This window comes from Pseudochaenichthys georgianus, chromosome 3 (genome assembly GCF_902827115.2).
Source record: "Pseudochaenichthys georgianus chromosome 3, fPseGeo1.2, whole genome shotgun sequence".
NCBI lineage: Eukaryota > Metazoa > Chordata > Actinopteri > Perciformes > Channichthyidae > Pseudochaenichthys > Pseudochaenichthys georgianus.
The window spans coordinates 34,561,879-34,850,236 of record NC_047505.1 but is presented as its reverse complement, the minus strand read 5'-3'; the positions used below and the strand labels follow the sequence as shown (position 1 = coordinate 34,850,236).

General features: G+C 40.8%; 4 protein-coding genes across 13 annotated transcripts; 1 reads left to right on the top strand and 3 right to left on the bottom strand.

The window, feature by feature from the left end:
- Nucleotides 1-47,895: 47,895 nt before the first annotated feature.
- sox6 (SRY-box transcription factor 6) lies at nt 47,896-177,619 on the bottom strand. Of its 9 annotated transcripts, none has more exons than XM_034110820.2 (18): nt 177,564-177,619; nt 177,170-177,225; nt 155,634-155,703; nt 148,094-148,144; nt 131,297-131,537; nt 128,673-128,883; nt 112,242-112,331; nt 102,609-102,781; nt 100,942-101,010; nt 86,580-86,703; nt 82,361-82,440; nt 73,593-73,742; nt 71,701-71,878; nt 71,271-71,458; nt 61,574-61,679; nt 54,399-54,572; nt 53,292-53,508; nt 47,896-52,515 (listed from the first exon to the last, which is right to left on the bottom strand). In XM_034110820.2, the coding sequence occupies exons 4-18, from the start codon at nt 148,126-148,128 to the stop codon at nt 52,209-52,211; spliced, it is 2,343 nt and encodes a 780-aa protein (XP_033966711.1). In that variant the 5' UTR covers nt 148,129-148,144; nt 155,634-155,703; nt 177,170-177,225; nt 177,564-177,619; the 3' UTR covers nt 47,896-52,208. The 9 variants fall into 9 exon arrangements, with proteins under 9 accessions (XP_033966711.1, XP_033966720.1, XP_033966703.1 ...); XM_034110829.2 differs by lacking the exons at nt 177,170-177,225; nt 177,564-177,619 and adding exons at nt 154,216-154,263; nt 175,285-175,618; XM_034110812.2 differs by lacking the exons at nt 177,170-177,225; nt 177,564-177,619 and adding an exon at nt 175,285-175,618.
- A 5,148-nt stretch (nt 177,620-182,767) lies between these two features.
- Nucleotides 182,768-257,808, bottom strand: plekha7b (pleckstrin homology domain containing, family A member 7b). The gene is made up of 29 exons (XM_034110764.1): nt 257,720-257,808; nt 257,544-257,620; nt 257,377-257,434; nt 224,164-224,247; nt 215,651-215,762; nt 214,335-214,439; nt 213,578-213,650; nt 213,004-213,104; nt 203,979-204,157; nt 202,261-202,677; nt 201,532-202,063; nt 199,465-199,548; nt 198,917-199,048; nt 197,959-198,012; nt 197,153-197,236; nt 195,116-195,187; nt 193,890-193,970; nt 193,611-193,760; nt 192,739-192,840; nt 192,416-192,527; nt 192,009-192,211; nt 191,143-191,334; nt 190,938-191,052; nt 190,739-190,830; nt 190,040-190,291; nt 187,809-188,036; nt 187,159-187,292; nt 186,753-186,901; nt 182,768-183,388 (listed from the first exon to the last, which is right to left on the bottom strand). Exons 1-29 carry the CDS (start codon nt 257,800-257,802, stop codon nt 183,366-183,368), a joined length of 4,080 nt encoding a protein of 1,359 aa, XP_033966655.1. The 5' UTR covers nt 257,803-257,808; the 3' UTR covers nt 182,768-183,365.
- Nucleotides 257,809-262,641: 4,833 nt separating this feature from the next.
- Nucleotides 262,642-270,572, top strand: nucb2a (nucleobindin 2a). Its single transcript, XM_034110786.2, has 13 exons — nt 262,642-262,751; nt 263,114-263,260; nt 265,627-265,734; nt 266,124-266,256; nt 266,398-266,501; nt 267,021-267,206; nt 267,399-267,489; nt 267,645-267,703; nt 267,775-267,867; nt 268,739-268,828; nt 268,960-269,130; nt 269,358-269,418; nt 269,502-270,572. Exons 1-13 carry the CDS (start codon nt 262,728-262,730, stop codon nt 269,735-269,737), a joined length of 1,503 nt encoding a protein of 500 aa, XP_033966677.1. The 5' UTR covers nt 262,642-262,727; the 3' UTR covers nt 269,738-270,572.
- Nucleotides 270,573-271,673: 1,101 nt separating this feature from the next.
- On the bottom strand, nt 271,674-279,388 carry caprin1a (cell cycle associated protein 1a). Of its 2 annotated transcripts, XM_034110767.2 has the most exons (17): nt 279,247-279,388; nt 277,422-277,556; nt 276,780-276,842; nt 276,489-276,575; nt 275,848-276,089; nt 275,579-275,661; nt 275,179-275,334; nt 275,036-275,091; nt 274,819-274,902; nt 274,571-274,732; nt 274,333-274,441; nt 274,083-274,144; nt 273,600-273,731; nt 273,146-273,305; nt 272,665-272,853; nt 272,449-272,555; nt 271,674-272,237 (listed from the first exon to the last, which is right to left on the bottom strand). In XM_034110767.2, exons 2-17 carry the CDS (start codon nt 277,554-277,556, stop codon nt 272,151-272,153), a joined length of 1,914 nt encoding a protein of 637 aa, XP_033966658.1. In that variant the 5' UTR covers nt 279,247-279,388; the 3' UTR covers nt 271,674-272,150. The 2 variants fall into 2 exon arrangements, with proteins under 2 accessions (XP_033966658.1, XP_033966666.1); XM_034110775.2 differs by lacking the exon at nt 273,600-273,731.
- Between the last annotated feature and the right edge of the window lie 8,970 nt (nt 279,389-288,358).

Below are 288,358 nucleotides of genomic sequence, written 5' to 3'. Positions count from 1 at the left end.
GTGTATTTGAAGCTTCAAATAAATAACCAAAAGACAGCTTTGCTTGATTCACCATTTATTTGTTTTGATCATTTGACTTGTACTCTCCAGAGCCGTGTTTGAGAGCCAGATTTCCATAACAGGTCTCTCTCTCGCTCGCTCGGGCCACACAAACACACACCCTCCCGGTCCTCCCGATGGCCAGTCGGTGCCTGCCGGTGAGCGTGGAAGTGTGGTCTGCCACAAGCGGGCGGCAGGAGCGGGGCTGTCAGGCATCAGCTTGAGATGGTATTTTAAACTCGATGCGCTCTGAAACCACGGGGCGGCCGAGGAAAAAAATACACATGCGTTAATCGCGTTAAAATAATTAGTGGCATTTTTTTTTGCGTTACCCGCGTTATTAACGAGTTAACTTGACAGCCCTAATAAATATATCATATTAATTCATATTTTAGATTCATGTTGCTTTTTAACACTCAGAAAACTCAAAGCAGTGTAAGGACCACTGGATATAATCGTACCATACACACTTTGTTCCAATATTGAATCCAAGAGGTTTGGGTTCCCTTCCCTTTCTGTGGCCCCGGGCTTCTGCTAAGTCAAATGTTGGGTTTGGGTGGAAAAATATCTCTTACCTCGTCACAGAACAAAAACTATTGGACAACTAAAATAGCGTTAGCAGAATGGTCCCAATCTTTTTTTTAAACATCCTTAAAGGAGACCTATCATTTTAAAAATGCACTTTTTGATGTCGTTTATTACATAAAGATGTGTCCCCGGTGTGTTCAGGGAACTCACGCAGACGTCAGAAAATAAAACCTCTTTCTTTTCCTCCGTACCCAAATTCTAAAAATGGGGGGTCCAAAGGCGGAGCTGATCAGATTTGCGGCGATTTGACGTCATATCGGCGGGAGGACCGGACCCACAGCACTATCAGAAATGTTGCTATCAGAACAAATGCCCGACTGTTTTGGACGTAATATGGTCGGTGTTTACATTAGCATCGCTAACACTCAGAGCTAACCTGTACTGCACAGAGCATGTGTGTAGAGAAGCAGGAAGTAAAAAGGAACTCACCTTGTGGTATAACCGGCAAGCAGTGTTGGGCAAGTTACTTCCAAAATGTAATATATTACATATTACTTATTACTCTCTTTTGAAAGTAATAAGTTACATTACAAAATTACTGTCTCTGAAATGTAATGAGTTACACTACTTTAGTTACTTTTCTAGTTACTTTCACCAAAATAACCGCAAAAGAATGGCTAGGTATTTTAAATGCTGAAATGTAGTTTAGTGCAGCTCATTATACATCCAATGAAGGGCAATGTGGTATAGCATAACAACTGTGTAGGCCCTTAAGGCTACTAACAACTTGTATTACACGGGTTTAGTCGAATACTCGATTCTGATTGTAACTTCTTAACAGGTGACACGTTGTTAATACAGTAGTTACAGACCACTGTCAAGGACTCTAATGAAGGTTGCTAAGGAAAGAAAGAGAAAGGAAAAGAGGTTAAAAGACGGAGCGCTGGACGTCAGATATATCACCAGAAAACTGGTATCACATCATCATGTGAGGTTGACTTTGTGACCTGGAGAACATTTCTCAGCTGCAACATTAGCTTGTTGATACGCTTGGGATATGAGATCTTTGTGTAGCCATTCGTGGGATGAAGGCCATCGGTGCTTGTATGCATTATTTTTTGACCCCAAACATTTCTACAGGGCAGATATGGCACTATTTTCACATGAATATTCCATTTGTCTATTTGTATACCACGAGCTGCAAAAGGACACACCTAAACCCCACTGTACAGGCGGGGGTACTTGTTTTAGATATACCTGGCAGGCTCTGTGTTGCCGTGGTATCCTGGCTGGCACCTGCGGGCCGCAGAGGGGCGGCGTAAGTTTCGGGCAACGAAGAGTGCTTGCTCCGGGGTTGAGGGCGGCGAGTCAGGCGGGAGTAAGCTAGTGTCCACATGGAGGGTAACGTGATGTCCCCATCTGACCTGTTGCTACGGTCTGCAGTAGATGCGTGTTGCTGGCGTTTAGTGATGGTTGCTTTAACCATTTTCGTATAAATGATTATCCACAGATGTGTGTCACTGCTGTGGAAGCACTTTGGAAATGATGCACGCCGCCAGCGGAGCAGGTCACGCGCACCTGACACAATTTGTTGTTAGTATTTTTCGCTCCGTTCTCTTTTTTGACTAGAGGAGTGCATACATTCAACTGCCCCGAAGATCCCGACGCGAAGCCTGAAGGGTAAACACACCAGGTTTACTAATCTATACTACCCGCACAATTTGTCTGGTGTCGGAATGTCTCGCTATGTTTAGTACATTGTTAAAAAACAAAACACCATTTAATGTCGGGTTAAATGTGTTGTAACTGCGTTACTGAGCATTGTAACGGGTAATATATTACCCACATTTCATTAGTAATGCGTTACATTACTTCGTTACAGCAAAAAGTAATATATTACTGTAACTCCGTTACTTTTGTAACGCGTTACACCCAACACTGCCGGCAAGAGAGAAAGCCTTTGAGCTCCATACTGTTTCAGAAATAATCCTTGATAATCCATGATATGGCGTTTCATCGTGACAGTATCTGTCGGTAGTATCTCCCGCATGAGCAGGCATAAACTCCGCCCCTCTTTTTTATTAGCTTTATACATAAAATCAGCACTTTTGAAACAGAAAATGAAATAGAGGGATATGAGGCATGGCTAGAATGGGTGATCTGTTTGGTATTTTGAGCAAAACACTTCATAGACATGTTTTTTATATATTTTATATATCTGAGACCTATGCTACTGCCTAAAACTAGCATGATAGGTGACCTTTAAAGGAATGGTATGCTCATGACACTCATTTTTAAAAAATTATCATCCGATGAAACAGACCAGTCTCTGCCAGTCTCTCTTTTTTTTTTTTTTAATCCGATGACATTATCAGTGATTTTAAACTGATTATATACCGAAATAACATCAACACTGTGGGCGCCGCCATTTCCCGGACGTGACGTAATCCATGCGTTTGGTTTTCGAAGACACGTTGATCTCCATGTTATTTACTGTAGTTTCTCTCTTCAAATATGCCTCACTGTATCGCGAAATATTGCCATAATTCGGATAGGAACAATCCACGGAATGCTCGGTTCCATCTGTTGCCAAAAGGTAAGCATAAGAAGTACATTCGGAGGCAGTGGCTAGCGAAATGTGGCCGGCCCGAACCAAGAGATTTACAGGCTCATGTATGCAGCGAACATTTCACATTTCCGGACGACTACTCTGAGAGTATGATCAAACATAACATGGGATTTAAAGAACAACCATTACTCAATTGAGATGCAGTACCATCGGTCTTTCTGGTGTCATCACCGACCAGGACACCAGTTTCGGCCAGTAGAGAAATCGCCCTCTGCAAGTGTGAAGCGACGGAGGAGCAGAAGTAGTGCTCGGAAGTAAGAATAAGGTATGTTATAGCGCATTTCCATTGCAGCGGCTAGCCCCGTTTTAACGTCCAGGCCAGGACAGTTTTTGGTGGCCTTTCCATATAGCGTAGTACCGACTAGTGTGTATTTCCCCCCAGTTTTTCCGGCCCCATAAAATCGTGATTCTATGGCCAGGGACAACGAAGCTGAGTATGCTAAACTATAGAGAGGGAATCGCTAGCAAGGGTGGTACTACATGCATACATATAGTATCTTATATCATCTTCCCATTATACACACATGCATTTTCAAACATTTGGACTACCTATGTTGCAAATGTATTATCTTTCAATTTATACACGGCATCTATTGCACGTCTGTCCGTCCTGGGAGAGGGATCCCTCCTCTGTTGCTCTCCCTGAGGTTTCTCCCATGTTCCCTTTAAACTGTGGGTTTTCTTCGGAAGTTTTTCCTTGTACGATGTGAGGGGCTTAGGACAGAGGGTGTCGTATTGTCATACTGATATGTATGGCTGAATTCCCCCATCCAATCTCTTCACATTGGTCAAAACTTGTTCCTCTGCTGACGAGTCCGAACTGAAATACTCCACCATGTTTCCGTGTGTTGACAAAGTGAACGCATGGATGACGTCACGACCATCACGTGACTACTGAAAATGGCAAACATGGCGGCGGCCAGACGGAATATACAGGTCTTGATAAAAAAGAGCTATAAAATCATTATTTACCGGGGAATATCGCTGATTTCTTCAGGGTATGGTTTAAACATAACGTTTCACTAAATACTGAAGTTTTGATTAATTATCTAATGAGTGGACCATTCCTTTAAAGAAACTGGATGTGTAATCTGCTATCCAAAAGATCCAAAGGCTTAATTGTATGGATGATAGCTACAGCTGAATTTGGGCTATATAGAATAGAATAGGAATGTAAACATGAAATACTATTAATTGGAATAAAACATTGTCAATTAATAATATTAAAATATGTAGACTGTAAACTGATTTGTTCATAACATAAACAGTCAAATATGTGTGGTTTGAATTATCTCCTCAAGTAAGTACCCTTTTACAATATGGCTTAAAACCATTGCCAAACAGGCTTACTTGTTATACAAAATAACTTGTGTATACAAAAAGATGAGTTTATGCAACAAACTCTATTAACAAAATCATGCAGAACGTTACCTTTTATTTATTTGATACAAGAAGCAGATTTGTATCAGTTTAGTAGCCTACTCTTTTGACAGTTGTCAGATATATGTTATTGTATGGTGTGAGTAGGGCGTTACACCCCGGCCAAACTGAAACAGTGGATAGCATTCTCACTCTGGAGTCTGCCCGGCATGTAAGGGACTGCTTGTATTGGATGCAGGTCATGGAACTGATTTTATAACAACACCTAGACTGTGCACTACAAACAGTGCTCTATTTATTTGGCAAAATGTGAGCATCATGCTCAGTTTGACTACAATAAACAATTAATATTTATCTCAGAGCATTTTCAAACTTCAACACATCATTGCCAAATACAACTATATACTATATGTGTGTGTTCCGAATAAAATATTAATGTTATGATATTGTTTCATGAACTTTATATGTTTCACATGTGAATCGTCTGGTTACCCTTCTTGTGACACCAAAAGCAAGGTTCACACATGGTGTCTCTTTTTCTATTTTCTTAAAAACCTTTTTCACCCCGTCTTTACTGCTTTTACATATCTCTGCAACCATTGGATTTAGAAAGTTAGAAATCTGTCTGTAATTGAAATGTAAGCTTTAAATGGGTGACAATTTAGTTCATGTTGACGATGAAGTACTCTTATAAAGAAATGGGCTTTTATAACAGTAAATGTTCCCAACAACTAAGCATGTCAGATCATATAGAGCTTTCAGTCTGCCCTGTGAGATGTCTGAGAGAACAGGTCAGCCCCTTCCCTCTGTACCTGGCCCGGCCTGGCCTTCTTTCTTGTGTTAGTTATATCTGTCATAGTTAAGCTGCTCTCGGACTAGGAAAACTATAGGTTACTTACGTAACCCCAGGCCTCAGAGTAACTTGAAGTGAGATGTCTCACTATGGGATGCGCTTCAACGCGTATGCAAACGGAAGCATCAATCTCATTACGCCAATCCCGATTGGCTGGTGATCTTGACATCTACGTCAGGGAATCCACCCACCCTTTAAGTAGCTTGCGCTACGATGCAGCGTCATTCAAAATAAGCACCTCTTCTCGCTTTGCCTTAGCAAGAAGGGCCGTCTGGTGAGACATCTCACTTCATGTTACTCTGAGACTGGGGTTAAGTAAGTAACCTATAGTTCTCATTCATAACACTCCGTTCAATGTCTCACTATGAGATATTGAAACTCCCGTATTGCTAGACATGCTTATCTTGAAAATCACCAAAACAACCAGAACTTAACAGGTAGAACCCTGTCTCAACACGGGGCCCAGCACTGCGCGGGCCACACTTGGAGCAGAGACATCTAGCCTGTAAAAGCGGACAAAAGTGAGCGGCGAGGACCAGCTCGCTGCTGCACAAATGTCTTGGATGGAAACACCCTTGAACAAAGCCCAGGAGGTAGCCAGTCCACGAGTAGAATGAGCACGCAGGCCCGTTGGTGCCTGCAAACCCTGACTCGTATAAGCCAAAGCAATCGCTTCCACAATCCAGTGGGAGAGCCGTTGCCTGGTAACGGGCTTGCCCTTGTGAGGGTTAGCCCAGGATATAAAGAGTTGGTCATTACAACAAAACTCTTTTGACCTGTCCATATAGATGCGTAAAGCACGAACTGGACACAGCAAATTCGGCCGCTGTTTCTCAGAGGAACACAGCGGCGGAGGAAATGCCACAATGTCAATGGGGGTGCATGAGGCAACCACCTTAGGTATAAAGGCAGGATTGGGCTTCAGCAACACTCTTGTTTGCCCCAGGGCAAACTGAGTGCATGAAGGATATACAGAGAGCGCATGAATGTCACTGACTCGCTTGGCAGATGCCAGAGCCAGTAACAGCACTGTCTTCAGTGACAGGTGTTTCATGTCAGCTTCTTCCAGGGGTTCAAATGGAGGTCGAGTGAGCCCATCTAAAACCACTGCCAAGTCCCATAAGGGCACCAGTGACCTGGAGACAGGGAGGAGCCTGCGAGCCCCTTTCATAAAACGGCAAACCAAAGGATGTTGGCTAGCCGTCTTTCCCTCATAGCCCACATGGCATGCAGCAATAGCAGACAGGTACACTTTGATCGTAGAGAAAGCTCTGTGTTTATCAATCAAGTCCTGTAGAAATGATAAAATCACCCCGACAGGACATTGAAAAGAGATGTGTCCTTTTTGAAGGCACCACTCCTCAAACACCCTCCACTTACAGTCATAGAGAGACCTGGTGGAGGAAGCTCTCGCACTCTGAATAGTGTTTATCACCTTCTGAGGGAGCCCCACTGTATTCAGATTGTACCACTCACGGGCCAGGCCCATAGTGCCAAGCGCTCTCGGTGTGGGTGAAAGATCGTCCCCCCCGCCTGAGACAGTATGTCCCTGCATAGTGGGAGCTGCCACGGCTGCCCGCACAGCAGCTGATATATCTCCGCCAGCCAGTACATTGCAGGCCAGTGCGGAGCTATCAGGATAAGTGTGTGGCATTGTTCTCTCACTCTGGCCAGAGTTTGGGGTATCAGAGTCAGGGGTGGAAATGCGTACAGAAGGACCGGAGGCCAAACGTGCGCGAGCGCGTCCACCCCTAATGGTGCGTTTAAATCGGGCATTGAAAAGAACAGCTGACATTGAGCATTTTCTTTTGATGCGAACAGATCTACCGCGGCTCTGCCGTAACGCACCCACAGCTGACTCACAATCCTTCGATGTAGAGTCCAGTCTGCATATAGTGGTGCACCTCTGGACAGTAGCGCTGCCCCGAGGTTCATCACTCCTGGTACGTGCGTCGCTCTCAGAGAGAGGAGACGTCCGCAGCTCCATAAGATCAGTTTGCGTGCCAGCATGTGTAACTGGAGAGAACGCAAACCCCCTTGGCGGTTTATATACGATATTGTGGTCGTGTTGTCTGTCCTCACGAGGACATGATGTCCTCTGAGAAAAGGCAGAAAGCGTTTCAGGGTGAGGAACACCGCTAAAAGCTCCAGGTAATTTATGTGTGACCGTTGGAGGTCTCTGCTCCAGAGACCCCTCACAGGTCGAACTTCGTATATAACCCCCCAGCCCGTCAGACATGCGTCTGTGGTGACCACCTTCCGCGATAGGACAGCACCCATAGGCACGCCCCGTAATAGAAAAGTCGGGTGTAGCCAGTGGCGCAGTGCCATTACGCATTTCATAGTGACCATCACTCTCCGCGCGCCATGACATTCAGGCGTAGGCCCAGGAAGAGTACAGTCTGGGCTGGAGACAACATGCTCTTTTCTGTGTTTATTACGAAACCCAGGTCGAGCAGGTGTTTTACGTAATAACGCAGACGAATGCTCCTTGCAGAATCCTCTTGCTCCGACTGTGCGAGAAGGAGCCAATCGTCCAGATAAGTTGCCAGGCGAATACCCTGTTGTCTTAACGGGGCTATCGCGGCTTCCGTACACCGTACAAACACTCGCGGGCTGAGAGACAGACCGAAGGGAAGTACTCTGTACTCGTAACAGACACCCTGAAAGGCGAACCTCAGACATTTCCTGTGTGGGTAATATACTGGGATGTGGAAATACGCATCTTTCAGGTCGACTGATGTAAACCATTTTGGCACACGAGACGCAACAGAGATGTGTGAGTGAGCATTCTGAATTTGTATCTTTTGAGATATTTATTCAGAGCTCTCAAATCTAGTATAGGCCGAATTCCGTTCCCTCCCCGTTTGGGAACGAGGAAATACTTGGAATAAAAGCCGCTCTGACTCTGTTCGGCGGGTATTATCAATATAGCCTTCTTTTCTAGTAGCGAGAACATCTCTTGCTCTAGAATATGGGCCGACTCTCCCCGGGCCTGTGAATACAGAATGCCCAAGAAGTGAGGGGGTGGTGACAGCGAATTGGAGCCTGTAACCCCCGTGTTACTGTCTTGAAAACCCAAGCTGAATCTGTGAGCATCCTCCACTTTTCGCTTCTCAAAGCGAGCGGAGATGTCACAGCTCTGTCGTCTGCCCTCAGTGTCTCTATTTGTTGTGTTATGGGGCCCTCTAGTGTCTGAACACGGTGGTACCCCAGGTTGACAACCCCGGCCGACACTGCGCAATCCCGTCTATTGTCCGCCTTTTGAGAGAGGCCGTAGCCGCTCTCAAAAGAGGGGCAGACGACAGACTGTTTATTGTTTTTCTTTTCATTTTTATTGACTGCGCCCTTTGCTTCAAGCCTGGAAACGACAGTGGAAAATGATTTATTTTGAAACAACAATGATGACATGTGTTTGTGTGACTTAAACAGGCAGCGGAACTTGCTGTCTTCGATGTTAAGTCCATTTCCCTGATGGCGCGAACTTGAGGATGACGTTCTGGCTTCAATCGAGGCGGCGGGAAGATGGGGGCATGGTGGCACCCCGAAAACACAAGAGCATCCAACACTGGAACGTGCTCCGGAGCTGGGGAACAGGGAACTTCCAGCTCCTTCATCGAGGAGAGGAGGCTGTCAGGCCGCCCGCTTCTTCTTCCTCGCCTGGTGGCTGAAAACCTGGGTCAGCTGCGCCTGAGCGGCAGCTGCCGGAACCGGAGATTTTCTTGGCCAGCTCCCTCTTGCCTCGTGCATGGGCTGGGGACCCGGGACGAGCTGCGGTCTCTGCTGCTTCAGTATTTTGAACCGGGCAGGACGTGAGACAACTTGAGTGAAGGCCTGCCGCGGGACCATTGGAGGTGGCGGCTGGACCCTTCGGGGGAGACAGAGCTGGAGAGCCTCGTCGCCCTTCCTCTTTGACTCGCATCTCAGCTGCATTGAAGCTAGAGCGGAGCCAAATATGCCCTCGGGAACAGTAGGCATGTCCAGAACATCCTCTTTTTCCCGGTCTGGAAGGTTTGTCAGGTTGAGCCACCTGGCTCTCTCCTGTACCACCATCATTCCCAGTGCTTTGCCCGTGGCTTGGATTTCACAGCGCTGCACACGGAGGCAAATGTCCGTGATCGCTGCGATCTCGTCCCACACGGCAGGCTCAGGTTTGCTCGACATGTCTTCGCAGAGCTCCGCCTGGTAGGCGGTCAGCAGCGAGGAGACGTTGAGTGCCCTGGCGGACAAAGCTGCGGCTTTATAGGCCCGTTCGGTCATCGCTGACTGGAACCGGTCTGCCTTTGCCGGTACCATGGGGTTCCTGCTCGGTGTCGAAGCCAGCCTCGGTTGGAGGTGGGCTGCCACCAGTGGTTCCATGGGCGGCATGCGGAGCAGGCCGAACCTCTCCATACTGTAACAGTCCAGGGAGGAGGCACCCTGGATTGGGGCCTTGTTGCTAAAGGGACGGTCTCTCCACGAGACCGACACCTCGTCCAGCATCTCCGGAAAGACTGGAAGGAGCTGCCTCTTCGTCCTCGCTGCTTGGGGCAAGTTCTTCCCCTCGTAGCGAGATCTGGAGGTCTCCTTGGCCACTTCAGGCCATGGGATGTCCAGCTGGATGCAGGGCGTTGACACACGGCCTGCAAGTCCATGCTTAGGACGGGCGAAGCTGGTGTGCTCTCGCCCGGGGGAGCGGACATCGCTCCCGGCTTTGCAGCCTGAGCTGATGAAACGAAGTTGTCATCCTCATCCGAGTCAGACAGGAGGAACTCAGAGGTATCCTCTTCGTCCTCCATATAGTCCAACTCCTGGACATCCTCCGCGGGTGGAACCATGGTGAGGTCCAATTGGGAGCCCCAGCTTGACACAGCGCTTGGCTCCGCTCTCGCGGCTCTTGCCGCCGCCGGGTCCCAGCCTGAAACGGCGTGGGGCTCCGGTTCAGCGGCTGTCGCTGTTGTTGAGCCCCAGTCTGACACAGCGCGGGGCTCAATCTCTGCGGCGGACGCCAGGCCCGAACTGGCCATCGGGAGGACCGGGAGGTTTCCCGATGGCCTGGCCTGTTAAGTGGCCTGCTGGCCTGAGGATTCTTTTTTTTATGTATGTATAGTGAACGCAACGCTGCGCAAATGTGGGTCTTACTCTGCCTCACAGAGGGTGACTGGCTGTCTACATGATGTGGCCCGCCGACATGGCCACTTTCATACAGATCATACACTAAAGCCCTCGATTGGTCTCTGTGTGTCATTCAAGCTCAGGAGGGTGTGTGTATGTGTGGCGCGAGCGAGAGAGAGAGAGCGCGCGCACCGGTTACTGTTTTCTTGCTGTTAGCATCTGGTGCTAGCTAGCTGCGCTAATCGATATAAGGAGCTGTTTCAACAACAAGGTGGAGGAGAGTCCTCTCCAGTCAGACTGAGAGACTGATAACTACAGCTCAGGTGCTGGTGAGGTAAAGGACTCTCTTGAGTGTTTAGATAGTTAAACTTTGTCTAAGTTATCTCTGTGGGTCTCAAACGGTTTGGTCTCCATTTATGTAAACACATATTTCCATTTGAGGGGGGAGTGAGATTAGTTAAATATGCATGAATAATAAAAAAAAAAAAAGGTTAACTAGGTGAAAAAAGGTAAGATAAACTTTTAAAACTTGTTGAGAGCTAAAACTAGTCTTTGCTTCTGCCTCAAAGAGGAGCAGGGGGAGAGGAGGGAGACAGGAGAGGCTGATTCAGGAGCACAGACACACTCACAACTATAAATGAACCAAAAACAAATAAATACACAAGTTCAAATGTTTTTAAATATTGGATATTGTATGTTATTGGTTATGGCCATATTCTTATGATTTTATGATTATTGAAATGTATACAGTTCTGTTTCATATGGGTGTTTCCATAGATCTAGTCTCTTTATTTCCCCCTCAAAGTGCACCAGATTGATGCATTTAACTCCAACATTTAACACAAAAATCTTACCGGGGGAGCATGCCCCTGTACCCCCCTAGAGGATTTGAGGTCCACCCCCACTTAAAATATGTGCACATGGATATGTTCCTAAATAGATTTTCACATTTTTTTTAAATAGTGACCCATGTCCATATGTTTATTTGTGGGTAGTAGATTTAAACTATAGGGCTATCACTATGGGCAGCAACTCATTTTGGAGCCAGGATAGCAAACCCACGTGTTTTTGCTGATGGGAACTTGGGTCCCCCTCGCAGCGAGGGTGCAGCGAGTCGTTTGGCTGATGCAGAGCGTAGAGCACGCGCTGGGGTGTACGGTTTAACCATGTCCTGGATGTAGGAAGGGCCAGATCCATTTGCAGCATGGTACGCAAGTACCAGTGTCTTGAAGTGAATTCTAGCAGTTACCGGAAGCCAATGAAGGGAGCGGAGGAGCGGCGTGGTGTGGGAAAATTTAGGAAGGTTGAAGACCAGACGAGCCGCTGCATTCTGGATGAGCTGCAGAGGTCGGATGGCACATGCAGGTAGACCAGCCAGGAGGATGATTTTATTTTGGCCAGTTTGGCTTTTATTTGACAGTTATCAGTGCAGACATTGGAGGGAAGAGTGATAGCTGAGACATGCAACAAAGTTCCCATGGCTAGTATCAAACCCAGGATACTCACATTTTGAATATAATCTTTCTGTTTAATTCACACACTGATGTTTATAATGTAAAAGCAGTGATCACTCCTGATTCGTCTAACTCCCATAAAGGAACGTACTGTGTACTTCAGATTTTTGTTTATCTTTGGAGATATATTATAATTTTTGATCTTGCACTCACTATTGGACATGATATGACATTATAGGATGCAATGTCATGAATGTTCACCCTCTATCTTACACGACACTGACATGAAACAAAGCTGGCTCATGGCTGCAAAAGGGTTGAATTATGGTACTGTATACACACATGGCTAAAAAATTTATTTTAAGATGAATGACTGCGACATATTATTTACAAGGCTGTAAAGTAGTCAATGCTACATATGAGCGTTTGAGTTAGATCAACAAAATGTGACATTGTGTCACTGCAGTAGTAATTCAGCCACAGTGGTGCATTTAAGCTCATTGGGCTTTTTGCAAAAAAAGGTCTGAGTTATCCACAGACTATGTTCTTATAATACAGCATGCATATACTGTACTCACTCTGTGACAGATTAATGGAAAAACAAAAGTGCTTCAGAAGTAGAAATATTCAGTACTTAAATAACGGAGTATGAGGAATGTACATTAATCACTAAGAGAAATCACAGCAACCTCTTTACACAGAGCACCATACCTGTACACATACTTGCATATAAACATACAGTGCTTTGTAAAGGCTGCCTCTCTCCAGTTTCTCAATGAATACACATCAGCAGTGTTGCCCACTCTTTGGCTGTGAGTGATGTCATTGTCAACCGCCTCATGTTGCTTTGACAGCTCCTAATCACACGTCTTGTGTTGTGGAGACTAGCCATTCAACATTGCAACAACACTGCTTCTTCTACCTGTCAATCACTGTCAGTGGGTGATACTTTTCCTGGGGTGTGGTTGTCCATCAGGACAAGGCTGGTCACTGTGTTCACATGTGGCCCATCATGCTTTTTTAGATTGATACCATACAAACCTGAGGCCCTTCAGTCTTGTATTTTTCCTTACTTCAGATCAGCTCCATCACTCTAGCCAGAAACAGGCTGCTGGCCTTGTATTGACAATGCAGCAACATGATTCAAACAAAAAACTCCAAGTCTTTCTGCTTTACCCTTTTCTTCAGAAAGTGGGATCAATATATTGTGCAGCAGAAGTTGCTCCCACAAAGGCAAGAATATGTAAACTTTTGTTTTACACTGTCTGTCTTTGGAAAAAACTTCAAATAGAGGATACATCAAACAGAGAACCAGAACACTTTGATCTGACTTTGAATGCAATGAAGTTATGTTGCATTAATAATTAAGAACTGGACTTGAAAATAGAATACTGTTGAGAAACCTGTATAGTAAAGAGACTTGTGTATTGAAAAGAAAATTGTACTATACTTTTGGGGAAGGCAAGCTTCTATAAAACCCGTGGCAATGTTTTAATTGGTCTGCATGTCTTACTAACTTTTTTATTCAAAAATCATGTACTTTAATATAGAGGAGAGATGTAGGTTTACATGATACAAGACATCCACAGAAGCAACAATGCTCTTACCTCCGCTGTTTGCAGCAGGCATCAATATGTGCTGACAAATGACCATGGCAGGCAAGACAGTATAATTTACCACTGATTAAACAGCAGGGCTCTTTACAGAGAGCCAGGGTTCATACAGTTAACACAACTCATCTTTATGCAAGCATATTTTATTACCTTACACGAGTGGCATGCCCCAGCTGCAAGCACAAGTAAATACAGCTTCTTGTTCTGTCAAAGTGATATGTTGCAATAATCATTACAAAACACAACAAGGAAATCTGCAGGGAAGCAAAAATGCTAAAGATAATTTAAAACTATAGTGGTTTTATTTATCCTGCAGTATAAATCAATAATCAAACATCCGAGAAAATAATAAACAAAACAATTCAAATGAGATCATAAAAAAGAAATAGCTCTTTAAAAAATAACACAATAACCTTCACGTATTTCAACACGATAAAGTTTTTTCGAAAAACATGGCGGTTAATCTTTTTTTTATCAGATGTGATGAGAGTTTACAAGTTTATTTTATTCTTCAAATGTAATAATAATTCTAATACAATCGAACCATTGTGCGATTTTGCCTCAATGACAACACATATGTGTGATATGTAAATTGATTGTTCAGTTACAGTAGATACAACTAGCCTTCCGCTGCCCTATGTACCACAGCTAAGGTGAAAGGCAGGAGAGACCGGCTAACTGTATGAAGTTTACAGCTGTTAACATGTCTGAAAATTATTAAGTTTGGAGGTGGGTCTATATTTGGGGTGGGGATCTTTTCCATTAGGGGGTGATTAAAAAATGATAAGCTTGTGAATATTTACTGTGATATTACAGTGAATGTAGCGTGTGACCCACTTTAGACTTTCACATCTGAAAAGGATAAACCCTTTGATAATTCTTTGACTGCAGACACTATTTGACAGTCAGTTTGGGGTAATGAAATATGCTTCTACCCTGTTTTCCCTCCTGTGTTAGTTATGTTGCTTGTGTTAGGCCACGAGATGTGCAGTCTGAGGTAAATGTGACTGAGTGATGTGTCATATAATCACTTGGACATATCTAGAGGACGTTATTCCGGCAGAGGATATGGGGGCTGCCTCATGAAACATGTATCTGGGAAGAGTAGCGCAGCGACGGCAGAGAGATGGAGTGACAGAATGGAATGAGGTAGAAACGGGAGAATAACAAGGAAAGTGTTTGTATGTGCGTTTGTCCATGTTTCTGTCTCTGTCATCGTATTATTCGGGTAAAGGTAGAGATACCATAAAACCATGCATGTGTTTGACACTGAAAACCTAATTTACATTGAAAATGAACAACCCTATAACCAGGGGACAAGGATATACATCAACAGATGACATACACACACACACACACACACACACACACACACACACACACACACACACACACACTGATTTAAACATGCTCTGAGAGCTTAGAGAGGCTTTGAGCGTGATAACTCCTAACAAAAACCCTGAGGCTGAGCTCTGACAAAAAGCTCATAATCTGGCCGAATGCTCCAGTGGTGGCATTGAGCTCCATCACTGAACAGCAAATGGAGCTCTGGACATATTTTGTTTAGCAGTAACATAACATATGTCTTTTTTAGTTAGTAAAATGGGATTGTTAATGCTATAAAGTAATTGTTCCTCAAATGATTTCCTTGACTCTAGTAGGTAAAAACATAAATCTTGGTAATTTACATTCTATAATTCTACTATTGTAACTTGATGTTAACAAGACCTATAGTGTATATTACTTATTCTGACCTCTGTTAGGAACATATACAAATTAATGTATGTAATTATTAGACTGGTTATCAGGAAATAATAAACAAATCACCATGAAACATGGGATGGATATTTTGTCTTAAAAGTAACCCATATATTAATCCATCCCGAAATGAATTTGAGTGATTATTTCAAATAATAGTTAATTGCATCTGTACTTTTTTTAATCTCATAAAGGTTAAAGCTTGCTTTTTTAACCTCATGAAAGTTAAAACAATATTAATCTTTTTCTAAATCTGTTTTTTAAGTCGTCATTTGACTATTGTTAGTACTTGCCCAGTGTAGACTTTGGACCTTGAAATAAATGACTGTCGGCAAAGGATCATGGGAAACATTGCTCATGCTCCCAGGCACATGTAGGTTGTGCTTGGCTGGCCTGCTGTTGCGCTTCAGTGCTGGATGTTCAGATGCTGACAGACACCAGAGTCTAGTGGGAGCCTGGTGGAGTGTCCGCTCTCAGAAGGAGGAGAGCTGCTCCCACCCAGACAAGGTCATGCTGGCCTCTTGTCATTATGGTCCTAACAGACAGGGGAAAAGCATTCCTATCCAGCGGCCATTAATGCCAGGCGAAGACCAATTACCACTAGGCAAAGGGCAAATGGTAAGCGGACATGGATGAAGCCAGACAGGTCAAAATAGTCATACATAGCAAAGGTCAGTGTTGTCATAATTTCAAACAAGTTATAGTAAATAGCTCCCCAGATAAGAACATGAGTAAAAAGGGTTAAATTAAGTACACGTTTCCTGAGTGCAATACATGTTGTCCATTAGGGATCTTTGCTGCTGGAGAAGAGCATTATTGCCATTATCTCAATTGTCTTTCTCTAATGTCTTTACCACAATCATTTGCATCAGCAATGTATCACACTAACGGGTTGTAGATCAATAACAGCTTTTATTATCTAGATAAGGTTGACATTCTCCTTGAATTCACAACAGAGTCTTATGTTATCTCATTAATATAAATATCCTTTACTCAGCATACCACCAGCCACTGCTGCCAACACATTTATATAAAGCCTTCCCAAGAGTGTATTGAGATACAGGAAGTTCTGCAGAGCCTCTGTACAGTGTGTACTTTCTGTATGTGGCAGTCACAGCTCTCAAAAGGTTTCCTATGTAATGTACAAGGGTACTTGTAGCGTCCTGCATCTATGAAAAATAAAGTAAGTACTGTTTGTTTTGCAGCTCTTAAGGTCACCAGGGCAGCAAATGTATGTTTTAAAATGTCTTTTTTAAATACACAAGGACACAAGGATACACAAGGACTTGGCTGTAGAGAGCCACAGAGAAAATATAGTGCTTATTCCTACTTTCTCTCTTCTTTACTATCCTGAAGTGAGAATAAAAGGTCTTAATGTTCACATCCACAGGAAAGACGCCAGTCTGCTGTTTCACAACTCTAATCCTGTCAACAGCGACATGTTGTCACTGACAGTTTGTTGGGTTTGCAGGATATTCCCCAGGTCTTTGTTACTGTTTAGTGACATTGGGAAAAAAGAGATGTAATTACAATCTGTTTAGGATATCTATTAGACATTTTACCCACCTACTTATATTTGATCATGTTTCCTGATACACTGAAGAACAGGACCAGGTGGATACATCGTTGATCCAAGACCAGAACTCTAAATGCACCAGCGCAGCATGCAATCTGTGCCTCTAATGTATACCACTGTGTTAAATTCTGTTAAATAATTCTTAATCGCTGTAAAAAAACACGTTTAAATGTCCTCCACACCTGTTTTGATCCCATCTGTTTATATCTGTAAAAAAGGACGAAAAAGCTCTTCTTTAAATTGTTCCACACACAAATGTACACCATCAACAACAGTAATAATTACATAATCAAATGCAAAATGGCATAACTAAAACAATATGTTAATATTAATGTATTGAATATACATTTTTAAAATAATTCATAAAAAATGCAAACATGGCACATGTGCAAAGACATTCATACTTCTCGCCCACCTGGTTTGATGTAACATGTTTGAGCTTCCAAGTGTGACCGTCCACCCCTGTCAGTTGGACAGAGGGATATTATCTCCCAGAAACAGCGACCACATTTATAAATCTTTCATCTTTATGGATTTGGTAAATATTCATCCCTTCCTTAGTGTTAGATGTGTAGCTAGAAAGGTTCACACAACTCTTTCCACGCTCACTTTCATGCCACACAGGGGTGATCAGCTGGAGGAAATCAAGCCCCTCTCTAAATTTCCTCTCAACTGATTAAGATAAACTGCTTTTCAGCCATGGTTACCCCCCCAACCAATCAATTAAAGTAATCAATTAAAGGCCTGCCGGCTGAGCCTTTGGTAATTGAGGGTTGAATAAACACAGGCTGCTGATACTGATGATAAAGCCGTAACAAAACCATGGGAATGAAACAGCCTTGAACATTTTAATTTCTGGGATTTTAGTCTCAATTGTAACATATCTAAGGATGCAAAGTTTAGTTATTTATTTCATTTCAGACCCAGCACGGTCCTGGCTGTTTATCCTGCGTTGCCAGAGTTTCTGCCCTAGCACGTTAAATATTGAATAAAATCATCAGCCAGGCCTTTCCAATTGGCTGTGGCTACTATTTGAAAAAAAGTGCCAGTAGAATTCAAACATGGCACTGTGTTCCAGCATGTCCTCCAGTGAAAACAAATCCTCAGAGGAGGGTGAAAGAGACTCTTTGGGCAGGCTTGGCCTCTCCACTACTGGCTTCAGGTCCAAGAGGTGAGAGGCTGTCAGTACTTCAGGGATCTTAAAATATAGCCACACAGAGCTCCCTGCCTGAGTCCAATTCACTTAAAGGCACAGTCAAATAGATTTTTCTTGGAGGAACAATGTATAGACTCATACACAAATAATCCCTCTCAGTCCTCACCTAATAGAAGTGTGTGGTGGTGTTTTTCATACAGAGCCCCCGTCCTCTTCTTAGATTTTATATTTTCTTTTCATTTAGCTGTTTTTGGTTGTCACCGCCTGCTAAAATATAGCAACCATGTGCCAGAATACCAGCAAGCATCAAAGAGGAAACTACAAAAATGGTAGACACGATACTCAAAAAATGCATTAAAAGCAAGTCAAACCACGAGGGACCAAGCATGTTAAAAACCAATAGTGAAACTGGGGTTGGCTTTCACATTAACACTCATTTGGGTGGTTCAACTTCGAATGTTGTGTTTACAGTACAAACAGACAAAATCCTACTCTCTGTTATTTGAGTATACATTTTGTCTTTCGTTGTAACATCAATGTCATGTCTGATATTCGAAACAAATATTGATTCAAGAGATAACAAAATGGACAATTATATAACTAACTATTTTGGTATAAACTGAAATATCTACAAGAAAAATTATTTTGTTGTTCTTTCATCTCTCATTATGTTTTGCTCGCGACAGTTATGCTCTACTAGACTTGTTCAAGAGTTTTACCAGTGTTTTTCGTCGCAGGAGGGCTTATAACAAGCATGCTGTCCATTTGGTTCGAATCAGTCTGCTTCTGTTGATGTCGGGTAACTGTTTCGCTGTCTGACTTTGCGAGGTGCTCGTCTGCTGAGTTTTTACTAGAGAGTAGAGACATTAGAGACAGGGTGATAGGTCCCTGTTTAAGATTTGTGTGACCCAGCTTCTTTACGAGGTCACCTTTTACATTCTGCGCTGTTGGAGCGCGGACCTAATAACTGACCGTCTGTGAAGTTAGCTTCCATGTTTTGACGACTCACAGCACGACATGTGGCCTGGATTCTGTGTGTAGGACAAAAAAAGTGAACGGCCATCTTTTCATTTGATTTGTTTATTACTTAAACGACTGTGATGGTTAACCCTTATTTTTGTTGTAAATGCTATCATGGTTGGAAATACAAACTTCTTAAAGATTAAACAATTGACTAAAGAACTAGGTATACAAACTAAAGGACATACATATGATATAAGACATAAAAAGCAATATTTTTAAACACACTCCTAAAGAGAAACGTCTTTCCCTTTTCTGAGGTGTTAAAACAGTAGTACTACATTATGGACTGCACTTGCAGCATGTAAAGTGCTATGCCTGCTCCAGCTCATTATCTAACAGCCACATAACATAATTTAACATTTCCTTTGTGTTCAGGGACACCGCAGCAATTAGCTAACAAGTGGGTCATCCATTAACCAGGCCTATGGCCCTGGGAGAGATGTAAGCCTCCAGGGCAACACGCAACAATTCTTTGTAATAGAATGGCTAAGAGAGAGAGTCCATTAGTAAACATTTAGAAAATCAGTGAGAAGGCAGGTCTCCACGGGTAATTATATTACTGGTTATTTACAACAAATACACGCTGAGCCTTATTGTATCTTTGTTGTTGTTGTACCATTTGCAGGTTCACGTTAACGAACCAGGAGGTCATAAATAAAAGTTTGTTGCCTCTTAAATTGAGACTGATGGTGTAGAAGCCCAGGAGCCGACCGACAATGTTAACTGAAACACAGGATCCTCGCCTCCACTTTTTGAATGACATAAATAATGGAGGTCTTTTGATTTTCCAGGGATTGCATTTATATGATCATGCAGTCAGGATTGAGACTGCTCTACTGAGGTGCCCACCTGCAAGCCTAAAGAGTGGTGGATGCTTACTGCTATTGACATCCTCCTTAACTGTGATTCCTGTCTCTCAGACCCAAACAAACACAAACAATAGTATGCACTGTCTGACACCCCTTTGAAATAGTTTACTTCAAAATAAATACTTAATGCTGTGTGCTTTTTCTGATGAAATAATTCATTGAACACACTAACATTTGTAATAGCTAACCAGCCCCTCACAACGGTGATAGAGTAAGACTCAAGGTTGATCAATAGAGGCCTTAGGCCTTTATTTTCTGTTCCTTGATCAAGGCTGTCAGATTAGTATAGGTACAGTGTAAATAGGACTGCTCCTTGAGCAGAGGCGGCGGCTTTGCAGCACAGGTTGGAGCATCGCTCCTCATTAATATGTTTAGGAAAACAGCCTTCGGGCAGTGAGGATGCAGAGATGCCCTCGCCAAGACTCAGTGGATACCAACAACAGTACAGCGGCACAATGGCACTGTCAGTGGGTTTTGGACTTTTTTTTGCAATTAATCTATTATGAACAGAAAGAAGAGTGCACAAAAATACATTTCTATGATCATTATCCAGAGGGGGATTTTATTACCCGGTGTAATTGGTTGATGTTTGCTGATTTGTGGTGAAATTTAATTTAAAGATTTGGACATTCTCAAATGTAGCAAATTCATATTTGAAGGCGGTTATTGATTATTTGCATCTTTTTATTTTGTAGAGGGACATTTTTTATTAATTGTGCCCTTTCTCTTTGCTTAATGGCCTTCTTTCTGTATTTCTCTTGCAACATATCTCCCGCTCTCTCACCAAAACAGCCTCTTTCACAAGATTCTCTGAAATCATTCAGTTGTGAAGCCTGTGTCATATCAGTTGCTGGGTGTGAGAGGTGGAAATGAGCGACATTTCTACTGGTTTTGAAGTGTGGATGTTGTTTTTCATTGGCGTCATTAATTTTTTAGAAATGAGCTAATTTGTGTAGCGTGTTAAAGGCTAGGGGGTGAAATAAAGTGAAATATGAGTGATAATATAATTGATTAGTGGTAGTAATGCTTCATTTCTCATCCGATTTGCAATCCATTTAGTTTTGGAAATCACTAGACAAGGTTCTTGCTTTTCTTTTTTTTCTTTTACAGTGGCTGTCATCAAGTGAGTAATTATCATTGGTCCGTGTGTCATAAGCCAGGAAGGAGTGACACTTCCACTGATCTATTTATCTTTTAGTGCCGATGACATCTCCCTCGCGGCTTCATAAAACAGGTTGTCACCTTCTCAATCCAACCGACAGAAAACACAAGTGTTATAAGGATATGTTCCATATTCAGCAAAATAGGTGAAAACGGGCTTTACTGCGTTACAAATCGCCTCTTAATAGCAATAATTATGCCATGGACAATCTTGTTCATGATAATAATGACCATTTTATTGATGATCAGTGATATAATTTACATTTTATTTGATGCATATAGTAACAATGTTATGTGATCAGGAGCTTCTTGAAGTAAAATCTGTGTCAAAAGTTTATCATACTGATTATAGTATAGTATATAGTATATTTGTGTATGTTTGTTTATATCGCAGATTCTTTGACTGCTTGCAAAGCTGCTTTTAATTTATTGTACAATACATTTTCATGTTTTCACCATTGTTGACCTTAAAAACCGTCTTGAACAAGGTAATATTCATTGTATGCTTTATTTTATTTATATTTATCCTAACAATAGCACAGTTAGATACCTCAAAAACGTACAGTCCAACAGCTCTGGTGTCTTTAAGGTGCCTTGCATTAATGGTGTGTACTGTATATAGGCAAGGCAAGTTTATTTATATAGCACCTATCAACACAAGGCAATTCAAGGTGCTTTACAAAAATTAAAGACATTCAGACAAAGGCATTTAAAAACAGTAAAAGATAATAAAAGAAACATTAAAATAAAAAATACATGTGCAGTTTATAGTATGAATAGTTCACACAGAAGTTCTACTTTACTGATGAACACAACGGCTCAGTTTCAATTAAAAGCAGCGACAAAAAGATAAGTCTTCTATATAAGTATATTAATAACATTGTCACTTCTAAATACTCATGTTATGCTCAAGGCAAAGCGGACATAAGCTTTGACACAAATGAGTGTCAACTACCTTTGATCTATACAAATGCATAATCATTTGTTCTGTACATAAGTCGAAGTTTCAAATGCAATGCCCCCTTTCTACAGAAGATGATTTGAGAAGTCTCATGTTTTTCATCTGAAGACCTCGAGGAGCTGATAAGATCTGATTGTACGCAAGTGGCTGAGATGATGGCTGTGTATCCAGTACCATAGACAGCCAGTAGATGGTACTCTACTGTGGGGCTTAGCAGGGAAATGGTAGTGTACACTGTTGGTGTAAAAAAGGAAAGAAGATTCAGAACCATATTAACTTCAAAATGTCATTTGATAAAGCAAGTTTAATGGAACTCTTAAAGAACTGCTGCAATTCACCATAGTGCATATCTGTGGCTGTTACAGAATATGCATGTACAAAAGGCTTTGAGAAAATTATCACACAAATATAACTAGAGAGTGAGTTTATGTGGAGGCAATCGTGGTGTTATTCCCTATGTGTGTCCAGTGTTGTCTCTCACAGACAACAGCAGATGGCACATGGCTGGCTCCCTGCACGGCCATGTCAGCAGGAATTTAAGGTGGAGGTTACTTTGGTGGGTGATGGTGAAGCCAGATTAGTCCTGTCAGAAAGCAGGCAACAATGCAGCCCGGTACTTTGTTTCCCCGTTTTCAAAGGCATTTGTTCTTTGATAAGGCACCAGAAACAGTTAGCAACATGCTGGTGGGAACCTATGGAAAATAATACACTTTTCTATCAATTGTGTTTTCCTTATCCCCTGGTGGCGTTTGCTGGGTGTGGGAATAGGCAGCATTCTGGGCACTGCTGCTCTGAGATAGCATTCACAGACCAGAGCAGGAGAACGGGCTGCATTCAGCCGGGGGAACCAGGAGCTGTGGAATTGTACACAGGGATGGACAATGTACACTATCTCTGGTTTGGACACAAAGAAGCAAGGAACATTTTTATTGTAAGGTTTGGCAGGTTGTGTTTCCAGACTCTCTCTATCTTTTTGCATGCTTGGCCTCACTATATACTTGTATCCTTCTCATTGCAGCAATTTGATCACGTTTATTATTTTACATTACATGAGTAGTTTGCTAATGACAGATAGGTACCTGTATGTACCATCAACTGATGTTACAACTATACATAGCTTTGGCAATACTGTATGTAAATATGGTCATGCTAATAAAGCTTTTGAATTGAATTGGTAACCTAGACAAACACTCTCTCTCTCTCTCTCTCCCTCCCTCACTCTCTCTCACACCTGCATATCCACACATTTCCCTTGATATTCTCACTTTTCACTGACACACTTCCCCTCCACCCAGCTTTTGTCCATGTATGCCACAAATTAAAACCTTTCTAATGTTTGTTTCTCTTAAATTGATGGTATATGAAAGCCATTTTTGATACACGTATTACAGCTAAACATTTGTGTAGCACTTGGTCTGAAACAAGCGGCAAAACATTGTTGTTGATATTGATATAATTGTCTCTTTTTAATAATTGGCATTTCTAACCCTCATTGATTTGTCAGCCATTCAGTGCCGGAGCTCATCAGATGATGTGAAGCCTAAGCGTTTTTAATAGAAGTTGGACCTACTGCTGCCACCCACAGAGCCTCCACATTGCATTGGATAAATTAGTATTATGATTTTAAGGGATAAATATCCGTTCCACCTAATTAATCCACCACATCACAGGGGGATATGACACCATGAGCCCGAAAGATCAAGGACCACACATCAAAGGCACCACCACTGTTAGAATCCTACACAGGCAAGAATAAGGTTTCTTGTTTATTTTCTGTAGACGGCCTATGAACTAATGACTATTGAATACAGCAATATAAGCACATTTGTTTATTGGTTGTTGACCGAATGATGTTCCTTCGTTGGTCCACCAATAAGCATGTCTAATTAGGCAGTGGGGTTTCAAAACTCAAGGCTGACATTTTTAATGCTTTTTGAAATTCCTTGTTTGGAAAAACATCATTCTCCCATTAGCATAATGTATGATTTAAAGTGTGTGCTTTGAATTAAACTATAATTTGTAGTTCAGCTGTTTATGATCAATATGTTAACTGTGAGCTGATCAATACATTAGACACTTAATAAATAAATAAAGTGGTATTAAATGTATTATATTTTCTGTTTAATAGCTCGGTAGTAAGGCTGGTTTTGCAAAAAAAATATCAGTTAAGAGGACAGATAACAGTCACTTGCTTTTCAAGAATAATACAAATAAATCCCACTTCTGTTAGAAGCATTACCACAGAATACATGTATTGAGGCTGGCCATAAAATCAATGTTTTGTTACATTATTTGAATTGGTATTAATTAAAGTTACAGACATATTTGTTAATGCGTCCTATTTTTTTCTAGGTATTTAAATATATAGCTTTTCTTACAGTTTGTTTTATTTAGTGGTTATTACCTGAGCATGTATTGTTCTGACAAGCAACTGACCTTATAAAGCATCCAACTCAGCATTGTGAAGTTGTTGTGACATGTTGTCATGGTTCATAATATCCTGAGCAGTGCACACACTTTGGCCCGTCCTCAACCTGACATAAGAAAGGAGCTAGCTGGGCCCTCTCTTCATTTAACACACTGGCTGTGCTCTAAAAAATGTCAGTGTTCTGCCAAGTTTACCACATATTCACTGTTTACTGATGGTTGTTACACATGTGGTTTTTGCATATGCTCTCCTTCCCACTTAAATCATCTGCGGCCCCTGGGCTTTCTTTTGACATGTGCAGCGTTGGTGCTGCCATTGCAGCTTAACATTTTCAAGCAAAGAAAAGGCATTTGTATGAAATAATAATGACCGTTGACTGTCATCTCTCCTTTTCTTTCTTTCTGTGACTAACACAACATCCCACACCAACTACACACTTTTCCATCACAACATTGTTGATGTTGTCATGCACAATTTGCTGTAGTTGTTTTTAGGGTACGTTTATTTTATGTTCTTCATTGTGGCACACTTGGTGGTGTGCAGCGACAAGACTAACAAAGCTACATCCTGAGCAACTCAATCCTCAGCATTCTTCAAATTCATAATGACATGCTTACTAAAATGTGAAACCGCAGCCTCCGACAAAGCTGGTCTATAGACCTCCTCTCTCGGGACAATCTCCCCGATGTCAGAGACCGTCGGCTCACTGGACGAACGGACTGACTGACTTGGGATTACGATCTTGTCTTCAATAATTCATAGATCAGTATCAAGTGCTTCATTAATATACTATTACATGCCATGTTAAAAAACAAGTCCTTACATTATAAAAAGGCATTATTTTCAATGAACTTGTTAGTATTTTTTAAAACATTCAGCAGAAAACTGCTCTGAGAACACATTTTATCGAGGACTCGCAAATGAACTTAAGAACACAGTGCTTTCGTTAGGCGAAATTCCAAATGCCACTCAAAACATTCTCCATCATTTATTGAAGGTAGCATTGTGAACACTCCCTCTTCTGTCAGACTACATCAGTATAAATGATGTACACATGTCTTGTGGCATAGAATCCTCTTCAAAGAGGCACTGTTTGTTTTTGTCGCTGTTCCTTTGTGTAGGCACGCCTACAGTCTCCTCAGAGTGTGGATGTCGCAAAACATTAGGAAGTATGAGATTCAGGATGTTCCATTTAATCTCCTTGACTTCCCCAGTTAGCAGAGGAGCCAAGCAGCAGCTGAGGGAGCCCCGGCATCCTGTAGAACAAAGCTGGCTGACATGATGTTTGCCTGAGGGGCCTGCACTCACTCTCTCACAGGCATAGTCTGCGAGTGTGTAAAACAATGAGAAACCAGTCAGCTGACAGTTACACTAAGCTGCAGTCACTTTGAATGACAACAGCGCATGAGAGGAGCAGTGGCAGCCCCGGTCTGGGACTCAAACAGCTCTGTGAGGAGACACAAGGCTCTATCGCAGCCATCAGTCAGAGCTTCTTGGATCACTATTGTAGTTTATTGCTGTGTTGGAGTACTGTTGACTGATCACAATCTGTGGTGTATTTTTCCCTGAACACCAACAGTCTGTGGAGGAAATAGCTGCCTGTATGTGTGACTGCGACGTGTTATCCTTCATTGCAGCAAGTCAAGCACAGTGGTCACTCTGAATACCCAGAGTGCTGTTGTGCCCAGGGGTTAAATAGGAGCAGATGCCTACTTAGACAGAAGGATGACCCTTCTTAAGCATCCCAGTTCAGTTTTCCTCCCATGTAACAACGATCCACAGCAAAACGACACGTTTGACCCCCCATGACCCCAAAGGGTATAGAAATTATAATCAAGGGAGTTATTTAGATTGACCTGATTTGATGCTCAGCTGATGGAAAGGCTCCGCCGCTCTGTGTCAGCGCCAATTCAACCCTTTCCTGTTTACCGACAACTTTCGAATCAGGTTACTGATGGGGAAGAGATTGAGTATGATTGAAATTGGGAAGGCCACCCTGTGCTAGGAATTGTTAACAATTTGGTTTAAGAAAAAGAAACATCTTCAAGGTTACAGAGCGCTTCATCAATGACCTAAAATAAAGACACAAAAGCATGAAAACCAAAGTAAACCACATGTGAACCAAATTATATTTTGCAAGAGGTCAGTTGTCACACAGACACTCACACTCTGTCCCATGGGTGTGTAGGCACCACCACCACCACCGCTCCCACTACAGGTAAAGAGGCCCACTCAAAAGGGTCATATGACTCAGCCTTTGGCTTTTCTGCCTGTCCTCCTGTGCATCTCTGGGGTACATGAGACTCTTCGGCATCCACCACTTCTCTCATTAGCACATGCCAGGCTGCTAGTTGCTGTGGCTGAGTCCAGGCCATGTCAGGAGCCATGTCTAGGAGCCACTTGAAATGACAAGATGAGAATGAGGGCCAAGGGCTGGCATATGGTGCTGATTAGCAGTCAAGTTTACAGGGGTTTCTCTTCGCACAACATACAGTAATCAGACCTACTCGCAGCATCCTGCCCACTGAACATCATCTCACACACACCGATTCCCCTAAGATGCCCATGGATCCGTCTAAAATTAAATTATATTCCATTATTTTTTACTTTTTTTGCTTCAATAGGACACACTGAAGTTGTGTGTTTCAAACTGGGTCTTACGTGGCTGATTCAAATATGTGTTTGGTGATTTTCTCGTAAACAGGTCTTTTGGAATTAATGAAAATGAAAAGCCAGTTCTCAGGCATGCCCTGAGGGACCTTGTCAAATGTTGATGGATTTCTGTGTGCACTGACAAGTAAAAACTAGATATCTAGAAAATAAGAAATCACAAAACTATTCTACATATTAATGACTTGAGTCTATGCCTGCACTATATGCACCTTCCTGCCCACCAGGCACAGAGCACAACTCCCCTCAAACAAAACTTTCAGTGCCACAGTCGAAGCAGCAACATCTGGCTCCTCGTGTAGGCGCTTATTAGGTTCAAATTAAGTAGAAATGAATGGGATGATACATGACAGGGTGCAGATGTTCAAAGCCGTGGTGTGAAAATCTGAGGGCAGAAAACAGCTTAATGAATTCTGCGTCTTACAGCAAGGGTGAGGCTTTGGGTTCACAGGTTAAAAGAAAAAGGCTAATTAAATTCTGAAGCAGACGCACAAGAAAATAAGTGTTTGTTGCTTGTCGTTCCCCGTATTTACCCCAGGCACGCTCAGGGACAATGTTATGATTTGCAGTTAATCAAGCAATACAGGGAAGTGTAAGAGAGTAGTGTGCTCTTTTTGTGATTTATGAACAGATTGCAGATTCTGACCTCTAATGTTCCAGATGAAGTGCTGCACATATTAGCTGAACTGTCACTCGGACCGGATAACACAAATGTTGAATTGTGGCACTACTTCTTACACACAAATGAGATTTCACTGCCAGAATAAATGACTAAAAATAAATGTTCTTATGAATGTATTATTTTATCCCCCCTCCCCAAGATTACTCCTCAATAAATCTAATATTGCACAAACATATCTATTAATTAGGTCCAAAATCCTTAGTTGAAGCATTGACTATTCTTGTTTTGTTTTTTTACTGTTTTTTGTCACTCATATATATTGTTCGCTTTCTTCCCTCCACCCACATAACAGTATAATACATTTGAACCACTCTCAGTGGGCTGTATCAGTTGGTAGAGGTTTTTTTTAAGAGCCATAAGAGTTTAGTCAAAGAGGGAAAACTCAATTTAACATAAATGATGTCATCACACGTCTTAATGTGACTTTTAGCTGGCTGTCGTAACTAAACGCCTTGATAGTTAGCTCATTGTTGAATCACAATCCTCTTAATTACATCCTTGAGATCTATTATTTTTAGTTTATTTTCCTTCTGTGGTGTGGGGCTGTTTCTCTTCTTAATCACTGAGTCTCCCCTTCCTCGTTAATGTCTCCTCAGCTGGCTTACTGAGCTCCAGAGCTGCACAGGGCCGAGTCTAATTTACACATTTTCACCGGCATAATGTGTAACGTGTTTTCCCCCTACCGTGAGTGTGTGTGGGTGTGGGTGTGTGTGTTTTGTGAAAGATTTTTCTTTTGCTGCAACGAAGAGAATTTCACAGATTTGTTACATTTTGGAATTCTTTATGACTTATTTTTGACTTATGACTTACAGTATGTGTGTTACTTCCTCATAGTACATGTTTAAGATGTATTTTATTTTTTTATTTAGAAAACTGTTCCGTTTGGAGCATAATGCAAGTACTAGGCTGTGTCAGAGTGTCTTTTGGTGGCATCCAGAGGGAGCAAATATTTTTATTATTTCTAAGTAGAGGGCAGTTGAGTTATTTATTTGGCTGTGTTTTACACGCGAAAATGTTCATATATATTACAGAGCTCACTATAAAACCTTTTTAGTGTGAACCCACTTCCCTGCACAGGAGATGTGCTCACAGAAGGAAGTGTTCTGACACACACAAACACACTTTTCTTTTTAAATTAAAAGCTAAAGAACTGTTTCTGTAGTAGTGTATATAAATGAAGGACTGAGAGATGAGAGTCTTCAAGATTGAAAATTATGTAGAAAGTGATGGAAAGAAGCCAGGAGAGAAATAGGGAAGGTACACAGATTTACATACTAACATATACTGTACAGACGGACACACACACACTTCTCCGACTTTGCAAGCATACTTGATCTTTCTGGGCTGGCACTTCCAACAGGAAACTGACAGTATTATGTGACACCATGGAATGTTCTAGGGAGCAGCAGCCTTGCAGCACGGACCTACACCCAACAACAATACTTCTTTTTGTCCTGCCATTCCCTACAAATCGTAGCCCCCCTCTCAAATGCAGGTGTGGTGTAATATACAAGATATTTTTTTTCAACAGGCATAATTAAAAGAAATGAAGTCAGTGTTCCTTAGCTTAAATCAAAGCACTCAAGGGAATGACACAATTCTCTCTATACAGGGATTTACAAGAACAGCATGCAACAGGACATGCCAACTCTCTAGTAAGTTGATAGCAAAAATAATTTGATTGGTGAACCAATACAATTGTAAAAAAGAAATGCTGGAAAATTGGAGGGTTCAAACATCTATACAGAGTAAGGACAAGTACTGTATGAGAGCATTTTAATTCCAGTAAAATCCTGTGCCTCAGTAACATTTTCTATATATTGGACATATTCTGGCAGCTCTATGGGTATTGTAAAAAGTTCATTATGAAGCACTGTAGCAGGATGTTCAAATTGAACAACCAGCAGACTTTAAAAAAAATCCAGGGAACAAAGCAACCTTGAAACAAGCCTTTAATCATATTTTTAATAGTTTGCTTTCCAATTATATTGTCAACACTTGGGTTGAACCTAATTTTAGGTGAAAATATGTTCAACTCACTGATACATTCATTACCGTTTCATTCATTTGGAATATGGTCTCTGCTTAGAGCGAATACAGTGAATACTTGTTTTTAGTAGATTGTAATAGTTGTTTCAATTGGTTGTCTTTATCCAGCTGTAAAATAATTCACTTTTCTTCTCTGGTTGTTCAGTACAGTAAATAGGTTTAGATTGGAGGTCAGTGAGTTTAACACTTATTTGGCATGTGACTTGAAATCCAATCTCTGTTCTTTGGAAAAATGAATTGCATCAGTCAGTTCCAACCATTTTCTTTTTCTTTTAAGAGCTCCAACATAAACCGTTGTGCCAAACTCATAGTAGTAAGGATCACATATTTCTTCAGTTTAAATTCAATCATGATTATCTACCTTAGACTTTAAGTAACATATGTCTTTGTTTGTGTGTTTGTGCTTCCTTTGATGATAATTTGAGACACTTTCTGTTACTTAGTGCCTGGCAATAGTCAAATGCTCTTAATTTCACTATACTGTATCTGCAAAGTATGCATCTTTATTCCGTGTGTAATTCAAATACAGCTCTTGCATATGTATATTCAACATCTTAAAAAGCAAGTGGTAAATGAGTGTTACACACATAATTTTCACAGTTGATATAAACACAATCATTTGTTGAATTACTTTAGAAGGGTTGATTTGTGTTTTACTGCTTGTCCTGATGAGGGGGATTTGAGGATGCCATGGCTTCATTGGGGCTCCAGCCACACAGCAGGAAGAAGATAAAAAGGGGGGGGAGGAAGGAAAGCGCATTAAAAACAAATCTACTGGGGGATCCACCAGCAGCTTAAGTGAGCCAAGACGATTAAAGGGTCAGTGGTCATAGACTGCGGCTTGAACGTACCTGATGCCACTCACCTTGGTCCACAAGAGGCAATGCCAAAACCAATCTCTCAAAATCAAAAACATACACAGGAGACCGATGAAGGTCAATGCAAAGTTACCGTAGATAATGACAACTAACTCAGCAGATATTTTGGCTTGTTGGACATTCTTACCATATTTAATCTTTTTTAATTGCTATTTCTAACTTCTAGGTTATTGTATGGAAATGCAGTAAATATGCTGATGGTTTTAAAATGACTGCCATGCCTTTACACAATGATAGTGTCCTTAAGAAAACAACAGCATATGTGAAGTTCAATCCTATTAATAACATAGAATGATGGCTGCATGCCATTTGAATAAGCATATTCTACTGTAGAGTAAAATATTACCCAAGAACCTTCTGGAGCACACACTATCCCCTTGGACTTTTTCTTCTAGTGAAACGCGGAGGTTGGACTGTAGTGACTAAACATTTCGCTCTATCAATAAGGTCCTCTCTCTTTTCTTTGCCCGGTGTCACTAGTGGTGACTCTGAGTGGCTCCCCAGCCAAAGACCTGCTTTATCAAGCAGCCAATTTAACAAGACAGCTCCTTTCATGCTTGTTGGCTTCTCCAGTGGTAATGGATTTCCTCAATGAGTGTGTCTCTTTCTCCAGGTTTCACACTTTTTCCTCTGTACTGCTGGGCCCCACTCCAGATCAGATCTTTTCCATTGACTTTGATTTCTTAAGGTAAGTGATCCATCACTCCAGGCCTCACCAGCGTTGCTTGAAATCTGGCCTCACTTTGGCTCCACATGGCTGATATTGTACACTCTAATGCAAAGTGAAGTAGCACGTCTAAATAGCTTGTCACTTCACCCCCACCCAACAAATGCCCACCTCACCTACAAATCTCTCTCGTCACCTACATTGGTTTCCAAGCCTCCCAGCTGGGAACCAGTTCCAGTGTTTGTGGGGGAATGTAAACTATAGTGATATTAAGGGGCATTAAACAAGTTGATGACATTTTCGTCGTAATAATGAATGAGCTATTCCTGTAACTGATGTCATACACTTGAGTAAAAAAAAAAGCTAGAGAGAGCTTTGAATAAACTCCCGCCATTGATTCTACTATGCAAGAGCCATACGAAATCAGCATTGCGCAATAATGTAAAAATATACATGTTTTGTTTTGCTGCTGTCACTCTCTTCGGGCTGAGCTGCAGCTTTCACTCGCTTTTCATAGGCAGGCCATTCATTTAAAAAATGTACAGGCAAAAACCTCTCTACTATCAACAAAATATGTAGTATACTCAGCCAATCGCCGATAGCTGATGTATTGTTCCAATCGCCCAATCTTACTAATACTGTATACGCATATTTATGTTGGATTTTAAAACCGTTTGCAACTACACTGAACAAAAATATAGGGGGGGTCCGAAAACCAGTCAGTATCTGGTGTGAGGGGTAGGGTTAGGGTTAGGGTTAGGGTTAGGGTTAGGGTAATGTTGTGAATCGAGTGGCCCATGGTGGGGTTATGGTATGGGCAGGCGTATGTTATGAACGACGAACACAGGCCACTCGATTCACAACATTACCCTAACCCTAACCCTACCCCTCACACCAGATACTGACTGGTTTTCGGACCCCCCCAGACCCCCCCAATAAAGCAAAAATGCACGTTTCAGAGTGGCCTTTTATTGTGGCCAGCCTAAGGCACACCTGTGCAATAATCATGCTGTCTAATCAGCATCTTGATATGCCACACCTGTGAGGTGGGATGGATTATCTCGGCAAAGGAGAAGTGCTCACTATCACAGATTTTTTCAGATTTGTGAACAATATTTGAGAGAAATGGTTATTTTGTGTATATAGAAAATGTTTTAGATCTTTGAGTTCATCTCATGAAAAATGGGAGCAAAAACAAAAGTGTTGCGTTTATATTTCTGTTCAGTGTAGCTTACTAGATAGCAGGTAGCTGTTCTCAACACACAATGTTAGAATGCCTAACTTCACAGCAGAATAAAGGGTTAGGGTTAGTATGTTTACAGCCTGGTACAAAACAAGGTTTGGTATTTACAACTATAGCTCACTTGTTTAAATGGAGGCATAGAGTTTTGCATTATTAAAGGTGTGACCACTTTAAGTGAAAGGTAGTTTCCATCACAGCCGCTAGCTGATAGGCGTCACCTCAGCTAAGTGGGGCTTTGAGTCAACTAGCAAGTGTTGGCACTGGCAGTGTTGGTGCCTGTTGGAAATGTAAAGTAACAATATTGAACATGCTGGCAAATACCTTGTACACCTTGTAATGTTACACTTTTATGTGACAAATTGGTTCACTGAATACAATTGGTTCACTGAATAAGTCTGTGTATTTTATTTGTGTGGGTAAGATTCTGGTATTTTATTTATATGTTGGCACTACATTATTACATTACATTGCATTTAGCTGACGCTTTTATCCAAAGCGACTTACAATAAGTGCGTTCGACCAACAAAATACAAACTTGAAGAAAACAGAATCATATAAGTACATCAGGCTTCATAGAGCAACAACATTTCAAGTGCTACTCAACTGGCTTTAGGTAAGCCAGTCCTTTATTAGTATATAAGTGCTTTGTTAACAGTTCTATTGCTCGAAGTGGAGTCGAAAGAGATGAGTTTTCAGTCTGCGCCGGAAGGTGTGTAAGCTATCTGCTGTCCTGATGTCAATGGGGAGCTCATTCCACCATTTTGGAGCCAGGATAGCAAACCCACGTGTTTTTGCTGATGGGAACTTGGGTCCCCTTCGCAGCAAGGGTGCAGCGAGCCGTTTTGTTGATGCAGAGCGGAGTGCACGTGCTGGGGTGTACGGTTTAACCATGTCCTGGATGTAGGAAGGGCCAGATCCATTCGCAGCATGGTATGCAAATACCATTGTCTTGAAGTGGATTCTAGCAATTACCGGAAGCCAGTGGAGGGAGCGGAGGAGCGACGTGGTGTGGGAGAATTTAGGATGGTTGAAGACCAGACGAGCCGCTGCATTCTGGATGAGCTGCAGAGGTCGGATGGCACATGCAGGTAGACCAGCCAGGAGGGAGTTGCAGTAGTCTAGGCGTGAGATGACGAGAGCCTGGACCAGAACCTGCGTCGCTTTCTGGGTCAGCTGGGGACGTATCTTCCTGATGTTGTAAAGCGTGTATCTGCAGCAGCGGGTTGTAGCAGCTATGTTTAGGTAGGGTTATGGTGTCTGTGCTCACAACACCAGCCTTATTACTTTAGTTTTTTGTCTTTCTACAAAAGAAATGCTCTAAGTTGTTGAGTGTTCATGTTTGGTTGTAACCTGTATCATTGCTCAAATACCCTCACTGATTGGAACATAACATAGCTGAAATATGTTAGCTGTACTGCTGAGTCACCTGTGTCTCTGAGCTAATTTTAAATCGGAGGAAGTGGAAAGACTGCAAGACACAGGGTAGCAAATGAGGGGTGAGCCTTGAAATTCTAGGCGTATTGTAAACACACACACCACTGCTTCCTCTTTGATAATTACCATCCAATCGAGCATAAATTAGGCCTAATTCAAATTTTGCCCCACCAAGTAGACATAATATCAAACATTGAGGTTAAAACCAGAAAACAGAAGTACCATGCTTTGAAAACCAGTGGTTACTCTGATTCAGATTTTGTTTAAACCCAAACTAGTTCAGCTGAAAGTGACAGACAAAAACAGAAAGCTAAACACAGGCCAAAACAGAACCACTGTGTCTTTCCATATACAGTACTGCTTTAATTTTTAAATGAATATAGAAGATGCTTTTATTTTTTATCTGCAAAACACACTGTACTTAAAGTGAACATATCATGCTATTTTTAGGCAATAGCATAGGTTTCAGATATATAAACATATATAAAAAACATGTCTATGAAGTTTTTGCTCAAAATACCAAACAGATCACCCATTTTAGCCATGCTTCATATCCCTCTATTTCACTTCCTGTTTCAAAAGTGCTGATTTTGGGTATAAAGCTTTAATAAACAAAAAATTGATTAAAAAAAGGAGGGGGCTGAGCTCATGCGGGACCCGGCAGCTACTGCTAAATGACGCACTGTGTGCTAATAGAACCGTCCTTAGGGCAGCAGAGCGGAAACGGTGGAAATCCAAACACCGCGACGACCTCCTAACCTATCAGGCTCTCCTCTCCTCTTTCTCTGCTTCGATCTCTCAGGCAAAAAGCACTTTCTTTCAAGATAAGATCCAATCTTCCTATTCCAATCCTAAAAAAATATTTTCCATCTTCTCCACCCTCTTGGACCCTCCCAAAGCCCCTCCCCCCTCCTCACTTCTGTCAGGCGACTTTGTTAACCACTTTGAAAAAAAGGTTGATGATATTCGCTCTTCTTTTTCTGACTCACCTTTACTCACCGCTGGGTCACCAGACCCTCCTTCCACCCGCACACTAACCTCCTTTTCCCCACTCTCGCCAAGTGAGGTTCTTACCCTCATTACCTCTGCCCGCCCTACCACCTGTCCTCTGGACCCTATCCCTTCAAACCTCCTTCAGACTATCGCTCCTGATATTCTACCGTTTCTCACCCATTTCATCAACACTTCTCTAACTTCTGGTCACTTTCTAAACAGTCTCAAGGAGGCAAGTGTAAACCCTCTCCTAAAGAAACCCACTCTCAACCCATCTGATGTTATAAACTACAGGCCTGTCTCTCTACTCCCATTCCTGTCTAAAACACTTGAACGCGCTGTCTTTAAACAACTCTCCTGTTATCTCCATCAGAACAACCTTCTGGATCCGCACCAGTCTGGTTTCAAGGCAGGTCACTCCACAGAAACTGCTCTCATTGCTGTCACTGAGGAACTGCACACTGCCAAAGCAGCATCCCTCTCCTCTGTCATCATCCTTTTGGACCTGTCTGCTGCATTCGACACAGTGAACCATCAGATCCTCCTTCGCACTCTCCAAGAACTTGGAGTTTCAGGCTCTGCACTTTCCCTCCTCACCTCATACCTCAAAGACCGTACCTACAGGGTAACTTGGAGAGGGTCCGAGTCTGACCCTTGTCAATTAACTACAGGGGTCCCTCAGGGCTCTGTTCTTGGTCCCCTCCTCTTCTCCCTGTACACAAACTCGCTCGGATCTGTCATTAGCCCGCATGGTTTTTCATACCACTGCTACGCTGACGACACCCAATTAATTCTGTCCTTTCCCCGCTCAGAGACCCAGGTCGTCGCACGCATCTCTGCTTGTCTAGCTGACATATCTCAGTGGATGTCCGCTCATCACCGCAAGCTCAACCTTGACAAGACTGAACTGCTTTTCCTTCCGGGAAAAGATTGTCCCACTCTTGACCTGACTATCAACATCGGCACCTCTGTTGTTTCCCCGACCCAGACTGCGTGTGATCCTAGATAACAACCTGTCCTTCACTGCAAACATCGCTGCTACAACCCGCTGCTGCAGATACAGGCTTTACAACATCAGGAAGATACGTCCCCAGCTGACCCAGAAAGCGACGCAGGTTCTGGTCCAGGCTCTCGTCACCTCACGCCTAGACTACTGCAACTCCCTCCTGGCTGGTCTACCTGCATGTGCCATCCGACCTCTGCAGCTCATCCAGAATGCAGCGGCTCGTCTGGTCTTCAACCTTCCTAAATTTTCCCACACCACTCCGCTCATCCGCTCCCTTCACTGGCTTCCGGTAACTGCTAGAATTCACTTCAAGACACTGGTACTTGCATACCATGCTGCGAATGGATCTGGCCCTTCCTACATCCAGGACATGGTTAAACTGTACACCCCAGCGCGTGCATTACGCTCTGCATCAGCCAAACGACTCGCTGCACCCTCGCTGCGAGGGGGACCCAAGTTCCCATCAGCAAAAACACGTGGGTTTGCTATCCTGGCTCCAAAATGGTGGAATGAGCTCCCCATTGACATCAGGACAGCAGAAAGCCTGCACATCTTCCGGCGCAGACTGAAAACTCATCTCTTTCGACTCCACCTCGCGCAATAGAATTACTAACAAAGAACTGCTAACAGAGCACTTATATACTAATAAAGGACTGGCTTATCTATAGCCAGTTGAGTAGCACTTGAAATGCTACGCTCTATGAAACCTGATGTACTTATATGATTCTGTTTTCTTCAAGGTTGTGTCTTCCTGGTCGAATGTACTTATTGTAATTCGCTTTGGATAAAAGCGTCAGCTAAATGCAATGTAATGTGATGTAATGTAATGTAAACACCGACCATATTACGTCCAAAAAAGTCGGGCATTCTTTCTGATAGTTCCGTGGATCCACATTTCCGATATTACGTCTTATCAGACGCAAATCTGGATCAGCTCCGTTGTACCTCCGTTTTTAGAGATTTGGGTACGGAGGAAAAGAGAGAGGGTTTTATTTTCTGATGCTGCGTGAGTTCCCTGACACACCGGGGACACATCTTTATGTATAAAAGACATCAAAAAGTGAATTTTGCATGATAGGTCCCCTTTAAACTAACCCTGGGTTTTATCAGTGTTTAGAACATTTAAAAATATTTACCACTTTAATTAACCTGTTGGACATGAGGAAAGTAACACATCCTACTGTTGAAACTCTTCGTAATATTCAAAACACTTTTAATAATCCAATCTTAATCTTGATTGTAGAGTTGTCTGGTACATTTGACGCCGAGATAGAGTTATTCTAGTAAACGGTTATCTTCAGAATCTGATTCCAGCTGTTCGCTAACATCCACCACCTTCCCTTGCCTTCCCAACATTAACGCAGCTGCAAGTCTGTCCTTGGTGTACTAGAGTAAATCATATGGTGGTGCAACACAAGCTCAGTTTTATATGCTTCATCTTTTCTAACTACACGGGTTTTACAGTGCTAACGCCCAGAAAGCCACCGAGTCAGGGAGGCAACATATGCTTCTGTGTGGTTCTGACACATGCATTAAAGTATAGTTTCCACTCCTGAATATATTTTATTCACATTTGTGTGAGTTTCTTAATCAAAGTCTCACTGTGTACACCTAGCCGGTGGCCTGTCCTAATGTCGGTCTTGATCTAAATTTAATTTGTAATATTGTTAAGAAAAATCTCTGAACATGTGAATCATACAGAAATTAAGCCTGTAAAAACACTATGAGCACTGTATGTATGTAAAGACAACAAAACCTGGACACAGTTTCCATTTCCCTTCCAAATCTCACTTTGTGAATGTTCACTCATAATCATACCTCTCTGTGAGGCCTTGGATGGGAGCGAGTCACAAGAAACCAGATGAACACTGTTCCAAGTAACCAACGTTATATTTCAAAACCACACACCATTACATCCTTAACTGTAGCAGTCACATTGGGAACACGGGCTCTGGAAAAATTGCATTGTGATTTAGTGGACTAGTTGAAAGCTTTTAAAACCAGAGTCTTAATATGAAACAGACGGCAAAGTTTGATTTTGCTGCAGTGATTCCAGAAGCGAACATGTGTCTCAACAAGGTGCCAAATCTCTGACAACTTGCATATTCAAGGCTCCAACACCATTTATCCTCTGAATTAACAGCATAAATGGACTGCTGTAATTCATTCAAGTATTTTTTTTCCAGAACAGAGTAACTTTTTAAAAGATGTTGGATGATTTTTTTCAGACAAGACCTTTTACATCTTTAAGCACAAAACCACATTGGGGATAACTGCCAAACTCTTAAATGAAATACTTGGTACTTAACTGCAAAACCAATAAACTGATAAATTAATACTTTTCGATATGGTCTCAATTCCCTCCTCCTTTGTTCATGCATAATGCACATTAGATTTGTGAATGCCAACAGCCTTAATAAATTGGATGCTGTACTCTGATGTTAATTATGAAGATATTGTCCAGGCCTCATTTGATTGGCAAAGAAAGTCTTCCTCCTTTTTTCCCCTCATCTCTCTGTAACTATAAACTCTAGAGGTCTAGAGTTTATAGTAACTGTACATCATATGATTTTTTCCCTAACCTCTTTTTGATGTGTTTATTTATTGCATATTCATCTAGTAAAGTCCAAGTTTTATTTAATAGTAGATTTTAATTTACAGTTTGAATAGCTTTAAAACGATTGTTTCTATCTGTTGATGATCAACTGAAACTAATGGCCTAAACCACTGAGGGATCTTTTTTTAAGGGTAATAACGCTTGATGTGAAATAAATGGTGTGTTTCAGCTCAGGCGTATTCAAATGATTTGTGATTGCACATACAGCATTAACGCTATTCTGGACATTCCTGTGATCTCTTTCCATGTTCAAAGCTTTGCTGGCCTGTACTGAGGCAGTGGTCTTTAATGAGACGGATTAGAATAACAGTAGATATATAAAAGGCAAGACAAATCAAAAGGCTTTGCCACCTCTGGGTGGAGTTTAATTGAACTAGCTGGATGTATTCGTTAGCTCTGTTGGACTTGGAGACAAAGCCACACTAATCATGCCACTATAATTGATACTAAGGCTACTTCTTCTTCCATTGGTGATGCCACGGGCATTGATGAAACACTAACAATAGCATTATCCAGCACTCCTCTTGAGTTTTACAATGACACTGTTCAATGCATGTTGAATATGCCACCTAATTAGATCAGATTCAGCTCTGAGATTTAAACTATAATCAGCTGTTTGAAAAGCCAGTGGGGATTCTCAGTTGGCTATATTGTTCAGTATTTAAGCTTTTTCTCTTCTCTGCTGACTCCTATTTATAAATCATGTTTGCCTTTTCGTTAACAGTTTCAAACTCATCGTATGCACAGAATGACTGTAACTGCACACACATACAAATAAAAAGAAGTACAAACTTTCTCGTGGCATAGTTTATGTTTTAAATGATTAGATTAAAGCTTTTAAAGTCAAACAAAATGAAAAAAAGATGTTTTTAGGAGAATTTCTGGGCCAACCAATACTGTCTTTGGCCACCGCATGTTCAAATACCTTCACAGCCCAGCGCTGCTTCTTGGGGCTTGATTTATAGATCACAACCTGTTCACAGTTCAGCACTCTAGACTACAACCTCGGTCAGCTCTTGCATTAATACACATCTGAATTGGTATACTTAACTTTATAAAAATAACACGGTCATACACAGCCACTATTTTAGACAGGAGAGGGAACGGTTCATAACATCTGTGTTATAGATTTAATTTGGAACCTCCCCTTGTCTATAACAAGAGATTACAACAACGATAAATACGGTTTTGTGGGCCGTGTACAAAACGTGATCATGCAAACTTAAGTGTGCCAATGAATGGCTGTGTGCCAGTGTAACAGTCATCAGTGTGAACATCGTCTTTGATGCCTTATCGAGCAGAAAGCTCTTAAACAAAATGTTTGAAGTGTCCGCCTGTGTAATAATGATTTATAATTCTCTTGAACTAATGCAAAATTTGCTGGTAATTTTTTTTGAAATAAAAATAAATTGTGCCCGGAGGGTCAGGCCAAGATTCAAAAGAAGATCACCCAGGAGCAGCAAATGATTTAATAAGCCACCAGCTCCACTAGGGCATGGAGACGAGCAGGATGGAGAATTCAAAGTGTGTCTAATTAACATCAGTTTATTACTATGTCAATCTCTTCGGCTAGAGCATGAATGAGGGGAAGGTTTAGAAATGTAGCATTGCTTTGCTTTAATATATGGAATAACACTTAACGCCTAAAGTTAATACCAAAAAAATCCAACCCATCCTAGAGAAAAATAATTTTGAGTCTTTCAATCTTGTCAGAGCCAGACAAAAATATGAATCTCATCACATATCTTTATTCTTTGTTAAAAATAAATCATTAAAAATAGAAACCGACTTCCAAGATTTTTCCATCACCATTATTCCTCAAGGAATTAGTAAATGAATATTTCATATCTCTTGCATCTATATGATTGCATAGTAATTATCGGAACCCAAATGCCTGACAAGCTTGGTGTAATATAATTTGTAACATGTCAAATGTGCAGGCGAGACAATGTCGAATCCCTCAGACACCATGTTTTAATCTTATGTTGGTTTTTCATCACCACCACCATGTCTGCAGAGACAAGAAATGTCACCATCAGAGGGGAGCAAGTGTTAAATAATTGCATGTAAAAACATTGAGCAACAGGAGGAATTAACCGGTCTCATCCAACCTTAGATTTCTAGTGCATTGCGTTATTAATCTCCCTCTGTCCTCTTAGTTTTTGGATTCCAAACACAAGCAATCAGCAGACACCTTTCCTTGGAGATCCAGTCTCATTTCACTCGGCTTTGGTCAATGCATGCCACATTTGAACTTTCCTCTGATGAAATCCTAAATTGCAGATTTTCATATTAACAGTGGGGTACCTCCTGTCTTGTTTTTCTAATATCTTCTGGATTGTGAATGTTAAGTGGCCCTTTGGAGGCGTATGGCAGTGCTGTCATGGAGGTGTGAAGGTTAGGGTTCTTGCAACAGCTTATATTCTGGACATTAAGTCATTTGTATACTCACCCACATCTTATATAACATACTTGAGTACTGTAGATAATTCATCCATGAAATCATAATTGAAATCACATTGAGATGCAGGAAACTGTATTAAGAGCTTGACTGACCATCGACAACAGCAACAGTGTGGAAACGCCAAAAGGCATGTGCAAATCCGGGCGCCTTCTGCTACCTGCCAGTGTTGGACTCATTACTCAGTCAAGTAGTTATATATTATATACCCATGATTATTCATTGCTCATTACAAAGTGATTGCTTTACCTATCATTCGGAGAGAGCAAATCTGTTACACAACTTGTCATATTATCTTTTGTTACACCCCCACAATTATGTTAAATTGTCTTTCCAAATATGACGATACATTGTTTACCTATGTGTGGGTTTTTATGTGAATTTGTAAACATCATCATGTATCACTTAAAAAGTTATGTTTAGATTGCTAATTCAAATAGCCTTACTATTTTTGTATTCTATCACAAATTTGTAACAAATAGCTGTGAGTGAAAAAAGCCATTGGCTTTTTTAGTACTTGATCCACTTCTCCTTAGGTGATTCGCTCTGTCCCACCTGAGAGAACGACTTGAGTGAGAGCAAAAGCACTAAATCAGCCCCCCACCCCACCCCATAACCCATTATTCAAAACCAATACAGTTTTATTAAAATAATCCAGATGAATGATTTAATGTTGCACTTTTGAATTGTAAAGTGGTATACATTATTATGATGACACGTTTGTTTGTTTGTTTGTTTGTTTCTTTTAACCCCCCCTTCCATCAAATTGTTACTACTTGAAAGTCCCCCGGCACCCTTTCCTCAGAGTACACTCATGTTTACAACAAAGGCCCCCCCCCCCCATCCATTTACATAAATATGTCTGCGTACCAATAGAGAGGCAGGAACAAAGTGACTGCATACGTACAGTAAGGTAGCAGACTTGAATCTCCGACAGGAAAAGCAACCCCCGAGTGCTTCTGCCTTTACGCCTTCATGTTAAATTCATAGTCCAGCAATGCGCACTGGACAGTACACACTGATATACTGTATTTGCACTGACTCTCAGTGGGTAAGCAACTCTTCTCAACATGCCGATGAATTTAAAGGAGGGCTCATTTAAAAGCCACATGTCCAGGAAACCCCAAGACACTATTGCCATATACAGGAAGTGTATTTAATCCAAGCGAAATTCAAGATTGAAAATGCTCACATCTTGGTGGACACAAAAATCTCAAAGAGGAACTTGGTTCATGGACTGTGTTTGGCGTATGGAGAGTCATGGATCACGTTTTCTCTGGTTAGGGTTAGGGTAATCTACATTTCCTAAAGAATGTACACAACATCTTCAGGAAAACTGATTAATTATCCGTACATTATGTGAAGTTTTATTTTAGTTGTCTGTGAGATCTGTCTGTGAGCAAGGAACTATTGATGCTGTTCAATAGTTACCATCTTTTTCTAAATGTCATCAATAAGATTTTCTGAATTATAGAAAAACTGCTATGTCGATATTCATCCCTACAAAAATATTTTATAAAAAAAAACAATACCATGTCCCCTGGATGAGTTGCAATATTGTCAAGCAGGCAAAACATGCCAACACTTTCTTAAATCCTGAGATTGTCTAGAAATTGTATTGAGACAAATATTTTGAGCATTTTGCTGTCTTCATTTGACATACTTCAAGAATCTCGTACTGAAAAATGTCACTGGAGAAGGATATGCATAATCTATGCACACGGACAAGATGCTTCTATAAGGCTTCTTGATTGACTTCCCCTTAGCTACAGTTTGTGTTGCATGAGATGCTCTTTTGACATCTCATCATTTTTCTTCAGATCTATTTTGAAATGACAAAAAACAGTAATAAAACGAATCAAATGGAACATACTGAGAAAAATAATTTGAGATGCTTGCATTTTAATATTTCAACCAGACTATAATAATGTAAGTAAACATCTACAGTACATGGAGAAATGTGCCTGTTAACATTATAAGTGCACTTTCAGATTCCAAGTAGTAATCCATAGATCACATCATGAGACAGCTGCAACGATACCGTCATAAAAAGCTATGTGAATCATATTCATTGAATTACACAAATTACAGATCAAAACCTCTGAAATCGTGATGATGAATGCCTTTTTTAACTTCTGGCTGATAATTCATCAGACTACACTTGCAGAGTATTGGGCTTGTGAGAAACGCATGAATTACTAATTAATGAGGCATTCTCGCAACATTTACATATTCATAAAGGTGTGTAATTCACATATGCATGAGAGAGCTGAGTGATAGCTTTCAGAGAATAACACATATTCCAAGAAAGAAACCTTTATTTGTTAAATTCTTCAAAAAGCTCAGGGAGCAGATGCAGAGATGCTTTTAAAAAAAACATTACGCATTTATTCTTCCCCCACAGAAATGCAGTCAAACGTTTTTGGAGACAAATGCTCTGAGGAGATGCAGCGATGTGAAACAGTATGCAAAATTACATTTTCTGAAATATTGTCCCGTGTGGATTTTCAAAAGTTCATTTAGCAACCCAGTGTTCCTAACAACTGTGCTCAGAGAAACAGATTGATTTACATAAACATACATATATCTTCAGTATCATTTCAGTTCTGCAAGGAAATATGCAATTCTCTTTGACAACATATCCATAACATTCATGTTGTTTTCTTTTAATAATACAAATGTTAAATGTTAAAATAACATTTTGAGAGGTCACATATTGGATGTAAAGGTAGTGGTTGTTGTGATTTTTGTTAACACCCATTCACTAGATTTACTTGGTGTTACATTTTATTCTAACATATTTCTAATTCTTGGATGGGATTAGTTGTCATTATTTTTGTTATTTTATTAAAATACACCAATAGCACTGCTGGGATGTCAGCCTTTTGGTGACAAACCATTTCAGTGAAGCAGGTCCAAGATGGTTTGGCCGGAGTCGCGGCCTGTCCTTCTGAAAGCGCCTCTCCATTGTTTCAACCCTCTTTGTGAAAGCTGTCCCAGATATGGGTCAAAAAACCAAAACAAAAAAACCTTCAGATGGTTCCTAGGCTTTTCTCACAGCTATGCACCAAAGAATGACAAGTCCAACAAAACCATGTCGAGTTTTTCTCCCTGAGCCATTGTCTTTCCACATTAACTCCAAGCTGGGCCTTTTCAGCCAGGCCAGAGTTGTGTCAGGCCTCCTCGGACACAGCCCAGCTCGAGCAGCAGGCTTGGCCTATTCGAAATACCATGCAGAGTCTGATTCACTCCTTTATTCCATTACAACAAAACATCTCTTGGATGCATTGTACAAAATGTCTAATGACAAAGAAGACAAAGTAACCAGTAAGAATAGTCTCCCTGGCCCAGTGGACCCATCAACATCCTTTGTGCCCCAGTTTGTTGTTTTAGCCAAGAACAGGAAGTTATATTTTCCAAGCCCATACATACATTTCAAGGTAAGAACAAAAAGACTGATCAATTAAACATAGACTTAACTGCAAAAAAGACAACATTAAAAGTCAATGCAAAGATTTCTGATCAGAAAACTAAATGCCCTTAAATTAAATATTTGATGAATATTATGCAGCAATGAATTGAAGATTCAATAAAGCTGACAACAAGGCTGGCATTTCAGGATGCTTAAGTTTGAGTTTAACCTTGCAGGACTTTTGGAAGGCACTCCTGGGCATGAGGTGCAGGGTTCTGGCAGCTGCACAGGGAGCCTGGTGGGTCAGCCCTTCTCCGGGAGCTGCTACTCCACACTAATCTATTTTAAACCATCTGTGAAATTAGCAAGATTTCCTAAGTCCTTCACCTCCAAGGATTAAAACATCGCTAAGTGTGGGGGCTGTTCTTACATACTCTTCTTGTACACATGTTTGGCTCTTGAGATTAAAGTATTTTCTCTCACCTCTGTTGCAAAATAAAAAGAGAAATAACCTGAAAGTCACATAAAGATTATTAACATCTGGTTAAGAGGTGTTGAATCAGATAGAAATCTTGTTCAACGTCATTTTAACGGATGACCGAAAATCTGAGAAAAAAAAACCCGCCAGGTGTTACATATTTCTAAATCCAGTAACATCAAGGAGAGCATCTCTGGGCTAGGCCATCTTAAAGAGCGATACCTAGCGGCTGCATTACCTCTGCCAAAGCCAGTACAATGAAGTCATGAGTCAACTCTAATGAGAAAATCTGATAAATAGCAGCTGTTCTTGGGAAATGGTGCTGTCTGACAGATTCACCGGGTGCAACGGCTGTACCAATGAGCAGATCCAAATGAGTAAAATATTGTTTCCGGGCTCCCCTCACTGCTCCCCTTCCCACCGGTGTTTAGTCATCAGACTTGTGAAATTGCAGCCCTGCCGCTACACGACAGCATTGCTGTATTAATTATTATCCGCTGTTCAAACATACACATCTTTGTACAACAGTGACAGTTCATCCAAACAGGCCACTTACAAACAGCAGTATTACTCCACATAGCTCACCAGCCCCCCTATTAGTCACGCTGACCTCTTATTTAGTTTATACAGAAATCTTTGCGAACAATAAAAAACAAAAACAGCGCAAGACAATAATACAAATTGTCTTGCATATCACCAACTCAGCAGTGCTTTAATTTGATGCACTCACTTGCACAATAATGCAAAGACGAATACACAAAGTACAGAGCTTTTCTCCATGCCATTAGTTGTCATACAGGCTCGGAAAATTACTATAAGATTTATTGTGCAGAGGTATATGTCTAGTTTTCCATCTAGTGCTGCAGAGCGCTTACACAGCCATCTTTTACAGACACTGTCGTTAAACTGTTGGCTTTCATTGCCCTGAAGAAAGAAGCATGCAATATAATTGTAAAAGACAAAGGGATTGCCAATAATTAAACAGTTTACCCAAATGGTTTAAAGGGCATTTGTTCGAGATTGTTTTGTTCTCCTTTTATGTAGGTGAGCATTGCTAACACAGAGCAAGAAGACCAGCAAATCAGTCAATTATATGCTGACTATAATAACACTGGCTCAAATGTTGTCTGAAATGTTTTAGCCCATCAAGGCAGACATTATTTAAAAGGGAAGCAGCGTGTAGAACTCATAATAATCATGAGGATAATGAGCAATAGATGGCAGAGATCCAGAGAAGAGTGATGGACATAGTCTGGGCTTACAACTCTCGAGATGACCTCTGGCACACACACACCCTTGTCTCAATAAGCAACACACACACACACACACACACACACACACACACACACACACACACACGCACACACACACACACACACACACACACACACACACACACACACACACACACACACACACACACACACACACACACACACACACACACACACACACACACACACACACACTGAGCCTGCACCTCTTCATTCAGGAGGTCAAGGATCTTTAGGACGTGTGCTTTAGTAACCAAACCACAGTGAGAGGCTGCACAGTAAATGCCTATTTATTTTTCGTATCAGCCAAACTATATGTTCGGTTTTTCAGGCAACAAACATTGTATTTGATAACATGTTAAGTGTTAGGTTTGATCAGATTATATTTGTTAAATTGAGTGGCACCAGTGCTAAAGTTAAATATTCATGACACACATCTCCTTCAGTGTGCTGTAAAATGAAAAACATCGCCGTAGCTACAGTATTACCCAGGAGGTCATCATCTCCAGGAATTCATAAAGTAAAGTAAACAATAATTGAATCAACAACATCCTGTTCGGCCTCTATTATATTATAATATGGTACAAATAGAACCCCTATAAAGGCTTATCTAAATCAACATTTTATAGATACTGTATAAGTAGTTACTGCATAACCTGTCCATTAAATGTATGAATAACTTACTTTAATATTGTATTTAAAAATATTTTAATTGATCAGTATTCAATTATATTATTACAAAAGTAATTAATTTACACTAATCCGACAAAGGCAGGACAAATCATGTATGTACAATATTAAGAGATATTAGGAACCGTGTATGGTTAAACATCTAAAAGTGCACTATATAATAAGCCTTTGATTTATAATTTTTAAACCTCTGTGTTATACATTGTAGAAAAACACCTGAACAAGAAGAAATTACATGATGAATAATTCCACAATGAAAGTAATTACTCAAATTCTTAAAACAAAATGTCTCTTTAATTTGTAAGTGTCAACAGCAGTACAAAAGATGGAGTGATGGGAGAAGGTTTCTGTAACACAATTTCTGTCTTTTACAGAAAAGGAGGAAATTCTTGAGGTAAATGAGCTTAAACAGGCAGTTATTCATCCCACTGTTGCATTTTTACATACAGAAAATGGTGTTAATATGCCTGAATTGATCCTGCGGGGATAGTTTATTCATATACATTATACACATTTCTATGGTGCCTAGATGCACCCAAATGTGTCACTCATTGGTTTGTTTTTACTTGATATAGTGAATTAATACTACCAAAGCCGAGGAGACTGCTCTCCACACACACCACTGTAAAATTATTCACCTTTACCTCACGTCAATACTGCACATGGAAACCAAAGACTTGCTGGTGTACACTTTGAAGCCAAGCAAAACAAACATAAGAAAAATGTAATAACATCTTCATTTTTTTTTTTTTTTAAGCAATAATACCCCTAGCAAATAATCAATCTTTTGTACTGTATAAAGAAGAATGTGAACACAAATGTGATGGCAACATTTTTTTTTTAAGTTGAATTAAAAACTTTACATTGGACTGTACAAGATATTATGATAAACTATTTACATATTCAGACATACACTTTTTTTGAAGCAGCAACAGACACTATGTATTTCATTTTCTCTAATAACACCCAAACAATACTTGCCATGAGCCTACTGTAGGTACCTGCCAGAAAAAAACAAAAACAAGAAAGATTCTACGCAGAAAATTGTATCAGGCTGCCAGCAATTTCAACATCGGCTCCAGTGATAGAAGAGCCACACACAGTGTTGCTTGAGAGACAACTCTAAAAAGCAAAGTACCAAAGACAACTATAAACGTTGCTCCGAACAACAGTTTTACACTTCTGAACAGCAGCTAGCATGTCAGTCCAGCATGTCAGTGAATTGTGCTGATTAAATTAACACAGAGAACATTCCCACCATATACATCACAAAGTCCATACAGAAATAAATTGAATTACAGTAAATAATGTTGAAACAGCATACAAGCTTTTGTCTTCAGTTCTTTTGTTCAAACCATCAAGTGGATTTAGAGAAAACAATTGTGAGGGCTACATTTTCAGATGGCTGGATAGGTATGAACATTAAAAACATACAAAAATATGACCAGGAGAGAATTAAGAAGAATGCACAATGTTGGTGCATTTTGCCACATTAAAACAAATAAATATTTGCACGCTCCCAACTTCTCACACAAATAAAATTAAAACATTGCTTGTGTTTGAAACCATTTTTCAAGAAAAAAAAAACCTTGTTTATTCTGGTAATGTCAATGCAAGCCAAATGCATGCAGATTATTTTGGCTGAAAACGGTTCCTCGTAAGAAACCAGCCACACACTATGAGTGCTGTAATAAACACAAAACACATGTGAGGATATACAGCATACCATTTAGATTGTATCATTATTGGACACAAATAATTGAATAATTATTTTACATCAAGTGCTTGTTGTTTGAATGAGTACCGTATTTGTAATGACTCCTTTATGTTAACACATCCTAATGGGTGTCGCGTTATTCTGATTTTTTTTATATATTCCAGGGAAGATTATCAAAACTTAAGCAAGTGAGGTGCTTCTCTCTGTCTCAGGTCCAATACTGCTGTCTTTCAATAAGCAGAAAAAAAATCAGCATCTACATGAGGTACTGTGACTTGTCAGGTTTTAAAAACATGAAACCACGTACACAAATTTAAGTAAGTAAATAAAATAACAGCCAAATACATAACTTATACTTCACTAATGAACAAAAATATATTTCCTATGTTATATTTACAATAAAATGAGATGGTGAAATCACTGAAAATCTTTTTTTATAGCTCCAATTCATCAAACATGTTTTTTTTTTCTCTGATTGTCCATGTTGTTGTTTTGCTGACAAATTTAGAGCCAACAGTGGCTAATAATAAATACAATATGTTGATACTCTACAGTTTCAAATACAATATACAATGCATTGAAGTCTGGTGTTTGACGGCTAACCGAGCCTGCTGTTGAATTATCTGCTCACTTTCTTGTGCTGAGTCTCTCCCCTAGGCAGCCCTGAAGCTTAAACAAAGTGTTCATTCATCACATGAGTCTTTGCATAAATAAACAAAATAAGTAGACACAAAATGACTCAAATCTGGCAACTGTGAGCGCAAACCCACTTGAGTCCAACTGGGGAATTATGTTTGTTCATGGTGATTTTCCTCAAACAGCTTCACATTAATCAGCATTGATAAAAATACAATTTATATCCAGTGCTTATAACACTTATGAAACATTGTCTCCACATGAGTTTCTTTTTTTTGTCTTTTTTTTGCTATATAAGCACAGTCAAGTTTCAGTTCCGTGAAGAGTCCTTTTTAACTTCCAGCCAACTAAAGTAGTGTGGCATGGTCATACAAATATTTACAATCACATACAAATCAATCCAACCACCAGCAATCAGAAGCAAACAGCTTTGTAGGAGAGCATCTTTTAAATAGTTTGTACCTCAAAATGAGAACAATGGAGAGAAAATGTTATGAAGAAAACAATTATGAATGAGAGGCTAAAAATACTTAAAATAAATGCTTTCAAAACAGCACTGATATTGACAATAAGAGTTCAGAAGAGATGAGTGAGATATAAAGAGCCATCTGTACCAATTAGAGCTAGGAGAAAATGCAGTGACCAGCAGTGGGGATGTTGACCAGTTAAAGCCAGTGACCAGCTATTGAGATCCTTCAATAAGCTCTGTGCTCTTTCTGAAATGGACAGGTTCAAGGGCAAGGGAGGGGAATAGCTGGACTCATGCATTAATAATGTTGTATTTCAGATGATACCCAGTCGTCAGTCATTTTAATAATCCCCCACAGCTTGATGTACTTGTTCCATCTGCTCGCCAGTGCCTGGAGATTGGGCTGGGGTGGGAGCCCTGTTGAGGCCTTACTACCAGCACTTTGATGGAAAGCACAATGAGGGACACACACCACATCTTTATTGTTTCCCTTTCCTTCCCTGTTGTTTTTTCCTTCTCTGGGCCAGATGGCGCCCCCTGGGTGCTGAGGTTGCCATGGGCAGGGGTCAGAGCAGGGCATGGCAGGGAGGGGAGCCACTTAGACCTTCTGCCCTGTAAAGAGGATCTGAGTCTCAACATCAAGGCCTTGCTTTATCTAGCTGCAGTCTCCAGAAGGTCACCACTTGTCAGCTTTTTGGCTGAAATTAGGAGAGAGACTTTGCTTGTGCCCCTCATTTCTGAGTCATTGCATGTTTTCCTGTTTTAAACGCAATATTTAAGTGCTGGTAAGCTGATAATATTATTCAAGAAATACAATATAAGGCTAAAGGTTGACAGAATAAGATTTGTATAAGTGCACTATGCAAAACAAATAAAAAAAAGTGTTTCAAAGTACCCCTGCTATGCAATTATGACGAGGTAATTTAAGCAACACACATATGATTTCTTTCAAGTTTCTAAATATCCTCACAGGCTGTCCCTCCTCTTAAGACTCCGGCAGTAATCAACTCATTGCTTCAACCCTATGACTGTGCTCGGATTTAAGACTTCTTAGTGTCAATTTAAGATTTACAATGTCTAAAAAGAATTAAGATTGAAAAAAAAAATGAAGTTCTAAGACGTAAGACTTTAAACTTTCAGTCCAAATGGGGCTAAAGCATTTAACAGAATGTACTGGAGCTACACATTGTACAACATCAATTTGAGATTGTAATGCCCCCAAAGCTGCCTTTCGCTGCTCTTCCAATCCCACAGATTGGAGGCCTTTGGCCCTTTTGCATTCTGGCCTGATTACAATCACTCTGATTAAGAACTTGGTGAATCAGACTGGGTTGCAGAGCTGGATATGAGTTAAAGACGCCACTGTGTAGACTGGGATAAGGAAATGAAAGAACTGGCCGCGTTCATTGATGATCACTGCATTAGGCTCCCTGGAGAACAGCTAGCATCACAAGCAACCACCCAAAGATGTCAAATACTGTAACCTCCCACAGAGCCTGCTGCCTCCAAGTTCCTGAGTTTCATTTGTGTATTCTGTTAGGGTCAATTAAAGAAAGACTAGATAATGAAGCTGTATTAAGAGATCAAGAGATTGTCCAAGAGTCACCAAGCCTCTTTACAGATTTTAGAAACAACTTAAAATGTTTGGCACTTCTGCACTAAATAATGCAGTTTGTGTAATAACAATATCAACAAAAACGCAAATAATAATTAAAATAATATTAATAAAATGAAAATCCCTCTGTAATATGTTGGAATCACTCACACATCTGAATTTTAGATATTTTGTACTGGTAATAATGAATTATTGATTAAAAACATTCACAAGCTGTTGGCTGGCACACTATACCTGAGTGAGAATATTATCCCCATCTTGAACAGTTATGCAATATATCAAAATCAAAATACGTATATGACTGTAAGAATTACAGGTTCATATGAAATGCTCAATTTCAAGTTAAATCTTTTGTTCTAGGCAATGACCTAATCGTGTAAATGTCCGTGTTCAGAATGAAAAAATAAACAATGAGATAACAAACAAAAAATCTAAATGAACACAACCAAACTGCTCCACACGCTTGAAGAAACACTTAAGACCAAATAGCTTTCGATTCAGATGAAGCCACATCTGCATGCTGGCTCATAAATGATACATTGTTATTTTTTTTCCTATTTTAAAAAAAACATTTTTTAACCTTTTGTGGTGTAGTTTTGTTTTGTTTTGCTCTTTCGCTCCCTCAGATCAAACCAGCCCTCGAGCATCCTCCTGTATGAGTGTTGTCTGCATGGGCCTTTTCCATTGAAGAGGTCTCAGTTGGCGCTGACTCGCCCCTGTGTGTCATTTTCACTGCTATAGTCTGATTTGGGCTCATCCTCAAATTCCTCGTACATGTCCATCGCATCCTCGCCATTGACTGGCACAGTGTTATTTGCCATGAGGTTGGGCTCTAGCTTCATGTTGAAGGTACTCTGAATGACAGGAATGGTTGGCTCGGGACTTGCCGAGGCACTCGAGCACTCTGATGTCATCTGAGGTGAGGGTGTGGTGGTCGCCATGGTGATCGCCCCAGGATAGACCATACTGACGCTGGTGGTGATGGGGATCTGCGGTGGCTGTCTGTATGTCCAAGAAAAGAGATAACATTAATACATCACGTTCTCTCATGGCGTACTTTTGAAACAAATATCTTACCAAAATGGTAAAATAATAGATGGGAAGAATGTGCTGAAAAAGAGAGTATTGCGCCGGATAGTCTGCAGTAATTGGTATATTTACTGTATTTTTGTAATTTTTTTAACTGAGAGGGATGGATTAGGGACTTCCCACAGCAGTGTGCTTTAAGCCAGCAGCTCTGTGAAAATGATTTGGGAAAAGAGAGTTTCTCCTGACAGCTCCCGTCTTGTGCTTTTCAGAAACACTACCCATTTTATTGGTGACATAAAACCAATACGTGGTTAGCGCTGCTCTTGTCTGCCGTTGCGCTGCATGATTGATACTCCAGCCGCTGAAGCTTATGACTGACATGGGAACACCTGGAGAAGGGCTCTCCTGCTAACCACACACAGTAAATTAAAGTGTTAAGCTTCAGACTGCTGCCCTCCAGGCTTCTGTAAGTCTATACTTAAAGCTTATATCCTGTAATAATGTCTGCACTTTATGCTCCATTGGCAGACTGCTATTGTCTAAAATTATTAAATCACAGCTATTGAAAAAACACTTTTTATAATGTGTATGTCAGCCCCTTGTCTTAAAACCAATACATAGGGATGAACTAAACACTTTCATTGCATAAAACAAAACTATAAGGAGGGAAACACATGCAGTACGGTCCAGTTGCTTTGTTTTCAGATTGTCTGTGTGTAAGTGTGGTAAGTATCTTTTTGCGCACCTACCCCACGGTAAAGAACTGCCTCATCTCTTGTCGCCGTGAACGCATCATCTGCTTGTACTCTCCAATGCGGAGTTTTTTTCCATCGATGATGCAGGTCCTCTTAGGCCGTGGCTTGTACTTGTAGTTTGGGTACTTCTCTAGGTGTTGCTTGCTCAGACGGGCCTGCTCTTCATAGAATGGCTGCTTATCCTGGTTAGTCATGGACTTCCATCGGGAACCTACACAACAATGTAAAATCAAATGTAAGTATTTAAACACAAGCAGTAGAATAAAGCAGCTTGATCATTATTAAAGAGTTACCCATTATATCCTAAAATGGTGTCATATAGGGACATACATACTTACATTTTAAATATTTGGTCAAGGCTAACACTATCTGTATCTAAGACGTTTTCGAGCAAAATCACAATTTATCATTCGTTCAACCTATTGATAGCCCTGCACATGCGCACTGTTTGAGACACAAGACATCCTTCAAAGTCAAACAGTAAGGAACAACAAGCTAGTGTAGTAAATATTGCTGCTCTTTGAAGTGTCCTACTAGGGGCGGGATGACAGCACTTTTAACAGCTATGATGTATGGACTCCAATGCTGAGGGGACGAGACCCATTTAGCCTCTGTCATTTTTCATGACAAACACTTATGCTAGTGATGGGCTATAAATCCATCTGTAGGCTGTGGAGACCTGATGCACAGTGGCCTATGAGATAACACACACTGCTCCTTCAGATGTACTTTGTCAAATTAACCTTACTTTACAATCAACCCCATGGATTTAAATGTCAAAAAATGCTAGGTCTGGAAACTGTAACCGGAAGATCGATTAACAAAATCTTAAAAAACAAGTTATTTACCACTGCAGTTTGAATGAAATAACTTATTTTAACCGTTAGGGTTAGGGTTAGCAAGTCCATCACTTTTGTCAACAGCCAAAGAGTTAAGTTCTTCTGTGTAGCTGGAGTAGAACTACAACTGGGATAAGCTCTAAAGTCTAAAGCATTACAAAGATCATTTGTCTGTCCTTTTCCAGTGGCAGTTATGCTTTTTTAGAAGAGTGGTACCCTTAATATATGCTGGAAGAACTTGTATTCCATTTAAAAGTCTTACCCAAAATCTTGCTTATGTTGGAGTTGTGCATGTCGGGGAAGGCCTGGAGAATCTTGCGCCTCTCATCCTTGGCCCACACCATGAATGCATTCATTGGCCTTTTAATGTGGGGCTCGTTGTTGTTCCTTCCTCGAGCTTCTCTGAAGACTCGTGCCTCAGTAGATCCAGCACCTCCTGTTGGCAAACAAGAAAAGGGTTGACTTACTTCCCTGAACTCACAAATAGTTGCACCATAGAGAGTATCCTGACTGGCTGCATCACGGCCTGGTACGGCAGCTGCACCACCCTCAATCGTAAGGCTTTGCAGAGGGTGGTGAAAACTGCACAGAACATCACCAGGACGGAGCTGCCATCCCTGGAGGACCTTTACTCCCAGCGGCTCAGGAAGAAATCCCTCAGGATTATAAAAGACCCCCATCACCCCAGTCACAAACTGTTCAGTCACAAACTGTTCAGTCTGCTGCCGTCTGGCAGGCGGCACCGCAGCATCCGGTTTCATCCCACAGGCCATAAGACTGTTAACACCTGAACTGTTGTAACAACATCCATAACATTCATCTGCTACTTAGTAATTATTTATCTATTTATCTAATATATCATTCCAATAGCTTGCATATAGACTCTTATTTCACTACTTCACTTTTTTTAAACTATTTTTCTTTTTGTGTTTACTTTTTAATATTTACTTGCACTATATTTTTCAGTTTTTCTGTATTATTGTGTTGCACTGTTGGAGAAGCCTGTGACCTAAGATTTTCATCAGCATAACTACTCTGTAGCTATGTTCGTATGACAAATAAAGAACCTTGAAATGTTCAAACTCGCCTTCATACTGTCAACATCATGGGCATTGTTTCTGATGAGGGCTGGGGTTCAGAGGGTAGCCTTTTATATTGAGTGGAGTTTCTGCCTTGACTTGATATGTTATGTGCTATAAAAGTGACACAATGAATGTCAGTTTGAGAAGGAGCTTTTTAACTTATAATCAGGTTTATCCAAAACCAAAATAAGAAAACCATGGACTTCAATTGAAGTTCAAAACAATTCTGCAAATGTTTTAACCCTCTACTCAAACACATACTTTTCAAGTGTCCATTAAATGTGAAAAAATGCCAACATAAATAACAAGTAAGCGACTGGAGGCAGTCTACATTTTTTTACATTTTAACATTATGAACAAATAAATTCAAGCCCTCCATTCCTCATCCTCTCCTTCCTGGGTAACTATTTTCCTCTTTTTTCCTTCCTTCTTGTCTCTTAGTCTCTATCTCCATATTTGCGATGAGAGACTGTGCCGATTCTGCAAAGTGCTGTTTCTCAATCAGGGCATTCACAATCAGCATAAGAGAGTTTCTCTCAGTATTAAACTGTACATCAGACTATAATGATTTCTGTTTGCGCATTTGCTTCCTTTTATATGTAAGATGTGAAAGAATTAAATAAAAACAGTATGAATATTTAAACAAACAAAAACATGTTGATAAACAAGGCTTGAAAAATAAGACAAAAAAAGCCTTCCATATGCTACGATACATCTTTAATGATCTCAAATCTGGAAAAGAAAGCTTGAGATGACTCATGCATATTTCATCATCCACATGTGAAGCCTTCTCATTAGACCATTCCACTTGCAGCCTTGGCACACGTTACCTGGGGTTTGATTTCTATTATTATTTCAGTTGATAAACAAAATCAAACTCTTAATGAGTAATGGAGGGCTTTGCAGAGACATTAATTCCAAATCCGCTTTGCTCTAATCACGGGAAATGCTGCTGCACCATTTTCAGCCTCAAGAGTTTGAATGTCTCACTTCGGTAAGTGTGTCTTATTTTCAAAATTATAATAGGAGTCAATAAGTGAAAAGGCAATATATTTAGAGACAAATATGTACCGAAGCAACACAGAGCAACTTCCATAGTGGTGAAAGTGTGGTGGAAGTTTGGTTCGTGTTCACAGAGAATGTTTTAGGTCTCACTGCCCACGTTTCACTCAGGACCATGGACCCTTAATCATTTTTCACCAGCTCATGTTCATCAGTCAAACAAACACATGTATGATCCGGGGAGTCTGTTTTTCTGACAGACCATGAATGTGAAAAATGTGTTTTCACATTTTGACTCTGCACAAGTTGCTGCCCAAACGATTCAGCTCTTATAGCTCCAGTTCTTCTAAAGGAAGTTAAGAGTTACAATTAAATAATAATAATATTAATAACTAGTAAATACAAATAATATATGAAATAAATATATAGATTTGCCTACATTAAAGGTGGTAAATAAAAACATCAGTAAAATAATGATAACAATTTATTATTTAAAAAAATAATTACATTTCCAAAATTAGATTTCTTACTAAATAGTGAATTGCATATTTTGACCAAAGAACTATTTCCTGTTTTTTTTTCTTCATTTCAAATAATAATCTTTGAAAGGATGCTTAATCTGCAAAAGCCTTGCCTTTCCTTATAATCTCAGTTGAAAAACACCCGCCCTGATAATACATCAGAACTTTGAGGAGGTGTTTTCAGTCACTCTCATTGACAGTTCTTCAAACTCTGTGAGCAGTATCTCTAGTTGTGTCTGTTTGCTTTTACCACATACTGTAGAACCTCTATCGGCCCTAAAGCCATCATGAATTCAGAAATAATACACTACCTCTGCTGCCACCGAACCCCACAGTACGTTAATTTCATTTAGCATGCACTCACTGTACAGGATGAATTGATTTCACTTTGTTTGGTTTTGACAACCATGTTTATTGTGCAATGAAATGTGGTGTGGCGAAGGGCTGACAGTATCCATCAACGCGGGGCAATCTGCTGACTGCCGGGGCCAGATGAAGGTATTCATTAGCTCAGGAGCGCAGCGCTCACTCAGACACGACAGCCAGTGTCTGCGCCCCGGGATCGCTTGCTGTAATTTACGATGCCTCCCGTGCCATTACTCTATCACTGACACTGATTCAGCAATTTATATACTGGTGTGCATGCATACGGGCAGAGGTGAGCTTCTTACAGAGCGGGGTACAAAACAAGCACCTGCCATCAGCTAGTGCCACATCCATAGTTAGCCAGGAAACCAGCCACGTGACTTGGTTCATTGGAGGGAAACCAGATGAGGCATGGTTTTTTTCTCACATGATGGCACATAGAAAAGTGCCTGTCTGATGCTACAAAAAGCCGTTGAAATGAACAACAGCAGTGTTACATCATCTTCAGCTGCACCGAGGCAGGTAGTGTGGTCCTCGATTTGTAAAGAACACTGTGATGAAGATGTAAGGCTGCCGCGGGAGAAATAATATCCTAACAAGGTTTGACCTTTGACCTGAAATGATATCAAAGTTGTCACTGCAACGTCTCTGATTAAAGTACAAATTGCAGTACAGAGCTGGGAGACTGGCTTTCTATAATATAAGACCATCCAATGTTTAACAGGTAGATACATTTAGCCCCTTATTCAATCCCCTGCAATATGATATATAACTTAATCAGAGGCATTTTTCACATTAGCAGTCAGTCTCAGAAAATCCCAGAAGCTGCAACATGCAATTTACTGCTACGTTGTTTCTGTCTATTTATTAAAAATCATGACACTGGTCTGACACTCGGCAAATGAGCATTAACATTTTTTTTCCAGGAGGTGGAGGACATTTAGGAATTAGTTAGTTAGGTGTGTGATTGTGTAAATAAACACAGATGTTTACCAGTGACAGGGGCAGGCCCCCTGGGTGGTAGCTGGGGAAAGGAGCGCAAGAGAGGGAGTGCTGCTTAATAGAATTTATTGTGATTCATGAGGCCCGCAGCTCAAGTGTGACAGAGCGATATGAGAATCCCCTTTTTAATTTGTCTCTCCTGGAAACACTGCAGATGAGCAGCATGAATTACAGTGAGAAAGAATGATTGTGTGTGTGGGGGGGGTGGGCGGGCGGGTATACAAATACAACATTGGAGAAGGCTAAGCTGCTATGGATGAAGCAAAGGAAGAGAAATAAAGACTGTAGAGAGGCCCAGAAGCCTATGGCACCTGTGAGCTACAGGCTCAGACTCGAGCCACAGAGTAGCACTGCCCCGGCGTCCCCTCTCCTCCCTCTTTGCTCCTCCTTACTCATCTTTGTTCTGCGGGCAGACACATAATGTCACCCAGGAATCCGCTGAGAGGATGAGCCTCACTGAGCAGGCAACAATCACGCAAACCTGCCAAGCCCTCCCTGTTGGGATCAAATGTAACACCTCTGACTGAAGGCATTTACTACTGACAATAGAGCCTCTCCCTCAGAGCAGGATCAGGCAAGATGAATGTGTATGGACAGACAGGAGACAGCACTCAGTGCCACCGTTCTAGCCTGAGCTCATAGCAAGCTAGTTAAACCATTACAAATTACAAGTGATATAAGCCCTTTTATAACATATCAATCATTTTTGTTTAGTGAGGATGATTTAAGTTTGCGAGTGTGTGTGTGTGTGTGTGTTTGCGTGCACCCGGGAACTTGAGAACAAATAGCTTACATGTTACAACTTGTAGTCTAATGCTTTTATTGCTTTTACTACATATGCAGTTGGCCTACAATTGGAATCTAATCTTTCACAAACAGAGAATGTTTCCTATTGGGGGTAAATTGGAATTTTTCAACTTCAAAACAGAACTTTCCTTTGATTGCCGGACCTATTCAGCTATTGTTGTTGTCACTTGATAAATCATTATGTCTGAGCCTCCGCATCTGAGCTTTCTTCTAGGAAAATTCCTCAGCAATAAAAGCCAGAGCTCAATTCCCACGGCCTCACAGGGGAAGAAAAACAACAACAAAAACCTCACAATCAACTAACATAAAACTTCATAACAGCTCTGAGCTACGGATGTAAAGAAACCCATCAATGTCACAACAATGCAACACTACTGTTCTTCTCATCCTATTCCATCAGGACATTGTTAGTCAGTGCTTGGCTAAAGCCCCATCTTTTCTCACTCTACGGTTGATATCATCACACTGGGCGTTTAGATTAATTCTGTCTCCTGCCTCCACAAATCTCTCAACAACCTCTTTGTTCTCTGTGGACTCTCAGTGATGGGGGCGGTTTAGACAAACACAAAACCTCAGCTACACAGCAACTCTATACTGCCATATGCCAATGAACAAAGGGCCTTGACGGGCTGAGGCCTTTGTGGTATTTTGTAATGTTTTCTTCAGAGCTTAAAAATACCTAATGAATTTGCCGTGGGATCATGCGTGTGGCTCGTGGCTTTGTAAAAAAAGGAAATCCTATCTATTTCCATTCCTTTGCCAGATTTCCCCAAGTCGTTAGGTTGCTGCATGTTTTGCAAATATTAGCTTAAGAAACCTAAAGCTTTCTGTGAACTGCCGTGATGACAGAGGTCCGCTGTACACACTGCGTCTACTCAATGTGGCCTCTCTCTTCTGGAGGAGAAGCTGCTACACACCAAGGGGCTTTCACACCCCATGTAAGGGCTGGGAGGTACACCCAGTAATTTTCCGTTTTCACTAAAATATATCCAGTGTGTTCTGAAATACTGATGAAAAGTGTGAAGACATACAGAGGAGGTTTAAAATGAGATCCCCTTATTTTGTATCCAAATGGCCCCTGAAAGCAATTACATTTGTGCCTTTGGTTTTTAATAGATTTATAATTATTTATGTGTATTCAATTTAAATTGATTTGGAGGTCAGAATACATATCTGGATTAAAATGGGCTGAGTTCAGTTCACATTTTAATTAACTTGTCAACCAGATTTAGCCAAGTTTAAACCCTGACATCTGCATGACCTTTGACATGTAGTCAGCAAATAGGAGCAAGAAAACAAAAAAAGCTGCAACTCGACGGGTACTCTATGTTTCTATATGTCAAGGTATGACAGGGAGCCTTGATTGGCGCATGGAGCAGAAAAGCCTCACAACAAGAAATTCAAAAGTAAACATTTTCTCAGAAGAGTAAACACTTTGTGGTTCACATCATAAAACCCTGCTTCACATCATTCACCCGTATGTGTTTTCCTGTTGGTGAAGCGGACAGATATATTTGGGGTGAAAAGAAGAAAATGTGTGTGGGAAGAGGACCTCTCCTCTCCTCTAACCTCTGTTTGCTCCTAATCCATAGCCCACTGGGAACACTGATGTGAGGCGTCTGGCGCAAGTCTTTCCCTCAGCCCTGTGCAGGACTTAAAAGGACACAACTGCCCTGGTGTGTGCTCTGTTTCAGTCCCGACTCCACAGTAGCCACAGAGAGAAGATTCCCACTGGGAGAATGAGCACTGGCCGAGGAGTCAGACGGGAGGGATGGGATCTGCTGCTGTGGCTTGCATGGGAAACATGTCAATAAATCCACTAAATGCACCTCAAAATTGGGTGTGATGTGAAATTAGACATTTGCTTTGGAGTTGGTAAAAACATTTTTAGGAGTAGAAAATGTTGTTCTGTCCATGAGAACTAATTATGAAGGGGATTTTCTTTCTAAATTTGACGGGAAATGTGTCTGAGATGCTATTTAAAGATGACGATGGGTTACATTGTCCTGAGAAATATCCTCCTGCCTTGAGACTCTTTGAGGCATCAAAGATGAGTCCGAAAGCATTTTCTTCTTTGCTCACATTCTGAAGTGCCATGGAAACTACCGCAAATATTTATGTCGGACAAACATTGGTGCACTGAGTTACTCCTTGCTCCTGTGTAGAAACCAGCGCCACAAAGGCAGATGACGCTTTGTCACGCTGGTGCAACATGAATTTACACCCTTGTGCCCAGGACCTCAAACAAGCACAACAGTAACAGGAGCCGAGCTTGGAGAAAAGCCAGCTTTGTCCTCAGGAACCCTTGTCCTTCGCTCACCTACCTGTGAAAACTCGGCGCCATGGCCCCTTTCAAACGGCATTCACCCCAACCCCCACATCTTCCTCACACATACGCACATGTTTGCACACACCCGGTCTCTCTTCCATGTATAACTCAGACACAAGGCCACATGGAGTAGCAGGCTTTATAAGAAATCAAGACTCCTTTTGCATTCTTTTATAAAGAACTCACTGAACTTTGTCAAGTCTTAAGCCATCTGTTTTTATGGATTACAACGGAACATATAAACATAAAATCATCTGATGAACCAGCCGTCTATTTCTATGATGTGCATGAAAAACAAAATAAGAGAAAAAACAAAATGGGGCCTTACCATCGAGATCTTCTGGCCTAGTGAGGTCAATAACTCTATGGCCGATCTTCCCTTCCTCACCCAGCTTTCCGAGGTGGTGCCCAAGGCTCTCAAAATGCGCCCTCTCCTGCAGGGAAACACAAACAGTCAGGTACACGAACAAGGACATGCAGTGATAGAATTGTAAAAATAACCCCATCAGGAATCTGAACATTTGAAAAGAAAAAAGTGTCTTTGGTAAATGGAGGTTCTTTTGAAGAGCTGCTCTTTTGACATGAGCTAGATGTAGCTTTTTCCTCTCTCATCTCTCTATTCAGCAGCTGCTATAATGGATGACAGGAGGCAGAGAGACAGTGAGGGCCAGGGGTGCTGTAAATAGATTTACAGAAGGATACTTTGTGATCCGAAGCACACAATGGGGCTGTGGCCCTCTTTGCAGTGCTCAGATTTTCCTCTGTAATCTTCTCCTTACATCCTCCCTTCCAGTCTACAGTGCCCAAAGCTCAGCGCCCATCATTTATTCAGAGTTCATGCTTTAGAGAACACACCGTGTTTTCTCGTTTGTCATGTCGCTTTGTGCTCAGATTAAACTTGGCATCATGTTGTACTTGACGCACAATGAAACCCTGTCATTCAGCGCTCTGTGACAATATTAAATGTCATGTCCGTGTGCATTTACAGAATAAAATAACAGCTTTCGGGGGGCCTCTGAATAGTTGCTGCACATTACACTTAATGTATTATGCAAGGGGAGAGTGCCGACTGCTGCTGGCTCCATTGTTGAATGACCTACTTCTCCAGTGAATACACAGGGCATTAGCAAAGGGCTGTCTTCCTCTCTAAAGACTCAACTAGGAGATGGACACTTTGACTCTGCATGATACAAATAATCCCCCCCCCCCCAGGTTTTTGCCTGGATGACACTAAAAGCAGGCATGTTGCCACCATTCAGGAAAAAAAGCATTTGTTTTACTCCCAGGGTGAGCGTTCAATCTCTGCCAAAGATGTAATGTCTGCACTGACCTCTGCCTCTTTCTTTTCTAAACATGCCTATCACAGGCAGCACAAACACATCCTCAGGTAAAGTCCCCACACAATACTAACAGCTCCCCTGCCACTCACGCCAACACACACATACATCTTTTAGCCCCTTCTTAGTAATGCATTGCACCATTTTGTTGTTATTTCACTCTTTGTCCAATGGGACCCCACCCTCCCCTCCTACTAATAGTGAAGGTAAAACATAAAATAGAAATTGGGACAATATAACTAAGTGAAAATATGAATTTTAGTGACAGCATTCGATTTATTTATTTTGTCTTTTCCTGACAAATTAAATCATGCTGGCAACAACAGCCATCAGTAATTACAACACATTTGAAAAAGAAAACTATTATTATTATTTTCTCTTGAGGGTTTGAAAAAGATGACAAGATGAAGGATGAAGATGTTTGAAGTCCATTTGAGGCTTTTCACAGTATTTAGATTTTCCTGATGCTTTTCTTTATTCAAGAACTATTCCTCAAAAGAAAGGCCTGCGACAGACAATAAGAGCACTGCAATTAACCATCATACTTGAAGGAGCAGTCATTATTTATGGCCAGTTGAGTGATTCTGATATACAATTAACCACTACCTGCTTATGGCCTGTGATTAGAGCCTGTCTATCTGACGGCCCTTTGCTTACTTAAGTGTTTTCTAATTATGACATATGTAGTGGTCCCTGCTGGGCAAGAGGACGCTTTGTAAAGAGAAGATAGAGTGTGGTGCCTCTCCCCGTGTCACATTCTGCGTAAAGAAACACATACACGGAGCTGTATTCATCATCCAGCCACATTATTGCTCTTAATGAAAGAAGCTAGCAGCGCGATGACAAAGTGACTGATGTGCGATTAGCTGGATGGGCAATGTTGCTGCTTCGGATGCTACTTGGACAGTGCACTAGGAAGACACAGTGTTCATGGGGACTGTATTTCTGTAATAAAGTAGTCATCTCGTCCCTCTTCTGCGCTTCGTTGGTCCCCCCTGATCAATCAAGTCCTTTTATAAACTCATGATCATTAAGCATCATGTTGGGTTGAGAAGGAGAGAGAACAGGGCCCATCCATCATTAAGTTTCATTAATAACTAGCTCAGTGTTGAACTCCTTTTCCACCGCACAAAGTCATATGATAAGTGAACATCATCACATTAGACAGATGGGAGCAAGACTGAATAAGGCTCTTGTTTGAGGATTTTTCAAGGTAGCTTTGACATAAAGAGAATATTTATAAAAACATTTGTGGTAATATAGAAATTAACTGTATAATGAATACAAGCCAGTATTTGAAATTCTTGATTTAAAGGGTTTTTTACTTCCTTAAGTATTCCTTCCTTGTGTGTTAGTCTAATATTAATTAGCTCAGCTATTATGTGCAATATGGTAACACACATTTTCATACAATTTTATATACTGGGCTTAATATACTTATTGGTTATACGTTTGGTAATTTATATCTGCAAATTAGACTGCAAATTAGGGCCATAATTTATCTGCACGGCATCAGGGTTTTGTTTTAAGGCTTGAAAATATTCAGTGAACTAATGCTTCTTTACTGCCCACGCATCAAGTGCTGTGATAAATTAATGGCACTTTTATTATTTTATAGTGTCATTACATTTTTACTGATCACTCTGACAGAGAAGTAGCAAAGGACATGCAGTATCTTGGGAAGCTGGCCATCCAACCGATAGAGAGAGAGAGAGGGAGAGAATTTGGCTGATGAAAGACTTTGAACACAAAACAACGAGAGAACTCATGCTGCTGTGAAGAGGTAAAGATAAAGAGACAGGAAACAAAATAAGTTACTCTACACATTTTTCTTCCTCCAGTTCCAACCATAACCGCATCCCTACCCTCAAATGACTTCAGTATGCAGCTCTCCATCCCACAACTAAAATTATAGCAATGCACTCTGAGCTGTAGTGGAAGCTGCCACCCACCATAATCTCATCTGCCCTGCGTGTGCAGTCTTTTGTCTTTAAAGTTTGGTAACAGATGCATTTTGTTCAGTTGCACATGGCTAACAGTGTAGTGGTGAGTCACTGGTGAAGAGAGAGAAATAGCAGAGTGTTCTCAACTTCTTGTGCGAGGGAACCCAAAAGAGCCCTTGTCAATGCTGTAAAGAAAGCTTTAATCTGGCCGGCCGCAGAACATGTGCCGGAGGCCTGCTGCTCTGCCCACAGGGTGTATTCTGGGCAGAGGCGGGTGGCGGACGGCCCTATGCATTGTGCCTGCTCCTGCCCTATATTTAGGCAACAAGTTGTCAATCCTGACACTCCTTCACTCTCTCTTTTGTAAATAGCTCTAGGCAATAGGCAAATCCATATGGCCTGAGATTGTACAGATAGAGAAGAAAAAATATCACAGAGATTAGTAAAGTGGACTGTGGTGTTCAGCGGAGAGTTTTGTGAAGGCCGCTAATTTAGTTTGGTTGGGTAAAGCAACATTACAACTGTCTTTATCTGGATGATTTTAAAAATGTTTAGTAAACACCATTAGTAAAATAATTACCACATCAAAATGGATAGCATCAATGGTTTTTGGTAGTGAAAACATTTATTAAAACAAATGTGGTCCTTTTCTAAATCCCAAATGTTTATGATAAGAATAGATACTAGGTCTTGTTTCATGTGTTATGACTAGGCTTTGGGCTATGAATAAAACAAACTTTAGTTTGTTTTATTTGACAGTATTAAAACAATTGTGTGAGTGATTTTGAGTGCCAAAGGTCTGACACCACATTGAAAAAGTGAAGAGGTGAACTAGACCACAGATTAAGTTGGCATGTTTGCTCGCCAAAACATGTCGCCATCAGAATGATTATTTAAAGAGAAAACTGCTTAACATCTTTCAAGCAGCTGGCAAGCATGACACGTTTGGATCCTTACCAGTTGCCAACTTGAAGTCATATAATAGTCTGGTTCTTGTTTGGCTGTATGTATATGTACTGTATATACAGACAATTACAAGTGAAGCCCTTTCTCTGACATTTGAAAGCAGTAACTACTGTACTTTCCAAGATTTCTAAACTATTGGTGAAATCGTATCCATGTTTCCCTCATAGTGGAGTGTATGTGATTGCACATGTTTAAAATGTAGAACCTTAAACAGCTGCAGGACCCTAAACAGTCACTTATGTGTGTTATTGTGCTGGACTGGCTCTGGTTATATCACACACCTGGTATGTGGCAAGTTTAAGGCAATGGCTCTCTGACCACAATACAGGGCTTTATGTATCAAGTGTCAGTCATCACTGTGGTCTGAGACCCTCAGAATCTTCTCTCTGAGGGTCTCAGACTTAAGCCCTCAACAATCTGTCCCAGCCCTGAAGGAGACAAAGACTGCACTTTAACATGGCTACAGCTCCTCGCAGCTCTGCGCCTCATCTGTTTTGTATTTTTTTTGTAACCAGTTGCAAAGTTATTTATAAGTCTGCAGCTTTCCAGTAGTTTTTTGCTAGTTTTGAACCATTTAAATGTTAAGTACATCCAGCCATGCGGTAAACCCACAGTTCCTTTCATGCAGACTATTGCTCTCTTTTTACCCAAGCTCTCCCTTTGCTAGGACTAATGCAGGCAGCAGCAGAATCAACAGTAGCAGCCACAAAAGACTGGCATCTGCTCTATAGTAGTCGTCCTCAACATCACCCAGTGCAGAGATGGCAGCTATTCCAGCCCCATTTGTACTGCCAGGGCATCACCTCATTTGTTTAAAACAGAGGGGGGTAAAGGCCTTTAATTAAATTAAGAAGCTTACACTTTGAAAAAAAAACTGAAGTAACCCTATTCTTGGCTTTGTGCCAATTCAATGTTTATTGTTTTTTTAATAAAAGGGTATGCTATTATCATTAAAGATGGGGGGGGTTTTGGAAGGGGAAACAAGTCAAGTCAGTGTCAATCTAAAAAGTGCATTCAGTCCAAACAATTGGATTTGTGTTTATGTGTCTCCTTTGGGACATGTTGCGATTACCATTAGTATATCATACATATTATGTGCAAAATAACTGTATTGACAAGGTCATCTTTTTTTGGTGTGTCATAGATAACTATTTAAACTTTCTGACACAGTTCAGTTCTTATGTTTTTCCTTTCTCTCTGCTGGGATTATTTTAGTTTTGACATCATGTATTTTACTGATTTCCTGTCCTCAATGATCCAGAAGTGTTCACTGTGTCCTCAGGGAATGTTAAATTGGGCTGAAATCTCCTGCCTTATCAAACCCTCCAGGTTGCAAACAGCAGGACATTGGAAACAGCAGCATTACCAAAAGCCCTTTCACATATGGACAAAACCTCAAGACTTTTTGGACACTGGAGCTATTATGTTCCTACTGCAACAATACCATAGACTATAAATGGTCCTTTGTGGCCTATTCTTTTCCTCGTCCTTTGTTGTGTGTGCCTTGTGGTTAGTGCAGTATCACAGGTCTTAGCCACGGGGGCCAGCAGCATTTTTGTGTGACTGCAGCAGGCCAGAAATTCACCATGTAAAATGACAAGTGTAGAAAATAATGGAGCCACCACCGCCAAAAGACCCTTCCAAGATGCAGTCTTGATGTCTTTCTGGGGAAGAGGCGAGACAGAGCTAAGGACCTGACCTGGGATAGGAGCCACAAGACACACACACACACACACACACACACACACACACACACACACACACACACACACACACACACACACACACACACACACACACACACACACACACTTGCACTTATGCACAGGAACATATTATCAGAGTCATACACTATTTTTATTCTTTTGGCAAACATGAACAATTGGACAAAGCATTAATGTAAGCAATCTTCACAATAGCTCTTGCTGGCTACAGCCAGTGTCTGGGAGCTGAGCATAATCTAATTTGGATGGGCAAACCCTTGTATGCCAAGGATTTACATTGCAGCCAAAATGCCTTGGATTGCAATTTCCAAGACAGCAGTCGAAAAGGAGCAGAAAATTGCTTCCAGGGCTGCACACCAGACAAGATTATATTCAAAGTCTTTGTGAGGGCTTTGCCTGAAAAGAGCCATGGCAACACACACACACACACACACACACACACACACACACACACACACACACACACACACACACACACACACACACACACACACACACACACACACACACACACACACACACACACACACACCTAAAGAAGGAACCAGTAGAACCACTATAACCAATTGGTTAGGAGTCTGGATTTTGTGGAGCACCAGTGTAAGCTCCATTTGAATATTTACAGGCTGAGCTTTGGGACATGGGAAATGGACAATTGTAGTCATCAATACTGAGGAGGGGAGGTGTTGTGGGGCAGAAAAGGGCAGTTCAATAGGTTAATACACTGGCCTTTCACCTTTTGATTCCAGTTAGGGACATGTCAGCAGAGGAATATATTTTATCTCACTCAACCTCCAGGGCATCACATATGCAATGTCTAATGGAGCGAAAGTAAGAGGAAATGATGCATTAGCTTTGGAATCTGTCATACCTTATACCCCAATTAAACTTATATTGTTTTGATATGAGAGAGGATATACTGTATGAACACATGGAGGGCGAACATGGGCAAAGGTAATTTTGTATCAGAACACTCAATTTGAAGGTGTTGTTTGCATTTTTCGATAAATTATGATTTGTATCTGCTTCGAAAATGAATATTTATCAGCAAATAGTACTACAGTAGGTAGCTGATCTAATGGCAGTCTATTCCAGTTGGTCATAAATGTTGATGACAAGACGATGGTTCTGAGTGAAAACGTACACAGATACAGATGCTTGATATTTATTCACCCGTGACCCTGAAAAACAGCGTGTCCAGTAATAGCTACAGTGCATAATAGAGGGAAACAATTCAAATGGTTACAAATGGATTCAGATGTACTGTATTTGACCTGTAGGCATACTGCTACATTCTAGGTAAAAGCCTCCGCTGGGTGAGGACGAGATGGTAAATAATGGAACAAAGTAATTGCCCTCTGCAGACAATAATGCCTTTATATAAATATTTAAAAAAGGTAAATTGTAGAAAACGTTGTAAAAGGTTTTATTGTACTGATGGGATATAGTAAAAACAGGCAAATAAAAAGACTAGAAAGAAATCCGCTCCTGTAATGCATGAATATTTTACATGTCCTGAGGTTAAAGGCTTGTATACTGTAGAACAGAGCATCTGATCTACACCATGTTCTCCTAGGTCAATGGCCAGGGAGGGAGAAGGAACTAGAGTCACAGTGATAAAGGTTAGGGAGGAATGCATTGTACTGTTCAGACACACTTTTAACGAAAAGATGAATTGATCCATCCGTAAGCAGCACTTAGACCCACTCCTCTGGCCGGTCATTACAGTGGGATAAATCAATATTTAATATCCCCCTCTAACAGCCACGCTGGATGATCTTAACCTCTCCTTAATCCCATTTATGTTACCTTTCCAGATTCTTCTCCATGTAAGCCCTCTTTATGATAAACTTCCAAACAAGAAACCGGGAGGGGGGAGCTATTAAAGGCCCACACCATATTTATGTCAGGTGAGGCGCTTTCTTGAAATATTAATATTCTGAAACTGACCAAAGTGAAAGCTTTTATCAGGGGCATTCAGACCTTTCTAGTTTGTAGGCTTGTATCAGCAAAAGACTCTCTCTCCTTCCCTCTCCTTTCACTGCTGAATTACAGCTTACTGTTCTTTATTGCAGCCGAAGGATGAAGATGATGGGGCAATTCTTTTAGCTGACTTGATAAAGCGTGCCTCTCATTTCACACCGTCCTAATAGGGCCAGTGTCACTGAAACTAAGAGGTGGCGATATCTCACTATGATTTGCACGAGCCGGAGAGTCAAGCAGGAGCTCGGTTAAGGTGTCATTCAGCAAGACAATAAATGATGTTGTAATGAAAACAGAGATATGTGTGGAAGCCTGAATAACTTAAGATGCATTTTTTCTCTTTAACATGCTCTATTTTGTAGCATTTTTGTTTCTATTTTAAATTCTATAATCCTATTGCTGTACTATATATTTTTTTTATAGTACTTCAATGTTTGGTCTTTTTATCCCTAACTCAAATTCCCTTAAACTGCCACCCCAAACACATAAGGACACACACGCACACACGCACACACGCACACACGCACACACACACACACACACACACACACACACACACACACACACACACACACACACACACACACACACACACACACACACACACACACACACACACACACACACACACACACACACACACACACACACACGCACACACACACACACACACACACACACAATCTCTCTCTCTCTTTCTGTTTCGGTCTTGCTTTCTTAAAACACACTCTCCCTCTCCTCAGGTGGCAAACACACACAAAAGGTAGATTACAGGTGTGGAGTGACTGAGTATTTCAAGCAGAAGATCTCCAGAAAACAAGAGAAAAAGTATTTTCCTCCTCTGTGATGATCGCTTTAAAATATGTTCAACAGACAACTCAAAAATGTAGAGAAAACAAAACTAAATCGTATACAAAAGACTAAGCAGGGAGTACAAACAAAATGGTTAAGCTCTACCTACTAAGGACAATGTAGCTAGTTATGTGCTGCCTGTTGAAAATGGCTCTTTACAGGCATTGTTCAGTTACTGCTTTCATATCATGGCAGATTCAGCTGCTTGGCTGACCACAGGCTCACCTTATTTAGGATGTAGGGAGGCAGCTGAACCCGCTCTAGTGTACTAAATACAGATAAAAAGGCATGTTTGCTTTCAGGGTGACATTGTGACATGGTACATGTATGACTGTTCGTCAGCACAACATGCGATAATGGATGATTATTGATTATTGTAAAGACCTCTCTTGTTTGAATTGGTGAGGGCTAAGTGCACTGCATCTCTGTCCTGGGCTGCACCCATTTTTTTTGCTTCACTTCAGTAAGAGCATAGTTGATTGCCACCTGCAGAGACAGTGATCTCTTCCAAACACCAAATTAGAGGGAAATCAAAATAGATATTCATTGACTTTTTTACATATACATTGACCTAGTTGAGGCTGTTGGTTGAAAGTGTCAGGTGCTGAAATATTAATGAGCGTCGCTCCCAGTTCCTGCCTGCTCCTCACAGCCAACTGGCAACATGGCATCAAGCTGAAGAGAGGAGGACAGCTTTTTTCTCTCCTTGATTGACTCATCGATTGAAGATATTTTTAAAGGGAATCCCTGGGAGTGTGCGCTCCTGGTACAAAGCAGCCCCATCCCGTGTCAGGGGACGGAGAGGGCTGCAAGTCTGCTTTAATTGGGCATAGACTTCAGAGTCTTCTTAACCCGCACCGGGCAGCGCCATGGCCTGTCACGGCCCTCACACCAACATCAACAACGCAAGCCCTCTAACCACGCACACACAAATGCCATATTCATACTAATTTGACTTAACACACATGTAACCACTGAACTATGCCAGCTCTTATCAGTACGACCACCCTGGACAGGGATTAAATATAAATGTTAGCCTTAAGAATTACTGCTATATCAAAATCATCATGTTCCACTTTCTTTCCTCCACTACTTGCAAGGAGAGCAAAGCGCTCGTGGTAACTTCTCATTATTTTGTCTTGCTTTATGGAAAAAGCTTGCAATGAAGAAGGCCTGAATCAGGGGTAAAAAGAGACAGACTATATGATAGTAGTTCTAACCTTGTCAGCTCTGCAATTGTTGAGGCCCACGGAGTTGAGTGCGGACAGCTTTGCCTCCATGCCCTGCTGGTGAATCTGCAGCTGTTCCCTCTGGATCTGCTCCCTCATTTTCCGAGCCTCCTGTATGGCCTTCATCACTGTGTCCTGGTCCCCGAACAGCGCGGTGGAGTTTAGGCTGGACAGAATATCTAAACACACACACACACACACACACACACACACACACACACACACACACACACACACACACACACACACAGCAGAGTGAGTGCACTGGAACACACACTTCCCAAAAGAGAGAAAACAACTTCACCCGGCATCTTGACAGTGAGATATGGAGTCCCTAAACCTTTCAATGTGGTCTCCCTGGATGTGAGTGATAGAGTAAATATGCACGTGTGGGATCTTGTTTGTGAGGTAAAGGTCTTACCAAGAGATGATGCCCGGCCCAGGCCTCCAAGTGGGCTGGGAATGCCACCCTTGCCGAGGAGACTGTTGGGGCTGCTTTTACTGCCGAGGAACATGTTTTGTGTCGGCGATGTGGGGCATTTCACCAGGTCTGTCATCTTTGGCCGAGCAGACAGGTTGAGCGGCTGTGATCCCTCCTCCTACGGCAGCAGAGATAGGTATATGAGAGAAGACAGATGCGAGTAGGTGCCCCCACCCCCTCCATATTTGGAGGAGCTCTGGATTCCCAGACACACAGTTCTCCTCTGTTCTTGGTTAATTATAGGATCCCTATCTTGACCCACACCTCCTCCCTGGTTCTTCCTTCTCCCTTTTTTCCTTTCCTCTACTCATCCATCCTTCCTTAGGAGCTGTGCCATTGCGATCTTCTTCACAGTTGCCCAGCGCCTTTGTTCACACTAATTAAAGCAGATTCTGTTTCTCTGTACGTCTTCATCTGTTCTCCCTCTCCTCCTCCCTGCTCTCTGTCTGCACTCTTGTTCGAAGAATAAATAATGACCAGATAACGGCGGTGCCAATGATCAAAGACAGCTGTTCTATTCATCAGATGTCGACTTACATTATCTACTTCATTAACTTGTTTTTTGTAATTTCACTCTTCATTTGTTCATACTTGGTTTTATCATATGCTTTGATATGCCTATTTATAAAAACATATATTATGTAATTTGGGAAGAAACTCAATGGTTTGACTTTAACTACAACACACCAAATTCCATATGCACAGTGTATTTGATTAAATACAATAAATGCTGAATAATTCTGAATAGATACAACTCAAATATTCTCCTCCCAGAGAAGAAATGTCACTTAGCACAGAAAAGATCGCCCCGTGTACAGCATATTTTAAATCAGATTAAGGCTCATGCTGTCGTTAAGTCTTTTTCAAAGCCCAAGTGTCTCCTTGTCCAAACATATGGCTCAAGCATAGACTGCCCTAAGGCCATGTTATTGCTGTGCCAATAACAGTTTGTCATGCAGTGAAGCTGAAAGTAGACAAACACAACTTAAGGCAATCTGATTTCATTGGACTGTTGCACAGGCTTCATGAATAATTCATTTTATTAGATGTTGTGATATTTGGCAGTATTTGTAATATTTTGACTAGAATGAGTCTAGAATATTTGCCATTTCTCATATCGTAAAAGTAGATACAGTAGTTGTATTTATTTGATGAAATGACAGTTGTTGAGTCAGCTTAATGGTATTCCTTCAATTGAAATCCCAAGAGGCAGTAGACCTGAAGGATGTGTGTGCATATGAAGAAAAAGCCAGAATGCTTTCCTACCATTTCAAGACATGATTAATAGTCTTTCTCCATGGTGATAGTATTACCCTAAACTACTCAAAATGGGCGTATGTTTCCGATTATCGCCTCAGTGAGTGGGAATGATGTACATTGCGCTTTATGCTGCATGGAGGTTGATTGGAGCTGTGCCATACAGCAGCAGAAAACATATCCAGCATTTGGTTTGTTCACAAGGCAAACATAGACGTCTATTCTACTCTTTGATTTACTTTTGGAAGCATTAGTATAGCCCAGTTTTATTTCATTTTGGTTTGAAAAAAATGCAGAAAAGAAACGTAGAAACCATGTGTTCCACAAATTACTGGCTTTGAGCAGCCATAGCCATAGCAACTATGTCCACAGGCTTTTGGTTTAGAGAGAGAGCCTTGTTAAAGCCTCACAGATTGATGGGCTGTTAGAGGCTGGGCTCAGCACCGGCCGGCTGCAACTCTGAAGTAGTGAACTGTGTTTTTATTCAGAGAACCCCAACTAGGCTAGGATCAGTCAAGTGCCACTCAAGGCCTACGCTGATGGGTGGGCAGGTTGAAGGATGTTGAGGGTTATACCTTGATGTGAGTGATGGGGCTGGAAGAACTCTTGTCATTCTTCAGAGAAGAGGGAGAAATGGGCCCACTCGCATTGAAGGACTGGGGTAGTGGAGGCAACTTGGCTCCGGGAGAGACTTGCATGCTGGCAAGCTGCGCGGCATACAGTTGCTGTTGGGAGGTAGAGAAACCAGTTAGCATCCAAATACAGTAAACATTCAAAGTTTTATATTCTGTTTTTTCTCCTCCCTTGGACTCTCTCTACTTCTGTGTCTCCCTTTATATCTCCCCCCTTTCTCTCTTTTACATTTTTCCTCTCTTTCCATGAGGCTGGCATAGAACGTCCATCAAAGGTCTTAACTGTATTTCAAAGGCAGAACCCAGAGAGAGACAGCAGTCTTAAAAACCACACAGAGATGGCTTTCATTGAAAATACTTGGAGCCCCTATTTTCCACTCATCACAGAGAAAAGTTTTCAGAGTGGATGCAAGAGTGTTAGCAAAGATCTCTAATTTCTCTAGGTCTTCACAGCTTCCCATTGAAGTTTCTGGCCTGGGATTCGTCTCCACACAGCCATGTGAGACAGTCCCATAATGTTTGAAACCCAAGCTCGGTTGGACTGCCATCACAGAACATGGTAAAGACAAGAATTATTAAGGCTTAGAAACCTGCACAAAGAACACTGATGCAATCACCGTTATTTTCCTTGGCATTAAATCAGTAAGATGTCCAACTGTTGGTGACATTACCACACAAGAGGGTGGTTAAAATGATTGGTGCAGCACTAAAAAACTGTTAGGCCTGTTACAGGGTTGAACTCAAGAAAGCTATGTTTACAATTCCACCACTTAAGAGGTTAATATAAGGGGTTTTGAAGTTTTTTTTTAAATTTGGTGAGCCACAGACTGAAAATTGTCTGTTGAATTATATTGTTGACATAGTATTTCAAACTTTATCCTGAATACATGTACAAGTTTATGTATTGACCTTAAGTTGTGTGCCGTTTTTTCCATTATTAAAATCGAAACAAAGAAAATACCAGACTGATTTGATGATTATTTGTGTGCTTGTTATTCTGTTCCAACAGAGCCCAGTACTCCCCTACTGCTGACACTTCTTTCCGCTCCAGGCCTGTATTGATTTGCCACCAGGTAAGTGATGAAATTGGCTTTTGTCTCCTGCTGCAAATAGCAGGGGTCTGTCAAATAGAGCTACTGTCTAAGAAAGAGTGTTACTCCATGTAGCCTTAAACCTCACCTCATCAGACAGATAGCACCCTACTGGCCTGCTCTCTACACACAAAGTAAACCTTATGGTGTGTTGGTTTATTCAGTCAAATGGTGCTGTCAGGTAGAATCTAATTTATATTCCTTTGGCCAATCAGCATAACCTCATTTCCTGGTTCCACTGGGTGCATAAGACTGCATTTGTGTCGATGGGGAAAAGGGACCTGGCCCAGCTGGCCTCACCTTTGACGCTGTAGATGGGGACTAAAGCCAAACAAAGCACTTTATGTCTTTGCACATATCTCCAGTTATAAACACATATGTGCTCCTGTAAGAAACTTTATCGCTGCCACATAAGCGGCAGTACAAAAGGTCCATTCTTCTCTGGGACCAAGGGATAACAACAGCACATGGGCAGCGGAAATGACAGACTGATTATGTTCCTACAATGATAGCACTGCCCCCACCTCCTTCACAAACAGCCTTTTGTCTCCAACTGGACACAGGAGCAGACCAAACTCTATTTTCTTCTCATCTGAGCTAGACTTAGTTAATGTCAGTGGTGAAGGCACTCTGTGTGTGTGTGGGGGGGGCTGGTTTTAGGAGAAAGGGAGAGAGTGACAGAGGGAGTGAGACAGAGGAGTCTCCATTCACTGGCTGTCACTCCAGGCTAGTCTCAGTGAAGAAGCGGAAGCTGAGTCTGTTGGACAGATGTTTGCTAACAGGCCTGTCGAGGAGCATGCTCCTGACCTTGAGTGGGAAGAACTTTATTGTCCCGGAAAAAGAGCATAATTAGACTTTGCCTCAAATTAGATGCAGTCAGGGTGCGCCTTTTCAGCACTGATTAGCAGGTCAGTGCCATGGGGCCAGAAGCAATGGTTATCCTTGTAAAAAGAAACACTCTGCCTCAAAAAGCCAAAGAACAATAAATACAATCAGGGGGAAAGACAGATGAAAAGTGTTTTAACCCACCATATACTGCTCAAGGACTTATGTGAATTACCTCAGTGTTCAATGTGTGGAGTGTGGAGGTATTTCCTAAAGCATTACAGTATGTAATATATATATATATATATATATATAATATAAAATACATTGACAGTGGATAAAAAAATGATTGTTTGACACCCATTACGTAAGTGAGTTGGAAGCAACAACGTTACAAATTAAAGGAAGGTGTCAATGTCAAGGCTGAGGATCATGCGTCCTGCCAAGGCCGGTCTCCCTAAGCAGAAGACATCTGCCCGCTTCACCCAATTGGATCTCTTATATCTAGTAACCCCTTCTTCGTATCTACTTGCCAGGTGGTGGCAGCAAAAGGTTTACGCTATTTAGGGTCAAGCTGAAAGTCGAGGCTCCTTCTCTGGGGTGTTGGAGGAGTAGGCAAAAGCCTGACTGGAGCATAGTTTCCTTTTTTTCTCTTTACAGTGTTAACAGAAGTTATTTTGCACTATTTGATCAGGGAACCAAATACATCTTTCAAGACACATGTAACACTCCTGAAAATGTAAAGCCATAGAGCTGCAACCTAAGGTATAGCTTATACTATATTAGGAATTGGCAAAAAGCAATATTAAAAAAACTAATGTTAAACAATCTGGCAAACAAGAAATATTCACTTATTATAAAATGTTTCTCTTAAAGGCAGTACAAACCTTTCCATGATTAAAAGTGTGTGTACAACTAGTTTTACAATTCACTATGTGTTACTTTTTGTGTTTTGAAAGGTTTAGGTTTCCTAAAAACAGTACTATTACACACATAAATAAGGAGATGCAAAAACACAAAATCTAAGGTCTTCTTTCTGACCCCATCATTCCCTGTTTCCCAGTGGACGAAGCAGACCTCAGCAAGCATGGATTCAAAGTGAGTGCAGCACGCCCAAGGTCAGCCCGTTAGCCTCTGTTAATTAAAAACAAGCCCTCTGGAGGAAGCAGAGGTTAAACGGAGATATTCACTTTTCTGCCTGCAACATTAAACTGAGATTACACACTCTGCTGATGATGTAAGACATCTCAGAAGAACTATATGCAGTTAAGACAGGCAGCCTCTAAAAAAAAGGAAACCAATTGCCTTAAAAAACTATTTCCATGAAAAGTACCGATGAACCAACTCTGAATTTTACATAAGGTGAGTGTTGACTGAATACTGCCCTACCCTTTGTGTCTGAGTGTGTCCGTCAGTCAATGTCTCATTCACCTCTGCTTGGCCTGGGCGCAAAGCACTGGGCTGGATATGAGTGCACTAACTGCTTCAATGCACCACACCATTTAAAAGGCAGCACAGCGCCAGCCCCGTTTGCCACAAGGCTTGTACAGGCTCATTGCCCAGGGCGCCCGGGCAGGCTGACCCAGGCTGGGCCCAGATGTCAGGAGTGGAGGAAGGCGTCCTGGTGCACTGTGCCGATGCTTTCCAGTATGGCCTAACATCTGTCTCATCTGCTGGCGCCCAACCTGCTCTGCCCTTACCCCTCCGCTTGCCTTTTCTCTATTTCTCGATCTTACATCAACAGTATATATATGTTGAAGTCCTTCTCTCTATCTCACACACACACACACACACACACACACACACACACACACACACACACACACACACACACACACACACACACACACACACACACACACACACACACACACAATATACAGCCCGTCTTCTGTTAGTTTGTGTGTATGTTCTCCAGGCCCAGGGGCCCAAGAGCCAGCCCTCCCATTCAGTGCAGCTCACTGCATTATCCACTCTATCTGTCCATCTGTCCCTCTGTTCACCACTGCCTCCATCCAGCTGCTCACATAGCCGTCCTATTAGCCAGCCTTCCACACACGGCTAGCATTGCTGCACTGCTTTGGGTTACCTTCAAAGACCGAGCTCCTCTGCTCATAAACACAGAAACAGCTGCTCTCTACAGTATGTCTGTTCTCTCTTTCTCCCCTCCTCCTCTCCCCCTCTCTCTCTTTCAAAGTCAAAAGTGCTTCACTTGTTAATGATGGAAGCTGTTTCTTCACATCTGTACTACACAGGCATTTACATCCAAACAAAAGATAATGTGCGGTTTGCTGCTCTCCCACTTTCTTCCTGTTTGTCCCTGACTGTGTAACACTCTTTCTTATCACTGTAGTCGTCTAAGGCTGAGTACTCCTTCAGATGTGTCTGCTTGAAATCTGGTCGCTGAGCATGTAGACTGCTTTTCATCTTTACAGTGGGAGCATGAGCCGAGGCTGGGACCAGGTTTATCATGGGCCTTGAGAGATGCCATGGCAAATACGGCAGATGCTAATTGCGACGTCTTAACTCAAGCAGCTAGACCTCCAGTGCTGTAAAGCCTAAAGAGGTTATGGGCTTTGACACTTCCGGAAAGAAAAAGCAACACGCAGACAGGATGAGCAAACGAAAAAGAAACACACAAACTTATAAATGGTTCAGAATGTCGATGGGAAATGGGAAAAGCAAGACATTGAGACAGAGACAGCAAGAGATAGAAAAAGGAGCTCTGACTGAGTGAAAGCAGAAGCTTTCTATTTATTTAGTCCTAACAGTGATACTGTATACGAGGAACCCAGATGTTCTGTTTTATCCAATAATGCATTCCTTAAAATGGCTTGAACCCCAAATTCTGCTTCCGATGATTAAAATAACAAGGACTTTCTCACAAAGTCCTCCTTCTGTTTACTGGCTCCGTAAAAAGGCAAGCGATATATACAGTTTGCTAACAGGAAAACAGCGATAAAGTGCCATCCCAAATAGAAACACCTTTTGTAGAATTAGGGAAATGTGCTTCTTGTGTCTACACTCAATTGAATATAGTGGGTGTCCGGACAGATTGGGGTACAATCTGAGCACAATTTCCTCTGTTAGGTGAGAGGTGTCAGTTGTAATCATGGAAGGATAGGCAGGGATGGAGCCATTGTTTCCTGCTGGTCCTCAGCTCATCCCAGCTCTGTGTGGGCACTAATGAAGAGGGGCATGTCGCGCTGGGATAGTTTACCCGCCTCCTCTCCTGTGAGTTGAGGACGAGAGCCAATCTGTCAGGAAAACATTGAGTGAAATTGCCCAGTGGTACAGCAATGCCTAGTGACAGCCACTTGCAGTCTGCCAGCCGACAGAGTGATGCTACCACCTTGTATTGACAAGAAAATTACAGTCTCCAACACTCAAACGCATCCTCCAAGATTCATTTACATCTATCAGCTCTAAGCCTTTGTTACCTTGTTGAGTTTTCTTCTCTTAGGAGAGAAAGGGCGGGGATGGGGGGGGGGGAGGATCCCAGACTGTTATGACAGAGGAGATTGTGAAGAGGCTACATGTCCAACATTAAGACTGACGGAGCGGCTAGCCTCCCTGACTGGATGGCTGATCACATTACCTCTCCAGCATTGTGGGAATTAATTCTTCCAATGAGATATTTTTTAAGGTTCATATATTGCACAATCTAAACTGAGTAAATTGGTGAAAATTATACCTTGCCACGCAGCTGACAGGAAGAGATATTTTAATTGGGGGGGGCAGCATTTCCAGCCATATGTGTGGGGGATTGTGTGTTTGTCTGTGGTGAAGAATATGGTTGGAAGTAAAACTAGAAAAGTTCAGGACGGTGTTTAGGGAGAATTATGCTTGATGTTGCATGTAGCATGAACTCAATAGTAAGTCATAAGCGTGGTTCGCTGAAATATTTCAATTTTTTTGAGTGCATATTAAATTACAAGTTGCATCATTATAACACTGGACATAATGTGTTCATTTCAAACTCATCACATTTTTTCTTTTACAGGAGCCCTAGAGTAGTCACAGGTACTTTCAACAAAAATTAAAGTTTTGTCATGTGATTTTTTTTGTAAGAAGTCCTTTTTTCTGCTTCCTTGCATTGATTTACCCTATCTCTCTCTCTCTTGTTTATCTCTCTCTCACACACATATTGGAGTATACCTTTCAATAGTTTAATTTTGAAGGAGGGCACTGGTGCTATTATTGCTCTAAAGGGGAGGAGACACCTCTAACTTAATTCCATGTCGGGCTTGATATGATGTTTTTAATCAGAGCAGGCTCCCAGTGCTTTGTAGAGGAAGTGGTGGCAGTCACATGGTTTGTTGATCCCAGCTATGTAAAAAAGGGCATGTTTGACTTGCCTTGCTGTTTTAAGGGGAGTCTCTATGCAGGGTAAATAGCAGCCAGCAGGCTGAATATGTGACAGGCTGACAGACTTCAATTAATGGAAAATGCACCTCTTTTTGTTTACTGTGTTCTGTAAAGGTCAGCCAAGTCATGGTCTTGGAGGCACTGTTTTTGCCCATTCCCAGGGTTAGATACATAATCAGAATGAATCACTCTAGACCCGTCTCCCCTCCTCACCCCAACCTTCAGATATATGACTGTCTCATCTGACCTCATACACAAATATAAATAGACTCTGCATGCCTGTCTGAACTACCGCTCCTTTCCAACAGACATCTCCATGATACACAAACTAAGCGACACATATACACCCCAGAAAATATTCACATACACTGCCTTCACCTTTTGCTCTTACAGGACACACATTTTAACATGAGCATACATACTTAACACCTTGCATGTTTCTAATCACTCCTCTCATGGCTGCATAATGACGCACAGCTCTTCAGAGCCAGCTGCGAGCATTGTTCCAACTTGCCAAGGCTCGTTAACACTGACAGTGGTAGGCTCAGAAGGACACATGCCACATATATCAGTGTGCAACACGTTTCACCTCAGTCTTGAACTTTCTTGTTTAATCTTGACATCTTTATATCTGATGTTGAGCATCACATGTTGCAGCTTTCAATAACTTTTCCCCCATGTTGACAAAGCAGCATCGGCCACTTAACCACATGTCAGGAGAGATGCTTTTTAATCTTTTGTTTCCAAAGAACTTATTTATGATTCCAAATAGATTTAAGGTCTACTTTACTGAGAATTGCAATGTAAACTGCTAATTAAGAGAAGCAACAAGCAGCAGTGTTGCTGGATAATCCAGCTTCCTGTTGCTACAGTACTTTTATGATTTTTTTATGTAAATAAAAGTCAGTCAAAGGTTAGCAAGGGTTATGCATCAGGCTAAGAGAAGCCCTTGTAACAGTAGTATTTATGATATTTAAAATGTGAAGGGCAGAAAGGAGACAATTATCTGAAATAAACATTATAGCCTCAGGTAAGCCCTGACCTGGGTTCATCTTTTTTTAATTGACGTGTGAGAAAAGTCCTGGAGGAGCCAGTAGGGCTTGGAGCCTATCCCAACATGTTATGTGTCTGAGAACCCCTACACAGCCTCACTTTTTGTAACGTATCATGAGAACATACACTGAACAAAAATATAAACGCAACACTTTTGTTTTTGCTCCCATTTTTCTTGAGATGAACTCAAAGATCTAAAACATTTTCTATATACACAAAATAACCATTTTTCTCAAATATTGTTCACAAATCTGAAAAAATCTGTGATAGTGAGCACTTCCCCTTTGCCGAGATAATCCATCCCACCTCACAGGTGTGGCATATCAAGATGCTGATTAGACAGCATGATTATTGCACAGGTGTGCCTTAGGCTGGCCACAATAAAAGGCCACTGTGAAACGTGCAGTTTTGCTTTATTGGGGGGGTCTGGGGGGGTCCGAAAACCAGGCAGTATCTGGTGTGAGGGGTAGGATTAGGGTTAGGGGTAGGGTTAGGGGTAGGGCTAGGGTTAGGGTTAGGGTAATGTTGTGAATCGAGTGGCCTGTGTTCGTCGTCCATAACATACGCCTGCCCATACCATAACCCCACCACCACCATGGGCCACTCAATTCACAACATTACCCTAACCTTACCCCTAACCCTACCCCTCACACCAGATACTGACTGGTTTTCGGACCCCCCTAATAAAGCAAAAATGCACGTTTCAGAGTGGCCTTTTATTGTGGCCAGCCTAAGGCACACCTGTGCAATAATCATGCTGTCTAATCAGCATCTTGATATGCCACACCTGTGAGGTGGGATGGATTATCTCGGCAAAGGAGAAGTGCTCACTATCACAGATTTTTTCAGATTTGTGAACAATATTTGAGAGAAATGGTTATTTTGTGTATATAGAAAATGTTTTAGATCTTTGAGTTCATCTCGTGAAAAATGGGAGTAAAAACAAAAGTGTTGCATTTATATGTTCAGTGTATTTAGGTTACCCATATTTTTTGTCTTTTCTTTCTTCTTATTTATCGTATCTCGGGGATGAAGAAAAATCCTAAATAAAAAAAATTAAAAGGAGATTCTTTGCTTACACAGTCAATTGTCTCCTGATGAATTTACTGGCAGGCGATTAAGGCAACCAAAGTGATTCTCATTCCCTCTAATAACTATTATCTGCCTAACTCCTCTGTCTGGCAGAGCTAGTGGGATAAATCTTCTATAAAACAGGATAAATTACATATGTAAGGTGATAAGCGTGTGTGAGCTGGGGGCCTCGAGGATTATTTAGTGTGTAGCTCATTACTTAGCGTACAGCTGCTTAGCCATCCTTTATACCCTGGGCTTGGCGGGCGTCCCTAGCATTCTTTGTCATAGTACTGTACATACCTGAAGCTGGAGGGGGCTGAGTCCTGACGCGGCTGCAGCTGCCATTGTGGATGGAATGAACTGCACCGGGTAGTTATCACCTGTCAGAGAGGGAGAGCGAAAGACAACAATGCTTACAGGTTCAGACAATGAGCCGGCCCACAGCTACCAGGCAAGTGCCAACATGGATCCTGGGCCCTTCACTTTGCCACAGCAATGTGGCACATTGCAACGAGCCCTCGGCTTCAAGCCCAAACATCTGCATTAACAAAAGGGTAAGCTAGTTTGACTGGAGCAGGATTACTTAGGAACGTTCCACACCATTCCCTCCTTCCTCCACCTGCACAAAATATATCCAGAAAATAACTACTGCATAGTTTAACAAGTTAGATGTTCTTTTTAGGTTTATGAGTGCATGTGTCTGTGTTCATAATAAATGTTAAATATGTCCCGTGGTGTTAAATGAGCGATTATGTAAAAGGACCAGCATGTTCTTTCAGGCAGTTCGTACAGCTGTAGACTTGTCTGGCTATTGTTCAACACTACATTGTTTGTTTCTGAGTGTTAGCTTTGGCAGCAAAGGGAAAGCACTTTTATGAGAACTGGTTAGAACAAGTGTGTAGTCACAATAACAGGGTTAAACAAAACCTGCAAACATTCTTATCTTGCATATCGCTGTGACCAAGCAAGGAAGAATGCGCATCCAAAGCAGCACTATTCATTTTGTATCCACTACCGTTGGCCTGCCATCAGCACGTTTGTCAGACATGGCTATAAGAACGGCTGGTGTATGAGTGATATCCATTGGGGTACCAGACGCTTTTACACACTCGACATAGTGTGTTTAGACGGACTGAACAGCCCCAGTGAGACAGTGCAGCTCAGCGTTTATAGGGGGGAGGTTGGTTTGAAGCATGTGTCTGGAGGAGGGGAGGTGGGGTGCACAGTGGGAGTGGGGAGGGGTAGTTGGCCTTCGCTCAGACCCCACTTCTGCCTGTCACTTCTTCTCACAAACATATGGAGCCATTAAGCCACAGACAAGGTAAATGTATATATCTTCTCTTTCACTTTGCCCTCGCCCGCTCGCCTCACTTTGCAATCTTGTACAGCACAGCACAATGTGATACAAGCCATGGAAATTCAATCCCCATTTAGTTGCAAATAAAAATCACACCGCAGAAGTGGTTTCAAATAGTGCTGGGTTGGATGTGAAGGAGCGCACTGTGGTTATTTCTACACTTCTTTTTTGGTATCGCTTTCTGTCTGTCTCCCTCTCTCTATGCTGTCTGTGACGCAGGCTTTGCAAATAACAAATGGCTGGATGTCTTTAGATGTCATGTGAAACCTGGGGAGGGTCATGTGCTCAGTGAGCACACCACCACCGCCGAGGGGTCTCGGGCTCCAACGTATGGGTCTTGGCTGTACACAGTCGAGGCACCAGTCTCCATCCGAATGGGCGCTGTGCCAGGTTAACGTCACTGGTGAAAGGGCATTGCTTTTAAAACTGTGTTTTTAACTGGCCATGGCTGGTCCCATGCCCAGAGCCTGGACTCTGAATGCTAAGAGTGGGGGTGGGGCTGGGGGCAATGCAGGTGACGCCATGGTCACGACAGACTATATTTCCCTGCTCATGTGGTGCCATGAAATATAAGTCATAGATCTGCCGAGGGATGACAGATGTAGTTGAGACCTTTCCTAGAACAGATCAATTGATGATGAATGAAGTACATGGCGACAACCCTCAAACTTGATCTTCTTTTCTAAATTCTACCTTATTACCGGCTAACAGGAAAATAAGAATATAGATAATTAATCTGATATTGGTACGATTTCAAGTTGAACTGATGATGATTCTGTTGTGTTTAAGTTACATTATGTTAAGATATCTTCTATACAAATGTGGTCAAAAAATAAAATATTTAAAACTAAATGTGGAAACAGTTAACTGTCAGCAGGCTGTCTATGAGAAGACTGGCAGAGGAACCTCAAAACGATGGGGTCATTCTGCAGGTCCATTAGAGGCACATCAGACTGAATGCTGCCATCTCTGTGTCAACAGTGCGAACAGACAGGAAAGTCTATTTGTTTAAAATCACTAGTTGATATTTCTGCGACTGTGCTTGTCTACCATGCACCACCAGGCCATTGAGCACAGCCAGTACATGAGGTGATGACCTATCACTATGGTGCTAAAATGACTCGGTTGCCATGTGAGCACCACAGGGCTGGGGGTCATAAGCAGTGGTCCCTGGGAGCTTTCTCATAATGATAACATCAGATTAGTGTGCCTTAGTCTTGGAAGTGAATGCTTGGCCACTCACTTCATGGGGAAAGGACACGGCAGCATCCTGTATACTCTGCAGGTGGTGGTGATAACATTGTGCTCTCTGGATATATTGTGTTGGATGGGGAGGAATAATAGATGTTTTGAAATACCTCTCGTGACTACACGAGTCATTCTCAGACCCCCTTTGCTTTGCCTTCGTGAACTCATGAATTATGCAGGAACTATACACATGACGACCCCTGACCATGATTCCATAATAGCTCCTGTTATTTGAACTAAAACATTTTCCGTGTCAAATCTATTGCAGAAAGCACCATGGCAAAAGACTCCCCCTCAGGCACTTTGTTTAAGCTGTCATGGCTCCATAGTTCCAAAATAGCTGACTTTTTTTTTTGATCCTGTGGTTTTATAGTTAATTCATTAACTGCACTACCACACCTTTTAATGTTCTGCTGCGAACATGCTGACTTCCAAGTGTTTCTTTTTCCATTTTCAGTGCTGTTCCTTGTTCTGGTGCTGCTTTATAACAGGCAAGAGGACTTTCTTTCTTCAAGCTCCCTCATAAATTCTGTTCTCTTTTAAATTGATGTGTCATCAACATAACACTGTCTCCTTTTATTTGCATGCCCTGGAGTGATTTATATATTTTTTAAACAAATTCAGTTTGATTGATATGATTAAATAACTAATAGAGTAGATTCTGGAACCGATTAAGCCATGAGAGGTTAAACACTAAGACTTTGAAGCAATTTAGACCATAGATTATTTTTGTTTTACTTATCACAAGGATATAAGGGTGTACACACTTGCTGCTTTGGCATGGCATCAGTCAACCTTTCTCATACAACCTTTTTTTATTTGTTTTGAATACTGTGGAAGGCATATATTTTACTTAACTCAAAAGACAAAGGGAAAGAAAGAGGCATGCTGTTACATGCAAGGAAAACAGTTAGACATTCATACAGAAAAACCTGTTCCTTAAATCAAACCAAAGCTATCCTTAACCTTCTAAATGTCTTACTATTAGTTAGAAACTTTTAAGATGGTTGCTTTTTATGCATATAACAACACTTTACATTCAGGCTTTATCTCCTGAGTTATTAGTTCTCTAAGGGATACTTGGAAAACAATTACAGCTAGCAGTCCACTTCACAATACTTTCATGTTGAAGACATATTGACATTCTTCTCTTTCTCTGCCCATGTCTATTGTTCCACATGGACTAGAACATTCCCAGGCCTTGGTCTCATGCCCAAGTTCAGACAGAACAGGGATTGCCTAGGGCAGGGGTGTCAAACTCAATTTCATCGCGGGCCACATCAGCATTATGGTTGCACTCAAAGGGCCGGTTGTAACTTTAAGACTATATAAAAATACATATATAAATATATCATATATATAAAATAATGTATTATATTACATCATTGCCTCTGCATTGGATTATCATCGGATAGGATAATAACTACATAATTAACTACGCCTGAAAGCAGAAGTCTAGGGCAAGTCTCTTCAGTGCGTATGTCCCAAAATGATTTAAAAAGAAATGCCAAATGCTGGAGAAAAAATAAATAGAAGTGACATTTTGAAATAAAAATCTAATTCTGAGAAAAAGGAATTCTATGAAAAAGTGCTTATTTTGAAGAAAAAAAGGCAAATTCTGAGAAAAAAGTCATATTTGAGATGCATTGTGGGACATGTAGTTTATGGGCAACATGCTTCTGTAACATGTAACCGTATAATAAACATATTATATTCTTTGCAAGCTCTTGTGGGGCCACATAAAATGAAGTCGCGGGCTGTATGTGGCCCCCGGGCCTTGAGTTTGACACCCCTGGCCTAGGGCCTCAAGTGTGACTTCATAATTTAAGAATACAATGTAAAATAAATATCATAATTATGAATAATCGTATAAGGGAAAAGACACAACACAGAGAGAATTTGTTGCAAGCATACCTGGCTTATAAGACATTCCTTGAGGGAAGAGAAATCCTTGCTGGGCGGCGGCTGCTGCTGCCAGAGTGCGTTGGTCGTGTGGAAAAATGGGGATCATGAGCGGAGGCATGTGACCCTGGACCTGCTGAACAGATAGGGAGCAGAGATCAGAGAGAGGCCTAAGCATAGGCAGAAACACAGAGCCCACTCAGGGGTAGACCAGATCACAGCTCTCGCTAACGCGTGCTGACAGGGGGCTCCGCGGCACTGACTGCCCTCGTGTGCTCACACAATACCTGGCCGAGCTACGCCTGCTCTTAATCCAAACCACAATTTCACCTCGGTACATCAAAGGCGCCTGCATAAGCACATTGTTACAGCATGACTTAGATGAAGCGACATGCAGGATAGAGGGCAAAGAGGCTCAGTAGGTCTGTTACACTTGTAGAGAGAAGCATTGTACATGTTAAAATAGGCATTCACTACACCCTTGCTGTTGCAATAGATACATGTTAGCAGGAGGATTGTTGAATGTATCACTTTGGAGACCCTCACCCCAAGGGAAGATCAACTGCTCACATAATCTTGGACGAGCATTTATTTAGAATAGATGATAAAAGCCTGAAGACAATCCGGTAATTTACTACTACTATTTTCATCAGAAGAAAAATAGCAGGCAGTTGAAAAGGGCTTGCCGCTTGCTGTATTTCATTTTAATGTAATTCTCTGACTGTCTCTTCAACTCACATATTAACCTTCACCATCCAGTCTGTTGCTGACTTGCCTACTGGGAATATCAAACAAAACTCCTTGCACGTGTATGTCAAGGGTGGGTGAGTAGCTTGTGTCTCAAAAGTGGATTGTGGGGGTTTTGCACACATGTTGCAAGGGCCAATCTTACTGTCATTCTCTGCTTCCTGAAACACTATGATGGGGAGCAGCCCGGCTACCATGGGCCTGCGAGGGTTAATCTAGCACTGAGCCAGGCCACCTCAGGGGAACCTGCCTGGAAAATGGGTTAATAAAGGTCATCCCCCAAAATAAACACTTTACAGAATGTTTCTCCATTCATCCCCCCTTAAAATCAACTCGCAATAAAAACAGGTCTGGGTGCAATTACTGCCGCTGCATTGGGGCATGAAATCAACCTGCTCTGAGCAAACGGTTTCCCCCCGTGTTCTGGCTGAGGTCTGCTATGATATCCACTTTTTCAGACCGTGTTGCTCCCCCTGTAGACCCTTTACCGGTGTAGTCGCACCCAGTTTCTCTCACAGCTAGCAAGCTGAACCTATTTAAAACTACTTTATTGATCTGTCCAGAGGTGCAGAGCTAGACTGAAAACTAAATAAATAGAACTGTTTTATGCCTACTGAGCTTTTACAGAAGTGCAAGTGCAGAAAGTGCATTATAGAAGAATAGAAAAGTATGTAATTCTTCCAAAAGTAGTTCTGTAAAATGTGCTGTTAGTGAAGAAAAATAAATGGCCAAGTAGCCTGCGACAAATGACCTTAAATAAAACATTGCTTTATAGGGATTTGTGTTCCAAGTTTCCACGCTGAATGGATGACAGATTAATCTTGGCCTTGCATGTATGGAACATATGGAAAAACACAATAATTAATGTCACAACATGACGTAGGGCTAGTGACAGGCGGGGGGACACTGGGGAACACAGCCTTGCTCTGTCTGTGTGTTTGGACTGTAAAACCAGATGCAGTTTGTTGATGAATGTGCGGTAGTCACAGGGCAGAAAAGGGCTCCCTCAAGTCCACATACTTCCAAGTATGTTACAAGTGTGTTGCACGGTACTTCATACACTTTCATGAATTAACTAACATGCCTTGTTAGTACATTAAAAGTAACTTACTATTCAATTTTCCAAACAAGGATATTGACTAAAATGTTTTTCAAACACTCTTCTTAGTGAAAACAACTTTCTGAGACTGTACTGTACCATCTTACAGTGTATTGTTGAAATGTTCAATACGCAAATAAACTTTTTTATTTTCAATTCATACCAGCAAACAATCTGATCCTTATACTTTTTCAAATCTTAGCAGACAAATATGACTGCATTGACTAATTTAATAGAAATATATATATTATATTATATATTAAAAGAGATATTATACACAGTATATGTACCGAGAGACAGCCAGCAAAAGTCATACTTGGATGTATCTCCTCAGCACTAAATGTAAATGATGTCATTTCATCTGGGATATCAGCTTTTATTACTATTATTAATTTAAAATATGGAGCAGAATATACAAGATTCATCGAGGCAAGACAGTGTGAATGTGCAATGAAGGGGAAAGAAATGCATTGAGTTTGAATAGCTGTGATTTGCAGTAATGAGCTCCATGCATTAAAGTTTAATTTACGGCAACTAATGTCAGAGAAAGGCAAATCAAATTCAAAGGAGCTTCAAGGTGGCAACAAATAGTGGAGGTTAGTTGAGTTGTCAATTAACAGCTGGTAAGTTGCTGAGCAGATTATGACATGCTTTTTTTTATTTGACTGTTAAAGTAAAGTTGAAGAATAAAATAAATAAATATATTCTAGAAAACAGACAGAAAGAAATGATGCTCCTATGTACTGTAGCTTCCACTCTCCCGCTGTACTACAAACCCATCCCCCCTTTAAGAGTTACCCTCAAGTTCATCTATGTATGGGCTGAGTGCCCGGGATATTTCTATTGCCAAGATGATCTTGAGGAGTCTGAGAATGAAGTGGAGCAGATGTGAGCGGGGCACTTGGGCAGCGTCCTCCCTTCTCCTCGTAAATACAGCCGCATTGTTGTGCTGGAACTGCTCTTCCTTTGTCTTAGCACTGCTAAGTACTGGATAATGTCATTTCACACCATCTGCCCCCAGGCTTCATTAAAGATACATGAATGGGCTATCTTATGAGGAACAGGTGCTATTGTTTGTCCCTCAAGACCCAGCACTAAGGATCTGACTCGGAATACTTGAAGAGGAGCATCTGTAGTGATCAGTCAGACAGACTTGGCGGAGGCCCCCGTCTCTGCCAGCAAGCACTCCAGCAGAGGTTTCTGGGGGAACTCAGCCGCCTTGCAACATGTATCATCAATTCAGATGACCTGATGAAGTCTGTTTCAGGCCAGCACGCAATCTGTTTCCCTCTCAACGAGACACTGGCGTTTGATAAATAGAACCAACTTGCAGTTCTACTGCGTGTAGGATAGCATATAGATACAAATGTGTCAGAGTTATTGGTTTATCTGCTTCTCCTTAGAGAAATTACAGACAACGTATTTATACAATTATTTTCTTTATTCTGTTTAGTCCCACTTTTATTTTAAGATTTGACAAGTTACTTTTGACAAAATTCTAACGTTATTGAGTGTGTGTTGTACAAATCAGCCAAGTTAAACAAGAAAGCACTTAGAGTAGCTCAGCTGACTGTTCAACTGAAGCCCATCCCGGGGTGAGACTGGCTCATCTGTGATGCATAAATACACAAAGTGTAAAAGACAGGGTTGACTTGAAAGAGCTCCCTTTATTTCTTGTAGCACTTCTGTGTGCAATACACACGCACAATATGATACACTCTCGAGTTCACCAGTAAAACTGCATTAACCGATTAATGCAATTTTGCTAATACACAATTAATTTTGTCATCACTTTTCTGGTGAAATAAATATAAGCTGTCTGATTTAAAAAACATTTTATATTTGTGCTTGTATCAAATGGACTTTTATTAAGCTCAGTTATGCTATAACGTAAACGTACTTGTGTGGATAAAAAAAATGTGAATGCTTGTTTTCTTTATCGAAACAAGCATTCACCTACAACACAAAAGCTAGCAGCTCCAAAACGCTCAGTGCTAATGGAGATGTACAGCGCATTACAGCACTGACTTGGGCCCCTGTCAACACCCATGTTCCTCACTGTCTGTTATAGCCTCTACAGAGCACCCAGGAGGGATGAAGCCCCCCTGCTGGGTTTCCTTCTGAACCCCCTTGCACCTCCATGCACTGATCCACACTACTTTTTGCGCCCAATGCACCACTATGTGAAGGACACTGGGCTAGTTTTTGTTTTTACTGCCGAGTCAGTCAGTATTAACAAGATTAAAAGACAAAAGGGGCAAAAAAAGACAAACACCTACCTCGTTCATACTGTGTTTCATGGTTATTAGCTTGAAAGGACCTGTGAGATCCTGGGACTAACATCCTCATTAATTGCTACTTGACACCTTTTAACACACCTCTCACACACATATGCTTATCTTGGATATAATCTGCACTCATTTGCCACGAGTAGACTTGTAAAAAGTAAAAATTATAAAAAAGGATTTTAGGTATTTTCCTTAATTTTGGAGAAAGATTATAATAGGTGACTTTACCTATTAGGAACATATCATAATCACCAGTAATCATTTAGAAGAGGACTCACGTTTCACTGACATCTCATTTGAATAAAATTACTTCCACACTTTAGTATCTGTCAGTTCTTCAGCTCCGTCGCTAACCTTCTCTTTCACATTTTCTATAGGAGGGGATCTTTAATTTCACCCAGGGAGGTTAGACTCCAGCTGTTGCTGTAAGAACTGATAGTTCACACTTTGTTCCCCCCTGCTCTTCGCTGAGCTGCGAGTAGAAATCACCTTTTGTGATCCATTTAAAGGGAAAGTGATCTTTAGGAAGCTGGCAAGTCTGGCTACATCCCAACAGCAGCACACACAGTAAAACTGACACTAGACAGCAGGATATGTTTAACACCCGCCACTGTGTACACAGCCCACTGGGTGTACACTGTACTGGAGCCTGACCAGGAGGAAAATCACTCAGTGGAAGCACTTCTGGGCTGCTGAATCCTCTGTGTTGCTTCAGGTTTTTTTCCCCCATGAAACAATCAACGTTTTTTAAGCACATATTAGTCCTTTACTACAGGTCACTTATTTGCCAGTTATACAACCGCACAGTTACATCGCAGACACACACATTGATCGCACAGAGATGAGATGGTGTTTGGATTTGTCTGTAGCTAATGGTAATAGACAAATAGATCAATAGATTTGAAGCAGACTTTGATGCTCGAAACTACAGGTCTTCATTTTACCACCCACTAGACCGAAGCACATTATTCTTGCTTGTCTACTCTGAAAATAGGCATACTGAAATGGGGAGAGCTGATACACTGGAGAGGTTCAGGCCACTAACAAAGGGCCCTTGTCCCAGTTAGATCTCTAACCTTTCTCCTCACTTCCTTCCTGAAATCGTTGGACAGCACCCTTCCCAGCAAAAGTCAAAGATAGACAGCTAAAGCTAACAGCGTAGAAGCACGAGTAAAAAAAAAAAAAAAGAATCTCCATAATATTTCCTGTGAATTGTTGGGTTACAGCTCTAAGTCTGACTGCAGGCACTGTTTGCTCAGGTTTGAGCGTAACACTGCACATCAGTCATGCCTCTGTATGTGTTACACTGAGTGTTGTTCAGGATAAAGTGTAGCAAATCCAGACACTTGAGTGAGGTCAGACCATCCAGAGGGAATAACCAATAGATTACTTCTTGTTCCACTAATTCCTTACACAGTAAAACAAGCCTTCTTGGAAAACAGCCATTTCAATATGTCTATATTAAGTCGATGGGAGCTTGAAAGCACGGTAGTCCAACCCTCTGACCCTCCTTACACACCCCACCCCAAATCCTTCCACTCCAGCTTTCCTCCATCTTATCGCTCTTTCTTGATGAAGCTGCGTGCTACTGTTTACTTAATACACTGACTACTATTAACAGGGTTTTTGCTCACTGCTTTTATTTCATGTAGTGTCAGCATTTCATGTTGTGGGAAGAATAATAAGAGCTTGACTTCTAGTACGACGCAAAATGGTAAAAAAGCAGACGAAAATATAGTTATAAAAGATAACAACTCTGTGCTTGTGCAAGAACATTTAAATTATGCATTGATACAAAAAGTAAGATGAAGATGCAAAAATGCATTTCATGAAATTTGGTTTTTGTCCCATAAAAGATTATTCTAATTCTTTCAATTAAATATATCCGTCTAAAATAAAACTAGAGTTGGATAAGAAATAAATATCAAAGTGAAGTCTTAGTTAGGCTTCTTTTTAATGGCATATTAATGGGGGATTTTCATATCACAGTCTTTATTTATTTTCATTCGTCGTTCAATAGTAAACCAAAAGCACACCTTTATATATTAGATTTAATCAAACAAAATTACACTGTATGTCAAATCATTGTGTGCACGCACCAACACTATGCATAAGATCCTTAACACACAAATTGATTTAAAAAGGAAATTCAGTGTTATATTCCTTAAGAATAACAGCCTATTTGGGGGTTCAGGGTACATGGAGGTAAGAAGGATTTCTTTCTTTTTTCAAGGTCTTGCCGTAAAATTAAGGTTCTCAGAAACTGATCAAATCCACAGGGACTCACTCAAACAGCATGTGTAATGACAAGAAAGAAGAGAACAGACATAAACAAACGTACAAGTGGTTTGGGGCCGGCATCATTACCCTGCATACATCCTCGCTGTATGGTAATGGGAATAAGTGAAATGCCTAGGACCCTCATTGCAGGGGGGGAGTGTGAGATACGAAAGAACATTTGACACGGGCTAGCCAGCTACAACCATGCGATGTGAACAGGGAAGGGGGAGCAGAAAAAGATGGATTTAAGTATGTCAGGCTTAGGAAATAATGTGGTATTTAAGGTCTGAAAAATCACATGTCAACACTTTTGAGCAAGCAGAGAAACATAAATTCTCTGTCGGTCTACTTTTTAGTGTTTTGCGTTGTATCAAATAATCATGAAAATATATATACATGTATTTCCTTTAGATTTGGCATTGCCTTTGTTATATTTCAATGTGGTTCTTTATTCAGTGTTTATTTCAAATTAAAAGGAAAAAAACCTCTTTTGCACTTTAGAAACATTATTTTGTCCTTCTGTGACACAGAAGACCACCCCTGCTCGTCCTCATAGATTGAGACTCTGACTACTTCCCAGCTGCTGGGGCCACACATAACAACAGAGCCCGTTCTGCTGTTCAGCAGAGAGTCGGTCGGGAGGGGCAACTTTATTGGAGAAACAAGTGCATTGAGACTCAAATATAATCAATATCTCAAATATCATCTCCTAAAGCTGATCAAAAGATCAAACAGGAGAGGTTAAATGACAGTCTAAAAAATATTTATTTTTAGATTGAATTAAATTCTAGACATGTCAAAGAAATTAGGGAAATTAAAAAAGAGAAAAAAAGGTATTTTAGAGAACTGAGTTATGGAGAAACAAAATTATACAGTTCTGTTTCTATAAAAAAAACTGTGCAGAACAAAATAGCTCATTCATTGTGTTCTGTTGGGGAATGCTTGGATTCTCCCCCACCCCAAAAACAAAAAGCTCCTTTTTTGCGCTGGCCATGGGCTGAATGCTTTACTTTGCCACCCCAGTCCTAAGAAAACACGCGCCCCTTTCTCCATGCCGGCTAGCCGTACACAGTAGAGCCTATTAATTCAGATCCTTCTCCCTATGAGTGTGCCCATGCACTGCTGAGGACGATGGCAACGCACAGCCAACGCAAAGACAAAACAGTTTGCACAACATTAGCAGAGAAAACACAGTTCATGCAGGGAGCGAGAGGAAACTAAATCAACATTACACTGGAGGATGTGTTCTCCCTCAACTAATATTTTCCTTACGGGGCTCGGGGTACAATGGAGGTTAAGTGTAAGCGCTCAGCTTTTACCCAGGGACGGCTTGTGGAGCTCTGAGCAGGTGCCTTATATTGATGTTTAGACCGAATATAAACATGCTTTATTCATCACGTAAAGGAAAGATGTTCCGTTATTGGGATTATTTATCCCTGTGGTTCATTTAAAAAGCAAATGTACACTCACATATCCCTGGTAATCTTCTCTTTTATTTCAGTCATTCTTGTCAATTGTGAACATTGGTAGAGGGCTGTGAGTTTGTGCCATAAATGAACCCTTCCCATGGCTGCTTTACAAACCCCTCAGGTGACTAATTTTGAGTAGACCCTCAGGTGTGATTTCACACATTACAGCCGCTCATGTGGCACCTCTCAGATGGGGCCTCTTAATTATCGCTGCTTAAACTTCTGAGGTGTCTGAATACAAAGGCCAATTACACAAAGCTTGGCTTTATTGTGTTATTTACATCAATAATGAATCTATGTTTGTCTATACCTCAAAGACAACATAGAGTACAAGCATATGTTTCATTTGACTGCTTCTAAATAGACTCAGTAACTGTGCTCAGTTGCTGTACAATAAAGTTACACAATATCAATTATTTTTTAATTTCTGTTTTTACAAAATCCAATCATCTTTTTTATTTTAAAGCAATACAATTCAGCAGCCCTTTATTACCATAAAGGTACACACATGTCTAAGTAAATACAGGGTGCATTCCAGGAGATAACATAATGGCCTAATTGGAAAAGAAACCTGCATATGCCAGAACACTCAAACATCATCTACTGTTTATATTCCTTAAGCAATACTTAGATTTCACAGACAAGTGGCATTACAGAGCGACCGTTCATCCACTTAGCTTCATTTGCACACCATCACTGCCATTGCTGAGGTTGTATCTATTACACCTTTTGTGCATCATTAACTTTTAACAAGGCCGCAATGGCTTTATTGTTTAAATTGCACATGACTTTGTTTAACGTCAGCATTTCCTCTGCTTACTGACAAGTAGTCACATTTCATAACTAATTAAATTGATCCCTCTCTCCCCGCAAATAGAGTCCACTAAATGGAATTGTTTGTATCCAAGTGTCAATATATTAAATCACAGGGGCTAATGAGTCAGGTCACTGCTTTCTTTTATCTGCAGTCTTGCATGTGCACATCTTCATCAGCTAACAGTCTCCTTAAATGGAGGATGAACCTGCTGGACTGAGCCTCCCTGGGCGAGAGCCAAGCCCGTCTGACTAGGCTGTTAATGCCCCCACATAATCCTACTAGCAGGCTAACACAGGGCTTTTCAACACACGGGAAAGCACTGGCATGCAGCGCATCATCTACGCAGGCGTGTGCACACACAGCAGCACACTTAACACACTCACACATGATCATTTCCCTGCTCTATTATTCTCTTATTATCATGCTAACTGTCTCAATCTAGCTGTGCTAATTGGGGGACTTACACATTCTCTTTAACAATGTCTATTTTTGAGGGGTTTTTTTTGCCAGTGCATTAATAAGAGTCTCGCACAGAGATAATCATGTGTGCCGGGGAGACAACAAAAGCATCTGAGAATACACAAATTAGCGCTATTATCTTTGTGGAATTACCAAACAGCCTGTGTTTATTTAAACTCATCTGCTTGATTTAAAATATTTACCATAATGTTGTAGTTTTGGAGTCTTTGCTTCTCTAAATTGGAAACCAAACAGACTCACTGCTTTGAATTACCACATTGGATTGAAGAGCATGCATATTCTCTTTTTAGTAACAAAGGCGTTATTGCAAACCAGTACTACTTAAAAAACAATTTATCCTACAGACAAAACATCAATGTTACAGATGTTTACTGTTCATGCTGGGAGATGTGAAACTATGTCTTTAGCACAATAAAGTACAGAGACATTTGTAATGCTTAGGTAATAAGCTCCTCATAGAAATGGTGACACAGCCTCTGGTCAAAGGCATACTGATAGAAACGTCGGGCTGTGTAGGGCTTGTGGAAAGTATAAACACAATTTGACTCAGACCAATTATTAGAGGGCAACTGCTTTTCAGTGACAAATACCTTACATTGACTTCATGATTCCTGTTACAATGAGACTGTGACCCCAGCATCCTTAGCACACACGCTGCAATAGCATCACACATCAACAAGGATGTGAACGTCTTTGAATAGCACAGTTACAGCGAGGCTGGATTTGACTCAAAATCTGTTGAATACATTGACGAAGGTTGCTGGTCAGGCTAAATGTTCACTCGCATTCAGCTTAAACCATTTTCACCACCATCTGCTTTCAATATTTACCAAGCTACTACAGATGTGTCCTTAACATTTGGATCGTTGAGGAACCAAAATAAATACATTGTCACAATTTATAGGTCAACTCGTTTTGGAGCAAACTGAAGCAACAACAATCATAGTCCCACCCCTGTGTATTCTCAGGTTCCTTTTTTAAAAGAGGGACATGGGAAATACATGTGCAACTGACTTCAATACATTTCTGTCCAGGTTTTTTTGTTATCTTCTAGAAATGTATAAACTGCAAACAACAGCATGAAGGATCATTGTGTCCTTAGTAAAACACAAGTGGTGTTAAAGAAAATATGTGCCTCTTCTCTTTTAAAGAATGACTGTAGATCCTTGTTCTATCAGACTACATGTCTGTGTATGTGTTGTCCTCGGGTTCATCTCAAAATATACGCCTCAACCTCCAGACTGTCCACCTTTAAATTATGGGCTGCTAAATGCTGGTGTAATTGAGTTTCATCTTTAATCTCGGGACCTTTAGCATCTAACCATTGAACGCCTGCAGGCCCCCCACTGTTTCTTTACACCATTAAAGACACATGTGAGAAATCCTCCAAGACTTTGAAGTGTGCAGTGGACAACAATATATTGGCCTTTTACTCTTTTTATCTCTGGCTTCTCTTTAAAATGGAAGAGAGACAAACATTCTGCATGTGTGTTTTTGTATAATTGCACACACAAGGTTAAAGGTAGTAGGCATATTGTGTGTGTGTGTGTGTGTGTGTGTGTGTGTGTGTGTGTGTGTGTGTGTGTGTGTGTGTGTGTGTGTGTGTGTGTGTGTGCGTGCGTGCGTGCGTGCGTGCGTGCGTGCGTGCGTGCGTGCGTGTGTGTGTGTGTGTCTATCAGAATACAGTAAAAAAACATATCATTAAGGTTTTAAAAGCAGGTTTGTAATCAACATGGTAGACGATGGCCTCGGAATAAATGTATAATCTCTCAAATCTCACAGTGGATTCACCCAATGACGATATAATGACAGTGTGATATTTTCAATGGATAGTTTATTTAAATGAAATGAAAAGTGTCCCACTGTTTCATCTGGGGAGCTCTGTTTTCTTCAGCCTGTTTCTGAAGATAAAGTTCATCCTGACCTTTCTGCCAATATTCATTCTCTTGATGTGTGTATCAATGCGCGGCTCCCTGTGTGCCGGTGTGTGATCGCTTCTGTGAATGCGTATGAGTATCTGCGTGTGAGTGTAAGCTAGGGGTTGTATCTTAACAGACCCATCCTTGAGGAATGCTTGAACCTGGGTTATACCATTAATTGCCGCAAGGCTATGGACAGATCTGTCACTTCGGAGCTCCAAATGTTTTTCATTTTGTGTATAGAAAGACTTGAATTGACTGTTATGTGGTTACCACGATACCGTATCTCTGCTCCCATATTAGTAATATGCATATTGTCCTTAATGTAGCAAGGAAATCCATATGAAAGAACATGCCAGTCAACTGAGACAGCACTCTGATGAACAACATGATGCTGTTTATCTTTTCATCTGCGGCCACTGCTCATCCATTCGGAGCATGAGAAAGTGGCTGTGATTATGAAACAGAAAGCCTTGAAGAGGAGACTTAAATAATTCCCAATGTGCCTGAGTGAAAGACTGACCACGGTGTGCTCATTATTTCTCTTTTTTGTAATTTCAATGTGCCTACACAAAGACTCAGAGAGATAAGTAACTTGTGAGATAAACTAGTTCTCTACTAATATAAATGTTTAAATGTCACATGTGTCTTGGTGGGGTTTCACATGTTCAACTAAATCAAGAGTTAATCTCATCCTGGGATTGAATTAGTGCCAAGACGATTTCAACTCAGAGGATGGACTGAAGGAACACAAACAAGCCGAGGGAAAAGCACACAAAGCCTTGAGCTTAAACTTTTGATAAGCCCCTAACACTGCAATCAAAACATCTGCTATCTTAAAACAAGTGACATTGTAATCCCGAAGGACAAAGTCTAAATCCCTATCCCTCTCTTGTAGGAATGATGGGGAAGGATAAAAAGAGAGATGGCTATTCAAAAGAGAAACATGATTAAACACCAAGCTGCCTTGCTCCAAACCTCACTAACTAAATCTCTATAACTTCATACTTCTGACAAATCCCCTTCAATACACATGCAAAAACTCTTAAAAAAACACATAGCGTGCCAACAAAAGTCTTCCCTCGCAGCCCCCATGGTTTTATTGTTGGGACGGTTTACAATGTCCACTGATGTGATCAGTTACATCATCAATACAAGGCCTTAACTTAACTCTCTCCTTGTTTTCTCCCTGAAGCCAAAACAGAAGGTCTTTGATGGCCACTGGGGTCTTCAATAAAGTTTAGTGCTCTCCATTCTACAGTAATAGCAGAGTAACTCAATCCCCCAACACTGCTTACCACTTTGCTAAAAGTCTCTGACATAAAGGCTGGAGGCTTGTTTACAGAACTAATTAAGTCAAAGCTGTTATATATTAAGATGGCCAGGGCATTTTTAAGAGGCAGCAGTAATGAAAACAGAGTGGCAAAAATGCTTCACTAACCCCTGACTCTATTTTATCTACTCTCTTTCCTACTTCACTTAGAGAGAAGTGACTATCATCACGCTGGATATTTGCAGGAACTAGGTTAGGGAGAAAGAACATCTTCTGATTTATAGGACATGCTGATAAACAATGTTGCAAAGCATCACAATTATTTGAAGTATTGAGATTGATGCATGTTTGTTCCCGGCTGGTATTCAGTCTTTGTGCAGCCTGCAGAGGCTGATGGGAGGTGGAACAGATGGGAACCATGGGAGTCTTTTGTTTAATTGTTGATGTGATTTATTTTGTCAGGAAAGATCAGTGGCCCATTGGTCAAGGGAGAGTCTGGCTAACTAGGCTCTGCATGGAAGGACTTTACTTGTATCTCTGTTCAAGTGTTTGAAATGGATATTTAAAAGTGCGTTCCCTTACACTCTCAAGCACCCCACCCTCTCTCAAAACTATGTATCAAGTGGAATCTTCAGGTATCATTTGCCTTTAACTTCATGATGAAAGCAAGGGCCTTTAAAAGTGAGATGCATTAAGGGCTATGCCCTTATGCTCAATGAGCATGAGTGAAGGGCCCTCTATGGTATGAGTAATACTAGCTCCTCAGTAGTGTATACGGTACTTCAATTTTAGAGTGTTTTCTAGACAGAATGTCATGCTCTGTGCTTCTCCTTAGTGGAATTATTTTTCTAATAGACTGTCCACTGTTGAAGTGAGAGGTCCAGGCGTGTGGATTCACAAGATCATGTTGACAGTACGGCCTTTCTCTTGCAAAGAGCTCTTGAAAGAGTCATTTTGATTTCCTGCCAGTAAATCCAGTTGTTGTGCTCAAACTGATGTTTGAAATTAGAAGTTTGCTTTGCCTAAGTGTATCATAAAAACAATCTGTGTGTGATGCCCCATAGGAACTGTCATAAAGGAAAAACAAAAAAGAAATAGTATCTCCTGTGAGGAATGCTTAAAGATGCTGAATGAGCAATGTGTTGCTAGTAAAAGTTTGAAGATGTTGATAAACAAAAAAGGGAAAATGAAAGGACAAGTCAGGGAGTTGTCAGTGAGAAGAACAAGCAGGGGAGGAGGAGGTGAATGGAGAAGGATGAGCCTGACACTAAGCACACCCAGCAGGATAACGTTAGCTTCACGCAGGCAGCCAGGCTCACAGCCTTGACCGCTGCCAGGATAACCCTGTACCGTCTGACCATGGCCAGCTACAGGCTGCATGGGTGGTCTCTCATTACAACGCTATGCACTGTATCACATAGGGCGCACACAAAAACACACACACCAATGAGAATGATCATGTCTGTGAGATGCTTGAATCAATACACAAATGAAGGACCTTTAGGAAGTAAAAAAGCTGTACATCATAATGATAATGTACATTTCAGAAGCCCAGTGCTGTGAAAGCAGGCCACGTCGCCCTGCTGGGACTGACTTGCTTCAGAGGCATTTACCAGCCTCTTTCATGTCCCCCACCTCCAGGCTCTCCTCCAACAGGACTCATTAGCTGTTGTTTCCCCCCTCCTCCCTCACCTTTTTTTTTTGTTCATTAAGATGTGCTAATTATTCTCCTCCATATTTTAAAGCCCTCCCGATTACCAACAGGCAATTAACATTTGATGAGAGTGATGAATGTTAGTGTGACACAAGAATTACAGATGAAAAGACAAGACGTTTCAGAAAAGATGAGAAGGAGATGCTTACAGTATTTTGTAATGATATTTACTTCAATGTCTAATCTTATTGATCTGTGCTTTTAAACCCAGACATGTGGTGCATGGTGACAGTGGTGGTGCGAAGAAGTGCGAGGTGTTAGAAGGCCAACAGAAACACTTTCACTGACCTGGATCTGTTGCTGGAGGAGGTTGATTTTGTGCTGCTGCTGCAGAAGCTGCTGCTGTTGTCTTGCAATCTATTTGGAAACAGAAGTAAAGAAAAAAATTAAATGAATGAGAAAATCAAGAACAAAAAATCTCCTTTTTTGTATAACATTAAATACGATAGAAACTGTGCTGCAACGGCAGGTACAACTTGAGACAAACTGCTACATTTTAGTACGTGTATTCAGACTATTTTAAATGAATGGTTACACTGAAAATAATGGATACTAGAATGTAGCAGATTAATAATGGAGGATAATATAACGTTTATTTTCTTTGACAACTATTCTGACAAAAAAACATTCCTAATGAACTGAATTGAACTGCACAGTCGAAATTAGTGGTGAAAGTAATAAATGATTTAGAGGAAAGACGAATGTGGTTATGATGTACGGGTGACGGAGGTCCCTGCCGCCCCTGAGTGACGAGCGGCCACACCGCAATCCTTCTAATCCCAGTAGTCCCCCTTTCTACATGCCCACTTCATTGAGCATGACAACCTAGTTTTAAGTGTCATTTAATTTTCATTTTTAAATATAATTACAAAGTGTTCACTGTAAGATATCGGTCGTCTGCAAATGTGTCAAGATTAATTTGTGCTGGCTTCCTCACAAGTGTCAACAGTTAATTACTGTGTTGTATCTTGATGGCTTGATGACATACTGGCTCTCAGCGGGCTCCCTCTCTCACTCTATCTCTCTCTTCCATATTATTAACGTTTTTCCATTTTGAAATAAGATCAAATAAGAAAATATCTTATATCACTGTTCATTTATACTGCAATGTCCACAAAGTCTACCAGTTGAGTGTAGTTTGCAAATGAACATCATCGATCGAAAAATAAATCAATACTGTTAATGTATTATTAGTGTACTATGACCAAATGCATCATTCCAAGGTATATGGTCTATCTTTTCATTTACCACGGGAAGGTCTGAGAGTGTGCTGAGAAAACTCTGAGTGAACTCCTTGCTGATAATTGACTCATAGCCATTAGGGTGGCTGGTGATAATAAAAGTGTCGCCCGTGTGGATAGTTTGTGTCCTTATTTCTTCCCAGACATTAACACACTTGATGGCCTCTGCTAATTTGCTGATTTGTACAATATGGCTCATTGGCCTGATTTGTGCTGCAAATCTAATGCCAGGCTTGTTCTAATAGGAGTCGATTTATAAGATACAGAGGACTTCCATGTTTAATATAACGTTAAATTTGCACATTCCCTCGCATTTGTTAGTACAAGTCATAACATTTTTCCGAGCATGCAGCATAAATGTGGGCGAAAGAGCATGACAGAAATATCTGAAGTTATGTAGAATATAAAATGTGTTAAATCTAATATTCCAAATTCCAAAGGAGTAAGATTTTATTGGCATATTTCAGGCATGAAATGTAATAGAGTCAAGTGACAAGCTTTTTAAAATGATTTAACAGGGTTTATTATAGAGATGAAATGGGAAACAGAGTAAACAAGTGAAAGGAGGAAGGGTGTGGAATGAATATTTTAAATAGTAATGAAGAAAGGAAGGGAAGAAAATATGTGCGAAATATGAATATGGTGAAAAGGAAAAGACTCATAGCTGGAGTGCAACGGGAGATACTCTGGAAAAGGTCAACAGTGAGCAGTTACCTGTTCCTGCTGCTGACGAGCTAACTCCATTTGCTGCCTCTGTTTCTCCATCTGTGAGGCGGCAAACTTCTTCTGTTCGTCGTGGGCAGCTAGGAGCTGCTCTCGCAGGCTAATCAGCTGGGCGATCATTGTAGAGAGCTGGTGTTCCTTTTCTGCCAGACTCTCTGGAGTTCCTAGTGAGGGAATACAGAGAACGATGTCAGGGGTGAAAAGGAACAATTGGTAAAAAGGTGACAGCCTGAGTCATAAATATAGAGATAGGTTTGCGCTAGGTATACCTGAAAAAAAAGAAATACTAACAAGGTTTCATAGTGGCCTTAACAACAAAAACAGGTTTGACGAATGTGTTTAAAAAAAAGCTTGCAATAAGCATTGGTCATTATAAACTACTACATTTAGAAACTGACAATGCTGCACACGCCGATCATCATATTGTGCTATAGTGCCAAACACAATATATCGTACAAAGAAAAGCACAGAGGCAGCAACCAACTGGAGTGAATTCACTAGAAAGTGTTAAGGTCACACACAGCCTGGAGATATATCTACTTAGTGTAGCTAGTGTTCAGCTTTCACACGAAGAAAGGGAAGGAATCGTTCCCGGCATACAGTATAGACAAAGAGCTGCAGGGAGCTGTCAAACTGAGATGACAGCTTATGTCAGACTTCCAGGGGTGAATATAAAGAAAAGTGTTAAGAGTCAGTGTAAGCCTAAACAAATACAACATTTCTTTATTGTATGGCCATTCTTGAAAGATATTACAGAAGGAACAAAATAAAACGGTTGTTCATATTTGGCAAAAAATGCACCAAAAAGGATGTTTAACCACCAAATGTGCTCTGAATGCACTATAACTATAAGGAGAACTGAACAATGCATTCTTTATTTGTATTATCTGTGTAACTACTGTATGCATAATTGAAAAAATATAAAAGCAATGACAGACCAATAGGCTTACTTCTCTGTACAGCCACATGTCCACACTGTGTGATAGAGAGAGAGCGGCTCCGCTGCACTGCTCTCTCCCTGCGTCTAATCAATGCTAAGTGATCCTACCATTGACTTACACCGCCAACATAATTGCCAGTGAGAGGCTAGACAGTAACTCACTCTCCTCCCACTGCACTCCTGTGTGACAAGCTGATCTGGGAAAACATACCGAAAAGAAAAAAAGAGCCGGGAAAACCGACAGAAGACACAGAAAGAGGGAGAGACAGTAAGAGGGAGAAGGATAAAAGGATAGAGATCCAGATAACAGTACAGTGAAGATTGGCCCGGTGCCAGCAGGAGCTGAATTCTTTCCTGGGTGTCTTCCTCTCGTCTCTGGCCACATCTGTCTTGAGTTTCTCCGAGAGCTCCCTGGGGCCCTCTCCACTCAAACTATTTTAATTTGACTAAACACCTGATTTATTTTATCTCTCCGATGAGGAAAGCCGTTTGTCTTAATAGGGCTTGTCAACCTCCAGAACCCATTCAGGGCAATTTACTGGCATGCTTGTCTGAACCTCGGTTCGCCCCGCTCTGCCTCCGCTGCCTGCTGCAATGGAAGAGAGCTGCAATTCTCCATTTATCCTCCTAAGGAAAAAAAAGCACCTTAAAGCAGCTATTCATTGGGCCAGTGTTCAGTTTCTAAGGCCTGAATTGACTTCTTATTCACCCGACTACACTGAATGGCTTATCTGTAAAATTGATACAATCAGCACCAATTTTATTAACCTTTGGCTGTGTCCATGAACAAGCTGCCTTTTACAGGTCACTAGCAAGATACATCGGTCGTTGTCACAATAAATCACGGCTATCAATACTGTGGGAGGGAAGAGCGAGGGACTAAAGAAAAAACATAAAGAGAGACAGGAAGGGAGAAAGTAAGAACAGAGAAAGAAAATCCCCATCCAGACGAAGATGATGGCCATCATGCCTTCAGGGCAGCATAGATGACCTTGAGTTGGAAACTAAACATCTGGACTCACTGACGCCCTCTCAGCCTTCGTACACATTTCTGAAGATCACTCACTAGTTTTAAAGTATCAACACTGTGGAAAAAAGATTGAAAAAACTGAATAAACAGCACATATATGTTGTGTTTGTGTGCATTTCTGTGCAGGCAGACTGGTGCTAAGTGTCCAGAGAAGGAATATAAACAGAATAGTGTGAAGAGCTTCGTCTTGCTCCAACACCAAAAGAATACTGACAGAGGGCTCTTTGTTTTGATGTTGAGCTAAACTATGAAAAGTCTACATTGTCCTCTGTATTGCAATTTGGGCTACAAGTGAAAATTGTAATAAAACGTGTTGGGCATCTAAATATGAAAAGCTGGTTGGGGAATTTTAACATCAAGACATCCAAACTTAGCAGAAAAACAGGCACATATGTTTTTTGTAAGGGGGTTGATGTAAAAATCTCTTTCTTCCTGCTTTAAATTATGGATCAGCTTTAAAATGCGGATAAAACTTTTATTGGGTGGTTCAGAAAAGGAGAGTTGTGGTCTGTGTCTGACCAGCCCGCTGACAAAAGAGGCAGTTTCCTGCATATTGCATGGCTTTTAACAGCAGTGGGGCTGGGGTCTGCCCGTTAACATGTCTCCTCACATTGCGCTTCCGACGGCAGACAGACAGCCCAAAGATGCCTTGGCGCTACATAAACCCAAGCAGTCAGCCCAGACCTAACATGTTGTGACATCCTCCTGTTAGATGACTGAAGCCCAGTAGGACAATACCAGCCTGACACAGGAAGAGGATCCCAGGAGTGAGCAGTCAAGCTGTGCTGGCGCTTTTCTTGTTTTTTTTCTCAGGCCACCGTGTCAACTTCAGCTATGTTAGATTGACACATAGGAAGAGGAGGAGACCGTAAAGCAATTTTGTTCACTCTCAACGCATTCAGCCTTCACCTTTTGAGATTCCTTCCTCTTTTAAATGTCACAAAGTAGGGCAGAAAACATCAACGACGGGTGACTAAATAAATGATAAGAGGAAAACAAGCAGAGCCATGGTTGCTTGGGGAGGGCTGGGGGTATTTGAGCCTTGGGGTCTTTGGATAAAAGGCACTTTGTAGGGGTGCGATTTGTTCTGTCCAATACCCACATCTCCCTCTCTCTTGGCTCCCTCCTCTCTGCTCTAATCAAGCAGTCTCTAATTTGGGTTCCAAGACCAGTACCGGGGAAAAAGAAGGAGGCTTGTTACTTTGAAGAGTCCCGAGTGAATAACACAGATAAAAGATTCAGGCACAAAAAGAGAAGAAAAGCGAGGGAGGGTGAGGGTGAAAAGGGGGGAAATCACAAGGCACCCTATTCTCTTCCCTTCCTTTGGTTAAGACAGCTGAGCCATTATGACCAGATCTGAATTGAGTTTTTAGCGCCAGAAGACTGGAAATTCTTTGTCTCTCTATCAGTCAGCTTTTGTGGATGCTTCCATATGCTGCAAGCCCATCCTAAGTAAATTAAGACTTGTTTCAATGCTCCAAATGTACCAAGTTGGATCCACAGACTGCACGTGACTTTAATGCCTTGTGAGCTACAGTAAGGCTCTCTCTCTGCTCTCCTAAAGTGTGTGGGAATCTAGACACGAGTGTGTACAGATGTGTGTCGCGTGCTCCTCCAATCGATAAAAGGCTCATGCCTCTGAGTAAATGCATACGTATGTGAACTACGCGGTAGTGTGACCGTCTTTTTCTGTAAAACACAAAGAGCATAAACCAATTCAACAACCGCATGAAAGCAAGCAAACCCCTGTACCAAATTCACTTTTGTGATATTGAATATGATAAGGTTGTGTGCGTTGGTCAGAGTAAAATGTCATATTGAACATGGCAGAAAACCAAGCTAAAATAACAAGAGCTGGGTTTATGGTATCCTTACGCTTTTAACAGCTATATACACTTGTTCAACCATATGTGTTTCCAGTTATATGGTGTTAACGCGTCTCCATGCCCTACAACCGAGACAATATGAGCAACAGCTGTTTTACCTGGCTCGCTGCCTCTGCCATGATATAAAAGCTGTTAATCTTGCCAATAAAACCCCATTAACAAGCATGAGCATTGACTCACAAGCACGTGTCATCCACTGGCAGCAATGATCCTCAGTCCATATGCTTTCATATAATGTATGAACCTTTATTCTGAGAAACTGCCCATTTTCCTGTTAAAGAAAAAGTCAGATCTTGTCAAAGGTTTAAAACCATAACAATGGATGTGCTTGAGACTTGTGAAAGCTTTTAACTTGCTAATGGCAGACTGCGACTATACTTTTCCAACAGCATTTCTATTTGTCTATCTGTATGTGTGTGCACATGGATTTGAGTATTGACAGATAGGACTTTAAGACTTTTACAGAATTAAGTAAATTGGTCAGTAGAGGTATAGTTTTTTTAAATACAAATCTGATTGGCATACGGAGAGGTTATTAAGAAAAGCACACTTCATCTACCGAACATTGATGGAGACTAATAGTTTGATGATAGCAGAAGCCTCACTCTTCAGTATAATTATGCTAATGTTTAAGCTCCAGCACTTCACTGTCTACCCATGACACTGGACAAGGTACTTCATCAAAGCCAAGATCGAGGCTCGACCTGAACATATTACTCCACAGGGAATGCCACTGACCCTGAAATTCACTCTGAGGACAAGAAATAATTATACACAAAAACTTTACTTCTGGTCTTTCATTTATTGAATAAATGATTCTTTCTATCTATAATACAGTGCCACAAACCATGGATCCTGCCACCATGCAGGTTGTTGTACGTATGCAAGGCAGTTCATAAGATGACAGAAAAACAAAGTCCAATCCTTATATTTATCTTTTCTGATTTGATGGCAATGAGTCTCACCCGTGTGCCCTTAAAATAGAAAAGTGTTCAAGGCCCCTCTCATACAAAGCGCTTTAAGCCTTGAAGACAGTGATCAAGGCAACAGCTACAGTAACTGTCTGTATTTTCACAAAACATGTATTCATCGGTCTTACCTATACAGCGGATAAGAATTAAATATAAGAAAAAACGTCAAGTGACTGCTAAACAAAAAACTCAAAGACATGTATTTTGCATGCAAGTACAACAAGCAATACAAATAAAGACCTTTCAATTAAATATCCAGACTAAATATCCAGACAAATACTCTACACTGTAAAATGTATGTTAAAATAGCTACATCTTTGGTATTAATATTATATTTACAATATTTATATTTCTGATTACATTTCATGTTAGAATATGTAAAGTAACTTTAGAATTATTCATACAAAAACACTGTTGTAAATTTGCCATAAATGACGTAAAAAAAAATCTTAGTCGAGAATGAAAGCCCTGAAAGTTGTATACAGTTTCTTACAGAATTGTAATGTAAAAGTGCCCATGCATATTTAGTATGAATGAGATTTACCTTAAAATTAATATTCTACATTTCACTGTGTGGAAATTAATTGTGGAATTAGAGTGTGAGGTTTTACGTGGAATCATCAGTCAGAATTTCTTTGGACTGTAATGTGTGAATTCTCTTTAAAAGAAAATAGGATTATAGTGTGAGGGGGAAAAAGGAGGCTGAGCTTGCAATTCAAGAGGTATCATAAGAAATGTGAAAGTAACTGATTGATATCTGAAAAACTCCATTTAGATATGAAGAATTATATCTGCATATCTAAATGTCGTCTTCATCAACATCCTTAGTATTAACATTTGCTTTACTGTGGAAAAGCTGATCAATCTTTTAGGGGAGTTTGTCTTAAATAAATGACAGGTGTGTTTTTGTCAGCTCCGTAAATGTTTTAAATTATTTTCAAATGAAAACAGTAGTAGTACGCTTGTTTCCATGAAATGTATTATACAACTTTAAAAGTCATTAGTTAAACAAAGAATGACAAACCACTGAAATATAATTCAAAACACAAACAGAGAACCCTATCACACAAACCCACATACACTAGCACAGCAGTTCCCTTTTTACCTCCATTGCCACAAGCTAAATTCCTCAATTCATTAGAGGAGAAAAACACACAGTCCAACACTCTCATACATTCATCTGGCAAATGTGGCCTGAGGAATAATGATTTACTGTGGCTCATATTTCACCTGAGTGCACAGGGCAAACAGTTGACTGAAGTGTTGTGGAGAAAATGCTAACTGAGGCATTTTTGACTGGAGCAACTGGACAGATACTGTTTTGTGCTGTTTGTGTGAATGTTTTTGTATGTTGAATAAACATTATATACATCATATTTATATACAGTGTGTTGTAAAAACACACCATTATTTTACTACTAAGCTCTTCATTTCAGTGTCAGCGAAAATGTGTGCACCAACATTTTGCTGTGCATCTCCAGTGGCATCAAAACCTCACTATATGGAAGCCATTGCAGTAGGAATAAAGTTTCATTTTAAAGTGAATAATCATGTTTTGAAGCCAACTCTCATGGCTGAACAATATGGGCTCTGTGTTCACACAGAGGACTCCTTTCTGTGAGTGCAGGAGTAAAGCCAGCACAGGTAGGGCCAGCATCAAATCAGTCTCAGCTGCCGCCCTGCCCTGCCCTGTGTTCTCCTCCTAAACAGCTTCCACTTATCTGCCTGCCACAGGACTGTCTGCGTGCACTCCACCACTGTCATGTGGACACCATTCTCAAATTGATTGTGACAGTGCAAGAGCCTCGATTTTTCTGCTTCAAAATTCAAGCTGCCATATCAACACTAGTGTACAATGTTAAGCCTTTTTCTTATTTTAATATTTTTTGCAAATTCCTAGAAAATGAATACAGCCTGTGTTCCAATTTAGTAACCACGTTTTTTTCTTCATGTTTAGATAAATGCTTGAGCATTTGGCTTCTTTTTCTTTTCTCCCAATGGGGGTCCGGGAAACTGGCACTCAGCAGGGAAACTTAAACAGCTCTGTTGAGTATGAGGCTCAAATACCCTGCACATAGCAAGCATGCAACAGAGAGCAACCTTATCTGCCTTAGGATGCTATGTACTATATTTGTATGCATTTGACACATGCATGTATATATATATATATATATTTATATATGTACATATATACACAGGGACGTATACGTCTCCTAAATCATGTGTAAAATGGGGGCTTTGCATCTCTTTGAGGTTTATAATTGTAAATGTCTAAGTACCCGTCTAAAATCTTTTTTTCTCTACTCCTTGCACTCCTCCTTCCACCTTGCCTGCCATTATCTGCTACTTTCTGTGGTTTGGAGCCCTTCCAGCCGGCCTCCCTTTCTTGCTCTGTGGTTTTGTTCAGGAGATTTCATCTCCCTCCTTCATCGTTCCAGCAGATTGACAGCTAAGCTCAGGTATGAAAACAAACAGTTAGCTCTGGAATTGACTGGTGAAAAGAAATCCGCCACTAATGCTCCTTCGCAAGCTCTCCTTTTTGCATTCCCTGCTGATGCTAAGCCCTAACAGCATACAAGAAAAGGCAGATGGAGATTTGAGATCATTAACCCTTAATAACACCATCTACATGTCTGGTTTAAGCCCATAGCCTCTACTGGATTACTACGATTGTTTCCACTGACTGTAGAAGCTAAAGTATGTCTTTACCTCGGAAGCAGCACATTATGTAGACAAACACCCACATGACAATAAGCTATAATTATAGATGTGTCATCTGTAAGAGGTAAATGGTTGGTTGGGTTCACAGACTTTGAAAGCAAATCTCTGATGTTGATACTATTGTTTTGTTTTGTTTTGTTTATTGTACGTGTGTGTTCATCTCAACGGGATAAAGTATTTAGGGCATGTTTGAACACAACTGCAGTTAAAGAATGTCTTTCTTTTCATGGGTAAAAGCCCCAGGACAAATTCTGTCACACCTATTGTTTTTCATCTATGTATGTTTCCTAAGAGCAAGACTAAATGAGTTCCTCGCCAGACAAATTCCACCACTTGCCTCTGCGATTACACAATCACTTAAAGGTTTTAGTGGCACAATGTCAAAAGGTAGCCTATAAGGTGCACAGTATAATTAGTGAAGGAATTGGTGAGTGACAGAATACACAAGGCAGTTGTGCCACTACTCTAGTCTTTATCTGCATGTCAGCCTTTATTCGTACTTTCTTTCATTTATTTGAAACCTACAGGCATGTTTGTCTTTTGTACTGATTTTAACCTAACAATTAATTGAACCTCTGATTCATTATAACACTTTAGATCTTAATCATAAGGTGGTTTTAAGCAAGGTACCTTTGTTTGTGTTTTAATTAGGCGGACCTTGTGCGTCTCCAACCCTGGGCTCCTTTTTAATTGCCCGTATTTACATCAGGCAGACATCAAACGCAGAGAGAGAGACATTTGTAAGGGGGAGCACAAAGCAGCCCTTTGAAATGTCTACAGTCATATGAAATGGCATGCTAATTAAAAATCTAAGGCTGCCACTGTGATAGGAGAAGCATTTATATTTGTAACTGTGGTGTATAGACTGTCTCCATAAGTCATCAACAGACAGAGGCCATAGTGTTTATTATCAGACTCCCTACCTGTTTACAGACCACCAAGTAACCTTCCCGTTCCCATTCATCAAAGAGCAGAAATGCCCTGCCTGTAATTTAACAGACCGGCTTTCAAAAGGCTAAATCATTTAAAACATTTTACCCATTGCACTTTGATCTACAGTGGCATACAACATACTAGGGCAGGTACAATGAATCTAGTTTACCAAGCAATGATTTATCCTTCAGTTCATTAAGGTTATTGCCAATAAATAAACTTATTAGAACATTCAACAGCCTTTTCCCCTCTCCTCTGTAATTCCATAATTAAAACCAAACACAGTTTTATTTATGTATGTCACCCGTGTTTTGAAAAATAAACAATTTAGCAAAATGAAGAGAGTTACCTGTGCAGTGAAATGTGCTTTCTTAATTGATTTGTGAAGAGTCTTCATGAAATGTTGATAATAAAAGATATGAGTATGTTATCAACGGTTCAAATATTTATATTGAAAGCAGTGAGTGAGGGAGAGTGAGCGAGCCAGTGACAGCCTGCTGTTATCAGCCAGCTGTTATTGTGCTTCGCCGTGCTGTATAAGCACACACGCTCTCAGTAACAGTCAGTGCTAAGGACTGAGCAGCGGCCCTGCCCATCCTCGGCCCACCTTCATAAATAGAGATTTTGGGGGAGTGCTGAGTTGCGCTTTGCCGTGCCGCAATTGATACGCTGCGCAGGGCGTTCACTGTCGGAGTCAAGACATTCCACTCAAACGCAGACTCACCGAGGAGACGACTCTGTGCGTCACCATCTCCTCTCCTCTCTTAACGGCTTCTCTCCTCTCAGCCCAGCCGTGCTCTGTTTACATCAAGCACACTTTGGGTTCAACAATTACCAGAGCGGCATGAACGCACTGCATGTGCCAGAGCAGAGACGCTACACACAGAGCCTCAGAATGAGTCCAAATGGGCTGCAATTTTGAAGACGGCACTTTGGACAGAGTTGGGCATTCCAAAAAAAAAAGAAAAAGGAGGAGAGAAATGAATGAGGAGGGCAGCCAAAGGCCTTTGTTTTAATTCAGAGTACAAGGCTGTGTCTGAGATTATACAGTACATAGATGATGTATGTATGTTTGATAGGAATGAGTGATTTTCTAACACAGTTTAAACTTGTGTTTGGGTGTTGCAGTCCTTGTACTCCTACCTTTTACTTCTGCCAGCAGTTCACTGGTGTTGAGACTCTCCATCTTGTCTTTCCACTCTTTAGAAAGAAGTGCCTCCATGCATGAGGGATCTTTAATACAAAAGAAGAAGAAAATGGTACTTATTTGAATAAAAAGAAAAAGGGAAGTACCTGTTTGGATTTAATTGTTTTTTATGATAAAGGAATAATGTATATTTAGTTTGTTATAAATCTCTAAATCTATTCACCTAAATGGAAATGAGAAGGAGTCAGTGTATCACACGAAAGCGTATTTTACTTGATGGTATTGCGAACATTAAAAGAGACTCGACAGAGATGAGCTAAGGGAGGAGGGAGGAGGGGAGCAGGCATTGTGGGGATAGCATAAGGGTAGAGACGCACATTAAGCGGGAGGCAAGGAGTGAGACTGGCTACGTCCGCGCATTCGTTTAGCTGCCAATGATGAAAACAATTAACATTTGTCCAGCAGACAATGAATCAGAGGAGGAATGGCTGCAATCTGCCATGCTGTCGCTGGGGTAGCTGATAAAGAACACACTGGGCCGGCTGACCCAGGCCTTCACCGTCCTTGCACTGCTTAGGGGTCAGCCTGTTCTCATCAAACACCAGCAGCACCAGCTAGCCTCCAACCCTTCCACCCCTCCACCTTGAGACACTGTCTCTTCAAACTGCCTCCGATCTGAACCATATCATCATAAGACATGCAGCGTAAAGTCCTTTAGAATCTTATAGTAAAAATGTATTATTGGATAGCAAATCATATGCTGTCTAAAAATATGTACTGATTTCTATAAAAAATGTCTCCAGGTTTCAAATAGTCCCTCAGGATATAGGAAATGTTCTGAATTTGGAGCAAAATACAAAACCAAAGCAGACATACTAATTATTACCACAAAGTCCCGGGGCACCATAATGAATATTCTGACCACATATCTAACAGTGGCTCCTTTATGAACACACTTCTGGTTAAAAATAAGAGACAATTCAGAAGCATGTTAATGTTAAATGTAGTTGTCATGTGTTTTTGGTTCCAAGTTGCACATCATTGTAAAATTCTGAGAAACAGAGAGGCAGACTGAGGGGGCCCATCACATGCTGTATTCTGAACTCTTCCCATTTCACCATTATCGTCCTTGACATCAAACACAGAGGAGAGTTGTACAGTTAAGAATGTATACAACTGTTGTTTCCTTTTATCTCTTGCACAAAACCAAACACTGTTGTTCCCTTTGACAAACACAGTGACTTCAGAGGATCTGGGAGTAACGGGGAGTAACGGGGGGTCAGCAGTTCTTGTTGCCTTGTTTAAGGATGGCTTTCAGAGAGATCAAGCAGAGTGACCATTTTGTTTGATTGTCCACTTCCTCCAATGTGATGGGGGTCGACAGGACATCTTCAACTCAGGGTCATTATAACATTACTTCTGCTTTATTGACTTTCCAATTCCCAACTCACAGTTTGTCCCCTTGACCCTAAGCGAGGGAGAAAGAAAAGGCAGTGTGTGTTGTGTATGTTTGTGTTAACTCCCTCCATGGCACAAAGATCACATAACTTAAAACAGGGGGCAGGGGGAGGGGGTAGCAGAGCTCAATGCTTCTTCCCTGCGCCTCACCCCTGGGTGAGACAGCTTCTTCTCCCAGAACAACACACTCCCTTCGAATCATAATCCTTTTAAAGACAGAAAAACATCAGGGCATGACATGTTCTCCCCTAAAGCACAGAAAAGGCTTATTTTATAAGTGGTGTAAAGGGGAATTAAATAAACACATGGAGCATATGTTAATATGAACACATATGCTCCCTCTCATACACAAACACCCACACATACGTAAACACACACACACACACACACACACTTTCATCGCAGATGCTGCTCCAGCACTTGATCATTAAGGAATGCACCAACTGTTGGAGATAATGTGGTGCCAGCTTCCATTCTACTCCAGTCCTCCCCCTTCTTTCCACCTCCCTCCCAGGAGAGCTGCCGCTCCCTCACTTCTCCATCCCCTCCGCCGGGCCAGACGCAACCTGCCAAGTCCTCCAGCAGGAGAGAATACAGCTGGAATGCACCGCTGTCCTCCCTGCCTTCCACCTGGGAGAGGTGAATAATGACCTGGATTAGTCTATAAAATAACTCTCAAACCTCTTTCAGTGTTCGAACAGCGTGGGCAAAACAGGCAACCAAAAATGGATTTGGTGAAAGCAGAGCAACTTTAGCGCAGGCGTGCTGGAGGACAATAGTAAATGAGTCAGATGTCTGGCTTTTTTCAAAACACCCTTCCACAGCCTATTTTTTCAAAAGAATTTAGATTAATCGGAGGAATGCTATTTCAGTTTATAAAATGCCTGCCTGTTCTTTCTAGATAAATTATAAATGCCAATAGAAAACACTGGTTACTATCAACATAGTAATTACTGTCAGGTTTTGACACAGAGAATGTTATAAAATGGTACATAGTACTGTATTCACCATAAAATAACAAATTACTTCAAATGTTTATTTTAAAGGTTTAGATAAGTTCTATTTCACTGGTTATGAAATGCTAATGGTTTGAAAGGCAAACATAGTTATTAAAGACAGAGCAGAACTTCTGAAGTTTTTAGTGTTGGAAAAGGAAGAGTTTGCTGCTCTTGTCCTTTCAAAGTAGGACATTACAATCTGGGGAATTAGCTTAAACAAGAGAAGAGTCCAGTGAGGTTATTTTTATTTTCCTATGGGGGCTCTTAAACCTCTCGCACCCCCACCCCTTCCATTTCTTTCCCTCCCCCTCTCGAGATAAAATGCTCTGTGGCTGGGGAGCAGGCCATTCAGCTGGGATGAGAATGGAATGAAAACAATAGCCCTTATCAGGCTCTTATTTACATTTTCCCAGCGTCCCTGCAGTAGACAGCTTGGCTTGTCACCAAGCCCAGATCGCCCCACTGGACCCGGACCAACTTCCTCCAGCCCCAGCGATTCCAATGGTCCCTATGGACCCTCGCCTGGCAGAGACCCCCTCCACTCTGCAGCTCGCACAGATAGCAACATACAAGACAAAACTATTGGAGTGTGTGTCCAAGACGTGTTCCCATTGAGAGGGGAATGGTTTCTGGACTACTAAGCCCATCTGGGTCTCATTGTCTCTTCTCTAGGGCTGGGGCCGTATAGCTGGACAAATACCCTGAACCCTTTCCTAGAGAATCTTTGTAGCTTTTCCAAGGGGCACAGAAGAAAGTGAATAGTGAACGCTGGTTTATTACTGGCAAATTCAATATGTTTATCTTCTATCAGTGCTGTCATCTGTGGTATAGAGCTTTCCTGTGCAGGTATTCTGTGATCTTATTGATGTGGGTGAACAGGCGCAGGGATTGAGACACCTTAAGCCCAGATGAGTTGGCTAGATAAGGCTACAGCATTTTTTTTTTTTTACTGTATAAAAAAACTAATGATCCTCATAAATCTCAACAAAGGAATGTTTCTTGGTTGATGTGTGACATAAACAAAGCTTTCAGCACCTGGCAGTCAGTGCTGCCAGAATACTGTGTTCAGTATAAACCACAGAAGTGAAGCTAAGAGGCAGGTTAACATTAACTGTCTGTCCTGACAGTGTTGAAGGTAAATTGATTACCCTCTCATATTTCTTACATGCCCCTGCTGTTGTTACCCTTTGGTGTTTTAATGCACTAGCTAATAATGAGAATTAGTTTTTTTTATTGTTCACACACATTTTATTAAATTGAGTGGTAGTTAGCTATAAATGCCCGTGGCTTGAGATGAAAAATAGGGGAAAGTCGTTTGCTTTTTTATGTTTTTATAGCTGCCCCTAAACAGAGTAATTCATTCAAACTATGAACGCAAACTGCAGAAAAAGCTCAAATCACTGAGTGGAAAACCAAATAGATAAATAAATGAAGCCACAAACAAATCAAATCTTGTCACTAGGGAATTGGATTGGACAGTAATAAAGCAGACCTTGAAAATAATGACAAACACATTTTTAAATGGCTCTTCAGATTGCCATAGAGATATGAAGAGTGTTTATTGAAGTTTGCAAATATACCAGCACTGTTTGGTCAAAAATGGTCATCTTTAGTTTGACACAGCAATGTTTTTAATCTCCGAAACAGTTTATTTTACTAAATTTGTTGAAACACTCCATGTTTCAAAAGGCTGTGCCTGCCTCAAAGCACACAAATGGTTTGTTACAACGTGCAGCAGTTGGTGTTTTATTACTCTGTGTTGTCAGCAATGAAATCGTTTCAACTGTCTGCCACCACATTCTGAGCCTCTCTGCGTGCACTATCCTCCCGGGACGAAAGATGATACTTATGTTTGAGTGTTTGTTGTGTTGGAAAGCCGTTTGCAGAAAAAGGAGGGCTATCTAGAAGAGTCAAATTAGCCATAAGTCATGGATAACAGAGTAAGAGATCTCCCCTTTAGCGTTGGCCTTGTATATATCAGTTGTCCCAGCCTCAAGGGAAACATGTAATTACCAAATCAATGATCAACTGACACTGACCATATAAATAATTTCCTGCCCAGAATGAAGAGGCCCACACCGTGAGGCAAAGAGGGATACAGTGCTATGTGCAGTTATGGAGGAGCCGAGGGGGATTTAAACTCTCTAAAAATGCTTCAGCTTGAATGGAGCACATTTTCTGCAATTTATCATAATCCAGTTATAGCCAACCAAAACCATTTCTCCTCAGAACCTTAAACTTAGCGTAGGAAAATAGATATGAATGTCAATAACAAAACTGAGGAATTAACCATTTTAGAAAAATAAAGAGAGACCTTTACCAATGAGATAAAATAAAAATGTGCAACAATATAAACATTATCAGTGTTACTCCTAGATAAGATGAGCAACATCTAAGAAGAAAACAATCTATTTACGTAAAAAAAGATTACAACGACACTACCGTATAAAAGAGAACGGTATAAAACCCGATCGACCAGTGCTTATCAATACTTTAAACACGCTTTTATATGTACCAACATTACACATGCAAATTGTTGTAAATATCTCAATCTATAGAAAGTGTGGACGTGTTTTAGTCTCTTAGTTCCTCAAGATAAAGGTCTAATGGAGAAACAAATTATCTAAGGAATATCCACCATTACTTAGTTTAAAAATAACAAAAATCACAGTTATTTTGCAATGATTTATACATTCATAAATTAAGCATTAATTACTTCTCTATATGGTATTAATGCTTTTATTGGTTCATCATGTCAACTGAATCATGTGAGTATACATGTAAAAACTATGTGTCTAAATTCTAAAAAGACTAAGATAGACTGAAATGTGTAATGTTTTAGAAAGCTCTTACAATCATCTCCTGCATTCAGTATAAGATACAGTACTATTTCTTTAATTGAGGTGTACGTTTCCATCTCAGAATGTCAGTCAGACAATGATAGGCTGACGTCTAATTTCCCATCAGCACTGCACTGCACGGGAAACAAATCAAAAGTCGAGGTTGATAAAAAATAAAATGACTGTGACACACTCCAAGGAGTCTTTTGAATATCTTAATCACAGACACACTAAAAACAAGACCCCATCATCACACCAAATAAAACATAATAATTACAAGAGGCAGGCAGGGAAGTGAAATGCAGAGAGAAAACATGTTTTTGTCATTCAGCCGGTAGTCCCTGAGACAACAGCTGTTGGATGCTGCAAATACTCCTGAAGTCTCCATAATCATGGCGTTATTGAAGTGAGGACAAAAAGGGCACTAATTGCAAGGGAGCAATTGGAACGCAATAGGTTACACACCCGGGTGATGCCGCACAATGCAAACGCTAAAGAGGGAGCCGGGGGGGGAAAAACATTCTGAGCACAACAGTGCGTTGTCGCTCATTTTCAGGCAATTACCTTTCCTCGTTGTCAACAGTTTTAATAACCTCTACCATTTCTTGAAGACTTCTTGGTGCAGTAAGGTAATTCCAGTTTTTTAATATGTAATCACTAGTGCTGGCATGCATAAATAAAAAAGGTCCAACCATGTCAGTGTATTGTGGAGCACCTGCACCTCGCGGTGGGCTTTCTTTAACTGACACCTAATCATTATTCCACTTGGTGAACATCTCTGTTAGTCACCTTGAGACGATCCTCTTTGGTCATGTAAACAGCTGCTATAAATATATCGTAGGTAACATGGATGGGATGTGCTTCATCCGAGCTCGCTCCAAGACTTCCTTCTTTCTACACTTGCTGACTTATTTACTTCCATCCTAGTTTGAACATAATGCTATCATATCTCAAATAGAAGTACATGCCTGCCTTCAGAAATTGTCAACATCTCTTGTCTTTACAAGGGGCTGAAGGTTATTTGTAGTGTTTCTTGATAAGCCAAAGGTCTTCCCATGAATAAGAGTCTGAAGCTGCTTTGTGGAAGCTGAACTAAGGGCTGATATTGGATCAACAGTCTTATACAAAGTGGTTAATAATACATTGCATTCAACACATCGGTTTTAAATTAAGTGGTTTATTTTCTTCTGCCAAAAATGAAAAACGGTCGTATTTTATTTTAAGGATAATTAGATGCAATTTGCTTTTTCCTGAGATAGCTAAAAGATGCTTGCCTATGTGACAACTTCTACCTTACCCTTCGCTTTTATCTGCAATGACCACCGTGTTAATCCCACAGTGTTGACCTGGCCATTCTGGGAAGCCGTATAACACAGCACACTGACCTCTCTAAATAGGACACGTGTCTATCAAGCATATATGAATTAACCATCCCCAAGAGGCTTCACCTACTGAGCTGAGCAGCATGTGACCTCTCCCAATCCATTTTACTGCGGCACTCTGTGGCAATCAGGCTTGAATTATTAAAGTGAGCAGTGAGCAATGATCAATTCACTGCGGCCCTTGCTCGCAGACTGCCCGGCCGTACTTCAGCAGAAATGACATTGAGAACACTTGAGTATGCTTCCAGACAATGCACATAAATGTGAAATATGTCAGACCCAATATGTCAATAATCATAACTGTACAGGCTGAGGCCATGTCCAGGGTAATCTTACAGAAATGCTGTTAGATGACTGTGGGGTGAGCAGGTTTTCAGCACGGTGATTCATCACAAATGCTTTCTTGAGAGAATGAGTGGAAGAAGTTGAGTGGAAAACAAGAGGCTGGCATGCTGAGAGTGCCTATTCCTTTGTACTTTACTTTATTGAAGAAGGCCTTTGCTATTAATGTGTGTAATACATATTCTGTGTGTTATCAACCATACTGTATGTTGACATTACTAAAGACTTCAAGGCCTTGCAGAGGGCATGGACCACACATTACAATAGAAGCCGGCATCCCTTATCCAACCAAATGACAGAGGAGAAAACAAAAGCAAAAAAGTTTAAATAGAGAAAAAGATTGCAGGGAAGCATACTGTATGCAAGTCAAGAAACCTGGAAGGAGGAGGAGGGCAAGGAAGAAAATATCCAATCAAAACTTTGTGAGGAGCAGATGAGGAGCCAAGATAAACCAGTACTCAGAGCCCCCAAAACTGCAATCTCCTCTTAAGCCGGAGAGTGGCAGCTGGCAGAACAGCTGGTGAATAGGATTAATGTCAGAAGAATGAAATAAAACTCAACATATGTCCGAGCCTGAGGTGTTGGGACTGTGCGTGATTGTGCCCCCGATGGATGCCATGTGTGCATCTGGAAGGAGCTGCTGTGCAGCTCCGCTCTCTACCCCACAAGGTCACTTTTAAGAACTAGGACCATTAAATGCTTGGATAGCAAAATTAACTTTTCATTCCCTCTTCTCTCCCCTCCTCTGCTTCACACAGTTATCAATAAAGTGCAATAGGGAAACAACCCTTTGCTTTGTTAACATTAATATCAAATTGTGCATGTAAAGAAAAAGAAATAGGAAGAAAAAACATTATTTATTTTCTAATTTTTGGTAAAAGATTGTTCAGGAAATAAAATAAAGAAAAGCAAGAATAAAAAAACTAAATATATAGTGAGTGTCTTTAAGTTTCATGAAGCATGCATTTTATTAGTTTTACTGGAAAGAAAAAGTATATTTCCTTCTGGAATCTCATCCATTGCTGATCAGGGGATCTGCACTTGTAAGGATGAACATTACAAGGAGGAATATGTGAACTTCATTTCAATTTATAATTTCCATTTGATGTCAGTAATCATTAGGGTCCACACACTGTAATAAATTATAATAATTTAAAACAAAAATGTAATTGCTGGGTACCTTGCAATGGAGAGATTTTTTAGGGTTACCCTGTAATTTAACTGTCAGATATGAACTCGCCTGCTAATCAATGCTCGAAAACATTCACATTTATTCAACTATGTTAAATTAATAGATGTGTGAATAAAATGTGGACTACTGTGATCATAGCTGTTCAGTGTGATTTAGTAAATTAATGGGTGTCTGACTCTACAAGGACAAAAAGAGACTAATAGGATCCACATGAATGCATTACAATTTGCAGTGAAGCCAAGTGTCTGGTACAGACATGGAAACTTTATTTCATCATAAACGCTGGACCACGGCGATGCGCTTCAGAGATTGAACCACAAGATGAGATACTGTATTAAAAAAAACTAGTTACAAGAATAAGCTGAGTGATATGGCATACTGTTAATGTCATGCATTTTGCTAAAGCATATGTGTGTAAGTCCTCCAAACTGCATACATTTAAGTTTAGTTAAATTACCAATTTTGAGGTAAAAACAAACATGAAAATGCAAACTGAAAGTGAGGATATAATTAATTAATATTCCTACTGTTTTGATTTCTCATTTTTATATAGTAGACTAATTAAAGTTGTTTATTGAATCTTGCAGCTATCTTTGTTTAATACGATGCTAGAGTTCAGGATGCACAGACGCTGCTCACTGGACTGTAAGACCAAAGGCCGTTTGTTCTCTGAGAGAAAAAGAGATGCAAGCACACAACAAAATACTCATAGTATACGAGTAGCCATATTTCTTTCAAACATTTTTACAGCTTGATCATTACAGTTAAGGAATTATATATACATATATATATATATATAGAAAATAGGCTTTCCCAAACATAGCATTAATCCTTATTTTAATATAATATCAATTTACAAATTGAAAGTCATGAAGCTCAATTAACGACGTTGTCTTAAAGCAAATCAACCACCTGACTGGTGCAGACTTACAAATTATTCTAGAGGTACTTGCAAAGAGACATGATGTTCGTCAAATAATTATTATCATTGGCACTCAGGCTTTGCAGTGCAATAAAACACATTTATATTCGTTGCTTCTGACATCCTCATCTCATCTCCTGGCGCATGTAATGTTATTGAACAAGGAGAAAGAAAAAGCTTTGAGTGGGAGGAAACATCTGTTTCATCACTGCTGATTAAATAATCTCTTTGTTCGAAAGGCACCCATCAAAGTTTGCTCTAAGACATCAATGCTTGCTGTTAGGGAAAAACAATGCAAATATGTTAATAGGCTGCATCTACACTAGTTGTCATGTTTGCTTGTGTGAAGGCGGATCTCTTAGCTGGATGGCTGACGCACGTCTGACTTCCAGAACAAGACTGCAATGTGCTCTGAAATCATTAGCAGGCCACAGAGGCTGTCTGTGCCCAGGGTGTGAGTTACACTCACACTATTTTGATCCTTGGTCAGATGACACCGGCTCTTTTGTCAAGTTATGTGTGGAGAATGCTTGGGAGCTGAATGCCCCAGCTAGGACAGTGATACTGAGCTGGCACACAAGTCTCCCTGTGTAACCCTTCTGCAGGCATTCACACAGACACAAACACACACACACACACACACACACACACACACACACACACAAACACACAGCAGGACACATGTGCCCTCGCACTGCACTCCATCCCATTGTGGAATAGCCCCTGTTCTCCCCATTTGTGAGCGCCTCAGCCCCTCCTCCGACACTGTGCTGACTATGTGCAGCTTGTCTTGTGTCCCTCCTCATGTTCCTTTTAACAGCCAGCAGAACCAGGCTGTTATTTCCCAATTCTAAGCGTCACAGACCAATGACAAATATAGTAGCATTAATGGCTTCTGCCTTCTTATGTGTCAGCGTTTCACCATCTCTGTGTCCCTCCAAATAGTGCGGTGTCACATAAAACACTCAGGCCATTACAAACTGCTGCTGATTTCAGCACTCAGTCATCCACATACAGCGCTGGGGCAAATCTATTGTTTTTCTTTCTAACAGCAAATATAAATATTTTTGCTATTTCCCCCCCATTGATACTGCACTATCTAGTGTGTGGGTGTGGGAGTGTGTAAAGACAAACAAGCCTCTGTGCAAGCCTGGCCATGATTTGTCTCCCAGAGACACCCGTTTCCTCCTATCAAGGGGTTCCTGTGCAGCCAGTAAGCCAGGATCACAATGGGAGTTTTGTGCTGCATGGGTGCAGGGGGACACGCTCAACAGCTGAAACCCGGGAAGATGGCCCATGGAATGCTCCACAGCAGTTGCTACTGTTGACTAATCGGAATATGAGAAGTAGGGAAGGTGATCTTGAATGCAAAGAATGGCACATTGAAGAAGCAGCTGCTTGTTTTGTCATCTGAATGACCAAGACAGCAGAAAGGGTTCCCGTTTTGAAAGGGGCAACAAAATCTATATCTTAGCTTGTGTAAAGTGAAACCTGTGTCGGCTTCCAAAGGCCTATGGGGACGTGCCTGTGTTATGTGAGGGCTCTGTTTTGGAACTGATAGTAAATACATAATTCAGCAGAGGACCAGACACTCTGTGCTCCCTATTCCCCTCATACAGCCACTCCATTTAGTCCTGGGCTCTGATCTCCGCCTGGCAAAGAAGCAACTTTGTCACCGGAGAGTAAGATGGGGTGGGAGACAAAAATCATAGGAGGAGGGAAAATGTTGATCTGGATCAAGTTGGGGTTTCAAGATGGTAGGGAAAACATGGAAAAGGGGAGAGGAAAAAGAAAGGAAGAGCAAAAAATGGACGTGAAGAAAGAGGACGGGAAAGTGAGATTAGGGAGGAGCGAGGGGCAGGGTATCTTTTTTGTGAAAGTTCACATGTCAGGCTGGAAGGCTGCCCGCGGCATACAGCCGAAAAATCTATTTAACGTCTGCTTCACAGGGTGACAAGAGGGTTGATTGGCAGAGAGCAGAGAGCTGCTTTTGATCATGTGTCCTAACAAGCGATTCCAGCTCATGTCTCTTCAGCCTGAACAGATCTACATTACCTATTCAAACAAAAGTGACAGACCAGAGCACTGCTCCGCTGGGCTGCTGCACCACCCCACAGGCCAAGAGAACACACACACACACACACACACACACACACACACACACACACACACACACACACACACACACACACACACACACACACACACACTTACACGCACAAGAAGGCCCCAACTGACAGATACAGGATATGCAACCATGTGCACACACGCACACGCACACACACACACACACACACACACGCACACACACACACACACACACACACAATATCGGCTATTTGATCAAATAGATTACTTGCATCAAGATAAGTAGCTTGCTGAAATCATGTTGATAGAATAAACAACAGATTATTAAAGGAGGTGGTGCACAGGAGAGATTCTGGTGCGTGACTGATGTTTGTCCAGTGTGTGTGTCCTGCCAGGAGGGTCCCGGCATAACGCTAGGTAGGATGCTGCACTCAGAGAGAGGCAGCGCAGAGCTATGTGTAAAGAGTGCCTAGAAATCTGCAGCCAAGGTAACTGGATTGCCAGCCCTCATTGCATATGCATAGAGTCAGAGGCTCATGCTCAGATCATTATAACAAAGATTCCTATTAATTAGGTGGGATAAAGCAGAACCAGATGACATGGCAGCTGGGATGAGAGGAGCGGGGAGAAGGGAGGGAGCTAAAAGAGGAGGGGAGAAGGTGCATCAGTCTGTTTTGGGGGTAGGGAAAGGGTGCCTATTTTATAATATAATGTATAAAACAGATTGCATGATATGCGATATCCTTTTGGAAAACCTTTTTTGTAAAGGCTACATTCAAACTAAATACATTTCTAAAAATAAATGTGTTGGTGCTATTATGCACCTGCAGCCAATTTCCAGTGAGCCACCATGTGGAGTCAGCAGGAGCTGTGACACTGACAGGGGACAGTGTTACAACAGAGTCAAGAGTTCATCAGTGCTAATCAGACCACAGGCTTAGCGCTGATCCTATTCTCTTCCAAAGCTTTCACCCATCTCTGAATCTCATTACATGGCCTGTTGTAATAGAGGATAATGACCTGGGGCTACGCACACAATGCTGATCACTCCCCCACACTCAACCTACCGCACAGTCATTACACAGTGATAATACACAACCTCGTCAGGGGGATTACACTTATAAATAGAGCAGAGGTGATACAAGAAAAAGGAAGAGAAAGAGAGGTCTTACTGACAACACAGTAACACGTACAGTACTCGAATATAACCCTGTGTTCACAGTGGCTCACTTTGTGGTGCTGTTTTATGTCACAAGTAATGGTTAGGTTACCTGCCGCTGTAATAGGGGGGGATTATTTTCTTAGTAGCCATTAAATATCCTCCTACCTGGGGTTAAAAGGGAGTTGTAGTTTGGCTGAATGGTGTCAATGCCCCCCTTTTGCTAAGTTAATTAGCCATGATTCTGTCAAAGGGCTCCAGGTGTTGAGTACTTTGCTTGAACACCTACTGTATACTCGGACCGCTCTAAAATACTGCAGTGTCTTTCTGTTATTTTATTTATTACGTTAATAATATTTGATTTGTTTTTGCGTTTGGTTCAATGAGAACTGTAAAAGATTAGGTGAATGATAATATGGTTTATTGCTAACAAAATATATGGAAAGACTGCCCACTTTCAGTTTAACAGCTGTGTCAAATGTCCTGAGAACACAACTGTTCACAGACTATTGGCTCTCCTTCACTATGCAGCACTCTTTTCTTAACAGCATCCAAGAAAATGAGCCATAATGGCATAATGTGATATTGAATACCAGCAGTTGTGACATTTTGTTTAAAGTTTGACTTAAATATTAAGAAACTACATCACTGAATTGTTGATATGCATTTGTATGGAACACATAATGCCTCTCTCTTGATACATTAAACAAAACTGCTTCTAATGTTTTGCTAGTTTTACTGGCAAGGACTCAACAAGTAGATACCAGGGAAATCCCTAAAAGCCAAGACAGGAAGCTTAAACAGATTTACCCGTCCTTGTCCTGGGGGACGATCATAAAGACTCAACACACAAAGTATTTGCTGTGTTGACTTGCACAGTATTGATTCATACTTTAGTGCATTATATAAAACTGTTCTAATTGCATGTGAATCAAATCAAGGTCACCTTGGGTTTTTATAATGGTGGCTATTTTTCTTTTTCCCCCAATACTTTATACTGACATGTTTAACTCTTGACAAATGCTGTCTGGAGACCCATCCATAAATAATACATTTACAATACCTAGTAAATAAACATGGGCCACAATCGTTAGCCCTGCTGGCAACGGGGCCTAATAGAGCTTTTACAGCAAAGGTGACTATTCAGCTAAATGCGCTGCTCGCTGCTGGGAGGACATTTTCATTCATTAGCACAGTCACAAGCACTTAAAGCACTTTAAGGACCAGAAATGGAGAGGAAGGGTGGAAGGATGAAGAGGGTAAAAGGGTACAAATGTATTGAGAAGGAAGGAAGGAGGATATACAGAGCACCATCTCTATTGTTATAATGTTTATTAGGCATATTGGTCAGTTAATGAAACTGGCCAATCAGATTTACTTTGAAGGGAGACATACAGTATTGGAAGAAGTCCAACATTTCTCCAATATAAGTGTTTTTATTTTCCTGCTTATTCCTACTAAAACTGTTCCCAACATCTCACCCACAATACCATTCAGATTCATTTTAAAATTGGTGACATATCAGATACTATTGAATTGGAATTGTATCTATGTTTTTCACAACATGAAAACATCACATCTAATAAAACTCAATACTAAGAATGAGAACGTTAATAAAGACATTCAACAGTATTTGAATTCAAGGTCCAGGAGCCTTTCCAAAGCAAATGTTCAACCAGTTTTAAAATAAATTAGAGTGGAGTTTCACATTGTACCCTAGACCAGTTGTTTTCTCTCTACACTTGAGGTCACAGCATCTATCCTCACTCCATCAGTACAATGAACTATTTTTACCAGACAACGAAGCCCAGAGAAGAATGGTAGCAGATGGTGAAGAGTCTCAGCGGACCTTGGTGATCCCGACCAGGCAGGCATTGAAGCAGCAGAATTAGACACAACAGTTGTCATGCTTAGATAAGAGATATATTTGGCTCATATGTTGCTTGCGCCACATTAGCAACATCATTAAGACAACAAATGGCTTCTCCAACCTTCTTGTATGTCCTTTAATCGGTTAACCCAGCCCTTTTTTATTTCCAACAGGGGCGCTCTCCATAAACAAAGACATCCGATTATGATTCCTCAAAGGTTTCTGTGAGGTTTTCTTTTCCTCTAAGAGTCCCTCTCCCTCCGTTTTACAGTAATCACTGATCATCACCACTGAAGCTTCCTCAAGTGCTCTCAGGAACCGAGTAGCTCTCAGTTCCTGCAGCTCGGGGATAGCATCCTGAACTTTTTGAGGCTCTTGTCTTCTGCTGTGTTCCCTGCTCACAAACTAATTTCATTCAACAAGGGAGTTTATTTAGGTGCCGATGATATATGACAGACAGCACATGAGGCAGACCAAGTCTCTATTATTAACAGGAGATTAAAACAGCTGTAAGGCACTCTAAAGCACCCTCTCCTCCCTGCGTTAACATACGGCCCTGGATTACAAGCTGCACTTGACCATTTAAATTACTGCAACAACCAGCCTTCACCAGCTGGGGCTCATTACCATAACGCCCGCCGTCGATAAAGAGAGAACTGGCAATCTCGCCATGAAAATCAACTCTGAGAGAAAAAAGACTCTGTGAAATATATTCTTACCTAAGGGGAAAATAAAGAAGCAGTAACACAATCATTTTATTTGTTTTACAAAAAATGTGTCCTGTAAAGTGGGGCAGAGCCGACATTCTCTTGTGTCCTGGTTTCAGCGGCAGATCTAAGACCAGTTGCAAGATTTAGATATTCATCAGGGGCATTTACCTTTGGATTTTGTTTTAGTATATTGTTTGCTACATTTCCAATGGCTGAGGACATTATGATAAAGAAAAGTATTTGATTCAAGTATTCTGGCATGCTTATGCTCACTGGCATGTTTTGCATGTATAATGTTTCAATTACCTCTTTTATTTTGTTGGTCATTTCATTCCAATAATCCAAACTTTTCTCAATGATCTCAAATGTATAGGTGTTCAGGTAAATACGGCTGATTATTCTGTATTTTATTATCTAAATGACACCACAATTATCAGTCCGCATATCAGGATGTGGCTAAATGATTATTCTGTGAGAGGCCCGTGATGCTCTGATACAAAGATCACCAAACGAACACTTAAAAGAGAAGTGGCAAATTATTTTTAGGCTAACAGAGGTCTAATTTATTCGTCTGATGAAGTGCTTAAGCTAAGAGCTCCCCAGACACTAAATGAGACACATGCATTCCCAAGGGGGTTTAACATTTGATTGGATGTAGTTATATTACTACAGCCCTAATTAAGAAGGGGGATGTGTTTCAGCAGCTCTTTCAAATATTTGTTTTTCCGCCATACTCTTGATAGACTGCAGGCTGTGGGAGGGAGAGCCGAGCCGGGGGAAACTGGGTGCAGATATGACATAGACCTAACAGTCTCATCCCCTTTTTTTCTTCTTTTTTTCTGTATGCAATTGTAGGAAAATAAAAAATCTTCATGGTGTGATGAATAGGACGTGAGAAGGCTAGGGTTGTTTATGTGTAGCAAACTTTGATGAATAACTGCCTTGCGTAAAAAGTGTTCCGTATAGCAAAATAAAAAGAGGTAATGTTCCTGGCGTCAGGTCTGCACTATGAGTTTTATTGTCAGAGAGTTTGCCTTGGCACTGAAGAAGACCACACGTGTGCTGAGGTGCACTGCCACACAGTTTGTGTCACATTGGAAAAGGTTCAGAACAATTTGGAAACACTGTAACGTCAGTATTCCCAGTGTGTGTGTGTGTGTGTGTGTGTGTGTGTGTGTGTGTGTGTGTGTGTGTGTGTGTGTGTGTGTGTGTGTGTGTGTGTGTGTGTGTGTGTGTGTGTGTGTGTGTGTGTGTGTGTGTGTGTGTGCCCGTGTGTGCCCGTGTGTGCCCGTGTGTGCCCGTGTGAGTGTATGAGACGGAGAGATACAGGGGAAAAGAGACTTTTGGGATGCTAGAAAATTATGAGAAAGAAAGAGGGAACATTTGGGACGATCAGGCACACTTGGAAAGGAAAAAGTTGTACCTACGCCCCTATTATACACACACATAAACATGCAGAGACATACCGTCTTGTTCTGTCTTTGTCATCTCCTCCAGTTTCTTCTGCTTCAGCGTGTCAACTACGTCTGCCAGGCTTCCTTTGCGGCGCTCCGGAGTTCCAAATGCTGATCCACTCAGCAGGTCGCTTCGCTCCCGGGCCCCCTCCTCCGGCTTGTGTGGGGAAGTGGAATTGTTCCGGAAGGAGTACAGGGAACATACTTTATTGCTGTCAGATTCCTGTAAGACAAACACAAGTTGAGAGGGTTGGCAACAAGGGATGGGATTTGTATTCAATGATGAGTGGGTTCCTGTGTTCTGTCAGGGCTCCATTGAGATTTTTGACAGTTTTTCATTCAAATGCAGTGATTGCGCGATTTTTGCAACTCAGGGGCGATTCAACCATATCAAATAGGTCCTCTCTGGCTTTCATACAGCATCTTTTGTGTCTTCAACAGAGCTAGCTTTGCTGGTAAATTAGATATGACAAGTGAAAAACTGAGATGAAATGATGAGGTACACTTTCATAGGGCATCCATAATGTGCTCTTTACTTTTCATCTGCAGAGACTACACAGAGAAACCTCCCAACTGTAATTTCTCCAATTGCTTTTGAGTGTACATTTGTGTTAGGGTGACTGCTGTGTAATTTGTTCATTTTCTAGTGGAGACCTATTCTCAGCTGAGTGCCTTGAGCTATCGTAAATCTGTGTCCTGTCTCGAGCTGTTGTTGTTTTTCAGTCCCACCTGTGTATGGTTTAGTATTTAACTAAGGGTCCTGTCTCTGGCTGACTGGCTGAGTGCTCCCTGTGCACAAACAGAGACATGAAGGAAATGGGGAGAAGAATGGGAGAGAGCGTGAGGGGCGGGAGACGGGGAAAGAATACTCTGCACACAGGAGTGTATAGTCAGCACACAGACCATGGCTTAGGGTTGCGTCTGACAGAAGGTGGTGTTAATTATGGTCTTTGGAGTCTGAGAAAGCAGAAGGTGGGTAAACAGCCAGGAGTTTGCAGCCTTTAACGGGGGAACAGTTAGCTCTGATTTAAACTCTGGGCCTCAAAGTGAAGGGAATAAACATGACACATGCCTGTATCCAACACATACTACACGCCTATCCTGGACAAGTGAGATTTAATCAAGAGCACAGCGATAACTGTGTGTAGTACAGCATGGTTAAATGGTAGAACTATGTCTGGATCCCCTGGCAATCTTAAATAAAACGTCAGGAATGTGGGCAGGAATGTTGCCAGTGAAAATGTCTCATCCCTGCGTTGCATGTTGAGCTCCAGGCAGAGTTACATTGGTGTGTCGGGTGGTCTGGTACCAAGCGCCAGGGTGGCACGACCTACAGGCCTCCCCTGCACCTCCCAGCCCTGTGTTGGATGATTATGCAGTGTGGCAGAGACAGCAGAGAGTGCTTGAGGGGAGTGGAGCAGTGCTGGGTTAATCAGCTGGCGCAGGTTCAGGGCACAGCCCACACAGACGCATGGCACAGCAGTGGAGTCAGGTAATCAGCGAAGGCAACACTCTCATTCCTTTCGCCTTATGCCTTTGCCTTTTCTTCTCTCTGTATCTCCCTGTCGTCCCCCATTTTACCTCTACTCTCTTTTTGCGTCCTTCCTCCCACTTTCTCTTTGAAGTGTGATTTAATTTCTTATAAAGTTTCCTATCATTTAGGATATATCTGACCTGACCTTTTGCCATGTTAACACAGGGGAGCTATACAAATAAGTATAAATAATATTATAGTATTTAAAAATTAATTCATTAGATTTAGGTGTTAAAAAAACTATTTATTTGGGTATTTAGTTCCCCGTCAAAATAAAATCATTAAAAGAAAACCTGAATCCTGTTACTGAGATGAGGAAATGTTCCACAGATGAAGACATGACCTGAGCATTCCCTCGGCTATCAGTAAGCTACACTGTCAGCATGCAGCCGCGCATCATGAGGAGCAGGCTGCTGCAGAGGCCATTCATGTGTGTGGGTCGGTTCTTCTTGTGCGTGTGCTGCAATGCCGAGGTGTTGAGGGTCTAAGTTGCCAACTGCTGAGCTACTTCAGAGGCCCTCAGGGTCTCTTTACCACAGACCCGTCTGTCACAGACAGACCACCTGCATCCCATGTCTATAGCCCACAAGTGCCTGTGCTTTACTTCGCTCCGCTCACATCAAAGCAGCGCCGCACTTAGAATGTACAGCGCCTGGGGTCTGGCTGCAGATGTGGCTTATACACAACAAGAAAAACAACATTGGAACACCGAGGACACGACATGTTTCTTTAATGGCAACGAGAATGCATCACGGCCTAACTTCGGTCATGATGCGATTTTATGAGCCATTCACATTATTATAAGGGTAAGTAAGATGTCCTCTGTCTAACCTTATAATAGCTGATGGTTTAGTGTTTGGCAGAGCTGCTTATCAGAAGACCCCAGAATTGAAGAAGATTCACGGCGTGAGTGAAACATGGGGATGGAGCGTGAAAACCCAAGGGAGGACAGTAAGACAGTCGTTTATATATATCTAAAATGGTTCTGCTTCTACATAAACTGTTTCATTCAAATATGCTTCTTCATCTATTCTGTTTTCTATTATTCCAATTCTTATGCGATAAATTAAGAAAGAAAATGAAGGCTGTTGAATTGTCTCACCATGCGCTGTTGGGCTGAAACCAGACTGTCCCAATCGCTCTCTGGAGGCATGCTGCTGAGCGGCTGCATTTCATCAGGATGGGCTTTTCCATGGAGCAGGCTGTGCAGGGGCAGCTGTGGTGTGCCATGGGCCTCGGCACTCTCCTCTTTCTCCCAAGACAAGTGCTCCTGACTCATGGCATCATCCCCATCGACCACAGAGGCGAAAGGAGACGTGGCTTGCTTGGAAGACATAACTCTGCTGTGGAGCAGAAAAAGGAGATGAGAGTCAGGGAGAAGAAATGATATCTCACGATGATCATCAACAATACACGAAAAGGATTTCAATTCTAGAGTATTTGATATACAATTAAGTCTTCTTTAACTGATTGTAAATAGCTTTTGTCTAAATGATGGCACTCTCGTTTAGCTGATTGTCAATGGCTCTAACAGGGACACGTGTAAATGGCTCTAACGGGGATTATAAGGGGCACCTAATGTAGGCAGTCAATGCCGCATGGATTGAATGCTCCTCCTGACTTGGGCCTGTTGGTGTTCATGCCTGTGTACTTAAGAGCAGGCAGTGGGGTCCCTAATCCTTTGTTTAATGCAGATGGATGGCTTGATCTAGGCCTGGAACACTGCCTGCTTGGGTCTTGGCCCAAACCCCAAGTCAGTTACTCAGGCAGTAGGTCAGACAGGCATACGACTGCCATCCAAATAAAAACCTCACAAATAATTCAACCCCTGTTACAGAGAGATGTAAAACGGGGTTGCTTTTTCCTCTGGTAATATTCTTTTTTTCTAAGTTGATTTGATTGGGTTTTCTCCTTCAAGCATTCCATCATTTCTTTGTGATAGTTGATTTTACTCTAAAGCAATCAAATAGAAACGTAAGCCAGCCTTGTGTTCTTTTGTTTCCACTTTAAATCACGTCAAATTAGGGAATTATTAACATTTTGGTGTGACACTTTTCCATTGGGCAAACAAATCCGACATAATCAAAATCAAAAAACTGACAGTGGAGGACTAAATTCACAAATCTGTCACATGCTTTCATGAATATTACAGTGAATAGTCTACTTGACATATCAGGTGCAAAGAAAACTCATGTTAATTCTAATTTAATTATTTTTTTCTGCTTTACAAACCAACTCTTTTTGGTGTAGAATTCATACAATCAATTCAGCTTTTTCTCACAATTAATGAGGCTCCACTCTTGCTGTGTGCTACAATGAATGAAATTAAACACTGTGCCAAGCAAATCTAATTATGCATTTGGTATTAAATTAAAAAGCGGATAATATGGCCTTCCTACTGATGTGAAGTGGAGAGAAGGAGATGGAGCGTATATAACTCCTAATCTGCCTTTTCCTGAGCTGTTCTGCTTTTCAACTAAAGTATATTGACAATTGCAACAAGGATGTGACTCCTTAGAATGAGTGTACGTCCGTGTGCGACAGAGGAAGGAGAAATACTTATTAAGAGTGTGAAGGTATGGGTCTATGTTTGTATATGACTAAATGCTCAGGGTTCTTGTACTACATTTGATCACTGATCACCATATGCCCGTTCTCCTGCTCTATCCACAGGGGTCAGTGTGACAGCGCTTTAGTCCCACCCTCAGTTTGCCTCGGGGCGGGTGGGGGGGCTTGAAAGAGGGAGGGGGGAATCTCAAGGTTGAGGCAGGCTGTGGTGCGATGTTGTCCTTGTGCTCGGCTGAGAGTCAGACACTAACAGATAGGGAAGGACATATTCCATTTAAGAAAGGCTTTTATTAACAGTTTCTTTGGGTCTTTTAGTTCTTTGATTCACTCAAATAAGTCTGTCAAATAAGTCTTTTCAATGTAACTTTAATGAACAGCTGAATTTGATATTGTCTTGAAGTTAGGAGTATTTGAATAGCACCTTTCAAATAACAAAGGCAATTCATAGTGCTGTACAAAGTGATATACATGTAAAGCAACTTTTAAATGACAGATATATGAAAATATAAATATAATACTGAGAGAATATGAATTGATAAAAGACAGTGCAAAAGTGATGGTGCCGTTTCTATAATGAATGGCAGAAAGGTTTGATTCTCTATTGAGAAGTAAGCAGACGACTTGAGAAGTCTGGAGGGAATTAATGCTGAAATGTGGTTCAGCAATGCGCACTAGTATATCCAAATAAAACAGTACATTTGAGTTACCGCACTCTATCTAATTCTCATTCACTTATACACACACAGACACACACACTGCACACTGGCACACAGTCACAGATCAACCTGGGCAGTGAAGGAGGAGCTGGACGATGGTAGCCTAGGTTAATCTCATGTGTCTCAGCAGCTGTACAAACAAACCCGGTATGTCAGGTATACGGCAGGGCAGGAGTGTGAGACCTGTGCCTCTCTGTCTGTCTGTCTGTCTGTCTGCCTGTCTGTCTGTCTGTCTGTCTGTCTGTCTGCCTGTCTGCCTGTCTGCCTGTCTGCCTGTCTGTCTGCCTGTCTGCCTGTCTGCCTCTCTGTCTGTCTGTCTGCCTGCCTGTCTGTCTGTCTGCCTGCCTGTCTGTCTGTCTGTCTGTCTGCCTGCCTGTCTGTCTGTCTGTGTGTCTGTCTGTCTGTCTGTCTGTCTGTCTGTCAACGTTCTGCCTTTTAGCCTCTGTGCCTGGATGTGTCGTCGGCTGTGTCTTTAGTGGGACTCAGCCCTCAATTTTAATCAGCCATTAAATTGTTTCCTGTAATTATATCAAATAGAAAGTGATCTCGAAATTGGTTACTGTTAATTGAAAATCAAAAGTCAGAGCAAAGTTCAGAGCATGCATGTAGAGGGGGCAGTCGTGGGGTTTTGGAGGGCTCGAAGGGGATGCGTGTGTGCGAATATGTGTGTGGTAGGAGCAGATCGGGCACATAGATTCTGATGTATTTTTTATTCATGCAACCAAAAAGCCCAAGCCTCGAGAGCAACAAGCACCTCGTCCTCAATGGAGTGTGAGAGTGAAACAAAGCACTGCTTTTGTATTACACACTAAATCAAGTGGTATTATTTTACCACTAAAATATTCAGTCTCTCAGGCACTTTTACTTCGGTCTCCAGCCATCAGTCAAACTGCTGAGGCGTGAGCGAGAGAAGGGGATAGAGAGAGAGGAAAGGAGAGAGGGAGCGATGGAGACTCCATCCTCCTGTAACATGTGTCTACAGCAATCTTGTTAAAGAATGCAACAGATCTGCGGCAGGCTCCATAACAGTATTTGTCAGCAGGAGTTAATAATTTATTAGCAGTGCTGGGAGGGCTGCGCGCAGGCAGCTTAAGAGTACGGAGCACCCCCTCTGCCAAGCCCCATACAATACTACCTCATATCATTGAAAGGGAAAAGGGGAAGTGCGGCAGTAATTCTCTGAAAATATCTGAGGGCAACGGTACGGTATTTTATTTCTCATATTTTGAGCGGGGATCACACAGTTCTGAGATCTAAAGAGGTTTCTGTGCAGAAGATCAACATAGACACAACAAAGACATTTGATGAGGAAGAATATGTAGAATATGCCTGAATACAAATGTTATCCCATTTTCTCATGGAACTAAACTTTACAGCAAGGCGTCTGAGCTTTCTGAATAAAATCTGCAAAACAACCCTGTTTGTATATCTGCAATATATTCTGGCTTTGTGAAAGGACCCTACCCTTATTAATAATTGAATACATTTAGATAATGAGCTCAAAATGTGCTATAACAGACTGAACAGTCAACATATGGTGCACTGAAGAGTTAGCTCATAAAACCTTGACAAGCTGCCCTCCCTCATGCCTGATTGCACATTAACAATAGACAACTAACCACGGTAATCAATAAGTGGATGAAATGGTGCCTTCCTTCTGAAATACCGTACAAAGCCCTAGTGACTTTGAAAAGTCGAGGCAGAGACGAGGAAGGGTCAGTTAGAAAAAATAACAGGCCTATATATAGCTGACAATATTGGGCACATTGGAAGGATTAGGACTTAAGTTATCCAGCCACGGGCTCATATAGCCTGGAATGCCTTGAGTCATGAATTGTTCCCTGCTATAATGTTTCATCATCGTGCAAAACAACCTCTGCTTAATTGGTGTCTATTAGAGGAGTGTTGTGCAGTGCTCATCCAGGGGGTCTTGTGACTGAGGGGCCATGTGTTCTCGGCTATCCCATTTCCCCTTTCATCGTAAAAGGCTCTCACTGACTTTCACCCGCTGTATCTGCTCTGTGACACTGTTTACCTTTTAGGGACAATGGTGATAAGTAATGTCACACCATCTCCCCCACCCCACCCCCACTTGTGTTTCTCAGTACTAATGCCTTGCACCTTCAAGTTTTGATCGCAAGACCCAATAGGGGAATATTACATGTTTTTCCTATACATGATATCAGCAGACAAAAGGAGAGAACATCTAATAAATTATTTAAACACAAAACGTCTTTTTTGTATTTCACTGAAGGGGAGAACAGGCCATATAAGATAAAGGGCTTCACTTGTCATGTGTGACAGGGTGTACTTAATGCATGCATTCAATGTTCATGTACAAAAAGAAACAATTATAAGACATATAAAACATTTGTAAGTGTTAAAATTGACCAACTGTCTCAAGCATGAACAAAAGAAACAAAGCTACAATGCCTGATCTTTTGTGTCACTGTATAGTACTGTAGGAGCTATTTAACATCACCTAACTAAGGTCCTTAAAAAAAACAATGTTGAATCAAAATGTTATTTCAAAACAAAGGTTATAGCTTAAAAAACAAATAGTATAATTCTTTATTATATTTAAAAGTGAAGTAGCAAAAAATGAAAGACTTGTGGGGCTTTAAACTGTTATGTCTGTGTGTGTGCGCACTTGAGTGTGGGCGTGAGAGAAAGTCAGAGAGAGAGAAAATCATCTGTTTCTCTTCAGGGGTTCCTCCTGTTCTAACAGGTGTCGTGGTAGGGTTCCTCTGGGTTCTTCACCTGCCATAATGAGATATTACTACCTGACAGCTCCCAGCTGGAGGAGCATTGACACGGAATCCACCGTTTAGCACAATTAAATTATCACCCTCCATTGTGATTGTGCCATGCTGTGCAGCAACCAGGTTTCTGGATACATAATCAACCCGTAACACGGGCTGTACCGCTCACAGTTAGCCTCTTTTTCAGCACACACATATAGACACAGCGTTCTCAAGCACATGCATCTTTACTATTGCGTGATTCCTGCAGATTTAAAGATAGGTATTCAGAAAGAAAGAGATCGCTTGCACTTTTTTTTACAAGTCTCTTTGAGTCAGTAATAGACAAATCCATTGAAATCTCTTAATTATAGATAATGATATTAAAATATAGTAAATGGTTGTAAAAATACAGATTTTCCAACAAGATAACCTACTGTACAGTGACTGGAGAGTTGTCTAAATGAATTTGTTTAAATTGTTCCTCCATTATTGTTGACCTTCCCTTGCAAAAAGTCAACTCAATTACGGCGGCACTTCATCCTCACTTCACACTCTCTGCGGATGCCTGCTCTATTAGAAACTGCCACAGTTACCACAGCTCAAATCCACACTCAAATGATAGCCACCCAGAGCAAATTAAGCAAGCCACCTGAAGTGCACACTTTACATGCTGAGCAGAGTATTGATAATTACTTTGCAGGGTAAATTATTTGCAATAATATTCTGCTAGAGGAACTGCCTTGTATCTCACTTTAAACACTTGTGCAGCTGCCATGCCAGCATGGGTGGTGTCCTTGCCCCCCACACAAGGAAAAAGGCAGATGCAGGTGTGAGAGTGCTTAAGTGTCCCTGTCTGTCTACCCGGGAAGGGTCGATGGGCACTCACACACTCCCTCGTTGCCACCTCCTTCTCCTCCACCTCCTTCTCCTCCACCTCCTCCTCCTCCTACTCCTCCTCCTCCTCCTCCTCCTCCTTCTTTTTCGGTCCCCTGTGCCTTAGGCCTTTTTCCTGGTCCCAGGACACAAGCTCAGAGTTGGATGGCATTACAGCTTCTCAGTTCCCCAGGACACACACAAGTTCACTCATGCATATGCTTTCACAAATGAAGAATGGGTGTCCAAAAAAATTCATCGCAGGCCTTTTTTGTTTACTGTTGTGCATCATTCTGTAATAGAACGTATCCAATAGAAAAGTAGCATACTGGATGAGACTCAGGCACACACAGAATAGATAAACAGTAGCTGGACAACAACTTCAGCAGCCTCATTCACAAGACAAACTGTTTCCCTTCCCGAGAGTAGGACAACAATTGAGACAAGAAAAGCCTCTTGTTGTTCTACCTCTCTTTCTTTCTTTAACTTTCCTTTTTTTCTGTGGGCCTGCTGGGGGATGGAGTTCCCAAAGAGACTTCTGTTGCTGCTGCTGCTGCTGCTGCACTTAAGCAAACCTCACAGCGAGTCAAGCCATCAACCAACACAAGCCTATTTGCTGAGCAACAGTGGAGCTTTGTGGCTTGCCTAGTAGTTGACAGTAAGTTATGAGCCCTTTGTGAGCAGGAGAAGGAAAACAGAGATCGGAATTTGGCAGGAACATAATAATACAGAATTCTCCTGTTCATGGAACCTGACATTTTCATGGAAACAATCGAGCATTGTTGAAGGAAAGAAAAGCATCGGTGACAGATGAAATATAGAGTGGGGCCCCCCTTTTTGTTAAACAGTAAACAAAGCTCTATTCAGACAAGGTCCATTCTGTCATTTATAAAGATAACTTCTTCTGTGCAATGGAGAGTTTGCAGCGAAATGGCTGCACTTCAACACATCGAGTGTAACATTTCTAACAGTTGCCAGAAAAGTGACTTGAGGAGCTAGCTAAGGGGTGCCAAACACAAGTGAATGGATGCATCCCAAGTTAGACATCTGAAAATAGGAGTATAAGTTTAAAAGAAGAAAGAAGGACAATTCTCAAGGACAATAACTTATATAATAAAGGAAACATTTTGCAGGGAGCATGGTCACTGCAGACTCTGTAGGTTTATCAAAGCAAAGGGGGGGGGGTGTTATTGTGCTGTATGAAAGGTGAAGCAGGGCCTCAGTCTTTGGTCTTGCCTACGTTAGGTCATCATTGGCAACCCTAGTGCCCAGCAGAGAGCTGGTATAACTGCTGATGGTTTGGACATCTGTATTAACGATTAGTTTCCCACTCTTCTTTATGCTAATCTAGAATGCTTCACAAGTCCTCGTCAACAAAAAGGCACATTGAAAATGACGACCAAAAAGATTAGTAATCTTGTTCCCTTTACATTATCATCTAATAAATAGATGTTTGTAGATTGGGGAAAACGACAACACTGTTGTTATTAAGCGGCTTTATGCTGTAAGGACAGCATCTCATTAGCCACAGTAAGACCCACCTCTAATTCTTTAGGTTTTTTCCTTTTCTGCTATTCTTTTTCTCTTTCTGAATAACTTAATGGTATTCATTGAGCACCCTCACACAAGGGAAGGCACACAAATCTGTCTCCCCTTGTGACAACTGGACTTCTTTTCCGTCTTTGTCTTTGGGGCCTTGTGTGTTTTTAAGGACTGTGAGAAGTAGGGCTGGGATAGAATCTGGGAGGGGAAAGAGTATCCACATTTCATCTGACACATCAATTGGAAAATCAAAACAGGGGTAGTTCATTTGCTCCACCCAGATGAGGCCATCTAGCAGAGCCATGATGAATAGGGGTCAGGCAAGCCACACCTCAAAGATGTATGATTAAGGCTTATTATGTTGGGAAACTGACATTGATTGCTGATTTAAACCACTGAAACCAATTAATTTGCCAGTGCTGAATAGGAAGCATGGTCAACAGTGTGTGTCATTCTGACAGGTTGGACATGAAGAAGCAGAGCAAAAGTGAAGGTATAAATGAATGGCTGGCACACAGCCCTGTTTGGAGGTGGTTAAAAGTGACCATGAGTGATTGACAGCTGATACAAAAAAATGCAAGAGGCTGGAGAAAAAATGAGATCTGGAGAGCAAAACCCGAAACCACAGCCACTGATCTGGGTAATTGCCCAAAAATTTGGTTCAGCGAAGACATGTACAAGCTGCTGTTTTAGCAATGCTAAGATGGTTTCATTTATGGACTGGCACTGAGAAAACCTGAGTAAATGAATGTGAAACATAGCCCTGATAAAATCAGAGCTGACAGACATGGTTGAACAGAAAAATGTGCTGTATTTCCCCTCCAGGGAAGCGGGCACTGTAGTGGATTAGACGCTGACAAAAACTCAAAATGCTTCAGCGGTCCATACTGCTAACCATGTGTCTGACCCTTATACTGTGCAACTACTGTACTCTTCTCTACATCTGTTCAGCGCAATGCATACAAAAAGAAGCAGGAGCTGCAAGTGATACCTACCACGATCCATTACTCGAGTGATTTTTGTGCTGTGTTTACAACAAATGCCAAATTACGCTCGGTTGCATGTTATTTTCCTCTGTGGTTGTTGGGGGAAGCTTGTGTTTACTAATACCTTTTCCACTGTGTTAGCTTCTCCTTTCTTCTTTTGCTGGCTTGCCCAGAGGACGCATGCATCATGACAGTGCTTCAAAATGAAATAATTAACTTAATTGCTTTCTTAAAAAGCCACAAGTGTGCGGCAGGATTTGTGTGTGTGTTTGGCTGAGGGCCATGGGCCTCTGGTTCCCAGGCAGCCTGTGCCCCAGCTCTGTTGTGGTTCCCTGCCACCACACTCATTATGCTCAGCCTCAGCACAGCACGGCGCAGGGCTGCGGCTTGCCTCACTCACTGGGCTAGTAGGAAATAATCTGGTAATCTCAAACTACTCCTATATTTCAACTGGGGCCCCATTCACACAAAGAGACCCTTTGTCTGGATCATTGGGACCCTTGGAATCTCAATCGGGGAATCACTCAAAAACACATTAAACAAATATGGTTTTATATTTGATGCTGAAAGCTTAAAAGGGAATTTTCCGTTGAGCTGACCTGCGATTTAAAACTCCCATGATATCAAACAACTTAACTGTGCCTTCGCAAAATGCTTACATACTTAAATAATGGAAAAATATCAGTGTTAAATGCACACAGAGGAAAAAGAACAACTTGAAAACTGTATCAATCTGCCTCAGAAAGATTTCAATAAACAAAGCAAACAGAAGGGAAGGCAATAGGCGGTGAAGGCCAGACAAATATTTGATAAGAAGATAGGGACTGTAGCTGAGCTGTATGACAGGGTAGCTGAGGACCCCACCTACCAATCCCCCCAACACACACCCACACACCTAACCCTCAACCCTGACTGTCTATCTGCTCTCCCCTGAGCTGAAGGCAGCAGATGTGTCTTTCACAGCCTGTGGAGTGTGTAACCAATCTGCAAACAATAGCTGGAACTTGACAAAGGTCGTTGCACTTGCAACACACGCTTTACAGTAAAGGGCAGTCAAATCCCTTTGGCCACTTAGCTTAACCATGCCCTTTAGTTCTTTTTTTCTACTTTACACACCACATAACAGGCATTTGCCTTTGAACGCAAGCGCGGTTCATACATTGTGTATTGTCTGTCAGTGTCTCTAGGCCTATTAGCCACTATAATGCTATTTGAGCTCCTATGTAAGCCCCTTAACAAAGTTTAAGTCACCTTTTTGACCTCCTGTCAAACAGTTGGTGTAAACATGTTCAATCCTATTAACATACTAATATACATGGGCCTGGGTAAAGTGCCACAGTGACATTGCCACAGTGACCATGTGCTAGAATCCTGCTCTGAGTCTTAATTACATCAGACAGGCATGACAGGGAAAAAGAGCCAGCACCAGCCATGCTTCTAATACCTTCCACAGTGACAACAGGATGTGGGGATACACAGTTTTAATACATTTCGGGAAATACAAAATATACTTAGGAAATGTATGCCTAGTTAAATCCATATATGTAGCTATATGTTGTTCATCATATGGGCAAGATATGTAGAGAGAAAACTCAAAGACATAAACTTGAAGCATGAAGTAAAGGTTCAGTATCTCGGCTGTCTCTTCCTCATTAAATAAGGCACAATCAACTACATTAACATTTGGTTTGCTTATTGTATTACTGTCTGACATCGTGTTTGTGCAGTCTATAAACCCTCCTCTCTGGTGTCAACAGGGCAGCCGTCCAGCATCAGCATGGCATTTCAGCTAAAAATGGCAGCTCACTACAGCTCATACTAAAAATACAGGACTCGGTATCTTTCGTTTCCCTGCAATTGTGTGTTAAACTTAAGCTGAAAAACCATGTAAGAGCTTTATGTGGAAAAAAGTACTATTGGTATTGGACCTGTTAAGAGCAAATGAGGAAATTCTCAGTAGGTTGACAGTAAAATGCTTAGAAATTATAGCACGAGAGATATTTTTCCTCTTTGCCTGTTGGCCAGGTTTTAAGAAAACTCTCTAAAAGCTATCGGAAGTTTAAAGATTTCCCACAACCCCCTCCTGTGGGTGTGCCTGTAAAGTGCTTCACTCCCCTCTCTTGAAAAGCTCTAAGGGATTGCATCATGGGACGGGGTGTAAAACGATGGTCGCAACATACTGTAACATGGGGGAAATACCTCATGTTGGTAGATTCATAAACACCCAGTGCATTGGCTGGCCTTGCAGACTGGTCTGTGCTCTGCTGGTTGTAATGGCAGAGCTGACTGTGCCCAGTGCCAAGTCCCTACACTGCTTGAGTACTGTTTATGAGCGCACGTATACACAGAGTCACACAGATTATACCGTGGCTCTGTTTTAATTGAGTCTGAGCCTTTGTGGTGTCTGTTATCTCTGACTAATAGCATACATTGGCCCTCTCTCATTATCAGAGTGGGTCTTTATCAGAGACCCTTGTTTGATACAGTTGCTGCATTATGAACCGCACACCAAGAGTCAGCAGTGATCTGCATATTCAATAACTTCCGTAATTATATGCGCAATTCATCAGATGGGATGTGATTGCAGGGGAAGTGGAATAGAGTGGAATAGAGAGCAGCAGAGGGATCTGATTCCTGGAGGACTAAAGTCTAATCACAAAACTAACATGATAATTGAAATCTAAATTGAATGGCTTAGCTTTCAGGGAGACTATGTCAGATGTGGAGTTTAGAGGCAGTAGTGAGAGTGAAAGAGAAGGTAGAGAAAGAGCTGCAGCAAAAATAAGATTTAAATTGCATGTAAGATGTAATACAAGCCACTGACAATACACACATGTTCACATGTGCTTCACACATATATTATAACAAGCTCCGAAAAATGTCTCAGTTGTTTAGTTTGGAGGCAAAACTTTGAACAGATTTTTAAATATTTCACTTTTAAGCACATATCCACATCCTTATAAAACCTACCACATAGTTATTATATTCAATTAGTATCTGTTTGAGTTTATTACTGAAATAGCTTTTTTTCTTTTTGTGTGACCCTTTACTAAGAAGTGAGGGATGGTTAAAAAATCCATGAGAATAGAAATATCTTGTTTTCCTCAACACACCCTGGACCTGGACAGAGCACGTCAGAGGGCAGCTCAATATTGGCTCAATAGTCTACCGTGTCAGCATCAATTCTCATTGCTTGAGTGGGCCGTGCTTCCTGGTCTTTAAAGTCCTGTATTCAAGAGGTGACTGAAATAATTGCTTAACAACAATTGTGTTAAAAGGGATATGTGTTGCAGTGCATTGGACAGAATGCTCCTCAGCTTACACAAGTATCTAATCACTTAGCTGTTCATTTAACCTTTAAACAATACTAAGTCACAGCAATTACAGAGAGTTTAGTTTAGTTTTTTAGTTTTAGAGGGGTTTTTTTCAACACCTTCTGTGGAATTATACAGAATTATTATAAAAACATTTTATTTTTTATTTTGCATCTTATCAGTCTAACTGGCCATTGCACTAAGGTAAGGCTGTCCTCCATTTCACCTCAAACGATGTGCCCTTACATCGTCTTCTCATGTTTAACTTATTGTGAACACGACTGAAAGGAAGACCTCAAGAAAGATAGAAAAGTCCTCTGTCCCGCTCTCCTCTCCTCCCCCTTTCTCTCCCGTCCCTCCCGACCATAGGATTCATATTCATCCCCCAATAACGTTTAATTAGTAATGCCAAATTCATTAACCTGTACGGCTGTTACGCTGGCCTCAGCCATAAATTAGCTTAATGTGAGCAAACGTATTGCAGCTGTAATAAGGGACATAAAACTCAAAGAGAAACACATACTGTTCCTCTATAGTCATGGATCATTATAACTCAACAGTGTTTTAACGCCTTATTTTAAGAGTAGCAGCTCTTTAGCAGCTCTTCGCTATAAGACCATCAAACACTTTTATTTGTTGTCATGCTTAAGCAAAAATATTTAAATATTGGTTGAAATAAAGAGATTTTTATTGAAATGCATTACTCATGACTACCAGTATTTTAATTACAACTTCTCGCCTCAGGATTTTCATTTCTTTAACTTGAATAAATATATCCTTGAGTGGTAATTAAAGCGAAAACATTAAAAAATGTAATGTTGTGTTGCAGTAGTTATTGCAGTTCATGAGTGCATTGATTAAATGTTAGGTGTTTGAGATTCATGGAAGAGTGGATGTTGTCTCCTACTGAGCTGCTGATGTTGCCAGACACCAATGCAGAATTGGTTTAATAGTAAAAAGAGATTCAATAGACAATTCCAAGAGCTTCTGACAGCTCTGTCTAATTGGCCCATCTCTTTGGCATCTTGTTTGAGTTCATTTAATCCGCTGTGGGAATGTGTACATTTTGGCTGTGGGACATGTTACTTTCTTTATCACATGGAGGCGTGTTACTAGCAGCCTCTTCTGTAAAACTGATTTATTTATTTTTTCAATCTTGAGGTTTTTGTTTTCTCAGGAAAACAAACCGATTCAGGAAACCTGCTATTGTTAAAGCTGTGACGACCTTCACTGTCCTAGGATTACACGTTGACCTTTGTGCTCCTCTATCCCCCAGTGATCTCGCCTAACAACTCACACCAAAGAGCCTATTAGGCCGGGATCCCACTTTGTTGTTAAAAAGGGTCTTGTCCTTTCAGAACACTCACTTCCTCGCTCTCTGTTTTTTCAATCATAGGTGGCAGAGAAACACAAGTTCATTGTTCCCTCGCAGATGGAAGTTGGAGTTACCAGGGTAACAGCTCTAATCCTCCTTTTTTACCACTTTTTCATATGAACAGCCTATCGAGTGCTACCTTTTAAGTCACAGGCAGACCGCTAGCTCACTTTTAATTAGCTATGATTTAGTTTGCCAGGAGACAGCATGATGAGCTAATCGAAATTTACGAAATAATGACGCACTGCAAGCAGCTTCTTCTTTCTCCTCAGGCCTGCTCCAAGAATAACAATAATGAGGCCATTATCGAGGATTGCACTTTAAAATGCTGCCCTGCCACCAAAACAGAGGACGTAATTGTTCTGGTGTTTTCCATACAATCAACAACCCATTGTTATTGACTTGAGAACTAAGGGAGCAAAGAATGGGTACCATAATGATTGGTTTGTGCTGCCATCAAGATCCTGTACAAAGTGTCCACTGAGGAAGGACCTCGATAGACTACTGATTTGCTTGTAAGGGCTCTGGATGAAGACAACTGTCTGGTTTTGTAAAAAAGAAAAAATGTCCTTTCTGCTTTTTGTCTATCTTGCCGCCCAAAAAGCCCCCAAGCCGCATTAGAGAAGAACCATTCATTTGGTGAAAGGCTGGGAGTCACACAGACTCATGTGAAGGGGCCACATAGTTTCTGGAAAGAATGGCCATTTATGTAACCTCCCGCCATTTCAGACTAAATATATAACTTAGAAGTGTCCGCAAAAGACAAATGTATTAACATTAGACGACTGCTTCTATGCATATATTTGCTTCTATACATATATTTAAAAAGTCAATGTAGTTCAGTAGTCATGTATGTCAACTGAGCTTTATCTAACATGTCAAGATGACTCAATTAGGTAATTGCATATCTCTGCTCCAAAGCTAACTGCATTACAAATTATCCATTTGAAAATTAAAATATCCCAGAGAGCAAGATTATGATAAATAGAGTCTGAAAATGAAATATTTTGCCAAAAATGTCTGCATGTAAACTTACAGGATAAGAGCTCAGCGGGTTTGTACAAACACCGTGCTGCACCTATTAGCTGTGCTCCATTGTAAAGGAGTGAGAGAGACAGAGCTCGAGGGCAGGAGGAATGCTAAGTGGGCCCCTTAGCCTAGTCAACCTTCAGTGGGTTTCATTTATCTTCATCTTGTTAGACTAAATTAATTAACAATCTCAATGTTACACACTTTCTCCTTTCATTACATCAAATAATGGCAGAAATGTAGGGGGAGGTCCTGCCCACTGGGAGTAGAGAGACTGAAGACATCTCCCTCTCTCCCCTCTCTCTCTCTCTGCTTATCTCTCTCTCTCTGCCTGTTCACATCTTTGTATTATGTCTCCCTTCCATCCACTTTCTCTCTCTTATTTTCTCAGTCTCTTTGAATACACAAACAAAAACCTGTTAAACGTCTTCCATAAACAAATAAAAAATTGATCTTATATGAAAGCACATCATCTTTTCAACAAAGGGAAAAACTGAAGGGCTTACAATAACACAAGCAGAATAGTTGTCTATTAAAAACACTGCACATAATGTACTTCAGAGAACTTTTGCATAGTTTCAGAAATGCTGGGATTTTTAAACAGACTGTCCTGGTAATGAAACAGTACAAAGGCTTTGACTTGTGCGTAAAATATGGAGTTTAAACTTTTCTTTGCCACCCTTCAAGGGTTTAATGTATTTTTCAAGATGGCCAGGTAATGTCAGTTTTACAGCTATTAAAAGTCAGTGTATGTATGACTCAAATCCAAACTCATGACTCATTACAATAATGAAAGGCTCATCCGGTGTGCTACTGAGATATGGCATACAGTATAAAAAGTCAACAACATCTGCACATTGTAGCAGAAATGTATGAGCATGTTCAGAAAGCCCCCTTTGACCTAATTCAGTTGCTTGGGAAAAGATACTGGGATTCTTCACAGGAGGAATGTCTTAACTGCCACATCCATCCACCCCTGTTTCTATCCTTTTCTCCCCTTTCACCCCTACCCCCACTCCACAGCCCACTCCAGAACACAAGTCTTATCCAAGCAAAAGGGCTAACCCTGAAGCAAAGCCTGCCTTTAATCTTGGCCTGATTGTTAAGGCCTCCAATCTCCAGCCGGTGTGCGTGATATCTTTATACTGGCGCTTCTTCTTTAATTAAAACAGACATTGACAGAAGGATGTGGATTAGCAGAGCAATAATGTGTTTACTTAGAATAATCAGTGTTTCCTCACAACTATGAGAACAAAAGGAAATTGTTGCGAAGGTCAAAGGTCATGTTTCTTTTCGTTCTCTGTTTTTTGTCGATCATTGGATTGGATGAATAATTCCTTGTGGATTTGAGATATGCTTCTGTCAGACCTCATCCAATGCATCATATAGTTTACAGCACATTTTAAGCTGGTTGCGACAGGTGATTAGAATTAAATGCTGCCATACACTTTTTTCAAATACAAAAAAAAGAATGAGCATAGGCAGCGCTCTCTCAAAATGTATCATGCAGTAAGCCTGAATAACTTCTGTCAAATCATAGCAGATTAACCAATCCAAATAAATTGGTGCCAACACATGAAAGATAAAAAGATAATGTAAAATTCTACATTGCCTATGTTATTAATTTACTTAACCAAACAGGAAGTTATGAATGTAAAGTACATTCGTATTTTTTATGTGATCATTTCAATGTGTTCAAAAATCAAAGTTCATTTATATTTTCAACGGGATTTCTGTCACAAATTAGGGCTCAACCTGTGTTTTCTGAACTTTATAAATATGCGTCTCAATCTCACTTTAAGTCACATTTAAATGATTTAATTCTAAACAAAAATAACATACATTTAAATGCAGAACAGAATTTCTTATTGAATTCCTGAAGGACATTTCGACTAGCGAGAGTAATGGTATCAAATCGTCCTTTCTTTTTAAAATGCCCCCCAGCAGTTCTAAGAGAGAAAAAATGCTCTTAATTTAATCAAATAAGTGACCTTTTGAAAAAGAAATCAAAGCGGATTCATTAGCTTTAGCAAAGTTTGGCTGACAGCAGCTTTGAAAGGCAGATGCTGCTGCTGTGGCTTCTAATGAGCCAACCCTAATTAGGGAGCAACACTGGAGCCTAGAGAAGGTGGTTGACTAGGAAAGGAGCCAATGGTAAATACACACTCTTATTTACTTCCTCTGTGTGTAATGACAGCACACATTTTTAATTAGAATCACAGGAAGGGTAAAGACAAAAATGTACATCTTTATGGTAGGATGAATGCAAACACAGAACACAACAGGAAACAACAGTGCATCACAAGACAGATGTGCCAGCACACTGCCTCACCCCAACATCGCTGATTAGGGCGGTTAGTAAGGGAGGGCAGATGGGGAAGGGGTCAGACAAAAGCATGCAGTGTAAAGACCCAGAATGCCTGATCTGCAGGTCTTTTAAGCCATTAAAGGGAGAGGAAGGGAAAAAAGGCTCATCTGTCCCTTAAGTTGTTGATGTGTGCTTTCAGTCTAACTGGAGGCTATCAGGGGAAGCATGCCAGTCAGCCACCCACTACATGGACACAATCATCAGACACAGCTTGGGTAAATATGTTAGAATCCATGTTAGACATTGTTCAAATATACAGACACGTGTGCACACAAACATGTGCACTAACACACAGTACAAAGTCTAAAGTTAACAATGTGTCAGCGTGCTACCACCCGTGCCCGACCTGTGATCCTAAATGGCAACAACAGAAATGAAACTAACCTCAGTAAAAAGCTGCTACGAAGAAAGCCCTCCATGTCAGCGTGTGGGGTTCTGGCAGGAAAAATCACAGAGAACCATTTACACTATTGAACAAGTTATAATCAGGGAGGAGGAAAGAAGGGAGGAAGGGGGATAAGCAAGAAAGAGAGAAAGAAAGAAAAACACACAGAGCATACATCTCTCCTATAATAAGGCATGTCTTTAATTAAAGCAGAAAATATGGCTACGAACCCATCTTCTCTTTTTATGAACTGACATCATTAATTATACCTCTTTCCATCGAGGGAGTGGATTTGCATACAACATCGGTTTGCACTGAGGGCCTGATGATATGTTTGCATCAAATAAACTCTGCCTACTGATCTCCATACAGTATTTTTCCACGGCTGTGTGCAGATACATGTACATCCAGCACTGTAACCACAGATCTCACAGCAGCTTATTCAGACTAGCTATCGGTGGTCCAGCTGCAGCCCATGTGTGGCGAGGGTGCTGTGGCTTCTGGGAGCCCGGCCGCAAGGGACCCAAGCTGGGACTCTCAGCGTCAATGAGGCAAAAGGATGTGGTCATGATGTCACCACTTGTAGGGGTCGTTCAGAAGCCCTACCCACAAAATGCTGAAGACACATGGCTAATAATGACTTATGAGGTTTCCATTAGCCTGTGTTATATGGCTATATAATGTACACTTTAATTGTGTTAAGATCAGTTGGAAATTGATTTTGGACATCCATGTGCTTTATGCGATAAAAAAAAAAATGAACAGCCATTCCAGAGAGCGTTTGTGAATGGAACTTTTATCGTTGGTTAAAATGTCTCAGATCTCACAACTATAAAGATACTCAGCCACTGAAATATGGCAAGGATATCTTGCTGAAATATTTCCAGCATTATAATGTATCATCCTCCACAATCCTTCCTGGATACAGTACATACAATATCAATTTAACAATACAAGAAAAAGAAAATATGTCTGTCTGTCAAAATCCCTGCTTTTTAACCCATCGGAGAGAACAATACTCTAATTACAAACTAATTAAACTCACTCATAAATATTATTCCAAAAAACGTAACAACATAGTGCATCTCAGACCATGACACCTTAAGTGTTTGTGACGCTGATGTAATTTGGCATTTTTCTCCTTTTGCTCTCATGGCTTATGAGACAAAGCATCTGAGAGAATGGAAAGAATGAGCTGGGCCCAAGGACACTGTGTCTTTCAGTCTGGCCAGCACTTAGCAAGGCAGTGGATCCACCAGGCCCAGAGGGCTCAGCCGAGACTTTTCTCACAATAAGGTGTCTGGGGAGGCGGGAGTGGCATGGTTAGGGGCGCTGCAGCTCTTTTCTCAACTCAACTGGTCCCGGAGCACATAATACCATCACCAAGCCACAGCACACCAAGCCAGTGACAACGTGAGAAAACAACCGTCAAACAGTGCAGAGCAGATCAAGCGTGTCTCCTCACTTCACTGAGTGCAAAAAGCACACATACTCTAAGGCAGGCACACAAGCTACAACAATATTCCAATCCCACAAATGTGAATACGCTTAGATTTTACAGTTAATGCATTCAAATGCTAGCACACATTTACATAGTGCAAATCAGAAATTAGGAAGAACAATGAATCAGTACTGAGTTTTAATGCATAAACTCATATGTGACAGGATTAACAAAGCTCTCTTTTTAACTTGTAATAATCTGTTTGTTTTACTTGCACCTGAATCCCAGGGCAACAGTACTACTGAAACAGTAGGAGCAGTGAAAAGGAAATAGATTGGACTTTGCTCAGTTTCTATCTTTATCTTTGGTCATATTCCACAACCCTTGTTCTTTGCTCTGCGTGTGTTTCCTCAGCTGTGCCTGCTGTCTGCGGTCCCATTGTGGTAAAAAACAACTGAACTTCGCCTATGGAAGCAAAGGTGCGGTTTGGAGAGCAAATTACTCAACTCAGGAAAAAGTGACTGAGCCACATTGTATTTGCTCTTCTCCGAAGGCGAAAAACGAGAATGTCTTTAAATGAAGACTAGGCCACAATTCAAGGGCAGGCTTTTTGGTGAAGGAGAAGCGGGGAGGATTGACATCACTGAGTTGGCCTGGACCAGTCTGAGCAGCACAGCAGCCCTTTCGAAGAATGAGCCTCTGCCAAAAGCTGCGTCTGCCTAACCAAGTATCCCACCATCTGCAACAAATGTGCTCTATTAAAGCAGTACCATATGGACAACAAGCTAGCTATTAACACGGCTTCAGCACATCCCCTTAACCTAGCCCAGATTTCAAACTTCCAGTCAAATTGACTGCTGATTTAATGCACCGCCAGCAGCCATGTGGGTCTTGGCACGAGAAGGCACTCTCAGCCTTCAGTCATTAACAGGCTCACGTAGTGCGCAGCGCACAGCGAGACACAGAAGTTAGCTACCTACCCGTAACTACATCCCAGGTTACATTTTATATCCCTTAACAAAACCCATATGAGAAAAAGTAGCAATATCCAAAGAGGCTCCAGAGAGCAAGAGCCTGCACTGATCCAGGAACTCAAACGTTCTTAAGAAGAGTAAAACAGGGCTCAAAACACTCTATTGTACCACTGGAAACAAGCTTATGAAGCAGATCTACCCACAGAGTCGCAGCCAAACTGGTGGCTCAGTTCTTCCACAGTGATGGAGAGTGCATTTGCTCCCTCTGCATGGATCCAAAATGGCAGTGATTAACCCTGCAGGGTGTGAGGGGGTGGGGGGGCAATTTACTCCCTGTGGGCCGGGCGGCCATGTTGACGCCTCTCCCCTCTTCTGAGTCATGGGGGGACCCACCCACTGTTCACAAAGCCATGCTCTCTTCTCCTCAACCATGACACCACAACTATGATCCCTCTCACACACACACACACCAAATCAATTGCAGTTATATGGGTTTTAACCCAACTCCAAAGTTCAGTCAATTTTGTTTGTTTATCTTTTCTCCTCCTGTCTAAGCTGCTTAGAGACTATACATAGTGTGAGTGGAAACATATTTCTTACCTCAGAAGCCTAAATGTATACAGACCTGTGGCTTTAGAAGAGCGAAGTCTTGGCAATAGTACAACCACAGTTATATTTTCACTGTGTTAATTACTAATGCATTTACAGACCATCATACCAGGCCATTATTTTCAATGAAATTATGAATTTATTAATATATTGAAAATATATTATTATAATGATCTGGTAGGGATTCATCATAAAAACAACAAATCACATTTAGTTATATTTTTCAAGTTTGTAACTCTTTTCATTAAACATTAGATCTTTGTTCCACAAAGTCTCTTCCAGTAGTGTCCCCAGGCAAATGGAAGTGATAAGCTAAAAACTGTGATGACAGTCTAATTAAATAAGCCTTTCGGGGCTCTCCGTGGAGCTATGCAATGTGTGAAAAGGTACTGGTGGTTCTAGAGGAGGGAGATCCAGAGAGGGCAGAAAAAAGCTGTCCAAGCAATCCCAACATCCCAGCAGACAGCTTTACGCCAACTCAACACCCAGTCACATGAAAAATGGTGATACCTGGTCCAGCACGTGTCCACACACACTGATATATTGGAATTTACACCTACAGTGTAGTACACTCACACACACACACCTTATGTTACCTTTACTAATGGCAATAGTGTCCCATTGATCCCCTCCTCCCCAACCCCTTACGTACCTACACACCGGCATACATACACAAGTGCTTGCATGCGCACACACACACCTCAGTCAGAGCTGCCAGATGAGTAGTGAATTAATTTGTGTGAGCCACTCCAACATTAGGAAGGTGTGTTGAAAGGTGTCTGCTCATGTTTCAAATTAAACGCGCTGCTGGTCAGCATTAGCACCTCGCCACCCGTCGGCAACTGACACTTAGGGGGCCGGGGGGATGGGAGGAAGGAGGGGAGCCCATCCGCCCGTTCACACTGGAATAATTAGAACATGTCAGGAAGAATTAATTTCCTCATTTTTCAAAAGGATACACAGAAATTACCATGTTATTATATGACAGGGTCCCTGGGAGGATTGGATTAAATTTGATTTCTTGCGCAGCCCACACAACAAATTAAAGTCATAAATAAGATGGAAAGAAGCAGGGCACAGAGCATATGTTTATGGCAATGAGTGAAGCCAAGGGACCAGAAACAACTATCTTCATTTCATTTTATTTAAATCAGGCCGACAACGTGTGTCTGAATGACAGCAGTTGCTAATGGGTCGAGATTAGAGGCTTCTTGATATTAACACAGAGATCAAACAAATTTGACTAAAAAGCAATGGAACGTACCGTGTGTGTACTACCAGATGAGCCCGATCGGCACAGAATGACCTGCTATTGCTTGATCTCTGTCTTACCTAACAAAACATTATGCACTTGGTTTTTACTCATACATATATTCAGCTTTTCTTTTTAGTTGCACACGTGCCACAAATAGTGACAGCCTGTTTGATAAATGTAGGTAACAGAGTTATTTCACCCTGTCTTTGCCAGTCAATCTCGAATGGCCTAATTTTCTGAGCATCAAATTGACAGGACAAATGACACAATGCAAGAAACAAGGGCATTTCGTCTATATATAAAAATACAATATGTTTTGTCCGTATTAAGAATAGATTATCCTTTTTATTGTATTGAATGAAAATAACATTTGATCTCATTAAGGATAAAATACATCCAATTTAAAGAGCATACACCGCTAACCCACAAAAAGATATTTCTGAACACCATTTGTCTTCTTTGGGCTTAAATTAGATTTGTAAGCTTACAATTAAACAACGGCCAGCCTGGGAAGAGTTTTTCAACTCGTCATTAGAGTGTAGCACTCCCCTGGGCACCACAAACTTTAAATAATTTGCGAATCAATTAACTGGCTACTCTCAACGCAACAGGGATTTCACACTTCAGGGTCGTGGTGCATTATCAGTTGCAGACGATTCATGGCGTTTTGGGAGAAAAGTTCATGGTTGAAATCATTAATTCATTTTACCGGACTTTTAGTTATGCATTACTTTCCACAGCTGGGGTAGCAAGAAGATTAATGGCGTGTTCTTCGGTCCTATTTTCTGCCGTATAGAGCTACTAGGTGAAACTCTGTCCTACAGTACAAGGGAACATACCTTTAAAAGCAGGACAGCAGCCAAAACCATATTAGGTTTGTACTATTTTGATAATAAAAATAAGGCCCCATCAAACCTTTAAATAATTATAAACGTAAAGGTTAGCTCCCTTTCATGTGATTAAATACAAACCATACCTAATTAACATATGTAAAGAATCCAGACAACAAACCACCACATCGATTTGGCAACTCTTAAAGGATATTTTCATTTAAGCAATTCAAAATGTGGTCACTCATGAGTAATACAACATATTAATCAAATGGGTTTAGGAAGAGGATTAAAGTTCAGGCGGGTTTTCCACATTATTGCCAGGTAATGGCATTTGCAACAATTAGATTTCAAATTTGCACTGGGATCCTCTGAAGTAATCGAGAGTGATGAAATTAAAAGCGGTCTCTGTTCAGCAACATATTGACCATAATCACTGCCGGGTCAGTGGGCTGAAGAGGTCCATTTGATAAATAATGAATGACGGATAACCATTCAAAGGTTGTTCATTTTCATTTTATAGTGAAGTGATGTTTATTTAATTTCTGACAATGTGGCTACCCTGGCATCCTTCCCTTGAGTGGTGCTCAATACCATACCGATAGTGGGCTGAGAGCTGTGAGACCGCAAGGCTGTTGCTTATTAGATAAGTGGCACATGCTAACAAAGACTGTATGGCCTCTTCAGTTGGTCTAACATGTCCTCAGGTGTTTCTAAATGAGATTGCGAGCATGTAATTAAATGTCTTTTATAAGCGCTCTAGACGCAAACTAAATTACTTCCTGCTTTGAGCTTAATGAAACCTGTATGTCAATGGATGTAGATCTCGGTTTGTATGAGGATCCAAATTATTGTGTCAGGAGAACAGGATGAAATGAATTCTGGCCATACGGCTTTCTCCGGTATTTTCTTTTACAGCAAATACTAACCTTATGACATTGACTTCATAATATAATAATTAAAGCTTTAGTATCATGTATTATCAAAACATCAGGGGAATTATTTTAGCTACCTGTGGAGCAGCGTTTTAAGCGGGACCGGCAGGGGGTAGTAGACGTACCTGTCCAACAGAAATAAATCATGTATATCGTGTAAGAGTTTTGTTTTCTTTATTTTTAAAAAAGGCATATAGCTCATCAAGTAGCTACTCCAGACGTTATATGTTTACTTGCTGCGTGAGTATGTCCACAACGATGCAGACAATAATTAAACATTGAAAACTATAAACACGAAGCACTATAAAAGTGTACACAGTGGTTTTAATAAATATCTATTTTATTAGATGCTTTATTTATTATGACCATAATGGTTTGATGCATTCAGAACGAACTGAAGGAAACTAACGTGCAGCAGAGAGCTCTCTGGTAGACAGGTGCATGTTCACGAGAGCGGAAGGCAGCGTGTGGTGTGAAATGGCATAATTAAACAATGGTAAATGGCCATGAACTTTGAATTCAGAGACATTTCCCAGCTGTTATTGAAGAGCTCCTCAACCACATTAATATGACTCCCAAGACATCGCCTACTGACATTTGGAATAAAAGAATAATATCAATGAAGTTCCTCACCTTTATTTGCTTAATATCTAAGATACATTTTTATTAGAAAACCTGCTCAAGCAGAGGCTGTGCAAAGATTGTTTAAGTAATATATTTTTTATAGATGCACAGTTGACTGCGTAGTACTCTTTATTATTTTTTTAGCAAAGTGTGCATTTCATAGAAACACTATTGCTTTGAATTTTTTCACTCAAACCTCTTTTTAACCGACATATATTAATCAACCAACCATGCAGTGACTCAACAGTGCGTTTTTATACAGTACCTGTACATATGTAGTAGATATATTTGTAGTATTATCTAGTATTATGTTAAGGACATAAGAAGCCCAAATACATGCTGAGTTTTATTGGAAATTATGTTTTAACCCATGATCCATGAAAGTTGTTTATGTGCAGTTGAACGATCCTAGAAGCACTGTAGTTCAAGGTTAAAATGCTTTTCTCTCATGTTTTCTTTTTCTAGTGTAGGAAAAGGGATTTTTTTTTCTCCACCACATTTCTACCATTAAATACTAGAATGTCCGATTTGACCTTCAAATTGCAACTCCCACACAAGAAAGTGGATTATATCAAATAATGAGCAATAACATTCGAAAGAAGAAAAAAAAAGTTATCCTGAGAAACCACAAAAGAAATTGGAAGCAAAAAAAACGAGAAAAATAAGTATTAAGGATAAGGATCTAATGTTTAAAAGGTCTTCTGTCGGAAACGTTGTGCTGACATAAGTGTGTAATTGTGCATACATTGTGTGCCTATCCAATTGTCTACCTCATTTGATGCAGGTGTTCAGTGTGGGTGAATGACAGCGGGGGTGTAGGAGACATGTGGAAGCAAGACAGAAACAGCTGAAAAGGTAAATTGATACTTACAAGAACTGAAAGACTCAATCCCCAGCTTGCAGCGATCACTGGTCGGTTTATTTTGAATTCATGTAAAAACCTGAAATGTAAGCAAAAAGAAGACAACATTTAACTATTTTAAAGTGTGTCTGTGCATTCTATAACTACTGTATAAATGTGTTCTATTTTATTAAAATACCACCAAAAATAGGACATGTAAACCTGATTTAATCTCTTCCATTTTTTTTAAAAACTCAAGTATTTTTCAAACATAGTTCAAATCAACATTGGTCTTAGATAACTGTATTTACCTACATCAGAACAAATAGAGAGAGAACAAGAGGAAGTGAATTGAGGCCATAGTGACTGTTGGCTGAGGGTCAGAGTCTCCACAGCTGAGCTAATGTAAAACAGCTTTGTTAGACCTGTCTCCAGTCCTCACAGCTGTCATGGGAATCCGTCCTATATAATGTTTAAAATCTACTTCTCTGCAACCTCATTAATCTGTTGGCGGATTTCTCTAATAAACAGCTTTTGTTTTATTTAATTTTGCTTTCTTTCTTCAAGCACTGCATGCTAATGATTTATTACGGGGCCATGCTCTGCTAGTTTCCGCTTGTCTGTTTAAGTGCTTCAACTTCAGAGATTTTTCAAAGAACCAGCAAATAAACAAAAAACTCAGTACAGTACACAAGCATACACTTTAAGGCACCATACTTTCATCAGTAATGACAATAGAGAGATAACCCCTCACTGATCACACCCTCTAGTTCAAGGGATGAAAATGCTGTTATGCTCATTCATGTTCATTTTCTCACATTATCTTGTTTTTCACAATAAGCCAAGATCTCATTACCAGCTGATTTATACAATTAGTCGGCCTCAGCACTGCCAATTAAACAAGGCCAAGGGTTTTTTTAGGTCACGCTTAACTGATCTGTCACTAATTTGCGCTACAGCACCTCAGTATACCATTGCTGGGGCCAACAAAGCACCATCAATAAGACCAGATAAATGTACCAACTACCTCTGCATTGTTGCCAGAGCACAGCGCGGTGTCGGCTACGTGGGAGTCTGGAGGGCTAACAGAAAGAGCCAGATAAAGGCAGGAGTTGCATGCGGGTCTGAATGTGGTAGCCTTGAGGCTGGAGGTGACAATGGGGGAGAGGGGACCCAGGTGACCCCGGCTGAATGGAAAGCTGTTTCATGAATAGCACCTCTGAGTTAAAAGACTACTCCTGCCTCTCAAATGACGCTAAACACACACTATTTCAGTGTTCTGAACTGTGCTCCTGCTGCATCCACCCACTCCTGTACTCACTAGCACACATATACACACACCATTAACTTGTATTAGAAGCTATTCAGGCTGCACAACAATCCCTGCCTACTGGAGAAACCACATATTACATGGATGGTAATTCATTAAACCAGTCTTTGTCAAACATCTGATATTAGACTTAATTCCTGTTGTCCCTAAATAAATGAGTGCTCTTACAATTACAGAGGGTAGACATTAACAAATCTTTGAATTCATAATCTGATGTTAATTGGGAACAATGAGGTAAATAATAAATGGGGAAATGTATCCTTTATTCATTGGTTGTTTTAGTCAATTATCTGTATGAAGGAAAAAACAAAAGGAATTTATAATTGCAAATAATGAGAGTACCCACATTATATTATAATGAATGTAGTAATCCCTGTGGCGTAATAAGACTCAGTGTCAACCGGCCTATTGTAGCTGCATGAAGCTGCTTTTTTCCTGCTGTGAATTAAACCTACGGGGAGGAAACATAAAACAGGCAATCCCCATTCCTAATTAGAAGATCTGGGACTTATTAAACACAATTTCAGTCAACCCCAAATTCAAATGATTAGTTTCACCACATTTTTATAAACAAATACTGTAGAAACACACTTCAAATATCTATTTCCCATTATAATTATTTTGTTTGGCGTCGGAAACTGTGAGGTTAAGAGAAAAAAGAAATGTTGCTCCATTAGGCCACGAGTGAGCAGTCACAACACTATGTGTCCGTTCAAAATACGGGAGGTTTAGCTCTCAGATACAAATATTCAAACAGACTGACATCAAAGGAGCAGAGACAGAGAGCTCACAGCCACCTGTGGCATTTCTGTCAAAGAGTGGCCTTTTCTCTAGCTGAGGCTGGTCATGGCTACCAAACACACACACACACACACACACACACACACACACACAAAGATATAGTTGCAAATCCACAATTCAAATGCTACGAAATATTGTATATGATTTGTCATGGAATACTTTCAGTACCTGCCAACCAGTACCTAAACTCAGTATAGATATAGAAACCATTTTGCCTGTGCTTTGTAAAATGTCAGTAAAACAAAACTAGGAGCACCATTTGGATAATATGTCACTGATCCCAGAATAGGACCCAGGTTATCTATAGTTTACACACACACACACACACACACACACACACACACACACACACACACACACACACACACACACACACACACACACACACAACCATACACGTGTATACAATTAGACATAACACTAATTTTAAATTCCACATTTGTGCAAAAGTACAGTTGGAAAAGAAGGGCTACCCATTCAATTAAATCTACCAGGAGGAATTTCCTCTATGTTTCCTCTAAACAAACTGCCTCAATATTCACTTGAGTTAAAGCCTCTTGTACAATATGTGACAAAAGCATTTTCACAATCTCAGCTCAATAAGATCACTTTCAATCTTCTGAAGCTTCAAATTCCAGACATATGTTCATGTACGGTGTGCATGGGCTATGACTTCATTTTCCCTGAGAGTCGTGTTTTTCAACCATCATGTGACAGTGGCTCAGTATCAATAGGCAACATTGCTGCAACTGTATAGAGCACAGGGGAGACCAACCACTACAAAGATGTCCCGACTTCAACGTTTTATTTTTTATATAATTTAATTCTAAATTGAATTAAAACTACTAAATATGGGACATCATTAAATTGCATGTAGGTTTTCATAGTACAGTTGTGGTGGATATTCATGAGGCAAGACAAAAAAGTTGTACCTTAACTTGTTTAGAATTCATCCAGATCTGCAACATGTTAAAAATATATATATATTTATCCTCCAAATCCTCTATTCCAAATCCTCACTTTCCCCTGCGTCCAACACGCTAAAGTAGGAATTCTGCAGAGTTAGTTATTTTGACAATAGAGGTAATCTATGCCATCAGCAGGCTGCTCCCATACCTGGATGCTGTTTGGTTATCTCTGCAGAAGCAGCAGCCACACAGTCAGTCAGGCCGGGACTGCATGGGGGAGTTTGGGATGCAATGAGGTGAGGCTATAGCAGTGGTCCCAGGGGAAATAGGGAAATGGGAGGAAGAGGAGGGGGGCTGTGTGGAGGGCGAGGGGGTGAAGCGCAGAACATTCTGGTATAGTAATTGAACACATGTGATTGTCTGTTAAATATCCAGTTCTCTAAAGTCAATCCTCTCTGCAGTAGCATCATCTGTGAAATATGAAACGACAGCTTCCATGCACTGAGTAATCACCATAGCCGGGAATAGAGGACATTACTGGTCAGGAAACAGCTCAGGTAGACTGTGGACACTTCGGCACAGACTGTTTGTGGTGTCATTGTTAGCTCATGGATTTAACCATTTCCTACTGGTGAGATAAACTAGGGAAAGCCGTGAAGAAAAAATAAGAAGTCCAGTGTAGTGTTATTAGACAGGCTGTATTTCTTCAACAGATCCACCATATCATTGAGTTATTTGGTGTTGGAAACAGGTCAATCACGTGCAAACAGCTGTTTCATGCTCCAGCTCACCATTAACTGTCACAGCCTTAGAAAATCTCTCCTCTCTTTATCTTTACCCTCTGTCTTTCTCAAACGGCCTTTTTTTCTTTCTCTGGAACTACAGCAGACTAGACACTCACAAAATGTCTAGCCCCAACGTGTCAGGAATGACTACCAGAGCGTCGCTCCAGTTAAAATATCTTTGTTGGGTGTAAAACAGTGACCGGTATTTTGGCAGACTCAAAGTGCAATAGTGTCAGATAAAGCAGCAGCTCTTTAACACACTTTGTGACAAGCAATAGCCTGATACGGATACAGTTCTCTGGCCGAACAAAGCGTTTGATGTGCTGCTTGGCCAATACATTATCATCATTTCCTCTGCGTCAAATAACAAGAATAAAAGTCTATTTTCTGGGCAGCTGGGTTGAGGCAGGGTGGAGGGAGAGAAACGACCAGCAAATAGAATGTTTTCCTCCACTCGGTCCCCAGTGCTCCTAACAGGCGGGCATGCAACCTATCAATTCTCTTTGATTCCCTCTCACATATTCTTCACTCCAAAGACAGAGAACCCATTATAGGCTTGTCTTTGTACACTGATGAGACCTCTTTTCTTAACTTCCGAGATATACACACATATTTTCTTTTCTTTTTCAGTCTCTTACTTATTGAGTGTGAGGTTTGTGTATGTTTGGGGGAAGGGGTATGAAAACAAGTCTATCCCTCTCTCCCAGGTAATGTGTTTATTTTCCCGGACCCATCTTCTAGTTTACTGCGTGGTGGCGTTTCTCCCCTCTTATCGCCTGGCCCTCACGGGGCACTTTAGCCCCTCAAATCCTGTTCACCACATACTGGTTTTAGAATCTGTGAAATGAGTGCTAAAGAAGCGTGGCCACAATGTCTGCCTGTGTTGCTACTGGACTCAAATGGGCTTGGTGTTTTTTTGTCCAGGGAGATGCATAAATGGAAGTTTTTAACACCTCAAAGGAGGCTGGGCCTTTGTGGTGCCACACTAGAGAAGCCTGCCAGTCTCCCGAGGAGGCAGACACACTGAGTGCTGCAGGACAAAGAGCGAGAGGAGCAGAATCAGCAGGGGCATCACTCTGCTCTGGGCACAAGGCACACACACACACATGTACACCCACATATACTGTATGACTGCACTTACATACAGAGTGCACATACAGACACATGCACTCACACACAAATATTACAAAGGTTGGAAAATAATTATCTCAAATAACTGTAAGCATAACATCACATCTCCAACAGGCATTATGTCAAATGTATTATAACGGTTGTATTATATTTCCAATCTGATGAATTAACCAACAGCATATTGAAAATATTTCACCCATCTCTTCCACCTGCTCAATGTCAAATAAATTCAAACAGTTTGCAGCTGTTATCAAAGAATAAGACATACAGTAATTCATATGAATAGAAGACAGTGTTTCCACTGGTTAAAATACAACATACAGTAGCTAACTGTAAATAGATTCATATGTGATTGTACAAACACGCTCAATAAAGATGACAAATACAACCAGCACAATAAACGCCTCCATTTCCTACTTATTGATTTCAGCTCTACTGTTTGAAAATAATTTCCTCATTTCCATCCCAATTTTCCTTATTGAAATTCTTTTTTTATTCCCGAGTACAGCCCAACAGCTGGCATTTACAATCAGTCTTTATGCTGTTTAGATGTCTACAATAAGCATTTAGATGCAAATATCCCTGCCTTGCACAAAGGACTTGCAACTTCTGTCAGAAGCAACATAATCAACCTGCAATTGTCTCCTGGCTCCGAGTGGTTTCCAGTGACAAGGCCTAAGCCGTAAGCATCTGTATTCAAATGATTCCCTATTTCAGGCACGGTTTAGTGTGGATATTTTCCAACAGTACTGCACTGAAAATCAATCACATGGTGAATTAAACCAGAAAGGAAACGACTGATCCATAAATGATCAGGTTACAACAAGGCATTTGTGTCCGCAAATTATTCAGTGTTTTCCTTGTTCGAGGAGAAGCAGGGACGCACTATTTGATAGTGGCCTTTTCCACCAATTACTTTTATTACTGTCTCACATTTTCGATTTGCAGAGGCAGACTTAAGTTGTCAAATAATTGTTTTAGCGGCAAGCTCAGCACAATGCAGGATGACAACTTTAACTAAAGCCATGTGCGAAACCTTTGTAGCATGTAACAGAGTAAAGAAACTCTTAAATGCGCTGCAGTGAACTCAGAAAAAAAGGAAGGACGGAAGATGAACACTTATATACAATGTTGAAAATGTGTCTTTATCTTCCATTTATACAGCCCAATTCTGTGCTCTACAGTAAAACATAATGTCACCGCATTATTCTCTACATCCTGAAGAAAAAGTCATTCAATGTATCGCCTTTTTTTCTACTTGAATATTCCGAACCATATGAATGACTGACAAAACAGGAGCAGACAAAAAGGATTACTTCAGTTTCTTGGGAAAGAAATGACTGAAATCTTGATTAAAAAATGTAAATCATAATCTGTACTGCAGCGTACACATGGAGTAAATCTGAATCTGATGGGGGCATATGCTTTACTGAGGCTCCAATGGCCTCTGTACAGCCATTTTAACAATTAACATTATAACCTCTCTTTTTCATATTATTTACAGTCGCAGAGGTCATTTGTCTTTTTTTTAAACCCACAATTAATAGCAGCGTTTGCAAATGCAAATGAGTCCATTTAGGGGGAGGGAAAATGATCAGTTTGAGAATATTTCTGCCTTCTTAATCTTCTTAAGAGGGAAATGATTTAAAAGGAGGACACAAATCTCCAGTGACATGGCAGGAACTGTAAGGCACTTTCCTCTCTCTCTCTGCCTCTCTCTCTCTCTTTTTCTCCATTCTCTCTTTCTTCTCTCACGCATGTCGCCCTCCCGCCCCCCATCCCCATTCCTCTCTTATCCTAATTTACCTCTCCCTCCTTGTTGCACTGTAGGGGTGAAAGGGCCAGGAGTAAGGAACGAGGAGCTGAGATCAGGGCTCTACTTGGCTTGTCCACCCAGAAGAAAACAAATGTAGTGTTTGAGCAACTGATCACCGGTATAATTGAGTTTAACACTCCTTTTCTGGATTAAAAAAGATCGTTGCAAATGAGAGGTCAAATTACCTCCACAGTCAGGCAATAAATAAGTCAAACAAGGTAAGAGGTTTCTGCCAGCGTATGTTAGTGGCAAATTTAATTAGTGGAAAAACAGGAGGCTCTTCGATTCCATGCTGCATTTAACAAAAGCAGGAGTCCCAAATGTACAGCAAAGGAATATATTCATCATCATCACTTAATTTATCTAATAATCTAAATTTGAGTTTCACAGAGCATGCATTTGACTTTGCAAATGTTTGAACACCACATAATGAAAAAAAATCTGCTTTAATATTATTATTATATCAGCAAGATATCCACAGCAATGTTGTAAGTCATGTAAGATCAGGAGGGGGGAAAAGATGGAGTCAGTATAACAGTGTTGGCCATTAGTCTGAACACGTTTTTAATGCATGATTTTCCCCCATCACATAGGTATGCTATTGGCCCATTGTTCATTGATTGCAGCACAGGGAAAGTAAATGTGAATAAAGTAGGGCTGTAGTCTGGACTGCAGGCACAGAAGGTGGCTGAGCAATGCAGAACAAGGGAAAGAAAAAGAGAGAGAAAGACAACACTGCGCTACACCCTAACTAGCTACAATGTGGCCTTTGTGACATAATGCACTCTGCACAGCAGATTGTGGAAAATAATCCAACATTTACTGGTTCGCATATCCAGCAATAACAACTGACATCACAACCTGTGCCATATATGCCATGTTTCTGGGCACATTTTACATTTAGTGGAGAATGAGGGGGGTAAGGAAAACATCGTCAAGCAGTTATTATATTCCCATCATGTGCTGGGAGCCCATTACAGCATGGCACAAGCAACGGTAAAACTGAGAAACCCAGCAGGCTGAGGCTACAGGCAGAGGGCTGGGGAGCACTTAGACTCACAGCACAAACCTACAGCACACGGTTAACTGCTGGAGAAAATGTAGTTTAAACAAACACTTTGCACCTCCAGATTATTTAAATGATGGTAGTCATTAAGGTCTCGTTTTTCACTTCAAGTATTTAGCTGACTTCCATGTTATACTATTAGACCAAGCACCATCAGGTGTCTTTGCAAAGCCCCTCTAAAAGCAGTAAGAGCAGGGGGAAGAGGCTGGTGTGTGGCTGTCTAGACAATAGTAACATGAGTTTGGTGTTAACTGTGCTGCAAACACGACAGGTGGGTCACATGAACTGTTTTCTTCACTTGCCCAACACATGCTTCTCATTATTCTACAAGAAAAACTGACATTGCTCCAAGCAAAAGAGAGAAGGGCCTCCATTGCCACTACTGCCCACCGCAAACTCGTTTTCAAGTATATCATACATTACATACGAGTATACATTTTGAAGCCGAATGTGCTTTGAACATTCCATTGGGGCAAAATGAAAATAGATTAAATTACGTGTCCAAACATGCAATAAGTACTGCAAGGTAAGTATGATCTATGAAATAAAAGGAAAACGCTTTTACAGAATTCTGTCGTTATGAATATAACGACGTACATCGTAATTGAATGAGCAAAGCCGACAACCTTTGGAAATTAAATGTAAAATGTGTGCTGAATAAAAAATGTAAAAAAATGTGTGACTTCCATCTAGAACAAATAATCCACAGCTGTACTATGAAAATGTTAAAATGGCAAAAGGGTGTGTGTGTGTGTGTGTGTGTGTGTGTGTGTGTGTGTGTGTGTGTGTGTGTGTGTGTGTGTGTGTGTGTGTGTGTGTGTGTGTGTGTGTGTGTGTGTGTGTGTGTGTGTGTGTGTGTGTGTGTGTGTGTGTGTGTGTGTGTGTGTGTGTGTGTGTGTGTGTGTGTGTGTGTGTGTGTGTGTGTGTGTGTGTGTGTGTGTGTGTGTGTGTGTGTGTGTGTGTGTGTGTGTGTGTGTGTGTGTGTGTGTGTGTGTGTGTGTGTGTGTGTGTGTGTGTGTGTGCGCGCTCCACATCAGCCCCCTAAACGTGGTTTCGGCAGAGTGGTCGAACAGTGAAATGTTGAAATTGGAAAAAATATAACCCTTCTTTCTCTTGAATAGCCGGGAGATAAGCACCCTTTAGCAATGAAGCCAGTGGAGTTTAAGCTTATTATGAATACCTCTCAGAGCGCAGAAGCATGTACTGTAGAAATCAAAGGGAGTAATGGGCAGGTAAGCCTGTGTCATTTTAAGGAGGAAGTCAGTTGTGAAATTGTAAAATCACAAGGCCCTGCTGACAATCTCCTGCCCCTCAGAACACTCTCATGAATGATTTCTAATGGAGGTGGCTATCACATATCTGAAAAAGTTAGAAGTTTGTGAGGCGAAAAGAAAGAAAGTCCAATGCTTATCTTCCCATTGATGAAGACTTATAATACTAAGACTATTTGTCCCTCTGATTAAAGAGCACGCACGCTGAAGTCCACAAGAATGTGGGATTCTTCACTCATTCAATTCAACTCGTGCCCTAAGCTTCCCAAAGTAGACCTGGCTTTGCACTACATTCCTCATGGTTTCATGTTCAATTGGCTGTGAAAGTCCGCAGCGTTACTCTTACATGCTTATAAACCATAAAGAAATAAACTGATAAAATCATCCTAATTGTTTTTTTATTGTTTGGGGCATAAGAGCGGCTCATCCCAATTCTGAATTCCTGCATCTAGCAATTGCATATATACTTACATTAGCTGTAGGGTTATAGTAGCATATCCATTTGTCCATTTTCTGCCGCATAGCTTAAGTTATAAAGTTCCTCTTCTGCGTATGTTCTGTAAAGATGATATCATAACACGACTGCTCCGAGGCAGCGCATACTCTCATGCTCTTATTTGACAAAGGCATACACACACAAACTAATAGATACTGTTCTGTTTCTCCTCTGAATATTCACCCATGTTTCCACATCATCTGCAGGTCTCCTAATCACAGTCACTTCCCCTTTAATCACAGGGCTCTAATTAGGTCCTAATAAACCATTTTGCCATCCTCTTGGAGCGCCTGTGTTACTCACACATCAAACCCAGAAATACTATATTAAGGGCCTGTCAACCTCAACGGAAAGCTCCTCCAGCAGCAGTGATACGGATACTGCAGGCACACCCTCTTACACTAATTGAAATTATCGAAAGCTCCGCTTACATGTGACACTTGGCCATGTCTGAAACCATGGCCTGAAGCAGTCAAACGCATGACGTTGGTGCCAGCATCGAGGCTCTACGGCGTTCTCTGATGTCGGGTAATTGTTTTAACCTGAGTGGATATGGCACAGGGCCTCATACTATCTGTTCTGCCAAGAGAAGAAAAAAATGTTGCTAGCACTTTTCTCCTCTGTTTCTTCTTCTAATTCAGTCCAGCATAAGCTTCAGGAAAAACCTCAATGATTCCATGTTAATCTTGGAGGACCAGTGTTGGAGATGATGATCACTGACCACAAGTTGATAATGATGACTGTTTAATTAGAAGCCTTTCTTTGGCCAGGCCACAAAGCCAAACTCCTCCACCCTGCAGATGGTAACCAATAAATGTAGCTTTACTGAGGATAAGGAGGAACATTGTACCTCAACAGTTTACCCTCAACCCCACCCGTAACCAAGGACATAAAGACTTTCTCCTTACTAACACAAAAAATATGCAACCATAGCCCTGCGTCATGGTTAAGGTTGGGAAACTAGAACACTTCGTTAGGGTTGGCAGAAATATCATGATCATGGTAAATATTTAAAAAGTCAACTGTGATGGGATGCCTCCACCCTGTGACTTTACACTGCGGTAGGACAAACTAACTCTGCGATCAAGTTTTGACAGTGAACGTAAATCGCTATTGCAAATTAGCAGCATATGAACATAATTGTAGCAGGGAGGGTTTTTGAGGTCATTTGTATATATTTGTATGCAGTCTGCAGAGTCATTCATTTTGATCGTACAATATTCCAGCAAAAGCAAAAGATCAATCTTTCTAAACATTAAATCTAAACATCTTAGGTCCTTAATACTTGTTCCACGATGTCATTCCACTCTCCTCAGCAAAGTTTTTACTAACTGTCCTTTCTAGCGGAAAAAATACCGAGTGTTAGTGTTCGTCAGTAAGGACCACCCCTCCCATCTTCCACTAGTGCCCCTCAGTCTAGTCCTCACCCACCTCTTGTCAATCATCCTCCCCTACCAGAGGTTTCTACACCCATACTGCCTGGCAGAAACAGCACTGTGTATTGTGTGTGTGTCTTTGTGTGTGTCTAGATTTTATGTGGGTGGGTGGCGTGTGCCAGAGTGGCTATCCCCTTAGTTTGTCAAAGAGGCTCATGGGAAATATACTGCATTGGCCAAACCACAGGCTTTCTCTGTCATTTCAGCAGATTTCTCTTTTTAGTCCCATTCAAGAAAGTGATTATCATAGACGCTACTTTTCGATTTATTCTTTGAGCTCGTCGGATGTCGCGAGGGCGGGACGACCAGCGGCATCAGAGGAACTGCACAGCTCATTTACACACACACACACACACACACACACACACACACACACACACACACATACACACACACACACACACAAACAGAGTAAACAGAGAAAGCAGCGGCTGTAACACAGGCTTTCTGGGCTTTCCTCAATGTAGCTGCAGTTGGGCCAACCCGGAGTTACGTGTTTCACCTAGACTGCAAAATGTTTCCACTGTATTCAACAGTTTTTTCTAAAGCATGTTAGTTAATTCATGAACCCTTAAAGAACAAGAACATAATGTAAATTCAAATTCTGGTTATTATGAACCAATTAATATTTTCCAAGCTCTATAGTGGTTATGGTTATGTTGGGGCACAAGTAGACAGAGTGATGGATAAAGTTTCTCCAGCATTAACCATGTACCCGCAGTAGTGAGGGAAGGAATATGTGCCATTTGGAAACAAGTGAGAGGGGAAAAGGCAACCACTGCTTTGATGCCACCACTCGGTTTATTTCCACCCAATAAGTACAGTACCAAATAAGTATTCTCAACAACCTTGAGAATACAAGATTTCCCCTGGGAACAATAGACAATGTGTGGTTCAGGAGAAAAGTCAATGACAAAGACTTAGACAAAAGGAGACTGAATATGATGTACTTACACATAATCAGAAGGGTCTGATGCAGCGTGTACACTAACATCATGATTTGAGATAGAGAGAGAATACCAAAGGCAGACAGAGAGCAAGAGAAAGCTTGTGGTCGCGTCTGCTGAAGTCATTTTCTCATAATGCACATGAAGGGCAAAGCCTTGTAACACATCCAAGTCGGTGTAAAAAAATTATTCCGAAAGGAAACAAAAGACCTAGGCAGAAGAGATGCTATGGTTAACTTCATCAAAACTTTAGCCACAAGACCGTTTCCATCAATCCCCCCACCCTCCGTCTTTGTCACTTTGATTTATTTTTGGCATCAAACATCAGCATTTTCCACAGGAAAAACTGTTGGGAATCTGTTTTCTGGCCCAATAAGTCTTGTCTTTTCCAAAACTTCTTGCCTGTTTTAGATGTCACAGTAGCAGCTCCATGATGCAAGTGGTTGATCAGTATTTGTTTCCATCCAAGAGGGCTGACACATTATCTGGAGAGCTTGGAATTCAGCTGCAGCAAAAAAAAAAAGTAGTTTTTGTTCTGAGGCCTGTCTTGAAACGTACACTGAACAAAAGTATAAACGCAACACTTTTGTTTTTGCTCCCATTTTTCATGAGATGAACTCAAAGATCTAAAACATTTTCTATATACACAAAATAACCATTTCTCTCAAATATTGTTCACAAATCTGAAAAAATCTGTGATAGTGAGCACTTCTCCTTTGCCTAGATAATCCATCCCACCTCACAGGTGTGGCATATCAAGATGCTGATTAGACAGCATGATTATTGCAGGGGTCTGGGGGGGTCCGAAAACCAGTCAGTATCTGGTGTGAGGGGTAGGGGTAGGGTTAGGGTAATGTTGTGAATCGAGTGGCCCATGGTGGTGGTGGGGTTATGGTATGGGCAGGCGTATGTTATGGACGACGAACACAGGCCACTCGATTCACAACATTACCCTAACCCAACCCTCACACCAGATACTGACTGGTTTTCGGACCCCCCCAGACCCCCCCAATAAAGCAAAAATGCACATTTCAGAGTGGCCTTTTATTGTGGCCAGCCTAAGGAACACCTGTGCAATAATCATGCTGTCTAATCAGCATCTTGATATGCCACACCTGTGAGGTGGGATGGATTATCTCGGCAAAGGAGAAGTGCTCACTCTCACAGATTTGTGAACAATATTTGAGAGAAATGGTTATTTTGTGTATATAGAAAATGTTTTAGATCTTTGAGTTCATCTCATGAAAAATGGGAACAAAAACAAAAGTGTTGCGTTTATATTTTGTGTATGTATTGAATGTACTGACAGCAACGAGTAAATGTTAAGGTTAAAGATTTGTATCAAAAAATATATTTTGTTGTTAATATTGAATGTATTGTCTTTCAGATCATTATGGAATTACATGGTGAAGGTGCTCTAGTCAAATATCTAGAACAGTAAAAATAGCGAATCATGGCCATGTCAACACCACACAATTGTGCGTTCAAATCACATATCTCGAAAGTATGTGGATCAACACATTTGCAAACACTGTAAGAGCACACACACAAATGTGCACACAGTAATGTAGAGTTGCCAATCTGATAGGAAACCAATCGTGAGCCAACAAAACGGCTCCCAGTCTTCTAAAGGCTGGACCGCAGAGTAAAGAGGCCAGAGCAGCTAGCTTAGTCACAACTAAACGGAGCATATTTTACATTGTGTGTCGATCAGGCTGGCTTTCAACCTCCACCAACTGGATAATGTCTAATCGTTCAGCTTTTACAGATGCGGGACCCTGTGTTTGGATATAAAAATAACTATTGCCTTCAATAGGGTTATTCATAACAAAAAGTAAATCCAAAGACTGTAGGTTTTCCATGCCATACTTGTGCTATTTCTCCCTTATGAGAGGATGAGGTTTAATGGCCTTCTTTCACATTATTTTACACAAATTCTCAGCTCAGCGTCACAGCTGCCCGTCTTGGCTCAAGTGATATTTTCAGAGAGTCCTTTAACGCTTCCTCCAAGGCACTGGCTGGCCCATGGGAGGACCTGATCCAAGCACAATGGGGGGGATCACAAGGAAAAAGGCTTGTTGTGGCGCTTTTGTGTCAGAGCAGCGCAAAAACCCGCATTACACTAATCTCTTTTCCCTTGTTCACTCACAAGACACAATCTTAGGTCTTCAGAGCTTCTCCAATTCTCGTAGGACAGAAATCACTAGGGGCAAAAGATCACAGCAACTTCCCCTTGTTCTTATTATAATACTCCCAGCATCCAGCAGCAAGGTCACTCAAAAAGTTTAGTTTGTATATCTGTCTATCTATTACAAGTTCAAAGATTGATACATTTACATATATTATTTCTTTGTGACTTAGATTAAAGGTTGGTGTGACTGCAGTCAGTAAAAGCTGTTTCTGAGTCAAAGTAAAAAAATAATTACTGCACGTCTCTGTCAAACTGTAGCTCACAAAATGGTTCCCACAGAAAAAGAAACATGGCTTTGGATGATGTACCCAAAAGGACCGTGGCCCGACATCAGTGTTTGTTTAAAATTCAGTTTTAACCACCTGCACTATTTTCACACAACAGTTATCAGCCTTGGTCCATATGCTGCGTGCGTGCGTGCGTGCGTGCGTGCGTGCGTGCGTGCGTGCGTGTGTGTGTGTGTGTGTGTGTGTGTGTGTGCAGGGACTCAAATCCACCACATTTTAATTACTGCCCGGCTGCAGTGTGTGCCTCTTTGATATGGAAATAAAGGCAACCATCTTCACACTGCCACTGTACAAATCTTCATTTGATTCATAAAAAACAATGAGCCCGACTAATTCCAGCACCTGATCACAGTCCCAGACCTGTGTCAGAAACACGTGGCCACCAAGGGCCCACCAATTAATTCTACATATTAATCTGTGATTTAAAAAAATCAACAGAAGCTACTTACCATAGCCTAGACTGTTGCATTTTGATGTCAAAGTTAATTATGCACAACTATGCTATGGACTAAGAGAAAATGTCCAATTATTTTTTTGAAAAACATTTTCGGTGGGAGAGTGAATGATACAGATCAAAATGGGCCACTTAGGTTACTTGTGCAATTATGCCGCTCCTGTGAAGATACACATATTTGGATTTTTTTTTTTCATCTGTAATCCTTTAATGTCAGCAATGCTGTTCACTTACAGCAGCCAGAGGGACACGGATATCTAATAGAGCAGAAAAAACTGCCCCATGCCCGTGTCGATGTTTAGTGCTGGAGCACATAGGTGCCATTTGTTTCTGAATGAAAGAATACCGTGTACTCAAGTTTAAACCTTTCACATTAGAGAAACATGGATACAATTGTAAATGCTTTAGATTATCCTTAAACAACATTGTACATCGTTGTATTACTCTGCCTCGACTTCCTCTCAGCTTTTTCGTGTAAAACGGTGACTTGTGGAGGCGATATCCCCAATGTAAGCTCGTAATAACCCAGTTGAAGGTTGATTTCATTGCTATTTCTCCTGTACAAGAAGTGACAATTGATCACATTTAGAAAAACCACAATTTCCTCCTGTACAAGCACAAATCCTATCCATCCAAACAGAACATATCTACACCGTACTGGTTTTCTTAAAGCCACGAAGCCTCAAAAACCTGAACTACCAAATGTACTTTAGTGTACACAGAGAGGCTTACATTCATTACACATAACACCGTGCATCGGCTAATCACTATGTCGCGTTAGGCATCGTGACAGAAGTGACATGTTACCAACATGACAGAAACTTCTTGTTGAAGGGGACAAATTAGCCTAAAAAAATACTATGGCATGTTCCCATCAATTTTGATCATTGTTGAAATGTTCTAAAGCAAATTAGATAACACTTAGAAAGACATATGTCACAACATGTGCTGCCACATGTATTATCTCCTGCAGTCCTCCACCCTCCTGCTGCCCCCCTCCTCTACCTTTACCAGGCCTGCTGTTGTTTACCTCTTCTCATCTTATTTATCATCAGGTCTCTGCCGCTCCCACCACTACCACATAGCGAGGGAGACATAGTACCTGTGCACCCCCACCCCCACCTCTATAGCTTCCACCTCCCTGCTCACATCCCGGCAGCAGCCTGTCACTTGCAACAAAAAAGCTGTATTTCTGCAGAACACAGTATATATGGAAAGATAACACAATGTGTACGGTTTCAGTTATCTGGTCTAAATGGCATCTGGTCTGGAGACAAAGCGTGGCTTTTTAGATTTTTGACGCTTCAAATCAAAATCAACAGCAGTGTTTTTCCAAGTAAAGAAGACATTATATTGCAAGATATCTGACAGGGGGAAAGTATCACTCATGCATGCACACACACTGAGGAGGCGTACCTAGGGCTAACACACACACGTACAGAGAGAGAGAGCAGCACTGTACACTTATACAACAAGTGCCGTTTTAGAAAGATTTAATTCTAGGGAGACCTGGAGCAACGTACTCATAACTTTGTATTAATAGTCTACGTACAGTATCACACAAATTGTTATATTGTGTGTGACATTGTTCAAATCACAAAACATTATTATAATTTATAGTCCAATTGCAGTATTAGGTCCTTGAAATCAGCTTATCGTGAGTTGGAATTGGTAGTAATTTCAAAGAATAATTTTTGGCAGAGTAAAACCTACAGTAACCAGTACTCTCATTTCACATCACTGTGTGGCGTTTACAGAAATAATATTTGTTTTTGAAGCAGTGACATAAAGAAACCCTTTTAGAATTACAAAAATAAATCTTTGAGCTCAACACTGATGAAGGGACTCTAAGTAGAGAGAGTCAGTTATAATACTATTCCCAATGGAAAACATCTGCTGTTTATTCTAAATAATTAGATTCACCTTCTGTATAAATAAGCTGAAGGCATCAATGTGTACACACAGGTGAGCTATATGAAAAACAATATCACTTTAAGCATGTTTCTTACTGAATCGCTCTCTCTTTCCCTCCCTACTTCCCTCCTGCCTTTTCTTTGATCCCACTAATTGCTGGCACAAGAGCTTAGTTAAAACAAATCCTACCTTCAGATGATGAGGACAGGTAAAAGTCGAGCTACAAGTTAATTCAGTTCATGGCAAAACAATTCAGATGAGCTAATTCACAACAACATTTCTCTTCCACTCAATAGAACAAATAACAACAAAAAAAGGCTTAATCTCAATGTATAATGATGAAAGAAAATCTCAGCAGCAAAGTTGCTCTTGCAACACGGGAGACATTGGACTTGGACAGAGTGCAGGATGTGTTTAGACAAGTGAACCAGGTGGCTTCTCCCTTCATGCCAAAATAAAAGTCCTCAAAATCTTTGAATTTACTCAGCGTTAGCGAGTATATATCTTATGCTGAGTCCAGGTTGGAAATGCTGCCTTTCTCAGTCTTGCAAAAAGCTCAAGATCCACCTGAAGATTAGTCCTTCAAAATACAGAAAATGTGTAAGGCCAGTCAGTGTGAATTATGATAGACATTATTGCCCTGCAGTTCAGTATCAGTACCAACAAATTGCCAGTCTTTAGTTGTTGATTAATGTTTAAATCAGAGACAGTTACTGTGAAATGTCCCGGGCAACACTGATTAAACAGCAAGGATTATTTCAAGGAATCCCATTGCCAAAACTATAGGAATATTTTTCAATATTTAAGTTGTCTTAAAACTCCAAACAAGTTTAGAAAGGAAGAATGAAGCCTAAATAATTATAGACGGTTGTTTCTCTGCAATAAATGTAAGTAAGATATTATAAATAAGAGCCAAGTGCGGTTGTGTGTGGCATCAAAGGGCTCTCATGCCGCTTTTCACTCTTCCCCTCTCGCTCTTTCAGGCAGCGACACGCTGAGCTGCACAAGCCGTCAGAGACAAACTCTTCTGGAGACAGAGCCGAGTGTCCCTGTATAGCAATCAGGACAATGTGCTGAATGGGCAGTCTAATTATAAATGTGCCATTTAGACTCGCATTTGGTCTCCGGAACCTTATTACCTTATGAGGGAACCTGCGTTCACAGATACAGGAAGAGCAACTGTTCAAAACAAAAATACCACAAGGATAGAAAGTTTACTGCGACCCCGCGAGAATGTGCTTTTGTTGAGTTTTAAGGAGAGATCATTTACAGTAATTAGCCACAGGTGCGTTATTAGCGTGGTCACGCGACGCATGTGATCATCGTTTAATTGATAGAAAAATGACACAACTGCACTACTCAAATTAAGTTTGTAAGTGTTTTCATCGCATAATATATATGTGTATTAAAATGTTATTAGGAATCCCGCAACCGCTTTATAAAGGCTTGTTTGTGTTAGGGAGTGTCTCATTTTGGAAAAATATCTTAAAATGAGGGATCAACTCTGCGATGTCAATACCATGTTTCATTTATGATATTTTAATAATATTTTAACAAGCGTAAAAATATATTTATTAAGTTTGCACAACATTACAATTTCTCGGAGACATTATATTTTTAAATAAAATCTAAAACAAACCAGATCAAAGTTTATTCTCTGCACTAAAAATATCTAAACTATAATTGTCTTTTTAAAGGCCAAATGGTTAATGTATAAATGGTCTCAAATAAAATGTCTAAAATGTGTCTAATGTAAGAAAGCAATTACTCCTTATGATATTAAACACATTTGCACTTTTAACAAGAGATCCTCTGTTCGGTCCGGAGCTCCGGGCTTCACAGACTTCGGCTTAAATGGAAAACTGTCTGTTGAAGTACATCTTCTCTAAATGGACAAGCCGTGCGATTGTTGAATTTAATTTATGGCTTATGCATTCTTTAGAGGTCAATTCCCCTGACCCTCCGAGAAAGTTAAGGAAGAACAAATTCCCAGGCTATACGGGGGCCAGAAACTCGGTTTTTGTCAATAAAAAAAACAGAAAGTAATCTACGGATGAAAATCAGTTCTGGGGGCAAAGTGGCCCGAGCTCTATAAAGGTAGCCTTTATGAGATATGTGCGAAAGCTTCAAATAAACGTGTCCCCCTCACATGCAGAGGGGAACCCTACCAGGCTGCACGTCATTGTCAATGAATAGTACCGCTGTGTGGACAGAAGGGAAACTGCCACCAGCTGAAGAAAGTTACGGGACATGTAAACACAAACACCAAAGCGCTGTAAACATGAAACTATTTAACAGTTAAGTAAGATTTGCTACTTGTTTGTGACGTTAAGTGTAAATGTTCTCGGTGACAGAGGTCCGGTTTGTGTGTTAAGGCAGTCCGCTGAGTCCGCTCGCGCGGCTTCACACTGCTGAAATAAACAAAGCAAAAACGAGATGTCAAACCTTTAAAGCTGGTTGAGGTTGTCTCGGGATATAGTTCTAATGAAGTTAGGTGTTAGATTGAACGCAGATTCGCCGATTCTGAGTTGAACCCGAGCGCCTCGGAGCCAGCCTCGCGCCACTCTCGTCTCGCGTTTACTCCGCTTGTTTTGGTGAAAGCGACGCATCAAATAATCACAATACTGAAAGTTTGACAATCATTTCCCCCGTTGGAAAAATGTGCGAACTCGTTTAAGCTCAAAACATGAATAACTTTCTTATATTGTTTTAAAGCGAAACGCGCGCACTGTGCCGGAACAGTACACTGACAGCGCGCTCGACTTTTAGGATTCAGCAATAAAACACAAGGTGAAAATATCAGAATAACATAGAGCATGTTGAAAAGTACAGCAAACGTGTTGTTTACCTTGATGATCTGAGTCGTGGAGAAGTTGTGTATTCGTCCTTTTCCGTGCGTAAACACTATACTAAACGCTACACTGTAGAAATGATCACTGAGCTATCTGTTGAGCGAAAACTTAAGTGTGCTCACACGGGGCCATATGAGGGGATCGTGTACTCTGAAGTTCAGCTGTCCAAAACTACAAGTAGCTTTTGTTGTTCGCCTATCTGTTCTTTATCTCGCTCTCTCTCACTCAGACAGGAGAAGACGATGGGTAGAGCTGCTGTCAATCTTGGCAATCAATGCGCGCAGCCATGTCGCAAGTATTCAAAGCATTTCCCGTCGTGCAACATCAGAAAGTGAGTGGCCAGGGCATTGATCTGAGGAAGGCAAAGAGGCAGGACTCCCCCCTCCTCCTCCCAGACAAGAGATGCGAGAGAGAGAGGGGGGGAGAGAGAGAGAGATTTGTGGCGAAATAAAAGTGGAGACAGGGAGGATGGTTGTAACTGCCCGCAGTTTAGTCCGTTTAATAAGCTTACTTAGATGAACACTACTTACAGGCGCAGCGACTGCAAAGTTAAGGATGACTTTAGAGGTGCAACACTTTGAGTGACAAAGCAACACTTTTTAAATGTATTTTTGAAAGAGGACAGCTAACTTAGCCTACTGAACTCTCCAACTTCTTTGAAAGTGTTTAAAGATTAGGCTACCGTTTCTTTGGAGGAAAATGTGTTCAGCTGACATGAGATAATAAGAGCAGGTGAGACTCACTACAAGGGCAGCAGGGACTCGTGTAAACGTGTGTGATACAACAGTATTTATTTTTCATAAATACAGTCACCACCTAAGTTAAATCTACAAATGTTTTCCTTTGTAATACCTTATTTAACGACCATGTGAAAAACACATTTAGATGTACTAACCAGAGGTTTGCAGCTTCTCTTCAGATTTCTGCATATTTCTTGGACTGAAATGTATATTATGCACTTCAACTTTTAAAAAGATAAAATATATTTTTGACAGATTTTACTATAAAGAGTACTTGCAACGTTCCTCTCGTCATGTTAAACATGTATTTACACGCACCCATATTATTTGATGAATACATGTTTTGATTCCTAGAAATGGTACACAATTAAAGTAGGCTATCCTCATGACATGCTCAAAATTTAGAATTATATAATTGTATTAATGGACCGATTTTCAATATAAAAATGATAGTTCTCTAATTGATTAGAATAATAACGTGGGTAAAAGTTATTTTCCAGCATCAAATTGAACGTTTTACTTTCATTTTTGTATTTGTTGTATGTATAACATCTATAAAATGTCTGTATAAAATCCAAGAAGATATTTTTTCTAGAACATATAATTTAAGATACCAAATGTGTTAACTCGCTACCTTAATGTAAACACTTCATATTATGCTAGACCTTAACATTCAATTATATAAATCCTGTATTGTTTTCAAAGCAGATCCGGGACCAGCCGTTTGACATCTGAAATGACAGTAAAGGTCCATCGGCTGACCTAGGAAACCCACAGGTTGAGATCTCTCGCTAAAACAGAGGCTTTTACAATGAGACACTTCTCTGTTTTGAATAAAAATGTGTTTGAAATTATCAGCTGAACTTGGAAGAGGCCCCACATATGTCAAACACACGAAATAAATGTCAATGGAGAAGATCACAAAACAGAGAAGAGTCACAAATGAAAAACAAGAGCGAGACAACTGATGGAAAAGTTGTAATCTAAAAATCAGCAGCAGCCTTTTGTGACATACAAAAATAAACCCAGTATAGCCTACATTACAGCATTTACCCACTATGAATTCGCTTTGCCACATGCCTAAAGTGTCACAACAGCAGACTATCATGGATCACATAAAATAAATAAGAAAGTTACTTACAAAGACAGGAGACAGCAGGATGAAATTCTGATTGTTAACTGCAGAGTCACATAGAGCTGCAAGAGGGAGGAGAAGCACAGAAAGAGAGAGAGAGAGAGAGAGAGAGAGAGGAAGAGAGAGATGGGGGTGTGAGGGGGGGATTGGCCACATCAGCTCACATTCCCTTCCTTTTTTTTTGTTCAAGGTGAAGTAAAACGCACCACATCTCCATGAAGAAGAATCTCAATTATAAATTTGTCTCAATTCATTTAGTTTTGAGTTCAAGTTTTAAATGTCCACTTATTTCTTTATGCTCAGTTTAATTTGCTAAAAAAATTGCCAATGGTAAAAACGAGAAAGAAAGGAACAGAAAATAATATAAAAACAGAATAGATAAAAGGAAAGTAAGACTTACCTTTCCGAAATGAACTTTTGTTTCTGTAGTTCTGCGGACCCTTTGAGCACCTCCTGAGACTGAACAATGGGAAACTAAAGGAATCTAAAGAATTGTGTGTTTCAAACACAGTGAAACACCTCAGTATATTGAAATTAGATATAATTCTCCAACCATCTAACTCTGAATTGTTCAGATCCACGCATGATGTGATGTCTGCTCTGTGTGAAGACTCTTCAGGAGCGGACTTCCCGGGACTGAAATGTGTGTTTCACGTGTCTCATACGCCACCTATTGGTCACTACAGGAAACACCTAGGTACTTCCTCAAGCCCTCAAACAGCAGATGACTCTGACAACAATCTGAGGATCTGTGCCACGACATTCAGCCTTTTTTCTGGTAAACTCTATGCTGCCCGATCTGATGTTTAAATGTAGTCAACCCTGACTAAATTGTATTGTAAAAATGGCATCTTAGCAGTGAAATCATATATTTGAAACACTTCAGCATTCTGCTTTTGACTGCATTATTGCTGCTTTGAAAATGAATGTTATTTGCATTGGAAGAAAAATGATGCAATAATTTAATGTTCTTATTGTTGAACAGTGAAACATGACACGTTATGGGTGCAGCTGAGCAGGTGCCAACAAACTCTGTACAGTTCTCAAAACACAAATATAGACTCCTATTTCTACAGAGGTGACTGTAATGGCTTCCTCTGCATAGCTCAGATGGTGGAGTGCATGAAGACAGTCCAACTTGTTGGGGGGTAAGGCAGACACATTTGCATACCCTGTGAGTCTTTGATGCATCTTGAAATTCAAGTCTAGCCCATAAATATTTGAAAAGGAGAGTGCATGAAAATCAACATTTTTGTTACATTAAATTAACATGTGTTCTTCTCCTGTTCTGCATGGTTAATTGGAGAACAGCATTCAGTCAGTGAGTGAGAATGATAGAGGGAGGGGTGAGGCTGCTTTGATTACTGTGCAGACGGGGCAGGTTTTAAAGGTGTGCTGCTGATTCATGCACAGGGAGACAGTGATTTGTATTCTGAATGAGAATTCACAATCATCTGCTTTATCCAAGAGAAAAAGAGTTGTATTTCACACCTTTTAGCATACCCTTAAACTAATAAAGCCTCACATGTGGCAGGACATAGCCCCTAGTAACACCTGACTATGTAGCATTAGAAACTGCATATACATTAAAAAGAAATATTTCTTACACACAGTAACACATTATGATTCAGTTGCAGACATTAGGGCTTTATTTAAGTGTTTATATGTCAGATAACGTGTACGTTAACATTGTATAATATAGTTTTATCATATATATTAAGTCTTCAGTAGTTTTAAATACATTTGAAACAGTTGTAAATATGTTGTAAATGTGAACCAAGTGCTTTATAACACACCGTAACATTGTTAGGAGCCTATATATAAATATATTTTCATTACATCATTTTAAACCCTAACCTAAAAAGGATTGTAACATGTACATGATCACATAAAACATATTTATTATTAAACCTGAGTGAAATCTTTAATTCATATATCTTCATCTTCATATATTCTTAATCATCATGTATAGCTCTATCCTGACTTAAAGGAATGTGCTGATGAGCAGAGACACCTTTGTTTCACACATGTATTTCATGATCAAGATGTTTACAAGCATCACATCATGGACAAGTCAAATGTTAGCCTAACAGGCTTTGGAAATGTTCTTCGTGAAAGACATTTTTTGGAAGCTCTGCTCATTTACTTTTTTTGAGAGTGACATGAAAATGTAAAGATAGACACATCTCTGTGTTAAATGTCTGAATATAGAAGATGTTGATCTTGATTTGTAAACAGTTACATAGTGGCACATACTTTAAGCAGATCCTCATTGATGAGAAATAACACAAATCTAAGTAAACTTCTGTGAGCACCCTTACAAGCCATTAGGGAAACATTTCTGCAGACGGTCACAACCACAGACATGGTCCGACATCCACAAAACCAACACGACTGACTTAGTTATTATTGAATTCCAAGTTATGCAATTAACTCAAACACTATTTGCATACATGCAAATCGCCTCTCTCCCAATCGGACTTGCAAAGTGGGACGCTCTGTTCTCATTAGTTGACCCAAATCTCTTACTTGTAACTCTGGATTTCATCAAAGTTTAGTCAGGATCTAATATTTCCTTTCAAGTTAACAGAGAACTACTGATTAATCATGTTGCAATAAGGAGTGCAACATGCCAATTCTAATTATATACTTATCAGGGATACCATCATACAGCAGTACTACAAATATCAACTCTGTAGTACTCATGAATACACGTTAAACCAATGATTTATTGTACTATTTATGTTATGTATTTCTGAATACGTTACCTGCTGTTCGGTTTTTGAAGAATCTTGTAATGTGAAAACTTCTTCTTTTTCAGAAAACGAGACATGGAATCGGTTTTTTATCGAAATGCAGTTTTTAATGAAATGTTTTGTCCAAATGCATCTCTGGTAACGGCCTTATACGACAGTGAGCACACCATGTTTCTCTTTTAATTTAACTGATGTATCAGAAATGTAAAAGAATCTCTGTGATAGTGCACTGTAGATCCATGAATGCATTTGTAGCCTTTTTCGTTTGAGTAGCTAAACATATTCAATTTCACTTAGATCAGTGTGTGTGTGTGTGTGTGTGTGTGTGTGTGTGTGTGTGTGTGTGTGTGTGTGTGTGTGTGTGTGTGTGTGTGTGTGTGTGTGTGTGCGTGCGTGCGTGCGTGCGTGCGTGCGTGCGTGCGTGCGTGCGTGCGTGCGTGCGTGCGTGCGTGCGTGTGTGGAAGGAGCTGCTAGATTAAAGAGGAGGCCCGGGGGCATTCGGTTCATTTACAAAGCAATTGCTTTTATGTACAAAAAGCCCAATTCACTGTAGGTATTGTAAAAGCCTTCCGTTTAAGGGACATGGGATTAATTCATTGTTTAATTTCACACAGCACTTTCTCAACGCAGGCTTAATCATTTATGTCAAAGGAATTGTGTTCTCTTTTCAATATTTAATATTTTTACATTTGCCTCATCTCCCCAATGATATCGCAATTGTGAATGCTTTGAAATGAAAGATTACACAAAGGCATTGTTTTAGTTTCTGCAAATAGTAAGTCAGTGTGGTGCTGCGCGACTGTAATTCAGCTTTCTCTCTATTCTTTTTATAGCATGCATACACATTGGGAAGAATATTCAGTGATTCCTAACTCTTCAATTATTCAACAAATCACCATTCCATTTCTTACATATTAAAAAATGTACCGTATGTGGAGCTTGAAAATGATAAAAGAGCATAAAATACTGTTTTGAAATCAAAGCACCTATTGCATAGCCTCCTTGGTTTTGTATTTGTACAATTGGACTACAATATGGATCCCCACAGTGCACAAAGAAGGCGCTCGCTGTGATTCCACTGTAATCTAATCCTCAGACATTCAAGTCAAGTAACAATAATATGTATGTGATGGAAATATGTATCTCTGGGAATCAGTGTAGGATTTCTTCTTTCTCTTCCCCTATCAGGGGAAAAGTGTGAATATGTTACACATGCAGTGTGCAGAGCGTGAACAATACGGACCTGAGAACAAGGTCAGACTCCTCAGCATGGTCTCAATGGGCTCTTCCTTTCAACACAGAGCAGGCAGAAAGGAAAGCACCAAAAGTCAAAGCTTTCACCTCACAAGTGTCACTTTACATTGACATGATATACTTTACTGCTAATTACATTGAGACATTTGAGTTACTGCTGCTTACTTATTATCTTTTATTTACTTCTACAACAAATATTCTCTAACAAACATCCCTGTCATGAATCCAAGCAGTATGTGTCTTAGTCTCTCTGCATCTGATAAAAGCATTTCTGAATCCAGTAAGTATTTAGTTAAGGATTAATGCGGGAGGCCTTGATTGCGTTTAACAGAACAGGACCTTATTAGCATAATAGGCCCTCTTTCATTCTCTTTGAAGTCCAGAGCATAGAATAACAAATGTATATGAACCACCAGCCAAACGTCAATACATGGAAATGCCACAATCCTCAGTGGAGGGTCTTGGGTGAATTTCTGCTGGAGGAGGGAAAAACATCCCATTTTATTGCAAAATAAGCACAACAGAGGATGTGTTGGGTCTTCTAGCCACCAGGGCCAGCAGGCGCTGTGGGGCCCCGATACTGGAGGAGAGATGGAGGCAGAGAGGCTGCTCTCTCAGGTGTTTTCAAAGAGCACTATGAGTGAAAGTAATTACTCTCGAATTAAAGATAAAGATGTCACTTGGGAGGGAGCCGCAACACAACGGCTCACTATCAGGCGTGGGCCTTGTAGCCTTTAATAGTGTTTGCATCACATCCTATCAGCATATGTACCAGGGTTCTTCATGATAAACATGCAACATATTTGTGCTGAAAATGGCAGTCTGTTAATAACAGCACTTTCCATAACAAATGATTGTCTCTGTATTCTTTTCTTTTTTTATCAGATAGGTCAATACATGTATTTCTCAAAAGGTTTCTTTCACAATTGCAAGGGAGACATGGTTCATGATTTAAAGATATGAATTCTGTACTTCAGAATCCAGAGTTTTTAGTATCCACCTTCTTGGTTGAAAATACATGGAATTAAAAATGCCCTTTTGAGATTGAAAAAGCTTTGAACTTAAAAAAAACATTTCAAGAAGCCTCTCTTTTTTGTATTGAGAGTTCACCTCCTTTGAGCATGCCTTAGTTTGGTTCCCTTCTCAAATAATAGAATGAAGTTTAATGGGTCAAGGCAATCAATGTGGAGGTTCAAAGAGAATCCTGGAGCTATGATGAGTCCACATTTTGTACTTTTCTTGGTACATGATTAGAATAAAATACATTCAATGAATGCGTCAGTAATATAACATATAATATAATATGATAAGGAGCCAAGGCTATTTTAGATGAAAAGTTAATCATTTAGTTTAATATTGCCTTTCTAAATTGCGTCGATTACAAGGCAGATTCATAAACTGAAGGTCATGGATTATTGAATTTCCCTTTCCTTCTGGCTCATGTGGTAGTTATCGGACACCTTAGCCGATTATGCTATTTACCTCATTCAAACAAAATGAAATGAATATGAATATAAATGATAAAATAATACATATTTCACTAACCAGATATTGTGTTAATATCTTTAATATTTACATTTTTATAAATTTCCATTTGCAACCTTTCCCAGTCACACAGAAAATATGTTAAAGGTTCTTTTTCTTCTGATCTAAGCAAAAATAAAATTCATTTTGGCAAGCTAAAAGGAGACTGGCAGTGCTACAGGTACATACATATGATATTTCAAGTGGTTTGTTGTAAGAATATTATCTGAGCTTTAACAAAAATACTACCATCATGACACATTTAGTACCTTTTGTTCTTAACATTCTGTACCTGACAAAAACAAACAAACAAAAACAGGTACCCAGTTGAGATCACACTGCAGACAAAAGTGATTCAGTCATATCTTGAAAACATGATACAGTGAACAATTCAAAGTGCAATAAATTGTAGAAAATGTTATCGTGAGATTAACATTGGTTAGACTCTCCCATAGTTAATAAGCACATCAGCGCCCATTGCAAAGTCTTCCATTTTCCATCGTTTTCAGAAATTTGAAAATCTTTAACGAGTCAATGCTTCGTGAGCCTCAGAGAGCAGGATAAAAGTTTCGTCACGTTCTTGTACTGCTCTATGGAAAAGTGTAAAATTCCCCAAATCCTCTTTTCTTGTAGATCCTAGGTGTTTGTTGTCATTTTGGAATAGCACCTCAGTGTCCAGAAATGGCTTGAGCTGAGAAGTGATCAGAGAGAAAGACAAAGTAAGTACCACAAATTAAAAGGTTCTCATTCACTGCTTGGTTCTTCCATTCCTTTCATTGTTAACACATGTGATATTCAAGTAAACATATACTCTTACTTAATGTTTGAATTCTTAGTTGAAAAGAAGGCTTTACAGTGTATCATTGTAACATCAGTTTTGGGAAGGTTTCAATGCTGACAATATTAACAATAAAGTTACGTTAAACACTGATAGGGATATCTCTGTGTTGTGGTTCTTAGTTACTTCCCTTTAAATACATCCTAATGGTCTATCTTGACTGTCTTTTTGTTGTGTAGTTATAGTGTAAATAACATTCAACCAACTGCAACAACACATATAATAACATCAGAAATGAACATGGGATGAGAGAGGTACATTATGATTCAATCACAGTGAAGCATGCGGTCGAACAACTTCTCGAAGGAATGAAGATTCCTCATATAGTAGACAACGACACATTTAAGTCATGCAAATAGTAACTTGCTTTCACTTCCTCTGACATGACATCAATGCTGCATGATACCAAGAGGTTAAAGGCAGCTAGCTGGAGACTTTGGTCATTGTGTTTGATTGTTTTTGATTCAAATCAGATTATTTTACGTAATTGTGTACATCTAGTGCACATTATAATTATATCCAGAAATAAATACACATATTTAACCTACCTGTAGAACGATAATGGTCTTATTTATAGAAATACATCTGGGGGAAAGTTATCACTCATTGTTGGCTGATTAATAAGGCAGTAAACCTTTGTTAATGCGTTTACAGTAACAACAGTGATATCTACTGTGCTATTTCTGACTGCGCGAGGCCACACTACAGATGGGGAGCTAATTGGAGCTGTGAATGCAGCTGTGCTGACTACTGAACTGTCAAGGTGCTAAATCAAAAGGTTTCTCCTTTGTTAATTATACACAATGCTACAACAGTCATGTTCATTTCAGCCCTTTTTTTCCTCAACCATCCATAAATATTTTGGCAGTGATACAAAAAGAAAAAAGAGAAAAACAATTTACAGACAATTATCACAGTGGGATGAGCAGACTGCCTGCAGATGTTTGTTTTGATTATAATGGGAGTAGAGGCAGGGCTTCCCTAACCTAGACAAGATGTGTTTCCTACAATCACAACAGAGCAGCAAGCATGCAGCGAGAACACACAGGAGCACCGTGTTGCAGAGGAGTAGTGAGGTCTTGGAAACATTGACACCGTGAAACATGCAGTTAGGCCTTACTTCACTTCTTGGGTTAGACAAACGTGTAGTGAATTCCGTTGCTTAGAGGAGGGGGAGGCGCCAGGGACACAGAGGGAGAAGGAGAAACCGAAGGAGCAGGAGGAACATAAGGAGCAGGGTGGAAAGGAGGAAGAGGAGGAGCAGGAGGAAGGGGGGGAGGAGGAGGGGGAGGAGGAGGAGGGGGAGGGGGAGGAGGAGGGGGGGGAGGAGGAGGATAGGTGGGGATGTTAGCCAGTGGTGGAACTATCGAGAAGAGGACAGGAGGAAAAAAAGAAAAGAGAAAATGAAATTGGTTTGTTAGTCACACGGCGAACTCTTAAAGTCACATTGAAGGATAAAACCGGTGCATGTTTTGTTCTGAAAACTACACTTTTGTGTTTGTTTACCAAATGACACAGGGGGTGGGACATGAATACTGTACATGAATACATGACACTGTATATTTCATTTCATATTGCTTTTCTAGAAAGTCAGTTTACAAAAGAATGTAAGTTGCAATTAGCAATGGGAATATCTGGCATTGATGTTCTCCATCACAGTGAGGATGTATCTCCACTGATGTAATACGTCTCATCTGCTAAACAATCAGCAGCATTGCCCACAATGGCATGATACAAATACAAGCATTACACTGGTAGCATTTACTAAAGAGCTAGTAGACTGATGAGTTGATTGACAGTAATGATTATTTGGCTATTAGGCAGAAGCCAAGAACACACATTTGAGGTTTTGCTGCTCTCTGTGTAAAACATTATTTTTTGTTCTAAGACTAAAAGATTGAACAAAATTAGCAATCTAAGCCTTGGGCACCTGGAAATCTTGATTTCTTTTTTCAAAATGTTCTGAACTTTAAACATAATGAAAAACACACTAAGGATTACACAAGGCAGTTTATTTTTTGAGATCATTAATATGTTGTAGATATTTTTGAGATTCCTTTTAATGGTCCTGACAAGTAATAACAAAAAATAACAAATTATTTAGAATAACATATCTAAAAACAAAAGCACTTCTTATGTATACTTTACATAAATGCATGGCTGCATATTCCTGCTTTAATGCGATCATTATTGAAGTCTCTCATGCATAATACCATGAAAGGACCTTTCTTTTAATTCAAGGATTTGAAAGTGCACCAGCATACCTTGCTCTAACACCAAAGGGAGAGAAAGAAAATCATTTATTTAGTCTCCGCTGACAAGATGCCAGCAGTTATATTCTCTGACATTTCTCTATGCTGGAAATAATGTTATAATTGTTGACTTTGCCTCACTGTGCATATTAAGCTTCCACACACGTTGACAGCTTGAGTGCTAGTGTCTGTGACAGATGTGTGTGTGTGTGTGTGTGTGTGTGTGTGTGTGTGTGTGTGTGTGTGTGTGTGTGTGTGTGTGTGTGTGTGTGTGTGTGTGTGTGTGTGTGTGTGTGTGTGTGTGTGTGTGTGTGTGTGTGTGTGTGTGTGTGTGTGTGTGTGTGTGTGTGTGTGTGTGTGTGTGTGTGTGTGCATATATGTGTGAGTGAGGCACACAGGCTGACAATCTGCTGCAGCTCCAGTGAAAATGAACTTGCCTGTCTGCAAGACATGAAAAGAGAGCGCAGTGTCTTTTATGCAGGTTCAGAGCTGCGTTCAAAGCAGCAGCAACGGTATGCAGGAGAGTGGAGTTTGACTGGGTCATTGATCAGCACACAAAATGGCCCCATCAAGCTATTCCTCCCCTGTCTGAAAGATCCTACATGGATTGCAATTAGAGACTATCTGAGCTCCTAAGAAGGAATAATGTTCAGTTATTAGGAAATGAACAGCCTTATTGCTTGAATCTGCACCTTACGCCCTTCTCATCTCCACTCCATCAATCCAGGATTCTTGAAAGGCTACCTCCCTCTCTTTATCCCCTCTTCAACCATTTGATGCCAGGATCAATTTGACTCAAACTGTGTACCCTTTTCTCTTTTTTTATCAGGCAGGTACAGTTATTATTAAGTGTTTCTGTAAAATAATGATTTTTACATTCATTATAAAGCAAAGATGTATGACCTACAACAACCTGCAGGCTCAAAGGAACAGAACATTATTTTTAAATTGTTATAATGACCAACCTGTGACTAGTTTGCTCTTGAGCGAAGCCTCCGATGCCAGAGCGTAGGACATGGTGATGATCCTCTCCTGCTCCTGCAGCGCTGAGTCCAGAGCCACCAGCCCGACCCCTGGCTTGTCCACGGTCCCTGCAGGTGCCAGGTTGTGCACACTGGAACAAAACACCAAATGAACTAAACATGATGAATTGGTAATAATGTGGAAATGCATTCTTTGCTGGGAAGGCGTTTTCTTCAATGTGAAGGAGGAGCTTGAGCTGAAGCCCGGTGCCTTGGAAAGGTGGCCAGGTTTAGCATTGTGCTTGAGGAAATGTCTGGAGGGCGAGTTATTGCCAAAACGGACACTTTGGCTTACGGCAAGGCCTCCCCAAAAGCCCACTCTGGTGTTCATCAGCAACACTTCATTTACCTGGATTTTGCCAAGATGCTCTTGATGCGCTCCACCTTACGATAACGATCCTCCAGCTCCTGCGGACTGAGAGGCTCCTCGGGCTCTGAATCCACATAGCGCTCCGGGATCAACACTTTCTGAGGCTTGGAAAGCTACACCAAACAGATACAGTGTGTTAAGGTCCAAGCTGCCATTTCATCACCCTTCACTTCACTTCAAACAATGATCTATCCACTTGCACAGATTAAGATTGGATATACAACCTTCATTACACTAAGGATATACGAAGGAGTTAAAATGCCCTTCACATTTCTTAAAGTAAAAGTAAAGTATAAGGACTTTAACAAAGCCTTTACTCTCCAGCTTGATTGAGGCTCAGGTCAAAGCTTATGATGAATGCAAGGTTTTTTCTAAATGTCTGCATTTATAAAGCATAATATCCACGCACCAACATGAGTTAGATTGTTATTGTTATTCAGCTTCCAGGGCCTGAATGCAATAAGGGAATAAACGGAACAAACCTTGTCATTCATCTTTTTATATACTTTTTGGACTGTGGTTGTTCTTGGTTGAGTATCATGTGTTTTCTTCTACCTTTATCATACAGTATGCATGCATTGATTTCAAACAACAAAGCTGTATGACTTTGCTTGGAGAAGATAACGTACCTCTTTGTTAAGGTCCAGGTCATAGTCTAGTGGTTCCAGGTCGACCTCGTGGGCAGGAGGCGTCGTGGCCGTAGAGCACAGGGTCAGCCATTCGTCAGAGTGCGAGCGGGGTCTCTCCTTGTGCTCGGGAGGTCTCTCCTCCCCCTGAACGCTCCTCACTGCCTGCGCCTCCTCCCCCTGAACAGCCCTCTCAAGCAGCTGCAGGTCAAAGTCCTGCTCTCTCTTCCACTGGACAACACAAAGAGGAAAATAATACAGTGTTAAGCAAATAACAGGACACAGCTTCTCAAGTACATTTGAAAATGACTGGATTCACTTGCCTTCCCACATCATGATATGTTACAAGTACTTAAATTGCATAAGTAGGCTATCATGATTTGAAATGCTGCAGAGTGTGTGAGTGTGTGTGTGTTTACAGGTGTGAACATGAAAAAAGGGGGAGCATGCATCTATTGAATATGCATGCCTATGCTCTCAATATCACAGCCTGCTGTGCATTCTCTACACCAGTGATAAATAAGACAGACAGACAGTGACAGACACAGACAGGACCGGCCACTTCACTCATACTGATGACCAAACAAAAACATATTGTATGCGTTGAGAGAAAAACAATATAATAAATAAAAAAACATGGCAATATGAGTGCATTAGAAAATAACGTTTATTTTTTGCATTTACATTCACATTTGAAAAAGGAAGCATTCTTATTACTAACAATTAACTAACTGATAAAGACATTGAGCAAACCTGAAATCACTTAACCTATGTGTTGATATGAAATTGATTAGCATAAGTATTGTCTAAATGAAAGGCTTCCTCTAACGGAGATGGGTAGATTGGAGAACAGTAGTCCCAGATCCATAAGAACATCCTCATATTGATTCAGTAAAGAAAAGCAGGACAAATGCCATGATTAGGTTGAGATGAATATGCTTGAATAGGCATTGCTCAGTGTATGTCAATGATTTGGCCAGTAGAAAATAAGGCACTTTCTCTCTTTTACTCTCTTTCTCACACACAAACACATACAGACACATAAATGGACTGCTTAGAGACAACCACAGTACTTAATTGAAGGACAGCAGGCATTGATCTAAATGAGGAAAGACAGGTCTCTTCTGCTATTCTGTAAGCAGAGAACCACTGGAAAAAGAAATATTGAACTTGGTTAAATTATACTTTCAGAATGAAGAAAAAATCAGTAATGAGAGGGATAGAATGGGGCGGGGCGGGCAAAGTTAGTGTCTAACAACTATTAAAGGTGGGGTAGGTAATTTTGGAGAAACCAGCTCGAGTGCGCTAGAATTTGAAAATACACAGCCGGAACAAATCTGCCACTTCCTCACAGAGCCCCTCCTCCAACACACACGAACTCGCACATGACCAATGAGGGCACGAGATAAGTTTGTGCACAGATGGAAGGCTGACAGGCAGGTAGGCCATCCAGTTACTTTAGCCGGGCCGGCTCAGATGATTGGTCGTACTTTTTACAGTATTATGGCTTCCACAGATGAATTTTTATGGATTTTTTGTCAAAGCACTTCAGATATTCATTGCTATCGGGTGTTAAGAGCATTCTATGGAATATAACAAAAAGTGTATCTCGAGCCGGTTTCTCAAACGTACCTACCCCACCTTTAAGGGAAAAATACCAAGAAATTGGGTTTAATGTGAAATGTAGATGGCATTGAGGCCTGAGGTAATTAGTGTGTTACGAGTGTGATAGGCAAGATATATGTTTTAAGCAGGAAGACCATCCCTAATAATTGTAAATGTAATTATTTCCACCTAATAATAAACTATTTTTGTGCTACAGTTAAGTATCAAGCGTAAATCCACTCTCTAAAGGCCTTTTTCATTGTAGATATGTTGACATGCCACAGAAGGAATAATGAAAATGTATTTCCATTCAGTTGATACACTGTCAAAGCTCACTAGATCACTACTGGAAAAAACAGAGCCATCGTTGATGTTTTTAGTAAAAGCTTTTTTTCTCCCGCGATGATAAATCAAATGTCTGCAGTGAAAAAGGCCTATTAAAATCTGAGAACAACATGCATGAATTAAGCACAGTTAGAGCCACACAGTGAATAATCATACTGCTTAATATATTGTATTTCTGTTGACTTTGTAATGTCAGAAACTGACTCGCATTGTAGATCACCACTCTCGGTTTGGTTGTCGTCATGCATGAGATTGTGACATGTGATACTGTTCTAGTAACATACTGATCCCAAGTCTGCAGAAAGTGGGCGCGAGGGTGCAGGCGGTGTGCGCGAGGATGGAGAGGCGTGGCGGTCTCCGTGGCTCAGGGTGCGTTTGCGCTGGCGGACGAGGGCCTTCTGGTGCCTCTTCATCCTCTCCAGCTGCTCATCAGCACTCATCTTCCCCCTCTGCTGCTGCTGCTGCTGCTGCTGCTGCTGCTGCTGCTGCGCCGGCTCCCCAGAGTACAGACGCTCCAAGGCACTTTTTGGTCTCTCCTGAGAGGAATGGGAGGAAAGAGAGTTGATAACACGAGCAAAAGGTGCAGCAGAATGCAAAGAAGTGGAGGGAAATAAAAACAAACAAGAAGGTAAAAGCTAATGTTAATAAGGCATGAAAAAGGAACACGGTAGACAATTCACAGAATGAATACGATACGCGGTTTACATGTAAAAAATAGTTTTTGTTATTTTGTTTTACAGAAAAATGCTTATCCATCAAGAATTATAAGGAATACGTTTGGTAAATGGATTATATCTTAGGCATTTCAATATTATTATCTAAAATCTATCCATGAAATTGAAGCGTGACAAAGTCCTTACATCATGGTATCATGGATCATATTTTTCATTTTTTTTAAAGAAATATAAAAAAAACATTGCTATACCATGTGCTTTTTATGTACTGGAAAATATCAATATTCTGATCATATATCTGAACCTCACCGTCACCCCTGCAGCTGAGGTGGATCTTCGGATGGTCACATATGAGGAGATGTTGGAGGACTGATTCAGCCTCAGCGAGGAACCCGCCACTCCTGAGGGGAAAGCCAACAAAAATGTGGAAAGCTTAGCTAAAAGCTACAAAGTAAACAAAAAACTGCCCCTCAATAAATCTGTTCTCCTGATTCTATCATCCACGCACCTCTGCTAGGTAATGTCTGGTAACCCTCATGTCCTGATGCTGCTACACTGATGTGGCTTGAGCCGTCTCCAGCTCCCATAAGCTCTGGATCGCTCAGGAAAGGTCTTAGTTCCACCTGAAATTCAAAGACAGAGATTAAAAAAAAAACCTTAGATAAATGTAGACATATCAGCGGCACAACCACACAGATACACATACTATATACCTTGCCGTCTCCATTAGTGAACTGGCCAATCTCTCTGTCCCTTTTGCGTTCATCTGACTGTCGTTTGAGGCCGCGTACAGAAGTATGCCGGATGACTGTTGTCTCCCGGGGCAACGGGGGCACAGCAGGAGGATGCTCATCAGGACTATAGAGCTGAGGTAGAGGAGGTCTGGGAGGCACATCATCCTCACCCTGCATACACAATAACTGTTCATTGTTAAATACTCAAAATCATCACAAACATCTATCTCACATTGGACATCAGTCCTTTCTTTAATCTACAAAAGTACCAATACATATCTAATGTTACACACAAATGTGAGGTAACAGCACTCATTCTGCTCGTTTCCTGTCTCTTTCTACACTATCTGCTTTCCAATAAAGGCACAAATGGCCCAAAAACTATCAATAAAACTAGAGCCTTTAGATATTAATGATATCATTAGTTCATTAATTGATGGGTCAACCGAAATCCTTATTACTTAATCAATTAATTAAAATGTATTGTTTATTGGGCAAAAATGCTAAACATTTACTGACTACAGCTTCTTCAAATGTGCAGATTTTCCTCTAAAACGGAATATCTTTGTGTATGTTGGGTAAATGGTCGTATAAACCAAATAAGTTGAAAATATACCCCTTAACAGACTACTTTTATGATGAAAATATTGATAGTTGCAAACCTTGAAGGTAACTAGTGCTGCAAAAAAGGGTAACTAGAAAAAATAACCCAAAAGAGAACAAATAACTTCACTGTAAAGCATCTTGTGATTGTGCTGACCACAATTTGTAAAACTATTTTAGAAGGTGAAAGAAAAATGTGACTAATTTAGTTAGCAAAGCTACACAAACTCTTGTACACTCACCCATTTCAGCCCACTGGTGATGGTTGCGTCCACCCAGTGTTGCTGGCTGGGGCTGGAGGACAGGGTGGGGGTGGGGGTGGGGGTGCTGGGGCTGAGGCGGGGGCTGTGCTGTGGCTGCTGGGACAACCGCATCTCCATAGCAGACGGGCTCCCAGACAGAGAAGGCACTGATGACGCCGACACTGAAGGCACAAACTTCCTCTCTGGGGAATTCAATGTATATGAACATGAATACACGCTGTACAGACAGTGCTTTCTTTTCCCATGGGTCATGTTCAAGGCATTAGTATCGAGAGTATGATCAAGTGCTTCAATGGTGAGATGCAGTAGCACAACCACATGGCTTGTAATGCACATATCACACAGAACAAATGGCTTTGTACACATGGAAGCTCCAAGTGTCTCACCTGGGTTGGTAACAGAGGAGATAGTGACTTTGTAGTTGGCTTTACTGGTGCTGAGGCCTGCGATAACATCCTCAATCCTCCACAGCTCTTTCCTGATCTGGACTTTCTCTTGCTGCTCACAGAGAAACACACACAAACATGTTATCTTTAACACACTGTAAAATCACTTGTGGACCCAGGCAAAGTGTAGTTTAAATGTGAAGCTCATCATATTACAACCTCTAGAATACTTTGTTTTGACTGTGTATATGAAATCAGGAGTAACTCATTCTCACACACACCCATCCATGAGAAGGAACGACAGAGATCAGTGAGCCACAGACCTGAAAGAGGTCGCTGCGGCTCATCTGTCCCTGCAGCGCCGACTGCAGCCAGTCCACGTCCCTCTCTAGCCGGCTGTACTCATTCCACGCGTTCTCCATCTCCTACAAAACAAAGAAGGAGATACTTCACGTTTTCTAAAGAGACAAGACACAGCTTCAGATACTCACCTCATCTCATGGGCCAATGATACATGAATGGTCTTCTTGTTAAAGCCTTGAGACGGTGACACTTTACACATACAGTAAGTAAGCACATGTGTAGTCAGATACAGTGGGAAGTAGTAGATAGTTAGTTTAGTAGTATCATGATCTATCACTTGAAATCTTAAAAGAAATAATAATTCACTTGGATTTGAACTGTTGTTTCCATGTCATTATTATAATATACTGACTGTGTCCATTGAGTGTCCAAAATGTTTGAGCATGTGGTCAGAAATTGTTTTTTTTTGTATGTGTAAACTTGCAGTGTATTTGTAACTGTTATTTTAAAACTGAATGTTTTCAAAATCAATGAATATTTCGACTAAAGTGTTACGCAGTGTGATGGAGAAATATACTTGTTAGTTTCGTTGTCGCGTCAGGTTTGTCCCCGAGCACTCATTTTGATAGTCACAGTCAATATGAAACATAGTGACAGTAGCAGAAACCGTCAAAAGGGAACAACTTAAAATAGAAGTGAACTTCTTGCTTCCAACGAACACAAATATACTGCAAGTGGTAGCATGTACAAGTAGAGACAGTCTGAACAGTTTATTTTACAGCATTGTACCTGCAAAACCTAAATGGAAACTGCACATTTTAACTGAGAAATCCAAGAGGATGTATGTTCCATCCTATGTATAGTCAACGTGTGAGTTAGGCTTGAGTCTTACTGTGGAGACTTGAGATATTTCAGCCCTGATGTGAACAACATCCTCTTGTAGTAATTTCTGCTGATAGGCAATCTTCTCAGCGTGTGCCGGCTGATCTCTGTACTGCTCCATCTGCTGGTGGGAAACATCCAGCACAGACTCCAACTTGTCCTAGAAAGGGAAACGAGAGACAGCCATGAAACAAGAAGCATGTATAGACGACAAATGTACAGGCACACACACACAATTACTGTACATATTGTACAACAAGATAGTTCTATATTTGTATCAAACAAGAACCTTGTCATCCTTCAAAGTGCGTATCCTGGCCTCGAGCTCCTGGAGAATCTTGTCTTGTTCACACAGTCGACTTAATTTGACCTGAAGGAAAGAAATGGAAACAATAAGAAGTCAGGAAAACAGAGGGAAAACAAGTCTATATGTATCTCTCCTTCCCATTACTGACACTGTTTACCTCGAAGAGCACCACAGAGTATAGCCATAATGCAACAGAAAAACAAGCGGGGACTGGGCTGATGAGATATGGAATCTGTTTACTACTCAGCTCGACTGTTCCATTCTAGTTTTCATGCTACTATATTCAAACCACACAAACAAATTGATCGTCTGCCGCCGTCTTCGCTGTCTGTAAATATGTCAATAAGACTCATCTATGTGGAAAGCCCAGAGGAATGCCTCTCATCAGCGCAGTGAGAAATATCAAAAGGGTCTATACTGTCTAGTTTGGGGGTGAGATCTGGTAATACCCATTATAAGTAATCATAATCAAAAATCCATATTTTCACATTCACTTTTGGAGAAAACCGTGTTTATTGAGAGTGACAGATTTGTTTTCCCAGAAATGGGTTATGTGTTTATGAAAACAACATAAGACTGCCTAGTTCACAGTCTTTCTCACACAGTGAATTTTTTTTCTCAGATCTATTTATCATTCTGTTCAATTAATAATTAAGCTGTTTTTATTTTGCTGCCGTATATTGTTGTTTTTAATTGCATGAAATATTCATTGTTCAGACAATTTACTGGCAATTTCTTATAAATTGTTAAAGTGGAACAATGCTAATGATGAAAAGCCAGGACATCCATCTTATTTACCTCTATTCAGCAGAAAACAAAGAACGAGAAAAGCAGGGTCAGGCAAATCAAACTGAAAAATTTAACAGCTCAACATCTTAAATTCCCATTACATGTATTTTTCTCTTTAAATTGCAGGGAGGAAAATAAAAGCTGTGGTCGATACTCTCAGGCCCTGACTGTGCAGTGTGGATGGGTGTCCCCACAGTGTTGCTTGTACACACGTTCCCTTCCCTTCGCAGCCTCTGTTTACCACAACTTAAGAACACATACACACAAAACCACACTGAAACACACAGTTAAGACAGACTAAAGTCAGCCGCTGCTCTGTAGTGGATTGTAAGAAGTTGGAAATGTAGATCTTAAAAGAAAATAAGAAGACGATTATCACACTGTGTCTTTAAATCCTGAGAACAAAATGATTCACTTACATCAGCATCACTTTCTGCTATTTTCACAGGCCTTGATGGTCTTTCTGTTTTAAAACTCTCACGTCCAGTAACCTGAAATTCCCAATAGCCAGAAATAAAATAGAATATTTAATATCAATAATCAAATAACATAGTTTGAGTATCTCTACTTAAGTACTTCCAACAGCTGTGTGGATTTTCCACATACAGCAAGAATGCGACACAAATCAAGCTGGATGGATCTAGAAAAAATGACGGAAAAAAATATAGATCAAACAACGCAAAATTAAAACATGAGCTGAAGTGCAAGAACATTGATGCAGAGAGAGTTCTGCATCTTTGTGGTCGGAACATTCTTAAAACCCCCAAAGCTGCTCTTTCCTGGCTGCTTATGGCTTTAAGTAAGTCCAAGAACCAAGTCCTTCATAGGAACCATGTGGGAGATATATTTACTTGTGTTCATTTTATTTATAATTTAAAAAGGCGTCAAAGTTAAACTGTAGGGCCTCTAGTTTCATGGCAGTGGAGTTAGCTGTACTCTATATGCTGGCAGAGAGCAGAGACAGTCGGCGATATGAGACTGAAATCACAGATCTAATCACCATTTAACGTATATATTTTTAAGATCTGTAAAATGTAAGTTAACGAATTAGATACATCTGCTTTTAAGAAAATAAACTGGCAGCACCTTTAAAAGAAACACCATCCTCTGACAAAAGTCTGTGGCCATGTTAGCATCTTTATGAAACTGTATTTTATTACTAACTTGATAATTTTATGAGAAACACTGTTTAAGATATGAATATGATTGATGTTTGTTTTTATTGTTTTGTGATCATTTAATTATTGTATGTGGGCTATTTAACCAGGGCACCATCAAACATGAGGTATTGGTTTCAAAGGGTATTCTCTTGCTAAGTTAAGGGGACATTTTCGTGTTTTTTTTGTTTTTTTATTCCTATTGTACTGTATACCCATCTTGACTCAAAACACATCTGGTCAGGTTTATTTTGTCTACAATAATTGTACCATACTTTCTTTTGTTTTTCCTTCTTTTATGTAATTCATAATGTGATAAAATACTTTTACAGGAACTTATATATTTCTATAATCCGTTCTATTGTAGGGACTGACATTCCTCTTTTGTTATCATTATAATAATATGATATATGAATAATATCTCAGGGTTCTACAGATATCGTCTTCTAGTTATCTGCAACAGTAAGTAATGCATGAAGCTGAGAAGTGTGGGTGGAATATTCATAACACACCCACATCAGGATCAGCACCACACCCAGCACAGCGGTATGGACCAGTGTGAATGGGACTCAGTAAAAGGGGCATTCCACCTATTTTGCATGTCAAAGTCAGTTACTCGTCATGCGGAGTACTAAACAGGCTGTGAGAACAGTTTTATAATGTATTCTGTGGTTCTGTAGGGAGCTTTATCAAGTCTGGGAAGATTATTTAAGTGATGACAGGATATTTTAGTTGGGGCTTCGAGACTACACGTTTTTAAAAGAAAGTCTGAATTACATTCTCATTCTCATACATTCAGTCTTAAAGATGAGAGTCTTAATGATTTAGGGATGGTCAAACAAAAACACTAAGTCTGAAAGTCAGCTGTCTCTCTCAAGATCGCTAACTTTCTAGTATTTAAGTGCAATACCAATTTTCTTTAGTATTCTTTTAAATCCACGTTGAACACATCGCTGTATGTCCATTTCTGCCGGCTACCACAATCAAACTAGAGGCATTAAAATGTAACTTCGCCCGTATAATTCTTAAAGAGCACCATTGGTTCATCTTTAACAAGCAAAACCATAGAAAAACTGAAGATATCAAATACATTCAAAAATGCTTAACAGCATGCAAGGAAGCTCTTTGCCAATATAACTTCCTTCCCATCATCTCATAGCAGTGTTGGAGTATCACGCAATGAACAATAGGAGTACGGTATCCATGTGCTAAATCCTTCATAATTTCCAGGGATGCATCACATTCGTTTTGCAAAGCAGTGAAATGGTGTTTTTCACTTTGTATGCACACCGTCCTTACATTCCAACAGTACCCAAAACTGTGTGGAGTCGAGTTTTCAAACACATTGTGTACTGAAACGATCATCGGGTCAATACTTTGGATCTGTTTTGAAACAGCAAATGGAGAGGAGTTATAGGACGTACTGTACATCAATAGATGACACCCCTCCATTCCAAAAACACAAACCAGATTTCTAATTGATGCATTGTGGTGTTTAAACATACAAATTCATTAGGAGTATATGCCTTGTCAATGGAAAATATGCCAAAGCTGGCTAAATAAGATAGATAGCTTAAATATGGCAGTAATAAGTCTGTGAATTAAGAGAATTTGTAACAATCACACAGAAATTGGAGTTCACATGACTAGTAATTCAGCCAAGTGCTTGTCAAAACTTCAATTCCCTTCACAAATAGGGTGACATAACAGCATCACCCCACTGTTCCTGAAAATATTGTATGATTACTATTATCCAATAGAGAGCATCTTGACAAACTGAACATCATGATTTACACTGGAGGAAGCAAAAAAGATCTATCACCTCACGACAGTCACATTAGACTGTTTGTTGGATTCACCAGATTATTAAAGCAAAAAATGACTTTTGATGCTCAAATGGTCAATTACATAAGAAGACATTCAAATAGACATGTTCATTTCAATTGCAAAGAGACAGTAGAAAGCAGAGCGCAGAACAGAGGAAAGACAGGGAGAGGGGAAACAGGGAGGCAGATGTTGGAGGCAGCAGCAGGAGAACAGGAGTGCAGTCCAGACAAGGGAGATGGAGAAAAGGATAAAGTGGCATTTACTTTGTTGGGGCCCACCTTCAGATCTAGATACTCCAGGTCCTTCTTCAGTTGAATGTAAGTATCATCAGCCTTTGAATGAGCAGTGGAGAGATAAATCATTTGAAATGAAGCTGCAGAGGGGAATGGGTGACCAGGCGACTCCTATGGTTTTTATTTGCCGTTTAGGATTTGCCAGCAGAACTTTAACTCAATTACAGTTCACTTTGCTACCTCTGTATTTGTATCCATAGTTAGTAAAGCCCAACTGTAATTAATTAATGATGTCCATTTTAAACTGGTTTAATGCCTCATGTTTAACTTCACACACAACTGAGCAACACAGGTTTGTGTGCATGACATGTGGTCAAACTGAGTGTATACATGTCTTCATAGGCATGGAAGATGGCCAGAGTTGGATGTTAGAAACTGGGTGGAGTTGTCATTACTGAGCACCGTTGCAGCTTCACTGTGGTTTGCTAGTCTCGCAGCAATGCACTGTTGGTAAACAGGCTCTTACAGTGGGGGGGGGGCTGTGGCCTGATGGCTGCTTCAGAATGAGAACAGCAAGAGCAGAAGATTTATCAGAGCACACAGAAATGTAGATATGAATGCTTTTGTGGCTGTGCATGGTTATACATGTACCAAACAAAGGTATGTATTTAATGCAGGCATAGTTGACAAACAACATGCTTTGAATATGGCATATTACTGTTGACGTTAGTATAACACAAGCCTCTGAAAGCTTTTCGTGTTTTGAGTAAAGTGGAAGAGTGACATCAACTATAAAGACACTCATCTGGACGGTCTGAAGTGAAACAGCCCATGCCAAAATGTTTGCATTAACAAGACAACTAAGCAACACCAACAGGCCACACAGTCTTATGAATGATAGGGAAGTCATGTATGGGAGTGGCTGGGGAGAGTGGGACCACAATGCACTGGCAGGGAGTTGCAGTGTGCTGTAAGAAGTTAGGGAAGTACAGTGGCCCCTGACCTGCATGCTGGGGCCTAGAAGGCCGTTGTGGTGGTGCTGCAGGTGAGCGAATGCATCGCTGGGGCTATGCACACTAGCCATCTTGGCCTGGTGCCTCCGAAGCTGAATGAGGAGCAGAGTCAGCTCCTCTGGCTGTAGCCAAGCCCGGGTTTAGGGGCCCAGAGGCCAGTGAAAGCGCAGAGGGATAAGAGAAAATACTTGGTAACAATCTGGGCAGTACAGTGGCTGAGCTAGAGTAGCTGAGAGTGGGAGGATGATTTATTGTGGCATCAGGAGTTCTCTGAAGATAAGGGTTATCAGAACAGATAACGCTGAAACAAATATCGTATGGCATAGCATTCAAACCAGCTTTATAGGGGTTTCACACATCAGTCAGCCCCCGATTCTACAACTTGATACTGTCACCAAGATGAGCCCTACAATTCCTGTTCAAACCTGGATAAGCTATCTTAGACTACCACACTGTGAAACTATATTAATCCTACATGAAATACATCTTGAATAAAGAAAATAAAGTTATGTAATACATCTAATAAAGAGGATCGTACCGTTTTGCCATGTAAGCTGGGTGCACTGACAGTGTGCGTGATGTAGCCCATGCCTGGCATGGACCTTCTCTCTATTCGGGAAGTCTGCAGAGAAACAAAATACATCAACTTGTTATTATAGAACTCCTAAAATCAAACAGAATGGCTAATTGACTAAGTAATCTTCAAATACGTGTGAAGGGAAGGATATAACACTTTATCACACTGAATCAAAGTTAAACCATTGCCTCCAAGTCGGCAAACAAATTTGACTACACAGCAGATTTATTTTTTCATCTATCCCTTTCTCCCTTTCATCACTCCTACTCTTATTCCAAACAAGGTGTGCCCTGAGTTTAAGACGCTACAGGGCTTGGAAGATTTGACGTTTTTGCTTAACACACAGAATTAGCAAAAACCAGGCCCACCAAAGAACCTTAAAAGGACACAAACAACAAGAGATTTAATTAACTACACATAAATTATACTAAACCTGCTTTCTTAAAATAACATTTGTTTGCTACCAGCAAGAGAAGCACTGTAAGCCATTCCCTTTGAGATTCCCATGCCACTATTTTTTTGCTGTATAATAGGTTTTTTATTTAAATGCGAGATCAGAAGAAAGAGACCGCTGCTGATGTTTGAGATACAGTAGAGATGTTTATAGGGTGCTGAGGAGCCCTGGGCAAATTGGATTAGCCGCTAATAAAACATACTTCTTAATGATATCCCACAGAGGTATACAGATAGATTGCTATTACTTAAGAGCAGACAGAAAGCTTGAAAGATGCTGGATGCACAAAAACTAATTCAGTGCAGACTACATTTAGTTCCCATAAACATTGCTCCCTTTAGTGGCCATGCATAGTCACTGTGGCTCCCTTTGTTAAAAAAGTATCTTCTTCTGAAGGGTTTTTCATAATTGTGCGTCACTGTATTTTATGGTTATAATTAGTGCGCTGACATTCATATGAATGATGGCGGAAACCGAGCAGCTGTGACACTTTGTTTACTCGTGTAAGGCCAACGGGTTGGTTGTGAGGCTTGTGTGTGTTGGCAAATGTGGTGATGGTTTGGAGGGAGATCTTTTCACATGTGGAGGGTGTGGTTGGAAGACAGCGCAGGATGTGGATGACAGGACGGCCCCTCGCTCTGTCTCCTGCGGCGGTAGTGGTGCTGTCTGAGCCCTACGCCGGATTGGTGAAGAGCTTTTACTCACACATGCTCACACCACCTGTGGAGGGCGTCTGGGTGTGGACTGTGTGAATCTGAAAATGATTCACATGAACATCAAAGTGTGTGCAGAGCCTTGTGATGCTCCTAGTGTTAATCTTCCCATGGTGTTCTTGTGAGCTCACAACACCCTTCAAGTTCACATCAATAGCTATCTACCTCACATCCACTATCCAGAGCTACTGTGAGAATGAGACCTTTGTCATTTGGCTCCCTGCATGTGAATTATCACATTTAGCTTCTGTCCCATGCCAATGACAGGCTACTGACGTTTACTATGTGCCAGTTTTACAGTGTTAAAGCACCAATTACTGAGTATCAGCACATACATTTATCAAAGACAGGACTTCTATCCACCCATTATCTATCTATACCCATGGATAGACTATTGGGTTGGGACTCCAGTAAAATAATATGTTGTTATTGTCAACTAAAACATATGGTGTGACACCACATTGGAAAACAAACCCACCGGTGTCCTTTGGTAATCACCATGCTTCTTTTCTAGTTTGAGGGAATCACTGACTCACTGATGTTGTGTGTTGTTGCTAGCGCTGCAACTAAGAAATTATTAATTACAATTGTTTTGGTTTGACCGAGTCCAAAAGATCCAAGATACTCTGATGATAGAGATATAAAATAAAAAAAATCAGAAAATCCTACATTTACAGAATCCTTTAACAGATAATGATTGATGTTTTGCTTGAAAACTGACTCAAGCAATTAATTTATTATCAAAATAGATGCCTATCGATTCCCTTTTTGATAATGATAATATCAATATCATTATTACAAATGTTGCCAAGGATACTAAAATAGTCAGAGATGCCTCTCCTCCCTAGGCAGGTGTCCTACCTGAGAAAGACAGATATGGCCGGGGGAGCTGGATCCTGTGCTGTCCCCGGGGGCCACTTCGTCCAGGGGCCTGACTGTGCGTCTGTCTGAAGGAGTGTGTGGCCTGCGAGGAGACAGGGGTTTGAAGGAGGGGATTGACGGTGGGACTTCACAAGGGGATGGTGGGACAGAGAGGGAACGTGGCATCTCCACCGTAACTCTGAAAGATGAAGAGTCTGTAAAGTTGGGGCCGGTGTAGATAGGGGCCGTTGGGCTGCCATGACGGAACTGCTGCCGCTGCTGCCACTCGTACAGCTGCCACACCATCCCCTCCTTAGTGGCCGTGCGCTCATCGGTGGACATGCGGAAGTGGCTAAGCCGGTCATGGGCGTACTTATAGTCGCTGGGCAGGTTGCATGTTGCTGGAGGAGAGTTGCTGCCTGACGGGAGACGGGGAGACTTTGGCAACGACTGATGGGAGGCATCCACTGTGCTGGCTTTGGGTTTTAATGGAGGAGTCCGCCGAGGGAGTTGGTATTCAGCAGAGGGAGCACTGAGACAGAAAACACATGTTTTTTTATTTTATCTCTCTCAATATAATTTAACCTATCCACAATGACAATGATTTTTCTAAATAAAATAGACAAATGTAAATACACAAGTGTTCTTATTAGCCATTAGAGGGAGGTACTAACTCTTTTTTTAAATCAATTTTGATGATGCTTTTTTTTAAGAACTGCATTAACTAACCTCTTTGGTGGGTCCCCTTTGTGAACTTTGACCCACTGCTGCACCTGAGCCAGCGTATTCTTTCTCTGCACATGTTTCCCAGGGTCTCCGCGCGACACAAATCCCCTCTGATAGACAATATTTCCATTCTGTTCTGGTGGCAGAGTCACTTCGATTACAGTTTGCTGTCCGTTCTTGTGGGCGGCACCATCGTCAGAGTCTGGAGAGAGTCTCTCTGCTCTCTCCTCTGCGACCAACTGGCTTGGCCTCCCTTGAATCTGTAATCCATACCTCACCTCGTCTCCATGAGCCAGGTGGATCCCAATGTCCGGTTCTGTCCTGCGACGACACTCTGACTGAGATGATTTCTGGTTGATGTGGACGTGGTTGGTCTGTGGGACAGCCTGCTGCACAGCCTTCTTTGGATTCTCCAACTCTCTGAAAAATCAAGAAATTAGGATTAAACAAGTAAATCCTGCCTGTTCAGAATTTAAATTAATGGCTTTACTCAACATTTAATTCCCCCTTTTCACTTTATAGTATGATGGAATGTAGCACTGTTCTTGAAAAGAGGGATAACATGGCATTATACAATGGATACAAATCACAATAAACACTCAAATTAAGGTAATTTGTCAATCAATTCACAGAGACACTTAAACAATGAGTAAGTATGAGTAACTATGTTTCTCTCAGAGAGATCTCAGAGACCACGGGAGCTATTACATTACTTTCTATCTGTACTTTTTATCATATTTGTATGACAATGCATGCAGAGGGAATTCACACTAAACATAAATGGCCCTTTGACTTTAGCTTAAGGAAATGTGCTATTCTTTCAAAAAGTTCTTAGAGGTGAAATATTAAGGTAAGAATAGCAATAAGGTGACTAATGGGGACCATATAGTAGATACAGGAAATGTACTGTTAGAACTTATTATGACTTCATAAGTGCAAAGCATACCATAGTAATAATGTTTAATTCCAAGGGATCAAGGGGTGTCTTATCAAATGCTGTGTTTTTCAAATACAAATGTCAGGAGTGTTGAGCCACATCAGCCACTAGGAGGCGACATTGCAAAGACCATTTAAATCATGTGGTGCATGCAGCCTATCTAAGAAACATTAATGCAGCTTTAAATACAAAGGGCTCAGTTTCAGCAGCCACAAAGTCTCAGGCTGCATTGCAGACTATATATGCCATCGCTTGTGAATATTGTCAACAAAAATGTGAATAAATGTGGTAAATTGTAGCTGGCAATTGGCTGGAATCATCTGTAACAGACCCATATGCAGAACTCACACATGCACACACACACACACACACACACACACACACACACACACACACACACACACACACACACACACACACACACACACACACACACACACACACACACACACACACACACACACACACACACACACACACACGCCCCAGAGCAGATGGACGGGGATGGCCCTGCTGGAGAAGACAGCTCAAGCTGTTAAAATAAAGCCCATGTTGGTTGGAAAAAGTTCATTTTTGAAACCTAAGTTATAACAACACATGCTCTAGCAAAACGGATGATTGCTGTTTGGTTGAATACTGTGACACCCAGGGAGCCTTTATGATTTAATCTTAAAACATATCCAGTTCTCAGAGACCGCTGCACTTTAGGGAGGGTGAAATGTTGGTGCTAGTCGAAGCCCAGCCAACGGGAGAAACTAATCGTACTCTGGTGAGAGAGACCAACCTCTTTACAGTGTGACTCTGCTGCATCAGCGCAGCCTGGTTCATGGCCCGGATCCAGCCATTCATGTCCTCCTGTGTGTCCGCACTGAAGAAATATGTCCGCATCCCGCAGTGTTCTGCCTGTGAGCCAATCACAGAGTTCTTATTGTAAATGTAGGAGCGCATTCCTGTATGGCTCGCCTATCAAAGGGAGAGAGGTGGAGAAGAAGAGAGATAGATATGAGAACTTCTTACTGAAGATGGGAAAAAGCTGCCAGAATGGCTGATAAGTGAAAACACTCTTCTTTCTTTGTTTACTGAAATTGACAGTGGGGACAAAGTTTACAGCAACATTTGGGTAAAAATAATAATAGAAAGGGAGCAAAATGCTGCAGCAGAAACAGCATTAAGATTGTGCTGTTCCTGGCTAGAAAAAAGAGCATAACACAGGTTTTATTTTCCAAAGCTTTAGGAAAAGACTCAGCAGCTGCAGCAAACAAAAAGTTAAATGATCGCCACCTGTTATTGGTCAATATATACATAACCACCTATCACAAACATTAGCTTACCTTTCATTAGTTCTCATTCATAACACTCCGTTCGATGTGCTCACTATGGGATGCGCCTCATCGCGGGAGCAACAGAAGCATCAATCTCATTACGCCAATCCTGATTGGCTGGTGATCTTGACGTCAGCGTCAGGGAATCCACCCCCTATAAGTAGCTTGCGCTACGTTCCATGCGTCATTCAAACACCTCTTCTCGCTTCAGAGCACATCTCTATGGTAGCCGGGCTAGCTTAACAGTCACAGACTGAACCAAAGCTAACTTTCGGTCGACGGGCGCTCGCCGGCTACTCTTCTGCTTCGCAAGAAGACTGTTAATGCTAACACACCAGTTAGTATATAATCGACCTCGCCGTTTCTTTCCTCGGAAATTAAGGTAAGGTTTTGATTTTTCAAGCTAACAACACACCTGTTGCTAGCCTTGCTTTCCCTCACTACCGACACCACGGTAGCGAGGACGTTTTTTTTTTTTCACAGCGGAGCTCTGTGAGGGATCTGTCAAGCAATCCTGGACCGGCCGTTCTGGACGAAATGGCCGCGATCCAGATATTTGTCTTCGTGTTCAACGCTGCGCCGTCCAGGCCAGGGGCAAGGCAATAGGGATCATGGTGGTGCAGGGAAAGAGCTAGATGGCTCAACCTCACCAACCTCCCCCAGACCGGGAAAAGGAGGATGTGCTTGACATGCCCATCGTTCCCGAGGGGATTTTCGGCTCCGCTATCGCCTCCATGCAGAGGAGATGCGAGTCAAAAAAGAAGGAGGACGAGGCACTCCACCTCTGTCTCCCTCGAAGGGTCCAGCCGCTGCCTTCACAGCGGCAAGTCCTTCGCCCAAGCTGCCTCGAACCCTGCTCGGTTCAACGTACCGAAACAGCAGAGGTCGCAGACCGCCCCGAGTCCTCAGCCCAGGCAGGAGACGAGGGCGAGTTGGCCTAGAAAATCTCCGGTTCCGGCTGCAGCCAGGCGCAGCCAACCCAGAATTTCGGCCAGCAGTCGAGAAGAAGAAGCGGGGCGGCCTGACAGCCCCCCCTTCTCCCCTCTGTGACAGAGCTGGAAGTCCACGGTCCCTCAGCTCTAGATGTGTTCCCGCTGCCTCGAGAGATGCCTTAACACCATCCTCAAGTCCGCAAAAACACATGTCACAATATTGTTGTTGTTTCTCACATAAACCATTTTCCACTGACGCATCCAGGCTTCAGGCAAGGGTGCAGCTCAAAAAAATGAAAAGAAAAACAATAAAAACAATAAACAGTCAGTCAACTGTTCCCCTTCTGAGAGCAGCTACGGCTTCTCTCAAAAGGCGGATAATAGACGGGTCTGTGAAGGCACCACCATCACGCGCATGCGCAGTGCCGGCTGGGGTTGTGAAGGCACCACCGTCATGCGCAATGCGCAGTGTTGGTGGGGATTGTCGAAATGGGGTACCCACCATGTTCAGACACTAGAGGGCGCATAACACAACAAATAGAGACTCAGAGGGTAAGAGACGTGACATCTCCGCTGGCTCTAAGGAGCATACAGTGGGAAATGCTCACAACATCTGCTTGGGTTTTCAAGACAGTAACACGGGGTTACAGACTCCAATTCGCTTGTCACCCCCCCTCGCTTCTCGGGCATTCTGTATTTACAAGCCCGGGGAGAGTCAGCCCATATTCTAGAGAGAGAGATCCTCTCACTTCTAGAAAAGAGGGCTATATCTGTAGTACCCGCCCCGAGCAGAGTCCAGGGCGGCTTTTGTTCCAAGTATTTCCTCGTTCCCAAACGGGGAGGGAACGGAATCGGCCCAATACTAGATTTGAGGGCTCTGAACAAATATCTAAAAAGATATAAGTTCAGAATGCTCACTCACACATCTCTGTTGCGTCTCCTGCGACAAGACGACTGGTTTTACATCAGTCGACCTGAAAGATGCGTATTTCCACATCCCAGTATATTACCCACAGGAAATATCTGAGGTTCGCATTTCAGGGGATCTGTTACGAATACAGAGTACTTCCTTCGGTCTGTCTCTCAGTCCAAGAGTGTTGTACGATGTACGGAAGCCGCGATAGCCCCCGTTAAGACAACAGGGTATTCGCCCTGGTGACCTACCTAGACGACTGGCTGCGCTTCCTCGCACAGTCGGAGCAGGAGGGCTATTACGCAGAAAAATGTCCTCGTAAAGCACCTGCTCAACCTGGGTTTCATAATAAACACAGAGAAGAGCATGTTGTGCCCCGCGCAGACTATACACTTCCTGGGTTTACACCTGAACTCGGTGCCCTTTACAGCTCGCCTGTCAGCGGAAAGAGTGAAAGCTTTCAGAGCTTGTCTCGCTCATTTCCAGCTGCGCAAACATGTTCTCTTCAGATCATGCCTGCGATTGCTGGGGCTCATGACGGTCAGCCATCCTGGTCGTACGACTGGGACGCTTACACATGAGGGAGTTTATCAGCGCTGGGTAGCAGCCGCTCTAAAACTAAAGAGTAATGGTTACGGTGAAATGCGTAATGGCACTGCGTCACTGGCTGCAACCCGACTTTTCTAGTACGGGGCGTGCCTATGGGTGCTGTCCTTTCACGGAAAGGTGGTCACCACGGACGCATGTCTGACAGGCTGGGGATGTATTTACGAAGGTCGCCCGGTGAGGGGTCTCTGGAGCAGAGACCTCCAGCGGGCGTACATAATTACCTGGAGCTTTTAGCGGTGTTTCTCACCCTAAAACGCTTTCTGCCTTTTCTCAGAGGACATCATGTCTCGTGAGGACAGACAATACGACCACAATATGTATATAAACCGCCAAGGGGGTTTGCGTTCTCTCCAGTTACACATGCTGGCACGCAAACTGATCTTATGGAGCGGCGGACGTCTCCTCTCTCTGAGAGCGACGCACGTACCCAGGAGTGATGAAACCTCGGGCGGATCTGCTGTCCAGAGGTGCACCACTATATGCAGACTGGACTCTACATCCAAGGATTTGGTGTAGTCAGCTGTGGGTGCGTTACAGCAGAGCCGCGGTAGATCTGTTCGCATCAAAAGAAAATGCTCAGTGTCAGCTGTGTCTTTTCAATGTGCGATCTAAATGCACCGTTAGGCGTAGACGCGCTCGCGCACGTTTGGCCTCCGGTCCTTCTGTACGCGTTCCCACCCCTGGCTCTGATACCCCCAACTTTGGCCAGAGTGAGAGAACAACGCCACACACTTATCCTGATAGCTCCGCACTGGCCTGCCAATGTACTGGCTGGCAGAGATATATCAGCTGCTGTGCGGGGCAGCCATGGCAGCTCCCACTACGCAGGGACATACTGTCTCAGGCGGGGGGGGGGCGATCCTTCACCCAACCCAGAGCGCTTGGCACTATGGGCCTGGCCCGTGAGTGGTACAATCTGAATACAGTGGGACTCCCTCAGAAGGTGATACACACTATTCAGAGTGCGAGAGCTTCCTCCACCAGGTCTCTCTATGACTGTAAGTGGAGGGTGTTTGAGGAGTGGTGCCTTCAAGAAGGACACATCCACTTTTCAATGTCCTGTCGGGGTGATTTTATCATTTCTACAGGACTTAATTGATAAACACAAAGCTTTCTCTACGATCAAAGTGTACCTGGCTGCTATTGCTGCATGCCATGTGGGCTTTGAGGGAAAGACGGCTAGCCAACATCCTTTGGTCTGCCGTTTTATGAAAGGGGCTCGCCCAATTGACATGGAGGCATTTCCTCCGCCGCTGTGTTCCTCCGGGGAACAGCAGCCGGATTTGCTGTGTCCAGTCCGTGCTTTACGCACCTATATGGACAGGTCAAAAGAGTTTCGTCATAATGACCAACTCTTTGTGTCCTGGGCTAACCCCAGTAGGACAAGCCCATTACTAAGCAACGGCTCTCCCACTGGATTGTGGAGGCAATTTCTTTGGCCTATACGAGTCAGGGTTTGCAGGCACCTTCGGGTCGGCGTGCTCATTCGACTCGTGGTCTGGCTACATCCTGGGCTGTGTTCAAGGGTGTTTCCATCCAAGACATTTGTGCAGCGGCGAGCTGGTCCTCGCCGCTCACTTTTGTCCGCTTTTACAGGCTAGACGTCTCCGCTCCTAGTGTGGCCTGAGCAGTGCTGGGCACCTTGTTGAGTCAGAGCTCTACCTGTTAAGTTCTGGTCGGTTTGGTGATTTTCGAGATAAGCTCGTCCGGCAATACGGGAGCTACAATATCCCATAGTGAGACATCGAACGGAGTGTTATGAATGAGAACTATAGGTTACTTACGTAACCCCAGTACTCAGAGTAACATGAAGTGAGATGTCTCACCAGACGGCCCTCCTTGCTATGGTGAAGCGAGAAGAGGTGCTTATTTTTTAATGACGCATGCGACGTAGCGCAAGCTACTTATAGGGGGTGGATTCCCCTGACGCTGACATCAAGATCACCAGCCAATCAGGATTGGCGTAATGAGATTGATGCTTCTGTTTGCTCCGCGATGAGGCGCATCCCATAGTGAGACATCTCACTACATGTTACTCTGAGACTGGGGTTACGTAAGTAACCTATAGTTCTATATAGTGTTGTAAATCTTTCCAAGCTTTTTGGTACAGTTAGGCACCAAATCAACACAATTATGATGCAGACAACCAGCAGTACCACAGTGAAGGAGCATTCAGCAGCATATTCGTTTTTTCCCACACCGAATGCACATTTCTTCTAGTAGTACACATAGCTTCTCATTTAAATCTGCAAAAACATGGTATGTATCTACTCAATATAAGAAACAAGAGTGCTAAAGATTAAGTCGTTTTGCTTAATAATACTGCAGAGCTCCACACAATGTTTTTGTGTAAGCTATTTCACATGAATTGATAACTAATAACGACATTTATGAATGGTTGTCAACAATGTAACAAAAGCATTCACAGCACAATAATGAAATGAATCAGTCAAAAGAGTATAATATTCATTATTCACAAAGTCAAATACCAAAACATGCTCAATAGAAAGAGGCAGAGTCTGCAAGAGGTTATCGACAGTGAAAGAAAAAGGGTCCAGTTATTATGAAAATACAATCCTGATTTCCCTCACATAAATACCTCCATTAACCCTTAATAAAAGGGTTAGGGTACATATGCAATACACTTCTATACCAAGTGCTATAATAGACTTAATTTAAAGAGAGCCCTGCCCGTTTATTAGTCTGTTAATAAAATGTCCACAGCACATCACACCGGGCTTCACATCTACACATGTCAATGTGATTTTTAAACTTATAAGTGAATAAACTGTATGAAGTATTTGAGCTGTTTAAAATACCCTTACCCACCAATCATGACCAGAATGTATTAGTTTGGAAGACTTTAAATTGGGAATTAAATCATTATAACAATCTTTAGGCAATATGTGAATGCAAATCACACTAAGAATCTGACAATGAGCCTGCTTCAAAACAAAAAACACATATATTGCATTGTCTATTGTTAAACATAAATACAAATGATTTACAGCAAGGGGCGTTGCTGATGTCAACAAACATCCAAAGTAATGCAATGAAATCAGAGAGGATTGAAAGAAAAATGTCTGAGACAACCACCACTCCAATGACAGTGACAATGTGATAAATGATAGGCAGTTTCACAAGACAAATACCAAACCGGGTACATGAGACTGATCAAATAAATCGACTTGGCAATGTGAGTGTCTTGTTCAACATTGACCACATTTCTGAAAACGGTTTCTGGCTAACTGAGGATAAAGTGCTCTCTGTGTCTCTCTTCTCAAAGGACATTTTGCGTGTGCAGTTTACTGTAGGTACTGCAGTCTTCTAGTAGTCCCCTTCATTTTTAAATTCATTACCAAATATATTCCTGTCAAAATACTTAAACTAATGAACCCAATGTGCTCTGGTGTTGCCCATAGATAACTGTAGTCATGTCTGTACATGATGAAACTTTGATGCACATTTAGACATGTGCATCCATCAGCTACTAGCATAGTATGAAACAAAATGAGGTGAGGGTGGCAGTAAAACTGATGAGGCTGAAGTGAAATCAAATACCTAGTCATGCAAGACAGGAAGCCAGTGTGATTGAGGACGACTGCCTGCAAATAACAGTACTCACTCCGCCCGTGCACACACACCGGGTCACAATGGGAGGCAATTGACGAACAGGGAATGAGAGAAACACAGTAAGATGCAAAAAATAACAGGAAGTTGCTGACTCAATAAGAAAGAACATAAATGGCTCCAGCTGTGGTCTTATGGCAGTCGTCACAGAAGCAAGAATGAGTTTCAGCATCAAAAGAGTGGAGACTACACTCTGACACATCATCATGGCATCAGGCTTTAAGTAAACTTGAGTATAAATACTTTACACTATACTGTCGAGTCTCAGTTTACATGTGTTATTATTCAGGCCAGCACACACTGTCTGTCAGCAGCTCTAACAGTTAAAAATCCTGTTGTTGAACAACACCAGACAACAACGGAGATGCTGTCATGCTTACTTAGCAGTAACAGAGAATTTCCAAAGCCCCTTGGATACCTGTAATGAAATCTCCTACTCTTTAATGCATGATGGCTCAGGGAGAGCTGGGAGAACAGGGATCTCTTAAATACAGGATGATGCAGCAGAGCCCAGGCTCATTTAACCTAACATTACATATACTCCCCAGCAAGTGGTGGGAAGAGACGATGAATATGCTGAATGCATAATTAATATATCCAGCAGCAGCATAATTATCATATAAATTCCATTGTATCTTATATGATATTTTGTCTGCGTCTGATATTTAAAACACAGGAGACATGTACTGCACATTCACGCTTACACAGACATGTCTCATACTCAGATACACATACAGTACACACAGGATCCCAGAACAAAAGCCAAAGTACAAAGGAGCTGATAGGATTGCAACAGAATGCCCTGAAGCTGCAGTGGTGCATCAAACATCAGGCACTATTGTTCTTTGTCTCTGTGTTTCCACAAAGGAGGAGATACTGTTAACACCCTTGCCGTAACCAAAATACATAAATCCTTTTCAGTCCGCTGGCAAAATCTGCAGACAGAAAACAGAAAATGACTTTGCCGCATTTAAGGAAAACTGCTGTCACACATTTAAAAATACAAATGCCATTATTACAAAAAGTGGGCTGGGTGTAAAAGGTTAATAAAATCAGAATTCACAAGTGAGCAGAATACATAAAGGCATGTACTGCAGCCATCTATAGTAACACTATAGGGAAGTTCATGAGATCTTTCTAGAGGATTATCAAGAATAACTTTTATCCAATGACCTTTTCCCTCTCTGTCTGTGTCTGTGTTTTCTCTTGTTCCGATTAACCCAGCCAAATCTTTTTTCTTGTTTTGTGTTTATATCTACGCCGGGATCCGGAGTCGAGGCTGATCCTCTTGCTGTAGTCCTGTGTCTTGGATCCTCTATCCTGAGTTCTGGATTAAGTCGTGGACTTCGGGTCGTGGCTGAACCTGTCTCTGCGGTCCTGCCTTGGGTCTCGTCTTGCTGCTTCCCTGATGGCTTCCACAGGATTGTAGCTGACATCCTCGTGGATTCATCTTCTTATTACAGACACATGCATTTCCTAACATTCGGTCTATATGCTGTAAAATGTATTATCTCTTCGATTTACACACGGCATCTATTGCACGTCTGTCCGTCCTGGGAGAGGGATCCCTCCCCTGTTGCTCTCCCTGCGGTTTCTCCCATTGTTTCCCCTTAAACTGTGGGTTTTCTCTGGAAGTTTTTCCTTGTACGATGTGAGGGTCTAAGGACAGAGGGTGTCGTTTTTCTCATACTGATATTCTGAACAATCTGTGCTGTTGTATTTGCTGTAAAGTGTCTCTACTGTAGGCTATTTTTATTATATGTACAGCACTTTGGCCCGACCAAAAATCGTTTATAAATGTGCTATATAAATAAAACTTGATTTGATTGATTTGATTTGAACACTCACCCTTGGGTTTGAAAATAAAATCAGCCACCATGAGGTCAGAAGTTCAGCAACACTCCACACAACTGGACTAGATATACTAAGTCACATGCTGAGTTGAATACAAAATCTTTCTTGCCCAAAAGTTTTTCTGTGATCAAATGCAAAACACCCCCGTTTCAGTGCAGGAAATAAACCATTATTTTTTCTTATTTTGCTTAGATACATTTTGTTTCATACTAAACCTTTTCTGGATATGTAACAAAATAAGAAGACTTCCCAAACACATCAGAGTTTCATGGCTGCTTACTGTTATACAAGCAGCCATAGAAACACAAGTACTGAAGTTCTATAACTAGCCCTGATAGTAAATCATAAACTGTCAAAAAAACAATGGAAACAATTGATATTTGCAGCTGGGAGTACCTACTCTTCCTTCCTGCGAGACCACAGTAGAGAAAACCAGTATTATGTGAGGGATGATACCAAATAGAAATGTAGCAATGAAATCTGCAGGAGTAAACACATTTTGATCCACCCATTGACATAACCTCTGATTCAATGGCACTTTATTGTTACCTTGAACGCGTATTTTCGGTTTATGTGATCATCAGCTTCAACTGGTGCGATGACATAACTGGGCAGAGGGATGCTACCGAGCACAGTCTCCTCTCGGCTGTCTGTGAAGAAAGAACACACACAGAGTATTGTAAAATCTCAAACAACAATCTCTAATTCTGCCAAGATCTTTTACGATGTTTACAAGTGACAGCAGATTTATGAACAGCAGGAAAATTAGCAAGGCATATATCATGGGTGACTCCTGTCTGGTCCAGGCCATGTGGCTGCATGAAGCACGAGGTGACATGTGGCTCATCTATTATTCAGTATGATTAATTGTGGAGAGGAGGTAGATGCTCTGGCAACACAAGCACAAATTACATCCCATAATAAAACACTCAAGTTAATAAGGAAGGAGAAGTGGAAGGAAGAGAAAGTCGAGGAGAATAAGAAGTAGCATGATATGTCATACATGTAGTCATAAAATGTTTTAATCACGATACTAATCTTCCCTTAGAGGAGAATGTGAATGTTTGTACGACCATTTTTATTTATTTATTTTTTTAGTGAAGTGCGTGTTTCATAGACTCACCTTTGTAGTAGAACAAGCAGTAGTCTGACAAAACAAACCACTTCCTTTTCCACAGTCGCATTCCAGAGCTGTCCTGGAGGTAAAGGGAAGCACAACACACAGCGTGTTAAGAAATCCTCCTCGCAGGAACACATTTAAATTCTCTTTTTCATTAAAAGTGTAGTTCAGGAATACAGTGACCGTTAGTGGAAAGCAAGGGGGGAGAGAAGGCTTTGTTCATATAATTAAAACAATCAATTTATATAAGTTTATTTTTCATCTGCAGCATTTGGCACAAATCTGCTGTGTCTACATTTAACACACACATGTGGTCACTTACCCTTGTGATACTATTACTAGCAGTTTGAATAGCCTCTGTGTCTGAAAATGTGCTGTATAAATAAACTAACCTTAACTAACCTTACTCTGAGTTTGGACAGGAATGTGTGTGTGTGTGTGTGTGTGTGTGTGTGTGTGTGTGTGTGTGTGTGTGTGTGTGTGTGTGTGTGTGTGTGTGTGTGTGTGTGTGTGTGTGTGTGTGTGTGTGTGTGTGTGTGTGTGTGTGTGTGTGTGTGTGTGTGTGTGTGTGTGTGTGTGTGTGTGTGTGTGTGTCTTACACCTTAAGTAAGATTTGTAAGGGCCATCTAAGAATTCAACTTGTAAAGGTTACATTTAATAGATTATTCAACTCTACACCAAGTTCTCACACATTCTCCTTATCACGGCAGATGGGGTCTTTCTTTAAGACTAACAATAAAGCAGAGGAACACCAGCTCACCTGTTTATAGAGCCAGCCTCTCACCACCACTGGGATGTTGAGATTTCTTTTGATAGCATGATCCCTCTTGCCAAAACTGTGTACTTTTCCCAATCCTCTGGAGCCCTGTAGAAAGCATTACAAAAGGAGTTGATTATGTGGGGGCTTTACTGAAGAACTGTAATCCAATTTACTTTGCTTACCTGAGATAAAACATAGTATTTAGTAGAAAGTAGAACTGTGTAAAAATAAGGAAAAAATAACTTTCCTGGAACTCCATTCGTCTAACACTCATGAGGAAAAAGGAAATACCAACTGGTTACTCCTGTGGATGTGTGCATCCATTTATAATCAGGCATATTTTTAGACAAGGCCATTTCAGACTACATCTTTTTGATCGTACTTTTTCAGGTGCATTTCTACTGAAATACCTGGGTATGTCGGGTTGACCAGCTGGCTAAAAAAAGCACAAATGTTGAAGGGACAAATACCTCGTACAGAGTCATAAATATGACATGTTTTAATCAGACAAAATGAAAAAACACCAAAGGGTAAAGTGAGTCAATCACACAAATAATGACATGTAAAAAGTGTTATTCTTTACATTATCTGGTTATCTGATAATAAATTGGTCCATAAAATGCCAGGAAAATTAGTTAAGAATGTATTTTATAAAAGCCAAGGAAACTTCTTCAATATTGCGATATTGTCAGATCCACAGTTTACAACAACACGATGCGTACTGTACTGTGCTGTACTGTACTGTACTGTCTAAGTTCAACATTTAAAGGGCCATACAATTGTTTGGCATTTGACATTTAAAAAATGTATGAAAGTTTAATCAATTATCAAAAGTGTTTTTTTAAATATTTCTAAATTGAATAATTGCTTTTTGAAAACTACTGCAAAGTAAGAGATTAAAAAGAAAATTGCAAAAAAAACGTCTTTATAGTTCAGTTGTATTGAAACATTGACAAAGTGTGTCACATATTTAGTGTAAAAAACATGGTGTCAGCGAAAATGTCCATGATCACTGTGGAAACACCAGCAAGTATTTTGCAAAGATGCATTCTGTACACCAGACCCCTTTCCAGTCCCTGAGGATGTGCATCTGAGTTTTATTCTGCCTGTGTACATCATTTCTATTTGTGGCCAATAATCAGAATTAGATCATGTCTAGGGTTGATTGAACCAGTTTATCAACAAAAGCATTAGCAAACATCAAGAGAGTTCCTAAAGATATTCACTAACCCAAGAAGAATTGGATAGTTTACAGTAAAACTGACAAGAAAATGACAACAGATGAGCACTTTGTGAAGACAATCACTGATCCTCACCTTTGACACTGAGCTGGCCTCCACTGCTGCTGGGGTCACAGCCTTGGAGGCGTCTGTGACCATGCCCGGGGATCTCTGATTGGCTGCTGACTTGGACATACGGGCTTCTATCCTGCAGTAGACAAGGTAGCAGACGGGAAGATCAGTAACACGAACACGATGAGAAGCATTTGACAGTGATATTCTTTCTTAATTCGTCGGACCAACTAGAGACACTAAGGGAAACAGAGCACACCCCGCTGCTGAGCTTTCACATATAAAGGATATGACTATTTCCTGACACCGCCACGCGACCTGTCACAGCCAATGGCTCTCCGGTGGATCTGTTGACTGGGGAGGATTTGTGTGCCAAACACTCCAGTGACCCTTGTCAGACACACACACACACACACACCCAGATCAGAAAATCAACCACACCCTCTTTTTGACAAATCTGTTTCCATTACCATCACACACAATCTATTTTAAACTAACAACAATACACACACACACACACACACACACACACACACACACACACACACACACACACACACACACACACACACACACACACACACACACACACACACACACACACACACACACACACAGCTTCTATCCACATCGCACCTCACATTTCCTCATTACCTCATGATATCACTATGAATACAGAGAAGTCAACATGAGAATTAAGCTTAGTTGAAATCAAAGTGTGGGTGTCAAGTGACAATTGTTGTTATTGATTTCATTACAAAGAAGGTATTAAGGCCTAAAACAACCTTTGTTTACACTGTATTTCTGTTCTCATGTAGCAATACTATTTCTAAGACTTTATTCCCGGGCTGAAGAGACTTCGTGCTCAAAAAGAGATGCATCATAGATAGTGCTGAAAATGGAGCCATGATCAGTTTGATTTAACAAAGTACCAAAAATGTATCTCAGGAATGTTACTCTGTTCTGATAACAAAGCAGTTCCAGCTGATATTTAATGTGGACTTTGTGTAAACCTCCAGAGAACTGAACCATAAAACTATGCAGACCAATGGATTAAAATGAAGTGACTGTAATAAACCTGGAAACAACCTCATATTATGATTGTTCAATAGCACTTGTGTTATTAATTAATTAATTGTATGACTATGAATACATCACTTTAAACGTATAGTAATTCATTACGCAACATTTGTAAAAAATTATCTGCACCTAGTTAGCCAGAAAAAGTGTCCGGCAACTGTCCAGGACTTAGCAGAGCCTCTTCCTGACTGAGTGAACTTACGAAAGGAAACCATGTGTGACCTGCCTCTCTGGCAACACTGCTGCTAGCCTCTGCATTGTTCCTGCAAAGGGGCTAAATGCAGCACTACCCTGTTGTGTTTTCCTGCGTTGTGTTGCTGTAAAACACAGAAGCTGAGGAAAAGATGATAAGCTAGAGGTGTTTGTCCGTAAATAAAAAGTTGGTAAACAAGAAGAAAAAGAGAGAGACCACAGTGGAACAAACCTACAGTGTCTGCACTCAAAGCTTGGACAGCAGCCAGCATTTTTACAGGATGCTTCTGTCCCATCAAGGGGACTCTTTCTGCTGTTTTATGTGAAGTTTTCATACTGTTTACCACAACAGTCATTGGAACAGTTCCTCTGGTGATTTGTTGTGGCATGTGGTTGAGAGGAGTGATATTTCACATAACGTAGTGTAGTAGGGGGAAAAACACTAAGCTCCATTTCACTCAGCTTCTCTGGCTACTGTATGATCGAAATGAGGGCATATTTGACATGTTTTAATCCTTTAAGGCACTGGGTGCACACGGGTGAGTTGACGAATTGATCATAGTGTGATAATCTATAACAAAGGCAAAGCCTGCAGGCCATCAAAGCACAGACTGATCGACCCCGCCATGGGGAAGGACCTCCTGAAGCTCTATTTTCTTCTCGCTCTGTCCTCAATCTGATACGGGTCTCCAGGGAACACACTGAGGTTCTCCTTACTTGGAGGGCAGTCAATGATTCATGGAAGAAACCAACTTGCTTTTCAGATATCATTATACACAGAATAATCCGATAACATCCCCGTGAAAGTTAACAGAAGCAACATTTGCTACAGGAATGTCTGTGTATCAAACATTAGAAATCAAGGCTGCAACCCAGCTTTTACACTCTAACTAAACACAAAAACTATAGGTTACTTACGTAACCCCAGTTCTCAGAGTAACATGAAGTGAGATGTCTCACTATGGGATGCGCCTCAATGCGTATGCAAACAGAAGCATCAATCTCATTAAGCCAATCCTGATTGGCTGGTGATCTTTACGTCAAAGTCAGGGAATCCACCCACCCTTTAAGTAGCTTGCGCTACGACGCAGCGTCATTCAAAATAAGCACCTCTTCGCCTTAGCAAGAAGGGCCGCCTGGTGAGACATCTCACTTCATGTTACTCTGAGTGCTGGGGTTACGTAAGCAGTGTGCGAAAAAGTACACGTCCCACCGTCCGGGACGTGTTATTTACAATATCGGACAAGTAGATCTTTCAATTGACTTGTCCGGCGGACAAGTGACGTTTTTCGGCCTGATTTATTGACAAATTATTGATACATTCAGTTTACAAAAGGCAGAACTCATTCGCAAATTGTACGTGCCCGCCATTGTTCGTTTAGAAATGTTAGTTTCGGTTCTGCTTGTCGATTCCTAAGGAAATGCATCTCGCCGCTTTCTGTACAGTTAGACGGGGGCGGGGCGGAGCGGGGTGGGAACAAATAACAATTGTCCGGTACCGGGATTAATAAGAGTTGTGAGGACAGCAGGCGAGGCCGAGCCCCGCGGACCGCAGCTCTCTCTCTCTATGCTCCGTATCAGCTGATCGCTGCGCGGTGCAGCTCAGCGTCTTTCTCTCTCTCTCTCTCCACACAGCGGATCCGCAGCCCGTTTAACAGCCTCATCTTTGTCAAACTTTCTTATGTTCTTTCTCTAACACATAATGAAGGTTATTAAGCGTTTTAACTCCTATGTTGTTAATATTGCCCGCCATTTCCTTTATGAAGTAGCCTCCCTGTCTGTGTCCTCGCGCTGTCCTCACATTCCCGGACCCCCAGACTCGGAGGAGCACAGGGATGTCAGTATTGTTTATGAAGCAGGGTATAGAAAGTACATTATTGAAATGAAAATACTATTTATTTACTTTTACAAACAGTGATCAGCTGCAGCATGTGTATTGCAGGCAGGGCCGCCCCTGGCCAACTTGGGGCCCCAAGTGACATTGTGAGATGAGGCCCCCCCCCCCCCAACCGACAGGAGTGAACTTTTTTTTTCTTTTCTTCGAAACAAAGTAGGCTAATATAATAATATAAATATAATTCCTGTTTATTATTATTATCAACACTTTTTATGCAGTGAGGTAAATGGTTGTGCATGTATGTCGTTCAGTATGCGTTTACAGGTGAATACGTCTGCATTTCCTGCCAAATACTATTCTCAAAAAGATTAAAATATAATTAATGCAAATAAACAACTTCTATTAATAATAGCGGCCCTGATTGCAGGACATGTGTAGCGTGCAAGCGTCTTTGAGTTGTAGAAAAGCGCTAGGCCTCTAGGCTATACATCTAATGTGTCATTATTATTATTATTATTAGGTTATGTCCTATGTGTTGGACATGTGTGATTGGACTGTGTCTCACAGGCAGGTTGCAGTGTAACATCAAAGGACACTGGGCCAACTGTACATTCTCAAACTGCACCACTTAGAACTAACTAAACAATGCAGAGATTATTTTTATATAATTGTATTCAATAACCGAAAGAAATTAAACAGTATGAAGTGATTTGTAAATAGGAATACAGATTTTACTTAATGTTTTCATAAATATATTTTTCTCCCAGTTTGTCATGGGACTTATTTACCCTCTCAAAGAACCGGAATCGAGAAACAAAAATAACCGGAATCGAAAAGCAGAACCGGAATCGTTAAAATCCAAACGATACCCAACCCTATGTGTGAGTGTGATGCAGTAAAATCTTACCGCTCACTTACGTTAGCGGTGTCGTAAAAACCGTGGGAAAATGTAAAATACGATGGCGAAGAAGAAGATTCCAGTGGCCCCAAATTTTTGTCCATTCTGGACAAGTGAAAAATGTATTCGGACAAGTAAATTGCCAAACTCACTTGTCCATGGACAAGTACTCTCTAAAAACTTTTTCTCACACTGCGTAAGTAACCTATAGTTCTCATTCATAACACTCCGTTCGATGTCTCACTATGGGATATTGAAACTCCCGTATTGCAAGACATGCTTATCTCGAAAATCACCAAAAACAACCATAACTTAACAGGTAGAACTCTGTCTCAACACGGGACCCAGCACTGCGTGGACCACACTTGGAGCAGAGACATCTAGCCTGTAAAAGCGGACAAAAGTGAGCGGCGAGGACCAGCTCGCTGCTGCACAAATGTCCTGGATGGAAACACCCTTGAACAAAGCCCAGGATGTAGCCAGTCCACAAGTAGAATGAGCACGCAGGCCCGTTGGTGCCTGCAAACCCTGACTCGTATAAGCCAGAGCAATCGCTTCCACAATCCAGTGGGAGAGCCGTTGCCTGGTAACGGGCTTGCCCTTCTGAGGGTTAGCCCAGGATATAAAGAGTTGGTCATTACAACGAAACTCTTTTGACCTGTCCATATAGATGCGTAAAGCACGAACTGGACACAGCAAATTCAGCCGCTGTTCCTCAGAGGAACACAGCGGCGGAGGAAATGCCACAATGTCAATGGGGGTGCATGAGCCAACCACCTTAGGTATAAAGGCAGGGTTGGGCTTCAGCAACACTCTCGTTTGCCCCGGGGCAAACTGAGTGCATGAAGGATGTACAGAGAGCGCATGCATGTCACTGACTCGCTTGGCGGATGCCAGAACCAGTAACAGCACTGTCTTCAGTGACAGGTGTTTCATGTCAGCTTCTTCCAGGGGTTCAAATGGGGTCATTCTGAGCCCATTTAAAACCACTGCCAAGTCCCATAAGGGCACCAGTGACCTGGAAACAGGGAGGAGCCTGCGAGCCCCTTTCATAAAACGGCAGACCAAGGGATGTTGGCTAGCCGTCTTTCCCTCAAAGCCCACATGGCATGCAGCAATAGCAGCCAGGTACACTTTGATCGTAGAGAAAGCTCTGTGTTTATCAATCAAGTCCTGTAGAAATGATAAAATCACCCCGACAGGACATTGAAAAGAGATGTGTCCTTTTTGAAGGCACCACTCCTCAAACACCCTCCACTTACAGTCATAGAGAGACCTGGTGGAGGAAGCTCTCGCACTCTGAATAGTGTTTATCACCTTCTGAGGGAGCCCCACTGTATTCAGATTGTACCACTCACGGGTCAGGCCCATAGTGCCAAGCGCTCTGGGTGTGGGTGAAAGATCGCCCCCCCGCCTGAGACAGTATGTCCCTCCGTAGTGGGAGCTGCCACGGCTGCCCGCACAGCAGCTGATATCTCTCCGCCAGCCAGTACATTGCAGGCCAGTGCGGAGCTATCAGGATAAGTGTGTGGCGTTGTTCTCTCACTCTGGCCAGAGTTGGGGGTATCAGAGCCAGGGGTGGGAACGCGTAAAGAAGGACCGGAGGCCAAATGTGCGCGAGCGCGTCCACGCCTAACGGTGCGTTTATATCGCGCATTGAAAAGAACAGCTGACATTGAGCATTTTCTTTTGATGCGAACAGATCTACCGCGGCTCGGCCGTAACGCACCCACAGCTGACTCACAATCCTTGGATGTAGAGTCCAGTCTGCATAAAGTGGTGCACCTCTGGACAGTAGCGCTGCCCCGAGGTTCATCACTCCTGGTACGTGCGTCGCTCTCAGAGAGAGGAGACGTCCGCAGCTCCATAAGATCAGTTTGCGTGCCAGCATGTGTAACTGGAGAGAACACAAACCCCCTTGGCGGTTTATATACGATATTGTGGTCGTGTTGTCTGTCCTCACGAGGACATGATGTCCTCTGAGAAAAGACAGAAAGCGTTTCAGGGTGAGGAACACCGCTAAAAGCTCCAGATAATTTATGTGTGACCGTTGGAGGTCTCTGCTCCAGAGACCCCTCACAGGTCGACCTTCGTATATACCCCCCCAGCCGTCTGACATGCGTCTGTGGTGACCACCTTCCGTGATAGGACAGCACCCATAGGCACGCCCCGTACTAGAAAAGTCGGGTGTAGCCAGTGGCGCAGAGCCATTACGCATTTCATAGTGACCATCACTCTCCACGCGTGGGGTCCAATCTGAGGGCAGCTACCCAGCGCTGAAACTCCCTCATGTGTAAGCGTCCCAGTTGTACCACCAGAATGGCTGACGTCATGAGCCCCAGCAACCGCAGACATGACCTGAAGAGAACATATTTGCGTGGCTGGAAATGAGCGAGGCAAGCCCTGAAGGCTTTCACTCTCTCTGCTGACAAGCGGGCTGTAAAGGACACCGAATTCAGGCGTAGGCCCAGGAAGAGTACAGTCTGGGCTGGAGACAACATGCTCTTTTCTGTGTTTATTACGAAACCCAGGTCGAGCAGGTGTTTTACGAGGACATTCGTCTGCGTAATAGCCTCTTGCTCCGACTGTGCGAGAAGGAGCCAATCGTCCAGATAAGTTGCCAGGCGAATACGCTGTTGTTTTAACGGGGCTATCGCGGCTTCCGTACACCGTACAAACACTCGCGGGCTGAGAGACAGACCGAAGGGAAGTACTCTGTACTCATAACAGACACCCTGAAAGGCGAACCTCAGATATTTCCTGTGTGGGTAATATACTGGGATGTGGAAATACGCATCTTTCAGGTCGACTGATGTGAACCAGTCGTTTTAGCGCAAGAGACGCAACAGAGATGTGTGAGTGAGCATTCTGAATTTGTATCTTTTGAGATATTTGTTCAGAGCTCTCAAATCTAGTATAGGCCGAATTCCGTAAATATTTAATTTATTCACAGAACCTCCCTTTGGAAATCCGAACATTTCCGTCCCGATTGTTCATTTAGACTGATTGTTTTCACCATGTTATGCTCGCATGACATCCACAATCGGACCCTCAGGAGGGTGTACTAGCCCCCTACTCTGCTTTGCGTTCCATAACAAAGTCTTTAAGTGTTACCTGAACACCCCGTGTTACCAAAACACTATTTTTCACCCGTCGGTGCTGTGATACTTGTTCCTCAGTACAACTCACCTAAAAACTGATCGTAAACCCTGGCTACGATGGATATCCCAAATATCCTACTTTCGAGCAGTCCCTCTCATAAATGTCATGGAGAAATTAATTACGTTTAAATTTAAAACATTAAAAGAAAAAATACATGGATAAAAGTTACAGTGCAGTCTAAGATATGAATAGTTCAATTAAAAGCAGCGACAAAAAGAAAAGTCTTCAGTCTGGATTTGAAAGTAGTCAGAGTTGCAGCGGACCTGCAGGTTTCTGGGAGTTTGTTCCAGATATTTGGAGCATAATAACTGAACGCTGCTTTACCATGTTTAGTTCTGACTCTGGGGACAGAAAGCTGACCAGTCCCTGAAGACCTGAGAGATCTGGATGGTTCATAATTTAGCAGGAGGTCAGAAATGTATTTTGGGCCTAAACCATTCAGTGCTTTATAAACCAGCAGCAGTATTTTGAAATCTATTCTTTGACACACAGGAAGCCAGTGTAAAGACTTCAGAACAGGAGTGATGTGATCCACTTTCTTAGTGTTAGTGAGGACTCGAGCAGCAGCGTTCTGAATCAGCTGCAGCTTCCTAATAGATTTTTTAGTGAGACCTGCAAAGACACCATTGCAGTAGTCCAGTCTACTGAAGATAAAAGCATGGACACGTTTTTCCAAATCCTGCTGTGACATTAGTCTTTTAATCCTAGATATGTTCTTTAGGTGATAGTAGGCTGATTTAGTAACTGTTTGAATGTGACTGTTGAAACTCAGGTCAGAGTCCATGACTACACCTAGATTTCTGGCTTTATCTGTTGTTTTGAACATTGCAGACTGAAGCTCAGCACTCACTTTATAACTTCAACTATAGTGAGAAAAATTGCCTAAATGGACCAGGAGGAAATATAATAAATAACTTGGCTGATTGTTGAGGAGACAGATTCATGACACCAGATGTGATATTAACACAGTCAAAAGCGTATATATGGGTGTCAGTCATAAATTCCATTAAGGCAATAATTTTAAGAATAATACTGATGAGTCCCTGGGATCCAAAGCCACTGACGAGTGAGTGCAGTCAGTTATAAATGCCATGATGGTAATGAATACATTCAATATGATGACAACTATTACAATGCTCATCCTTTAGTGTTTTCACTTTGTTGGCAGCTCATTTCCAATTACCTGAAACTGACTGTACTGTTGAATAGACATCCTCCCCCACCCCCCTCATAATAGATTTCATCAGGGAGGGTGATTTCCAAGTCTATTTCTGGACTCCAATCTAACCGCATGACCTTGAACTCACCTATCTTTACATTTAAGCATGCAGAGTATGCATCATTACCGGGGGGAAAAGAGTGACTCACCTGTCTTGAAGTGTGTATTCTGTGTTTTCAGGGGATATCTGTCCTGTGACAGGGTGCCGAAAGGATGTAGCCCTCAGGTTGTGGCTGCAGGACAGAGAGAGATTGAAAATAGTGAGGTTGAGAGGAAACAGGCACTAAGGGAGGGAAACAAATAGTATCAAATCCACACAGCTGTGTTTCTATCCAAAACTCCTTTACGATTTGCTTACAATGAATGCCTCAGTCAACTGTAATAAATGGAGAGAAATAAATGGTAGCACTGCAGCCAGATCAGCTCTCTCAGCTAGCTTACCAGGCCTTACTGTTTTCTGTTAGATGAGCCCATTCATTGCTTTAACAAGAGCATGTATGCATGTTACTGTCACAGGATAGAATACCAAACAGACAAGCTGCTAGGGGGGCTGGTGATGGTGTTTGGACTTTAATATAGTAGGCTTTGACTCTACTTGTATTTGTTGTCTATCATATATTCATGCGTGACTAGGCAAGGACATGATTTGGGTTTTTCTACTGTTTACAACTAAATCTAAGAAAATGAGCGAGAGCGAAGTGAGCTATTTCTATACATTTATCATTTGTCAAATACACTGATAAGGGTCTACAGCCAGAAACAACCTCTGGTCGGACACATTGAAGCACATGTATTCCGTAAGTTGTAGTTAGAATGTGTTTGTTGTGGTTTATATAGAAATACAGCAACTGAGGCTTCAATCATTCGTTGTGTTTGGCTTTCCATTTATTTAGTTTCTCAAAAGTTTAACACAAAACGGCTCTACTGCAGGGTGCCTGCAAGGTGGATGGCTCTCAGTTAGCTGCCACTGTTACTCAGTACTGCCATCAATTATTCCCTGGAACTTTGACACTTGAGATACTGTTGGAATTGTATTGCATATATAAATTGTATATAAATTATACAGACCAAATACATTATACAGTGTAATTGTATGGAAACATCTATCAACACAGACCTGTGTGTTTCATACTCAAGTGGACAACATGAGTATAATCTCACTTCTTTGTCCCATTCAGGTGGCTTGAAAATATGGTTAGTGGGACAGTGTGTGATAATATACTGAACTGCACTATTATGCTTTCAAGCCTGGCGTTTGACATTGCGGTTTTTTTATTCCCCATAACCCTTTTTTTCCCATCACCATCATCCACAATCTAGCACAGCAGAAAAAAAACACTATTCTTCAACAGAAGCTTTGAAATACAGTAAAGCCATAGAATAAATAGTGCAGCTCTGCAGAGGCTAAATCTATATGTCGTTTTTTTCTCAAACATACACCGTAGTAAAGGTAAATTAATAGTTAAGATAAACAGTATTTACCCTACCTCTATATTAATTGTGCCATAGGTAAATAAATGACTATTTATCCAGAATTAAGAGGTGAACATTCTGAGGGGGCAGCTGCAAAATGTCAGGACTATAAAGGTGCAGAGTGAAATCCAGAGAAGGTGGTGCCTCACTGCAACACCATGCAGCAAAAGGAGGGGGAGAGGAACTGAGCAGGGTGAAAAGATTTACGAGTTGACATTAAAGAAAAGTTCAAGAGGGAACACTAAACAGGAATGATGCTCAGTATTTTCACACACAAACAACATACCATCATATTTAAACAATCATACATCCATTGTAAAACAGCTCTCACACACACACACACACACACACACACACACACACACACACACACACACACACACACACAGGCAGGCAGGGCCAGGCTTGTTCCTGGTAACAACTCATAATTTGCTGAGCTGCACTGGGCACACACAGCAGTGCACCAGCATCGCCTGTTAATTAGGAATCTGCATTCTTTGAGGCTTTTGTTTTAGCCGCATTACTTCCGAACTATTTGTCATGGAATTTGCAGCATCCCCAGTTAGTCTACAAACACTGCAGCACAGAAGGTCTATTTGTTTGCTGAAAGCAAGCTACCATCCACACTTGTGACACTATTGTCCCAAAGGGGAAAATGAACTCTTGCTGCAGAGGAACTGACTCACACACCTTTCTACTTAATATACTGAAGAATCCACTTTGTTTTCACTGTCACATGTAGATACTACAATCCAATGTCACAAATGTGATGCTCTATATTGACTGTGTGTACATCATTAGTTGTCTTATTACATTACTCAAGGTGAAAACAAGAAACACTTTGAAATAATCTCTGCTTCTAGATTCATGTACCCTATGAGTACAGTACATTTGAGTACAGTTTCCCTGAATCATTCACAATAGCAGCAGTTCTAATCAGCAACTTGTGTTTCCGAGTATGTATTTAATATTTCCTCAGACCAAAAGATGGAAGGGTCAGAAAAACACTCCCCTCTTACCGGAGATGTTCACATCTCTTAACAGTTACATACAGCACTTATCCTGACAGAAGTTCCAACAACCTACAGATCAATCTTTAAGTACATTCTTTCCCACAAACAGGCACTGCCTTGCACCACTTGCTTACACCATATGTTAGAGGGCCCCAAACACTAACCATCAGGTCAAGTAAAGTTTAAGCTTCCATCAGGCCAGATAAAGATGAGAAAGAATGAGTGGCATCCCTACTTGAGGAGAGGCTCAAGAGGGCTTTTCCTTAATGTAGCAGTGTTTACATGTAGAGATCAAGTGTCACTACTAAGTTAACAACACTTCACTCTAAAATGTGATAAAAGATGCCACCTCGTCCATCACTGTTTACCTATTCCATTACCATGTACAACTATGTATAAAGCAGAAATAGCAGTTTTGTGAACACTCATTTTACTTGTGCATAAACCTTTACAGAAGAGAATTAAATTGGGCACATTTAACCGTGAATAAAGAGGAAAATGAGAATAGGTAGGTGACCTGGTTTATGTTTTAGCCAGGGCTTCTCAAAAGAAATATGCAGGTAAAACAGCACTGCAGCTCAAATCATAAAACTCTCGCTCTCCCTCAATTCTGCAACACTGGAGTCCACACTTCAGCCCAAGCATGCTCAATTAGTATGTTGTCTTTAGCAGAACAAGAGGCTCAGAGTAATCCCTGTCCATTACGGGGCTACGTCCAGCAAGCAAGGGGCATCAGGGGGCAAGGCTCTTTCTTCCTTACACAAATAGCAACACACTAAGGCTCCACACTGCCTGACAACTCACATCACAATTGGTGAACACACTCTCCACACACAGTCTGTATCTATTCACCCCACTCTCACTCAGAAAAAAAAGTCCCTGTGGAGAAAAAGAAAACTCCCCAAACTGCACCCACTACCAGCGCAGATCGCCCTGCTTCTGTTCGCTACCTACTGCTCTGCTGTATCATCACAGTGGAGACGCAGTCCCACCTGCATGCCATGAGGGTGAATCAGCTGCTAGACTCACTGTGGTGCTGCAGCTCACGGATATCCTCTCGGCATTATCAGGGAAAGAGGAAGATGCAGATAGTGTCTCTCGTGGAGAGCAGCTGGCAACCGCAAAAAGCAGAGTAAAGAGGGGCTAGCAGGATGAGAGCAGGGGGGGGGGAGCTCTTTATCTCTGCTGTCTCCTGCGCGAGCGTGCTTTCTAGGAGAATCACTCCACGCTTGCCGGTTTGATGGTAGAGATGTAAAACCCTCCCATCGGGGGAATACCTCAGTTGTTATCAGATCCTCCTCCCTTTGCATTTTCTACTTCACTCTGTTCTCTCACCGGTCACTCCTTTCTTCCAATAATTTAATTTCACGCTAATAATCTCTTTCAAGCAAAGTTACGTCATTAATCGAGTCTTGTGAAAACGGTCTATTTTACTCCATTGTGAAAAAGGTTCCATTTTAGTGCATTTGGGGTTAGGGCTTGCTACTGCTGTCAAAATAACTTCACTAATGAAATCGTCTGAAGTTTAGTTGGTCAGCATTTGTCACATAGGTGTGTACCTCTGAAATCCTCTGAGTGGCAGCATTGCAACAGGTTGGCATGTGGATGTTTAACTTGTTCTCAATCCGTATGATAATGTCCTTTGACCAAAGCACCCTCACTAATGAGTGGAGTATTAAAAGCATGATCCAGAAATAGATTGAAACTTGTAAAAACATTTGAACTTTTTAGGCCCCTTTAACAGCAACACGAGGTCATTCATCGGTGGCTTCTTTTGAAGCACTGCTTTACGTGACATTGACCTGTGACCTATTCTAAGAGGGAATTGAAACTAATCCCAAGTAAAGTGGCCCAGAGGAGCAGGTGGTGACACCGTAAATGTAGGCCTGAGGTGAATATTGAATCTGACAAACAACCATGGACAGGGGAGCAAGCGTATGCCTCATTTCTTTCCAACACGTAGTTAATTAAGAAGCATTTTAATTCAAATACATTCCCACAATGTGATTCAGAAAAAAATGAGTGCCAACCCACGGGGAAGCACAGAAACAAGAGCTCTTAGGGCAAAGCAATTACTTGTAGCGCTATGAACACGGGCATGAAGAGCCTCTTGTCTCCCTTTATGTGGTCATTTTAATAAGCATCACAGCATCAATGTGGTGTCGAAAAACTCAAGAAGAAGAAAGGCTTCACGCCGAGCCAATAACCGGCCGGGGAGATCACCTGTTACTTCTCTGTAGGCTCAGCGTGACATTAATCTGTTGCTTTTTGATCCTTTTACTGTTGAGAATAGAACAATAAGGCAACACATTAGTTTATTATAAACATAAACAGTCAGGGTGTTTTTTTACAGTTTTAATTAAATGTATTATTATTATTATGATATTATTAAACTCATATCTTCAACAGTGTAGTATTATAAACGTCAGATAGTAACCTTTATTTAGACTTTCATTGTAGCTCTGAAACACAAATCAATCTTCTTCAGTGAGACCTCTAATCACCAGAGAACAATCAACGGAAATAATTTACTTCAGGGCGTCCGACTTCATTTCAAGACCAACTCAATTAGCTGTAACAAGTGTTTAATTAATATCAGTAAGCCGTTAATACTCAGATGATGTGCTTCTGCATAGTCAAACAAATAAGCAAAAAACAAACCAAAGAAGGGCCACAACACATGAGGTTAAATGAGGTGCCATAAATTAATACTGAACTGTGTATTGACACTCTGTCATCTCTGTGTGAAAGAAACACCCCTGGAAGCGTGAATGTGTGACAGGACATTACAGTGTGAGAGATATACATATTATAGACCTCCAGAAACACCCTGCTATATCTCTGGCCTGGTAGGCAAAACATAATTAAGCCGTAATAACAGCAATTTGTGCCGTGGTATATCCACACCCACAGAGCCATTAAGGAGATAAGCATTCTGCAGCAGGATTCTCACATGCTGACTGACCTTTATCAGTTTCATTGCAGAGCATTGCAGCAGCAGCATCGCTCCGCCTCATTTCCCTGACATTTGTGGAGGGATTATCTAGGCACTTTATCCAAAGAGTTATTGGCAGATTCCACTGTCAATCAGTATGCAAATGAGGGCACACATTTCACCCTGACTTTTCCCTGTCATCACACTTATTGACTTCTATAATGATCATTGTCGTCTTTGTTTACAGCTGCAGAAACTCTGAGTTGACGGGACGACACAATGATTACAGCCGTACTGAAGAACAGTTATACCTCTTCCTTTATGCATGTGTAGTAGACTATAATAGCATCAATGGAACAAGAAAACCCTGGTAGACACTTTTCTTTTTATGGAGTGTACAAACCACTCAAGCAGCGCTGGACAGAGCGGCGATCAGGTTCAAACAGCCCAAACAGGTGCAAGGCCTGGCCAGTGTTTGTACCCCTGTTAGACAGAAGGTTTGGCAGAAATTGAAAGAGCTGTCACCCTATTAACATTCAACACACACACAGATCTGACACAGCACATTTCAATGCAGTCACGACAGCCCTTCAGGCCAGGCCGTTCCAAAACATAAGCAAGGCAACAGCTAATTGCATTGATGTGAATGCAAGAAAGGCCTGTGTTAGACCAATAACACATCATTAGGATGCAAGGAAACACTCGGCAAACAAAAAACTGAAACTCTGAGAGAAATAATGATATCCTGGATCCTGGTACGTTAACTTTAATATGTTGCCAAAGATAAATCTTTAAAAACATGTAATTGTATGCCTGTACAATTGGACATGTTTACAACTCTAAGTGGACAGCAAAAAGGAGTATTTGAAGCCTAACTCCCGTGTCCAAACACAGGCTTCACAAAGAGCCTCAAACACAATATCTTGTACACAGGAAGCTTTGTTCTAAAGTTGTTACAACCTGAAATTGTTCCAGCAACTAACTGCCCAAGGCTAAAGACAAAACCACCTTAGTGAGAGATGGCTCCCTACCTGACTGTGAGAGCATCAGCACTTCCTTTGCTCCATTGGCAAAACTTTAGCTGAGTGATAAATATTTATAAAGGGTAATTTAAAGTAATTCATCAAATGCATTGTGGTTTGATATTGCCACCAACCATGACAATAAAATGACTTTGAAAAGTACTTATCTTTGGGATCAATAATGACTGGGATATGCTGCCTTTTTGGGGCGAGCATTACTGAGGAGAATAAATCGATGAAGGGCCTCTGCAGCTTTACGTCGATATTTAATACCACAAATCTATCCTGCACCTTTCTCACTGAGTAACGATGACTAAGAGGAACTACCTTATCCATCTCTTCATTTTTGATAACAAGGATTCTCATAATCTAAAGTGCGTTAACGATGCTACCTACTGGGGTCGGTCGACACAAATATGTAATCTCTGCCAGGCTCTATTGACAGTATTGTTTGGGACTCTTTAAATGACAGTGATGCAAGCCTGACAAACTGAGTTAAAGAAGAAAAATGTGGTATAGAGTGGGATAAAACTAATTGCATAAACATCTAGCCTTGTATAATCCTTCATACTGCAACAACTTAGTTGGTTTGAAAGTTCTGACATCTTATCTAGCTTGGTAAATCTCTAAGGTCACTAAAAAAGCAACGGGAGAGAAGATTCTGCAGAGCAAATGATCTCTTAGCAAGACAAAAACACACAATCAGCATAAGCATCCCTTACCTGACGGGGCAACACAGAAGAGAGACAGCGTGCAAAGCACATCAGGGGAAGCTGTTCATCTTTACTATAGTCCTTTATGCCACTTAGACGTTATCAGTGGAGCTCATCTACTGATAACAAAAATGTTCTAATAAACCAACGATCTTAACATGTCTAATCAATTGGACAAGGCTGACAGAAAACTCTTCTTCAAATCTTCCCCTAGCCAACTTTGAAACACATGAAGTGAGAATAGTTGATGTTTTTTTCTCCCACGCCACAGTAGTCTTCCCCTCCACTGTGATCAGCTCATCAATAGCGAAGGCTCAAAGGCACTTTGCTTTCCTCCACTGACACACACCCAGGCACACGCACAGGAACACATGTGCACACACACACACACACACACACACACACACACACACACACACACACACACACACACACACACACACACAGAGTACTAAGTCAAGCTTCATCATCAAAAGTCTGAGCAAATCTCAGAGGACATGATAGCAAGAGCTTTGGCAAATCACAGGTTAATGAAACGTACCATGGAGACCTTTGACCTCCATTCTTCAGAGGCTTCCTGGATGCATAGCTTTTATCCACTGGACCTCAGAAGGAGAACATAAGTGATGATCAGTAAAGGTATCTGACCATGAAAGATGGAGTACATGTAGGTCATCACTGAATACATGGCTGTGAAGTGAAAACAACGCGTCAGCACAGGTTAACGGCAACATCTGCCTGTCCTCGGTTCCTGTCCACACTGCACTACTGCTGTACACTTTAACTTAGCACATTTAAATATATAAAATGATCTTGTTCTTACTGTTCAGAATAAAGTTTGAACAAATGTTATGTGTCAAACATAAATATAACTTTTTCATTACGATGTTGCAGGGTGTTTCTTGTTTGTTTGACATGTCATGCTACATTACAGGCGGACCATCAAGTACTCAAATCCCACAACCTAAAGCAGGTCTGGGGAACCTCCGGCCTTCGGGCCGTATACGGACCGCGAGATCTCGAGGTAATTTATAAACAGACGCAAAAAAGAAAAAAGAAGACTTTTTAAAAGTCTCTGAAAGTGTCGGTTGTTTCAGTGCAGTTACCTGAGTGGCCGCTGTGTACTCGCCGTGTTGTTGTTGGTGTTTGTTTCTCAGGTAGCGTATTAGATTGGTCGTGTTGAGCGTAGCTCTGTTCTTTCCACCACGCGGAACCTCTGCCTTGCAAACATTGCATCTGGCTGTTACACTGCCTTCGCTTTCAATTTTATAATACTTCCAAACTCCTGACATTTTCTCTGTCCCGACTCCCGAGTCACCAGCTGAACGTAGCCTCTCGTTAGCTTACTGCTACTATTAGACACTGCGCCCACTCTGTTGCCAGATTTGAGAGAAATAAGCAACCAGGTCTAAACAAGCCCAAAGAAAGCAACACATACATGATGTTGTGTAATTTTAAACCAAAAATAAGTCCTCAGGATGACTTTAAGACGTGAACATGGTCATTTTTGTTTTGTAACATTAAATAATAATAAAAAAAATTATAAAAAAAAATAAAATAAAAAATCCCGATCCCCGATTTTTTTCTCCCGATCCCCGATTTTTTGAAAATCACGTGATCGGCTCCGATCCCCGATCACGTGATCGGATCGGGACATCTCTATAAACAGGTATAAAATACAAAAAAGTTGTTATTAATAAACAAGAATACAGTTTGAAAGGGGAGTGATTTGTAAATAATCCAAGAAAAAGTAAATCTGTTACAGTTCTGTTTCATATGTGTTGAGAGATGTATCCATAGATCTCCTCATGTTGCTCTCAAAGTGCACCAGATTGATGCTTTTGACTTAAATCATGTTCACATGGATATGAAACTAAATACATTTGCACACATCTTGTGTCCATATCTTTCTGTTTTGGTGGTCATGCCACAACCGTGCACGTGCATGCGCGAGTCATGGTAAAAGATCTGGATTAAGTGGTTGCTTTTTCTTTGCACAGCATGAAAGAAAGGCGAAATGAATGGCCTGTGATTTTAGTTTTTTAAGCAGACGTTGAGTTCAATAATTTGTACGGCCCTCGGAGGATGTTGTAAAAATTGAAATGGCCCTTGAGGGGAAAAAGGCTCACCACCCCTGACCTAAAGCATGCCTTTCTCATCAGTTTAAAAGCTTATTTACTGTGCTAGCACTTTTTCAACAAATATGCTCAGCTGAACTAAGCATATTTATGATATTAATGTCATTACTCCAACTCACTTTCACAAGCAGTGATACCTGACAGGCCCCACTTACTGAAAATGTGATGTTGCAAATTGGATTTGACAGCAAAAGACTATGCCATGGCAGACAAGACCTGATACCTAACAATAAGACAGAAGGGACCAAGATAAGCTGGTACACACGTAAAGACATATGTGGCAAAAGACAATTATGCCATGTCCCCTATGTATCCTACTGGTATACTAGTTGTCATTCAACCAATGCCTGTGTCGATCACCATTTATTTAACTGTTGTATGATATATATATATATATATATATATATATATATAACACCAACAACAACACGAGATATATGGACACAAGATGTATGTATATATATATATATATATATATATATATATATATATATATAGTACTGGGCGGTGGTGGCGAAGTCCATAGGGATTTGGCTTGGCAACTGGAAGGTCACCAGTTCAAGTCCCGGCAAGACCGAGTGCTACTGAGGTGTCCCTGAGCAAGGCACCGTTCCCTACACTGCTCCCCGGGCTCCGTTCATAATGGCAGCACACTGCTCCTAACACTAGGATGGGTCAAATGCAGAGAAACCATTTTGTTACATAGTACCTGTACTGTGTAATGACAATAAAAGTGCAAAAAAAAAAGTATATAAGGGAGGCTGTGGCTCAGTGGATAGTGTGATGGACTTCGAGGTCGAGTTTCACTGCACGCATGTGCTGACGCATGTCGTTGTGTCCCTGGGAAAGACACTTGCAGAGTCAAATTGCTCCTGTGGGGATTGTCCACAGTACTCAATCTATGTTAGTCACTTTGGATAAAAGCGTCTAACAAATGACATGTAATGTCGAGCTTATTGTCCTGGCAGTCATTCCAGGGAGAGCAGATTGAGGTCTAGGTGGAAGCAAATGAATCTACAGGTAAAAGGAAGTCCTTGTGAAGGATATCTGACCGTCTCACAAATTGAAACACTTAATCTGAATAAAATGAGCATGGTTTGCTATGCCAGCCAGGACAGCGTGTTAGATGATCAGCAATGTTCCCTAAATTGAGTGTAATCAAATTAATGTTATTATGCTGCAACTCCAAATGGTTTCTTGCCTTGCCCTTCCCACGCTGACATGGCTCTTGTCTTACTGACATGATGGATGGGCAAGCAGCCAGGAAGACATTCTAGCTCATTACCACCGCATCTGCACTGTGGAAGATTTCCAAAATGTAATTGGGATATGTGATAAGATCAGCCATTCAAATGTGCAGAATCACAGACTTTATTCGCTTTTCTAATGAGGTCTGAAACTACTATACTATAGACATGACAACCATCAAACAAAATGGCCCTTAAAGCTACCTACATAAAATAATTAAATATTATATCAATTATCTCATTAAAACTGGCAAAGTGTATCAAAATGTTTTTCTTTTCTAACCTGAGATTGCACACTTTTGCTTGTGAAACATCTGTTTGAGTTTTACATTCAGTACCTCAACAGCAAAATGCCAGTCAAACCAACACTGCAAAGCCAAACACATCGAATCACTTAGCTCTGCAATGTAGGACAGAAGAGGATGTGAGGTGAGTGGAATGTAAAAGCTGAAAATCTCAGGCAGGTGATGGACGAAGGGCTTGAAACGGCAAGCATCAGGCAGAAAAGACCGGAGGGAATGGTGTGCAGCAAGATATCGCTGTCATATGTAGCTGAACAAACTATCACAAAGACACAGTTCAGTACATTGCCAAGCAAAACTAAACTATACATAGGATGTAAAGTACTTTTGGATAATATCTATTTAACAGGCATGTACCCACATATGTAAACATATGTTTTATTTCTAATAGTTCTGTGAAATGGTGATAACTGATTAAATATTTATTAGGAAATAGACTTAAGTTAATGTTCATTTGAATTTGACCGACTCACCCTTGGATCCCTTCAGGGAGCTCCACCCATGTGTGGGAGGCTTAACTAGCAAAATGATCCTTGCACTGTGCACTGTCAGCAGAATAAAATGAAGGCTACTAGAGAGCCTCGAGTTCAACAAAGAAATACTTAGCCAAGATAAAGATATTTGTGTCACTCATTTCCTTGAACCCAACTTTATGAACTCCACAAGCAGGGTATGAACCAAATCAAGGCAGTGCAGGATGGTGACATGTCAACCAAAGAACACCACAGCATTCAATAATAGCAGAGCATTATAAAGCGGTAAATGCATGTGAAATGTAAAATTGATGCAAAGTTGAAAGAAAAAAGTATAGTGTTTGTTATGAGATTGTTAGCATTTGTACTTTGCCATTACACATATTTCAGTTTGAAATATATTCATTATAATATGCATCAACTAAACGGTAGCATTTACAAACAAGCTGTGGTTTGCCTTGATAAATGAAGAAGGGAAGTACAGGAATCCTAACCCTTCCCATCATCTCCTCTCGACCATAATGTTTACAGTGGAAGAAGATTATTCAACATATTTTCTACTCATCCTTTCTGATTAAATATGTTTCTCTAGAATTTCTCTGATGAGTGCCAATCTAATCAGCAAAAGGAGAAGAGAGGAGACGAGAGACACAGGAGAGGACTCTGGGAAAAAACAGCTCTGTATCAAACTTCCATGCAACTCATTGATCATTAGATATTTAAACAACAAATACTGTCAAAACTGTGAAGCATCCATTCCTTCCTGTGATGAAACAGCTTCTGCAAGGGAAAGGTGAATCCCTGCACAGATTCTTACACATCTTCCCACAGGGTGCATGTGTACAGCTATATGAGATGTGTAAAGATGCAGCTGTTCAAAGCTATAAGAGATGTTATGGTGAGACAGCCTGTCCCAAATTCTTCAAATATTCTGCATTACAGATGTCAATTAGAGATGTAAGTATTGTTTCAGAATAACTCAATGAATCATGATCAGTGGTAACATTTCAAAAAATCTGAGTATGATGGGTTGCAAAACAAAAGTGAACAAACTTGTAGTACATTTTTCATTCTGATAAGAGAACAAAATCCTCACTGTCAAAAGATCTCTTTCAAAAAGTGTGGGGCCATCTAAGGTTTATGCCTTGTCCAGCAACACATCTGCAGGACTACTTAACAAACTAAGCTGTATAGGAATCTCTACCTATAACTACGGTATAAGTAGCAACTACTTAGTAGCATTTTGCAATTTACAAATGCAGACCTATCAATAACAACCATAAGAGCAAGTGTCTCTATATACAAACATGGCGTACCTGCAGGTTTCCAATGCAGCCCAATGCAGCAGCAGCTTTCACCTGCTAGCCTAACTCCCAGCATTTGTCTTCGTCTTCGAGCTGACTGCTCCCTGAGGTTTTTACAGGACCAAGTGGATTATTCGCAGCATGACTCTGTCTGATTCAGCCAAAGATAGGCAATCTGTCATACTACATACACACTCTCCAGGGCACACACAGAAAGACACCCACACACACAAATTGCATATGTTCATGGTCAGATTATCTGTTTGATCTCTAAACCATATAATCCCGAAACATCAAAAATAAATCCAACATCTCAAAAACCCTGATATTATGACGGAAAAGCATGATGAAAATAGAGAGGGCTACTAGAAATGTTTTAACAAGAAATCATATGACTACATCAGATTAAGGACAAATGAATTCCAATACAAAGATTTCCACTAATGAAATGACTGATATTGCATCGTTGATTTAGTATGCTTGGCTTGGTAATAACTAGGGATGTCCCGATCACCTTTTTTTGCTCCCGATCCGATTCCGATCATTTGATCTGCCGATACAGATTTTTCCCGATCCGATCTGTATGCAATGCATTAAGAGAAAAAAAAGGTAACAGATCACGGCTGGTCATCCAACGCGATGAATTCAGCTATCTTGGCTGTTCTTTTTTTGGCCTTTTCACTGTTCTGGGGCAGTTTCTCTTTCCTTTTAAAAGTCTCTGAAAGTGTCGGTTGTTTCAGTGCCGTTACCTGAGTGGCCGCTGTGTACTCGCCGTGTTGTTGTTTGTGTTTGTTTCTCATGTAGCGTATTAGATTGGTCGTGTTGAACGTAGCTCTGTTCTTCTTTCCACCACGCGGAACCTCTGCCTTGCAAACATTGCTTCTGGCTGTTACACTGCCTTCGCTTTCAATTTTATAATACTTCCAAACTCCTGACATTTTCTCTGTCCCGACTCCCGAGTCACCAGCTGAACGTAGCCTCTCGTTAGCTTACTGCTACTATTAGACACTGCGCCCACTCTTTTGCCAGATTTGAGAGAAATAAGCAACCAGGTCTATGAAAACAAGCCCAAAGGAAGCAGCACATACATGATGTTGTGTAATTTTAAACCAAAACTAAGTCCTCAGGATGACTTTAAGACGTGAACATGGTCATTTTTGTTTTGTAACATTAAATAAAATAATAAAAATATTTTATTAAAAAATAATAATAATTCCCGATCCCCGATTTTTTTCTCCCGATTCCGATCTTTTGAAAATCACGTGATCGGGGATCGGAGCCGATCACGTGATTTTCAAATCGGATCGGGACATCTCTACTAATAACAATGTATAATAATCAACGGGACTGATGTCCATCTTTGAAATAATTGTTGGTAGGAAAGCAGGTAGGAAGTTAAAAACTAGGTAGCTATGTAGATTAAGGGGTGCATAGGTAGGTAGATAATGAGGTCGCTAAATGACATTCCCTTTGTGAGTGCAATAGCACAGGAGTGTAAAAGCTGCAGGTAATTGTTTTTTTAAATTGTATTCATCTGATGAAGGCCTGCACACAGAGTAACATGGCAGGGCCACTCATTCCGTTTTTCTGGTTGGATCAATATTTGGAATGTTTGCACATCAATCATCTATAACATGCTCTTGGGGAATGCACCTGGGATGTCAGGGTAATTCAACTCATTAACTCAGGCATAACTGTGTACTTTAAATCTTTAAACATAATGCAATTATATTATATTATGATAAATGATAGTGATAAATAGAAGAAGTACATCCCAAGGTCTTGAAGTGTGTGAGCTGCAGTGTCTTCATGTTGGCATGCCTTTGCTCTTTGTAATATAAGAAACAAAATAGGATAGACGTACTGTAGATGAATTTCATTGTGTCCTTAAGGATTACATTATCTGAACCAGGGTAATCCTTGTGTTCTAATGCCATTTCCTGAAAGCCATGTCCCATGCCCGTGCTTTTGTCCAAAAGCAGAGGAGCAGATAAACAGCCCCAGGATCCTCTAACAATCGGATTCAGCTAACCCTCATGCTGTGAAACATGTCTAAATCCCTTACACAATCATGTCAGACAGGCATCATCCAAACACTAAATTCCCTTCTTCTGCCACAAACAATTCTCCAGCACACACATGCAAGCACACACACAACACACTTTTTTGTAAGTTATCAATGATCCAAATGCTGTAAAAAAAAAAGCTTTAGAAAGCATACTAGGAGACAATGCTAAACACATCTTTTGTTCAGACCATTGATTTCATTACATTGCTCTTTTGGTTATGGTTCAGTGCTAAACGTCATCACATTCAAGCAAACAATACAGAAGGTACTGTATGGGAGAAATGTGATTAGTTCTGTGCATTCTGCTGCAGAGAATCTTGGCCCTGAGGGTGTCCGAGCTTGTATAGTGCACCACTTTTTCCTGCAGCAAACCTGCCTTTACGACAGTGTCTGCTTCAGTGTGTACAGTATATCTATGCCATGTTAACAGTAGAGGAAAACAAAGTCATGTCTTAGTCCTCATCAAGATCGTCTAATACCTTGTCCTCTACTCACAATTCTTTCTTTCCAGGACATGGAGACTGAGTCAGCAATGGGTGTGTGTGTGTGTGTGTGTGTGTGTGTGTGTGTGTGTGTGTGTGTGTGTGTGTGTGTGTGTGTGTGTGTGTGTGTGTGTGTGTGTGTGTGTGTGTGTGTGTGTGTGTGTGTGTGTGTGTGTGTGTGTGTGTATGTGTGTGTGTGTGTGTGTGTGTGTGTGTGTGTGTGTGTGTGTGTGTGTGTGTGTGTGTGTGTGTGTGTGTGTGTGTGTGTGTGTGTGTGTGTGTGTGTGTGAGAGAGAGCTGGGAGCTTACTGTGCCCAGACTGGCTCCAGGCTTGGAGGGGTTTCTCCTCTGCAGTTCTCATTACAGAATCTGAGCAGACTCACAGCATAGAGCAAAAGCAGCCACTGAACACAGAGGTACATTACAGCGACACACAGGGTTAAGACAACACAGCTACTCCATGACTGCAATGTTCAGTGGCAATGAACAACACGCAGGTACCAAAAACAGAGACCCCTGTCGCCAAAAGAAAAACTGCTAGGATGCAAATGTTATCTTCTTTGTGTTATTGTCATGGTGTATTTTGCAGTATAATAGAAGGGGCTTTACATCTGTTCTGCATAAACATGCTTTACACACAAAGATATCACTGCAGGATGCTTCTACAATCTGTGGACTGTAAATTGTCTATGCATTCTCTGGTATCCCCCTGAGGGATCACAACAGCACAATTATTGTTCAACAAAGAAGTTACAGAAGTAACATAAAATCACCATATTGATTGATTAGACAGCACACAATGGTTAGTTCATCATAATACACAGCATTCAAAATAATAACAACTGATTTAATAATTTGGTTTTGGCCCAATCTCATCCGTTTTTCTTGATTGCTAGAGCATGAACTTTATCACATTATCATTTTATCAGGGAAATTAAACAGATGGATTAAATTAATTAGGTGTGGTTCCACTAGGCTGGGAGAGAGTAACTGCATTTAGAGGCTATTTTTAGATCTCTGTTTCCTGAGAGTGTGGGGCGAGCTTGTAGAGACTTACGAGGCTTCTTAGGACAGCAGCAGTGGAGGGAGGTAGGACACATCTGGTGCACAGCTCAGCTGGCCAGCAGAAATTTCACCAGAACAGCCCCTTACCCAAGAATTTCTATCCCACTCAAAGAGGATTGTCTAAATCACAATCTTGGGAATTTAAAAGGTCACGGTCTTAATACACAAGGAATGTACTCCCTTTTTTAAATACCTCAACTTTCTGTTAAGCATCATTTTTTCTATTCTTAGAAGTTTTAGGTCTTCATGGAAATGAGAACAATCTCTTTAGTTAAGGAGTGGTCACCTCTTTTCTCTGATGCAGTCTCCCCTTTATCCATGGGTACCCTACACCAGTGGTTCCCAAACTTTTTGTGCCCAAGGCACACCAAAGGACAAGTAAAAATCTCAAGGCACACCTATTGTGCAAAATAGCCCTTATAACACGTGTTATCACTCATATCATGTAAAATATCTGTATTATGTGCATAATTATTTACTAATGCCAAATAAAATGTGACAAAGACAACTATATTACTCATGAAATATTTATTAACGAAATATTTCAGAAATTAATTTGAAACGTTATCAAATTAGGCTTCATCAAAGCAGCAACACACTCATTTAAACCAGACAGGTCACAACATTAAAAATGAGACAAAGGAAATTCAGCACAGAGAACTGTCAATGCAAGGAAGCTGCATTGTCCATGGTCCTGAACTACAAATTATAAATGTAACATTTCAGCAGAGATGGGGTCGTTACTAAAAAAAAAGTAATATATTACATATTACTTTAAAAAAAAAAGTAATATATTACACTACTTCGTTACTCTCTACATAAAGTAACTCGTTACTTTACTCGTAACTTTACTCGCAGGGCCGGCCCGCCCCTCCCTGCAGGCAGATCACGCAGACTGCTAAAGTTTCAAATGTTCTCTTTAGTTCAGTTTCCATTGTCGCATAAGACTGATCCAGATCCTGAATGTTTTCCTATCTGACCGTGGCTGTCCTCTGTCTCCTGCTATCTGTATATTTTGCGCAGTCTATCTCTGCTCACGCTATTGCGTCGGCGTGTTCTCCTGCGTGTTGGCCATGTGTTGCACTGGAGCCAGACACCGCAAAGACTTCAGCCGAGCACGTACAATAACTCTCCTTACCAGCAGGCGGCGGGAGTGTGTATTCGTCATTCAAAACAGGCAACAACCGGAAGACAGAGAAGAAGAACAGACTGTGATATAAACAAACAACAAATAGCGTGTGCGGTAGCTCCACCTTAGCATGTTCTTTGCAGGTGCTTGTTGAGGTTTGACGTGGTGTTTCCAGCAGTGGATAACAGCTTCTGGCCTGGACACAGTTTGCACCTCACCGTCACATTCCTGTCTATTCTTCGGATGAACTCAAAATAATGGGCATACCTCCACCCCTCGAGAGTTATCGCTGACTCAGCCATGTGTATGCAGCACTGTACGTGGAGATGTGGACGCGCAAATCGCGCAGATTACGTACATATAAACCTACAAAGTACTGATATAGTAAATTAAAAAATAATTATTTTTGTGTAGTTGTATATATATACATATATTATATTGTTGTATATATATGCAATAATAACGTATGGTTGTCACAAAATCCCACGGCACACCCGGACTTGCCTCACGGCACACCAGTGTGCCGCGGCACACCGTTTGGGAACCACTGCCCTACACCAATTTTAGGTGTGTAATTCTTTCACTAAAGTGGTACAGAAATTCAAAACCATACTTGAAAATATGACCTCCCTATCAGCTAAGCATACAAATGTAGAGCCGTTTCATTTGGGGAAAATGTCTCCCTGTGGCAAATGGATGAAAGGAGGAGGATAATCTGGGCTCTGACTGGGCTGTACTCAAGATTACTGGAACTGACTGGATGAACTAAAAATCAAATCAGATGTTATCCGACGCCCTGAGTAAAACCAGACCAGCTAAAGCCGACCATTGCATAAACCATTAAAAACAGACCACTACACAAGACTAGACAAACCCACAAGAGGCTCTTTAGTGTTATTTCAAATGAGCTAGGTTATGAATATAGCTTTATAAAACAGACAAGTCAAATCAAGCAATCTGATTGGTTCTTAGCCGTGATATACTGAGCGTATACCACGGGTAGAATTGTAAATTACTTTTCACAACAAGTCAGTATCCCTCCGCGTCTGAGAAAAACAGTATACCGTTGGGCTTCATACTGGAACAAGAAAGCAGCGGAGAAGTAACGGGGCAGAAACCCTCCTTTTTACGCAGCGGTCCAGACATAGACATCAAACGGCAAAACATATTCAGTGTGCAGTTCCTTTGGCATTAGGGCAGGGATATCTAGATACTTTCCAAGGTTTGACATAATGAATTGTGCTACTTTTAAAGCAAGCAGCGATGTTTTCAAATCTGTAATCAAAGAGGTCCGCAAAAACACTATCGACCAATCAGATTGCTTGATTTGACTTGTCAGTTTTATAAATATATTTACATTTCTTCCGTTACGGAACAAACTTACAAAGCATACGATGGAAACATTTAAGATTAACTTCGACCTCCGGGGGGGTCTTACTATGGAGGAGTGGATTGAGGAGTGCCTATCTCCAGAAAAAAGAGTACCGAAACGACGACATGCAGAGCTACGTGAAGAGCAGGTAGACCAACTGGAAAAGTACCACCATTCAAAAGCTTTCTGATGCGGGTCTTGAAACAAAGCAGAGAAATTATGACCGTTAGTGGCCACATGTGCGAAAGCTCTCTCTAGAGCAGTGTTTCTCAAACTTTTTCATACCAAGGACCACTTAACCAATAAAAAAACACTTGCGGACCACCTAACTCCACAAATATCCCAAAACACATCGTTTTTCTAGAACAGATTATAAATCGCCTGGAAATGGTACAAACAAGTGACAACATGTGTGGCAAAGGTGTTGCCCTGGGCTATATCATGCAATAGAAAGTGAAACTTAAGCTCGTTCCGTTGCGGTGATATTCCCGCGAGAGTGCGGAAAACTTAAATGTATTTATTTATTTAAAATGTGAAATGTTATCAATATACTCACGGACCACTAGGGGGCGCTCACGGACCACCAGTGGTCCGCGGACCACACTTTGAGAAGCACTGCTCTAGAGCTACTGTAAACTGAATCTCGGGGACCGGAGAAAGTGGAGCAATATTCTCACCACGCCAAGCAACAGCCTAGAACAACCTCAACAAGTAACCACGTAAGCCATGCTACTGATGCTGGACAGGTTTTCAGTGGCTGCACAATAAATGGCAACATACAAATGAATGTAAATAAATAGCCAAATAATGGATCAACGCTCTGTCTAATATGTTCGCTAGCTGTTAGTGTTGTTGTATAGCAAGAAGAAGGCAACGGAGGGACTCTTTTATTTGGAACATCATTATTTACTAATAAAAACTATTTAAATTAGAGTGTGTATTTTTTTTCATATTGCCACACTTGGTAACCGTTTTATAAAAACAATAGCTCACGACAGGCCGTGGTATATGCTCATTATATCACACCAGAAAATGGTGTGTCGACCCTCCGCTTCGCGTCGGGCCGAACCACGCCCCTTAGCTGTGATATAATGAGCATATATCACGGCCTGAAGTGATATAAGTAAATATATCCTGCAATGAAAATAATATCGATTCAAAGCTGACCCATACTGTCAACTCTTGTTATCTACAGCTCATACTGTAAGTGACCATTTTCTGGTGTGGTGTTTACAGCCTGCTGCCTCTGTGGCTGAGAGCCCAGCAGGGGGCTGACCGATGAGGGAGCACATGCAGGAATGATAAATAGGCTAAGTAACCTTATGCTGCGGCTGACATCGAGACCCTGACAGAATTATAATAAGCCTGATTACTTGTGGATGGATCTGCGAGGGCAGCGTTTCCATGTCACAACCCAATCCAATAGACAGAATTAACAAGTTAAACACTGTGGGTTTCCAATACATACCGGTAAGTGGAAATCAAACAATATTTGGACTGGTAAACCCCAGGATGTCCAACAGTTTTAATGAAATGCACGCCATATAGAGCAGCATGTATTTTGTGTTAACTTGCTGATAGGTGAAACATAATGGCTAGAGATGTTGCTCAATAATGGAAACATAAAATAACCAGCAAATGGAGAGCAAAATGATATGCCAGTACCTGGAAGAGTTTAATATGCAGCATATGTGGCATTGCATGTGAGTTTGTAATAAAACATATATCAAAATAGCAGCTGTGCTAAGACTTGAGAAGCAAACATTTTACATGTAAAGCATGTAAGCAAGTACATTCCTTAGAGACATGTATTTCATTTTCACTGAAAAGTAGGGAGGACTGCATCACAGATGAACTACAGTCAAGCCTATAGAGACATCCCATATTAACCATGTAGAAGGGCATCATAATCAGCCTGAGAGATCACAGTTCTGCTGACATCCACACAGCGGTCAGTGACCTGTGATCATGAGGCACTGCAGTGAGCATCTCTCCTTCTCCCTCTCCGTTTTCTCATTCCTAGAGAGACTGCACCATTAGGACACATTGTTACACGCACTCCCAATGGCAATGCATAGGTTTGTTAAGACAAAACAGCCAGCTGCCTTCCCTGCCGCTTAACAGACAAACGACACTGTACAGCGTGCATTAAAATTCCCCTCCCGGCACACATTTGTACACACACTTAACGGCATGCAATCTGAAGCACTTTCTCCAGTAGCTGCTAAAAAGCTTTAGCCGACACACACTCCTGAGTAGCTACATAGCAGTACAATCCCACATATGTGCTGGGAGAGGTGCTGAGATACACACCTGTGAGTCGCACGATACACTGTCTGCCTCTTGTAAGGGACGTGTAAGGTCGACTGTCCTGGTTGGCCCAACATGTTTGCTGCAGGTCTGTGATTTGCTGTGCTGTGCTCTTCTCAGTGGTGCCGGTGTGTGTGTGTACTCCTCTCAGCTGGTAGTGCTGCTGTTGCTGACGTCTTCTACTGTGCACCCTGGCGTCGATTCATTCAAAACATCCCCTTTCCCGCTTCTCCTGTGTCGCGCTGATGAGGTGGAGCTAAAAATACACGTAATCGCTGAACTGTCCCCTGTCTCCGAGAGCATTAGGCTTGTGATGGGTATTATTAAAGCCAGCCAACCTCACCAATACATCATGTAAGAGGCCCCAGGGCACCAAGCAGAACCGCAGGTACAAACCATTAGACATAACCGATATAATCTTATTCTCTGAAGTGGTGCTCTTTCTCTCCTCACCTCTCCTCTGTTCTCTTCTAATATATGCGTTTCTTAGCAGAGCTCTGGCGTCATAGCATTTGCCTGAAGAGGAAGCCCTCTGCTCCATTCCTTCTGCAGTCATGCAATCAATGCACAGTATGCACTTTAGGCAAGAGGAGAAGAATCAGGAGGGAGAAGCGGGAATATCCATAGTGAGTAAGGAAGCAAGAGAAAGAGATGAGGAAGACATAAGAGTGAATGTGAAAGAAAGTGTGTTGCAACTTTAACGATTCATACTACATTATGATTGATAATTGTAAAAAAGTATGTGCCGATATTTATAGTTATTTCACAATGCAGGATGACTGTCACCATGTCTAGCAGGAAATACTGTAACAGCAGCCCGATTGGATGAAGGATAGAGAGTGTTAGGGAGATATAATTCACAACATGAGAAATGAAAGTGAAAACTGGGCTATGACCTAACAGCTGCAGAGACTGATAGAAATGCCTTCTATCAGCTAATAGAACAAATGGGGGGGAGCAGTTGAAAAATGTTTTCTGCACAAACTCAGGAAGTCAACTCACAGATTCAATTGACGGTACACACATTCACACCTACATACACACCCACACCTGCAGTGCATCCAGCTGCTGCTGCTGGTGCCCCCCCCACCCCCACCCCCTGGGTTTCATCCTCTGCTGCTCTTCCTCATTCTACACTCTCCTTCACATCTCGTTAGCATACCCCAGGAGACAAAGGAATTCAAACCGCATGTAAAGACCTCCTCTACGCTGCAGGGAGGTGATACCAGAGGGTTGATCTCGCAGCAATCATCATTTAAATTGTGCATGATCTTTTACAGTAATCCATTTCACTGCATGGAAGAACTGCAACATGCACGCCATGTCAGTGTAGAACAACCATGCAGTGCATACAACTGAATTGCCTGAAGTAAGAACTGTTCCAAAATGTCTTCAGTAAAAAAAGTTCAACTCTTTGCTTCGTCATACTTAAACACATTTCTGTGGGAGATCTTTTGTTTGTCCACCACATTTATCGGACACATAAACAATCTTGCGGATTTTACATACAGTGTAATCAGTTTATAACATATGATGCATAGTCATAGCTTAAACCACCAAAACAATATAGACAGCAGTAATATATGCAGTAGTTATCCAATGAAATGCATGTTGTTATAAAGTACTCATAAGGACAAGGTCACTCTGTTGCACAATGACTAATTATATATATGTTTTACATTGAAAAACCTATTGTCGTAAATATCTATCTATTTTTACAAAAGTCATATTTTGAATGCAGGACTTTGATTTAACTTTGATTTGACTTTTCTTGCCGAATAGCATGACCAGCAAAAACGGTATGACCACAACTGAAATAGAGATATGTACCTTTATCATCCATCTAAGATCACGGTAATGAAACATTTTAATGCATTAACTAAAAAGAAATGTAGGGATAATAAATAAAAACATAATTTAAAATTGTTTTTAAGGATTACAATTTTCCAGAGAGCCTTCATTTATAAGGTAGAGCATTAAGAAAATAATTCCAAAGACAACAAAGTCTGATGTAATTCATCTTCCTTGTCTTACTCTATGCAATATACTCTTAGTTTGTGTATGACAGAGTCCTCTCCATACTCACCAGATAGTGATCAGATGTCGAAAGCAGTAAATCCGATACAAAAAGTCTCAAACATCCAAATCTGTCTCTTGAAGACTGGCAATAAGGAGAGTCTCTTTCTGTTCTCTTTACGTATGGTAAGCGAGTCTGTTTTTAACTGTGTGCACAATGCTAGTTGGGTGAGCTAGAACGCACACAAAGCGTGGTGTCAGATAGGAGTATAACTGCTGTTTCAGCCCTCTCTCTCTCTCTCTGTAAAACGGCCAGCACTTACAGTACAGAGCTCTACTTAGCTCTCCAGGGAAGAATAAAATGATAACGCTCCATTGTTCAGTGCCTATAAATTAGAAGAAGAAAGAGAAGGATAGGGGAAGGGCCCGGCTTGTGAAGGTGACCACAGATCGAGAAGAATTCACCTCACTTTGTTGTGCGGTCAATGTGAAGTGCTGACCTTGGTCTCTGAATGCAACCAGAGCCTTCAGTATCACCCCGAGCCCTCTTTATCAGATCACATCCCCGTCAGTCAGGAGAGAGGGGAGAGGATGGAGGGCAGACTGGAGCTGAGCAGCTGGCTCAGGCTTCTGCAGTGCCGGCTCAATAATCCACAGACAGACATATATATAAGAGCAGAGGGCTGGACCAGGGAGGTCTAGGTCGATATGTACTATGAACAGCCAGGTCATCATTCATACTTCACTCTATCACCTACTTCAACGCTTGTCCTGCTTGCTTTTCTACCAAAATGGAGCTATAATAACAGTGCATCAATCTCAGTCTGTTGTGTTAGTAAATCAAAAAAACATCAAACCAAAAACAAGACCAATATACTGCAGGTGTCAATTACTCAGAAATGCAGGAATAATTGTGTAAAAAGTATGCAATACAAAAATGATATCAGAAAGTCAAATAAGGACATAATAAGGTCATGACAGAGGCATGATAAATCACCCTCACTCTCTCAGTTATAAAGTTAACTTTAATAACTGTATTTTTCTTTTTACACGTCGATTAGTAGACAGAAACCTGCACAATATGACTAACTATTAAGTAAGTACTTTCTCAGACATCATGCATTACCTGTCTTAAAAGGGGATAAAACAGAAACAAATGTGAAACTGCATCAAACTATTAAATAGACAAAGACTCAACAGCAATATCTAGTGGCTGCCTACAGAGAAGCACGTCACGACAACATCACCAGGTCCCAATGCTTCACTGGCAGATAGTGCAGTGAAACAGCTCTTACAGTGGTTTGAAAATGTTCCCATCAATTGTTAAAATTAGTCTTAACATCACAATCCAAGCTTCATCTCACTTATACAGACAATCGAGATGGAATAATCAAAGTGATCTAAATCATCAAATCTTAAAGAATAGCAAAAAGGAGAATCAATCAGACCATGAATAAGAAATGAGCCTTTCATCTCGGGACTAAAGCAAATTGAATTAGAACGCTTTGTGAGAAATCATACAGCTGTGCAGTCAATGCGTTCAATAAATGCTGCAGTGAGAGAAATTGCCCGAGCCCCCAGATCGGCTCTCGCTAGCATTGGCCAGACGGGCCCTTCATTTATCCTTTTCACACACAATATTCCAGTAATGGGAACAGCAATATTCCATCGAGTTATCCACAATGAGAAACATTTTTTAGAGCTCATGCACTCTATCTGCTGCAAACATAAGCCTATTGAAGCGTTACATTATTCAGACTTTAGATAACAATATTTTAAGTCAATATGTACTGCTCTGTTGGTAATCACCAACTCATGGAGGAAATACTTTTCTATTTAGTTGCTCAGTTAGCTGGTGTGTACAGCAGCTAGTCGCTAACTCTGTTAGTTGTGAAGACTGCAGAGTTGATTTGAAATTCTCTTTGGGTTAGTAACTGAGTAACCCTTTTCACATTATACTTTTTGATCCATTGTTAGTATAACAAATATTGATTGGTGCAGCTTCAACACTGTCTATATATTTAGGGCATAATCTATGAAACTTCTACTATGTGACGCATGATACGTTCAGCAAGAGCTCTGTACCAGTTTGACTGTGAAACTAAATAAAACACTTTCAATGCAGTATATTAACTTTCACTAGATAGATACTTTAACCGTACCTACATCTTTTGTATGTGATATTCTGTGCTTGCAAAAATGTAATGCCATTACACTATGTTGTATTCGATTTTCCACTAGATCACATTACTTAATTACATATGGCATTGTTCATCACATTTACACTAGATTCTGAGTGAATGAATATGAATACTTTATACAAAAGGTTAAGTCTCAGATGCGTTCTCTAGAAAGACTTTTTACACAACATCGATCATCCATCTTTCTGGCTGCTAATCACATCTCTTCTCACTCGTCTGGTGAGAGAGAGCAGTGTGGGACCTGCGCCTCTCTGCAGTGGCTCCTCTCAAACTGAGGCTCTGACAGAATGCGGCAGAAAGAACTGTCATCTGAATTCAATCAGAGGGGGGGTACACAGTACAAAATCCCTTTCTCCAGAGAAGCAGCTGATTTACTCAGGTGCAGAGCGTCCTTCTTCAAAACATGAAAAGAGGCATACAAAAAAAGGGGGAAGAAGTTTTAATTAATTGGATTTCTGTTGCATATACCAGCACCATTTTCATATGTTGTATCCCAAATCGTGTAACAAATATCCACATTGTAGTAAAAAATTAAAAATAAATATGTTTCAAACAAAGCAATAATAGCATAATAATACTATTAAACCTGTGTTACCTTGTCTCAATCTGACTCTCCTCCTTCTCCAAACTGGAGGGCTCGAGCTCGGCAACCACCTCTGTTTCAGGATCAATAGATTCAGTCCCCTGACCCAGGGGCAGGCAGCTGCAGCAGCAGGTCCCCATCCCGACTCGGGCATCTCCCCTGCCCTGCTCCTGCTCTGACTCCTGCTCCAGCTCGGACTGTGAATGACTCATTCTAGATAATGTATATCATCCCACAAAGCACACCTCAGGCCCACAGTTCTTAATGTATTCATTCATTGCAGGTTCCCTGATTAAATATCCAAACGAGGCCTGGTGGAAAGCTTCCTTTGTATTCTGCAGCACAAACGTCCACTGTACCAGAGTCTCAATCTACTCTTTGTTTTCATTGTCTTTATTCAGTCCTCTGCTTTATCCTCCCGACTCTATTGGTAGACCGCCACAAGACTGTACAGTATGTATTGTTTAACTTGTTTAACCTCGTAATAAGTCACCAAATGAGCTGGTATTGACAACACATCGCTTTTTATAAACCGCTCCCGCCTCAAGTGAAAGTTCACGCCGCAGCACAGAGAAGATATATGCACAAATATAATAGCTGGACACAATTTAAACATGATACGAGGATCTACTGATAATGAAAAATGGTCAACACAAATCACAGTACGAGAGTCAGAGGATATGCTACCTCACCAACATCCTATTTGCAATTCCCTGGCCATAAATGCTGATTTTCAATTTCAGCTTTTTTGCGTCTGCTGCTAAAGACGGTGTTGGCATGTGCACTGCCATCTTTAAGGATTAATGATTCGTGCTTCAAGGCGAGGCTGTGTGTCTCTGCACATGTGTTATCGGGAAATGAAATGTTTATAATGTGCCAGTATGCGTGAGGTTTGAGATAAATCAAGATCTCTCTTTAATCTAACCATCATTTTCTACTGTAACAAAAAATATGAAAATAAAGACAATATTTGTTGGATGACTATGGGGCAAATATTGGTAGAAGAGCACCACGTGAAGTTATCTTGACCTTGCAATACAGTTTGCTTGTTCATTCAGTATTTTCATTCCACGCACAGCATTAAAATGGTGAAATTGTGAAAAAGACAAAGGGCTCGAGTAGCTGGGAGTTGAATTGAAATGAGGCAGCCAAAGTTATGTTGCTCGTATTAAAGGAAAAATGAATTTGATGCTGATCAGTCATTTTAAAATGTTCTCATTTCACTAGCAAGTACAATTTACTGTAGATCGTAAATAATGCTTTAATCATAGAACAATACAGATAACAATTAACCCTTTGACTACATTCCTTAATCAGGCGTTTTTAAGTAAAAAGGGAGTAATTGTAACACCACAAATCATTTTCTGCAACATGTTAAACTGTTGGGAGTTCAATCACGTATAATAATGCCCCCAAAATCAAATGTTTTTATTATTTAAGATAAGGAAGGAGAAATCTGATCTATCAGGATTCTGCCTGTATAGAATGACGCTACCATGTCAGTGTATGTATTTTCAGCTGAAGGTCACTGTCTCAAGAAACAGCTTGAGGGAAGGAAAGAAAAAGAGAGACTGAACTGTGTTTACATGAAAGCTCAAACTGAGAGTCTGCAGAAGTGATGTATATCAATCTGACTGAGACGTGTTAGTATGGTTAAATGTTTAGCTTGTGACAAATACACAAAAAATGAATCATAAAGCAGCGTGGCCAAAAAAAGAGGCATACTGATATTTCACAGCATATGTAGTCAGTCCAACAAGCATAGCTGGCCCTTTGTGGGCATTGAATTGTAGGAAGATGCAACACTGTCCAGGGTTTCCCACACATAGACTATACTTGGGCGGGCCGCCCATGTATATTAACGGCCGCCCAAGTATATTTCGCGACCCATTTAGGTTTTTGTTTTTTTAAATAATTTTTTTTTGTATTCGTCCGTGACCACGACGCCATCTGCGATCGATTAACTTGTGGACAATGATCCCTCGGTCTCTTGCTCTGATCTCGCCTCCTTCTGGTCTGTTAAGTGGCCTGCCTCACACAGGGTGACTGGCTGTCCACATGATGTGGCCTGCCGACATGGCCACTGTCATACAGATCATAAATCCAAGCCCTTGATTGGTCTCTGTGTGTCATTCAAGCTCGGGATAACCTCAGCTCAGGTGAGGTAAAGGACTCTCTGAGTGTTTAGAAAGTTAACTTAGTCTAAGTTCTCAGTGGGTCTCAAACGGTGTGGTCACCATTTATGTAAACACATATTTCCATTTGAGAGGGTAGTGATTGTAATGCAGTGGTTCCCAACCTGTAAGGCAATACATGATTGTCACTAAAGCCTTGTCTCTACATTACAATAAAATATAAAAAATAATTGATTAATTAATTTTAATAAAAATTCAAGTTAGTATTAAAGGCATAAAAAGAAAGAAATGTATAATTTTCATTTGGGGGGGCTCTTGGGAAATGGATAGTGAGGTGGGCTGAAGATCGGAAGGCTGTGAGTTCAAATCGCGCCAGGAACACCACCACTAGTGTGCCCTTGAGTAAGGCACTTAGCCCTTAGTTACTCCAGGGAGAATGTCCCTGTAATCGGTCATTATAAGTCGCTTTGGATAAAAGCGTCAGCTAAATTAAATGTAATGTGATTAGTAAAATATGCATGAATAAATAAATAAAAAGTTAACTAGGTGAAAAAAGGTAAGATACACTTTTAAAACTTGTTGAGAGAAAACTAGTCTTTGCTGCTGCCTCAAAGAGGAGCAGGGGGGAGAGGAGGGAGACAGGAGAGGCTGATTCAGGAGCACAGACACACTCACAACTATAAATGAACCACAAATAAATTAATAAACAAGTTTCAGTGTTTTTTTCATATTGGAAATGGTATGTTATTGGTTATGGCCATGATTTTATGATTATTGAAATGTATACAGTTCTGTTTAATATAGGTGTTTCCATAGATCTAGTCTCTTTATTTTCCCCTCAAAATTCACCAGATTGATGCATTTAACTCCAAAATAAAAAATAAAATCTTACCGGGGGGGCATGTCCCTGGACCCCCATAGAGGATTTGAGGTCGACCCCCACTAAAAATCACATGGATAGGTTCCTAAATACATTTATAAATACATTTATTTTTTTAAATAGTATCCCATTTCCATATGTTCATGTGTGGGTAGATTTAAACTATAGGGCTATCATTATGGGCCCTGCCTGTACCTGTTCGCTCTGCCATCGCGTGAAGGGTCTGCTAACAAGCGACCAACAGAAAGGTTAATGGTAATGTAGTTGCATGTCACCTCAACCACCCCCCCCCCCCCCCCCCCCCCCCCCGCTACCACCAGATCTGTGGGAAACACTGGCAGTTAATGGACCAGCACCAGAGGCGTTCCCATACACACAGGCGTTGGAGCTGTTCTTCATGAAATCCCAGAAGGATGAAGTGCTCTGACAAACAGTGCCATCTTTGCGCAAAATGGTTCTACAGGAATGAAAAGTCAATAAATAAACATGTTGTTAAAACTTTTTTTTTTTTTCGCATCAAAAACAACTAACTGGATTGTCTTCCTTCCTGAGCCCAAAGAAGGACCAGTTGGGAAAACACGTTAAAACTCATATCCTAAATCCTCATGTTCTCAAGTCGTCTCACAAAGAAAGGCCTATTTGAAGTTTTATCTCACCTCAAAAGTCATGTCAGTACAATTTGACAGTTCTATAAATGGACGCTTTAACCCCAGATACTTATATAGCATTAGAGCACAATTGGAGACTTAAATTGACACATACAAATCTTTCATGTTTAGATAATCAAACATCAGCAAGGGCAAAGTTCAGTTGAAGGTCCTTGGGGCTCATTTTTCTTCATCTATCTTTTTTTGGCAATGATTGAATGGGGTATGGATTTGCTGTGTTCACAGAAAAAGGAAAGCTTTATTAAAAAGCCTTAAGATAGGGGCCTGTAGGGATACTAAACTCCTTTGTTATCCCTTATTAAAATGCTCTGCTTCAAAACTCCCATAACATCCCATGGCTAATTAAATCATACTGCCCAAATCAAAAATAGTCAGCTAGTTAAGAAATGCAAGCCCAGTCTAAAAACACAACAAGCAGCAGGGGAATGGGAAAATAAACACTATAACATATTGATGGGGTTCTCACACCGGAGGAGTAAATGAAGTTGACTGAAGCCCTTTTTTTGGTGTGAAATCTATGTGAGTTTTAGATTACACACTTCCTGGACTTTCAATCCAAAGTATTGTAAGCCCATTCAACAATGTGAACTGTGTCGAAAACAGGACTCCATTGTACCTCAGTGGGGTCATTTTTCCCTCAGGGGCCTATAAAATTGCACATTTCCAATGCTCAGTGAGTGCAAGTGATGTGGTTGAAAGTAAATCTAACTGAACTCCGTTTCCTTCCTAAACCATAGGAGGGAATTTATTAAGTATCTTGACTGTTGTTAGGCATCTTTTTTATATCTTTAAAAGGGAAGCTTAACTTAGTTATCTAACTTATTATTATACAATATGTTATACACATGTCGCAAACACCTTATTTGTCAGAACTTTGCTTACTGAAACTGATATGCATCCATTACACATTTTTACCTCAACACACAGACCTGCTTCATCTTTGGCATATTATCTTTAAAAAGTGAAATTGGATGATTTGGGGGGATGACTTTCAAATTGGGTCAGTCCCTTGGAGATCTGCCAGAAGTATGACAGCTAGAGACAGACACTATTTCAATCAGCTCAGATGGCGGCAAACCTCATTCATTGGCTCTGACTGTGTAAAACTGTGTTCATTGGCACTAACATTTTCAAATTTGAGTGTTTTGATTGGTAAACAACAAATATTAGCATTCTTTTAATTCGATAGTTCATGTCTGCAAGCTTGCCTACAGCGAAGTGTAAATAAATATGAGTTTTGCCACAGCGGCGTTGTCCTAACATACAATCCCTCCTTTGTACTCCACCTCAGCTAAATTCCACCATTAACACACAACCAAATCTACAAACAGATCTCACAGGAGCACAATGTTGACTTCAGTCCTGTTGAGTTTGTTGCCCTATGCTTCCTGGAAGGCTAAGATACATTAAGTGAGATGGAGAGCAGGGGTTTATACAAAATAGTTTACTGGTTCTCATAAGTTCTGACGTTTAAGGGAGAATTATGAGCATGAGATCAAATTCATCAAAACACAAAGGACCACAATTTGCACCCTGGAGCAGAGAAATAGACTTGCCTAATCTCTTAAAGTGGTGTAAGGAATAATAGCATTGACATGGACTCATCTTCACTGTCTTTAGTGTTTCAGGTTTGCCAGGTACCATCATGTTAATGGTATTTTGAATGTTAATGTAATTTATGAAACCAACTTGTGTTTTTAAGAAATGATTAATAACAAATTAGCCCGGTCTGATTTCTGGAGATCGAAGTCAGATTAGCTAACAAATGACAGTTCCTGTAATAACGCTGTAGACCGATGGGACATATACAGAAACCTGGCATCATTTAAGTCTGCAATAAACCAAATAAACCACCAGGGATAAAATGCAATGATAAAATTACAGTAATCCATCACCAGCCCATAGTAACAGACGTTTTTCCCACTGAGTTGTAATGAAAAGGTTGTGCTCATCACTTCTTTTCAGCTGTTTTTCTAAGTAATCATCCACATGAACACTAAGCAGCGATATGGGACTTTATAGTCACGCTATTTCAAGAATTAAACAAACACCAATCAATTTGTCGCATAGCAATTGGGAAACAATAGCAATATGTTACAATTTGCTGTCAAATATGTACAATATGTAGGCAAAGGATATGACACAAGATTACATAAAAAGTGTTATACTGTTTCAACATGATATTCGATATATTGGCAATTGTTTCACAAAACAATTACATCATGACTTAAAATAATCACCCAGCACATTTACCTATTTTGGCAAAATCACAATAATTGAACTTCCTTTCACACCCCAACAGAACCTAGAAGGATATCAACTTTGCTCTGGATAAGCTGAATGGTACAAGAAAACAAGCTGTGTGTTCCTGTCCACAGTTTAAGTCAAACAAATGAGCTCTCTTTGAGCAGGAGCAAAACAGGATCCTTCCACCAAGCCGGAAACGAGTATTTGACTGATTTAATAGCCTTTAATGTTGGGGCTACCATTAATCACACAACTTCAATGTAGTAGTGTTCTTGCTTCTTACAGACAAAAAGCGAGCAAACAAGAGAAACACAATGACTGCTTGTCTACTGCACACAATACAAGTGTCAGCAAAGCCAAATGTATTGGTTGAACCATTTGATGTGTTGTTTTGAAAGCCAACATCTGTCACTTTTATTACATTGTCATACTTATAGAAGGCATTGCTTTCTTGATAAAAAATGAAAAAAGTGGTTGTATTGTTAATTTGGTGCTACAAACTGGTGTCTGCAGAGCACTGCTTGTGGTTGAGTGAAACCCTTCTCAATAATATCTACCAGAAAGAATGCAGTTATGAGGCATAAAATATATCCATACAGCCCTCTGTCTGGAACAAGTGGGGCAGGAGGACCATGAGAGGGTGAGTAGTAGTTAAACAAGGGAGTTATGGTGATTCCCAATGATCGAACGCAAAGGGAGAATGTATTTATTTTTTAAGTAGGCTTTCTGTCTGTCATTCTAAGCCTGCTATATCAGATTGGTGTCAGCACGATTCACTCTGTATGCTTGTGTCCTGGACTGCTACAGAGCAGAATCCACACAAGCATCTTTGGTGCAAAACCTAATCGATGTTAATGCAAATGTAATGCACAGGCTTATTGGGTTAGTTCAACACTACAGATGTGTCAGCCTGGTACTGTTTGGTGGCTTTTGCTGATGTTCAAACCTGAATCCTGCAATGTAGTGTTGTTAAGGACGTGTGAAATGTGACCAAAAAAACTTCACAATGCGGACTGTGACTTTGTAAATCCTGTCCTCTCTGCTTCAATAATGCAATCATGCCATACATCTCTGTCACCACATGGTCACACCCCTCCCCTGCAACCTTTACAGTCTCTTTCTCACACACTCTCTCTCTTTCTGTCTTATACACACATACACACACACACACCAAGGCTGCACACCTATATAATAGAGAGTGTAGAGGTCCTGCATGGAGGATGTGAGGAGAATTTTAATAACCCTCTTCCTGTCCTGCTAGGCTCTGCCACTTTCCATTAACAATGCAGGCAGAGATAATTGCTCTCACCTATCCCATGGGACCCCTGTGTGTTAATCCATATGCTGATGTATTTCTGACTCATTACATTAGTCATGTGCACACTGTGTTTTTAGATAAAATATTGTGTTAACAAGAGAGCCTTTAATTCTAGTTCAACTGAATCCTGTTACCAAACGTGTCTGAGCTGCACAGAAACAGAAAGGAAAATGAAGGAGTAGAAACACATTTGAAAAGGACACTACCAAGCAAAGATAATCACATTTTACACCGCCAAACATCGAAACAATGCACACGAGCCACTCACTTGATGAAGTAGCTAGCTCCTTCCTCCGTGAAGCCCTCTTCCCATCCTCTTGGCAAATCTATAACACGAAGAAAAACACAGTGAACGTCCCGCCACAGACAGAAAGCACATTGCAGCAAGAAAAATGTCCCCTCGGTATCCAACAAATCCGATAGTTTGCCGCGTACCTGACCGTATCATGTGCCCAGAGTTAACAGGTTCACCAGTGCGTGGATGTAGCCAAGTAGTACTGTGACTTTTATCACTGCAAGAAAGACACCTGTTACTGAGCGATAATAAAACAACTAAAATCCTTAATAATGCCCCATAAAGTACCAGGCGGTGAACAGCTGAAACCCCTCACTTAATAAAGAAGACCCGGCCGTCTCTACAAACTCCATAGGACCAGTGGTTAGGTAGGGTGTCCCGTCCAGGCGGTGCCGCCATGATCTCTCCTCTCCGGCTCGCCTAGTCCCCCCTCTCCCTCTCCGAACACTTTTCCTGGGAGCCTGGATACAACCACCGCGAGGGCTGCATAGTTTTTTTTAAAGGGGAAGAATACCAAACTCGACCACTTCTGCTTTATAAGTGACTTGAGCATAGGGCTCAATAGTTCCCACAAGTAGCAGTGAGGTAGATTCTGAAATAAAGGTCAGATCTCTACAAGAGATTTATAAAAAAATATATTATATTATATAAAAAATATTTTAAAAATGCAATGTAATGTAATACATGGAACCCACTGCATTGAAAATTAGTGTAGCCTATTCCCCAGGGTGTAGTAGAAGTGCACTGGATTAGAGCTTGCATTACAACTGTGACATTTATGGGCAATTTGGAGCACACATAAAGCATACTTTAAACTGCAATCCTAAAACTATGTCAAGAAAATGAAAGTCCTTTATGGGATACTTAAGAATTACAGGAATTCCCTAATTAAACCAAAATAGACAATTATGCCTACTTTTATCTTTTAGTATTACGATATGAGATGTCATTTTGTGAGGGAGATATATGACAAAATATGGATAAAACAATAAACCCATTATTCTAACTGAAATATTTGATCACGTACTTGTTATAGGAGACAGGTTTGAGCCATTTCTGAGGAGACAATTATATATATATATATATATATATATATATATAATATATAATTAGATAAATAAACATTGCAATTTACCCTCCTCTAATGTTATGTACCCTATATTTGCCCTTATGTTCATGGCAACTAGCAATGCATTAAGACAAGGTTGGGAAAAGGCTCAAGCACACTTAAGACGTATGGAAAGAAACTCTAAGACACATCTGTGTGAGTGGGGAAGGACGAGGAGAGGGAGGGACTGGCACACATTCGCACATTTAATTATGCGTATTACCTTGAGAGAAAGATAATTTCAGTACAAGGCCGTTCTAAAAGTGTGTGTGTGTGTGTGTGTGTATGTGTGTGTGTGTGTGTGTGTGTGTGTGTGTGTGTGTGTGTGTGTGTGTGTGTGTGTGTGTGTGTGTGTGTGTGTGTGTGTGTGTGTGTGTGTGTGTGTGTGTGTGTGTGTGTGTGTGTGTGTGTGTGTGTGTGTGTGTGTGTGTGTGTGTGTGTGTGTGTGTGTGTGTGTGTGTGTGTGTGTGTGTGTGTGTGTGTGTGTGTGTGTGTGTGTGTGTGTGTGTGTGTGTCAGAGGGCAGCATGCCTGCATGGGTAAATTAATGTATGTCCATGCAATGGAGCTTTAGATGTAGTTTGTGAGCCTCACACATCACCTTCACTGCAGTCAGACTTTGAGGACGGAGAGCTTCCTGACCATGACACATTACAATAATGCTTACACTGCATCAAACAGACCTGCCCAATTTACCAGTGTACCCATACATTCCACTTGGGCTATGTGAGGGCAAGCAATGTTCAAAGTCACAGCAATGTTGTCACAGGCGTTATTTTTGCTGAGCATCGAGCCCCAACAGAGAAGCAGTAATGATTCACTTTGTCATAAGTTCTCTATTATATAACTGCATTGTCATTAATGTGATATAACATTATGTGCTGAAACTGTGGAAGAGAAATACCTACACAAAGTGCTGAAATAACCCATCATCCCCCCTTGTGGTTTCTGCTTAGTGTAGATTACAGTGAAATGTGCAGTCCCATTGTGAGAAGAAATATTACTATATGGGGTGCACACACATCAGTGAGCAGAGAGCATTTATCAACATTATAAATATTTGATCTAGGATTCCCTTTGGGGGGTGCTTTGTTGAAGCATTCTCCAGTGGTTTAAGGCACTGCTCTTCAAAGATAGGGATAGATAAAAAAAATCCTCTAAAAGAAACCATCATGATGCAGCTGCGGAACAGAAACCAATTCACTGTAAACCTTCTTGTTATCTGCGCATCAGAGGAGTCAAAGAACAAACGGATTGTTACTGCTTTAACGTGTTTCTAACCGTACATATGGGGTCTCTGTTTGAATTGGAAACATAATACAAAATGAACTTTCAAGTAAATAAGATCTGCAGATGGGTAACAGATTGAATGGTAAAACTGAAGTGTAGAAACATAACAAAAGCACATGTTTTAATACGAGACAAAGGGGGGAGATAAATCGCCTTCAAAATCACCACATCTAATCCCAATTGAAAACCATAGGGAGACATGTTTCACAGTGCCCTCAATCATCATCATTCAGTGCCAAGCAGCAATAAATCTGTTTCGGCAGATCATAGTGGCCCAACACTATACCAAGAGACCCGTTATGTACATGTTGGTTTCAAACGTCTCCTATACTGTACTAAATATGTTTTAAATTGAAGGAAGACACATCCAATGTGCAAACAATAAAATGATTCACCATTCCACAATTGCAACAGATCTGGAGAGAGAACATGCTGCATTTTGGGGATTCAGTTTTCTGCATTGTAACGTAAATGGGAGACCATGCAGGGATCTCCAACGAGCAGCAATATTGTCCAGTATAATCAACAATACCACCATATTATTGATAATGCTATAACATTTGATATAATGTGGTTCTCACTTAACCAGTTATGTATTTCTCAACCGGTCAGCAAAAGTAGGTATAGGGTTTCTGAAACATTAAACATACTGCAGTGTAATCATTCGGTATCCCCCCTCAATTGCTGTTATTTGACCTTGCCATGATTTATCATCATCCCCTCTACAACCCCCCCCCCCCCCCCTCTTTATACATACTAATTCATACACAAATGCACACATAGTTGATGCGCAGTCCAGTGCAGCTCTGCAGCACGGTCTCTGCTGCTGCTGATTCCTGCCTCTCGGCTGCCAGAGGCTCACAATGCAGCAAGGTGACTCAATGTTATTGTCTTCTCCTTAGAGAGTCTCCTCCTGCTGAATCACAGCTTACCAAAGGTGATGAGCAGAGAATGTAATAAAGGATCTCTTTGGGTTTTTTCTGATTGTCAGGTCTTGAGCACAGATAAGCTCAGGTCCTAATCTATCTGGCAGATGCCGAAATCAATAGCATGTATGAGAAATGCGTTTTCTCAAATTATCTCTTAATCTCTGCACAGAAAGGTAGCATATATAAATGAGTGCACAGGTGACTCAAAGTGGCTGCATTATTAACTAGACACTGTGTGGGGTCATATTTTTCAGACAGTAGTCTCCTGTTCATTATGTACTGAATTTAATCATTTAAGTGCAGATCTTCCCCAAATGTCTTCCACTTCTTATGATTTTAGACAATGATAAATTGCCACCCAGCTCAAACTAATACACTGACTTCTACTGGGCATGGATATTATTTTTGAGTAATAAGCCAACAGCTCCAGATAAAACATTTATTCATGGTCTTGTTTGACCAGCCAAGGCTCATAAATAGTGTTTTGGGGGTTTTATTATAGCACCCAAAGTTCCTGCAGAAAGCAAATGTTTTTGAATCTCCGGTGCAATATATTAATGGCCTTTATCTAAGATGGTCCTTGTAGCTGTTGAAAGAAGAAAGAGGGTAATCTAAAATAAAGATTTGAACACAGTTTAAAGGTTTTCTAATTTATGTTTGCAATAAAACTCAACAAATGTAACAACTTCTGAAGGTGCAGGAACATACAGGGACAAGTTGGTTTTAATTGTCCACTCATTGTTTCCTTTGGCTCTCTTAATATTTGACTATAGTTCAAATGTCATGGACTTCCAGTTCTACATTACTGTGAACAGACAGCACTATAGCACCCTCTGTTGGATAGATGGGAGATTAACTTTGTGTTTGCATACAAGTATGTTTTTTTATTTGGAATCAAATTGAATATACATACAATATAAACTCTAGTCTGCAATGTCTGACTAGAGTCTGCAACTCTAGTCCGTAATGCTGGGCTGATCAAATCCAATCATTTTTAAACGGCAAACTGCTGCACAGATAACGCTCATTTTATCAAGTGCTTTACAACTTCACCAGTTAAATCTTTTGATTATGCACATGGATGCTAAATTGAGTTTCAAAGATGGAAAAACTGATTACAGATTACAACCAAGACGCAAGACTAATGGATAACTGGGTCTTGGTATTTGTATATAATGCAACAAATAGAAAAATGTCGACATTTTTAAGATGACTTACAATTTATTTGAGTGATTTTAAAAAGCTTCAAGAAGCAATGGTTTCATCCGCCTGTGCAGACTGCAGAGTGCACTAAGAGGAGTGTAACCATCTGAGTACAGCCATCACACTCCATGTAAGATCTCCACAGCCAGCAAGGCTGGGTGAGAGGTGCATCTTGACACATTAATCACAGACTGCTGCTTAATGAGTTGATTAAAGATTTGTTTTTAAACAAATAAAACATAATTGTAGGATACTGGGTGTTTATTATACAGTGGAGTGGATTTACTACTTTCTTCTAAGAAATGTGCTATAGAAATAATAAAATGTATTATTATTTTAAGATTAGGTAGTTATCTGACTCTTTCCATTGCAGTGAAATATTAGAACATTGATATGTACTTGATTTGATACAGATGTATTCTACATAATTATTATTGTGTATTACACCCGGATAAAGACTTGATACATCACTAAGTGTGATTAATTTTTTTATATAAATCTGTGCACCGAGAAAGAGCTGAAAGATCATTCAGCATCACTGCTTCATGTGTATGTTTACTACTGACCTTCAATATATCAGATAGTTGTTAAAAGACCCGCCCACCTGCTCCGTCGTCATGTCGCCACGTAAAATTCAATGCAACGCAACTTGCTAGACCGATTTGACTGACAGCTAAACTGACCACTGCGGTTGATGCTACCACGCACAAAACCGAACATGCTGACTAGCCGACTAGCAGCTAGCTGCCGACACAACAACAGCTGAGAGGAAGCAACGCCAGGAAAGCAGAGCAGATGAGATCCAGGATTCATAATAAGGTATACAAGTGACGCATATAAGTGTATGGGTTCATAATTCAGGCATTGGTGTGATCAACAGTAACGTTGGCTGCGCTACTCAGACTAACAGCATACATCTATAGTTTAGGTGATTGATTCTCATTAGCCAACATATGTCAGTGGCAGTGCTAATGCTAACACCAGCAGCTTCCTCAGGATCAGGATGTAAGTAGCTAGCCAATAATGTGCAAGTGCCTTCAATAAGTGAAATGAGGAAGCTGGCCTCAAAACGAACCTCGTTAACCCAGGGCCGTGTATAATGTGTGTTTGCATACACTGTTTAATTTAAATAGTATTGTTTTATATATAAATGGTCTGACCTGAATTTTCCTCATTTCCAGATGTGTTTGAGCCGGGCCCTTCTCACCGGCTGGGTCTTGCTGCTGGTCCAGGTGCTGTGTTTAGAGGCAGTGCCCATCAGTATGGATAAAACAAAAGTCCACGTGCCAGAGAAAAGAGAACCAGAAGAGCCTCCAGCAGCTAGCGTGGTAAGACGACTCAAGATTTATACACGATGCACACCACCATTCCACTTATCCTGTGTTACAGACGTTGTTTGTATCCCTACAATGGGTCTCCAATTGCACATTGTTAGCAATAGAATAGCAAACAATTGTTCTGTCTATTTCCACGCCCAACTTTTGATCTGGTGTTGATAATTGAATGAGTGCCCTCTACCCTAATGCTATACAATTATGTCACTGCTATCAGCTGCTTTATAGGCAGTAAACAAGAGAGAAAGCACTGGGTAACAGCACTCGGAATAATTTAAAGAGTTATGGCCTTATGTCTTGTTGCACTCACATTATATTACCTCAGTCAGATACTCCATTCAAAACTCATAAAATGTCATCAGCAGTACAAAATCTCCAGATGTTGTAGCTTCATGAGCGCACAGATTGGAGTCTCTAAGGATACATTTTGTCCATGATAAATATGTATATAGTGGTGGTCTAATCATGGATAGTGAGGTGGGCTGAAGTTCGGAAGGTTGTGAGTTCAAATCCCGCCAGGAACACCACCACTAGTGTGTCCTTGAGTAAGGCACTTAGCCCTTAGTTACTCCAGGGAGAATGTCCCTGTAATCGGTCGTTATAAGTCGCTTTGGATAAAAGCGTCAGCTAAATGTAATGTATATAATGTATATACTCACTTAAAAGAGCTTAAACAAATGCCATGTAGAGTCTGTCTGAGGTGAGAATGCAGGGAGTGGCTATATACAGGACAGTCCTGTATATAAGGTCTCTGAAATGGCTATATACAGGACGGTCCTGTACACAACGCCAAATGGCTATATACAGGACCGTCCTGTACACAGCTCTCTGAAATGGCTATATACCAGCTTTAACGGGTTCAACCATGAAAATCATTGCAGCATGGTCGATACGGCTTTGATTCTCCGAATATTACTTCACTGGCATTAACTTTTGTTTTTTAATAACAAAAACATAATTTGCTAGCGGTCGACAAGCTTCATGGAAGAGCTAATACTTGTTATGTTTAAAAGTTCGCGCTGAAGATCAACCGGTGTTAACACGCCTCACCCGTTAACTTATAAATTGCCACTAATTTGGTTATTTGTATATATAGTATTCTAAGCAAAAACGACAATAACAGATTGATCACAGGCAAAATTCAAAACCTGACCACCGTTAATGTAATGTGATATTAATTTAATTGCCTGGTAAAAATAGATTGTATTGTGGCAAGGGGCCAGCACTTGGATTTACGAAATGACAAGATAAGGTATCAAAGGTGTTCCAGTTTGAGAAATATGGATATAATTGGTGTACAATTAACGTTTACAGCAGGATAAATTACAAAAATGTACAGCATACTACATACAATTCAAAAGACGGTTTCTCCGATTTCTAAAATAAAAATGCCGGTGTAGCCGATAAATGATTTGTGTTGCTTTCAATGCAAAATCACTACACGTCAACGAAATCTCGGCGTATTCTTTAAAAAAAAAACTTCAGTTTTAATAAAACCGAGTAGTCTTTAAAGTATGCAGTGATATCTTTTACAAGTAAAACATTGTGCATTGGACAATATAAAGTAGAAAATGATTGAAACAACATAAAAAGATAAGCCAAAAAAAAGACCGAAATCAGCATAAAAAGCTAAGCAATTGGCATGGAAAGAGATTTAATTGCCACAATTTTATATTGAGGGGAAACTCATTGAAAATAATGTTGTCGTGAGAATATTTATCTGTGAATCCTATCCCTACATTACCACCCGCGAAACTTGCTTAAGCATGCTATAATAGCCCGGTCTGTATATAGTCATTTGACGTTAGCTGCAGGACGGTCCTGTATATAGCCATTTCAGAGACCTTATATACAGGACCGTCCTGTATATAGCCATTTCAGGGCTTCTGTGCAGGACCGTCCTGTATATAGCCATTTCAGAGAGCTGTGTACAGGACGGTCCTGTATATAGCCATTTGGCGTTGTGTACAGGACCGTCCTGTATATAGCCTCGGCCGAGAATGCATACAACATCACAAATGCAACCTTTTAGTGAGGAATAAGTAAGTGGTCCAGAACCACCGAACAGCTGCAATGTATGGCAATTTGCTAAAGGCCGTTATACAGTTTATAGAGATGTATATGTAATAACCTGTTATCTCTACATAAAACATCTGGACAGAGGATCTGTTATGATGTTAAGCAGACACATATTCCCTGAAAGAAAATATTCTGTCGCTCACTTACAGTCTTCAGTATAACAGATCTCTCAAATATGTGCTAATAATAAACTAAAGGTGATTATAATTGTAGTATTGCTTAGTCTGTTATCTGTGATATATGAAATGTTTTGGTGACATTTGATTTGTTACATTTGATAGGACACTGGACTCCACTATGACCGCTACCTCAGGGAAGTCATCGATTTTCTAGAGAAAGATCAGCATTTCAGGGAAAAGCTCCACAACACAGACATGGAAGACATCAAGGTATCCCGCCATTCTTTTGTTTAGTCCTTTCAGCATGGCTTGTGTAAACTACTGTTAAATCCTTACTCTGACTTTGAAATAATGGGCTTTCACTTGTCCAGGTCTGCTACAAATGGGGATCTTCTTTTTAGATACACTGCCAAATTACCAATAACTTTTCTTCAGTTTTTTTAATATAACTTTGGCACCATTCTTTATGTTCAAAATCAAGTTAAATGTATATAGCTCAATATCAGAAGTTTGTCAAAAAAACATTGAATTGGGAAAATGCAATATTACAAAATAACATTCTATTGAAATATTTGATAAATCTATTTATTATATGTACTACTACAACCCGAAGATGTAACCATCTCCAGCTAACACAAATTAATTCATGTATAATACAGCAAGGTAAACTGGCCAAAGAGCTGGACTTTGTCAGCCATCACGTCAGAACCAAACTGGATGAGTTGAAGAGGCAGGAGGTGAACCGACTCCGAACTCTGATTAAGGCAAAGCAAGACCTTGAAGGAGGGAACGGTATGTTATGCTACACAATGTATATTTTACTTTTATTTAAATGCTACAGCTTTGATATGACATTACATGTAAATAAAAAGAAAATTCTATGATGTAACTATCGTTGTTTTTAATTTCTGTCATTGATTACTCCCTGAATAGACATAGCAGTGGACCACCAGGCTCTGTTGAAACAGTTTGAGTACCTGAACCACAACAACCCTCATACGTTTGAAGTGGATGACCTGGATCGGCTCATCAAATCGGTAAATCTGATGCTACTTTATGCCATAACATCTTGGAATAGGGATATGTAAACACATACCGCTTATAATAACTGCCAATGACTTTAGTAAAGTCATTTGTCGAGTTTAGCGAACAGCACTGTCTTTATGGATCCTTACGTAAGCTCTGCAGCTATTGTCTCGTGAACTGTTCTTCATATTAGCATTAATGGTCAAGAAACTTTTTTTTAAGACAGTAGAAAAGTTTATGCCAATTCCAAGACAATTCCATTTGTACCTCGAAGACAAGGGGCTGTTCATTCCCAAATGACACTGAAAAGAAAACTGATCCAATTAATGAATGATTCAGAAATATCATTAAACGGCACTATATACTGAAGGCATGCCGCTTCAAATATAAATAAGCTTAGTTGAGTTTCTAGGTGGGCTAAAAAAAAGAAATGGATTCCCTAAAAACTGTTAATCAGGACATTGCATGCTATTTACTTCATTTGAAAAAAAAGCGTTATTTCAAACCCAATTTTCCCCTTATGTATCAAGGCAACAAATGATCTGGAGAACTTTGACAAAGACCGACACGAGGAGTTCAAGCAGTATGAAATGACGAAAGACCACGACAGACGGGAACACCTGAAGACACTGGACGATGACGAGAGAAAGAAAGAGGAGGAGCACTATGACGAGCTGAGGAAAAAGCACGCCGACCACCCTAAAGTCAACCACCCGGTGAGTCTGTCTCAGGTGCACACACACACTTTTGTTTCAGCCAATTAAGGGAATCTCTTTCCTTGTACCATTTTATGTTCTGTTTCTGAAACTATATACATTTTTTAGTCATACCATGTGAGCTATATACTAAATGTTTAAATGTGTTATTTTTCCATCTGTCATTGAAACGGATGTTTCTATGTTGTGCAGGGTAGTCAGAATCAACTGAAAGAGGTGTGGGAGGAAGCTGATGGCCTGGACCCTGAAGACTTTGACCCCAAGACCTTTTTCAACCTGCATGGTAAGACCTTAACCAACTTGTAAAGAATGAAGGGATGATGTCCATTACTCTCCATCACATGTATTGTATAATAATAATATTAATCATGATATGTTATATAGCAGATGATGGTATTTTCATTCTTAGTCTTTTTTCTCAATTTTGTTATAATGCAGATAGCAATGGAGATGGCTATTTTGATGAGCAGGAGCTGGAGGCCTTGTTTACTAAAGAGGTAAAGGCCTCTAAATATATGCTATGTTTCAGTCGATGGACTTCTCACTTACTGTAGGTCTCTTATTTTAGCTGGAAAAAATCTATGACCCCACCAACGAAGAGGATGATATGGTGGAGATGGAGGAAGAGAGGCTACGTATGAGAGAGCATGTTATGAATGAGGTACAGTAAGTCGCACCCAGTACATATATACACAAAATGGTTTTATGCATGCGTCAGTCAAGGATTTTCTAAAAATGTGGCAGAAAAGTCCCAGCAGATCCAAGGATGAACTGATTCTGTGGGTCAAAGGTCAACAACCATGTGACCACACATCAGTACCATCTTTGTGAATACAATCTTTCGGGAAAGCATTACTCAAGGATGAACTGATAAGAGTTTGGTGGTCAAGGGTTTTAAACACGATATCTCAGGACTGCTTGGAGAATTATTGTTAAAATGTTGTGTTGGCCATAACTTAAACATGCATTTGCTAATTATGACAATATTACACAAATGTCCCATACAATGAAACTGAAAGTTATCCTGAAACTAATGTTACGCCCAGGCCTAGGGGAACCTAGGCGCAGCACAAAGTTGCACTCTCCCCACTTTTCCCACTTCTAAGAACATGGACGCCAAGGCATAAAAAAACGTTTGGTAATTTAATTACCAAATCAGAATCACAAAAACATGCTGAAAGTCTGTTTACAAAACTAACAAACAGGAGTAACTATAAATATACACACAAATGACCTAACGACCGAGGGTCGTAACACTAATAATTTCCAAACCACTTCTGTAGTAGTTACTGCAACAGTAGATGTCTCAAAGATAATATTTTACTACAAAGACACAGACTCATAGGGCAAAAACAATACAAGCGCTGCAGCTGGTAATAATAGTGATGTCATTTGATAGAAATAATGAAAACTGTACTGGTTGCAAAGGGCATGCAACTGCTAGGCTGTAATTTTAATTATAATATATCCTTGTCTGTCAAAAAATTAAAGCATATGTGATTCATGTTTGCTCCTGTCTTGCTTATACATAGGTGGATTCTAACAACGACAGGCTGGTCTCTTTAGATGAGTTCCTGGTTGCTACTAAGAAGAAAGAGTTCTTGGAGCCAGACAGCTGGGAGGTGAGACACAGTATATTTATCATGGAGACATGATTTAAGAGTAATGTAATCTTAAAGCCATTTTGTTAATAGATGTAGGATAGGACTGTAGGAGTAGGGATTGATTGTCACGTCCACTCCGTGCTCCTCAGACTCTGGAGCAGAACCAGGCCTACACAGACGAGGAGATGCGGGAGTTTGAGGATCACCTGGTTCAGCAGGAACAGGACCTCAGCGAAAAGTCTTTCGACCTCCAGAAACAAAGAGACGACCTGGAGAAGCAGCAGGAGCAGCTGAATGCACAGAAAATAGAGCTGCAACAGGTAAGGAGTGCTATACTGTTACATTAATGGCTAGGTTTGCTACAATATATTTGTTTAACAGTGAATGTGTCCAAATCTGATGCTATAAATATACAAAAAATCTGGTTTCAATATCAGTGTGTCCTTTAGCTATGATTGTTTTTTATTTATGCTATTAAGTTTCTGTGACTATCTACAGCACTGCTTGCACTCACCAAATATAATAAAATAATACAATTTTGTTACAGGCTGTGGAGCATATGGAACGGTTAAAATCACAAAAAATAGAACCCCCTCCCGAGGTTCACGGTGAGTTTAAACTGCACAATATTAACTTTGATCGTTGTTTGATTTTACTGTCTGACATCTGTATACCTTGTTTCTTTTTACAGTTGAGGGAAATGCTATCCCAGAGGTGCACGCAGTTGACAACCAGTTGCATCATGAACAAGAGGCCCAACAGCCCGAGCCTCATTTTGAACCCCAAGACCCTCAAAATACACTTCAGGAACACCATGAACAACAACAACACCATCAGAACCTGGCCCAGCAAGGCCTCCCCCAGGCGCGCCAAGACCTGCCCCCAGGCCACCAGGAGGCTGCACAAGGCCTACATAATGTGCCATAACAATGCTGTCAGAACTTGAACCACCACTATCAGACTATTTGAAGCACCTCCACTGCAGCGTGCAGAGGAGGAGTTCCTCCCAAGTATTAGGCCTCTTTAACCAGCATGACTCTTAGGTTTGGAGGAAACTTGAGATGAAGGATAGCAGCACAAGGAGAGCTGAATAATACCGGTGTTTGATAATTGATAATCCTTAGATTACAAAACGGAATTACAAATGATAAAATGATCAACCAAGGCTGTGCATCCAAAAATGTGCATATTTACATTTTCAAGGAGTGTTTGATTACATTAGAAATGTTTGGTAATACAATTTTTACAAAAACATCATTCTGGTGAGCTTTCTTTACCTGCTGTTTGCTTTTCAAGATCCAGAACCTCTAACAATGCCATGCTTCCTTCTCTACAAGCTGAGAGGTTTCAGATAACCTGTTGGATATGGCCAGTGAAGCTGTTGAGGGGAATGAGATCTAAAAAGTCATTTAAATGTACTATCGAAATACCCCAAAACATCTCTAAAAAGAGATTGTTTACATGTGTCTTGTGGTGAAACGTATACCACTGTACTCAAACATAGAAATAGACTGCAATAGACATTTTGATGACTTTCTGTACTGGCATTAAGAGCAAAATAATGCCTTTCCCGCCATTATCTATTGCTTCTACTGTCACCAATACTTTTGCTACTTTATTAATGTTGATTCTGGTTAGCTGTTTACCCAACTGACTTTGGTGTCGAAATCAGAAGTTTTTTTTTTAATAAGCATAGGTAAGGAACATCTCACATTCAACATTTATCATTTGTTTTAATAAAGCCCTTTGGCTGGTAAAGTTGTATACTTTTAGTCCAATGTGTATTATCACAATTTTCTTCAACCAACTGCTGGATTCGTTTACATTTTTGCTGTAAATTTAAAGATAAAAAAAGACAAAGCGGTTCTGAGTTGGTTATCAGAGTCTGATCTTACCACTTTTTTTGTCTAGTAATTTCGGTTAAAATGGTATCATGGAAACTTCTGAATTTGTTTTTAGCTGACAACATAGTGTTTGGCACTACATGTTTATTACTTTGTTTCACAAACTTGGCATGTCATATTTCTCTCACAATTGTATTTGGTGTGTTATCAAGGTTGCTTTGTACATGTAGTGTTGTGGTTTCTTTTTGCTGGAAGAATGGCCATGGCAACAAGTGTTGACTTATTGCCACTTCATTTGTATCCAGTGAGAAAGCAGGTCCGGTGCTACTTCATCAAAAATCTAGATATGGGATACAACTTTTACTCTTTGTGCGGTGCCATTTGTTTTCTGTGCCAAGCCTTCCTTTGAAACATTACTGCATCATTTTTTGCACAAAATGGACAAACTGTTTTTGTTTAATACTTTAGATCTCAAATCTAGATAATGACCTTTCAGTTTGTGAACAGATTAACCACTCAAACTCCAGCAATACAACTTTAAACAGTTCAGTATGGCTAATCTACACATACACTATTTAAGATGTAAGGAAATTTCACTGTTAAAATGAATAGCTTCAATATGATCGTAGCCAAGTGTGCTTACCTGTGTAAATATTCTAATATTCTATCCATCTTAAACGGCATTTGATCTTTATACACTTGCCGGTTTACATACAGTAAAAGCTGAATAATTAAGTGAACAGGCTGAGCTCAACACAGGCGCAGTAACTATTCACTTAGTTAAATTGTTCTAAGATTTATGAAATTAAAAGTAATGAAATCTGCATCAGATATACACATGGTAGCTTTAATTACCTGATCACTGTGGGAGAAGACTATCTAGACTAGTGGTACTGGAGTTAGTGATGGTCTTGCCAAAACACCTTCATTACCAGCTCAAGTGAACTGAAAAACACCACATCAGGCAGAATAAAAATAAACTAATTTATAACAGCAAAGCAGTTCACTTCCACAGAAGGTAATATAACACAACTTTATTGAAACAGTCTCAACCAAATCAGCGTACAAAGAGGTGACGGGGGTAAAAAAAAAAAGCTTAATGAGATTTATGAGATCGAGGAGGAAAAGTGGCTGGCAGCACAGGGCAAAGAAAATCATTGTCATGGAATCAGATCGACAGTGGCTGGGTATTTTTTGCATTTATTTTTGTACAAAAAATAAATTAATGAAATCTTTCAAGTTTACAGGAATATCTATTTGTTGTTTTATATCACAGACTCGCTGATAATCCTACATGTGGTGAAGTTCAGCATTTTGTGTTGGAACATGGAGAGGATCTAGACTGACCTAAGCCGGCTGACTGATAAGTAGGCCAAGAGTTAAAAAAATAAGATTACCAATGAGAAACAAAACATTGTTATAAAAGTGAACTGGGGCGAACACATTCAAAATCCTGAATGTTAAACGTGGCGCGACTTGACGGTCCTCAGGATCCTTTAGGATCTCAATGCTGTAGCATTTCCTCTAGACAAGCCTCGGGGTCCTTGGGCTGCTCCCCGCTTGTAGTTTTGCTGATATCCCTCCTTAAAGAAACAAATGGATATACAAAACCATTTTTAAGACAATGATGGTATTTTGTTGTCATTTATTGAATGAAAATTGTTTGGCAAAAATACTACTGGGCAAAATGCTACCACTATCCCCGCACAAGAGCCTTTTCGTTTGAAAACTAAATGAATAACAGATATAATAGGTTTTGGGACACAAACTTTAACTTAAGAAAAGGCTTCTTACCCGTTGGTAGGTGTTATTGGAATAATCCCGAGGCGCGTTAAATTGGGTTTGACTGTAACCGGTGCTGGGAGCATTTGAGAAAGGAGCGCGGTATCCTTCATATCCCCCTGAAGACAAAACACAGCATTTACATTTGGACTTGTGGAACCTCAAAATGTTTTGACATGAGAAGGAATCCTAAGGAAACATGACTGAAACATAGTATGAAGCCTTTACCTCTAAATCCATTGGAAGATCCTCGGTATCCGTTGATCATACCACGGCCATTCCTGGGCCCCCCCCTGGGCACACCCCTGCTGTTATAAAAGGACTGTCCCGACTGTCCAAACCCTGCGCCTGGAGCGGACTCTTCATGACCTCCGGCTGAGGGCATGACCTGTTCTTGTGGCTGGAAGCCACCAACAACTAGACAGAAGAAAATAAAAGATTTAACAATTCTATGACGCAATGGCGGGGGGTTAGTTATGCTTTTTAAAATCACTTTCTGCATTCTGAAAGATCTACAATCATGCCGATCAAACCATGAAGGTATCTTTGGCTTTCAGCACCGACCCCCCCTGTTCTAACAGACATTATTTTTTATCTTATGGTTTCCATTGCATATACATGCTCAAAAGAAACAACCTCAAAGTGTGTGATCATTTTCCCTCTGATTGCATAGATGACAATAAATAATGTGCGTGTGATGATGCCTCACCTGACTGTAATGTCTCCTGTGGGATGTCCGGCTGCACCACAGCACTCTCTGACTGAACGTTGAAGCCCTGCCCATAGCCCCCAGGGAACTGAGCGGGCTGCTTCAGAGGCTCTGCTTGGCCTTCAGTAGCCGGAGGAATGGGTGCATTCAGATTAAATACCTGAGGATGGAAAGAAAGGGTTCCTGTATCAAAATTGCAATTTTCATAAAACACCTGAAGGTCAAACGTATTTTTTAGGTTTGGGAAATTAGGGGACGTGTTGAAATGTCACCTATTTAGATGGTGCACACATATTTTGTTGTTAATTCGCTGCTACAAAAAATCAATTCACTGGCTGTACATCGATTTTGTAGAAACAAGTATGGAACCTGACAGTTTCAAACAGAATGTATTGAATAAGTCCTAACATGTTCATGGTCAGATCGTTTACTTATACCCAGATAGAAAGCGTACCGCTTGCACTGACTGGAAGGGAGCGGCGTTGACATTGATGCCTCCAGTGTGGGTGGGTTTGGAGACAGGTGGGAAAGCAGAGGACAGGGAACATGGGGAGGGGGACTGTTCAGATGACACACAGATCGAGGCCTGGGGAGGGGTCAAGGAGGGGATTCAGAAGGCAAGGAAACAAGGATTTTAGAGATCAGTGGGAAAGACGGGATGTGTGATTTATTTTTTTACCTTAAAAGCTCCCTTCTATCTTTTTATTATATTCAAATGATTCCAATATCTACCTGTTATAAACTAAATCATGACACGTTGGTGAGCATTACATTAACTCCTTTTAGTAGCGCTTTTATAAATACAGCCTGCATATTACAAAAAACAACCCATACCATACTACTCTTATCATTTTTTGAACTTTTTATTTTTTCACCCTACTACTCTTTTAGGCAAACGGATAAACAAGCGCCTCCCTCTTGCACCCACTCTACTCACTTGTGAGGTTTCCTGCGGTCCAGACACGGCACTTATTTGAGGAAGTCTAGACTCTGAGTGGGCTGTTGGGAAGAAAATAAAAGAGGCACATTAGGGATTTTTTTTTACCAACATTATGCATTTAGTATTAATCTCAAACCTTTATTTATTATATTCAAATGATTCCAATCATATATTAATATATCCACATCAAAGAACACCGCGAGGACACTACTGTAAAATCTGCACAGGTAAATGAAGTGACACTCACCAGGAGGGCAGCCCATCTGCTGCATGTCAACAGTCTGCGCAGGCTTCATCGGCTGCGCAGCCACAATGGCTGGGTCCAGTGCCTGACCGTCAAACTCCAAAATGGACTCCTAGGAAAACCAAAAAGAGTAAATGCACCGTTGGGTCATGGATCAGATATAAGGGTAGTGCAGAAGAAGACTACAACAACAAAAACGTCGGGGCAAGACAACACATTATATGATGCTGGAAATGTTTACCTGCATGAAGTTGTACGTTCCTTGCAGTTGGGCCATGAGGTCCTGCACTACCTGCTTCCTGACCACGGGGTCAGCTGCTGGGGGGGGACTGCCATGGTCCTCAGCATCGGTTGGTTCTGCAGCCAGCTGGGCAGGGGGCTGGTGCTGGAGGGAATTCACCATCTATTCAACACAAGGACACATTAGAGTACACAGTACGTATGCATGTTTGCATCAAGAACTATGGTGAGGCAGTAGTGTTTTATTACCTGGGCCTCCTCCGCCCACTTCTCCACTTGGTCATCGTCTGTACTACTGTAAGTAGTTTCTGGAATGAACTGTCTGTTGACAAACTATAACACAAGAAAATGCAAACAATTAAGTACATTTAAAATACATGTAAAATACAGTACAACAAAACTTTGCATAGTTGTGTTTTGGGGGATTTGTTATGCTTTAGTAATGCAACACATATCGAAATCTCACCTCTGTAGTTTCCACTGGAATTATCTCAGCGTATTTTTCGGTAGCCAATTCTGCTTCTATAAAAAAAAATGTCAGGACAGTTTGAATATAATACAAATATAACACATATCTGCTAATGTTTAAGCTTGTATGCTGTTAGTTACCAGGTTCGGATGGCTGCTTCACAGCATTAGAGTCATCCACTACAGTCTGCTCCTCTTGCTCCTCTTCCTCTTCGCACCTCCCATTCTGATGAGGTTGTGCTCTGTCGAAATAACCACTCAGCAGCACTTTGTCCAGAGTGTCCTTCAGTGACTTGTCTGGAACAAACAGTAAAAGCAAAAAAACTAAATAACAGCTAGACATATATCACACTCTTTTATTCTTTGTCTCTATTTTGACCAGAAACTCAAACCAAGTTTACATCTTGTAAAACACATTATAGTTTGAATAACATCCTTAAAAATATATTTGTCTTTAATTCCTTGATTCCTGGAAACTAGTTGTTCAAGACTGGAAAAAATGGATGCTGGTCCAGGTATCAAGAGCCATTAAAATACTTACATGTGGTCCCTGCCACAGCCTTGTCTCGGCCATCAAGGAGTTCAAACAAGTGTACTGAGGCCTCTTCATATTGTTCAGTCAACCTGCAAGGTAGACGACAATAGATATACATTGTTAGTATGCTATTGGCACAGTATGAAAATATATACCCACTGAGCAGGTAAAAAAGCAGCTATTCAGATATTATAACCATATTTTAAGCAGTTTAAATGATACTGCAAGGATTGCATATAACTTATGCTAACTTAAATATTAGCAGCCCTTCATACCTGATGTCATAGTTCCTATCAGGTCCCACCACTTTGTAAAACTCATCGAGGGATGTGAGGTCAGCGTCCGAGAGCAAAGGGGAGCCGCTGGCATCGGGCCGTTTGAGGTCCTGCCTGACGCTCTCATCCCCCAACTGGTCCAGTAAGAACTGAAGCTCCAGAACGGTCTTCAGCCGCTGCTGTTCCATCTCCTCCCGCTGCAGCTGCTCCCGCCTGGCTGTCTTCTTCACTGCCTTCTGAATCTAAAAACACATACATTTGGGTTCAGTGCTTTTCCCAAAAAAAAAAAAAATCATAACCTGTACATTCTTGGCCATGTAGAATCTGAAATAAACTTAGTCTAAGAAGTACTGCTAATAAATGACAACTTCCCATATAACAAGCTTAATTAAGGCCTTATTTATTTGAGGACCTATTGTCATGTTGCGTTATTATGATAAGCAGCCTTGAGTCTTTTCCCTGGAGTAAAGTACCAGTTTCAACAGGATGTTGTGAATGTGAGAAAGAAAAAGCATGATCTGAAAAAATAATTTGCCTACGTTTGTAAGCAGTAAAAGATCAATAACACACAGATTCAACTTTTAAAATAATAATAACAACAAATCAGCAAGTTATAAGAGCAATGTCAACTCATTACTCACGTCTTGTCCCAGTGCAATGAAGTTTTTCTGCAACTCTCGAGCAAATTCCAGGTTGTGGGCGATCTCTTGGTACTTCGCCAAGGCCTCCTTCAGATACATCATTCAAAGAAAATACAGATTTGGGAATCATTACAAAAATCATTCTCAGGATACAATAACTTATAAAGATGCACCATTTTCCAGTCTGTTTTCATTTGACAACAGGTAACCTTTTATAATCTTTTATTTTTTCAAGGTTTGCAAACTGCAAATGAACAAAGCTATATGCAAACTGTCATGGCCTTAGCTTACCAGCTGATCCTGATTCAGTTGTTCTCCCTTACTCTTCCTTGCTTGAACATCATCCAGTTTAGACTGTAGGAATATTGAGAAATACAAAATGTTATATAATGAACATAAATAAATCCATATGCATAACAGAAATTGATATCTCGCACAGTTGAATGAGAGAACCGTAATTATTATTTGTTATATAATCAGAATAGACATGGTTTCTTATACACAAGTTATGTTAGAAAAAACCAGAAGAGGTACGATTATAAGCAAGAACGCTGACCGATAATTGGCGGCTGCTGTCTGCAGAAAAAAAGCTAACTCTGAATTATGAAAATGTAAAAAAGTATTTAGTGGAATGTTAAGCTGAAATTAAATACATGTTCTGACTCAGCTTAGATTCATGGCTCAAGTTGCTGTTATTAATGGATTGCATTCAAAATTAACTACAAGAACCCACTGACATATCTACTCCAACCTTTTTTAACTTAAAGTAAACCTCATCATCTGTGTTCTCCAAATAAGCAAGAGATAATCATTTCTGCCTGAAGATGTCAACTGCAACACATTCACAAAAAAACACATCTCACATTCTGCTTTGAATTCAACAAGAAAAAATAATGTGATGACACATTTTCATTTCTAATGAAGTAGATCTACCTTTTTCTTTTCCATATTGCGAACCTTCTTGTCAATCACAGCAAGAATCTGTTTCATGGCTTCATTATTACTTCCATTTCCCAGGTCTGGAGAGGCAGACTGGACAGCATTGTTGCCAACCATTGCTGAAGGCATCTATTGAGAGAAAAACATGCATTCAAATAGTTTACATTTTCAGTCCAGATCACAGGCAGAGACTTCAGTCATTTAGAAGTGTATGTTTAAGTGCATACGTCATGGACTGCCCCATTCTTTGTCACCAAAGACAATAGCGCCTGCACAAGTGTTTAGGAAACTAGGGGGGAGAAAACTATAGTTGCGTATAGTTGCATGTCTGACTCTGCAATTTCTTAAGAAGGTGGGATAGCTAGGGGATTTTGAGTAGCTTTTAATTAACAAAAGCCAAGTATTTTATACTGGAATGTAGGTCTGCTCGATTATGGCAAAAATCATAATCTCGATTATTAAAAACGATTATCCATTTACTTTGAATACATCAATTTATTGGAGAAAAAATGTTGAACAGTATGTTTTTAACAGTTGATTACCCTGAACTTTAAGTATAATTCAACTGAAGAACCAATAAAAAAAAAAGATTATTAAAAAATGATTGTTTTCGATTACGTTGTTTTCGTAATCGTTGCAAGCCATAATCGTAATTGCGATTAAAATACGATTAATTGAGCAGCCCTACTGGAATGTTATCAGTTATTTCTAAATTCGTAATCTGTTTTTTTGCATCTGATGTTCAGATCAACACATTTCTATGCATGTCTTTATGTGTGGTGGGAGAAGCTAAAATAATATTGACTCACAAAGCCTTCTCTGTCAATACTCATATATGTATATATATATATATATATATATATATATATATATATATAAGTATATAACTCATATAAGTGTTGATTATATTTCACATCATAATCCTACATCTGCACAGTAACCAAAGGTTAAAGGTCAAATGGATGTAGTGGAGTAAAAGTCAACGATGTAGCTCTGCATTTGCAGTGGGGCCGGTAGAAGTAGAAGGTAGCTAAAAATGGAAATACTCAAGAAAAAGTACTAGCATCTGAATGTGTTCAACGGTTATCATCAGCACAGTGACGCCTGACTAAAACCCACAACACTGGGCCAGGAGAAGTGATACTGATCTGATCCAGCAATTCACCCCGTCTTTGGTTTGGGTTAAGGAACGAATAAAACCGAATATACCCCAAAGGCATCACGTAGTTATATGGTTAGTTGGAAATAGATATTTGAAAATACGCTGAACTGAATGAGTAGTTAGACAGAGGAGGTTAGCAGAAATTAAAATGTCGGCCTTCTATTCAAAGTTAAAAACCACAGCTCCCTTGGAAACACCGGCTATCGTTATAAACATATGCTATCAATACGTAACCAACACGAAGTCATGCAATGTTAGTTAACGTTGAAAACGTTGGTCTCGTAGTCAATCTAGCATTTCACTGGTGTAAAATGAAGTTTAGCTAGCTACCGTTACATCAAATGTAACAAGCAAACACTGGTCATAATCTCCTTGTCCCATTGTTAGCCGAGAAGCTAGCTGCAGCCGTTAAAAGGGCATTAGCTAGCGGCTAATACCCCGAGGTAACAATGTTTCAGTTAAATCATAAAAATAGTTATTGTAGTTTCGAACAAAAATAAATGCCGTCGAAATAACGTTTAAAACAGTGAAGAACAAAGAGCATTTCGAGACGCTGCGACAACTCGTTTTCTGCAATCGCCTCGACTAAAGACGATTTTTTTTTTTTAAATGTACAGGTTAAACAGCAATTTGTTGATGATGACATGAATCCCATACCTTTATACTCTTTGTCTTCAAAGAGATTTCCTGTGTCGGATTTAGCGTTAAATGTGTGCAAGCAGTCTTTCACTTTCAGTGGTATTTTTCTAGAAGGATGCTCAGGCTCACGCTAGCCAATGGCTGACTAACTGCTGCTGAGCTAACGGTAGCAGCTAAAAGGACCCCTGAGCTAACCTTGAAATTGCCTGACGGTAAATTATAAATTGATTTGAATTTAATTCCTGTATTGTCATTGTACAGGTACAAGGAAATTAAAAAAAACAATCCTGTCAGTGCATATCTACATATCAACAAGCAATAAAATGATAAGATAAGATACATTGGATTCATCACAATTTGGGACATGCTTTCGTCACAGCAGCATGTACACAAGTCATGCACATGAATAAGACGTTTTTAAAAAATACAAAAGTAATACAGTAAAATAATAAAAAATAAGAAATACAACAAAGATATACATATCAGCAGTAGAATATAAACTCAAAACAGTGAATATAAACATATCAATAATGAAGGATATCTATAGTGTTGTAGTGTAGTATACATTTCGAATACACTATATCAATATACAAATATACAGAATTGAAGGCAGTATTGTGATAGATATAAATAGATATAAAGAAGTTATCACCCTCCTGTTGGAGCCAGACCTGATGGTGCTGCACTTGATACATTATATTAATTATCCATAAGGTTCCAAGTGTAACTCCTTCTTTTACAGGACGAATTCAACCTTATTGATTCACTTTAGTTTGTTTGGGAGAGGGGGCAGTGCACAAAATGCAACTTGTCATCTGTAGTCCCAGGCCAAGGTGTCACAACAGTAAAATAAATAAGAGCAAAAACAAAAATAGAGCAAGTGTAAAGATTGGACACACATTGTGCACACATTTGACAAATAAAGTGTTCTGATTCTAAACAAAAAGCATAGTGAGATATATGAAAATAGGACATCTTGCATCATCAAAGTGCTATGTAGCCTATATGTATCAATAACTCAATGTTTTAATTGATCTAAAGATCGGTTTAGAAGTGCTATGTTGTCTGATGTGAATTACAATTATATTTCACGTCCTTAAACATTTCAGAGATCAGACTGACGGAACAGACACCTGATTAATATTGGTTCTTCTATGGATAAAGTGTCAGTGGATGTTCATTGGTGTCAATTATATTATGCACTTTTTGATTTCAAAACTTGTTCTTATCTCATGATAAACACAAATACGATATGAGACAGACCTAAGCAGAGATTTAGAAAAACTAGTGCCCAACAATTTATAAAGATTGTTTTTCTTTTCTTTTCTTATATTCAGTCAGTTTACTGTTCAGTTATATTATAAGTATTTTTCTAACATTCATCAGGTTCAAATGATTCTCCACCATGACAGAATATTGGTAGGGAAGTATTGAATTCTTCATTAATTTTTTATTCTAATCCATTTAAAATATATTTAGACAAAAAATACTGAAAGCAGCCTATAAAATACTCACTACTGTAGGTATACTTTTTTTTTTAAGGAATTTTAACCTCAGCCATGCTCCAAACCCTCTATGTTCTAAGCCAAAATACAGACACAACCTTAATCCATTTCAGCTTTTAACTAATTGTTGGCACTGTTGTTACACACAGTGAAAACTGGGCTTGAAAAGAAAGAAAGTATTTTAGTACCTATCCTATCTTTCCTTAAACAGATCTCTGACCAAAACTTTAAAAAAAAAAAATATGTAAGAATGAGATCGATTTATGTAGGTGCAGGACTGGATGTTTGGACTGATATAGAAAGTGATAGCAATGTATGAACAGAAGAGGGCGCAGGTTTACCATATACTGGAAGTGTATCACACAAAACATTCTGAAAAACCATCTCTTAACCCAGTCATGAAGCTGCTGTCTCAGATGGTCCTCTGATGTGTGTTCACCATAGTGTAGCTGAAATTAAATAGTTTTCTCTCTGTCTTTTCTGTACATTTTCAGCTGGAATTAGCAATCTTGTGATTTACACAGTGTTATTACATGAAGAAAAAATGAAAGGATACCAAGTTACAACAATTCAATTCAAAGGCTTTTTTGTCTTGTGCACAATAGGAACAGCGTTGGTTTGGCAAGACAAATCTTAAGTCTAAGGCTACTCCAAATTGATATTGAAAATTAATATAGTATTGCAACAACACTGAATAGAGAAAACGGTACATACAATGTTGTAAGTTGCACCCAGGTTGCACCACATAAATACCAAGTCAAAACCCAATCACTTACTAACAGTATGTGTGCTGGTTCAATACTCATCTTAAAAAAACTGCCAGTTAAATGAAAACCTGAAGATTAAAAATGTTTGGAGAGCAGCAGAGATTCTCTTATAATGACTTTCTTCAATCAAACAGCTTCTATTTTTATTGTATTGTGGCTGTGTAATAAACTATTCAGTTTATTTTGTAATATCACAGTACCACAGTACACTCACTACACTCCCCCCTCCCTCCCTCCCTCCCTCCACCCGCACATCGCCACACGGGCGAAACAACAACAAAATAAAAAATGCTTATCAATATAACTTAACCCTCTATGGCATGACTTTTAAATGTTTCACCATGTGTTTTAGGAGCTTAGGGGTCCCTGATATTATATCAATTATAAAATGTGACCCCCCCTCACCCCTCAACCAGGGGTTGGTTTGTTGCCTCAGGGCAACACTGTGCTACGAGGGTATTGAAACACCAAGGATTTCTACAATTCAGAAGAAATAGAAAAAACAACTCTATATGAATTCAAAAGGTTTTCTTTGTGTGTGTGTGTGTGTGTGTGTGTGTGTGTGTGTGTGTGTGTGTGTGTGTGTGTGTGTGTGTGTGTGTGTGTGTGTGTGTGTGTGTGTGTGTGTGTGTGTGTGGGTGGGTGGGTGTGTCTGTGCGTGTGTGTCTGTGTGTGTGTCTGTGTGTATGTGTTTGTGTGTGTATATCTGTGTGTTTGTGTGTGTGTGTGTGTGTGTGTGTATGTGTGTATCTGCGTGTCTGTGTGTGTGTATGTGTGTTTCTGTGTGTATGTGTTTGTATGTCTCTCTCTGTGTGTGTGTGTGTGTGTGTGTGTGTGTGTGTGTGTGTGTGTGTGTGTGTGTGTGTGTGTGTGTGTGTGTGTGTGTGTGTGTGTGTGTGTGTGTATGTGTGTGTGTGTGTCTGTGTGTGTGTGTGTGTGTGTGTGTGTGTGTGTGTGTGTCTGTGTGTGTGTGTGTGTTTGTATGTCTCTCTGTGTGTGTGTGTGTGTGTGTGTGTGTGTGTGTGTGTGTGTGTGTGTGTGTGTGTGTGTGTGTGTGTGTGTGTGCGCGTGCGTGTGTGTGTATGTATGTATGTGTTTGTCTGTGTGTGTATCTGTGTGTGTTTGTGTCTGTGTGTGTGTCTATGTGTGTGTTTGTGTGCGTGTGTGTGTGTCTATCTGTGTGTGCCTGTGTGCCTAACCCTATCTTGACCTTCACTGTCCTCACTGTCAGACGGAATAGCCCTAACAGCTTGATCGTGTCCCTTCTGCCCATAACATGTTTTGGTGTCCATTTCCTGTAAATATCAGTAGATGTAAAAACATTGATTAGGTTTATCATTTTACAGCTGAGCACATTTGCACACTTGTATGATATTGCCTGGAAAAAAAGTGGTCCATGTGACACAGTGTTGCCCTGAGGCAACGAACAAAAAAACATAGTTTTAGCTAATTAATAAATACATAATAAGTCTTTAAACAATCAAATATACTTCTTTACATATTCATGCACATGCATGTATTTTTTATTTTAAGTTGTGTACATTTCTAATATGTTAAAAAGTGAAATGTATCTTACCAAGTGGTGGCCCTGAGTCCCCTGCAGCTTTGCTTGCAGAAAGGACTGCTCCACCCCCAGACAAAATGCAACACCCATATAATTCCCTCGTTTTATTGGACACCAGCATGTCAGGTGACATTGTGTATATTTAAAAAAAAAAAAAAATTTAGAGGGCCAGTGTGAGGTCTAAAAAAGTGGTTTGTTGCCTGAGTGCAACAGTATTCTGTAGTAGAGGGTTAAACAACAGAGCCATGAAAATAAACATAAAACGGAAAAAATAAATAAATAAACCCACATCAAAGTTTCAGACCTTTTTAATAAACATTCACAGTCAACTTTCACACCTCCTTGATACCTGTGTCTGGCCCTATGGCCGATGACGGATCTGCCTATAACAAGTGAGGTGGGGTGGGGGTGTATGGATATCTAATCCTTCTCTCTGATGTGGGCAGCTGAGTAATGGCCGTACATCCTTCAGTGCTCTTCTCCTGCAGCACATCTGACTAGATTAAATATGTGCAGAGGATTTATTGGCTGAAAAACCACAAGAGCCCCACAAACACTTCGGCCCCAGACCACTTGTAGTGCAGCAGGCAAGCACAGGAATGAATCTGCAACCTCTCTGGCTTCCCCTTTCTCCATGTCTTCCCTCTTTTTTAAAGTATGCATCTTTACATGGTTTCTGTGACTTTTAAAAAAATATATTTTTATTTATCTTATTATGCCATTATCCTAAAATGTTTCTAAGTTACAGGAAACACAGAGGTAAAGTCCGGATCTTGGTGTTTCCAAACTTTTTTGCGGGGATGAGGGGCTTTTTCCCCTTACAGCCTCCTTTAAATTAGGCAACATTAATAATTCATGGCCCACATGTGTTACAGACAGATTACACGCATCTTCACTTAAGTACCACCATTATCATTATTACAGGCAGAGGATTTTATTCCTATCTCGCAATTTGCGATTCATGCGATTGAGGTTTGATTTTGGATTGTGGTTCAAGGGTGGATTTGTTTACCATGCAGTCCTTTGGGACAAACTATGATGATTATTATCTTCAGTGCTTTGCATTTTAAAACCAAATGCACAAGTTTCCCACTGTAGTGCATTCACAAGGCCATACCAGTGATGCCTTTGGTGATGTTGGTCATTTCAAAGATGCAGAATCACTTATAATGTCCTATGCCACAGAGAGTTGCTGTGGAAATACTATCCATTCATGACCACATGTTGTTGTTTTTTAAGTAAGGGCACAGTGACTACAAGCCTCAGAGGCTCATATGCTCTGTACGACGGGGGGGACCATGATTTGTTTGTATTGTGTAGAGTTGTAACTCAAAACGTGTCATAGCAGCTACAGAGAAGCAGCTTATCTTTGGAGGCTCCTAAGATAGGTAGATGTACTCTTTGTCAATTATTATTTCTCATTGTGTGAGTCCCTGTCTAGTACCTCAAACCTCAAATGAAACACCGTATCACAACTGGAGAACATTTGACTATGAGACTTTTGACAATCACATGAACCGGCAAAATATGAATGTGAGCAAAAATGTTTACCTCTCATAATCATGATTATCTTTTCAGTATGATTTTATTGATATAACTTTGTCATCTCCTAGAACACACAGCTGTCAATCATCCAGATTCAACTCAAACAAATGTGTCTACTGAGACCCACACACACTATATATTGATGTGTGCAACAGATGGTGATTGTTTATTCTCTACAGCTGGTGTTTCACATTTTATGACAAATGTTAACAGACAAAAGAGAAACATATTATATCGTGAAGAAACAAATATAGATTAAATATTAAGTATATTTGTTGCCATATGTTCTTTAAAGCCAGAGGTAAATGTGAAAAATTACAACATTTGTATTTCAAAGTTAGAGTTGGTTGCTTGTATAAACATCATCAAAGTGAAGTTGGCAACTTATATCATGTATAATTTAACAACATTTCTCTATAGGGCAGAGCAGTGTTTTTTCTACCAAGTTGCAAGTGTTCCTAGTTTCCAGTTTTTCAACAATTGATTATTCTTTCGTCACAAGTTGTTGATCTGAATCAAGGATCCACTCAGAAGTCACTTATGTCAGTCAACCTATTAAAGACATTGTGGTTATGTGACAGCTAGTTAAATGTGATAATATCGAGCTTCAATGCACAACATCTGCTCTGTAAGAACAGTTGGCACATTTGTATTTGAGTTGGTATGACTTTAACCACATTGTGTACTGTACACTACAGGATATTAATAAAGACAGATCCAGTTTACAGGCCAGACCCTATCGTGACATGTGTTTTGGCCCAATACATAGTTTAAGGTTTGGCTAAATTATGAGTCAAATGGATGAAATAATGAGTGAAAGATTTTTGAGCTGAATAAAACCAAGTAGCAATGGCTCACTGAATTACAGAAAATACAGCAGGTAAGACAAAAGTTATTCAACACTAAATCCGTCCAAAATTAAAACTACACCAATTCTCCTACAATGTTTCAAGTTACTGAGAATGCAAGTAAATTGCCTCAACCACATTCAACAGTCTTTGTAAGATATAGACCGTACAGCAGTAAGGCAGAGTCTTACATCATGAAAATACTGTTAACATGTGGTCGAAGGGAGAGTGTGCACAATGTAAACTAGAGACTGAATTGTCACTCTTCTTTTTGTCCTGCAATTGTTTTACCATAACAATCTCATCCGAAATCTAATTTGAACTAAATCCTCATTCATTCAGTTTTACAACCTTTGAAAAACATCATTAACTATTCTTGCTTTCCTATATTACAATACTGAAATAGCGCTTATGTACAAAGAGAAGTTTAGGCATATTTGTTGTAAGATGGTCCCTGTGAAGGGTGACGTAACTGAGAAGATGGAGAAAGTAAACTCTGACCTTTGACTTCCTGTTCTGCATTGCGTGACTAGTGTTGGCTCCTGAAGCCCAAACCTTAGTACCAGGTCAGCACTAACCTGGTCTGCTCAGTGACAGAAATCCAACACACAAACTGATCTTATCTGACAGCGTGAAACTAGAGCGGACCTGGCCCTTCTGTCCAACAGAGCCTGGCCCAGAGGGCACCATAAGAGCTCTTGGGAAGCCGATTCTGGGATGAAACACCAACAGAGGTTCGGAGACTTTCAAACACGTCTGGAACTAGCTTTGCAATAACGTCTGTCAGTCACGGACATGCTCAGAGTAGCTCTATGGTTCAGATCAATACTCAGCTGAAATGTCAGAAACCTTTTGTATCATTTTATGCAGGAGAGATTAAGACACATTTTTATTTATTTTTTCTGGGACCGAAGTATTTCTTCAAATTAAAAAGAAGAAAATGTAGTGCTATACTTGAAGTTCTTGAACATTTACTAGCAAGCTAAAATAGAAGAGGAGAGACTAACAATAAATAATACGGAGCAACTTGTTAGCCAAATACTTTGTGCAACACACACAGTAGATAGATATTGGAATCCATTTATATCAAATCAGATTAAAGGGGTATATTAGCACTTCTACATATTTATACTAAAAATAAAAAAGGGGCTGCTCAATCGGAATAGTCAAAATCAAAATAGGCAGATACTATATCTGAGTAGATTCTCACCAGAGATGACAGAATATTAGTTGAACTGAAATAAATAGTTTTCACTGCTGTGAAACTTTGTGTGGTTTTTGTTCAAACTCAATTCATTTGGCTGTAAACAGACTGAGCGTGTCATGTTTACTCTGCGTTTAGATTCAAATCAATATGGACGAATATCGAAACCTAAACACAGAGCCAAATAACCTAACTATTGGTGTGTATTTCAATGTTATGAAAGAGATTTTGACTTCTACTGTTACCTTGGTTGAAATCTATCCCCACTGAAAAAACAAAACAAAAGAGATGTGGAGATAATAATAATACAGCATGTTTCCTCCAAGCAAGACAAACTAGAAACATACTTGGATGTAGCATGACCGTGAAGATGGTATCAACCACCAACTGTGGCCACAACAATGTCTGACCTTCTCGAATATTAGCGCAAACTAGCTATTCAATGTTTAGTTATTGCTTTCAGAAGAAGTACCATGACTTTATGGGCAGAAACACTGAAATATCATATAAAAAAATCTCAAATGCCAGTTGTCAATTGTAATGAAAGGCCAGGCAGACCAGTAGGACCCGTACAAAAAAAGCCCACGACTGGCCTGGAAACCTGTGCCTAAATGAGAAATGTAATACACATGTATCATATGCCAAGTATAAACTTAAACAAACAAATGCAGACCTGGACAATGGCAAATGCATGACTGTTTTAAGTGAGTGTGCACAGAGCTCTGATATATGCATGATTGTTTCCTATAAGCATTCATGCAACATCAGGACACACAGGCGGTTGACGTCTGGTTTACATCCTCGACAAAAGTCTCTGTCATGACTCCCTTGTATCCCAGAATTTCATGTGCTTCTTGTGAGACGTTTGCACAGAAAGAGAGAGTATCTGGACCCTGTCAACTTCTCCCTAAAGACCTCAATTATACAGACTGGCTAAATTAGATCAGCTTTGATTACTATTTCAAATGACAGGAATAACATGAGGCGGTGAGTCTGTCATTCCCACCCATCTCTCGCTGTCATGGTGCTACAGGAGCGCTGTGTGCAATTCTGTCCAGCTCCATGTCTGTCATGTCTGGAGCTGGTGATTGAGCGGGCGTTGTAAGGTGATGAAGGGCCGACGTGGCAGGTGCTCTGCGGATGATCTTGGGTCAGACTCTGGATTGAACCTGAAGAGCTTTTAAGGAAAGGCAGGTTTCAAACATTATGCACCAGGCAACTGTCACAGTATGTGGATTCATACAGAGCAACCAGCTCCTATATACTCCACCACCCACACACACACCCTTGCACGCAAAAAGTGCTGTCCATTTGTGAAGAGTACCAGAAGCACAACAAGTACACCACAAGACCGAGTAGTCATTCAGAGTTCACAACTGGTCTGCATTTGTGTTTTGTGTGCGTGTGAATAGCAGGTCATGTGGTTTTGCCATGTTGGTATAACAGTATATTTACTCTATGTTATGCTACGTATTGCCGTCTGTGTTTACATGTGTATTTATACTGTCCTGTGTGCCTTCGTAAAAGGTCATGGTAAGAAAAGGCAAACTTTTACTGATCTCATGGAAAGATTTTCAAACCACACAATCCCATTATATAACCCCTGTATTGTTAATGTGTTTACAGCAAACAATTCAAATCTTATTATTTCACCAATCTTCCTAAGACTATTCAAATTGCAAATTGATAATAGCTCA

Excerpts from the sequence above, each read along its gene's own strand:
- sox6 (XM_034110820.2), bottom strand. The coding sequence starts at position 148,128 with ATGGAGGGCTTTCTTCGTAGCAGCTTTTTACTGAG. Across the intron at positions 71,879-73,592 it reads GCCCCATCACTCACATCAAG|GAGGAGGGATCACAGCCGCT; the intron begins GTATAACCCTCA and ends CTGCTGCCGTAG. Across the intron at positions 61,680-71,270 it reads ACAATTGCAGAGCTGACAAG|GAGAGGGCGCATTTTGAGAG; the intron begins GTTAGAACTACT and ends GTTTCCCTGCAG.
- plekha7b (XM_034110764.1), bottom strand. The coding sequence starts at position 257,802 with ATGGCGGCACCGCCTGGACGGGACACCCTACCTAACCACTGGTCCTAT. Across the intron at positions 195,188-197,152 it reads GTTTTGGGTACTGTTGGAAT|GTTACTGGACGTGAGAGTTT; the intron begins GTAAGGACGGTG and ends TGGGAATTTCAG. Across the intron at positions 186,902-187,158 it reads AGCATCTTGGCAAAATCCAG|TGTGCACAACCTGGCACCTG; the intron begins GTAAATGAAGTG and ends GTTTTGTTCCAG.
- nucb2a (XM_034110786.2), top strand. The coding sequence starts at position 262,728 with ATGAGATCCAGGATTCATAATAAG. Across the intron at positions 265,735-266,123 it reads CAGACATGGAAGACATCAAG|CAAGGTAAACTGGCCAAAGA; the intron begins GTATCCCGCCAT and ends TGTATAATACAG. Across the intron at positions 269,419-269,501 it reads ACCCCCTCCCGAGGTTCACG|TTGAGGGAAATGCTATCCCA; the intron begins GTGAGTTTAAAC and ends TTCTTTTTACAG.
- caprin1a (XM_034110767.2), bottom strand. The coding sequence starts at position 277,556 with ATGCCTTCAGCAATGGTTGGCAACAATGCTGTCCAGTCTGCCTCTCCA. Across the intron at positions 275,662-275,847 it reads GATAGGAACTATGACATCAG|GTTGACTGAACAATATGAAG; the intron begins GTATGAAGGGCT and ends TCTACCTTGCAG. Across the intron at positions 274,442-274,570 it reads GAACGTACAACTTCATGCAG|GAGTCCATTTTGGAGTTTGA; the intron begins GTAAACATTTCC and ends TGGTTTTCCTAG.